Here is a 288,358-nt window from a genome sequence, read left to right as displayed (position 1 = left end):
CTGTGAATGAGAGAAAGGGTACGGGGATCATAAATCAGAAATGAATGTTTCCTTTTAGTGAATTAAGAATGACTTCAAACTTAGCAAATGACTAAAATAAAGCGAAATTATGAATGATCTTTCCCTTCATGGTTATCTCTAACAACCGAAAGTAAAGTGAATGGTGTTTGTGCTGCATTTATATCAGACAAGCGGGAACACGTACTGAGCCATTAAAAGTCTAGCATAAAATATTATGCCATTCATTTTTCTACAAGACTGCATTCTGGTTCCCCCAGATGAAGTTACACAAGTGCTTTCATCCCAAAAACTCATTTTCAGATACTCAGAACTATGTTAAAACTCAGCTTTTTGGGATGCATGTTTCCAGTTTTGGACTGAACTGCTTCAATCAAAATTGGATAGGCCTTTGAGAAAGCAGGGAGTGAAATAGCATGTTCGGGGCACTGTAAAAACTACTTGTTATGCTTTTTGAAATTGAGAACAGTTGCTCCTTAGGAAACACTAAAACGTCTGATTTGTTGGGAGTGGTAGGACCCAACTTCAGCTGTCCCTTGTAGGAGTTAGGTACCAGGATACCTTTTGAGGACATGCTCATTACATTGTAGCTTAGTTCTTTGAAAAGATCAGTTCTGAACTGACAGAGTTCAGACCAATATGTTTGCAGTGCACAGTAGATTTTGTCATGGCAATGGGTTATTGATGTAGGAAGAAAGATTATTTTTATGGTTTAGGTGTTGAAACTGGGAAAGATGCAGAGGATTAAGACCTGTTTCACTTTAGCCATCTCCCCAAAATTGGTACCTAAGTTCAGACCATCTGTGGTCATTGGTAAGAGACAGGACAAACCACAAAAGGAAATTTTGACTATCATAAAATGATACTTCTATGGCAGAGGAGACAAATCCCTCCTTAGAAGTACTCTTGATGAGGGAAAGAGCCTAAACAGGCTACCTTTTAATGAGCTAAAATGTCTGAGGTAAAATATAATTTAATATCAAATCCTTATCAGGGAAAAAAATCTAACTTCTCCACACACTCTGTAGTCCCTGCAGCATGCCGTTTGTTATGAGTATCAGTGATGTGGGATATGGAAGGAGGGAATAGGAGTTTATCCTTTCACATAATACAATAGAGTCAGCAGAAGAAAATGACTTTCACTTTTAATTGGTGATGCTCTTAAAATAACCCTGCACCTCCCTTCTTTTTTGTGTGATATGCAAAGAACATAGCTTTGTGAGAGGCCATATCAAAGGAGAGAGTGCCAAAAGAAGATCTTCTGTCTGGTACATTGTTTCCAGTCATTTTTTTATGGAAGCCTTGCCTTACTGAACATGAAAACTGTGCAGACTGGAGAAGCACTGAACTGCTATCTAGCAAATCAGATAATCCCTTGTTCTATTTCCTTTTTTAGATACATCTAAGAACTTCCATACTGACCACTTCCATGGGGGAAAAAAAAAAAAAAGGCAAGAAAAGGGAAAGAGGAAGGCAAAGTGAACAGGGACAGCAATGAGAAGAGGGACAGAGAGAGACAGAGAGACAGAGAGACAGAGAGGAAGAAGAAAGCAAAAGAAAGAGAAGAAAGAAATTGAGAAAGATAAAAAGAGAAAGAAACAGAGAAAAAAGAGAAAGAGAAAGTGAAAGAGAGAGAAAAAAAGAAAGCGAAAGAAAGGAAAAGAAGGAAGAAACTTGAGAAAGAGGGGGAAAGAAGAGAGAAAGGAAAGGGAAAGGGAAAAAGGGAAAGGGAAAGGGAAAAAGGAAAAAGGAAAAAGGAAAATGAAAAGAAAAAGAAAAAGAAAAAAAGAAAAGAAAAGAAAAAGAAAAAAAAGAAAAAAAGAAAGAAAAAGAAAAAGAAAAAGAAAGAAAAAGAAAAGAAAAAGAAAAATAAAAGAAAAAGAAAAAGAAAAAGAAAAAGAAAAAGAAAAAGAAAAAACAAAAAGAAAAAGAAAAAGAAAAATAAAAAGAAAAATAAAAACAAAAAGAAAAAGAAAAAGAAAAAGAAAAAGAAAAAGAAAAAGAAAAAGAAAAAGAAAAAGAAAAAGAAAAGAAAAAGAAAAAAGAAAAGAAAAAGAAAGAAAAAGAAAGAAAAAGATTTTGGGAAATAAGGAAAGAAATAGGGAAGGAGGGAAGGAAGGAAGGAAGGAAGGAAGGAAGGAAGGAAGGAAGGAAGGAAGGGAAAGAAAGAAAGAAAGAAAGAAAGAAAGAAAGAAAGAAAGAAAGAAAGAAAGAAAAAGAAAGAAAGAAAAAGAAAGAAAGAAAACATCTGGGTGTTGAACCACCTGACTATGAAGAAATGCCTAAAGCAAACTGCCCATCCATCCATATCTTTGCCCTACTACAGCAAAAGCTTCTATTGCAAGGCTACGTTTTCCCACCCTCATCCACAACACACTTGCCTTGCAATTCCATATGATAGTTGGGGATGAACAGGACTGAGATTATTATGGTGCATCCCTCTTTCTCCTAGGGAAGTGGATGTGAGACAGACAGAGAAAAGAACTTTGTGAAGAAAAATGATGAGTGAAGGACAAGTTTGTTCCTCAGTACCCATTTTCAAGGCTAAAATTTTGTTAACACTTTCAAAGAAGGGTCCTGTTTAAAGGAGAGAGACTAGGGATGCTCAGCACCTTTGATGGTGGGGCCACAGAGGCACCCCTGAAATTACCCTTGCCATTTTGGTCTAATGGATACACATCATACAGGGAAGCACCTGGTGTTTCCCTGGTTCCCAGGCCCACCATGGCCCAGGGACATTCTTTCCATTTGTAGTAGAAACACACATGTTGCACACCTTCTGCACTGCCATAAAAGCAGCTCCTCCATGCACCAGGCTACACAGGCTTTTTGGTAAAGAACAAGGCAAGAAATTTCATGTGTTAAGTTATACACCAGAGGGAGTCCCTTGAATGTAGTACAAACATCCTGATATTACCAAAGAAAAGTCAATTTAAAAATGACGGGATTCAAGCACTGTGGTCCATAGTTCACACTGTAGCTCCTCCTGTCTGCAAAAATTCACGACCATCCAGTAGCATTAACACTGCACTTTTCATAGGCAGCCAAGCTCCGGGTCTGTTGAAAGTGAAGTTGCTCCTTACTTTTTTTTTTTTCTTTTTCTTTCCAGGATGGATCCTTAGCTATTTCTCATTGAGAAAACCATGTGAAACTGATTTGTTTTAGGTGACATTAGATGCTAGGCTTCAACTAGGTTAGTATGAAACAAACTCAGTTCTCACATTTGGAACTGCTTTAAGACAATATCCAAGGTTTCCCAGCTATTTGGCTCTATATGGTGTTTACAATGATGGAGAGCACTCCTCCTCTCTCTGTTCACCCCTCACATGAACATGGAGTTTTGACATCAACCTGTTTGCTGAAAGGAATCTGTTTAATAATTCACTTATTATTTTCATTCACTACAATTCCTTTCCCCCTGTCCCTCTGGAAATGTTATAAATTTCATTACAGAAGACAAGCCATTCTGGTTCTTCCCCTCTACCTTTTCACCTGTACACTGCAGTCAGTAGTGTTTAGCTTCTCCCTACAGAAATGATATTCAGAAACCTACCGAATACTTGCATAATGACTTCAGGAGTTTACATCAAGTCTAGGCTTTGAATCACTGTGGAGGTGCAGTGGGTCAAATGCAGTTCCTAGCATTTTGGCAGGTATTTTTTTCCTGTTTTTTTAAGGCAACTGAATGGACCTTGTTTTGTCTTCTGCATTTCATTGGGCTATTTATAGAATAAGTCACACTATGCAGCTGATTTTTTTTTTCTTTTTCAGTAACATAATGCAAAAAGGTAGTGCCCTCATTGAAGGCAACTCTGTTAATTAGAGGAAAGGCTCGTATTGTGTGAACTTTTGATAACTGACTGTGGGCTGAGCCGCTGCTGCTCTTTGTCTGAGAAATTCAGAGTCCATTAGGCTGATAGCCACTGTTCTTCTGAGGAAACTACGGCCCTTGTGGCCCTTCCTGTTTCCTTTCAACATTCTTAATGTGATAGTGGAAGAGGATATCCTAAGGTCAGACATTAAAATGTAAAGTTGTGAGGTGATGATTAAATGTGAACACAGTGAAAACTTCACTCTTCATTATTTTAATATAGTCCAGCCTGTGCTGATATAATCATTTCCAGCAGATATTTAAGGTAGTTATAGAAATGATGAAAAGAAAGGCCTTTCATTTATTATCTTAATTATATTTTGTGTGTTATTTTAATTTTTTTTTCTTTTCCCAGGGACCAACATTAAATGTTAAAGTCTTACAAGACCATTTTAAAAGACAGTAATATATTGTCAGCTCTGTATTGCTCTTTGATCTTTCAAAGTGTAATGCCTCACAAAGTGTTGCAGCGGTGGTCACTTCAGTTAAGATTCACAAACATTTTCCATCATAACTTGCTTGTTCCATGGACTTGTAACCTGAAAAATCCCTTTTGGGATGAAATTCTCCATTCTCAGTCACTGCCTGATGGCAATTACTTTTTAAAATTGGGGAGTGTTCTCTTCAGCTCTTTTTTTTTTTACTTATGGGAATGGTGGAGAAAAATAAGCAACACTTTTCCCACGGTAAGTGGTTTTCTGAACACAGCTATAACAAAAACAGCTGAAATATTCATCTTGAAACTGGGTGACCATACTACATCTTTCCATGGACTGACTGTATTGGTTCTTCTTCTGAGAATTATTTTTTCTGTATCAAACTGTGTGGGTAGAAAAAGCTACAGCCTCCAAGCCAACAAGACAGACATCTTGGTGGGGGTTTGCTGTAGACCACCAAACCAGGATGAGGAGATGGATGAGGCATTCTATAAGCAGCTGGCAGAAGTCGTGCAATCGCCAGCACTTGTTCTCATGGGGGACTTCAACTTCCCAGACATATGCTGGAAATGCAATACAGCCCTGAAGAAGCAGTCTAGAAGGTTCCTGGAGAGTGTGGAAGACACCTTCCTGACTCAGCTGGTCAGTGAGCCTACCAGAGGGGGTGCCCTGCTAGAGCTGCTGTTCATGAACAGAGAAGGACTGGTGGGAGATGTGCTGGTAGGGAGCTGTCTTGGGCAGGGTGACCACAAAATGGTAGAGTTCTCTCGGTGAAGTCAGGAGGGAGGTCAGTAAAACTGCTTGGATTTCCAGGGAGCAGACTTTGAACTGTTCAGGACACTGGTAGTGAGGGTCCCTTGGGAGGCAGTCCTCAAGGGCAGAGGGGACCAGGAAGGCTGGACACCCCTCAAGAAGGAAGTCTGAAAGGCAAATGAGCAGGCTGTCCCCGTTTGCCGTAAGATGAGCTCACGTGGAAGAAGACTGGCATGGCTGAGCAGAGAACTTTTGCTGAGTCTCTGAGACGAAAAGAGAGTTTATGTCCAGTGGAAAAAGGGACAGGGAACTTGGGGAGAGTACAAGGATGCTGCTATCATATGGAGAGAGAAAATCAGAAAGGCTAAAGCCCAGCATGAGCTCAACCTCGCCACTGTGGTAAAAGATATGTGTGTATATATATATATATATATATATATATATATATATATATTTTTTTTTTACAAATTATTAAGGAGGGCCAAGGAGAACCTCCATCCTTTACTGGATGTGGTGGGGAACATGACTATTGAAGATAAGGAAAAGGTTGAGATTCTCAATGCCTTCTTTACATCTGTTTTTAATAGTCAGTTCAGTTATCCTCGGGGTATTCCACCTCCTGACCTGAAAGTCTGGGACAGGAAAGAGAATAAACCCCCCGCCATTCAGGTGGAAGCAGTTAGAGACCTGCTGCTTCGCCTGGACTGTCACAAGTCCTTGAGGCCAGATGGGATCCACCTGAGGGTGCTGAGGGATCTGGCAGGCGTGATTGCCAAGATGCTTTTCATCATCTGTTAGCGGTCATGGTCAATCAGAGAGGTCCCAGATGACTGGAGACTTGCTGATGTGATGTCCGTCTATAAGAAGGGTCGTAAGGAGGATCTGGGGAACTAAAGGCCTGTCAGCCTGACCTCAGTGCCAGGAAAGGTAATGGAACGGGTCAACTTGAATGCAATCACTCAATGTATATGGGACCACTGGGGAATCAGGCCCAGAGAGTGGTGGTGAATGGACTGAAATCCAGCTGGCGACTGGTCACCAGTGGTGTTCCCCAGGGGTCGGTGTTGGGGCCCATCCTCTTTAATATCTTTATAGAGGATTTGGACAAGGGATTTGAGTGCACCCTCAGTAAGTTTGCAGATGACACCAAGCTGGGGGGAAGTGTTGATCTGCTGGAGGGTAGGAAGGCCCTGCAGAGGGACCTGGACAGGTTGGATCGATGGGCAGAGGCCAATGGGATAGGGTTCAACATGGCTAAGTGCCGGGCCCTGCTCTTTGGCCACAACAATGCCATGCAGCGCTACAGGCTTGGGGCAGAGTGGCTGGAAAGCTGTGCAGAGAGAAAGGATCTGGAGGCGTTGGTCCATGCTCACCTGAACATGAGCCAGCAGTGCGACCAGGTGGCCAAATAGGCCAACGGCATCCTGGCTTGGATCAGGAATAGAGTAGAAGGGCCAGGGAGGTGATTGTCCCCCTGTACTCTGCCCTGGTGAGGCTGCACCTTGAGTACTGTTCAACTTTGGGCCCCTCAGTACAAGAAGGACATCGAGGCCCTAAAGCATGTCCAGAGAAGGGCTATGAGGCTGGGGAAGGGCCTGGAGCACAAGGCCTGTGAGGAGCGGCTGAGGGAACTGGGGTTGTTTAGTCTGGAGAAGAGGAGGCTCAGGGGAGAACTTATTGCTCTCTGCAACTACCTGAAAGGAAGGTGTGGGGAGGGGGGTTCAGCCTCTTCTCACAGGTAACTAGTGATAGGACCAGAGGGAATGGCCTCAAGTTGTACCAGGGGAGGTTCAGGTTGGAAATTAGGAGATATTTCTTCTCAGAAAGAGTAGTCAGGCATTGGAACAGGTTGCTCAGTGGAGTCACCATCCCTGGGGGTGTTCAAGGAAAGGTTGGACATGGTGCTTAGGGACATGTCTTAGTGGGTGACTTTGGTGGTAGGGGGCTGGTTGGACCAGATGATCTTGGAGGTCTTTTCCAACCTAAATCATTCTGTGATTCTATGTGAGCTACCAGCTTGCAGGGAAGTTATGGTTCAGCAGTGGAAGAGCCCAACAGGACTGCTGATGTGCTGGAAGAGAGAAAAAAGCTTAGATACCTTCTTAAAAAGGACTGTAGTTAAAGGGCAAATCCAACTCCTACCTAAAGTAATCAAGGCAAGCTCCCATACAAAAATCATAAAGTAAAATAAAGGGTGGTGCCCTACATAGGGATGGAGGACACCAGGACTGTGGCAGTCTTTGCTTCTCAGCTGCAAGGGAAGGAAAGGCAGAAGCAGCATGCAGGTGGCATTGGCATAAGTCAGGCGTACCCTGCACTGGCTTTAAACTGTCAAGATGAATGTTAACTCAGTGACACAGGGAGAGTTTTCCATTCCTGTTTTCCTTGATTAAATGACCAAAGCAAGTAATTATTTACTTTCATATATATATATAATGGAGATTCCAAAAGCACAGAGGACAAGCAGCTAAGTTAAGGATTGCTGTTGGAAACTCCTCTTTTGCATTTCCAGACATTTTGTGATTTTAACCATTCATCTGTAGCAAAGCATCAGTCCAGACTTTTCCCCTCCATTTAATTTTAGACTGAGTACAGACTGAGTACAATAACCTTGGTAAATTAAAAAGTCACATGATTTCCTTTCTGCAGGCTGAGCGGATGTGTCTGTATAACTCTAATGAAGGAGAGTCAGTACAAGAATGGAGAGCTTGCACTCCAAGCACATCAAAGGCTTTCTGAGCTTGTATAGCTAAAGTGCAAAAAATGCAAATGTTGTGTGAAATTCCAATTTGAATGATGTATTTGGATGAATTGTGGTCTTCTTCTATTTGATTTAAGGTCTTCATCTGGAAAGAAAGTAAGATGGAAGTGGATGGAAAAAGCTTAAACAGTAAAGATGTGTTATGATTAGGCACATCAGTAAAAACCTTGAGACCTGTCTCAAGTTGCTACACCTGGCTGGGATTGCAGTGTTTTTCCAATTCATGTTCAGCATTTACTTGGAGCATGGGCTCACTGTGGGCTTGTGCAAGAGGTCATGAATTCATTCAGTTTTAACTTCTAGTCTGGTATTTTTGATTTTCCTTTTTCTCTTTGCTTCAGAACCGCTAGGTCTGTCACTACATCACCTCAAGGAAAGGGAGCAGACTCATGGCATTTTGAAGAGACGTAAGGGACAGTTGTTGGACGTGCTGACCTCTTTCATGTCCCATTACATAGAGTCAAAAGCTCGCAGCACTTCCCAGGAAGCATTCAGCAATCTGCAGGAATGGGTTCTCAGGATCTAGGTCACCTAATGAATTTTAACAGAGCGGAATCGCATTATGAATGGAAAGCACCAAATAGCAGATACTTTTCTTTATTTAAACTGGCTGCCTGTAATTTCTGAAGTACAATTGACTTCTTTCAGTCCCAGCCCTGTTGCAGAATTGTGTGGGGATGACAGAAGGATTTGGATAGTCGAATATGCAATTCTACTCCAAAAACTGGCTTCAAAATGGCATTATGTATTAATGATTCCCAGAACAAATTCGCTCAGTTCACAAGTGAAAAGCTGAGGGGTTTTATAACTGCCAGCTCTGCAAATTCCCCCTGGGACATGAAGGTCAAGCTTGCGCTATTTCCTTCTCACACATCATCATCACCGTCATCATCAGCAATAAAGATTATGAGGACCAAATTTTGCCTCAGTTACATCTACGCAAGCTCCAGCGTGTTTCAGGGGGTTGCACAGATGTAAGGAATTGCCCCCCTGTGGCTGCAGAGCCGTGCTGCATGGACCTCGTCACCCGGGGACCTGAGTGTGGGACAGGCTCCAGGCCCCTCTCCTGTGCCCCACAGGTCCTCGCCTGCATGTGACAGATCTGACCCTGCAATGTCACCTCCCGGTGACAAATGGGCCCTGCAGGGATTAGGGGAGGGAGTCAGCTACCATGCAGGCAACCTTACTCGTACAGAAGGTGAAGGCCTGCTCGTAAATGTCATGGCTGGATCCATTGTGGTAGCTAGGCCCCGGTGCAGGTGCTGAGGACCCAGGCATCAGCTGTGACTTTAGACCTTTAGCAGGGTTCAGTGGTGGACTTGTCAGTACTAGGTTGACGGTTGGACTAGATGATCTTCGAGGTCATTTCCAAACTGAATGATTCTGTGATCTCATGTTTGTTATCTTGATGCCTGGGGTTGCCTTCCAAATCACAGGGCTCAGACCATGGGCTCTCTTTACACCTGGACTTGTGCCGGTGTGGGAGAGCAGCTCCTGTAGCTTCCATCACCTGAGTAAGTAAAGGAGCTAAATGGCTTCTCACAACTTTCTGAAAAGACAAACAGTATTTCAGTGAAATTTAATTCACTTCATAAAATATTGCCTAATAAGGAGCACAATTCCTGGGGAAAGAAGTGTCATTCTCCTGAGAAATGTTATTTTTTCACTACTAAGAAAAGGGCTGAGCTTCTGTCTCAGTGTGATGGGCGTGTCTGAAACTACAAGCTGGCCTGAGACATGTCGTCCCTTTTGTGTAGGAAGAACTAGGGTGTGCTCCAGCATTTTGTGAGAGGATCCCAGACAACACCTCCCTGTGGAGATACCGAATTGGACAGGGCTGGGCAGCCAAGCTTCCTGTGCAGGATTTCAGCATCAGACTCCATGTGATTTCAAAGTCTTTCCATAACACAAGTGCAATGATGCAAGTGAGAAAGCAGGTGGCTTTGTGTGCTTGGAGAGTAACTTCAGGGGCGTTTTTCAACTGTGTAACGCCTCTGGTCTTTATATTGTCTTGTTCCTTTTGCTGTCTACCTGAAGCAAGCCGTGCTTGGGAATACTCCAAGGGCCTGACGGCAGCAAGCCAGGAAGAGGTATAAGAGGAAAACTAGACCATATATTTCTTAAACTCTAGGCTTTTTTTAATGTATTGGTTTCCTGCTCCCCCCCCACCCCCCCCGATAAATGGCCATAAAACCCATCTTCCAAGCAGTATGATGCACAGCTGGCAAAAGCCTTTTTGACACACCACCTTTGCAGCCTTTTGCTGCTGGGCTGATTTGAGGACTGATGGGTTAAGCTGGCATAGTTTAAATGGCACCAGGGGCACTCCTGAGGAGCAGCAGCAGTTTACCCAATGCATGCAAGAGATTGAGAGGCTGCTGAAATCTTCACAGCTGTGACTCTTTTCTCTTTGCATTCCTCCATCAGCTGCTCTGTCTCTAACATGCCCCTGGCACAGATGTTCCTATGGGCTTGGCTCCACGTTTCCTGACCCAGAACTTCTCTGTTCCAAGCCAATCTGATTCTTCTTGCTCACAGCGTATCTCTTTTGTGTGAATGGGTAGGAGTGGGAATTTCATTTTTGTATGGAAATGAAGCATAAGCTTCATTTTGAGCTTTTCTCTTATGCATCAAGCTTCTACCTATGTGATCCAATCAGGCATTTGTGAACAGACATCCTGCTGAGCTACTCTGGATCAAATTACTCTGTTTGTGTGATGAAACACCAAAAGGATCACCATGAATCGTACAATACAGTGGGAGCATGGAGCCTCTGCTGGGAAAAGCTTGTATTTAACAGACAAGTCAAAAGCTGTGGAAGAAAACAGGCACAAAAAGGTGAAGGAACCTACTGTGCAGCTTGCCCAAAGTAGTGCAGTTCACTACTGTGAAAGCCAAGTTTTGCTTCTGTACTGGCATCTGGAATCCCCCTCTCTGAAGATAAGAATCAGGCATTCTTTTCAGATTATTATTATTATTTTTTTTTCATATAGATCTCCTTTTTGCTTTGGTATAAACTAAAAAATAAAAACATATTCTAAGGTCTAGGTTTTATTGTGACCATTTCATATACTCTTGGCCTACATACTCACACCGTTTATATATTATTATTTGTGTGTATATGCACAGCACGTGTGTGATCCATAGCTCATGGAAGTCTGTGTCTTCCTAATAATTTGTACATTGTGGACAGTAAGCCCTTGGAAGGGTAATAAATGCTTTTTGTAGCTTTTGGCCACCAAAATCACTTTGTGTTCTTTGCAGTCTGCAGCTGGGGACAGAGAAGATGTTGTCCAGTTTCCTCAAGTACACTTTTAATACCACGCTTCCTTGGTGACTATGAAATAACCAGCCAGGCCGCCCAGGCAGCTGGAATCAGAGGCAGCTTGAGTTACCTTGCTAGCAGTGAAGGAAAGTGTACAGGAGTGTAAGGTGGTGTCACTGACACGCCACAGGGACCAAAGAACATATTTCCAGTAGGAAAGTCAAGAAGCAGGGTGAAAAGTGTAATGGTACCTGCCATGTACTACCTCACAACCTCTTGTTAATAGCTTTCCCGTCAACAAACTTGCCTGTCGCTCTCAACAGATATCCACTTATGGCAGTTTACAGTCAGGTAACTTACAGCACCATGTTTCAATCTGATGCTTAATCTTGCACAAGCCAATGTGATAAGCAGGTGCTCTAAAATATCATAGAAATCTTCTAGGGAGTAAACTAAGTGACCTTAGTTGTGCCACTTGCTCCTAATGTGACAATTGCCTTTTATTTAACAATGCTAAAAAAAAAAAAAAAAAAGAAAAAAAAGAAAAAAACCCTTTTATTTCCCCGTTCAAATCTCTATGGAAGCCTCTATTTTTACTTGTAGCCTTTGATGTTATGCCCAAGTAAGATGTCTGTTATCATTTACTTACAGAGTAGGTTTCACTCTTAAACTGTTTAATCAAAGCATCTAGTAATTGCTAACACCTAATAGCTGTTAGAAAACAATTCTGTTTAAGATTTTTTAAGGTTTAAGATTTGTTTTGCTCTAAGTATTACTCTAACAGATAAGATTTTGTGATTACTGCCATTATTAGAAGGGAAAATGAAATCACAGAAGTCCTGGGTTCCCTAGCATGCTTTGGGAAATCACCTACCTTTGCACTCTTTCTGAGACACTGATACCACTGGTAGCTGTGTTGGAAGCATTAGTGCACCAAGACAGATATTTATACTCTCTTGTGTCCCCACTCCCTCTTGAGAAATATCAGGTAACAATAACAAGGTGTACATCCTCTTCACACCATTGTGCTTGCCTACAGCAATCCCTCACACAGACATTCTGGTAGATTTACCTTGAGCCATGTTGGGTGGTTTAATTCAGAGAATTGTAGAGTTTGTATGGCTCTCCAAAGATCCTGTATCCCAGAGGTGGCCCACTGGGGACCCACAGGCCAAATCAAGCCCACCAGAACAGCCACATCATACCATAGCTCCCTCAGACACATAATCCATGCTCCTTCTTGAGGGCTCAGGGGTTTGATGAACTGTTGCACCTGCTGCCTCTGTCATTCTTTGCTATGTGACCAGACGCACCCCTTAGCTCCCCTTTCAAAAAAGGTCCATATATAATCTTGTGTCTTCCACAGATTTTCACCTACAGAGTGTGACTAACCAGACTTCACCCTGAATGACTGTGTTCTGCTGCTCTTTTTCTGCATCTTGTTAATTCCCTTCCTGGTGAAAGGAACACAAGTTTCTCTGAGTTTTCTTGCAGTTGTTTCATAGACCATGTACTGCTGCTTTCTGCAGCTCTTTTGGTCTATGACCAAACTGATCTGTAGCAATGCTCAGTCCAGAAGTGCATGTAGACAGGGTCTTCATCGGTTATTATATTAATCTAAGACTGTAACTGGCATCCTTTTCAGTTTAGAATAAGGTTTCTGATTTAAAATGAAGACTGAACCATGTTTTATTCAAACTATGTTATAGATTTCATGTTTCTATAGTTACAATTCCTAATGAATCAACAATTTGCTCAGCTTTTGTTGATTGTTGATTCTGAGGACACTGGAATTAACCAATGCACAATCACTTGTATATGTATGCATATGTACATATATATATATATGTTTCACACCACTTCTCCTGAAAGCTACTGGCCAACTTTCTCACCTGCTGCTGGAGGACTCCTCACGCTTTTCTCTGTGGGTGTGAGTATGATGCGTGGAGAGATGCTCTGGCCTCTAGTAGGGAAGGAGGGAGAGCAGAGATGGACAAACAAGGGACCAACCTGATCTTGTCTGCTCCCTGGCCATGCCTACACTCCCTCCCATCGTGTGGCTGATGTCAGGTGGACTAAAGGCCACAGCTCCTTTGTAGCTTGGCCCCAGCATTAGTGAGCAAAGGGGCTATCACTGGGAGGAGCTAGGGTTGCTCAACATTTTCTGGACTAACCCCTGCACGTGGCAGAGGAACAACCTGGCCTTGGTAGGCACATGGGATGGGTGCAGATCCCAGCTGCACATCTGCAGAACCTCCTAAAAGGTGCTGATTCTCTGCCTTTCCTGTGGGTTTTTCATGAGCTCCTTGCACAAAAGGAGGAGAGAGGCCAGACATCATGGAGTCTCTGACCCCAGCGCAATTAGCCCTGGGGGTCAAGGGGCCGCCAACTGGCATCTTATTTGTCTTGTTTTCCTTGTCAGGATCCCTGGCTGAGGCAGGAAAGCAGGGGTTATATAAGCAAAACATAAAGGCAATTGTTTTCTGGGCAATGAACAGATCAGGTGAAGGCTGTTTCCTTTCTCCCATCTGCCGCATTGTAGACCCTTTTAGGCAGAACAAGGCACTACACAAAAGCCAGGGGCCAGCTACATGTTTCATTATTGTGTGTGTCTAATTCTTTAATCCCATGCCATTCTTACTAAGTGATCAGTGACTTACTGAAATGAAAAATCCCAAAGTATTTATTTTAAAAGTGCAAAAATGAAATCACGTGAACCATGGCTGATTAAAAAAAGGAGACTATACCTTCAACAACAAGTGGATCAAATTTAGCTGGTTGTAGGACTGACACATCTCCAGTGTCATCTGCAACAAGAACCAAATGCTAATTGCCTGACACTATTGAACACCTCGTCAGCTGTGACTTAGGGCTCTCCTGTGCATGACTTCAGAAAAACAAGCCTTTCTTTATGCTTATCCTGGTTTTGTGTTTTTCAGTGGACCTGTTCTTCCTATGCTAATGGGGTTAATGTACTTTGTTGCTACTGTTTTGCAAACTACTTTTGACGAAGCACACAGAGGAAGCTTTCACACAGTCTGGATTCACTAATTGGAAAAAGACTTGAGACAAATCTGAACGGCACCATGTTTCCCCATGTCATCACGGAGCAGTTGATACTCTTCAAAAGACCACAAGGAATGGTGGTGACATACTTCGTTTTCAGAACTCTCAGAAGAAGGAGGAAAACAGGAAGATTCTAATAAAAATGCTAAGTGCAATATATTATCTTGCCAACAAGAACTTGTCCTATGAAGCCATGATTCAGAACAAGTTGAAAATATGAAGTATTTGTCCGCAACTTTTTCAACTGCTTTTTCTGAAGTCAGAATATGATCCCAGGGTTTTTAAATGGTTGAGAAAGAGTCAAATCAAATTCACAGATTCTGTTGTGCTGCTGAAGTAGTAAGGATATTTCTAGGAAGTTTCTAGGAAAGTGGTATACTGGTACAGTAAATAAAATCTGATTTTTCCAATGAAGGGCAATTATAATTACAGCATGTAGGTGACACTAATGCTTGTGAAGAGTTTGCTGCAAGACAGCCTGTACACTTGCAGAGATAATTATATCTGAAATTAATCTCCACTTCTGAATATTGACTACTGTTATGGATCATGTTACGCTGCTTTTGCTTGGCAATGTGAAATCAGTAAGAAGAACCACAACTCACAAAGACCTGTTCTCATAGGCAACATATGACCTTGCCAGCTGTGAAGTATGCAATGTGATGTTTTGAAGCAAGAGCTCAGCAAGGGCTGATATGGCAACTCAGATGGGAAAATGCAAAGAAACTGATGTTGCTGGAATTTAGAAAGTCTCAATTACTGAATGGAAAATGCATGGAAAATAACTGTTTACTGTCTGTGCACGAAATCAAAGGCACACATTATTCTAGGAACAAACCCAGGATAAAGTTGGGGGTGAAATGACTGGACTTTTGAAGGTGAATAACATTTCCAGGAAAATATCAAGAGTAAAAGAGGAACCCAAACATCCACATGGAGAAACGAAATTTTATGGTCTCATCAACTCAGAAATAATAAATTCTAATCAGTATTAATCTATGATGTGAACATAAAGTTCTCAAAATAACTCCATCCAAAAAATAAATAAGTATTGAAGGAGGTTTGACTATTTCAGTCAAAACCAATTGCTTTTTCTGCTTCCCATCTTGAAAATTACTAGACACTTCCTTAAAGATAACTGAAGATACTGCAATACATTTCAAAGTTTGTGTCCTTGGAAAACTAAGTTCCAGGGAAAAGAAAGCTGGATGAAAGAAAGATAAGGAGTTAAAACTTAAATCATAGAATACATTAAATCCCTGCATCAACATCATTATTTCAGAGAGATTCTAACTTTAATGAATGCAATTTTAATATTTTTCCATATTTATTTTAACTTCGCTTTATATAGATATGTACTACATTTAGTCAAAATGTATACCATTTATTTTCTGAATTGGCACAGCTGATAAAAAATATTTTCATGGGAAACACACTGCAAAGACCAATTCTAGCATTCAGCATGGAAGGAAAAGTTGGTTTCAGTTTGGAGTAGGACAGTCTTGGCTCAACTACTGCATGGTTTTATAAATCTACCAGGACAAAACTGGTGACCTACAGATTATAGCTGTTGTAGAAGAATTTATTTATTTATTTTTTTTTAAAAAGACAATCAATCATGGGCTAGGACCTCTTTCATATTTAGAACTCTTTTCTTATTACTACTGAAAAGAATTGTTTCAAACAGTAGTTTTTTAACATGAGTAAATGGTGCATTTTTAATGAAGTGAGATAATCTAGGTTCTGTCCTATAGTCTATTTCTCATTTATAAATAGAATACCTAAATTTTGAGGAAGAGACTGAATCTATTACCCCAGTCTCAGTATCCCGTGTCCTACAACTGTGTGTGGAAATGAAGCATGAAACTAAAGAAAATAAAAAAGATTTCCGCATCTGTATGTCATTCATTCAGATCTGCTTAGTCAATATTATTGGGATATGCTGTTAAATGTGCATTTCATGAGAAATGATGTTTTAAACTTTTAAAATGCACTGTTCCTTGATTTTATAGGTGAATTGAAAAAAATATTTTGAAACAAATGGGTATTGTTTTAAGATCCCCAAGCACTAAGAGCTCTTACAAGGCTATTTGTAAAAAGCGAGGATGATTTTGATTTTCACTGTCCAGGATAAAATAAAAAATGTGAAAAAGAAAAAGAAAGCCACAACAGATAATGGCTAGTGCATTGGATTTGTAAAGTGCTTTCTTTTTACCAGGATGTTATCTGTCACATGAGTAGAGTTGTGAGTACAAACATTACTTTTATGTGCAATAAGTCAATTGATTTGTACCATTTCTTCAGCTTGCACAATTGTTCTGCATCAGAGAAAAAATACATCCCTTTCCAGTCGGGCAGTAACTGCAGCCAGCACTTCTTTCATTCCAATCACATACCTTTTTTTAGGCAATATATTACATACAAAGAGACCATTGTACTTTTATTCCTGCCAAATGTGATACAGCTTACAGGAGACAAAAGAATAGAATGGTTCCTTTTAATAGATCTTGAACCTCCGAGTAAATATATAGAAGTTGCTCAAGCGCTAACCTCTGAAAACTGAACCCTGCAGCTTTGATTGTAGTAGCTCAAACAAACCAAACTCTGCAGGGCTCACCCAGTGGTAATTGCAATAAACAACATACAAGAGCTCCCAAATATTGCTCAACCAAGCACAGTGTTGGCCACCTGCCAGATGCCTAATGGCCACTTCTGACCTGCATACAATGGCGTGGTGGGGGTGGATGTTGGCAGCCCAAGGGACTGGAGTGGCTCTGCTCTGGTGGCTCTGTGGGTCACGAGTGGAGCAGAGGGAAGGCACTGGGTGAATTGTAGACACCTGTGGGTCACATCTGTGGTTTGGGGCAGGTGGCTTTTGCACCTCCCCGTTAGGTGTAATGAGTCAAGAAATAATACGTACACAACTCATGAAGAGTAGTAATACAATGGAGCACAACCATTGTAGCCAAAATAAACAAAACTAACATGACTTCCAATTCAGAATAGTGATAATCATAGCAACAGGGAGCTTTTTATTATATTTAAAACAAAATAATGTAGGGAGAATATGGCACTTGGAGAATAAAACTGATTGCATGGAGAAAGTTTTGCTTCCATTCACATGGAAGTCATCAACAAAACTATGGTTGCCTTCGTGAGGAGCTGGTTTGGCCCAACATGGGTGGTGATTCTTGCAGGTATTAAGACTGTGTGTTCGTCATGACATAGCCCTAGTGAAATGCTCAGTGGTGAGGGGAGTGATTCCCAACCAGTGTGAACAATGTTCAACTTCCCAAGTACCAGGGTAGAATTCTCCTGCAGCCCCCACTCCTTGCTCTTCTCCACGGCCTTCCCCAGAAAATATGTTTGAGCACATAAAACTGACCTCCTCATACAGAGAAGTCTTCTGAGGAAAAACAAAAGCTGACTTTTCTTTCAGGATTGCCAATATGGGCAATGTCGCTTATTTGCAGTTATTACTCCAGTTCACAGGAGGCTAGGGGGAAATAATACCAGCAGAAATACTATACCAAACGAGAGAAGCCCAGTAATGAAGAGACCAGGCAGTGACAGTATATAAATTAATCATGAGTGCATGACAGGATGCTTTGTGCAAAAAAGCAAATTGCTATTTTTGGACACGTTCCGAGGGAACCTGAGTAAATCAGTGACATAAAGCATTCCCCTTTTCACAGCTTGGGACTCAGGCATGAGACCCTGGCTCATGTTGGTGAGCACTTAGTCACACCAGCAGTCCCACTGACTCCAAGAGCGTAACTCATGTAGTCTGTTTTGTTCTGGGCCCCTTGGTTCAGAAGAGCTAGTTATAAACCAGGGCTAAGATCCAGCCACACAGTTGATAAAAAGGTCAGGGGCCATGACCTACAGGGGAAAAGCAGGTAGATGTTGCTCAGGCTGGAGAAGAGCTGACAATGGGCATATGCCTGTTGTCAGGAGATGACGCAGGTGTTAGTGAATGATTAAAAAAAAAAACAAACAACACTCTAGAAAAAGTTCCATAAAAGGGAGAAAAGAAGGTGTGATAACACCATTGTAGTAAAACTCCTGAGTGCAACTGTATGAAAAGGTCTTTAAAGATGTGTTCAGTCAGGCAAGAATAAGTATACCCTGAGAAATCACTGAGGCATATAGAGCCCCCCTGAATAGGTGCAAGACAAAGCCAGACTTAATACTTAGGAGTGAATGTTCAACAAATACAGCATTGAAGTAACAGTATTAAAAAGTGCTGCAAACTTATCCCCTTCAAAACCAAGGAGGGCACTCACTAATGGTTCCCACACCAATTCTGTAGTAATTAAAGGACACTCTCATCTCAAAAAAAAAAAAAAAAAAAAAGACAAAGCCGACGTATAGATAAAAACAACAGAAATAAATGATTAATCACCAACATTGGTTATAATTTCATCAGTGTAGGTAAATAAATAAATAAATAAAAATAATATTAATTATATAGAAAATATTTTAAGCCTTTCTTGATGTGAGGGAGAGACACAACAAGCTAGATTTTAGAAAAAGAAAATCTCTTGGAATATTACTGATGTGCCAAATGGCTTGTGACTGCAGAAGTAACTAAGTGGTGGACAACTTGGTTCACCATCCTGGATAGAACCAGGCTACTTTTAGGCTGGTGATTTGCACAGCATAAAGGCTCACATAACTTTCACTGTGTATTAAAGAGTACTCAGTATAAAAAAGACACTATCAGAATGAATATTGTCACAGGACTTCAAGACCACAAGTACAGTAAATAAGTTATAACCCAGCAAGGGAAAGAGGTAAAAGACCCAGTGTCAGGTTCAGGATTCTCCAAGCTGTCATGAGATAAATAGGGGAATTACTTATGCAAAGCACGTAGCTGGATCACGTTTTAACTCTATAGCCAACACAAGGTTTTCCAAGTCAAGGACATATTAAAATGATGCCAGTATTATTAACCTGATTCCCAGTCTCCAGATAAGTCCCTTCTAGCCAAGAAGACAGTATATCCAGCAACAATATTTCTGTCTTTCCAAAGCTGAGGACAAGACAGTCCTAATGCAGCCAAAAAGCAATAACATTCAGACATTCCTCCATAACTTAGACTGAACTTGCAGTGTCTATGTGAAATACAAGATGAGTATTGTCAATATACTCTACCTTATATTTTATAATGATCTCCCCAGCTGGCTATACTTTAAAGAACACAGACAGAAAAGCTGACCCATATTTCAGAGTCCTCCGTGACGAGTCCAAGCAGCCATCACTAGGAGTGGATTCGTGCACTCTGAAAGGACAGGAACCACCGGAGAGCAGCTTCAAGTAAAGCAACAATATCCCTGGCTGCTGAAGCAACTGCCCATGATTAGATATATTGCTATCCGCCAAGAGGTCCAGCACAAGCAAAACAGCTTGTAGATTTTGATCTTACACTAGCAGGAAATGATTTGCCCAGAGCAGCTGTGGATGCCCCCATCCCTGGAGGTGCTCAAGGCCAGGCTGGATGGGGGCTTTGGGCAACCTGGTCTGGTGGGAGGTGTCCCTGCCCATGGTAGTGGGGTGGAGTTAGATGATCTTCAAGGTCCCTTCCAACCCAAGCCATTTTATGATTCTATGATTTGTAGCTTCTTATGCGTGATGTTGACTACAAAGAAAGACCAAATGATGGAACAACATCTGAACCAAAATCCCTTAGCGTGGAAGAATCATTTTGTTTCTCCAAAGAAAGGAGGTTAAAGATGGGCTGCAGCTGGCAAGTACTCCGCAAGAAGAGGTGATTTCTTGAGGACTGGGTGAACTGTCCATGTGTTTTAAAATCATTGGAGTTTAACTTTCAGTAGATAACATGCTAATAATGACTGTACCTTTGCGCTTGCCTTAAGTAACTGTGATGGAAAAGAGAGAATTATGCTTGGTAGCTCTCAGGGTATAACAATGTTGGAGCCCGCCTCACCAGAAGCTGACACAAACCCATCCACCGAGCAATGGCCCGAGTAAAACCTGAGCTCTTAGTAAAAAGAAAAGAAAAAACTTGCCAAATTACCTTTTCCAAAATGAAGAGTAAAAAAGTATTCACATCACCTTATAGAAGGTAGATATAGAAGGTGGTAAGTTACAGCATGTAGTACTAAGGACGCTTGTGTTTTCCAGCTTCAGCCATGATCTCCCCCTCCCAGATACCTGAAAGGTCCAACAGATGATCAAATTCCAAGATGCTCTTCAGGCATTTCCTCTCCAGGCGGTAATCCAAATGCTTCTGCTCCACATCCCTCTTAAACTCCAATGGCTTCCCAGAAACTGAAAAGCAACAGGGTACGGTATAGAGCTCACAAGTCAAAAGTTTCCCTTATGAATGAATCGTGGTTATTGATGAGCCCCTTTCCTGGCTAGATAAATAACTTACATCCATTTGTCAGTAGAGTCAAGCACTGGAAGAGATTGTCTAAAAAACTGCAAAATCTCTGTAGTTGGAGGTTTTCAAGCTCTAAGTGGACAAAGCCCTGAGCGACCAGGTTTGAATCAATGATGACCCAGGTTTGAGTAAAATGTTGGTCTGAGTGACCTGCTGAAATCCCTTTCAGCTGGAATTATTCAGTTCTCTGAATTGCACTAGTATAAAAGTTACTAAAATACGATGGATCTGTTATGCTGTAAGGCCATACTGAAAAACGCTAACAACAGCATTAAGAGCAAGCAAGAATACTTGACTTGTCATAAATGATGTGGCATTTCAGTGCCTCCATACCATGGGTCAAAGCCTGATAGACAGCTCCACAAATGTTCTCTGCAATAACATAGGTACAAAGTTTGCATTTAATCCAATAGACACCAGTCTTCATGTAGGGATCTAAGTTATACTGAATCCCCAAAGAACTACACTCCAATACCAGCGACAGCAACTCCCTGGGATCATCTGGAGATTTCTCCTGTGGATCTAACAATCCTTTCACCAGTAAAGAGTTTTTCCCCATCACAAAAAAAGGCCAAATGCTCCTTTTATTGAAACAGAGAAACCTCTAACACTGTGAGTCCACTTGCCTCTCCCATCTTTGTGAGATGGCTGAATCACCGATGAGGACAATGAGGCCTGTTATAATGTTGTGAGGTTAAAGGTGAGTTGTGTGGAAATCTAAAAACGTGAGGAAACTACAGTGCTACGTGTAGCTGTTATAAATTCTCAAGTTAACACATTTGGGTTTATTCAGTATTTAATTTTAGACTTTTTAATTTGAGTGATAAATCTGAATCTCATTTGAAATAAGACCATTGCTTGCCTAATACCATTTCAAGCTTATAGACTTGATGAGAAAATTTGAAAGGTCAATTGAAACAGCAAGAAAATAATTTAATGTTTTCAGTCATTCCAAGATTTCTTGCCATAAGTTTGAGAAAAAAATCTGCACATTGCTCAGTTTCTTAAATAGATTTTTAATATTTTTCACTTCTAGACAAAATTCTGATTTTGAAATATTTTACCATAAGTATGAAAAGCAGAAACCTTTTTTAAACAAACGCATTTTCCATTAAAAATAATATGAAACAGGTGAAAACAGAGCAAAAAAAAAAGGACTAAATTTTGACAAATAACGTTTTTTTCATACCAACATATCAACACTTCCTTGGTGAGAATTCTTTGTGTCTGGAAGTTACTTCTGATATACACAGTGTAAGAGAGGCAAGAATGAAGCTCTGGTGTGTATAGCACTGTCAGACGTATTGGAATAACCTCAAAGGTATATGAATGAAAATCCCAGTCAGACTGTCTCTACAGGAAACAGTCCATTCAAGGTCTGGATTCCTTTCAGAGAATTCACTAGCAATATATATTAGCATTTATCAGTGAGCGTTAAACAAGTCTTACAGGTATGTTACTGGCTGTTTGTTAATGACCAGTACAAGACTTTTTCCAGGGTCACTGGCTCCCTGTTTGACTTTCATGAAAACAGAGCCAGAGAATCTCTAGGGCATGATAATGCTTCATCTCTTGCAAAAGACACAGATTTATCACTCAGCTCTCCAAGGGGATTGCAGCACGCTTGGATTGCGACAGTTACTTTCTGACATCTAGAATTTAACGTACAATAAGTTTCTGTTTGCATGTATGATTGGAGGTGACATTTTCTGGTTTTGTTACCTAAATTAATCTTTGATTTGTCACCTGAGGGCTGCTTTTTCCAGGCCCATTTGGAAATATGTGGAGTCCAAAAATATTAAAGAATTCCTAAGTCTGGGTTCATTCCACTAGAAATGAGCATTTCTGAAAGAAAGGAAGAGACTGGCAAGCCATCCTGCCTTGCATGCAGGACTAGGGGCCAAGAATCCCTCAGCTCCAGCTCTTGTACCTGGGCACTTTTGTGGTCTCAGACAAACCATGCCGGGTACAAGTGGGTGTTGCCCATAAATGCACACAGGAGAGTAAGTAGGTAGAGACCCTTCAGACTCCCATTTACCATGAGAAGCAATCTGTTTGCTTTTCTTGCTCTTCAGGGTGTTCAGACTGTGTCTTACAATCTTACAATCTCAGATTGTGATGCCGAGCTGTTCCCATCTTCCCTTCAGTCTCTAAAAATGAACACATTTCAGATTTTGTTTGGTATAATGCTACACAATTCCCCTCAGTGTCCTCAGCTGCAACCAAGAGTCATGATAAGTCAGAGAAAATACTTTGGCAGCATCAAAATTTCGTACTGATTTATAAGACCCTACTTTATTATCTATGCAGGCAAACATGGTTTTTCATTAACTAAAATGAATTCTTAGTTGAAATATGAAGATTTCATTGTCTGACTGGGTACCAGTTACTACACTGCTACTCTAAAAAAAAAAAAAATCAGAATATTTAGCCATGAAAATTCTTCCTCCCCTGCCCTGAATCTGTTGCTTAGGAGTAGGAGAAATGCTGCACCTCTTATCTGTCAATGGGCAGCAAAGGGTACTCCATGGCACCACGTGAATTAAACCCCTGCAGTTTCAGGCAATGTGAGGGACATATTGATCTGCAGGTTTCATCTGGGCAGTCATTGCTCAGTAGCCATCAATGCACTTTTGCTCCGTGGATTTGTCCCAATCCTGTTTGCAACCCATGTATACTTTCAGTCTCCACTTTCAGTCTCATGGCAGCAAACTCCACAACATAATTATGAATTATGTGAAAAAATGTATTTGGCTTAAACCTTATTCTTTCCAGTCATTTCTCTGAAGGCCTCCTGGCTTTTGTTTGTAGGGAGAAACAAATAATTTTTTCCCTTCCTCCCCTCTTTTTGGCCTGTCGTGTCTCCCTTCAGCTGCATCTTTTTCTTGTTGAGGACTCTCAGTGCATTTAGTCTTTTTTTTTTTTTTTTTTTTTTTGATATGTTTGCTATTCCATAGCCCCTTATTTTTGTGTCGTTGTGTTTCTTTTTAATATTTCTGTTTCTAGTATGCTGTTGTTGAGATGCGTATGGTATTCTACAAGTACATTCAGCATGGATTTATCCAGTGGCACAGTGATGCTTTCTCTTGTTCTGAGGTCCCCTCTAGCAATTCTCACCACCCATCAGGGAGGAGGATTCCTTGTTTCCTTTACAGATAAAGAAAAACTTAATATTTAGTGGCCTGGAGATGTACCTGATTTCAGTTCGGAATACAAATGCCCCTTCTCCACCTACTAAAGCCACCCGAAAGGAAATTTTATGTCCGTCAGAAAGGCTGACAAGCACACACAGGGCACTCTTTATTAAACACATCAGAGTTGATTTGCAGACTTTTACTTTACGGTTCCTACAACATTAACAAAAACAACCGAGAGAGCTGAATGCAGGACGGATCATCTGGCGGCAGGCAGCATTTGATTGTATTTACCGCAGTGTGAGCACAGCACTTGCTGTGCAGCTTCAGAGAAGACTGAGTTGCATCTGGTCACCTCCAGGCCAACCCCGGCCTCTGCCGCGCTTGCTACTGTATCTCATTCATCTCTTGTCTTTGGAAACTCGATTAATCCTTGAAGCACCACAGAAAGTACAAAAGGTTTTCATTACATATCGGTGAGTGTATTTCCTTAAGAAGGTTCTTGGCGAACCGTGGAAGTAAATGAATCACTGGCTCCTCTGGCTGCTGCATAACTACTTATTGTTTTATTGAACAAGAGAGTAAAAAGTCGCATAAAACCCTGCATACTATAAATGGCCAGGGTATAATTCAGACCTGCCCATGTGCACATTAATTTACGCATTGGTCTTTTCGGAAAAAATGTCAACTGAATAAATATAGCTTAGGCTGAGCACTTGAACCACGAATGACTTTTATTATTTTTTTGGTTAAATTCCATTCACCTTTTTTTCCCCTTTTCTTGGCTTGTGAGTTTTTTGAGTTTAGAATGAAACCATTTGCTAACAAGGGTAAGAGAGCTAGGGCTACAGAAAAAGCACATACCTTTTCCTAAGTCATTAAGAGCAACTTTTGGCACTTTCCAAATAAGGGACATAAAGCTTTATGAACCTAATCCTTAATCTCTAGGTCCTCTAACTGATTTATATGTTTACTTATGGTATTGTGTGTTTTCTCCTTCTGAAGAGCACAGTCAGGTCTCTTAAAATTCACATGCAAGAGACCTTTTTTACGTCAACAAGATGGTGTGAATTTCAAGAAGTACTACAGGCTCCTTAATGCTTCAACATCCCTGGAGCCTCAGTTGCACGTGTAGTTTTTGGAAAAAAAAATAATGTTAGTTTCTTTCACAGAAGTACATGTGTCCTTCAGCTTGTCATGGCTTTTCCCAGAGGCTTTCTCTGGGCCTGATCCTCTAAGCACCAGCTGCAGGACGCAAAGTGCCCTCAGCCCTATTGATGTCCATGAGTCACCGTGAAGAGGTGTTGAGTACCTGCAGCTCCCTGGGAAGTTGATGGAAAGAGCAGGTGCCCAGCATTTCTCCAGAGGACAGCAAAGGGAGACGGTGAGTGCCCTGACAATGGAAACAACTACAAGCAGAGGCTCTGAAGGAAAGAAAATGTGCTGAGGTCCCCCCATGTCCCATTTCCTCACAGGTTCTCCTCCTGCTGGAGCAACAGGGAGCCTTTGTGCTCTGGGAGGCTGTGCTTCTGAAAAAAACTCCTGTGCCACTGACAAGCCAGATGCTGTCAGGGCTGCCATTTAAAGGAAGAAAGATTAAAAAGGTGGAGAGGTGCATGCTGGCAGACATCTAGGCAGGCAGGGGTATCACCTTTGCTGCACCCCTTCATGGCTTGCGTCTGCAGCTGCCTTGGGGATCCCCACCTAACAGCTTCCTGCAAAATATCTGGGGAGGTGTTGAAGCTATTTCAAGTTAGAGCTGTATCTACCCACATCTAGTTGGCCAGAAAGTGAAAGAGAAGCTCTTTACAGTCTCTTTGAATGGCTCTGGCCAATTCCCTCGTGGCAATGCAGCCACGGTGATTCAAGAGGACCTCAGAAGCACGAATTCTCTCAGTATCATCTCCACAGACTTCCTGTATTAAGAAGAAATCTGCCATTCCTTGGATGGTGACCCACTGAAACTCCATGCAAAGAATGCAGACAATTTCCCTCTGCACAAAAGTGCTGACTCCTGAGGAATAACAAAAGGAGAGCTAGGAAAAACAAAGCACATGTTAAGTGTGCTGGTTGGAAAGGAGGGAGAAATGGCAGCAGCCAAAAGCCAAATGGTCACTTTAGGACCACAGCTGCATGTCTGTGTCAAATTTTAAGGGCCAGCTTTGCAACAGCATGAACAAAGCAGAGTGGGAAGCCTTTACGGAAAGGCTTGCTATAAAGAGGCAGTTGGAATCAAGCAGCAATTGTGTGCCAGGCTGTTGCTGAAATGTGAGCTGATGTTACACTCTGCGTGTACATACAGAGCATAGGAGATATAAATATGTATATATAATGGCATGAACAGCCTAATACAGCTTACTTGCTGCTTGTGTCCCATTAAATGGACAAAAGTGCAGCCATATGTGAATTGTGTCATTCCATATATACCTCTACAATAGTGTTAAATTGGAGATGTAAATTTATGGAGAATTGATGTTTTACATAAAATAAGCCATATATTCAAAAATTTACGGAGGAACTGAACCATAAGTAGAATTTCTTTTCTCTGTATACAGCATTATCCTAGCTGATATCTAAGAATGTGCATGTCTAGTTGGGAAAGTTGAGCACACCAGATAAGTAAACCCCCATATATGTGCAGAAGTGCAAATTACATACAAAAAACTGAGTTTTAGGTAATCCACTAGATGTGCACAATACTTTTACTGGTCTTTACAAAGGCACACATTGCTGCCATTCCCTTTTGCACTTTGTACTGCTGGGATCCAGGTGTTCATGCTGATTTCATATTGATCTGTTTGAAACGAAGGAGAGCTGGAGACACAAAGCTCTGGAGCAAGTCCTGTTTTCTTCAGGACTCTCTCTCTCCAGAACAAAACACTGCAGGGGCACTGACTTTCAGAAAATGTTTCCACGTTCTGCTTTGCAGAAAAACTACAGAGGAGATTCTTGGTGCAGGAGAGGAAATTTATACAGGGAAACTGTTTTGCTGGTTGATCACTGTTCCTCTCTATGAAGAGGCTATTGATGATTTATAATGTGCTAGAGACAAGTAGGATGAAACTCCTAATTGTAAATGTCTGTGTTGCTGATTGGTGGACTAACTGCTAAGTACTTTAGGTTGCAACTACATCAGTGTTTTAAGCTGGATCTGGATAGTACTTCAGAAGTGAGTCTCCTCATTGCCAGCACTTTGCACACTTTGTTTGCGTTGTGGAGTCCTCTCGGTGTGCAAAATGGATTCCTTTTGGATGAAAACTAAGCCCGGAAATGATCTCCAGAGGAGCATCTAATGTGCCCCACCTGCTAATGAGCATTTAGTTCACAGGAGCAAACTAGAGCTAGTCAAAAATAAAAGCCCTAAATGCATATAGTGTGGATGTCAGGTTCTTGGTGTCAGATGTTTTGCACTACAGAGATGCTCCTTCCACTCTACATGACGTTTGATGAAGACACAGTTTTAGATCCACTTCACAGCCAGTGGAAAGAAATGGATAGTGTGCAAGTTATTTGACCTATGTTAGATACATGCTTTAGGAGGAGATACATTCGGACATGTCTCTTTCTCTTCATTGACTATAAAGGGAATCCAGTTAACAGGCTCAGATGTGGATGGCTTTCTGTATTCTCCATATCCCTGTCTTTACTTCTGAGGTATTGGATGTCCTGTGATATTTCAAGTCTTTCATGTCTTTAAGTCAGTGAAGGTAACTTCAGCTCTATTGAGGATGGTGATACTCCATATGCCCTGCTTGTGATGCATATATGACGAACTGAGGAGTTTGTGTTGATATCGCAGGGTATCAACACAAGCAGCAAGATCATATACCACAGCCCTTTTCTGCCTTTGAGCCAGGAGACCTTTCCACCTATTAAGAAATATGTTTCAGTTTTCTAGTGCTGCACCTGAAATGATCACATTTCCACAATGACCGAGCAGCGCTGTGAGCAATGCAGTATTGGTGCAAAAGACAGCATCCCCTATGGGCATTCAATTCCTCTCTAGTTTTACCTCAGTAAACAGAGTTTTCCCTCTGTGTATCTCTGAAGCAACACATCACTCAGGCTTCTCCCATGTTTATTTATAAAAATGTTGGCTATGTTCAACCTAACCTTCTCCTTGCCTCTCCCAATAGCTATAATGCTTTGCACCAGTTTCAAGTGTCAGCTGGAGTTCCGAGCAGCTCAGCACTCCCCGGGAAGCATGGGTGCTCTGAGCCACTCAGCACTGAAGCTGACAGTTCAGCTTGGCTTTAGACAGCTACAAGCACAACGGGAAAAGAAAGGAAAGACTATGCATATTTTGTGTAACATTTGGCTAAATCAGCCACAGAGAGGCGTGCAGAGGATAAAACTGGGAGCGCCACTGGAGAGATTTCTCATTTTTATTAATGAATGGAAACATATACAGGTTAAGCCCAGAGAGATGTATATGAGGGTAGGAGACATCGAGCTCAGGATGACATGATAGGAAGGAACGACTTTAGTTTTTATTGATAATATAAATGCTATTTTTCCCTCAGAATGAGTGCCTCATCTTCCTCAGGAATAATCCAATCCCCTCACTGAGATAAATGACTCAGACTTCTTCCTCATGGTTTATTCCCTTGCAAACCAAATTATTGCCTTGTAAAACAGAGTATCTCCTTCCATTATCCCCTTAGTGACAGCATAACAATCACTAGAAGTACAGAAAACCCCTCTTAGTCCAGCTGAGTTCAGTTGAAGAACAACTGGCTTAGATCTGCTCCTACTATTAAGGGAGGAATGCCTTTATTTGTATTACATATGATGATTAGTTCTGATTATCTCTGCAGAGCTTTAAATAAACAGGGACTTTAGTGTCTGATTAAAGAAATAATGAGCTCTGAGTTATTTGTTTTGTGTGAGTGGAATTTAGGGATATTCCAGATATGAGCTAAACCCCAAGAAGACACAGTCCTCCTCCTTTAGAAGGTATGTCTGCAGTTTCTCCAGGATCATCGTGGTCTTTTTCAGGTCGTGTAAATCAACAGGGCTTTGCTGGCATCAATGGAGCAATGCCAGGTTTCACCAAATGAGGCTCTGGTTCTGGTTTTCCTGCCTGCCCATAAGACTACTGTCTGCAAATGGGCTGTTATCATGACCAATACACCATGTCTGAAAAAGCACACAGCAATGTACCCGCATGAATTTTGCTGCCACCCTGTGAGTTATTTTGTGTTCCTGAGGAGCAGCTTCACAGATGATGAAGCTTGACTGTTATGTGATATTGAAGAGTCATTTCCTTCATATTTTTACTGTCAGCTGCAATAATCAGGAGACACATACACAGATATTCAAGGTCAAGCTTCAAAGATCATAAAAAATCAACATCAATCAACTCTTTCATGGATTAATCCTTTTCATGAACTTCTAGGAGCTTTGGATGAGCAGAAGCAAAGATTTCCTCCACTGCTGACAGCCTACAGCAGAAAGGAGATATTTGAGGAAGATTAGAAAGACACTGACACAGCAAAGGAGCTGCAGCACTATGATTGCAGTCTAGATGGTCTCAACAGTGAAACTAAGCTTGTGGTATTGACGACCAGAGAGACTAAACCAATTCAGGAGCACAAGGAACAGAAGAAGTACAATAAGTATTTCCCCAAAGGTTAACTGCCCACGTTGCCATTGTAAGGGAGGGAAGGAAGCTGCAGGCTCTCTGAGAAAGCCAGAAATAGATCATCAGAAGCAAGCAAATCTCAGAAACCTTGACCTGGCTGAGACACCGAGAATTTCCACATGGGAGAAAAGAATGCTCTAACGGAATTCACCAATGTTACCCCAAATTTCCTCAGAAATTCCTCAGGAAAAGTGCATCACTAGAAAGAGATAGTAAATCTCACATAAAACATCCTCTGGGGAGAAAGGTGGAAGGAAGATAGGATGTTAGTGCATGATGTGCCAGCCAAGAGCTAGGGAGAGAGAGACAGCACCTAGCCAATACATAGCTCCTCAGTTCATCTGCACAGAGGTGGTCCATGTAAACACACCACCTTCTAGCTGATTTTTGCCCCATTCTGGGTGTTCATAAAAAGACTGAGAAAGAGAAAGAAGGAGGACAAGTTTTCCACAGTCTCTTTTATCAGATTCATCCCTTTATTTAAATATTGATTTTCCTAGAACTTGGAGGGATACCCACTCAGCAGCTGAGACTGTAGAAGTGTTATATTCCCCCAGAGCTGTAAGTTAGGTCTGCTGTGCAACCTGCCCAGCAGAGGCAGTAGATGAAGCACACGAGCACTGTGGTGGTTACTGTCGAGCAGGTCTGGCTCAAGGTGCCCTGGAGGGCAGCACTGTCGCAGATCTCCTTCTGTACTGCCAGCCCCCAGACCAGAGCCTGTTCATCACTGTTTTAACAGCGAGATACACTTGATCTGCCTGGAGTGCACCAGGCAAAGGTGCCAGGTAGCACTAGAGAAAGAGTGCTCTGCATAGTTCCATTTCCATTCATATCTAAAGATCAAAGAAGCAGATATTAGCTAAAATATTGGCAATGTGATGAAACCTCACGTAGCACACCCTCCTTATACTTTCCTTTGCAACAATCAAAAGATAAGAATTTTGTGAATACCCGAAGGACGTCAGAGAACAGGCCAAGAGAATAGGCCAAGACTTGTTTTTGTATGAAGTATGTATAAGAACAGCTGAATCCTCAGTCTTAGTCTTGAAGATGTTCAATCCTCTGAGTCCAGTTTCACTGGACATGAGTGGAACTCAGCTCATACATTGCTTCAGAAAACTAGGATTCAACCTTTACCCCGTGCTGGCGTTTTCCAAATGTTTACCCATCTCTTGATCTTCAAAGTGTATCCACATCTCACTTGTTTGCTGCGCCTTTTGGATATCAGGGAAATTAGAGTAACAGTTGGGGGATTTAATGTCTTTGTTGGAGTATCTATTTGCATGAGTGGAGCTAAGGAGATGTACCTGGTAAAATTATGTTATTCAAATGTTATTGGGACAAAAGACATAGAGAGGTTTTAGCTAGCAGACACTTTTTCAATTTTAAATTGATCTCTCCTCTCCCACAATCCTAGAGTTCACAGACTACAGAAATAAACTTGACAGGAATGCAAATACTATTATGTTTTGACATCCTAAGGAGCAGGTCTTACCAGGACAGGCCCCTTTCTACTGTGGTAAGTGGAGGGAAAGGGGCGGGGGGGGGCACCTTTGGGATGGTGAAGAGGCCTGGAGGGTCAGGCTTATTGCTTTTAGGGTAGATGACTTTCCTCTGCATTTAAATCACAAAATTAAAATTCACACACTTTGTAACCCTATAGGTGAGAAACAAATCCTTCTACCCTTTGTGCAGTGGCCCCTTTCCACTGATCACACTCATTATAAGTAATTTACTCTCCCACCAGTGCTGTATTCCCTGTATGAGCTGCATCCCAGCAGCACCTTTACTTTACCTTTGATGAAAGCCAACAGCAGTCCCTTAGTTCTGCCTTTTATCTAGTGGGATGAATGAATGTACTTAATGGTTCATACAGCAGCATAACTCTCTGATGAAATATGTTGTGGTTACACACTGATAACTTACCTGCTGCTCACATTAAGTGGAGCCTAGAAATCTAAGCATATCTAATAGGTCTTTGTATGGTTGAGGGTCCTTCTCATTTTTCTGTGGAGCACAACAGATTGGCATTCACAACACGGACTCTGAAAGACAAATGAAAAACTATTGCTTATCATTAAAAATGGTACCTTGCCAGCCTTCTCTTACCTTCCAAGGGAGAAAGATTTTGGCCACAGATCTGGCACTGCAGTCCTGGGTGTTGATAAGGGAAGATGGCATGGGGACACTGCTCCTTCCTTCCCTTTGTCCTCAGTCCATAGCTGCAGTTAAGGCTGGACAGTCGTGCTGCCCACGTGTTTGGAGAAAAGCTGTGGTATGTGCTTGGGGGGCCTGCACAATTGTGGTACAGTGGAGGCTGATTGTGGATCAGCTTGGTGCGGGAGCCAGGACATCTTTTTCCCCAGGCTTCCCTCCTCCTCTGAGAAGGAAGCGTGACGCTGGGGGAGAGGTGAGAGGCTGAAGCGAGGACAGGCAGCCAGGGAGGGGTGGAGCAGGGGAAAGGGGGGGCTGGCAGAAAGAGTGGGGTGAAAACCAGACAGAAACCAGAGAAAGCGAGGATTTCCATGTCTCCCTCTGACACACCAGAGCAGTTCATGAGAAAGGCGAGCTTTTGATAAGGAAAATATTTTATTTTCATTGTTAACTTAAATATTTGCAGACCCCTGAGATCAGAGGAACGCTTGGGGATGCAATCACACACACAGACAGCCATCATATTAAAGGCAAGGATAAGCACAGCAATATTACCCGGCATAATTTTCACCGCAAGCGAGCAGAGCAATTGTCATACCGAGGGCTGGGGGATTGCAGATGGGATCAAGAGGTGGCTCATAAGGTAATCTTGTCCTTAAGAACGGTTTCACACCCTGCAAGAACTTGAGTGCATCTGCGGGAGAGCAGCCTCCACAGAGCTGGCCGCTGTGCCTCCACCAGATGTGAGGGCCCACGGGCAGCATCTGGCGCTGCACAGCTCCAAGCCCGAGCAAAGCAGCGCTGGATGAAAATCCACATCACATGCTGCTCGCAGTAAGTGAAAGCAGAGTGCCGCAGGAGAGGTGCAACATCAAAAAAGTGGGCTGCCAAAAAGTGTAATCTTCCTGCAGGAAATTTATGGCCTGGAGGCCCCCATGCTATTCCCACAGGAAGATGTTTGCTGGCGGTGGAGTCAGGGGATGGCCCTGGCCACCTCCAGGTGCAGCGGGCAGGGCCAAGGTGGAGGCATCTGCTTCTTCTCATGCCCCTGGGAGCCTGCACGTGGGGATGCCCCATTATCACCACACCACTGTTTGGGCCCTGCAGTCCTTTCCTCACTTTGGCTTCTCCTTAGGGACACTTGGTACTTCTCCACAGTGGCACATCTCTGCCTTGTTCTCATGGAGAGAACAGGGGTGCAGCTGGGGGCTGGTGGGACGAGCCCTCTGCTCTCCATCCCCAACCTGGTCCCTCCAAACAAAGGGTGCTTGTCCAAAGAAAAGGGAAGGCAACCCCCCCAGCCAGGGGCCAGCTCCAGGTGGCTCAGAAATGCTGAAGGCGCATACCCTCGCTTCTGTCTTTCTCATTTCTGTTTTTACTAACCTCGCACACACATACACAAATGCTATTTTTAACCTCCAAAAATAAGTTTGTAGGGAATTTTTTCCTACTGGGCTAAAAGCTGTGGTGAAATGACTTCATATATTGACTAGAGTTTGGCTCCAAACATGTTGAAATATTTGTGTGAGGTTTGTGTATTGGGACCCAGCAGAGTGCCGTACAGGTTGATGCAAGTGATACACTGGTTGCCACGATACTGCAAATGTTGGGATCTGTTGACTGGCCTGAGCGCTCCTCAATACACAAAGCACTTCTTATACCCGGGCCCGAGCAGCACAGCCTCACACTAACGAAGGCAGAGGTTTCATTTAGCTCACTGCAGATTGCTGATCCCCGAGCATTTTCCAGCGGAGGTGCGAACCCCTTCAGAAACATCACACATGTAGATGGCTGAGTGGCGTGGATGAACGTGCTTTTCTTCATCACTTTTTACACACCTCTTAGAAACCCTTGGCTCCCAGGCTGAGAAAACACAGATTTCAGTTGCATGCAGCATTTCAGCCTTTAAATGTCTTCTCTTTGCTTCACCAACCATGGCTGGCCTGAGGAAACATGGTTTATATTTAAACTCAGAAATAGGAGAGCCTCTCTGTTTCTCCTCCAGTTTCAACAGGACATGCCTACTGTGCCACAAAGTGGGGTTTCAGTGGGGTTTTTAAGCTGGGATCACCCCCAAAATGTGGGGTGCCATGGCCCATGGTGCCAGGGGAAAGGGGAAGGTCAGCAAGTGGCTTTGGGAAGGGGGCTGACCCTAGAGCCACCACCTTCACGTGGGGGGTGGTGACCAAGTGCATCTCCATCCTCTGGGCCAAACCACCTAAGCTGCTGGTGATCCTTTTGTACCCTTTTTCCCCTCCCAGCTCCAGCACATATATATCCTCAGGTGGCTGAGGCCCAGTGTATAAATTTGCTTCTCCTCAGTCAAAACTTCCACTGATTTCATCATGGTTTTGCCAAGGAAAAAGTAAATATGGAGCAGGGAGTTTGGGGATTTGAGCTGTGAAAGAGAGAGCTGGAGAGGCCAGGCCTGAAATAAGTTTTGAAAGTGAGAGGTCCGACCCAGGCATCCTGGCTCCTTCCCACCTGATTTTCTGGCCTCGGTGCTCACAAGGGTCCAAGATGCTCACGACATCCTGAGCTTCATGAAGGCCAAGTCGGCTCCAGGTCAGGCCAGGGTGTCAGGGTTGTGAGCCAGCTTTCTCCTGACGACCCTGTACACCATGTCATGCACAGCTCTGGGTCCCAGACCTCTGCCATATGCTTACAAACACACTCTCACTGAGGCAAGCTGGAAATTTCACACTTCTGAATGCAAAAAAAAGGTCACTCCATACAATTCCCCCATTTGTGAAGGCGTATTTAGTGCTGCTGCCAGCATACACACATCCAGGTACAACCTATATCCCTATCTTGTGAAAATTCAGACGCTTCTTGTCTACTGCCTGAAAACTCGAGATTTGCCTTTCCCATATAAGGTTTAATGTCCAGTCTAGGAGCAGTTTAAATACCCAGAGGAGTGGGGTTAAAACCAGCTGAACGATCCCCAGTGCAGTCTTAAAATCGAATTTCCTGTTCCCTCAGGTGGGGCAGTCCTTTCCCTGCAGCTGGGCCAATGAATTGGGCACCTTATTTCCATCTCTCCTCATTTCCCCATTAGCCGGAGTGTAATAAGGCACCGCAGGCATCAAGCGTGATTTAATTCACCACTTCTGCCCCTGCTCAATGTGCATGTCTGTGCAAGGTATAGTTGTGTTTTTTTTTTTTTTCCCTTGCTCTCTTTTCGGTTTCAATTTATCTCCCTCGCTCAGGAGTTTGCTGGTGAATACAATGGCTTCCGACTGGAGAGACCTGAAGCTAATTTTCTTATTCTGTTTGAATAAACGGCTGTTGGCTCTTACAGGAGTAGGTTAGCCTTCTCATGTGGTTGTAATCTCCTTAGCTCCCAGCCACAGAGCTCCTAATGCCTGTTGTATAAATAATCCGCTTTTCATACATGGTTGTGCTTGTCCTTGTTTAATTCTTTTCCGTATTTCTATCTCTAAAAATGCTGACCCTGGGAGGGTCCCGCTGCAAATGCATTTTTCTGAGTGCTCCAGTTCTCTTTGTTCATGCAGCTTTTATGGCTTGACGGATGTCCTACCACCAGAGAGGAAGGGAAGCTTCTAATGCCGCAGGAAAAAGCGTAAACTTCTTGCCTTAGGAAGCAGGGTCCCTGCAGTAATGAGCACACCCCACCGTGCTCCCTATGCTGGTCTCCTCTGCAGCACAGGAGATGCCACCTTCATGGCTGTGCTCCTCCATCCACCTGTGCCAGCTACATGCTATTTTCACCTCAAGGACTCTGCCTCAGGTGGAGCCTTGGTCTGATCTGGGGTGTTTTCCTAAGAAAAACACTCATGAGTGTTGCTAAACTCTAAACAAAACTCTTCCCAGTATCCCCAGGGGTGGATGGCTACCAGGAAAGCTAAATGCATAGAAGTCCAACAAAATTTACGGCCTGCTGTGGTCTCTTTCCATCCCTGTGGTTATTCAGATTAAACCTTGTAGCACCCAAAACACTTTTAGCTTCTCTATATCAAGCCTCAGGAATGAATCAAGTCCAATGCTACTTTTCATACATTTCAGTAAGGTGTGGAGGCTGGTTTCTCTCTGTCTGGATGCAGTTTCTGGAAAGTAAAGTGCCAAGCCCTAAGGGGTTCTCATCTGATGCACCCGTGTCCCTGCTCCCTGGGTGAGGGATCACCCCTCTGGCAGCACCTGCAGTCACCTCAGCAGCTCAGGCTGGAAGACAGTGACCATAAAATCACACCCCGGGCTCTAAGCACTGCTATGATAGCCTCTCCATAGGCAATACTGACAGTCTGTCAGGGTTTCTTATACAAGTAGAGGATTTGCTTATAACAAAATACTGCTATGGATGTGAGCCAACCAGTGGGTTTGGCATCCATATTCAGTAAGCCAGGTTCAGGTGAGACATCGGGTGTTTCTCGGTGTAAATCCATGTACTGGTATACAGCTAGAGAGATTTAAGGGTGCTCCCAAGTGCCTAATAAAATCACCACTGTAGAAAGACCTGGCTCTGGTCTTTCTGGAGAAGTATGATATGCTGAAGTATAAAATGAAGCTGCTCCTATATTTATGTTTCATCAGTCGTTATACAGATATTAAAAAACAAGATGCACAAATATGCTGCCTCTGAAATATCATAGACTGCTGCCTCACAGATGTCTTCTTTTGATTCATGCTGTGATATTCCCCTAAAATCATGGGGTCATCTGCACGGCACCAGTATTGCCGAGGTGATCAAGACTCCAGGTCATGTAGACTGGAGCAGGACATGCAGGGCGAGCTCTGCCAGGATGAGTTGGTGTGGCCGTGATAAGGCCTTCCACCTCCCGGGAGAAGGGTTTTGGGGACACATCCCCTCCTTTGGTCACACGTGTCAGAGGCACCCACTGAGGACAGCGGGAGAGATGTGAGGGAAAGAATTTCAGTGGTCACAGATGTTGCCATCTTTAGGTTTAGGGGAGAGCTGAGAAATGGGCTTTGAGAATGACGGTTTGAGGCACAAATGCCAAATGGTTTTAGGGTAAAATTTTGGTATTCAGGTGCTTCTGAGAATCTCATACCTAGTGCTTTGAAAGAGTAAATACAGCACAATTGATAAACATATTTGGAAATCAGTTATAGTGTTGAGAACAAGCTATGTGCAATAACACATATTTTGTGTGTATGTATCTTAGGGGAAAGATTTTAACATCAGGAATCAAAACCCATAAGAATGATGAAAACCAATGGCTATACACCAAGTCCTTTTCACTATACCATTCTGCCAAACAAAATTGGTGAGACATTTCAATTTACTTACTGTCATTTCTCAAATGTAAACATTCTGAATGGCTTCAAACACTCAAACCTTGCCATGGCATTACAAATTTAAGCCATGATAATGAAAAGTGCAAGTATTTTGCAGGCTGAACAGCATCTACGTTGTTCAATGGCTAAAAGATATGCAGCAGAAATTGAAACTTGGTAAAGTAAAATTTGAAGGACAAAATGCTCCTTCTTTTAATGTTTTATTGTTAAGTTGAAGGCTTCAGGTTAACTTAATTTCCTTCCAGCATGTGAATCAACAGTTTGACTTTGCTAGATGCACAGTTCTGTTCCTCTGAATCCTAAAAGCATATTGTTTACACAACATAATCAGCAAATGAAAATGATCTTGTTCACAGAGGGTCCAGTTCCCACAAAGTATCCACACCCTTCCTTGCTCATGAATTATGGATGTCTGGGGTCTGTGCTCTACCAGAAACTTGGCTGGGCTATGTAAAACCATTTTCTGGAGAGCATGTTTTATTTTGAATGAAGCAGGCAGGCAAGAGGCCAGTAGGATTAAAATGGATCCTTTATTTAAAACAACTCACAAAACACAGCAGCTCCTACCATTTTGTTAGTCTCCCCTGTTCCTCCCGAGACCCCTTTTCCAGGCTTTGACCAGTGCTCCCCAGTACCCCCTGCACCTCTCAGGGTGCATCAGAGGGTGGCTGCTACCAGGGCTGGTTGCCTCCTGAAAGCCCATGGGCAGGAGAACAAGGAAACCCTTGTAGCAGCCCCAGCCGCCGAGTCACTGGGTCCATTATCCCAGCCGCAGCATCAGGAAGGTCCATCCATCTTTCGGCTCCCTCAGCTTATGGGAAATAATTCCTCCAGGTATAACTGGGAAATACTGTGAGGCTTTAATTCTCTGAATCATAACAAAGAGCTCTCAGATTCCCCAGTGAAAAAAAGGGAATGCTCTGTATCTATCTAAAACTACACTGCATCCAAATCTTTATGAATTTATTTGGACAGTATTAACAATAGTTTATTGAATACAAGCAAAATAGTGAATGGGCCACATCCACAAGAGCTGAAATACCATGAGGTGTCCTGACAGTGCCAAGAACTGCCGTGCTTGACCCAGCACAATGCAGTTTCCTTTGCTGTTCTCAGCAAAAACTAAATGCATGATCTCCTGCAGACCTCTAAGTCGCTGCAATGCTTTTCTCCTGATTTACTTGCTGTAAAGCAAAATAAGAGCAGGTCCATCTCCAAACGTCAGACTAGAAGTATGGAGCTCCGTTGCTGAAGAAGAGGTAATCTGACTTGTCCCAGGTTGAAACCTCTTTCCTTCCTCGTGACACCCTCATTACAAAAGCGGCCTTTTCACCTCTTCAGCCACTGCTCCTTCTTTCGTGTTTAGTCTCGCCATGTTTGCTCCTTAACAATTTGTTTAGCTCAAGGACTTTGAGTTTTATGGGTTGTCAACACCATAGGTGCTACTCCGCACTGGGAGCTCTGAAGCGTGGGAACTGCTGCCCCTGTCCCAAAGCCTCCTCTTCCCTGTGTCACCTCCCACCATAAGGGGCTGGGATGGGCAGAGGCAGGTCCTCATGGGTGAGGAAACTGATACTTAAAATGAGCTAAAGGAAGGAAAAAAAAAAAAAAAAAAAGAGCAAGAGCCCTGTTAGCAGCAGTTGGCAGCCACTATGTAGTTAGGAGGACCTAGAGGGCTCCAGAAAGAAAGCATTTCTCTGTGCGCTTTCCAAGGTTTGTTTTGAAAAGATGCCAGGCAGAGCTCTGCAGAGCTAAGTGGAAGTAGCAAGCATGATGGTGACATCTTTAAACCTGGCTGGCTACCAACAAGCTTTTACAAGGCCAGAGTGATAAGGCTCATAGGAGATTATTTTCTTTGTTGTGAAGTCACGTAGTCCTTGCTCCTGACAGCTCTGTAGGTATTTCTCCTAGAATACATTTTAAATAAATACCTATGTCACCGAGACAAGAGCAACCAACATAATTTATACGGGAGGGCTGACATTCCAGAATTAAGTAGAAAACAAGACAAAACAAAACAAAAAACCCATGACATTTGCCATTTTTAAATCACCTTCAGGCAGGATATCCAGTCAGACATTACCACAGCCCAATTAACCTGATAAGAGGAGGGACAACAGTTAATGTTCAAAATGCACAACCTTCTCCCCTTCCCTTGCCTGAAAGAAAAAGTAATGAGAGTGGGATTATAAATTTGTTATCGTGTCTATTAATAATCAGGCCAAGGGCATGGAGAAGAGACCTTTTGACAAACCAGAAATTAACAAGAACTAGTTTAGGGAGATCTGCTTAGAGTAGATTAGAATTCTCTTTGAAAGGGTTTCCCCCCTCCCCATACAATGCTTTGATTCCCAGTATCATCTGAGGGGAAAATATTGCAAAGTCTGCCAAAAAGCATCAGAAGAAAATGAATATATAGAGGAAAGGCTGAAACGAGATGGTGTTCCAAAGGTTACAGGCTTAATGTTCTGAATTTCTCTAGTCCAGCCTTTGTCCTAGCAGCAAAGGACACTGAGTTAAAATATATCACTGTGATTTCTGCTTGCAGATATTACTAAATCATACACATTATTTTTTTCCTACATTACGTACTTTTCTGGCTCATAAGGGAGCTAGCATTGAGAGATACACAGTATGTGGAAAAAAAAAATGTATTCTGATGTATGGGGTCCAAAAAGGTCACATCTCTGACTTCTACTATTTTTGCTCTGAGTGACTGAGGAAAACTGTCTTGTTTAGTGTACAGGACAGAAGGGACGGATGGAAGCTTGCTGAAATCTGTGACGCCTCAGATCAGAGGGAAGAAGGAAAGGAGTATTTCTGGAGATGAGTAAATGCGAAAAATACAGATTTGTCAGAAGTCACCACCAGCAACTAGAGTGAGAACCAGATGTCAAGGGTGTTTAATACTTCATGCAAGTGAGAAATAGAGCCAGGGAAGGAGGGGAAAAGCAGAGCAATACATTAAACTTCTTCTAGTGGCAAATTCCATGCTAGAGGTATATAAATACCACTAGATAGACACAGTCAAGGAAAAGCAGCAGTCAACAGAAAGATGACCTAACAAGAAGACAAGCAGCAAGACACACTGATGAAATCATGCATTTTCCTGATATGATGGCAGTTGTTGCATATTCTGTCCCTTCTCTTTGGTTAAGTAGACAAAACAAACAAACAAACCAAAGCGAAATTCACTAATGTCTTTTGTATTTCAAAGTGGAAAGAAAGGAAACAGAGAGAGACATGCCAGTTCACACTAAACCAACTTGCAGAGAAAAATGAACACTCATGAGACTCTATCGCTGAAATAAATTCTCTGTGTATGACAAAGTGTCCTAGCTTAACACTCTCCCTGATAGAAGGTATGTTCTGCCACGTACGTTAAAGCCATCTCATAATCATACCACTTAAGTTATTGCTTCCTTTCCAAGCATGGTGTAATCAGGAGAGTGAAGTGCTCCTGCCCATAATATCCCAACAGCAAGGGTGGCAGTATGTGAAAGAATGGCTTTCAAATGGTCTAGGGAAAACATGCTCAAGGGACCATACCCAACAGCTAACACAGGTAACAGCTTGCTTTTTCTTGGGCAGAGGATCATATGGGGTGACCCATCCTGGAAAGGAAGGAATCGAGTGTCTAAGAAAACTTGCAGGTGTCTTCCAGCAATCTGCACAGTGGCTTAAGACATAGGAGTCCTCATGCTGCTGCCTTCCCTCTCCCCTGGAAAAGGTTATACCCACAGCATGGACCATACATCCATGTCAAACCCACTTCAGAGGAAAATCCAGGTGAAGGAGGCTGCTCTGCAAGCCTTAGCACCTGTGGTTGGCCATGCATGGAGCCGAGGGCAGGGCTGCCAGCTGCTGGCCAGGGCTGAGGTGAACCGAGCAGGGCTGCCCCTCTCTGGTGGCCTCTTGCATGATGACAGGGCTGCAGGACTCTGCTGAGACATTGCTGACCCCCACCAATGTGGATGCCCGCAGCTCAGCACCCTGGAGACAGCAGCATCAGCCTGCTCCCTGGCTGGTACCGCAACGTCAGCGTAGGCTTGTAATGCGATTCAGGAACGACAGCAGGTTTTTGTGATTTAGCTTACATCGCGTGGGACAGGGTTATCACGTCTACTGGTTAAAATGTGTTTCAACACATGCTTCAGTTTACACGACTGTAGACAAGCCCTTAGTGTGAAGCAGCAGCAGTATTTTTTTTTTCCAAAGCAAAGATTCAAAGCAGAGCTATTTTTCCTGTGCTGTTTAATGAGATAAGACTAACCTGAGTGAAATCACAAGAGCCTAAGTAAGAACATTTGTGTGCAATTGCATGTGATAAGATCATTCCTAAAAAAAAAAGAAGGCTTAAGTGCATGGAAGTAATCATTAACATGAAGAAGGGAAAGGTGGGCCACCTTTAGTTATTGCAGTGTGAAATTCTATGTCTTTTTCTGTGTCTGTGGAATTTAACACATATTATCACTCAGACTGTGACAGATATGTTTTAGCAGAGCATTCAAGAAAGCCTTCCCCTTTCTATCTCCTCTCCAAGATACCGTGGTAACACAAACCATTCCTTTCTCCATCTGTCTGCATGGCTCCTCATTATTAATTGTATTTCTCAAGGTTCAGGAGTGTCTTCAGTAACCTTGGGAAAACTTGTTTTCAAACTCAAAATGTGGTTTCTTCCCTGATCCCTCTTACATCCCCCTCTTTAAAATGAAAGGCTCCCATTCATAGTTACCCTTTCTTTCCTCCTCTTTTGCCAGTTTTTAGTCCAATATGCTCATTGTCCCTCTATTCCATGACTTCAGACCTTAGACATTTTAACCAACAGTGGAGAATGTTGTCAAATGCTTTCTGAAAAACGGAGTCTATAATATCCTTTCCCCTTCCTTACCAGGGCAGTAATTTCCTCAAAGAATTCCAACAAATTAGTTAGGCATGATCTCCTTTCCCTGAATTGATGTTAGCTGTCTTTAATCAAGCTCTGCTTTTCCAAGTGTTCCCTATTTGATTCCTTAAAGGAGTTTCAGAGTCTTTCCCCCTTCAGTGAAGTCAAACTGACAAGTCTGATTTTTCCCAGTGTCTGGGGAAGCTGTCTTCTTGTTTCCATTAAGAAAAAATGATGAGAAGTAAATTTCAAATATGTTCAGCAGCCTCCCACCTAGAGACACTTATTCCCTTGAATTTTAAGTTCAGCTTTTGCTGTCAAGAAGGGGGACACAAACCAAGAAGACAAGGGTGGGAATGGAGAGACACAACATCACAGATGACAATTGTGTGCAATTGGGCTGTATATTGGGAAAGCTGGGAAATAAATAATACTGAGCGTTTCTGATGAAGTCTGAGACTTGCATGGATAAAATTCATATTCTGTTCCTCCTTTGGGCAGGCAACACCGGGACACACAGCACCGTACCGCAAGCTTCCCCAGGGACCTTGCTACGGAACATCTGCTGCGATGTGACCCGGTCTGTGTTACGGTCTTAGGCATCTCTGTGTGTTTTTGAGGCTTTGTGTTGGACTCTTTGCAGGCTGCCCTCTAAGCCGGGCTTTCACTTCAGGTGTGAGTTAATTGGGGAGGAGGATGTAGGAGGTCAACCCCTCTGCTGCCCTGAGCACGGCCAGCTTCTGCAGACATGGATGATGTACTGTATGATACAGCACCTTTCACTGGAAAGAAACAGACATCTGAAAAAATAACAGAAATCAGTCATTAACTCTTTTGATCACTGCATTTTAAATGTACAGTGAAAATCAGATAGCCCTCAACAGGCCCAAATGTTTCCTTATGATTGTGAGAACAATATCTACTACCTACTTCTGAAACTGTCTCCTCTTATTTCCTTCTTGTCATCAAACTCCATTCATAAAGTGTCAGCCTCCTAAAAAGGGACTCCTGGGTCACCAGTCTAGTCTCCTAGTATCACAGGAAATTGCACTAATTGCACAAAGTCATCCCTTTCATAAATTCCTTCCTAAAACTCCACAGGTTATTTGCTCCTGTTATTCCTACAATAGACTAACTCATCTCTCTGCTGTTTTAATTTTCCTTCTTCCTATTTCCAGACTGCATTTTTCATGACCCATTAATGTCCATTTGTCCTTCTGCCAAGATTTCCCTTTGACTTAAATATATTTTCTTGTTTCCTCAAAGGCCATCTTTCCTTATGCCATCTTGCTCTTTTCACTCTTCTACTTCCTTTTGTGTTTTTGCTCTCTCCTTCTCAAAATCCTATCTTATTCAAGACAGATTGTCTAGAAAAGATGTTGCTGGATCAGGCACCAAATCTTCCATTGGGCTGAAAGTCTCCATCGTTGAGAGTCCGGATACATCAGGAGGAACATGACTCAGATAACATACATCAGCTGAACTGCAGGTTACTGACAACTGTGGCATGTGCTGGGTAAATCATATTGTTTCAAAACTTAGCAGAATGGATTAAAGCTAATATTTGAGACACAAAAGAGCAATAAGTGTGGTCATTCAGCTGTGTTGCTCAGACCTGTTCTGGAACAAGATATGGCACGTATCCCAGCCCCTGCAAATCTTACTCACACTTGTAGATTTCTTCATTGTAGAACTGATCCGAATTAATGACGTGGAAAAGACTCCAAAAAGAACTCCATCCTTACAACTCAGCTCCTGGGGCCAGTGCAGGGCCTGGCATAATGAGAAGGGCTAGGGTGTCACCCCAACGCAGAACACTTGCTTTCACTCAATGGAAGGTGAGTTGCACAGCATTACTCTGTATTTTTTGAGGCCACATAATATCAATCCTATTCTTCATTACTGCAATGTTAATGAAGGACAACCCTGAAAAACTGGTGATGGGTCAAAGCAGGGTAGGTTTTTTTTTAGTATCTATACAGAAAGTGTATAGTGCATGGTCACACCTTCATGCAGCAGTCAGACCACCTTTTCCTTTCGTAACCAACAGCTTTTCACTACAGTGGCTGCACTGTGCTGCAAGAAGTGGCATTAGCTCCAATACTAAATCCCAGCCCAACTCAGTGAGGGTTTCCAGATCTCCTCCAGAAACAATGCAGCATCCCTTTTTAAAAGGCAGAAATGCTAATGTTTTGATGGGCCATTAAAAGACATGTTCTACTGCTACAATTTTACTGTTTTTGCCTGTGTTACCAAGACCTACAGCTGCTTTTTCCTTTTATCGCGTTTGACATTTTTAATAGATTTCTAATTGGTTTTGCATTACTACACCTGGAAAATGTATCCTTGCTACAAAGGCTAGAGTCTGATTCTGGTGTCTTATTAATATCCACATTCCCTTTCTGTTAAATACTGTGATTCAGATGGTTTAAAACAGTTTGGTTTTGCCTTGAAAACAGACAGTCAGCTAAAGATGAGCCTCCTTTTCCAAACCCTTTCCACAGCCTGCTGTTTTTGGCTGGCTTTCCGATGCTGACAGCTAGGCTGGCCCTCAGTAGGCCATCCCATGCCACCCACCCTTAGCCCTTACCAGGACTCCACATGTGAGTCCGGATGTGAGGACAGGGACCTGGTTATGTCCTTTTGATTCCTGCTGTGCCACTTGTCCTGACTCAGCATCCTGGTGAGAGCAACGTGATGCCTGCTACCGCTGCCGCTCGCGCAGCTGGCGAGGTTCCCCCGCGGTTATTTGCTATCGGTGGCTTCAAAGTGCACCACTACCACCTCCCTGGGGCCCACCAGATGCAGGTTTGCAATTGCCTGCTTTGTACTGCGTGCCCATTGTGACAGGACTTTGGGAAGGAAACCACAGAGAAATGAGCTGTGAGTGCATCCCCTGATCCTCCTACGGTGGGCTCAGAAGTCACAGCGTTGTAAGCCTGCCTCAATGGGAAGTGATTTCTTAGCTGACAGTTGTGCATGTGGAAGGCTAATAAGTGCTCGCACTGGTTTTCAGCCAGCTAATAGAAGTCAGTTGTGGTTTATATCTAGCCTTTGCCTCCATATGCACCGAGGAAGAAGTCACTGGTATTGTCCACTGCATTTTTTCCATGTCCAGTCAACTCTCAGTGTTATTCTCAAAAAACTAATACAGAACATATGTAAATTGGGCTGTAAGAACATATTCAGTATATTTAGCTTTGAAAAATGAAGTTAGGATGAAGAATGAACATCAAGAGAAAAAAGTAAAAAAAAAAAAAAAAGGATGGCAGGGAATATTTTTACCAGGGCACAGCTAATCCACAACCTGGATGCGCAGCTCCCAGGTGATCAAGACCTGACTGTGTTTCAATCACAAATGCGACTCCTTTCATTTCTGCCTTAAACCAAAGCGAGCTTGAGTTCTCTGGGCTAGCCTACATCTTTTTATCATTGCAGAACTTGGCACTACGCAGCACGAATAGCATGCCTCGCTCAAGAAACAGCGAGAGTAATGAAGGCAGGGGCTTTCTGGATCATGCCTGAGATGCATTAGCAGAGCTGTGGGGCACTTCCCACAGCACCTGCCCAGGCTGCTCCTGGCAGCGCTCAGAGCTGTTGGGTTTTCCCTTTCCTGATCCCCAGATGAAAACAACTTTTAAAAAGGCAGTTCCCATGACATGTTCACGTTTGGCAAGTAATGGCTGATGCTTAGGTGGAAAGAGAGAAATCACCCTTCCCCGTTCGTCGTGACCTCTTTACCTTAGCTTCTCTTCACATCTGGTCCTCTTACCCCATGCCTCCGCCTCCGGCACGCCTTTTCTTCTTTCGTTTTTCTCTCTTTATAATTTATCCCCCTCTCGTGTTACCACCTTTCAAAAACACAATAGTGTGGACCTAACATGTTTCCTGCTATCATTCCCTCCTCACCTCCTCACCGGTGGTCCTGGTTCCTGCTGTAAGCTCTTTGGGAAATGGCCTTCCCACCACCTTCTTCACCTCTGCTAGAGGGGGGCCCAGTCCTGGTTGGTCTGCGGGCCAATCAATGTGGCTACAAGTAGTGATAACAAGTAGTAATTTGCTCCTCAGTTAATTAGTTCCTACTTATGTCAAGTCTATACACTATCCTTTTCAACAAACCGTGTATTTCTTGTATAGAAATTGTATATCTAATATCAGAAAATGGGAATTAATCTATAATTTTACATCTCATCAATTCAAGGAACAGAAGTCACCTCACCTGGTGTGTGCCACTGGCCTAATGCAAAATCAATTTTGAACTTGAAGTAATGGAAAGGAATTTTTTCTTGAATCAATTGAAGATGGAATTGTCACAGAAATTTTCAAATCACTCTGCATAATAATCAATAACAAGGAAGTCCCGAACCGCTCCTGAACAGTTCACAAGTCAAAAAAGTGCTGAACTTCATCCAATAAATTATTCATTGTGAATTGTTCGCACAGCTGTGCTCTACATACAAGGGAAGTTCAGGGGGTCTAATAATCCCTCTTCATGCAGAATATTTTGTTACATGGGGAAAACAGTAATTCAGAGGATGCTCAGTTTTTATGCTCTTGTAATAAATTAAGAAACTGTTTGATTTTGGCATCTGTGAGGGAAATACTTCTTTTTTTTTCACTGGAATGAACTATCTCAGAATAGTTTTTAATGGAAATGATTAGAATGGTTGCCATTAAGAAATCAGAGTTGGTCTAGCAATTACCACACAATCCCAAATGATGTAGTACAGGAAAATATATTTATCCCAGAGACTGTGTGGTAACTTATGGTAAAAGTTGCTTCTTTAGGAGCAGCCACCACAACTCCATCTGTTTTAGCTAAAATATCTGTCCAAGTGACCCCAATTTCAACTTTATGAGGCTCATATTAATAGGGAATCTGAAGAAAATGAGCCAGAGTTTAGCTTCATGTCACTACTCACATTTTCAAGCTCTTTATCAAGTATCTCTTAAAAGTGTCCTGTATGCTAGAGCTCTGAATGCCTGTCTGTAAGTGATGGACTCGTCTTTAAAGAAACAGATCCACTTAATGTGTTCAGCTACAAACATGAGCCTATTGGTGCATATGAACTAACATGTCACCCCGTGATTGATGTTTCCCTGTTACTCTGCCAAAGTACATTAAGTTAAGCTCCTTTTCATCTCCACAAATAGTAGGGACTACAGATGGCCCTCATTTGTAATCCTCAACTAGCACAGCTGAGGGATGGGAGAGGGTGCTGGTACCCATTGCCCGCCTGAAACGGATTAAGGAGATTTCTGTACAGAGCAGCGTTACAAGAATAATGTCCCAAAGCAAATAATAACAAAAAGGAAGGAGTGCTGACAGTGGCTGTGAGCATTGCCAAATGGTGCAGATGACATTATCTCTGAGTAGACACTTGTATTCGGTGGTGAATATTTCAGCAGTGTGCATGACTCCCATCTGCCTACCCTTTGCTGCTTGTCTCCCATGTGCCACGAGCAACGCGCACTGTGAGCACTGCTGTACTGGCATCCCGGTCATGCAGAAGCCCGCGGATAACCTGCTGACTTCAGTCACGGCCAGGATTTTGTCATTCACTGGAGCATGTCAAGGCACCTCTCAAAGTGGTCAGTTGTATATAGGGAGCTTGGACCATTTGCCAGTGGCCAGACACCTACATTTTGAACTTATACAAATCAAATCCTGCAGGCTCTGTGCTCAAGCTGCTTGCTGGGGGCTCCTAACGTAGTTGTTGGCGCTGCAGTCTGCTGAAGAAACATCGGCCCCTGTAAGGCACTTCCAAGATGTATTTTCCCGGAACACTGTAGTGTTTCAGGAAAGAGACAGGAGAAAGGCCTCTACCTTTCTGCTTGGTGTACGCACCAAGCGGTTGAAGCCATTTCTGGACATAGTGTATGGGTGCCTGCTCACCAACAAAAATGTCCTCTTGCTTTTCTCAGAGGACAAGTGTGCAGGGTCCATGTGGGTCAGCCCTTGGTGCTGCTGTGGGAAGAGAAGGAGGCTGGGAGGGGGCACTGATCTTCCCCATTGATGCTTTTACCTCATACCAAAGCTATTTCCATCTCTCATGTAGAGAGTGTGCGTTGTGACACAGATGTTCTTCACTTGACACATATTACAAGAGTGAATTTATGCCTCTTTGCTTTCAAAAATATATATTGGGAAAAAAAAAAGAGAGAAAAAAAAAGCAAAGACAGCAAAGGTGGCTGCAGTTTTGTGTGAGGATTCTGTGGGACGGGGATCAGCGTCTGGCTCTCAGTGGCTACAAGCAGACAGTGCTGAGCGCAGCCCGGAGGAGCGGGGCTGTGCTCCGGCCAGACAGGAAGGGAGCCCCAGCGTCCAGACGGCACGAGAGATAACAGCTGCCTTTCCAGACACCATTATCTGCTCCAGCGAGTCGTTGGGACCGGCCAGCGGGCCTTCTCCAGAGAGAGCCACACACAGCTCCTTGGAGCACCGCGCTTCGCCATGGGAATGGAGCTGGTGTTGCTCTGGCCTCCGAGCCGGCGCAGACACGGATGTCTCCTCGTGGAGACCTGCCTCTGCTGTAGGGCTGGTGCCTTGCTGGCCCTGCACTTGCAGCTACCCAGAAGTCTGGCCAGGCTGGGTTCTGGCCATGTGATAGATGAACAGATACTGTTCTTCCACATTTCGCGTGATTTAGTTAGTTCTGACTGACCAAAGGTGAGAACAGAAAGGTCTCCTGGAGCTGGTGCTGATCCCTGGTGCAGCCTCAGTTTCCCTTCTGCATCAGTCACTCACTTCTGGCTTCATCAGTGCATAGTCATGTTACAGCCACCTCCTAACACGCAACCTTTCTACCATGAAAGTCAATGTCCAATGCAAACTCCAGGTCTGGTTGCTCACGGCACGGTACTATGTCTCCAAACATTCCTCTTCTCACCACAGTGCCCATCATCACTTACGTGCTCCTCACTCCTTTCTTGCCTCTGCATGCAGGGAGTGAGGCTCCATGGCAAGGGAGAACCCAGGAATTCCCAAAGCCGCCCTCCCGGTGCCTCACCCCAAGCACCCCAGCACAGCTTCTCCACAGGTCCCCAGTAGCAGAGAGCAGCTTCACAGCATCTCATGGCCCTGGGGCCACAGATCCTCCTCCTGCAGCCCCCAAGGATGCACAGGGCCCTCAGCATCATGGTCAAGTTAGACTTCTTCCCACCACCCTTCACCACACTTTCCTGCCCCTGTCACAAGGAGGTTGAAGACCAGCTTCCAAGGGAGACAGCAGAGTTTGGAAAGCTCCCCCTGGCCCTGGGTGGAGAAGCTGTGTGGGAAGAGGGAAAGGTGAGCAGGGAGGGTGAGGAGGTGAAGTGGTGGGGGAACCCGGAGGCTGGGCCGGGGGTGACTCTGAGGTAAAGGGCTCTTCCCCCTTCGTGCTAAATTGAGAATATTTTTCCTTTTCATTACATAGCAAACTTCATAAAATTGCACAAATATTCTTGTCAGAGATTCATGTTCAGATGTTGCATTCAATTTACTGATATATCTTTATCCAGTTTAATTCAGACAGAATTTTTAAAATTATCTCCACAGAACCAAGTGTTTCATCCCAGAGTCGACTGCATTGTACTTTAGAGTGCAGAATTTATTTTATTACAATTTTTAACAATCATATTTATAGGATTCCGATTAGGCTGAGCTTAAAAATAATGGCACAGTGCAAAGATACATGGATTTGGGTGGTTAACTAGGTGTTGAATAGCCAACATCAAAATGCACAAGTGATGACACAGGCACATAACTATGTATGCAAAGTATCCATATGCAAATTATTGACAGATTCTTATATTTGTATGAATAAAGGCATGCTTCCTTCTCTTATCTGGAAAGGCTATGGGTTGAACTTCTTCATCTGCTTTTCAAAACAAAAGAGACTCCCGAAATGGAACTTATTAGTGCAGGATGGTCTATATTTCCAGGGCAGCTCAAAAGGTAGTAAAAGCAGAATTATTCACTTCTCTTAAGATTTAACTTTTGCAAATACTTGGATGATTCATATCTAGAGGAAGAATGTTCCCTTTTGGATACAAATAGCTTGATCCTGCATCCACCCCACAACCATATGGAATGAAATTGAAAACAAAAGCCATTTTCATATCTGCTGTCTGTCTTCATTTAAAAGGTGGAGTCGAGTGAACTTTCCCGTTAACTTTCCCATGAACATTCCCATGAATAAGATTTTGTTTGCAACAGAGTCAGACAATTGTGGGTTTTCACATGTGGTACAGTCGGTACTGATGTGGCCATGTTTGCTGAGTTTTAAAGGCTTGGCATCTATTACGGTGGAGAATCAAGTGGTTAAAGCTCTCCATCAGCAAAGGCCTATGTACTTACCTTACTGAAGAGAAGGACAAGAGCCTTGGAGAGGAGCTGCACAATATATTCCCAACAAGAAAGCAAGACCTGGGATCTGTGTTGATACTAATGTGCAGTACTGAAGGAACTTGAAGAAACCACGTGGGATAACTTCTATAAATATTTTTTTAAACTTATTAACTGATTTCTTTTATTGTATCTGCTAGGAGAAAAAAGTGGCAGAGCCCTTCCCCGGTATTCCTTTGTGCTACATAGGAGATAAAATCCTACTTTCCTGAACAGAAAGAGTATCATGAGAAAGGTTCTGCTTTCCAGTTGGTCTCCTCAGAGGGGTTAGCTCTCACAGTGTGGGATTTGTTCATTCCACAGGAGCTGAGTGTATCCTGGAAGGTGACTCGTCCGAAGAGTACAACCATGGTTAATTCTGCAGACAGAAGGACAAAAGCTCTTGAGAAGTACAACAGTACCTCAGGGGTGCACAGATGCTGACTTTATTGGTCTAGTGAGTGGTAGACTAAGTCAAACTTCCCTTATCACAATTTTTTGTTCTGCTAAAAGAATCATAGAACCACAGAATCACAGAATGGTTTGGGTTGGAAGAGACCTCAAAGACCACCCAGTTCCACCCCTGCCATGGGCAGGGACACCTCCCACCAGACCAGGTTGCCCAAAGCCCCATCCAGCCTGGCCTTGAGCACTCCCAGGGATGGGGCATCCACAGCTGCTCTGGGCAACCTGTGCCAGTGCCTCACCACCCTCCAAGTGAAGAATTTCTTCCGTATATCTAATCTAAAGCTACCCTCTTTTAGTTTAAAACTATTACTCCTTGTCCTATCACTACACTCCCCGATGAAGAGTCAATACCCATCTTTCTTATAAGCCCCCTTTTGGTACTGGAAGGCCGCAATAAGGTCTCCTCGGAGCGTTCTCTTCTCCAGGCTAAACAACCCCAGCTCTCTCAGTGTGTAAAACCTAAACAAATGTAAAATTGTGTAATTTCCAAAGACACACCCACTGTTTATCAGGTAACTTCTGGCATACTGTACATTCACTGTGTATCACTGTAGGAAAACAAGATTACTTTTGCAAACAGCAGAGACAGGCTATTCCCTACAAATACTTATTGTAGCTCTATTAAAGAATTCAACTTTTCCCCTTTCCCTTTCCAGCAATCTGTTCTAGATTGAATTTTTCTCCCTCAAATCTCTGTTTATAGATCTCAAATGCTGACAAGAGTCCACAGACTCTCCTCTTTCCAAACAAGCCCTTTCCATAGCATGCAGGAGGTCTTCCCAGGGGCTAACACAGGATTTCACACAAATGAGGCAGCCTTCTGCATCGCAGGGCCTGACTCAATTTCTGGATTATCTGCTCGGTGGCAACATTTCAGCTGTTTGAGGAGTTTTCAAGCATCCCACAACCTCCGCTGTGTGCACCGAGGCTTTTATTTCACTGTTGGTTCCCCTGCTGTGCTGCCAATGACTGACGGCACACATATTCCCCTTGTGAGCACAATGGACTGTGCATAGTTCACCAGGGACATCCCAGCAGTTTGTGAACCGATGCAGGAAATATTGTCAACTATGTGTTAGTGATATATCCCAGCTCTTCCCATGACTCATGTATTTAAAGGTTTTTATTGTTATTATTTATTCCAGCAATTGGTGATGACTGGTGCATACCAAAACGTACCGATAACCAATGCATGTCTGTTTTAGAATATCCCAGGCTAAAATTAATTAATTTACTTTTAGAGGACTGTCTGAGAAGTCATTTGGTTAGTCTCTATGTCCATATCTTCACATGAAGCTTCAGTGACATCTGATTCATCAGCATTCACACACCCAGAGCTCAGACACACACACCACGCACCCATGCTGCTAGCATGCTCATGTTGATACACTTAGCACCCTCATGCATACACCTTGCACACTCCCATCTCACGTGCTTACACCCACACACATTTTGTGCCTTGCACACACAGACACCTCACCAACCCACATCTCATACACACACGTGCTCACACAAGCCTATGCCTGCTACCACACACAGGTCTCACTCTCACCTTGCACACACGCACACCCTGCCACGCCTTGCATGCCCCCAGCCTCCCTGCCACCCTCCCTGCCCACACAACCCCTGCAATGGGTGCAGAGGAAGCTCACACCTCATCCCCAGCCTCCTCCCGTGGCAGTGTCAGACCTGCCTTTTAAAACAGCAAGAGAAAAAACTGGCAGTGAAACAGAGGGCCCTTATCTCCTGCAAATATTTAGCACGTCAGGAGACGGTGCAGTGGGGCAGAGAAACCTAATTTGTTTCTTCTAATCAATCAACATTTGTTAATGAAGCATGACAAACTTTCACTCTCCCTGCCAATAAGGTAAAATGTGATTTAACCACAGCTGATTTTATTGTTACTTTACCAGTCACAACAAAGCAAAACAGGAAAGGGAATGTGCCTGTTGATCAGCTGCCTGTGGTCAATAGGAGAGGAAGCAAAAGCAGAAGCACAGTCTCTGGGTCCAGCCCAGGGCAGCGTCACCTTCACCAATGGCCTTTTGAGTCCATGTGTACAGTGGGGCAGCACCTGGTGCGGTTTTTATGAAACACTGTGTTTGCCTGATTCCAAATGTCTAACTGCTTCTGAAGGAGCCCAGACCCCATCAAGCCCAGATTGCTGAAGATGCTTTGCTTCTATTTTAATTGACACTGACTTCAACAGAGTTCAGCAGCCAACTATCTGAAGAAATGTGGCTAATCCCGTCCTGGGTGCAAGCTAATCTCCCACTTCTCCAGCAGCCCCCTCTCTCGTGATGGGGCAGGATCACCTCTGCCCATGTGAGCAGTGCAGGACTCTGGCTGAACCCACATCCATTTGGATGACTGACCACTTTCTCACCATCTTTCTAGCTTATGGCTAAGTCCCATTGTCTGGGCAAAGAGGGTGAAATTAAGCTTTTGAGAGGTGTATGTCAGCAGAATATTGCAGGTTTTCTGTAAAAAGAGTCATTTACCAGAACACCACGAATCTGGTACAACTTGTTTGCTGGAATTCAAACTGACAGGTGCTGCAGCTAGCTGCAACTTCCCAGCTACGCGTGCAGTATCCTGGATCAGAGAAAAATCCACAAACCGTGGAGAAGTGGTTAAAGCTATGATAATTGCTACAGTCCCGTATTTTTTACCAGCAGTGAAATCAGCCTCTAACTCCTGTATGGAAAGAATTATTCCATACCACTGTCCATTGTTCTGCATCATTACCAGGAAACAGGGTTATTACAAGATCGGGTCTCTTATGTTAACCCTGGGAAAGAAAAGAGATACATTTTGTTTTTAAAATATATTAAAGAAAGAAGAAAGTAAATCCCTTCTGATCTGGTAAATTGCTACTGTACACATTCACTGAAAAAAGAAAAAGGCTTTTTAAAGAACATCACAAGCATAGCACAAACCAAGTAAAACAGAGAAAAATTGAAGTTAAGGCAGGCACTGTGTGCTCAGCTAAACAGGGGATAGCGTATTAAATCTTTTCAAGAAAGTCAAAGCTGAGCTGCTCTGTGTAACAGGTAGCAGCTCTGGCAGACAAGTGCCCTGGAGTCTTGCACAGAGCCTGGCAGCATTGCCACCATGCCTCTGTGCCTGGAGCAGTGTCTGTCCTTTGCCTCCGTGGGCTTAGCACATCCTCCAGTGTTGTCTGAGGCAGCCCTGGGGACAGGAGGAGCGGCAAGGCCCATCCCCAAGCTCACCATGTTGCATCCTCCATGAGAAGGGCCAGCAGGGAGCGCTGAGCAGGATCTGGCCCTACTGTCCCACAGTAGCTGGGCTGTTGATGCTTGACAAGTCAGTTTATTTTATAGACATGAAATGATGACATTAATAAAACACAACAAATGGGTCATTTTAAGCATCATTACCTCCCCGTGTGACATTCTCACTGAGACAGGGGATAAGGAGCTGTTTCTGGGCTGTGCTACATAATGCTTTTTGTTCTGCTCTAGTCACCATTTTCAGGTGCTATTATTATCATTATTATTATTATTATTGTTATTGTTGTTGTTGTTTTGTTGTTGTTTTGTTGTTGTTGTTATTAGTTTATTTTGACTTTTATCTATTTTTTTATTTTTATTTTTTTCAGGGGGCAGATTTTCCCTCTCCTGCCACAAAGCCACAAAGAGGAAGGACTGTAAGATGAGAAGACAAAAGCTCCCTGCTCCTTTTACCTAAGTGGCCACAATACAGGGCTGCTTGTTCACCTGCCTTGGGTCTTCCTGGTTCCTTTCTCATTGCCTTGAGAGACACCATGGAGAAGGAAAAAGAGGTGGTTCCCACTGGACGACCAGAAATCTGCTCCTCTTCCTCCGTGTGGGCCCCGATGCTGCTGGCAGGGAAGCCATTTCTGCATCGCATGGACCAAAATTGAGGAGCAGGCCTGGGGGCTGCCCACCCTGCCTGCACTCCTCAGGGTGCCACAGACGGACTTTGGAGAGTGTAGGCTCCAAAACCTTCCCCCAGAGCCTGGTGCTTCCATGCTGAGTGGTTGGGGCTCTCCTGTACCCAGCAAGGGACATCCTGGCCAGGTCTGGGGCTCATCCCCAGGACATCCAGCAAGATGGGGCCACCACTGCAGAAGGTTTTAGCCCAAGCAGTAGGAGCACCCTTCTGGGGACATTAGACCATCTCCAGTCCCGTGCACAAAAAGCATGTGTCCCACCAAGCAGGCTCACACAGCCAGCCAAATTTGCACATGCACACCCATCATACATCTTCTTTTAATACCTCCTTTTCCTCTCACAAACTCCCTGGCCACCCCAGTTGCATGTGACTGTCTGTAGTTACTTGTATGTTGAATCAGAAGCATTTAAATGTACTCTTTGATCCTCTGCTAGAAATGGTAGCCCAACACATTTGGCTGTTGGCAGGTTGTGAGGGACTATATGTACAGGCCTGTAAAGCAAATATCTTTGGTTTTGTAGAGAAACCCAGCTGCGCTCGCGCACGTGCCATGGCACACACTGCATTGAAGTGTGATGACAATCACAACTGAAAACACCAGACGCTTTGAAGGCCCTGTAATTGAAGCGAAAGAAGAAAGGCCTGGGCTTGGAGCCCATAGTGATCAGTACCAGGCCACGCAGCCAGCAGAAAACTGCCTTTTACGGCACTTTACAGACTTTCTAATTGGCTTCCAGGGCTGGTGGCTGCTGCCTGTGCAGCAGTGGGAATCGGGGCCACGTGGGGCCTGAGGCTGGTGCTGCCTGAGCATGGAGACATGCCCCACGGGGCATGCAGCCGCTTGGGAAGGCTTCTTGCCACACCACTGCTCTGCTTCTTGGCCACGGGAAGGGTGTTTCTGCTGTTGGCAGTGGTTTCATGATGAGACCATGCACACAGGGCACTGTACCTGTGCCATTTTGGGGGTTTAATGGGAAATCGACAGGACCACTGCTGAAGCCACTTGGAATGTGGTTGCTGTGCCACCTGTGTGAAGGGGCTTGTGCGCTCCTTGTCCTGCCTTGTTTGGTTTTCCCCAGATGAGTTTGCTCTTGCCCTCTCCCTGTCTCTCTCTCTCTAAATACAAGCCTGTACATGCCCTATAAGTATGTGCAGACCAAAACATACTCACTTCTGTAGCGTGCTTGTGGTACTGTGTGCTTGTTTCCCTCTGTTAAAGGACTGCATGTTAAAGCTGCCTGTATACGCTTCAATATTCTTGAATCCTTTTGCCAAATATTTCCTGGCAGTCTGTTGGGCTGAGTTTGATCCCCTGATGGCAAAATTAGGTGAGACCAATGTAAACGTGCTGTCCAGAGACCTGGTAAACTGAATGCCCCGTGTCAGACAGCAGGAAGGACTAACCTCTCTGCTTACATGGGTTCAGCAGGACTTAAGTAAAAGAGCTTTACAAGAAAAGCTGAAACAAGGATGGGAAACCTGACCAAGCATCAGTTTGGAAAACCTGGTGGATCTTTGCCCAGACTGAGAGAAGGTGCATGGAGAAAGTTGTTCTCTTGTAGCTGAAATATGTGTGGATTCGGGGAGGATTACAGCATGTTCCAGGCAAAGTAATCACACCCTTATGGCTTGGCAGAAAGGCTTGAGATATCTATGTTGCTACTTTTATTAGATACAGCTTAATAGAATCTTGCCAGTACTTGCTGCTATCAGTCGTCGTCTTCTCCACCCCTTCTGCTAAACCACCACATCGCTGTCTAAAAGCCCCGAAGTATTCCAGTTATTTTAACTAAGGAGCAGAAGTGTAGCAGTGTCTCTTAGAGGTTTATCCAAGTGGTCAGATATTCCTTCCCAGAAACTCTCCCCTCTTTCCTCACTCCTTGAATCCAAAGCAGGATTTTCTTCTGTGGACACAAACATTCAATTTCTCTCAACTTTCAAATGCAAAGACTTTTTACAACAAAAAACAACAACAAATTTGGTTGTAACTGGCAAAGGCATCCCAACTGGTGCAATCGTCTCCTTTCACTCTTCTACTGCTGGTAGGGGTCTGCCTGGAGCTCTCCTATCTCAGCTACTCTTCTTTCTCTCCTGTCAATAGCCACCAGCACTGGGCTCTTGCCCTTTTAAGGCTCCCAGACCCCATTTTGTGCATATGCACATGAGTATGTCTATGCACAAATTGTATGAAGGGAGCTTCTGGGAAAAGGGAAGGAGAGAGAGCATCTTCCCTGAATGCACGGAATTCAGGAAAGAGAAGCATCACATGAAGGACCCTAATAATAATTAAAAAGGTCAAACAAGGGACATTGCATAGGCCTCTGTGTTTTTGTATACTCGCTTGTGATGTGAACTAAGCTCTGCTAGGCTGCAGAGGGCCTCTGGGAGATCTCCACTCTGGGAAGAGTGTCTCTTTGAAGGCATGGCCAAGCTGTGCTCTTCTGACAGTTCAAGACCTGCCCAGAGAAACTCTGGCTGTCCCCAGGTTTGAAAATGACTCTTCTAGCTGGAGATCTGCTAAGCCATGGCTTTGATAGCAGGCCTGTAGCAGAAACCATGAGGTTATGGTAATTATGGCTGCTCCATCACTGGAAAAGGATACAGGACCAATTTTTCCCTAATACATTTTCTACATCTTTCTCAGATTAGTTTGAGGTCAAAAAAATGTGCCCAGTTTCATTGTTTTCCTTAAAAAATGGTTCTATATAGCAATATCAGTCTTAACTTGTTTCCATTTTCACAGAACCTTTTTTTATATAATTAACAACAACATTAAATCAAGAGAGCACTTGTTTAACATTTCAACACATTTTTGTCTGAAGTGATTCACTCAGCTCATTTTCCTGGAAAAGGTGATTTCTGGGCCTGTAATCCCCTAGGTATGTGTTTCATCTTCCAATATTGAGCTGGTATGGACACATGGAAAGAAAATCTTATCTTGCTGAATAATACCTAATACCCTTTCCAGAAAAAACAATAATGATTTGGCACCTCTCCAGCTATTAGTGCTTTATGAGTAACTAACTCCTCAATACCCAGAATTTTCTTCCCTCTTCTCCTGTACAGGAACAAAAAGTCCCAGGCACACCAGGCAAGAACTGACAAACCAATCCATTTGCCAAGTTTCTCAAGCACCACATCAACATGACTGCTATACGTGCTCTTTGTAATAACAAAAGTCATGGTGTATTCCTTGGTATTTATGTGGATATCTCATGTCATTTCATGAGCTTGCTTGTTCTTTCCTCATCTCTTTGACTTTTCCTTCAACAACAGGTATGAACTCTAAGCGCAATACAGGGGATGTATTTAATACACAACAGTTGTTCTCTTACATGCAAGTGTTTTCTATAAAGAAAACATCCATCACTGCTATATAATAAGCCACATCTTTTTCTGAATGGTCTCTCCTTGTGAACTGACATATGTGGGGATGAATATTTTTTCCTGTAAAACAGGGAATGAGCAAATACCAAAGTAACTTCTGGAAGAGAGTTTTTAATTTTCAATAAAATGATTAAAAGTGCCCAGATAACTTATGAGTCTAAATCCCATTTTCAAAAGGAGGCGAGGTCTAGAACAGGAAAGAGATGTAGTTGCCTAACCAACACAAATAACCGTAATGCTAACAAGTTGTTCCAGACAACATGTTTGACCTTCAGCCCTTCTCCTCTCCTGTAGGAGCTGTACATTCATAATTCCATCAGTGACGTTCCCTGGGCTAATACATCCATATGATCACCTCAGAGCTTTTGAAGATCATTCTCACTTCCTGCACAGGTTCGTTTCTTTGATATATCTCCTTTCTCAGGCTGGTGACTGATACAAAAACCACCACGAGCATCCCAAGCCCATAGTGTGCTTCATTGCCCACCAAACCAACACGATTCCTAACTAGTCAGGAACTGGTAATTGATTAGTGGTGAATTGTCAAAAAACATATGTTTCATGAAAATACTTTTGATTCTAGAAACATTTGTCAGCCCCAGACTGAAGCTTTCTGGGCAATCCTGCAGGTTCATTGTCCCCTGGCAGCACCCTGGTGGGCAGCAGAACTCTGGGTCAGAGCCACGGCTCCCAGGCTCCACTGCACAACTGGGAATGTCGCAGCTCTGGACGCTCCAGAAAGGATAGTACTGAGGGGTTTCTACATGCCAGGTGTCACAGGATGCTGCAGTCACCTCTGGCACCGCTGAACATCAGACTTGATGAACCTCTGAGAGAAGAGCACTCCCATAGTGCAATACAGCTGCTGCATTTGCTTTATGCAAATGGGAAAAGCAATGCTCTGAGCTTCTGAGGAAAAAAAAAAAAAAAAAAAATTATGTTCAGAATTTAGTTTCTACAGGAAAGGTAAAACTTTTTTAGTCTTTGTTCCAATCCAGAACAAAAACTGTCTGGAAATGTCAGGATTTCCTACAGAGAGAAAATGCCAAGTTTTGACCCACACTAGCTTTAAATTGCTTTATTAAAAACAATAAAACAATAACAACAACAAGAAAATATTTAATAATGCAGTTTCAGAGCACGGATTGCTAAATATTCTGTGGAGACTGCAGCTTTAAAGCTCTTGTTCCTTATGAGGATATTTCAAATATCTGCACCCACTTCCTTCACCTGGCAGCTCCCCTCCCCTCAGCGACATGGCTGTGCTGGGGGATATTTCTGCCCAAGTGTGGAACCGTCACAGGAAAGGAAATGTCAGCCTATCTTATTAAACCAGAATTAAATGAAATTGTAACGAGCAGTGTGTGGCCAAAAAGTCCTATTTGTGTGCAAACAGAAAAGGATCTAACTGACTTTTCCAGTACACCTGAGGGAATTAGCTACACTTTTCCTAATAATGTAGAAGGGAGATGTATGGTCAGGTCCTACTGAATGCATGGGTTTCTTAATTTTTCCTAGCATGAAGTGTGATTCTCTTGCTCTTGGCAGGAGACCTGGTTCTCTCCTGCTTGCTCAGGGGCTCTCACTCCTGTGTAAAGCGGCCTCAAGATGCATCTTAGGCTCCATGAAAATATTCTATATTCACCTGCTACCCCCATGAGCAAGGCACTGACAAAGCGAGCCTTCTGCCCTGATCAGAGAAGGTGGCTGACGGGGAGTTAGGGAGTGGTCAGAAAACTGGAATTCATTAATGTGCAATGCTCTGGAAAAAGAAAAAAATCAAAAACCTATTTGGCTAGAAATAAACATGATGTTGCAGGCAAGCAAAATCCTTTCCCCTTTGTACATTTTGCCTGAGATTTTGCATGTTGTCCTTGAAGGTGGCAAAAGCCCCCCTCTTCTCCTTCTGTCCTTCCCTAGGAAAAGGAGCCCAGCACTGCTGAGGGCAGCCTCTTCTGCGAGCACCCAGCGCCCTGCTCCGAGCAACCAGAAAGTGGGTGCCTGTGCCTGCTGGTGAGCCTGGGCTCTGGACATCTCCTCTCCACCTCAGCTGTGCTCTCCCTGCTCCCTGTTCTGAAGTCCTGTGTTGTGGTCAGCACAGGTAAGAACCTGTGTGTATAAATAGCTTCCTCCCAGCTGAAGCCGCAAATCTTTTTTTATTTTCTTAATTCAGCAAGTAGGGTGCTCCAGTGGAGGACATGAGTCTCACCTACTTATCACTGTTGTCTGAACATAATCAGATGCTTTCAGTAAAGAAGATCCAGACTCCTTTGTGGACCTTCTTAACAGGTCTTAACTCCCAGCTTCTTGATACCTGCAAGTGAGCAGTTCTGCTTGCAATAAAAAATAATCTCCCAAGAGGACCTCTGATCTTAAAACAAATGCTGTTTAATTCACCACTCATTAGGAGTGTATCTGGATTGATTTATTGAGGACTCCTGACCCCAAATCTTTTGAACAGCATTCCTTCACGATTAAGTAGGGAATGGATTTGGGCAACACTTCTGGCAGGCAGACTGGGAGAACACAAGTGATTCTTAAAAACATTCATATCATGTAACCTAATGAAAATATACTACATGTTGGCATGCATTTGGCCCAGACCAGAAAGGATATGTTTTCCAGCCAAGGCTCAGGTAACTTCTGTAGTAAATAGGGCCAGAACAATTCATTAATTATACATATGTGGTTGTCTCACCTTTGTGTATTTTGGAAATATGCAGCCACATTCAATCAATCAGGAAAACGGCAATATCTGGGGGTCCAAAGGAAACCAATGTTTTTGGTAAGTACATGACAGGCCATGGCAGCAGAAAGCATTATATCCTCTAGGGGATCGGTTTCTACTTGCTGCTTAATATTCAAAGAACAGAGAAATGGAAAAAACTATCCCAAAACTCTTTTATAAGTGACTGGCTACAGATGAATGCTTTCTAGATGAGAAAAGCAAACTTTCTTGCTAGTTGCACCCAAGTAATTAAGAGCATGAAGAAACTTGGCCTCTGTTCTTTAAGCATGTAAACAAAAAAAAACTTTGAATTTTGTAATAGGAATTAAAAGAGTCCAAATTATAACCTCCTAGCATATGCCTTGCCATTCTCATTTGGCTGCAAAAACAAGATGAAGCCATGGCTGATGCATGGAATGGGCTGTTGGCTGCCTGCCTTGTTTGGCCAATGAAGGTATATGCAGTAAATCTGGTATGTGCCTTCCCTGCTCTTCTGGCTTCTGGTGAGCAGGAGAGTGCAGTATCTGGCTTGTCTCTCCCTGCAGAGATCCAATAGCAGAGAATTTGCCAGAATATTTGCATGCACATAAATCATTAGAAGCAAATGTTGCTTTAGGTGGCACTTGAACACTAAGCAATGTCATCAGCTCTCATGACTTATCAGAAGATTCCCAATAACATTTTACTCAATATTCCTGCTTTGGAGGAAAAGCAAACTACTATTTTTAATCAGACCTCATGTTTGCAGGAGATTAGAGAGCTGGGGAAAGGCTTAATTAGCGATTTTTGAGGATGTAGACTGGGTTTATCCCAACTGATTTTTTCAGGCACCTAAATGGCCAAACTGGATGCCTGTTTCTGATGGGCTTCTTCTGTGCTTAGCATAGAGCAAGGCCTCACAGAGAGCATTGCTGCACAGTGCTGGCAGATTCCTGTGAACCTGCTCCATCACTCGTGTCTGGACACACAGAATCAAAAGTTTCCCAAAAAGGGGCATGGCCGGGCTGGCTCCTCCTGTCACTGCATCAGGGTTGGCAGGGATGGAGAGAGACATCCCTTGCTCCTTGAGCACCCACATGGCTTGGAAGGGTGCACATATCTCCTTGGGCTTTCCTGCATGCAGGTTTCTGAAACAATGTGTGTTTGTCCTCCTCCTCAAAACATTGCTCCTGGGAGAGCTGACCCTGAATGACGAAGCTGCACGATGTCCTGGCTGCTTGCAGAGAGGTGGGGGCCAGGTGGTGGCTGTGAAGCTGGCTGTGTTTCCCATCCCGCCATGGCTTATCCTGCTCCAGTAGGACTATCAGGCTTCTGAGACACGAGCAGGAGCCCCAGCAGAGAGGACTGGAAACTGCTCACCTCTGCTCACCATCCCACCCGGGGAACAGGACCGCTCTGTGCTGCAGGCAGGGGGGAGGAATCCTGCACTCGGTAGGACCTACACCCCTGAGAGCAACACAAAGCCATTAATTACCTCGCAGTGCTAACAACAGGTGACAGAAAAAGCTTTATATCTTACACCTGCTCGCACGGAAAGTTTGTTCACTCTTCTGAGACCTTTCCAAGGGGCCACACAAGTGGCGAGCCGAAAAAAAAAAAAAAAAAGCCAGTTTCAGCCAGATCTGCCTCTCGCTTGTGCCTTCTGGATAAAAAAATATGTCGTACATGAAAGAACCCTTTGAAGTGACTGATGTTGATGCTGCAGTGCATTTGGGAGAGCGCACAGAATACCGCTGCTGACGGTGTCAGGCAGCAAGGGGGGCTCTTCCTCCACCCACGGGGAGAAGCTGAGGATATCTGAGAGCTCTTTCTGTATATCTATATTTAAGGGAGTGGGTAAATTTAGACTCTGCTGAAACAGGAGAACAGTTCGTGACACCAGGGTGAGCAGAGAACAGCATCTGCCTCTCTGCAGTGGGGCTGCGTCCTGTCTCGCAGCGTGTCTGCGGCGTCGGGCCTACCTTTCCCTGGGTGGCTGCTACAAATTACTCCGACTGCGGGGCAGTTTTCTGACATTGGAAAATGTTCTCTGCAGATGCCAGCGAGTGGATTTATTTTTAACCCAAAGAAAATTTGTGATCTAGGGTCTCCTAAATAAAACATGCAACCACCTACGGTAGGTGGTAATTCTAACAGCGATTCGCAGAGCTGCCAGACGACCTTTCTTCTCTCGGTGGTGAAACAATTCAGTGTGCTAGAGACAGGGTCTTCCACACAGACTTGTCATAAGGTAATTAGAAAGAAAGGGAAAAAGAGCATCATGAAAAACCAATAAAGAGAGGAAAAAAAATCAGCTTTGTGTCATGTCCAGAGCTGCTGGAAAATCCACATCATAAAACAGACTGACGGTTGGTGGAAATTTCCTCATGTTAGGGCAAATTTCAAGCATTATTTAGAAAACAAATGCTTAGTCTACCTGGCCAAGGGTGTAACAAAGAACAAAATCCATCCTACCTCCTCCCATCAGACCGAGAGGCGACCACACCACCACCCTGCTGGTGGGCACCCACTGGGGCTGAACCCCTCCAGGAGCAGCTCTCTCACTTGCAGGCAGGCGGTAGAGGACACCAGTGGCACTTTCTTATGGGACAGCAAACAGTGCAGAGGATGGGAGCTAGGGTCACCTGGCAAGGCGCTGGCAAGGGAGCAGGATGGTGCTTGTGTGTGAAGACGGAGCAGGAAAGCAGAAGAGTGAAGGAGATGCATGAGGTCACCTCTGAGCCTTGACCCCGTCATCTTCCTGTTTTAAGAAGGGAAGAGACTGGGGCACAACTCAGCCCAAAGATGAATTCAGTCTGTTCAGCCGGAAGCATTTCCCCATTCAAAAAGTCATGAGTCCTTCTCAAATATTCCTGTGTGATTAAAAAAAGGAAATGCAACTACTTTATAAGTTTGGGGTTATGGGATTAGGCCCATAACAGTTTAGCTCAGCTTTAGGGGCCTGATCCTGTCCCAGTGAACACGATGGGAGGTCAGTTATCAAGCCACAGGAGGTAAGATAAAGGTCTGTACAAGTTACTATTTTTAACTCTTAAAGCTAGTCTGATTGGGCCCAGCCCAACTTCAGCTGAAGTCAATGAAAGGACTCCTGCTGACTTTAATGGGAGTTGGATTGGCCCTATTGTCCTTTGCTGAGCAAAGTATTTTCAAAAGGTCAGGAGGTGAATTAAAGGAGAAAAGAAACAACTACATCAATAAACTATATTCAGCGTGCTCACCTTATAAAGAAAAAGTATTGTCTTAGGTGGTGGGAGTAGCTCAAACTAATCCTTGTAGACTATGGATAAAAAAAAATATGGTTTTACTCAAAATAAAAAATTAAAAAGTGAAAATGAAAATTGCTGAGTTCTGACTTGATGATCTCCCAATGACTTCTATCTGCTCAATTTGCAGATGAAACCAACACCAAAGTTAGATGCCAATCTCAATGAAACCAACTTTGGGCTGGTGTAATTCCAATGATGTTGATGGATTTCTTCTTGACTGACAGTGCTGTGAGAGCTAAAATAAGGTGCTGTGTTTGCAATTGCTGTGGCTGCAGTTTGTCTTGGGCTGTAGACGTCTTGCTCCACTTTAAATATGGTTGCAGGTTTCATCTGCAGATGAAGCAAATTGGTTGTCAAAGTGGCAGGGGAAAAATGAGGAAGAGGAGGAGGATTAGTTAGTAAACCTATTGATGGTGTAAAAATGAGAGCAGTCCACAGCTAATTTTCCAAATGCTGCCTTGGCTTTGAAGGACTGAGAAGACACAAAGGAGAGAAAACCTCCAGTGTGTTTTCCAGTTGTGCCTCTGTGAACCTTCTGGGTTTTGACTTACACTTTGGGGCCTCTCCAAGTCTAAAAACTCAGGTCACAGGTTTTATCACCTTATTCAGCAGATGAAACAATAAAACAAAAAGTTGCTATTTTTACACAATACCTTTTCAGAGCCCAGTAGCATCTTAAATTGCAGACGTCTACCTCAGAACAGCTCTCGTGCACTAGATGTTGGAAGATGCTGCCGACAATCAACTTCACAAAAATTTTTCTCTTCCAGATTATCCCCCTTCCAGAATGCTTTTTAGGATCCAAGCATTATAAAACCTGCTGCCTATCTTGGGAAATGGCTGGAGGAGTTTGGTTTTGATTTTTAGCATTGTACTCACTAAATGTTTCAGGCTGTGAAATTCAGATAGTCTGCTCTGATATAGGCAGTAGCAATAGGAAAATTAAAGTTTACCCCCCCCCCCCCCCCCCATTTATTGCCATTTTCAATATTAAAAAAATTCTCTACCAAGCTGTGATGAATCAGACCCATCTTTCCAGCAGATGGTTAAAACTAAAGGGGGAGAAGGATGGCTTCATTGGGCTCGTCCACAAAGCCCTCCAAGCAGTTCCCTTTGCAGGCAGGTTCGCAGCCCGGCGCTCAGCAGGTTCTGGCCATCAAGGAGCTCACCCTTCCCTTCAACCTTGCCTCCCACCAGGCAGGAATTCAGTGCATGAGCAGAGGTCAGTGTTACTGCCATCTTGCTAAAGGCATCCAGCTTTCATTCACAAAACGAACCACTTTACTGACTTCAGGATGAAAAGCAAGTAACCCGGCAGAAAAAATGCGCAAAGATTCTCTATGAAGTGAGAACCAGTTTGTATAATACCAGTCGCAAAAGGGTTGAATCAGACATTGATATAATATATATTTTTAAGCAGCTTCTTAAGTGAGAATCAAGGAAAGATTATTTTGCCCATGTCTAAGCTTAATGGCACACTTACACAAATAAGATGAGAAACTGCAGCTGCAGAGAACACTTGTGCTGCCTGTTGCAGTTTACAGAACAAACATTTGGGATCTATCTGGCTAATCATGATATATTTTTCATGTAATCATCTGTTTATGCTTCTTTGGTTTATATTTCGTGGGACCGGGCTGTGTGCCAAGGGGCTCGGGGCTGAAGTCGGCAAACACCCCCCAGACCCATGGGACCCTTGGCGGGACCCACAGCCACAGCTGCCCCAGCCCCAGCCCCACATGGGAACAGGACCCCCAGTCCTCCTGCCCCCACACCCCTATCATCCCATCCTTTAGGATGCAGGGTGCTTGGGCCATGTGGATTAAACCCTCCCTTTCTTCCCACAGCCCCTCCTGTGCTGGAGCCATGGGCCAGGCACACGTGTGCAAGGACATCCATGTATGCCATTTTAACCAAAAAACACGTGGGGACTGACCCCCGGACCCACTTCCAAAAACCAGCCTTGAGAGCATATTAAAGCCTCCTGAAATACACGTGCAGCAGCAACCTGCTGCTGCTTTTATAATCAGAAGAAACAAAACCAGGGTGAAATTTTGGCTGAGCAGCCTTTCAGGCGCTGGGAAGGGCTGGCTGCAGACAAGATCTGCCGTCTTTCTCCCATAGAGGGAGCACAGCTTTTCCAGAAGACACTGAAGCAGATGCACTTCTGTGGCCATTGCAAAGTCAGAGATGAAGGAAAGAGAAAAATCCACAAAGACGGGAAAATAGGAAACGGTGCCAAGGGAAAGGAAATGCGGAACGGACTTGGATGAGCCCACAAACACACAGTCCCATAGCGCTGAAATGCACTCCAGCTGGTTATACTGGTGATGGCCACTGAAGTTACCCATTTTCCTGAATAACAGGCAAATAAATAGTATCATGTCACTTCTTTTTTCTCCCTCAAGAAGCTGTCACTCCCTGCAGCTCCCAGACCCCACGGTCCATAGGACGGGCCCATGCCCAGGGCCAGGAGGAGCAGTGCCAGCCCCATTCACCTTCATCTCCTCACAGCTCCCTCACGTTCAGACAACCAGGGCCACACCTCACCCTGAAAGCAGTTGGGTTGGGTTTCTGGTTAGAAATGAGGAGCCCTGTGGATTTATTTTTTTCACTGTTCAGCTCCATTTCCCAGCTTCAGCAGTGTTTGTGCAATAGTCCTGAAAAACTCCTGTTACTTGGGGTGAGTGGGTAGGGTGAGAGGAAGCCAGGAAGACCTCCAAGGCCTGCAGTGGGTATCCCTGCCCTCAATATTTCCAACCTGGAAGGCCGATGTGCAGGGTCTGCAGCTTCTGCAGCTCCCAACAAACCCCAAAGGGCAGTGCTGCAAGCAGGGCTGCCATGGGAGGCAGAAGGGTGGTAAATCTGGTTGAAAGGAGCAAATAAGCACTTCTCTGGGCAGTCTCTGTCCTCCTGAAGATGTCTGCTTCACCCACAGCCTCACGGGCTGTGACGTCCCAGCTCATGCACTTGTAGAGAAATTATTTTTCATCCTGTATGGAGTTGGTTACATGGTATGAATGGTTCGCTTGCATTATGGACTCTTTCAGCCAGAGCCTGGAGGCCTTTTCCACATTTTGGGCATGTTGTCACATCAAGGTGGCAGGGTTAGCTGAAGGAGATACAGCTATATCCCAGAGAGGCTGGTGCTTGCTGTGTTGGCAATTTTTTTCCTTTCCCCAGTCAATTTTAGGCAAGCCAGGATGTTCCCATCTCAAATCTCTGTCTAAAAGCAAAGGCCCAAGTTGCTTAATATTCTGGGTGTTGAGGGAAATTCAGATCCCTGCAGTGGGATATGTGCCTACAGAAACTCTTTGTACTATTTGAGACTCTCCATAACATTTGAGTGGATTCAAATTTTCTCTCTCTTTTTACAATAGCAACATGAGAAAGTGCAAAGCCTCACATATCTGATGATTGCACGAGTGGGATTTGGGGTGTGTGGGGGATTATTTCAGTCTGATCTTTCTCCATTATTTTTTATTTAACTCTACATTCCTCTGTTCAGCTCTCCTTCAGCAAAAAGTGCAAACAAAAAGAAGTGTGTTGGGAACAGCACATGAAGGGGACAGTCCCCAGGACACAATGGGTGCTAGTGGCACCCAGAGGAGCCAGCTTTGCTGACGGTTTGGGGGAGGAATGTCCTCGTGTTATGGGACAGTGATGGATAGCCACCCGCCTCTGGAAACGCCAGGTCTGCGCGGACAAAAAATAAATCTCATACAAAATACGTGCTTTCATGGATCATCTAGCAAAGGTGAACTTTTTTTTTTTTTTTATATCGTATTGCACACTAGGAAATAAAAAGCAAACTGCACTGACAGTGCCCTCTCAATGGCAGATCTTTATGTGTTTTCCAGAGTCTTTAATTCTCTTACTTCAGAGCCCTTCTCACTGTGGATTTATGTTATGTTTCCTGCCTCCCTCCTCCTCATCTGTTCCCCCAGCTCTCTTACTTGAACTACTTTAAAGTGACATGCTGACACAAACCCGCACGATGAATGCTCTGGACCGCTTGCTCAGCCTTTGCAAGGGCCAGTAGACACAAAGAGGACAGGAACGTGCAGGTGACATCCTGAAGGATGACCTGAGCAGCAGGGCTCTCCCATCCTGCAGAAATGGCAGTGAGTTTCTCAGCAGCCCCCTGCTGCTGCCTCTCTGCCAGGCAGAGGCTTTTGGAGGAGTTACGGTTTTCAGGGCCGTGTCCGTTCACCTCTGAAATGATGGGGCTGTTCCCTGTAGCCTTCAAAAGAATACAGGTAGCCCAGCTGCATCATTTTAGGTAAATTTCTTGTTCCTCATCAGGGCAGCCATAAGCTAAATCTCAGGTGTTCCCCATGTAAATGTGGAGCCACATCTGGAAAAGCTTCATGGTGCCAGAGTCTGGACTTCCTCTGTCCCTTCATCCCCACATTCGGAATGCCACAGCTACGTGATGTTACAGTTATTAAAGCCCTTTTCCCTACCTACCAGTAGAGTTTAAAATAAAAAAGAGTATTTTCAGCATAATACTTTTCAAATATTTATGTGAAAATATAGATCTGCTTTTTGATCTTCTTGTAAAAGCCCTTGCCAGAAGTTGTCTATAAGGAGATGAAGCATGATAGCATGACTCTTAGAGCTCACTACCAAGATTAGCAAGGGAACAGTTCTTAAAGAGGGCCCTGGAAAGTCATCACAACACTTCAGTGCTGTGGGAGCACACCCTCACACACTTTTGCAAAGCACTGTGTATTTGCATTATTTCGAACATCTGCCACCTGCAGTAAAAATAGTCATTGATAAAAACAGTTCAAACGCAGTGCAATGTGTTTTGGTCCTTTTATTTTGCAGCACAGACCAGCCATTATTTTAAAAGGATGAAGCACAACTTCCAGAGCTGCAAAATGAATACAGTGCTGCCTGATCAGGTACAGGGGTGACATGTGGGCATTAATACACGTGTGTCATTTCTCACTTTGGGCCTGGTCATCCCCCAAGGCTCTTGAGGATGCACCAGGCCTAAGGGGCTTTGCAGTAGCTTTTCTGGAAGGTTCCTTAACTCAGGCTAACCCACTGACCTAGAAAACACCAGTCCCTTGCAGTATTACAGCTTTGCTCTCAGCTCATCTCTGCATGAATCACAGTTGGAGTCCTGCATATTAGACTGAAAAAGAAATGAGAGGGGATCAGCCTGACTCCAGGGAGACATGGAGGATCCCTGCCGCCACTACTGCTACCTCCCTTCTTGGAGGTGCACTGAGTAGGGAGCCTCTGCCCTCCCAGCCCAGGACGTGGCTGTAAGCAACCTGCTGCTGAGCTTTGGTCTGTGCATTTTATTTTCAAGAGATTCAGACTTCCACACCATACTTACGCTACCCAGGGAATAAAGGTAAACCCACTTTCAAAGGGACCATAAAATGGGAGAGATGTACAGTCTGCCTGAAATATCTCTCAAGTGCATCACAGCTGTAGGCAGATTTCCGTGGGCCAAAAGCCTCTTCCATGCTTTTTGGTCAACTAAAACTGGATACACATCTATTAACCCAGAAGAACAATTTTCTGAAGAATTTGCTCATGTAAATAGCAGACTTTGTCTTTCCTGTGAGCACAGGATGGAGACAAATGCTCATGAGGTGAATGCTGACACCCACCCAACTTCATTATTAACTGTGGAATAGGCAAGGGGTGAGTAGGACCACATGTCTATAGTGCAAATCTTTGCTCATCTGTGGCTTTGGGGAGGTTTTTGTTTTGTTTTGTTTTGTTTTGTTTTTGTGACATGGCTCTCTGTAGGTGGCACCATCTGGGTATGAATGGCTGAAGCCAGAAGAATATTAAAGAGTTTTCACATCATGCTAACTTGGTACTGTACAGCTGGGATAAGTCTTGAGTGCATGTTTCTTTCTGCAGTTCACAGAAGGGACACTCAGCTTTGCAGTCAATATCAGCTTTACAGTCACTGGAGGCTTTCAAGATGTCTTTCAAGATATTTTGCAAGCATTAGATAGAAGGCTTTTGTTCTCTATTTATGTGGACAGGAAAAGAGAGGCAGAGTGGTGACGTTATGTGCTACAGCACAGCAACTTGTCACTCCCACCAGGGGTGACGTCTCCTCTCCTCTCCTCTCCTCTCCTCTCCTCTCCTCTCCTCTCCTCTCCTCTCTCCTCTCCTCTCCTCTCCTCTCCTCTCCTCTCCTCGAGTCTCCTCTCCTCGAGTCTCCTCTCCTCTCCTCCCCTCTCCTCCCCTCTCCTCTCCTCTCCTCCCCAACCTACACACAGCCTGCTGACACTCTATAATTGTCCACAAGTGTGGCAGTCTGAAAGGCACTCTTTGAATCACAGCCTTTCATGTCTCTGGCAAATGGAAAAGCAGACATCGATATATGATGAATATAGTGAGAATTGTATTCTAATTGGAAATAAGACGTATATTACCTTGTACTGGATCAAATAACATGAAGGATTAAAATGGCTGTGCTGAATAATTGAGATCCCAGTTGTATAATTTTTCCTATCATTTTAAAGTCATGCCACGGAACCAGCAATATTCCACTAATAAAAAAAATGTTGCTCATAAAAAGGAGAAATATCAAAGAGCCATCAGTGAATAGGAGTGTTAGAGAGAGATGCAGAAATTTTCCCACTCCTCACCTTTCTGCGTGTGCAAGTACCACGCTATTAAGCTTTGATTCTTTCAGAAAATTCCAAACACAGAGAAATTTGTGGCAAAGAGAAAAGAAATTTGTGGCTGTACTCAAAGAAGCACTTCAGGTGTATGGCAGGGCTGGAGATTTTCTCTTTACCCTTCCACTCTGCAATGCCGCATGCAATCGCGGTGCTGTGCAGTGCAGAATTAGCAAGGACTGGCAAAACTCGGCTTGATAACCTGAGTAACGGCTGCACCCAGCTGCAAACCTGGGAGTTCAAAACAAGTATTTATGAGGGGTAGGCCAAAATCATCCAAAGAGATGGTTTTCTAAATCTAGGTGTTAGTAAACAGATTCCCGTTTGTCCTCGGTACTGCATGAAGCAAAGGTTTGTAGCCATAGGCACGCCTGAAGCCTCTGTGTCATATTACCAGTAGCTTGAAATTCAGACTGCAACCTCCTTTAAAAGATAGTATTTTTCCAGAAGTGTTTATTTTAAATTTAGAGCTGTTATTGTTATTTCTGCTCAGTGGTGTAAAAGTCCAGTTGGAAGAGTTTTCTTTCCTCTGCATTGAGGTTGAAAATTCCTGGAAAGCCATGACAATATTCGGCATTCATGATTACACCGACAGACATATTTCATGAAAATTGCATAGCGTTTTAATACAGGATTATGAATGAGCTCTAATGTTGAAATTATATTAGATTGAATTTCAGAACGTATTTAACATATTTCCATACAGCAACCTTGGGATGTCTTTTCAATAACAGTGATTATTACGGGCAGGCTGTTTTTTATGAAAACATTTGTTCAGGGTGGACAAGGCTTCCTGAAAAATGTTGTACATCTTTATGGCTGACGTTTTAGTTGTTTTGAATTAACTTTTTTCACAGCCAGAATGAAACGTTTCACCATATAATTCTTCATGCATGTCTTCAAACAAACCTGGAGACTTTGCTGTGAATTTTCTAAACTGTAACACAATCTTGGGTATGAAAATGCTTTGTGAGCTGGAGGTGAGCGTTTTGTCCCAAGTTATCCCGTTACTCTCAAAATATAAATATTCTTAGCTAACGTCTGGCTTTTAAAAGTAGCATTTCCCTCAGCTGATTTGAAGGCATCTCTAAGTATCTTCTTGTAAACAACCCCAGCATTACTCTTCTGCTGCCCTTATGCTGCTGTCTGCTTGGCCCACGAATCATGGTGAGGACAAGGTCTTTGGTTCCTGAATCAAGTGGAACAGAGGCCAGATTTTTCTTTTCGTAATGGCAAACACATTGAGATGATGTATTGCCCAGGGTAGCACATGCATTTGGAAAGCAAATGCCAATGGGACAGCCTTTGGGACTCCCAACCCTTGGGATCTGCCTGTAGGCACCTCCCCGTCTGTCCTCATGGCTGCTGACCTGGCATGGCTCAAGGATGGCCACCTGGACCAGTGGCTTAGCTCTGCCATTTTGTCCTTTTTTCCTCCCTTTCAGAAAGTGGCAGAGTTTGTATTCCATTTCCTCTAATATCTGTGTTTTAAAATGTAGTTAACTTGGAGATGTATCCGCTAGGTAAGGCTCAAGGTCAGGGAGCGTGTGTTTGGCAGTTTATATGGTTCTCTGCCAGGGCTGGTGGACTTGCTTCTCTGTTCTCTCTTGCTGCCTTTAAGAGCACCTGCGTTATCGGGCTGTGTTGATGCAGATTCTTTGCCTCTCATTCACACTGGTGGTGTCAGTCGGAAGTAACCCTACAGAAAACACTTACATTGTGCCAGCACAAGTCACCAAAAGGCTTTCCCTCAGCCATTAGCAAGTTTGATTGCTCTCATTAGTTTGGTCATTGGAGAAAAGAGATGTGTGTTTCCTACACTGGTGGTATAAATGCTCCCCTCACTTTTGTACTACTGGAAGAAATGTGTATTTTCAGGGGTAAAACAGTAATCCATTCACGGCATGCTTCTGAAACCAACCCTATTTTATTCACCTCCCTGAAACGGTCAGAGCTGTGTAACTGGATGCCACAGCCCCTATACTCCTAACACCTAATAGAGATTCTTTGAAGGGATGTTTTGAAGACATTTGAAATAGGAAGCTATGTGCCCTATCCTCACTGCTGTTGTGAAACTCTAGGTGAGCCCACATAGATGTGGATTTTTATTACAGTTTAACATTGCTGAACACCAGCTTGCTGGTTAAGAATGGGCTGAATCATCTAAAACTGGCTTTTATTTTTGCCCTCTAACTTGACCCACAGAATGCATCTACTAATTAAATATCAACAGGAAACAAATGTCTTTACTGAGTGAAAGCAGTTATCTATGGCAATTTTGGTTTGTGGTGAAAAAGCAAGGATAAAAACAGCCCACAGACAGAAAGTCACATACACCTGTAACAAAATAATGTTATAAGCTTGTACGTGGCCACCCAGATAGGGATGTAATGGCTGGAGACACATAGTTTCTCCAGAGCAGATTCAATAACCTCTAGGAGACCACGCCATTTCAGCCGAGCTGTCCTCAGGTAGGACAATTCCCATCCCCTTAAAATGAGCAGACTTGGCCCATCAGCAAGGAGAAGCAAAGCTCTGCATCCCCCTCAGTCAGTCTCGGCCCTGCCATGCAATTCAAAAGGAAAGGAAAACTGTATATTAAAGTGCCTCCGTTTGCACTAATAGTAGGAACCTTTCGCACTTTTTGTCTTGATGCTCTATATCAACTTCTCAAAGATCCATTTCTTCCATTTCGGTGGTTTTGTGTTTTTTTTGTTTGCTTGTTTGTTTGTTCATTTTCCCCACTACTGACTTAGAAGGAAACCTGGCTTCGAGAAATCCCCACAGCCTGAACAGCTGACCCAAATGAAAGATGAAATAACATACCTGAAGGGCAGAGGGAAACCGACCATCCCACGTGGCTCCTGGGTGTAGGAAAAGTGCAGCTCCTCTACGGCCAACACGCTTTTAGACGTAACCCACTACTGGGCACTGTCTCAACCTTTGAAGAAATCACTTTCCACTGTAAACATTGACTGCAGTCAATGCAAAATATTTATTCCTCTCATTTGAGGATCCCCCACATGCTTTGAGGTATTTGAGTTTGTAAGTGAGAATACCAAATATTATTCCTGCTGCATGTACGTCAGTCAGCTCTTGGATGCCCTCCCTCTATGTCATGGTGTCAGTAAGGATGAGTGAAGCTGCCCTTTGGCCAGGCTGCTGTTTGGTTTAAAACATTAAATTTGAGTGTTGCTAAAAGCACCTCCCACCACTGCTGTCCTTGTTTTCCAAAGTAAACAGCCTCTGGCGTCTTGTGACCTGAACAGCCCCAAGTGTCTGACGTTGGAAAACAAAAAATATTTGATTTGCAAAGAAAATCTGCAGCCTAAATGATTTGGGGCACTGCTTTCCTTCCTCAGCAGGATTCTGGAATGTCCAGGCTTGGGTAGGATCTGCTTACATGCCACAGAAGTACACAGGAATGTATTTGCCCTTTAATGATATATTAGGCAATGGTTTTGAGTTGGCAGGCTACTAAAAGCCCTAGCCAAACAAAGATAAAATCGCAATTTATCAACAGAGAATACTGAATTCATGGTCACTTGTGACTGCTGGACTGGTGCTAGCCCACGAAGCTGGAGTTGGCAATATGGAGACAACAAATTCTGAGGTTGTTTGGATTATTTTTCAGTTTAGGAAAAAGCTTTTCATGTCTTTTTCCTAGAAACTGTTCAAATTAGGAGCTAGGTAAAGTGATCAACTTTCTCAAGATCCTCATTCGTTCCAGCACCACCGATGCTCTCAGGGATACTGCCACAGTGATCTCTGGGAAGTGGCACCAGCAACAACTAATTTCACAAAAGAAACAGTGAACAGCAAAGAAATGAGAAGGCATGCTGGCTGTTACAGACCCAGCCAAATGTGAAGTGGTGCTCTGGAGGTGAAAGGATCTCGACGCCATTACAGACCTTCTAAGTTTCCCAGTCCCAGGAGTGTGCTTTCAAGGGAAGAAAAACCTGTTTCAGATCATGCCAGATATTTTCTGCACTGCCCAGCAGTTATACCTGAGGATGTTCTCCAGATGTTTGCATTTGTATGAAACATACAATAATAAAGCTGTAAACTGGAGGAGACAATAGCCAGACTGCAGAAGAAGGAGCGGCCTGGAAAAACATGGAAACTAACTAGCCCACACACAAAATCAACTTGTTCACTTTAATGGGATGATAAAGACACATTTTATTTGCTTTTCTAAAGAACTACTTTTCCCTGCAAAGTGGGCAAACAAAAATTGCCAAGGTTCTTCTATTGCCTGTAAGGGATTGTTTGGTTTTGGGGAACAGCTAGTCCTTGCACCGGGGCAGACAAGAAGGGAGACGTATGGAGTCTGAACAATGTGAAATCCCAGTTCTGACAGTTTTTAGACTACAGTGAGAAAAAAAAAAAAGAGAAAAAAAAAAAAACTATATCATTGTCTGTAGTGCCAGCTACTGAAAAACAAAAGAGAATAAAACCCCTGCAGCAAGTGAAAAGGAAGGTGATGGAAACAGACCTGCTGCATGAGGACAGTAAAACTTTCTGGCTAGAAGTTAGACCTCCGATATCATCTGTACCAAAGCTATAAAGAGCACCAAATGAGATTGCCCTGGCTAAGACATCTGCAGAGTGAAATGTCTTCAGTGTTTGAAAGCTGTCTAATAAGAGGTGAATAAAACAGGAGTTTGAAACTGGAAGCGTTTTCTTTTTTATTTTCTGGAACCGATTCTCCTTTTCTAGTGGCCTACGATGGCCAAGTGAAAGGTCTAAGGCTGGCTACAAGTCCTAGGAGGTCTCTGGGGAAGGTCTATGAGTGTACTATTTCTGCTTAATTTGGGCTGCTCCAGCATGTCCTGATCCCAAAAACATGTGGACATAACTGAGACCTTTTTGCTTAGTACATTTAATATTACACTGGTGGCCTGTATAAGGTTTTCAGGATGTCACATGCCTCTGCTGCATGGGGTTTGGCCATTCCAGTGATTTGGCTGATTGTAGTGCATTTAGAAGTACTATCTTGCTTTTTTTTTAAATAAATAAATAAAAAAAAATCATGGCTTTGATCTGAAGAGCAGGGTCAGGCCCTGAAGTGTACCAGTTCTCTTTATAACAAGGAGGGAGTGAGCCAGGGTGGAATGCAGCTATTCAAATATGCAGGTTTAAACATTTTTGCAGGTTTATTTTGGTACCTGTAGGTGGCCTCCTTTTAATAGTCAATAAACCAAGAGCTATCAGTTCAATGAGCTAAGCAATGTTTTTTCTTGTTCTACTGAATTTGGAAGCTGATGAATTTGCTTCCAGTGCCACTTAATGCTTGCCCTTTCTTTCTGTATACAAGTGGGTACTGGATGCACTGATTTTAATGCCATAAGTACAGGCATCTGCTTTGTTTGCATCCTTATAATCCTTCAAGGATGGGAAGAGTGAGACCTTGAAAGTCTGAGTTAGGACCAGTAAAGTAGCCTGTATCATCTACTTCACATCCCCTTCACAGAACACAGTGGAAGGAGCAGAGAACTCCTGGCTGTGCACTGACATTAACCACAGGCACTTTGTAACATACTTAGCAATAAGAAAAATGAATATAAATCACATATTCTATGAGAGAAGGCTTAACCTCATGCTTCACCCAATTCAGTTGGCTAAATGGACTGAAAAACAAGGCTAAATGAACTGACTGAGATGTTTCTGTACCATCAGGAGACTACCAACAGCTGCACTGTGCATGGTGCTTGGGATGATGTGTCCTTTTGCATCACTCCAACAGAAGTATCAACTTGGCACGTTGTCTTATTTAACCGAGGAAAGAAGCCATTCTTTGGAGTGAGGAAGAGAGGAAACGAAATGGGGCCTAGCTAGTGGCACAGACCACTCCACTTTGGGCACTGTAAAGGGGACATTAACATCTTGTGCCTCATGCTAGCATGTTGGGTAGGCCCATGGGTCAATGCCACCTCTGGCACTGGGCTGAAGTTGGGTGCTTCAGCTTTACCTTGCCTTTTAACAAGAGAGGACAAAGCTTTCAGACACCACTTACCTGCGAGTATAAATGAGAGGCCGATGCAGTTCTTCACAAGCTCCCTCTCCCTTCTTGGAGCGACATCCTTGCTGTATAAACCCAGATGCCAGTCTATCACTGCCCATGCAGGGCATGCGTGCTGTAGCTGCTGTGCTAAGTCCCCAGTTTTAACCACATACACAAAGAGAGTATTTTTAGCACAGCAAACAACCCAGAGCACCCAGATGTGTCCCATTTCAGCAGGTACCAGTTAGTCCATCAGTCCAGGAGCATCAAACCGTCACAGGTCTGAAAGGGAAACACAGGCGAGAGGCAGAGGCTAAAAGGGATTAATTTTTGGACTAATGAATATTATATTAAACTGTTAAAATAAATCTGCAGTGTGTCCGAGGACACCCTGCAATATTTAAGGCCAATTAGCATGTGAATCAATCTTGCATTAACTCCCAGGTCCCCACGAATATAACCATGAAGCAGGTTTGAAAAGAGCCTGCAAGCTCTTCCCTTCCCTTGCACCCACCTTTAAAGCCTGCTTCTGAGTCGATTTACTGAGTGGCATTACCCTGCTGCCCACAGGGCATTCCCAACCTGCATCCTTAGAGATGGAGCCTTGTCAAAACTCAGCTTTCCAGCCAAATTTCTTGTTTGCAAACCAAGCCCAGGCACCACGGGGCTCCTACAGCTTGTCTGCCACTCGCCAGCCCTCACACCGAGTCATTCGGAAGCGGCCAAATCTTTTGCTAAGGTGAAAGCTGAGCTCTTCTCTAAACATTTCCCCCTCTCTGCTGGGCCTGGATGCTTGTGATATTTTCCTAGAGGCTGGTAAGTGCGAGGTAACCTGGTACCCTGTGGTTCTGTGCCCCTACCAGAGAGCTGCCTGAGATAAAGGGCTGCTATCCAATACTCGCAGTTAAGGGAAAGCAAGAGAAAGCTGCTCCCATACTGCAGCTACGGGCACATAAACCTGCTGGGGAAAAAAAAAAAAAAAAGCACCCCACAAATAAACAAACAAACAAACACAAAACAAAACAAAACGCAAATACATGCGAAAGGAGAATGAAATTATTTATAAAGAAATTTATTTTCTATTTGTGTACAACAAATATATGAAACAAATCTAATTTGAAAAATGTATATTTGATTTCTTAAAAGTATTGAACTCTTAAGGAAAGGTTTTCGTTATTAAAAAGGTACTGAAGGCTAAAATTATACTTGGATAGATATATATGCGTGTACGTATATATATATAAAAAACATGTGCAATTTTTTATATATATAGTATATATAAATAACATGTGACATGATGTTTTAAGGTATGCTATTTAAACATCTGAGTAACAATAGAGATATAAAATATAGTTTGCTATTTCTACAGAATTTGCATTCAGTTTTCATAAGCATCTAGACAGTGCAAATTGTAAAGATACAGAAATATTCTCCTGCTATTCTATACATTGTGCTCAGCTCCCAAGTCTCCTCTGCCATGATCATAACCAGACTGAACAAAATTTGGAGGGTTCAATACCAGCCCTTACTAGCGTCTTCGAAAAGCAATAAAAGGAAATCTGTCTTACCTTGACCTGTGCTATGCTATAGTTTGCGCACAAGAGAGAACAATGCATTTCCTATGTTAAATGGTCTAACTCCCACAGATCACATACACCTCACCATATTGACTCATTTCATTGCACTCCATATCCTGCAAAAATAAATCTCCTGTAGGACAGCATACATTACTGCATACTGAAGTTTAAGTAATATATTTCTTTAACATAAGGCAGAAATATACTGAAATTTGATAACACTTAAATCCAACAGCAATCTGGAATTAAACCACATTTATGTACCACATTTTTATAGATGCTGCCTTTTTTACGTTTATGTCAGAAAATATGGTAGAGAAAATCTACTTTACTTTAAATAAAAGCGAGGGATAAGAGCAGTCCCTCTCCAAGAAATTGCTAAAAAGCAATGGGACCAGGAGAAACGCAACTGCCTTGAAACAGCCAAGGTCAGTCGGCATCAGCCTCTCCTCCTGCTGATGAGCAATTCCTTGCGTGACACCTGGGGGAATACTCACGCGAGTAGGTGCTCACCACCACAGAGCCCGAGTGCTTCAGCTCTGAATATTTATCATCTTTAATTATTTGTATCTATTCTATGTTAAGGTACTGTATGCTTTTTTTCATGCAGTTCTTATGTCATCAAAAAAAAAGGTGGTTCTGGCCTTTCTGCATGCTTTTACAGTTGCTATATTTTAATTGAAGGATGTTTGTACTTTAGGTAATGTGTTTATTATCACCAACATAAAAACCTCAGTCCTGCTTCCATAAAACTCTGTGGTTGTTTTGCACCTCCTGGAAATAAAATTAGATTCAAACATGTTAGTTACGCAGTTTGCTAATAAAAGTAAATACTATATTCATTAAGTCTCGCAATACTTCAAGGCAAAGCGGTGTCAGCAAATACTGTGTATTGCGGCTTAAACAAGAGCATTATGCACAATTTGAGGCAAACTTATCCAACAAAATCTAAAAGCAGCTGTGTAAAGCATCTTATGGGACAGCAAATTTCACTACGTGAAAATTGTTGCAGCTCTGACAGTTTTTTTTTTCATTTTTTTTTCTTAAACCAACCCCCTCGCTCATGTCCTGCGTCGCAGTTGCCCAAAACAAAGGCTGTGCCCTTGCAGGCAGTACGCATCCAGGCCAACTAAACCTTAAAACTCTATGTTTCCAGAGGGTCTCCCTCTTCCTGCTGCATTCTTAAACTCCCTTGTAGCAGAAGCTGTCCTGTTTCTGAAACCTTGACGAGATAAAGAGCCCAGTGTCATTCTGCATCTTCTTCAGTTCTCCAGTTTATCTCTGCACTTGCCCATATAATGGCCCCCTGCAGATTTCAGCTTTCATTCAGATTTCAGGCCTCAGAAAAAGACAGTCTCATTAGTAGCCTGCATAAGTGAGCCTTACTAGTTAAAACCTTGATTTAAATACCAAACAAAGGGGAAAAAATAGATGCTGAGACAATGTTTACACCCTTTCAACCACACCCTTGAAATGTTGGCAGGGAATTAGCCAGAGGATGGGCTTTACATCTGATCCATCTCTTCTAGTTGGGAAGGAACGGCCATAAATACAAGTTTTTGCAGGGTGCGGCTGATACCGGGAGATGGCTGAATACATATGACCAAAGGCTGCATGCCTCACAAGTCAGAACAAAGCATAGATGTGCTGGGAATTCAGGATTTCTTATGCCCAGAAGTTTCCTATAAGCTGGAGATAAACACAATTCCCTTCTCCCACACAAAAAGGATTACTGTTCAAACCTAGAGCAACGCAGCACTAAGGAGAAACTAGTAACTCATAGTACCAAAGCCTCTTGAGTTAAGGGTTCCTTAAAGCAATCTATTAAAAAAAATAAAATAAAAAAAAAAGAAAGAAAAGAAAGAAAAAAGAAAACCCGTGGAGTCAGTCAACATGTTTTTCAACCCAATTATATAGTAAAATGCCCTGGCAGGCAAGGCCTCAGTTCCAGAAAGGAGCGGAAGAAAAAGGATGGTGCAAAATTCTTCCTTCATACATTTACACATTCTTAGGATATAAGGTAGCAGGCAACTTAGCAAACATTCCTTGTAAGTTGTGTGGGATCAGAGCAGCTTTTTGTGGGGCTTGCGCTGTCCTACAGCTCAGCTTTGCCTGTCGGGGCAGGACTGGTGCTACTGCCGCCTTCCCCGGCATTGTTCTTCTCTGCTGGTTTGAAGGACAAGGAAGCGGAGTTTGTGCAGTACCGTTTGCCAGTTGGACGAGGTCCATCATCAAAAATGTGCCCCAGGTGAGCCCCGCACTGGAACAAAACACAATAGAGGATCACTGGGTTTCTGCACAGCTCGGTGGCGTCACAGCAGCGTTAAGCAATGCCGAGCAGCCGCTTCCAGGAAAGCACGTTTTGGTGCCTACATCGCCCTTACAAGTGGGATGCACAACCCACATTTATTGACGAGACTGATCTGGGAAGATGATCTTCTGAGATACCACTGGCGCCTAAGACTTAAAGCCCGAATTTCCTGTGCGTTTCACATCGTGTCACTGCACGTCTTCAGCTGGGCCTCGCCCACCGCTTGCCCCACGCTACTTTCTGCAGTGTGTGGGGGACAGGGCCACGTAGCTGAGCAAACACTGCTGCTCCTGCCTGAGAGAAAGGCACAGTCCTCTGCTTTACAGAAGAGTACAACACTTTGAAGAAGCCGATCCAGTTGGTCCTTATGCAGAAATTAGGATTGCTCTCACTGCACATTGCGGCTGACAACATAGCAAGATAATAAGAGCTTCTTATAATTAGTCACTTGAATTCCGCAAGTTCATTTTTACAGCCTGCCGTGAGAAATAAAAAAATAAAACCTTGCACTGGAGAAATATTTATCTTGAACAGGAAAGTCATGCTGCTTTCCTAAAGAGCCTTGGCCTTTCAAGTCAATAGCTGATCTCAGTGAGAGCTGGAATGATGTAACCAAGATCACAGCGCTGTTAGTGGGCTCGCAGTCAGACAGCAAAAATTAAGGACTGCAAATTATTCTTAATGTTTAATTAATTCATAGCATCCCAAATACATAGAGGCAATACTGATTGCTCTGAACTGTGAATGAGTTAGTGATGGCAACTCTGTACCCTGCAGTTAACGTGCTGCTAATACTCTCCTGCTGTTACTGCTTTTAATTCATCAAGGCAGCAAGAAGGACGTCTGCAGACCCAGGTAAGGTCTTGGGTTCAGACTATGCTCTCTCAACAGATTCAAAGGCTAGGGGAGGCTCTCACACCAGCAGGGAGAGACAGGAGCTCTTTGGGCTTAATGGCAGCTAAAGCAGTCTCATCGGACCTTCAGCCCGACCCGCACGGCCACGTCCCAGGGCAGGCTCCCCGCTCCTACAGATAAGCAGCTGGCACAGCGTGGGCAGCCAGCCAGAACCCCAGAAACACACTGGGGAACACTTTTAAACTGTGGCATCAGCAGGACAAGCTCCCCAGGGCGATGGGAAAGGGCACAGATGACTCTGGGTTAAGAAGCAGCTGCTCGGCTTTGCAAGGAAGGAAGACAAAACAAGGCAAATGGGAAAAGGCAAAGGAAAGTTGCATGGGAAGTACAGAAGACAAAGCCTGTTGTTCTTGAAAGATCACTCTTTTACAACCCTTTCCTCCATACGCCACCTCTTATTTCATTTTCCTTTATACTGGAGGCCCTTTTTGGGCAGTTTTGGCAGAAAACCTGAGGCATTTCTAAGAGTGGAGTTTCTCACAATGGGGCACTTCACCTGATTAAAGCTTTTCCATACCTTGAAAAAAAATCTGAAGAAACTTAGTGTCCCAGAGAGAGCATTTTTCTAAATGCTCAGCATCCTAATTAAATCATCTCAACTAAGAATGCTTCAAAACCTCCTGGCCAGAAGTGTTAAACAGATCTTTTCCAGATTAACATTTACCCAAAGATAAATCATTCCCTCTCCATTGGACAGAAACAGAACAAGAGAAACCGTAGAGAGAAACAGTCTGCAGGAGTAATACACTCCCAAACATATAGACTATGAAGACAATCTATCAAAAAGGCTTTCCTTGCAAAACTTGAAAAGCTGTGCTAGAACTCAAGGTAGTCTCATTACACCTTCTTGTGATGGCAGGATCACACCAGGATTGGATTACTGCAAAATTTGTTACCTTTTGAGATTACCCCTCACCAAAAATTTATGTGGCGATTCTCCCTGTAGAGGGCTCTATAACTCATCTGCCCTGAAAAGAAACGTAATTCAGCCCTCTGTATCACACCATAAGAACACTGGTCCTCAGCTGAGAGTACAAAGGATGAATTGATTTTACCGTCCTCCCCACACAGAGTAGGTGCTGACAATTTTTCTAGGACGTACATACATGTCCGTAAAGCCTCCCCAAAAGAAACAATCACGCGTCGCAGCCTTATATATAAATATCTTGGGCAGAATGCACTGGGACGGTTAAATGGTTAGAGTAAAGCATCTGAAATATGTGTTTAGGAGCAGAAAAAGGGGGGTCACTGCTAACTGTCAGTATGCTTGGATCTCAAGCCTCCTGGTTCTAATATGCTGCAGGGAGGCGCAGAAATTAGCTTGCAGACAGCTGCTGCAACCTATTCAGAACTATCAGTGTGCAAACAATACTTCTCCAACTACAGAATTTTATTGGCTTTTACAGGTATAAATAATAGTTAGGGAGACCTCAGGGGAAGGAACTCTCAGGCAGGAAAGAGAAAAAAGAGAGAGAGAGATGCAACCACTTTTACATTATTCCTCAAATGCATTAGCAATTAACTTCCACCTGCCACTAAGCATTTTACCTTTTAAATACATCCCAGGTAATGTGTTTCCAAAAAGATGTAAAAGTAATTTCTAGGATAAGCCCATAGATGTCTTTTCTTTATATCATGGCAGTTTTCCCCCTTTGTTTGCTTTCTATAATGCAGAAGATTAAAAGAGAGGTTTTTTACTCTCTCAGACAGGTGGAAGGACTTTTAAAGAAAAGCAGCTACTTTTTCATCTGCAAAAGATTAATAAGGCTTTGGGTGTGGGAGAGGGTACCTCCCTCCAGTTTTACTAAGGCCTGCCATATCAATCCCCGTGCATTTCCAAGCTGCAGTAAAATTGTGAGTTTTTTTTTTTTTTTTTTTTTTTGCAGCTGCATGTGCAATTCACATTCTTAGGGCTCCATGGAAGGGAGGAAATGGTTTTGTTATGGATACACAATGTGGTGGTATTAACCGTGCTGAGCGGTGGCTGCAAAGATGTTCACCACTCCTCGAGCTATTTTCCTGTGTGACTCGATCATCTGTGGCGTTATTGCACCAGGAAGCCAGCATAACTGCTCGGAAGTTGCCAATGGATTATATAGCAACTTTGGTTGTATTCTTTTCTTAATGCTGTAAATTCAGTTTTTGGTTTTGATCCAAGTTTATGGTGTCTGTATGTGCCTGCTGCTAATACTACGGGTCTCAGGTCTGCTAGTGCTGTTTTGTTTGGCAACAGGTAAATGGCACTCCCAGATTCCTTGTCCTGACCACAGGCTGCCTTGGGTTCGCTCTGGTGAATTGAGGAGCTGTGGCCGTCTCTTGGAGGGCATCAGCAGATACAGGCTCAGCAGGTTGGTAGCACACTTGTTTCAGCACTGTTCATCCCTGCTAAGCAGAGGTGAAGAAAGTGGGTTACATTTTGTGTTATTCCAGTAATCACTGGTGAAGCGAGAGATTCCCAGCCTGTGGGAATTTAGGGAAATGGATGTTCCAAAAAAAGTGTTAAATGGATCTTCATTCTCTTCAAGAATACCCTAAATATAAAAACTACAGAATTACATAGTACACGAGATACTAGCAGACATGGTGTACTGGGCCAGACCCTCTACCTAGACCGAAGTGAGTGGATTCTCCATAAAGATGATGTTGCTCCTTTTCAGGAAGCTTCTTAACTCACTCTAAGCATTTATATACAAGGACTGATTGGCAAGTAAGGATGCGTAGCATCAGTGCCAAAATCAGTTATCCCACCACCAGTGCTGTCTGGGAAGAGAACAGCGGATTCTCATGGCCCAGCTGAAGCTACTGCTTCTCTTAGAGGAATGTGAGCATGTGGAGCTAAAGGGCTGCAAGCCGCTGGGTACATCTGCCAAATGCCAGAGCAGCAGCTTCTCCCTCTGCTAGGTATTGACCACGCCATACCCTTCATGGAGAGGAAGGCAGCACAAAGGGTGGGAGCAAGTAGAATGAGACAGATAACGGAAAAATTGGGCATGATTTGAATGACTACTGACTTCATTATTACGGCAGACAGGATTGTTTGAGGCAGCTGTGAAGACTGAGCTGGGAATGAGCGCTGGGAATGAGTTAGCACTGCTGCGTGGTAATGCACAGTGATGGAATCAGCACACAGGCAGGCGCTCTGCTGCTTCCAGCTCCCATCTCAGCTGCTCACATGTGCAGTCGGTCGGCCAGGCGCAGGAGTTCCTTTGAAGGGACCCTTTTCAGGAAGACAATTTCTTTAGACTCAGCGCCGAGCCTGGCCATTTACATCTGCTCTGTTAAATCTCACCCGAGACAAGGACGCGAATTCCAACGAGCCCTTTGTGCCTTTGGCTCGTTCCACCCAGCTGTTATACCTAGGACCCATTGTGCTCTCTTACAATGATTGCTATTTAATGGAACTGAAAGGTTTGCAAATCTGAGGGAAGTACAGCGCTCTGTAATGATTTTTGCAGCCTTTGCCATCAGAACGGTCTTTGTGTGCTATAAACTAACCTGACTGCAGGATATTTCAATCCGATGCATCCCATAGGAGAAATCATCAGTGAGAGTAATTGCATCGGGGCTGATCACATCATAGAAGGAAGGCCAACCTGGAAAAGAGGAACAAGATAAGTAAGAAAAGGTGTCTTTGTGGCAGATGGCTCTGTAAAAAGCAGAGACAGAAACACACTTTGAAAACTGTTTATTTCACTCCAGAGCTCCCGAGTCAGAAATAACTGAAATGGACATTTTGGATCATAAATCACTTAGGTATGTTGGAACATTTTCCCCCAAATACAAAGTCCTTTACTAAGCTGCCACTAGCTGCCCATCTTCCATCTCAACAGAGACTCCTGCACACCTCTGCCACCTATCAGCCAGTAATGGCCACCTATCAGCTTCTACTCTTCAATGCTTCCTTGCCAGGTATCCCCCTCTCCACAACACCAGCACAAAGCAGCTACCCCATTAGACACCCATTACACGGCTGGAACTTTTCAGCCACCCCTCAAAAAAATCACATCATAGGCTCCGTTTCCTGAAGCTGGGTTCCCACATAAGAACCTGATAGGCCTTAAGGTCGTGTCAACATCTACCAGTGCCCATCCAAAATCCCACCAGATATCTGTCCCTCTCGGCCAGTCTCTTGCCAAATATTGCAACATGCAGAGATAACTCTTGCTCTCTGTGTATTACACACATGCCCACGCAGAGAGAACTTCCTCGTTTGTTCCCCTAATATCTGCTAAGCATTTGCTACAGATGATTTCATAAAATGACTTGCAATAAGCTATAACAAACACAGCAGCAGCTGTGAATCACTGCATGCAGATGAGTAAAGGATGTACGCAGCTTTCCATAAGTAACAGGAGTAAAAGTTCCTATTCAGTAAAAGGAGGTGTGGAAGCCATCAAGTTTTCTGAATGCGGGTAAGGAAAGTGTGTAAACTGGAATAAAAAATAGCATATGTCTTCATTTGTATCGTAAGCCATTAAATGGTGAAGAACACTTATTAGGATGCAAGCATAGCAGACATAAATGTTTAAGAGATGCTCAGAAGTGCATTTCTCTCTGTACACAAATAGTAGCACTCCTAAGCCTGCAACGTGAATGCACTGCAGGTCCCAAGTCCTATGCTCCTAAGGAACCTACTGGCATCACAAGTGTTTCCCCCTCCAAAACTCACTGCAGAAGCAGTCATTTCCTTCCCCCCAAAATACTGCAAATGTAAGAGACAGCAGATGGACTGAAGTGCAAGAACTCTGAATGGGGAAGATATCCCACAAGACAGGAACCCAAAACAGTGCAGAAATGACAATCAAAAAAAAAGTTTTAAGTTCTTCCCCTCATGCAAAATATCCCTGCCAAACAAATACCTTCACAAACAGAAAAGGAAGAAACATAAGACAAGTTTTGCAGAAGAGGTTATCCCGTTGACAGAAAAATTGATGTCTCCTAATTGGTGGCACACCTCCAACATCATTCATCATCTCAGCTGGGCCTCTGTCTAATGAAAATCAAGGCCTTACACAGAGCTGGTCAGAAACTTTTTGATGAAGCACTTTAGTTATTGCAATTTAAATATCTCGCAAGCCAGGCATATCTACTTCTCAGTTTGTGTGACGGCAGAGGATTTCCAAAGACGGACCTGCTTGGAGCAACCAGCTATCTCACCGTGTAAAAGCGTTTGGAGGAGGAACACTGCAGTGCTGCAGAAATTCTCGGAGGCAACCCTCCCTCCTCCATAATAGCAGTAAGGGGGAAGCTTCAAAGGCTGCTGCACAGAGATTGAAGCAATCTGTGTCTTGCTGAGAAAATTATCTTGTGAGAAGGGTTTGGAGGAGATGTGTTTATGTCAGCTTTGACATTAAAGAAAGACCATCTATCCCCCTTTCTCCAGACTTTTCCTTTTGGTCTTCCCATTCAGCACAGAAAAAAATTATTTGCTTTGGATGCATTCCATGCGCTTTTAAAAAGTGAAGTCATCTGAAACCTATATAAACAGTCAAGCTCCTCCTAAAGTAGCCTTTGTACCCAACAGGAGTGACTTCAGCTTCCTTCTACACATGCACATGTTCCAGAGGCTCCGCCATTGCCACATGTTCCCCAAGACAGGGACTAGGAAACAGCCTGTGCCTCCACAGGGCAAATTTCCAATTCTCAGCTATGCCATCTCTTCCGGAGTACCATCACAGACCAGGCAACAGCATTTCTGTGCCCAACCAACAAGTCCATGAGGGTTGACTGAAACCTGATCAAACCTGCAACAGAGAAGCTCCTGAAGGGCCCTGTGAAAGACACAGTCAGTCAGCCCTGAGGGGATGACAAGTGAACTGCTCCTTGTGCTGATGAGCCAGAATCACCAGGAAAACCAGTCCCCCTCTGCTGTCTCATTTCCCCCCCTTCAGAGTTAAAGTGGAAAACCCATTTGATAGTTTGCTAAGCCTTCTCTGGCCCTTTTCTCTGCTTTAAGAGCTGCCAGGAACAAGCTGTAGAAGCAGTCTGCTCGCCTGCACATTAGGCAACTCCCAGTGATGTTGGAAAACCAACTAGACCCCTGTGGGTTCTTCATATGATCTTTCCTTCTTCCTAAGCGGTGGATGACCCAGCAGTGTCCCCACTTTGCAAGCCCCTGGCTACTTTTCCTGCCTCTCACGGCTGCTGCTCAGCCACTCCTTTCCTTCCGAGCGCCTGTTCCTTCTTGCCCAAAGGCTGCAAAATGGCTGATTCACCCTGTATTTTAGATTGCTGTCGGCTGTGCCCTAATGCTTTGGCCTGCCTTTGAAGCTACCTGGCAGGGCATGCTTCAACGGTGAACTAGGACTGGGGGGAAGAAGACCATTTAGGAGCTCTTCTGCTTCTACTGAAAGAAAGAGTAATCCCTGGTGCTGTACAGACTGAGCTCTGGAGAAGGCCCTTAAAAATGGCAGTGCTTAGACCCAAACCTCCACAGGTTGCGGCAATACAAAATAAGAGCCTGTCGTGTTTGTGCTCACTCTAGTGACCCTTTATATGGGAATCGGACCACTATGTCCTATGGGCCAATTCCTGCTATGTTAATAAGACAGACACACAGGTGAACAGTTATTCAGATCAATAGCAGGTATCCTTTCGTAGACCTAAAATAAAGGAATGACATTTTCTTCTCTCAAGCACCAAAGTGAAAGGCATGGTGGAAACTGAACATCACTGACAGATCTTTTCCACTCGATCCTGCAGGAGTAATAGAAGGGATCTCGTGCTGCGGGGCATCACACATACCACGTGCATCTCCTTCTGCAACCGAAATGCTGAAGCTGGGGCAATGCCCGAGTAAGAAAGCTACAGCAAACGGTGTGCCTACCATCCGGCCTCTTTTGTGCTCTCCTGGTAGAGAAATGAAGCCCCAGCTGGAGTAGGTCATCTCATCCATGTTAACACGGGGAATTCTAAAGCACCTTTATCCTATGGGCTACTCCAGGACTGTTTCGTGGGACAATGCTGACCTCATGCAAAAAAGAAAGACGTTTTGTTCCTGTAAACATTTGGAACAGTCTAGCTGTTGATTGATTGATCAACTTTAGAAGCATCTCAATCATCCTTCCAATTTCACACACATTTTGTTGTACTTAGACCTCCAACTTCCTAATAAATGGATGCAAGCAGTTAGACATCTAACTGTTAAAATATGAGCCTATAATTATTTGCAGAAGCAAAACGGCAGGCTGCTTTTGAAAATCGGCCCTGCTAGGCCATTTTTCCCCCTCTCGTGAACTAATATTCCTTTTGACATTTTTTTTTGAACAGCACAATTGCAATCCCAAAGCATCTAATGCTCTGACATTATTCCCATTTCATACACCTGCCGAATGGGGACCTCCAGAGTCTTTTAATAACTGTGATGTCTGTAGTTATGTTTTTCATTTTGGAACCCAAAGAGACTAAGTTCAACCTGCATTTTATCATTCTTTGCCGTAATTATTCCAAGCATTTACTTCAATGAGTTATTTACAGATGGAGAAGTAGGGGGAGATGGAAGATGTTAGAACTACCAAATGACACCAGATGGAAAAGAGGACCTTGACCTGAAAAATACCTTGGTTCTCTGATGTGCTGTATTTTTAGAATTCTGATTCCCTTTTAACCTAATGCGGATTAATGAAAACCCAAAGGCTTTTTAAGGTAGAGGTACATCATTTATCTTCACTGAGAAAGCTATGTCTGTGTAAAAACATAAGGATATAGGATTAAAAAAGGTAATAAAGCTTCTGCTTTGAAACTGCTGTAAAGCTGAAGGGCCTTCACTTTCTTCTTTCTCACAGGTTTATTGAAACCGAATCTAAAAGACACAGGCATCCACAGCTGTAACTTCTCACTTACAAGTTTAATGCGGAACTACAAAGTGACATATTCCTGTTATGTACCATGCCTGTGCAAATGCAGGGCATTTTTTTTGCCTAACCTGCTGGGTTATTTTTCGTAATATCTCCACAATGATGAACGCATAACAAATATTCTTAGTTACAAATATTCTACCATCAGGTAACACTACTTTCAGTGGAGGTCCAGCTGTAGCTAGAAACAGACTGAGGCACAGAAACATTGGTGTTCACCAGCAAATGGCTGGACATGAGATATGTAATTCACTGGAAAGAACACAACTGGTCCTTTCCAGCATCATCCAGGCTTAAGACAAATGACATGGTATTGTTTTTCGGCAGAACATGTGGAGCGCTGCAGTGATAGCTAGGTAGGGAAGCAGCCAAAGACAAAAAGCAGCTTAATTTTGGAAACAAAAATAAGGATAAGGGTCCTCTCTAACACACTGTCTCTAATAGAAAAGTTGGGCTACCACAACAGGTAAACAGAACGCTGTGCAAAGGGAATTTTATAAAACAGCTGAATTCCTAGCAACAGCTTTTATCAGATAATCATAATCTGTTTGTTTTGTGTGTCTGTTTCTTTATGTTTCTCACTTGGGAAAGAAAAAAATGGGAACCATAAATAAAGGTGGTGTTTGTTTTCATCCACGACTGCACTCTGAGCATCAAAACAACTTTCTGTGAAACAGCATATGCAATCCAGATTTATTCCTTTGTTAGTGGGAGAAGGTTATATTTGTTTAAAGTGATTGTTAAGAGAGATCTGACACTTAACATCTAGAATTTCACTTGACATCTGAATTTTTCAGAACGAGAGTGACCCTGAAATCTCTTGAACAATGAAAGCATGGGGCCTGTTCACTTCAGCAATTAATAACTGTATCACGATACGGCTACTGCCGTAACTGCTTCCTTAGTCCTTTCACTGTGCTCTAAAATACTGCTAAATACAAACTGACTGTTTTAGAGGCTTCCTCTAAAACACTTTTGACATCTCCAGCATCTGGGCTGCTGTTAAAATCAACAGGTAGGCAGGAGCTGGGATCTTCCTCAAGTCTTCTTACAAAGATTGAGTTACTAATGGTTTCTTTCTTGGTTCAGGTTCAACAAAACTACTGAACCTAACTCACTTCCTCCCAAAGGATGGTTTTCTCCCCTCATCTGAACAGTGTCTCTTGTTACTTTAAATCACGGCTAATGTTTTTAAAAATATATCTTACACATAAGTCAGTTGTAGATCTTCAGCATCAAAGGAACCAAACAGAATCATGTGAAGCGGTGTAACCTTAAGCTATAATTTTAAAATGCCAGTAAGAAATGTCTCAAATACTTTTCAAAATTTACTGTTGACCTAGTAACCTCAGTCCAAAACATTCAACTTCCAATACATGTTTTTATTTTCCTTCCAAAAGCAGTATTGGTAAAACAAATGTACGCATCGAGAAGTATCTTGCAATCTGTATACTTATGAGGTATCTGCACAATTCACTAAAATAACAGAAGCTTTCATGCAGGGTGAGTAAATTAGAGTAATAGTGGAGATGGCAAAACTTCCAATGGAAGTGATTTGACAAAAATCTGAATACTAATGCAATGTATTCACAAAGAAAGGGGAAAAAAAGCCCCAGTAAATGCAGCCCTGTAATAACCAGCATCCGGCACTGAAACAAGCAGCAGTCGCAGATGAAGTACATATTTGAAAAATTTGTCATGGGGTGTTTCAAGTGATCAACATCCACAATTTGTTTTAGACCTGTCGAAATATTTTCCTATCACATGCATGTCTGGGAAACAAAGTTTGTAAAGAACAGCCAGAACTCGGTTATATATTAAAACTACAACTGCAGAGACGGAATTCTGACAGAAAATTGTTTTTAACTCCAAAAATAAAAAAATGCAGCTTGTATTTTCTTCCTTTTGGAATTCTATTCCTCCTGCTGAGCAACACGCCCATGTCAGTGAGCGCTATAGCAGACAAACACCCTCCTCATTACCGCTGGACAAACAGGCTCTCAGTGCAGTTGTAAAGCTCTGAAACAAGGGGAAGAGTTACTGCACTGATTAAAAACAAACAAACAAACAAAAAAGACAAAGGTCCCCTTTTTTCTGTTTACTTTAGATATTGAATGAGATGTCTTGGAAAGGGAACTTGGTCACAAGTAACTAAGGAAGGACAGAATATTCTTGGCCATCAAGGAAATCTTTTGTCACGATTTGGGCCGAGACGGGGGCAGCTAGCAGATGGCAAGGTCTGCCCAAGACGCACAAAGCTGAGTAACAACCGCAGGGTGGAAGTGCAGCCACAAACCACTGCATCTCCTGCAAGGGAATTTAGTCATGGGACAAAAAAAGTGGGGTAGGGCTCCTTCTGATGCCACCATGATGCAGTGGAGAACAAACCCCTCCTCTTTGCCCTATATTACAGTTTACCAACATTAGTCCCTAAAGTAGTCCAGGACAGGGGTTTTGTCCCAGTGCAGGAACATCTCCTCACGAGCTGCAGGAACATCAAATGCCACGAGGAACCTGGCCTCAAAGCCTTCCTTCACCTGGGGAGCACAGGAGCTGCTCCCTGCAGAGACTCCTCAGCTACAAGTGCCACCTTGCACCCAGTACCCGGGGTACTTTTACTATGCCCTCTGCCTAGTGCTCGGTCTGTTCAACACATGCTTGAATACTGCACGGTCTTGGGCAAAAGGATGCAACGGCAACAAGCAGGAGAGAAAATCCCAAAAGAAGAAAAAAGGAATGATTTGTGGGGTTAGATTGTTTGGAGTTAGTGTTGGTTTGGAGGGAGGTTTAAATCTTTTTAACAACCTCTTATGCAAACAAAAGGAGGTAGGCAGTAATGTTGACTAGAAAATAAAGACCTTTCTTCACAGAAAAGCCTGACAAAAACAATATACATGTGCACGCACACCCCCACACACCCTTTTTCTTTTAAGTTCTCTGTGGAAAACTTCAGCTGTACTTTGAAAACTTCTGAAAACCGAAACTATTGAAATGGAAAAGTTCATATTTCAGATGATAATGTTCACCTTCTGTTTTGCTTTCTGTTACGGTTTCTAAAGCAAAGCATGCCCTTTCTGCTAAACCCCGTATTTTCTTTCAAGAAAGATTTCAAAGGAAAACTTTTCACAGCCATTCTATGTGGCCGGTGACACAGTCCAAGGAAAGAAACAGCCTGGCAAACCGCTTTAAAAAGATGTCATGAGGAGCTGCTCTCTTTAATACTCTGCTGTGGGAAACACAGCGTGCCTGTGGAACCACTTGAGGACTGACAAGCACTCGCACGCTGCTCCAGCTCCACACAGGTCTCTCCATGCTATTCCTTATGTGACTGCATCCTTGATCTTCTTTTTTCTTCTGGATTAACCTTCTGATGTTTTTGACTTGAATAAAGAAATGAAATAAAACAAATGCACTGTACACAAACCTCTCAAGATATGGAAGTCATTTCCAACCTAAGCTAAGAGCACTTGTAATTAGGTACAGCACAAACCGTCACAGTGGAAGTCAATTATACTCACTACATGTTTTTACAAACAAATAATATCGGTTTATAAACATCCAGCTCACTTCAGGGTCTTGTTTTCTCTTACGCTATTCTAAGAAAAGATATACCTAAAAAGGAATAATTGGCTTGGAAAAGAAATCTGGTGCAACAAGCAAGAGGAGAAATAAGAGAAGATTTAGAGAGAATCAGCAAAAAGGAAATGGGCCAGTGCACAGGAGGAGATTGGAGAGAGGCAAGAAGCTAGGAGTGGGAAGGCAGTCTTTGAGTAGATGCATTCAAATATCTCAAGGAAAACACTGTACTCAGGAGAATTTCTTCTGGGGATTGCCATTATGCAGTGCCTCCTACAGCACTAGGCTAGCTGTCCTGTAATATATGTTGTCAGCCACTGGACACTTTTGGGATGCTCTCTTCTGTAATACTGAGTGGCACTCTGAATTTCTGCCTCCGTGGGCTCATCTTTCTCTCTCCCACAACTCAGGTGGAGCAGAAGCCCCAGCTCAGACCCACCCATGGCTCATGCACAGACCAGCATGGGGTGCCCGTGCTCAGGATGCCCAGCACAGCCCCAGGTTATACGGGGCCAGATTGTATGGCATGTGTTAGGACCACTGGCCTCACGCAGTAACTCACATCTGGTAACGTGGGTCAGCTGTCAGGCATATCTGATGCTCGGACCCTTCCAACGGCGTAAGTGGCTATCTCCCAGGTGAAAACACTGGAGCTAAAAGTTATCGTCTACAGGCTTCTGAGACTCTGCTGATCCAAATTTGTTCCACAGTCTCCCAGTTACCATTCGTCAAGCTTTAAAATGACACAGGCTTGCCCATAAGCATTTGTTCCTTTCAGGTAAAACTGTACGCTTGCAATTAAGTTTTGCCCAGAAAAACCTTGTATGAGAAAAATCTGGACGTATCTGTGTTAAATTAGCATCAGCTGATTTGTGGTGCCAGTGGCTGCCTTATATCACTACACGCATTTGTGCCCCGTGTGCCGACTCAACAAGATCTTGATATGAGGGAAATAAGGAGCTCCTGTTCCTACAGGGCTCACAAAAACCCTCAGCCACACCTGGATTAGCTCTAAGGAAGACTGGCCTCATGTGTCCAAAAGCAAAAAGGACAAGAGCTTTGTTTCAGCTGCAATGAGATATACGCTGTTATCCCGGAAAGGAAGAGAGGAAGCAGCGGAAAGGAAACGCGCGCAGCCCATCATTTTTTTGAGGAAAAAGATGATGTGTAACAGCCGGCGAAGACGTCCCTGCCGCTCCCCCTATTTCCATCTGCCTCAGAAAGGCCTGTTTGTGCCAAAGGTCAGACGAGACCACGGAAAAATATCCCACCAACTCCGGGTCCCGGGCGCGGAGCAGAGGAACTGCGGAAAGCCGCAGCCTCCGACCTGCCCGGCTCCGCTCTCGGCATCCCCTACACCGAGGGCCCCGGGCCGGGACAGGAGCCTCGGGCCGGGACAGGAGCCTCGGGCCGGGAGAAGGCCGCGGCCCGCCGGGGAGGCTCCGGGGGAGCTGCCGGGGAGGCTGGATGGAGCCTGTCGGGGCCCGGCGGAGTCCGCCTGGCGGTGACACGGGGCCCGCGGCGGCAGGGGACAGCTCATTGCCGTGTTCTTGTCTCCACCTGCTGATGCTCCCCGTAAACAGACCCGCCGAAACTCGGCCCACAGGCACGGGAGGTCGGTCGGAAACCTGCCCGTCAGCTCCGCTTACAGGCAAACGCCACAGCTTGGGAGAGGAGGGCGGATGGAAAGGCTGCAAAAATAGAACAATAGGACTTGACCAATTTTTTTTTTTTTTCTGCTTTTTAAACCAAACTTGCAGAAACAGTGCCATTCTGCCGTCTGGCTCCCCTCCTTGTTACTTATATTTGGGTATGCTCCTATACAGCGTATAGCTGATGATTGCACGGCACTGGGTTTGTCCCTTTCCTGCTCTTAAAACCTCTTTATAATCTTACACAGAGTAATCTTACACAACTGCTTATTTGGGATCTCAGAGTGAAGAATACAGTAACCTGTTAGCCATAACAGATTTTTCCCTCTGAAGCACGGACCCTGCACTTACTAAGAAATGCCAGAATAATTATTTTGAGGTACTGACTGTTCAAAATTTGAGGCCAGGCCCCTCACCGCCTTGTTGCACAATGACTGTCCTGTTACGAGTCTCTGCCAACCAGCAGACGAACGATGGGTCTGCACTGTTTGCCAGGCCGGGCACCTGGACCTCTGTGGTCTGCATTAAACCAAGAATTACCATGGCAGGAGAGGCTCCAACAGGAGCAAGAGCTCTTTCTCTTCCCTCTCCAGTCCTGTGCTGCTACACCCACAGCCCGAAGTGGCGGGGATTCCTTGCATCTTTCACCTTGCCAAATAAATCTGAACTCACAGTCAAACCTCATTTGGGTTCCCACCTCAGCCCCTCTTGTTCAAAGACATTCAAACGTACCACCGAGCTCTGATAACAAACGGCAGCTAACCACCGTCATTTTACTCACAGGAAAACTTACTAGGGAAACAAACACGGACGAAGCTCTTGTGTAAGCAGGCTAGTGTGCGCTCTAATCACTCTATAAATTTCTGGAACTCACTTGTCAAAAAGCATCATCTTCAACTCACTGAACCTTTCAAAAAAAGAACACACCAGGGCTCTGGAATTCCAGCCTAACCTGGCTTTCACCCTCTTTAGAAAGGACTAAAAAAAGACAGGGAAGGGATATACAAAGGCATTTCTCATCAACTGCTAAATGGTCCAATATACTCGTAACCTTAGCTCTCTGCTTTATAGCAAGTGAGTGATGAAAACCTGATGGGACAGGCTTGCAAGCTACACTCTAACACTGAGCCACTGGGGTGCATTTTCAGAATTGGACAAAAATATCCTTAAGTGGACAACTGGAAAGGGCATGGGCAGCCAGGGGAAATACTGTCAGGAGAGGAAGAGTTTAAAAAGGCTAAGAAAATCTCTGATTAAAATTTTATGAGGTAAAGTCCTGGCATGGATCAGTTTTCTTGAAAAGCAGAAATCAGTCTCTGAGCTGGCTCCTCAGACACTATTTGGAGACCTCAAAAGCAGAGTCGTTTAGAAAGCAACTTCTTCAAGGAGTCCAACTAAAACTACAAAGACATAAAATTCCAGTCAGACACAGGAAATTCTTAGGGGAATACAAGAATTTTATGAGTCAGAAGATAAAAATCCCTCTGAATACCTAACAAAACTAACCTAATGAAGTAGTCACCGGTAAGGCAGTTTGATGAATCTGCATGTCGTGACAGACAAATTTAAACAAACAGGAAATTGAACAACCTGAATCTGTTTTCGTTTTCACTCCCTGTGCCCTGCTCCTTTTTTTCTTTATAGGTGCAAACCAAGCTGACAGCTGCAGAAGCTGCCAAGTGGGTCTGAGGGGACTATTTCATTTTAGATGAAGTCTCAATTTAAAATAAGCAAATTGCCTGTCTTCCTTTTGCAAAGCTGGGAAGTCATTTATTTCTGATTCATTATTTGGACTATTGTAGACCCTACCAGCCCCAGTGCAATCAAGTCCACCAATCATTGCAAAGGAATACAGGGAAAAAAGAAGCCCTTGATGTTAAGGTTATAACCTAAAATGCAGCTTCTTCCCTGACAAGCAGAAATGAGACTAAATGCTTCCAAGCAGGTATTTCACCCATGCTGGTAGCTAGAGGGTTCAGTCCTAAATGATAGGACTAGATTGGGTCCAGCTCGGTATTGGGGCACATACTTAGCTGTTTACATGGAAAAGTTCTCACTAGTTTCCAGAAAGATGCTCACATCCACGAGGACCTTGCCTTTAGGTGCAGATAATTTCAGGACCAGCTGTGTAAAGTAATATTAAACTGAACGCTACCTCCTCTCCATCAGGGAACCAGGCAGAGTCTAGACTCAAACCCAAAGTTTTACCTATGCATATTGCAGCATTGTGGAAGCTGCTTTAAAGGAGAGAAGAGCTTTTGCAGTTTATAACCCTTCTACTACAAATACACTCATTTTGGAAATAAATATCAGCAATTTGCACTTTGCACTGAGCATATCAGAATTCTTAAAACTATGCTGATTTTTCCTATTCTCACCATGTTGCTTCTAAACTAAAATTATGGTTGCATGAAAGCCCTTCTGTTACTTCAGATTTACTTCAGCTTGAAGGAAGTAAACCTATAGAGAAGCCAGAATTTTTTGTTTCTTTCGATGTTTTTTTGCTTGTTTGTTTTTGAATGTCTTCATTCCAGAATGGGAAAAAAATTCTTTAAACAAGTTTTCCGCCAAAACTCATCTTGCATTAATTAAAATGTTTCATTATACAAACTAATTCATTTTACTGGAACCTAAATACTTTAATTTTGATTTTTTTTCCTTCATTTTATATTTCATACTAAAAATTTCAGACAAAATGTTGTGCTAAAATAATTTTCAGATGAAAAATGAAATCTTCTTTCCAACAAGACAAACCACTGGTCTGTCACCTTTCATGGCCTAATGTGCTGCAGTAGACAGTATGTTAGGCACAGGCTGAACTGCCTGCAAACTACTTGTACATAAATTTAGGACACTGCTTAGTTTCCTATCTGAACTGCCCGTCTAGATCCTCCTATTTGGGGTTGATTCTGGACTCCACTTAAAATACTAATTGTTTATATTAAACAGACAAAAGAATGTGTGATGTATTTTAACTGTCAAAAGTGTTGTGAACAGCAGCAGCTGGAAGAAGAATGTTTAAGTCCCTTTGCTACCCTCAAGCCTTTTACAAGCCTGTATCAGCAGCTACATCTTCCTCTTGCAGGCAAGAAAAACAGGGTATAAAGGGGTAGCAAAGGGGTAGCGCAGCAAATCTGCCTCTACAGAAAAAACAAGAGGGGTATACAAAAGCACGGTCATTATTAGGTCAAAATAGAGCATCACTAAAACTCCACTGATGCTGATGTGAAAGCTGTGCACATTTGTGCAGAGCACAGCTCACACTTGATGGCTCCTCTCTTGTGCTGGTTTGCTCACACTTAGCTTATGCCAGAGACGTAATACAGGCAGCGATGGGAGATATCACTTGAACCACTCACTCGCTGTATGGTACCCCTAAAAAAGGAATCTTGATACTATCAGTTATGGCAATACTCTTAAATCTTCTGGACACGGGGTCAGCAGCATGTGTGGGGCCATCAGTAAGGAGAGGTTTCCTCCCCTTGACACTTCATTCCCGCAGGGCATCTCAGACCCATGCTCAGGACGCCTTCCCCAGCATTATGATTGTTGCATAAGCTTGTGCTAGGGCCAGTGGGGCCCAAAACAAAGCAGAAGTGTTGTTACTGACAAGATATTAATAAAAGCTTTTCTAAGTAACAGGATCAAGTTATTTTCAATATTTATAAAAACATTCTAAACTGCTGCAGTGCAGGTTTTCCTGCTATGTGGTTTGGTGTCTTTTTTTTTTTTTTCTCAATGCCACATTTACAGAATAGATTTGGCACGTTCAGGGAAGGAACACCTCTTTTGTTGATCCCATCAGTCTTCTACTTGTCCAATTGCCACTGGTGTATTAGTAGAAAAAATAGCCCTGGTGTAGGTGTAAAATAACGCTCTGCATTCAGAGACAGCACAGTACTTCATTTCACTTTAATACTTACTTCAAAAGTAAACTCGGCTGAAACCTTGCATAAATAGCGCCGAACGAATTTGCAGGTTATTCTGAGCTTACTGAAGCAAAGTTGCTTCACACCTCGTACATGCAATTGCTTATTTGGTTGCTTACCACCAAGACTTCTGCCGAGAGAGCCCTCGGATGGAGCGAGCGGGGAAGCAGAGGCATGGCTGGAAGAGGGATCGGTAACACACAGAGCTTAGCCAGCAGAAACACAGCCCATGCCAGCTGACGGTGAGCAAGACTAGCTAAGTTGAAAAGTAACAGCAGGTCAGGATTTTGATTCGATTTTAATTTGATTTAATGTTTTTTACACCCTATGTGTCCAACTTTTCGTTTTCCGCCTTTCCACTTTCTCCTTTTTGTTAGTTTTTCCTTACACTACAGGAAATATTTCTTTTCCTTTTCACTCAAAAAGGTAGCAAAGTGGGTTTCTGGGATTCCTCTTGGAGCTGTCTTTGCTTGGGAGTGTGAAGTCACAGGACCATAGCATCGATTAGATTAGATTTTGGATGGAGCTGTTCAGAGATTTAGTTCAGGTTTGAAAGGCAAGATTGTGATTCAAACCAAAGTCTTTCAGAGACTTCTGCCAGAGAAGGCAAAATAGAAAATCTTGATGAAGGGCTCAGTAGGAAATTTTCCATAAAAAGCATTTTAAACAAAAGAAACGTGAAATTCCGACTCTCTGAAAGCAAATGTTTTCATGGGGATGTCTCCCTTTGACCAAGGGTGCACTCAGCCCGCAGCAGCCAGTGACCTGCTGGCCGGGAAGTCCCAGGAGATGCAGCTCAGGGACACGCAGGATTCTGCTCTGATCAACTTCTAGTGTTTTGTACGCGAAGTGGAGAAGCTTTAGCAAGAACGACTTGGAGAAAGGTTTAAGACAGACAAAACAATCCAGTGGCTTCCTGCCCTTCTCTTGCCGCCACCTGCAGTTGCTTCGGTCCCACTGCTGCCTGACCACTCACTGGCTCTGTGCTTATATATATATATATATATAATTATATTTTTTTCTGGGCTAGCAAGCTGAAACAGTTAACTGAGAGACCAAACAACTGCTGAAGGCAATGCAAGGCAAAAGAATACAGGGCAAGGAGAGGAAGGGAAACACAAATTCAGTGCCTGTGACAGTAAGGTGTTGAATAGACTCAGCCGCCTCATTAAACCTTGCCTCAGGGGTGATGCTAAAGCACTACAGTGTTAAGCTCAGTGCAGTGTTCTGCCCAAGTTTCAGGGCTCACACGTGAACTGAGATGTCTCTCCTTCCAGCAAGAGCTCTAGGTACAACACCTCCTTGCCACTTTTGAAAGCTTTCTCTTCACCTGAGAAGCAAGCTCCCGGAGATGGTGAGAGGGCAGTGGTCTAGAAATGACCCCAATGTAGCTATAAAATTACTTGGTGCCATTTTTGGCCCCTCAGGTTACTCTTTGGTGACCCTGACTATGAGGCAGGGACTTGGCCATGTGCTCTGTGAATGATGGGACCCCCAGGCTGGTTTGCTTCTCAGCCTGTGGCATAAGACAAGGCACGCTCCTACTGTCTAAGCTTTCTCTGCCTTTCAGGTGTACGTGCAGGAAAGAGAACTGTCATAGCTCTGCGTGCTGACTTACTGTGATGTCCCTGACCGACAGAAACACTGCAGTCTGAATAAGGCAAACCTCCGTGTTCAGCACCAAAGATCTCCTCTATTGCAGCATTACAAAAGGCAAAGTATGTGAATTCAGAATTAATTTACTTATTATCTGGGATAATTCTTTCTTCAGAGAGCTGGGAGCAGAGGAAGCATTTTCCACAAAAGGGACTCAACTGCTTAAAAAAAAACAAAAATGTATTGCTCAAGAAAAGCTACAGTATGCCAGTTCCCAATATTGTCTTGATAACAACAAAATCTGACCTTTTGACACCAAGCTACCCCAATACTGATCCCACTCCATTCAATATAAGGTGGACCTTATTCAAATGCTACATAACCCCACACAAGCACGATGTCTGTTTGCTTAAGTTCTGAGCAGGCATTGCAACAATGGAGGTTGCAGGGATGGGGAAGGAATGGAAAGCACGAGTTGCTGGGCTTTCCCTCCTCTACCCTTCACATGTTCATCTGTTTTCAACCCAAACAGCACACATTCTCAGTGTGGAGCACTCTTAGGCTCAACAGAAAAGGTCTGCCTTCAGCTGGCTAAAACGGGACTGTTCTAGGTTCAAACCTCCACTGGAATTTAAGCAGCACCTAGTACCCCAAAAGGTTTGCAATCACCCAAAACACTTGGTGCCCTCACCCCCTTCTCAGCTCCCCAGAAAGCTGAGGCATACCAAAGGTTTTAAATGCTCATGCTGTAATTGTATCACTCCAGGTGTTCTCAATAGGATTCCTCCCTATAAAACAACTAAAGAGGTGAAATACAGTCCAAGTCTCTGCAGGAAAAGAACAGAGCCAAGAGCACAATCAGTTTCTGAAAAATGACTTGGTTCCCATGCCACAAGCAACAGTCCATAAAGCATCTCACGGAAAGCCCAAACACGCCCTGCAGCTTCTGGCTTTGGAGCAAGAACCGGAGGACCTGGGGACCTCAGATCCGCATTCCAAAATGGACCTTACAATGTACTTCCCTCCCTTGCAACAGCTTAATGACCTGCAAATTTTCAGCCCTGGCCATATCTGACATCAGTTTCAGAGCCCCACCTTCAACCAGATTAAAACATTTGTGTGTTCTGACATGAACCACGAGGGTGTTTCATTTGCACAGAAACCACCCTATTGATTTGGTGTATTTTTGGTGGGGGAGGACGGGATGGGGGAGGAAGGATTCCTACTCTGTTGTATTCAAAGCAAAATTTTCAATGTTGAACCTCTGTGCTTGTGTCCAGCACTGCCATCATGAGCTGTAACATTTCATGCTGTTACTCTTAAGTAAAATATTTTTGAGTCTGTACTCTAAGAAATGTTCTCTAAAATCCTTGCAAAATTAGGAATCATTTTCTAGGAAGATCTGAACCAAGTGGATCACCGTGTAGCGAGCTCTGTGTGCAGTGACTGATTGTCCCCATTGTTGGCATTCCCAGGGGTCACAAACGGGTTCAGCCACATTGTGCCAGGGCATCCCAAAAAAGAAAGGCCGTCACAGCCAGCTGATAGCGCCATCTAGGAAACCAACCTGTGGGTCGCAGTAATTAAGTATCCAATTAAAGGGGCCTGATTTTTGAGTGGATGGCAGATTTGGAAATTTGTTTTTAGTTTCTTTCTAAATCATAAAATTTCCTCGAACCATACCCTCTAGTGTTCTAGAAAACTTTCTATAAATTTCTCTAATTTCGTTAAAAAAAAAAAAATGTTGGCTGGAAAAACTGGAGTATTTGGAAAAAATTCAAATAGCTCAACTGTTTTCCACTTTTCATTTTTAAAGCATAGAATTCAAGCCTTTGTCTGAAACGTTCCCTTTCCAATATCAATTTATGTTTAAAAAAATCTGAGGGATATACAACCTGTTCCAGTTCAATACACTGAAAAAAAAAAAACTCCAAACCTTTTATTTCTGCTTGCCAATCTAAAGCAAACTATCCTGCACACACAAGTCCCTCACCTTGTTTCCAAGTACAGGTTTGATCCTCAAATAAAAAATCCAACTGTACAGCCTCTAACAGTGGCTACCACAGCCTCTGAGACTAACTTTAGCCACCTGTATTTGAACATTTTACCTCTCAATACAGTAAAAATATAGAGCAAAAACTATACATACATTCAAGTACGTATCTTGGGTGAGCAGGGCAAACAATTATTTTATTTGCAGCTTTATACTAGCATATCCTTCTGCTATCCCTGTGCTTAACAATCTACTTTCCTATGCCCATCACACAACATTAATTTTCTTTTTGTTTTTTTTTCTTCATTGATCTTTATTAGATCATTTAAATATTTGCATGGGCTTCAGCAAGTGTCAGTTGACTTCCTGAGAGTGGAGCGTTTTACTGTCTTCACTCTTGCTTTGAATGTTTTTAAGATACCTGCTATCATTGCTGTTAACTCTAATTCTCCATCATTCATTAGTTTTAAAACAGACTTGCACAAATAAACCATAATGTTGAATTAATGAGATATGGATAGGAAGTTTCTGTAAATATAGTCAGAATTAAAGATAGAATGTCTGCATAACTTAGATAATTTTTTCTTTACATTGCACTGAAGATGACACTGAATGCCCTTAGTTTATTAACCTTTATGCATTTGGAGAACACTCTACCTCATTCTTTCAGGTTCTTTAACAGACCACCTTTTTTTTTTAAGTATGAAGTAACAGACTCCTATCCAAAAGGTAAAGCAGAACTGCAGGCTGTAATATGTTTGATTACTTAGGTATTTTAATGTTATTGACTACATCCATCTGTGCAAGGTTTAAGCCTGGCACTGGCCAATACGGTTTATGAAAATTTCAAAAAAGTATGCAAGAACCACTGGCAAAGGAAGGAAAGAAATATACTGTTACTGCTTGTACAAATTATGAGAAACTCATTAAAGCTCAATCACTTGCGGATGAGTAAAAACATTCTCAGAGGCAAAGTGCCAGTGGAAATCTCATGAGTTTCAGCTTCTGAAGTTTCCCAATAACTCTCTTCACTGTGGGAAGGAGGACGGGGGGAGGGATGGACAAAGGCTCTGTATGGTTCACCCCTTTGGTGCTCTGATGAAGGAAGAGCAGATCAGCTTGGAGCCGAGGGCGTTTAGGTGAAGGTCCGTGTCCTCGCTCCCACACAGGGAAGCTGCCCTGCCATTGCAGGTGCCATGCTAGCAGGAACCCTAAGCGCGTGGAGACACGGGTCTGAGACACGGATTGTGCATCGCCTCCACAGGAGGTGGGGAGGTGGTCACGTACCCTCTCCATCCTCCCCAGAAAGAGGAGCCCAGGAGGGGCATGTCCCACAGGGAGCCTCCCCAGTGCATCCAACTTCCTGGCCAGGAGTAGGTCCTTTGGGCACTGACCTTCCTTGTGTGAGAAAGCAAAGGGGAACATAAAAACTTATGTATCATTAAAGAAATTACTTTTACAGAGACTAGAACAAGGGAGTTAAGATTACACTTCTGCTATGTCCATTTCTCTGGGTTTTTAGGAGTAGGACTTAATTTTTATACTGTCTATGCTGTGACGTCTGGAACCAAGGGAGTAAAAGTAGCTGCTGGCATAGGTTTCAACGGCGTGCCACTCCTCTACAGTAAAATGCAGCCCTGCTTAGCCAAAACACTACAACAACACGGGTCCAGGTATGCCTGACATATGCCATTGTGAGGGAAGAGCCTCAGGTGTGCAGAAAGTAAAGAAACCAGAACAAATTACCAAGAGAGCTCCTGAGATTCTCATCTCCAGCTACGGCAGTTCACTGGAGGAGCAATGGCCAACATGACTTCAGTTTGCCTCAGCCTAACACTGACAGTAATGCATGACCTGCTCTGTCAGTGCTCCTTCAGTCAGGGATTTCCCCCTATCCTTTAATGCAAGGAAGAGTGAGATTTCAGAGAAAACCTATTATCTTCCACTCGGCTTTTAAACTTGTTTCCAGAGCCCTCAACATAGTATTTTGTGCGGTATTTTTTTTTTACCTACTAGCACATTTTTTTCCGCCGCTCTTCAGTTTAAATATGTCTTCGTCAGTTTCCAGATAGTCCATCAGTGCTGACAGTCGATATTCCAAATCCCACCCTACTGCAAATCCGTATTCCTGGGACTCCATTTAAATCCCTTAAATATGGAGTGTATGGCACTCCATAGGGGGGGAAAAAAAATCACTGAGTCAAGGTGAGATAATAGTATGGAAGTGAGTATATGAGTACTTTCAAAAACCAGAAATCTTATGGACAAACATTTCTTCAAGGACAGTATAAACAGAGGAATTCTGTTCTCTTGACCACTGCTTTGAAATGCAACAGGCAGAAACAGAATACTTCTGTTTCTAAATTTTAATGTTTCAAAAAGACACTTTTCAGTTTTCACATCTGCATTTATTGTGTCACGCATCCTCAGCTTGGTTAAAATGTTTAGCATAGACTGCAAGACTTTGACTTGCTAAATGTTCATGAGTAGCAGCATAAAATCAGCAAAATCTCTGCCAAGTAAGCTTTTGCAAAATTTTACCTGCTTTCTACAGCATGCCAAAGACCAGCTTAATATTTGGGTCCTGACTGAAACTAAACATAATGTATTTACAACATTTTTGATTCATTCTCATTACCCTTAGGCAGTCTTTCTTTCAATTACATATTTCTCTTCCTGCCCAAGAATGCATGAACAGTGGTGAATAATGTATTTACAAAACATGTTTTGTCAGCTTTTACACATCTGACAATTCTTACTCCTAGTTCAGGAGAAGCAGAAGAAAATCACCGCAGTTCTCTGAGGTAACGATAACTGGAGACACATAAACAGATTTTTTTTTGAAGAACAAGAAAAGTAAAGGGAAATGAAAAGGAACACGAAGAGAAACGGAACTAAAATAATCACAAGTAAACTCATTCTGCCCATAAACACACTGTTCCCAAGCTGTGTGTACAGGTGGTTTGCTGACACACAGAAGAAGAACTTAAAACTAATTGGATTGTTCTCCTCTTAAGCTTATGAAATTTTTCTGCTACTCCTCCACAGCAGCAGCTGTGTGAAGTGACTGTGGATCTCACCAACTCAGCCCCAGCTCTCTGCACATCCCCTGACGATAATCTCTCCTAACCTTAACCATCAAAGTTAATGAGCAGGGATGGGCACTCACTCAGTGATTCAGCGCACCACCAGCCAGACTTCTCCAGCAGAAGGGATGAACCCCTCTGAGGTTCCTTATCTCTTCCTGCTAACTTTGGAGGAAGCTCACATGTCTATGTGAAGGTAGATGGTTACAGTTAGATAGGATGATCCCACTCTTCTTGATCTGATAATAGCTTGTATAAAATATGCTTCCAAATGAAATGCTGCTGTTTCTCCACAGACACACACAGATTGTGTGAAAGCTAGACTGAAAGATACCCTGAAAAGGATATTGTGTAAATAATGCAAGCACTTCAGCTGCTGCAGCTAGTAAAGAAGATCAGGTACCAGTGTTCAATCAGATGCCCAGTGGTTTATGCAGAACAACCAAATGCTGAGAATATGGATTTTATGACACTGGTAGACATGGTGTTTGGAGAAGGGCATACAGTTCTAGGATCATTCAGACACTTGGACCATGGCTGATGAAAAGGCTGGGACCCCTTGCTCTGTAAAGAGCAGTAGGAGGGAATGACAATGGTATATCAGAGAATGGCAACTCAGCCTCCCTCCCCGGATGGAAAGCAAGGCTGATCAGATCACAAGGAATGCAATGCTTTCCTTGCAGAAATACTTTCAGTCCTTGTAACTTAATTCACTGTCATCTGGCTTAAGACCTGATGGTGCTGTCCTTACTCGCGTAAAACTCAGTGCAAACTGTGTCTGACTTAAACTGGCAGCTTTAGGCTCCATTGGTGTTTTGACTTAGCACTTAATCCTAAGCAGATGGGTGTTCACATGTACAGTGGCAGTTGCAGTAGTATGACACAAACTTGTCTACCATTACATCTTAAATGCTGTGGTTGCCATTAAATTAAGTCAACAAAAGACAAATTAATGTTCTTTGCTTCATACTCAGATCAACACTGTAAAGATTTTAATGGTGATCGCTGAACATTCCAGTTTGATTAAAAGCAGCTTGCATTTTTCCTCTTACTTTTAGTACTATAAAACTTGAAATCAGTTTTGATAAGAGACCAAAATGTGAAATAGTAAAAGCCGACAGATCTTTTGTATGGTTTCTTACTGGTCATAAATTTACAACACTCTATCACTGAAAGAAAAACAAAACATTTTGATCCTCATTGATTCTTTTGCCATTAATCATTATTATTTGGCTAGTCTGTACAATCTAATGACATGAAATGGATAATTTTTTCAAATAACAGTTTTTTTCCTCTTTCAACTAATACTGTATGATATCATTCTCATCATCTTGTATAGAAAAGATGTTTTTTTTTTTTCCTCTCTGACAAACCCAGGGAGAAGAAACAAAAACAACCTCCGCCTCGTTCAAATTCATGACCCCATAAACCATGCTAATCAAAACAGAAGATGTGCAATTTTGGACAACATGTGTTCAGGCACAAAAGATACAGTGCTTAATGTGACACTGCCTAAAACCCAAAAAGGAAAATGCACTTTATGGTAGTGAGAAAAAAATGAGAAAAATAGTGCACACGTTGACTATAGCCATCCTGTCCTGTTAAATTCATCAAAAGCACCTCAGTGGTCCTCTCTGCCTGGTGTTTAGCTGCGGGCTGGCCCATCCACGAAGGTAAGCTAGTGAAATCAAAGGAGCCATCCAACGTGCAGCATACGGGGCTTGATGAGGGGCACATGCCGCATACCGTGGTCTTGCCCTCTCCTCTATCCCTGAGGCTGATGAGGCTGGCAGTGCGGTGCTCGTCCCAGTGGTTTTACACGGCCCCAGCTTTCCTCTGGGCTGAACACAGGCCAAGCACCTCCAGATGATCACAGCTCAGATGACCCTGTTGCTTTCTGAAGTCACTGCTCTCCTTACTGAAGCTGTGGGTTCCTCCCAAAGCGGGAAGGGAGAGCCAGGGCAGCTGAGGGAGCTGGGCTAGGTTAGGTTTGGTTTTACTTGGGACTGGAAACCCAACAAGGAACAGCTGCTAGGCTCTGCAGATGAAAAAGTAGGAACATTCCTCAGCTGAAGAGCCATGTTTTTCAACTTTTTCCTCTGATTTCAGTAAGGCATCACATGAAGAACTTCCTCTCTCCATCAGAAACCAAGCAGGGTGGAATTTGGTATCTCACAGAGGCCATCTTCCCACTTTGCACTCCGCTCTTTCCTCCTTTGGCCTTGTGCATTTTCAAAGAGACGTGACAGGAAGCACTATGAGGAACAAGGGATGCCTTTTCACAGGATGACGGATGCAGCAGTCCACCCAAAGGAGGGGCGAGAAACTACTGAGTCAGCATTTGATTCCCAGCTCAGCCTGAGTCACTCCTTAAATCAAGGAAGGGCCCCAACCCAACCTTCTCAACTGCTTGGCCTCTGGCCAAACAAGAGATGAAATTTTCTGTTAGTCACTAGGAAAGAGAGCAGGAGGAATTCTCAGGTGAGTGGGAATGAAAGAAACTGGAATGAAAGTACTTAAGATCTCTTTTTTTTCTGCCTTTCCTGAAGGGTGGAGTGGAGACTGATGAATTTACTGATTCAGTGTAAATTCAAACACACTGGGAGGGAGATACAGCTTAAAAAGTCATTCCTTCTTAAGGAGGAAAAAATAATTTGTCTTGGGAATGCATCAGATTGTACTAAATACAGTATATATTAACAAATATGTTATTAGGATCTCTTCAATATTCACGAGGCACCATCTCTATGATTTCCTTTCCTTTTCCCTTCAAAATTCATATTATTTCCACAGTAATAGAAAACGCCAGCAAGCTGATCCATGAGCAGTGTGGAGCATCTTCAACTCTCATGGCCTGTGGGAGAGCTGCTCAGCATCTTGCAAGATTCAAACTGATTTCATGAACGGGCACTGACAAAGACATTTAACCTCCTCCAGTCCCCATTATGTTAAGTATCATTCATGTTCACAAATGCGGAATTTGGTTGGCTGCTATTGCTGTTTGGTTTTTTGTTGTTGTTTGTTTGTTTCAGAAATGAATGCATGTGTGAATGATCCTAAGACAATCATGTGAAAACCTGCTTTCTTAGACCCATATCAATGATAGAAACATTTGTCTTCAAGAACTTTTGGAAGTTTTGTATTCTATCTGCATTGTCTCTTCTACATGCCTTAGCCCTCACCATATTTATTGTCATTCCACTATTACTACATATTGGACTTTAATAAACAAATTCAGGCCTTTATCTAAAGCCACAGTCATGCATTCTGCTGCAGAAAGCATGCAGTTCAGTAAGGTGGAGGATTTTGGGTCTGGGAAGACCATTTGTACAAATCGTATTTCTTCTGCACATAACAGGTCCCCTCGACACAAATTTTGTGGTACTGGTGACTGTGTAGGCAGAGTGAAAACCTGTAATGCAGTTGAATACATTTACCATGCTGCTTTTTATATTATTTTCCGAAGACTCTTTCTAACATAACTTCATTTGCTCAGACTAAAAGGAGATACTTCATAAAGGCCACCCATGATTTATGGTGGACCTAGGAGGTTGATCTGAATGAAGAAAGTGTTTCCACTGCACTAGGTCTTGGACATGCTTGATAGCAATAGACATCTCTCTCCCTTGAAAGCCTTGTAATGTAAACAAACTATTTTTTTGTTTTGACAGACAACAGGCAGGAGGAAAAACTCATAGGGAAAGGGACTTTGTCCAAGGTCACAGAGCTGTTGGGCATGCTGGAACAGGGTACAGAATCAGTGGATGCCCATACATTAAAAACAGGGAGAAGCCATCCAAATTACATTCAAACCTGCACATCCCAGCCACCTATATATACCCAGATACTGGTAGCTTCTGCATCAGAAGGTAGTGGAGACATGAAGAATTCTTGTATCCTACAGAATTCTTGTTTCCTGGGACCATGCAGTGAGCTAAATAGTATCCCACGTTGCCATTCTTCAAAATCTCTGCAGAAGTATATATATATATATATATATATATATAATGCACAGTGCCGCAATACTCCACTTACAAATGAATTATAGTTCATTTTCCAAATTACAAAGCAGACAAGCAATTTCCTTCCGCACTTCATGGTTAAATGAATAGAGTACTAATAATGCAATGAAACAATACAACTGACTTGAACTGTACATGGTGTGGGTAAATTGCATTTGAGCTATATAATGATCTCAATGAGCCACAGCTGTGACCAGAAACCACCCTGCTTGTCCATTCTTGTGGCTTCTTTTGCACATATTCCATTTTTGGCTAATTAAATGGGACTATGGCAAAGTTAATTATCACAGTTAGTCTGTAACAGGGTTAATTTGACTGAATGAATCTTCTTTTAAAGAGAACAGAAAAAGTCTTTATACTCTTTATGAAGTTTGAAAGTATATGATAATTCAAGAGTATCACCAGAAATCTTCTGCTTTGCCCACTGAACAAGACTGTAATGAGAGTAGCTCTTGAAAAGTCATTAGGTAGCCTTGTTTAGTAAGAAACAGCACAATGATTAATGGGTCTAAGCAAACATCACAACATTTCTGTGTTTAAGAAATCCTGCTCTCCACGACAGTAAAGATGTTATGTTGCTGAATGTTGCTAACTTGAAAGAGAAATTTTTCTGACTACCAAAATTAATTCCCTTATAGAACAAACCTATGTGAAGTGACTACATTTATGACAAATAAAAAATCTTCATCCAATCTACTTTATAGCTTATATTATAATTTAACAGAGCACTGCAGTTTCCAATTCCATGTAATAAAACCATGATTTATACATCACTCATGTCTTCTAAGACTACTTTTTCCAAATTGTTTCTTAAGGACAGACCTTTTTTTATATTTACAATGAAATAAAAAGTAGAAAAGATGATCTTTAGTACTTAGAAAAAAAGCGTAAAAAAAATCCTCCTAAATAAATCTGATGAATTTGCTTACATGAATGATATTAAAATGGAATACCTAAATGTAAATATTTTCATTACAGAACCAGTTTAAACACATTGCAAGCTTTTCAGCAAGATTCCCAGAGCAAGACAAGAAAAAAGTAGCAACGATTATTAAAGTATATGTAAGACAAAAATATAAAACTGTATTTGACTTTGTTGATATTATATTCTTGGCTCACTGAGTGAAGCCCTTTAACACACAGTTCGTACTACATGACAAAAAAGTGCTTCATGCAGGAGTGGCACAGTGAGCAAGGCTCACAAGGGCAGAGCATTCGTAAGTAGCTGCCTTATTAATGAGAACACAAACAGACTTTATTGGAGGGAGGAATATATCATTCAGGAAATTGCAAAATAGAAATCACACAGGAAGACTGAAGTCTGTTGTGAGACTGATCGAGGCCGTTGGCCTTCAGTTGCTAGATTCATGGATGTAGCTTATGGAAATGAATAGGCTTTCTATTAAAAATAATTTGACAGTTGAGAAGAATCATGCTTGTCATAGCAAGGATTAGACAAGCTCAGATAGAAGTAGGGTGAATAGAAACTGGAAGAAAAAAATATCCGCAACTGGAAAACCATGAATAGAATTTGGAAATGTCCCTTTTTGGAGTCCTCTGGCAACAGGCTACCTTCTTCAAAAATCCTAGATAGCAAATTTGTCTGCATGCTTACAACATTTTTCATCAGCCCTCCATGAATTAAAACTCCATGAATTAAAACTCCATGAATTAAAATTGTTCTATATGTTGAAATAATTTGTCTGTCTTTTGCCATTCTTCAGAAGAGAAATATGAGGGTGGTGATCAGTTACCACAGGTCAGCGCTGTTACTAGCACATAACTCACTGGGATGTATCAGTTACATGTCCCAGCCATGTATATTCCAGATCACGTTGTAGCGTGGCCCTGAAAACATTCAACAGATGGTTCAGCTTGCATCTGGATCTAAGGACGTGTCCCAGTGCTGAACGAATATAACAGATCGTGCTCTCCAGCCATTGCATCCCTAACGATCTGCTTGTAGAGTTGTTAATGCCAAGAGCAAAATAGCACTAACAAGTAATGACAAATAAGATAATCTGAGCTGCTGTTCTCTTTATGTAGTTGCTCACTCCCACTGTCTCACTGTGCCAGCTCATGCACCCTTTCAGGAACCCATACAGTCGTGGTGGCCAGGGAGAAAGAAATAATTCATTGAGAAAGAGACTGGAGAGGTCATTTGCCTCATCCAGAAAGCTGTGGAGCACCCTTCAGAGATACTCTACAGTATATCTGCTGATTTTGCCACTTTCCCTGTTACAGACTCTGAAATTAATCCTTTTAAACCTAATTCCCTGGTTGTAAGGTGACCAATGAGATTGTTGATACGATTTTGTTACAAACACCAAATGTCTCTTCTGCCTCAGTTCCTGGAAGTACTCGGCCTTGCTAAGAAATTAAGAACCTGGATGCAGTTTCTGGATGAAGAAGCTGACATCAGTAAACTTCAGGAATTGATTTGGTAACCCGTACTTAGATCTACCAATCAGTTGATAGACAGGTGATGTTACTAAGTTCCCTGCTGCTACAGAGACTTAAGGTTGCAGGCCAGTTAAGTGTCTTTTAGGCTTCCCTAGTAGCAAGGGTCGATAAGAGATGCTCACTTTCATGATATCTTTCGAGTTTAATTTCTTTCTTACTCAGCAGAAATGCTCCTTGTGCTCTTGCTAGTTGTACCAATGGCTTTCGTACAATGGGACTGATGTCAGGCTAGGGGAAATCAGGGCTGATAGTGAGAGTTTGTAAAGTCTATTGCTGAACATCTGGAAGTGTAGCTGAGAGGAATTTATGAGAGGAAAACATCTGACCACCCCAACCTTATAATTTTCTTCAAGTGTTCTCTAACACCTGTGCTGAATCATGTAGCCCGGTGAGTTAGTACATTACAGGGGCCTTATTAAGGGAAATAAAGCAGTAAATACAAGAGGTGAGAGAGGCAAGGATGGCAACTTTTACAGGGACACAGGGGTGGCAGCGCTATGCAGTGCTGAAGACAGGGGGTACAGTCATTCTGGTGGAAAAAGCAACGTGCAGAGAGGAGAGCAAACTGCAGAGTCACCAGCAGACACTGTGATTCCAGACACGGCAGGCGAAGGAAATTCCAGAAACTGTCGGGGTCTCGTTGACCTGCTTTGTGCCTGACTGCTGGGGTGGCAGGGATCCAACAAAAGCCGGTGTGTAGCTGTCCCTCCGGACAGCCTCTAGCTGCACAGGCAGCTATTATACCTTAATTCCTGATGCTAATTGGAAAGTTTTCCGAAGTATTTACACAAACGGTGGTACAAAATCACACAGATGATCTGTGCGTTTCACTTAATTTTATAGATGTGTGTGGTTCAATCGAGCGGAGAAAGAGAAGAGCTGAATTTGGAGATGCATCTCTTTTTTGGGAGGGGGGGAAGGCTGGCACAGCAGGCGATGCAGGATAGAGCTGAAGGCAGCGTGTGCCCTTGGACGTGCCTCCCTCTTCTGCCACTGCGCCCTTCGACTTCCTCTGCTCAACCCTCTGAGTGACACATACATAAAAGAGACTCCACTGGAGTCCAAGTGTATTGTCCAGGGATTTGTGGCTCCTCTTTAACACAAAACAAACCTCGGATTTCTTCCCGTTCACAATTTCACTGCCAAAACTATTACTTGACTATCACATGGCTCACCTCCGCAGCGACAGACAGGATACACCAAATATCACAGGAGACTTCCCAAGAAAGCTCCAGCCCTCCCTGCAGGCAGTAGGAAACTCACCACTACCATTCACTGGTGTGCAGAGGACGTGCTGAGACGGTTGTTTGAATTTTCCATGCTTATTTTTCTAAAGTGGGAATACAGAGTTCAGTGGCAACTTCGGAGATATACAAGTTCCCCCTGCTATTGAACAGCATAAAAAAGTATATTTTTTTCTCTAAATAAGAAAAAAAGAAATCTTTCCTTAACCTACCATTCCAATATAATTCTTACATTCTTAAATTCATTCTTATATGCCTGGTATTGCTCTGCACCAAAAGCAAATACAAGCCTTTAAAATTTGCTAACCAAGCACATAGCACGCCAAGCATTTTAGACACTCCCAAAATTCTAATAATTAGAACAAATTTGATTCAGCTGCATTTTTTGTGGTTTACTTTGTTCCTTAACAAATTTTGAGAAAAACTATTTTTTTTTCCAATCTTTTTCGCTTTCAAGTTTTTTTAGAAAAATCTATTTCCAGTTCCAGCGAAATTCATCATATTGTGACAGGAAAGCAAAATTGTTTCATTTCATGGGATCTTCTAACAGCGTGAAGCTAACCCCCTTGGTCTCTGAGACAGAAATTCTGCCAGCTAGACTTATAAAGAGTCAGCAGAGTAAAAAAAAGTTCCTCAGATGGAACTGTTAGTCATGAGATGAGGAATGTGCGTCCCCTACAGATGTTATAGCTATTTATATGATAAATCCTGATCATCACTATAGGAATTTTACAGCCTTCTTTTAAGTTAATTCTCAAGTTCAAATTAATCTTCTTTTGACAATGTTTGCCTAATATTTCAGTGTTGAACACTATTTCCAGGGTTTCATTTATGGTGAGCCTACTGGGCACTTTTAAAGCTGTATTCCAGACTTTGTACTCGCTTCAGAAAGACTTCTTTTAATTCCTCAGTACTTCACACGTATTTCTAGAGAAAAGAAGTACAATAAGCATTGATAAATGCTTAACAAGGGCACATCAAGGCTCACAAGTTAACTGGAATTAACATTAGGGTTAATTTAGGGCGCGCGGCAGGTTGTAGAACAGCTCCCTGTAGGAAAATATTCATTCTAGAATAGAATTATCTCATTCTCAGGTTCAACACTTGAGCTGTTTTGAGTAACATGAGATAAACTCAAACAAAGCATGTTTGTTCCAGTTTGCAGGATCATTGGTTTACTCATGAATCAAAGTCTGGGGAATTCAAAACGAAACGAGGGACATGAAAGTACCATAAGGTGTCTCCGAGGAACTCAAGGTCACATAAATACAGAGTCATTGATTTCAAATGGCAGGAGCCCTTTTAAAAGCAGTGCCACATTTACACATTTCAAAGGCACATGGTATGCAGAACATGGTGCTACATAGAGCATCTTATCCCCTCGTATTAGAAAAAGATTTTTTTACCAAGATGCCTCTCTGCCATCACCAATGCATCCCTCCGGTCCCTCCTGGTCGCTCAGAACCACCAGGAGTTTTGGGCTTATTGTTTGGTTTTGGGAGCAGGACAGCAAGTTGTTTGGTGGAGAAATAAAAACAGTGATGTTTTATTTGGGTGAAACATGCTGACTTGATCTCCTTGGCTCTATTTCTCCGCTGTTCTCACATACTGGGAACAAAAGATAAACTCTAAGTGCTTATACTATCTGACCACCAAGAAGAGCTTCTTGGTGGAAGATCTGAGCACCATCCCTGTAAAGGGAAGGCTGCTCTACTTTTCACAAAGATAAAGGTTTTTGCAATCTTGGTGTTTCTGGACATGAAATGCACTTTAAGGTTATGAACTTTCTGTAACTTCTTTTTTTCTTAAAATGCCATCTTAATTGCATGCTTAATCTTCTTTTTCTATTATCATTTAACAACTGTCTTGGGATGTGACACTGAAAGAGGCAGCGATGATAAGACCAAGCCATTAAATGTCTGTAATTCTCTGTTCCAAAGACAACATTTGGGGCAAAGAATAAACTGAGCCAGAGCCCAGCCCAGGCTGAGCAGCCACTCACACTGGTGATTCACCTTGGATCTCCAGGTGAGAAGCCTTCAAACCTTGGGCAGACGGCCAGGGTCCCATGACAGGAAAGTCTGAAACATTTCAAACCGAAGGCTTCCTCAGGGATTTAGGGGAATGGGATCACAAGCAGAAGATGAAAGTGAGGCTCTGCAGAAAAAAAGTGGAATAAATCTAAAAAGTTCCTCAGCCCTGGACATTCCCAAACTGTATCCCCAATGGCATACAAAGCACTCTGAAGTGGAAAGCAGCACAGCACAAGGCTTAAAATTCCCTGTGACGTTCACAGTACCTGTTGATGTTGATACTCAGCAAACAAAGCTGGCTGACCACCTGCTGCGGAGAATTCTGGTGCAAGTCCAGAGAATATTTAAGAGCAGCAAAAAACGTGGAGACAGAGAAGATTCAGGGGCTTTTACTGCTCATTTACATTTATATATTTTTTGTATGGTCTATGATAAAAGGTCTTTACTTACAAATCCTTTTCTAACATCTGGTCCTATTCTGTAGGAGTAATGCCTAAAGAGTGCCTGCAGAAGAGCAGGGGGGCAGGCAGAGCAAAGCCATTACTCCTGTCTTTGGACAACCAGGCTTTCCAACATCCCCGTGTGAGATATGGTAGAAGTCTGCACCCAGAATAGGGGCCCACTCTCAAGGATAGAAAGCCTGTGGAGCCCACACAGATGAAGAAGAGACATTTAAGAGCTCACGTTCAACCTACAGAGCCGATCACGAAGGCCTGGTAACATTTACTGAGCAAGCGTTTGCCATAGCTGTGATGGTGCCAAAGTTGTGCTTTGCTTCCGGGGAGATCCCACACCCCTGCCTTCACGGCCAAGGAGCAGGGCACAGAACAGGAATGCTGCTTCAAAATAAAAAGTCAGGAAAGTGTTTGTAGCTTAATCTGCTGAGCAAACCGAAGTCCTGCAGACAGCATTTCCCCCTCCACAGAAAAGTGAGATATCTAACACCATACTCCACAGCATTGTTTTTTGGGGGGATGGCACAAAATGTGTGAAGCTATCCCCCCGTGTGAACCTGTTTGGTCAGGATCTAAGAAACAATCTTAGCATATAGTACATTCAAGCAGCATTTAAAACACGTAACCTCAAACTCACAGACTAAAATCATAATAGAAGCAAGATGACTCAAGTACACAAGATGCTGGAATTAGCTATATAAATGCTTCCTGCTGTAGGTTTCACTCCCATACAGTTCCAAAGATAAAATCTAGTGTGGAAAGAAAAAGCAAAGTAATACCTCACATTTCAAACCCAAATCATGCTGTAGCTGGGATAAAAGGAACCAAGCTATTTCATAAATAATCTGATTGATGTGTATTGTAAAATGCATATCATCATAAGCAATTACAATCACTGCATTAAGCAAATTGATTAGAAGATAACATAGGCCTAAGCACGAGATTGCCATGATAATATCAGGCTTTCTCTTTAAAAAAGTCTTTTCCACCTTAACAAAAAAATTATTTTGAGTGACTTTGCCAGGCAATGGACATTTCAGCTAGTTTCAGGACAACAGCCTATTCTTAATCTACTATTGTTTAATGTTTAGGAACAGCCAAGAATAGTTAACCGAATAAATAAGAGTCTGGTATTAGGAGCTCTGCCTTTTTCCCAACTGTGTCCCTGTTTGCTGTCCTGTGTTTTTTGTCTTGTTAGATACACATTAACCTGTTAGAATGACCTTCACTTCCCTCCCAATCCCTACAACACATTAAAATTCTTTAAAAAGCCAACTGGAGAGAGACTGCCTTTCGGTAAACCTCCTAGAGAGAGCTCTACAGACTGGTCTGGCATGCATTGTGTACATGCATCTGTCACGAAAATTTGATGACAAATCATCTGTTTCCTGACAGATAGGCTGCACTGACTTCAAATTCCCATGAAATGTCTTTGTCCACCAGGAAGAAAAACATTCTCCTTTAAAGCCGTGATCATTCTCAAACTTCACTTCAACCCTCCATTTGCTTTAGCCTGTATTATCATTTATTTGCACTATAATTTCTCTGGATCAATTAAAGCCTGTCGCAAGATACATCTTCCTGATCATCTTCTGGGAAAAAGTAAAAAGACAGGAACTAATGAAAGGAATGAAAGCGAATGTTTCACTGTAATGATGCTGTTTTTAGAGGGTGAGAAATGAAGATCCTTTTTAAGGCTGACCTACCCCAGTTTGTTTAAAACTAAACTGAACTTGAACTGATAAACTACTCTTTTGAGATTAACCTGAGTAGTGTACATTCAGCAAAACACCGTAAATCTAAACATACCTGAATTGGAGTCAAACTTTGTCTCTGACCTGCAAAAGAAAATAAAAAGATCATAAGTTACAAGATCCGCTTCATGCCATAAAAGCCATTTGCCTCCCCCCCCCGCAAATATTGCATTTAACAAGACTGCCTGTCTGCGTGTGTTAATATTTAATGCATTTGATGGCATTTGAACACAAATGATAACTGTGATTTTTAATATTTTGGGTTTTTATAATGAACAGTTACAAAGAAGATATTCTAAAAGACAAATCACAAAATGAACACAGAAAATAGAATATAAATTTAAAACAGGATTAAATTATATTCCGTGAATCATGACACACAGTTGTTCCTATGAAATAAATATTGTTTTAATTCATTTTCATTTTTAAAAAGTCATTAACAGGATTTAATTTATTCACGAATGTTTCCAATCTATTTTTGAAGCAGATACCGTTTCATTAATGTCATATGTATTGTATCCAATGATCTGCACTTAATTGAACAACATCCTAGGAGGGTTTTGTTTGTGTGTGTCTTCAATTTACTCACTCTGCACATAGGAATAAGTGGTTTGATTTTCTTAAAAGTGGAAAGCGGGGGGTGGAAGAGAGGGAGAGAGGAAGGGAACCAGACCTAAATTTTAACTTGTTTTAAAGTCTTTGCAAAAAGACAATGATGTGTGCATTATGCACCATTAGCTTTGGTCGTGCACTACAGATTTTTCTCTCTCTAACAAGTAGTGTTTTCTTCTAAGGGCTTAGCACTTAGCAAATGAACCCTATAACCTGTATATTTAATAAAAGAAAGAAAAAATTAGCCCTTGTGGGAACATCATGTTTCAGATATAGGTTAATAATACTTGTAAATGTAGAAGCCTTTGAAGATCTCAATTCAACTGTGGGAAAACTTAAGTTGGGTAATTACTCTCAAGATGCTGCTGATGTGCTGTCAAGCAGAATTAACCCTATGACTAGGCCTATCTACACAATCTGCTATAAAACAGCATTGTCTATATCTAGCTCTCAAACCAATTAGTGGGCATGTTCCAATCAGGTTTATATTGCCCACTAACAATCAGTGGCACACATGGTCATGGCTGTCACAGCAGGACACAAGGTCCTACCAGCAGGAGTCCTGTTAAAGGACAATATGTCGGCAGGAAAGTGCATTTCCCCAGAAGTTCTAGGGGGGAAGTACAATGTTGGATCTTTGCACGTTACATCAGGGAGAGGATGTATTTTCAGAAGTTACAGTGCTTTTTTTTTTTTTTAAAAAAAAAAAAAGAGTTGAAAGTCTTGCACACGCAGGTACCTGTAGATTCATTTTACAAATACTCTACATATGTTGCATAATCGGCATCATAATCCCGTACTAAGGATCTAAACTACAGCAAAAAAAAAACCCTCAAAATCCATCCTGGTCAAAAAATGAACAAGTTTGCACAATTGGAGGAAACAGTTGAAGCCATCAGAAAGGAAACAATTCCCTTTTCCTTTCTTGCTCATTCTTCACCTTCCCCCAGTGCTCAAGTCTTTCATATTTTAAATATAGCTCAGGTGGTGAAAAGACGGAAGGGAAAAATCATAGCCTATCTTTCTAATTGATAGTGTAACACCAAAACACAGTGAAGAAAGCAAACATGTTGCTGACATGCCTTCGAAAATACCACCACCAATAACTGCCCAGGCCACCAATGCATGCCCTCGTTTGGCAGTGCATTTCAGCTTGTATTTATGCACAGGATAAAGTCCCCCCCCACAAAAGGTGCATGTCCATAACTGGGGGAATTCCACCAAGTTGAAGTCAAAGATACTGTTCCACATAAAGCTACTTACTCAATATTTTATTTACAATATTCCCCTCAAGCTGCAGGGTATCTGTCTGGACCACGCGTTCTGGCTCCTCACTACATGAGCAACGTCTCAGCTACATACATGTCTTTCAGTACAGTTGGCCTCACGATGCAAATAACAAATAAAGCTGGGGGCAGTTGGCTGGGACAGGTATCTGCTTTGTCTTTACTAGTAAATTAAATGGGTCTAGGACACGGGCAGCTATGAGCAACTGACGGACAGCGAGAAGTCAGCTCTGAACCACGCTACGGGGAAGTCAGAGACAACATACGGGTTTTACCCTCAGCATTTGTTTATCTGCATAATCAACTTCTCGCTGTCTAAATTCAAGGTATTTGGTATTAAGTGGTCAAACAAGGACCCCAGTTCTCAGCCTGCAAGGGTGAAAAACTAGACAAGTGGTACCTTGTACCTGAATGCCTTGTTCATTGAATTGTTATAAACTCTTCACACTCTGCTCACCCCTCTGACAGGCCTCTGGCCTTGCACATAAGCCTTCAAAAGATGTCGATGCAGAATAAAAGAAGTACTGATGTTTCAATCTTCTTCAGGCAGGGAGAGTTTCCATCCCAGCTCTGTTTCAGTGTCAACCACCACATTGTCAAACCATCTCTCCATTTTTTTAAAGTAAGCTCTCAAACAGGCCCTTACAGCTATCCCTCCTTGTTTTTTAACTGACCCGTAATTTACTCCCATGGTAAACCAATGCAGGGTGAAATATTTATTTATTTCTGTTTATTCATCTGTTTTCTTTTTTTGTTTTCCTTTTTTTTTTTTATTAATTTGGCAACAGACATGATACCAAAAGGTTGATTAGCCTTTACTAGCACTTGACTTTTGCTGCAGACTTCTGCTGAAGTATCTCTCATGATATGGCACTGCATAGCCATCATATTGATCCACGATGCCATATGCTAAAAGCTGTGCAAGATGGGGCTGGTGACCTTTTATCCACCTTGGCATGGACATACCAGGCCCTCCATCTCGCAGCATTAACAACTGGCCCAGGGGCCAACAACTGGCCCAGGGTCCCACAAGGCTGAGAATAGGTGGGGAGAAAGGGCCGCAAGGGTCACTGGGTAGTAGAATGAGCACCAAAGCTCCACGTGGTCATAAATTACTGGACAGCAAATCAGGAAACCAACATGGGGAGATAAATGAATCGAACTTTGCCTGGCAACAGCCGAACGGCCATGAAAGAAAACGCAACACGGGAGGTAGCACTAGGAGCCACTCATGGTCATAACCTATGTCATGGTCATCATGTCACCTTGGGAAACAGTGCAAAATTCAGGGCATAGAATTACAGAAATTGTTAGAGATCTTAGAAAGGGGAGGAAAATTAAAAGTGTCTTTGGCATTGCAAATAAGCAGCAACTAGCAAATGAGAGAGAAGCACTCTGCAAGAACACAAGGTGATCTTCACGTACTTGAAGGAATGGGAAAGCTTCCAGCAGCCTCACTGGAACCAGCACTTTTCTCCTAGATCTTCCAGTGTTTACAACTTTACAGCACACTAGACAAAGGCATTAGAAACTAGTTGCACATAAGTGCTAAAAATATGCAACTAAAACAAGCCAATAAATAGAAAGAAATTAAATGCTGAAAGTAAGCTCCAAAGGGATGCTCTACTACAAACAAAAATAGTCATTCTGACTCCTTTGTATTTTCACAACCACATTAGCTACAAGAAAAAACTTCCCTGTACATTGCTTGTTATCACTGTACACATTCTGATAACCAACAACCCACCAGACAAGATGCACCCTACAGAGCCAGGCACTGACTTTGCAAGCTGTCTTTTATCACTTATTACACTGAGAGGAGAAGAAAACTAAGAAAAAGAACAGCTTCGTGCATCTTTTCTCTGATTGTGTCCCATAGGAGTACTTTAAAAGTCAGGGCACCATTCAGAAATATCTTTGGAAAGGAGTCTATATGAATAAAGAGAGCAAGGGGACATTTATAAAGTGCTTTCCATTCCCAACTGTTACATGCACACATCATACGGAAATACAAATGCTAAGTAGCTCAACTACCAAAACACAATCTGCAAGGAAATAGGGAGCTACTGGAAAGGTTTAGCTAAGGACAAGGTGCCACAATGTTTTTAAAGTTCCCAGATATAATTAAATCGAAAACAAATAATAAAATATAAGACAGTCACTTTGCCTGTCCTGTAAAGAGGTAGAGGATTTGGAACTGCACTTTTTTAAAACCATAAACCTGATATTCAGAATGCCAAGTAGTGAGAAAGAGACAGAGAGTGAAAGTGGGCGTTTGGCAAATAGAGGGGAAAGAGGACTTACTGTTGCATCAAAACTGGCAATATCTTTCACCCTTCCAGATGAAGTTTTTATCAGGTTTATTTAGGTTTGGTTGAAACCCAATGAACATTGAGAACAGCCTTTGGAAGCATCACTGCTCTCTCTGAAAGCACCTGATGAAACCTCTCTGATCCTTGTAACAATTCCCTTTTTTGTAATAGCCAGTCTTGTCACCTGCCTTTAGGACCAGGAAAGAGGCTTTTGTCCCTTTTGTTCACAGGTATGGACATAGCCCTTCTCTCCTGAAAGCACAACCCATTTATTGGGAATGCTCACTGACCTTACTCACGAGCCCAAGCTCCAAACAGCGAGGCAAGCTTCCAGAAAGAAAAAGGCAGAAGTATTCCAATATAAAAATGAATGCCTGATGTAACTATCTAGGAATTTACAAGACCCCCACCATCAGGGAATCTGAGAAGCCCCCGAGCGTTAAGAACCGAGGCGCTCCTTGGGCAGCAGAAGGAGCCGCGTGGTGGCCAGGGGACAGATCCTGGCAGTGTGAAACTCCTCATCGGCACTTCCCAGAGCTGGACGTTCACAGTGCCTCCCTCTCTTCCCCCCTCATGTGGATTCTCTGGTATAATACAATAATATATATATTATTTATAATAATATTATCTGGTATAATCTAATAATATAGTTGAACTCTTGCTCAGGTCTCCCCTCAGAGAGGGCATGAATGCGATCTCTCTCCTGATTTCATGAACGTTTTAAGAACTTAATATCTCTGAGGTTTAATATCTACTCCCTTGTCAAATTTGGCTGAAATTGGCAAGTAGATTAAATAATAAGGTTTTGTTATTAGGAAAGGATTGACACACAGACAGCATGATCCTGTGAGCCTTACTTCCTTAGGAAACCTGGCTAATGATCTATTTTTAATCTTGCTTTCCTAGACTACAGAAAAACTTTGATTCATGGTTGATGGAGGCTGTGAGGATTTCTGTTCTGTGTATTGATGAAAAGCCAGATTCAAAAAGAACATTTTAACATCATGTTAGTTAGTGCATAGCCTGGATGAGTTCTGTCGAGAGTTTGTTTTAACACGAGGGTTAAAAATAGGTAAATATAGAAAAAAGCAAGATTAATTTTTCTGTTTGTTTTTCAGACTTGCTTTCCTTCTTCTAATCCCAACCCAAAAAACTTTCCAGAGCTCATTGCTTATATGAGAGTAGTTAAATGAATGCTCAGCATCAGCCAAGAAGCTGCAAGTTAGAGGATACAAAAAGCTCCCCGTGAGCTGATTAGGAATGTATTTGTTATGATGACGTCTATAGGACGTCTATTTGTTATGATGACGTCTATAGGACATCTATTTGTTATAATGATGTCTATAGGACGTCTATTTGTTATAATGTCGTCTATAGGACGTCTGTTTGTTATAATGCCTGTGGCTCCCCTATGTCCCACTCACCAAAGGAGTGCCCAGGGAGCACGGCCTTTTCCTGCCGCAGCCCCACGGGGCAGCCTGGAAATGACGCCAACATGAGACGCGGTCAGAGCTTTTGGAAAGGGGAAGCAGTTTTCAGTAAGGACTCACTGCAGGATTTCTTGCTTGTCATGACCTCAGGACTGCCTAAACTAATCCAATTTACATCACTGATCATGGCAGAGGCAGAACTCAGGTGTGTTTAGCTGTGGAAGATGCCACGGGCTGTATTCAACAACAGCCTCACTGCAGGAATGAAATACATGCATATTGAAGGTCCATCCTCAAAGGCAGATTGAGCCTTCAGATTCCAGATGGCTCCAAGGAAGACAAGCAATGTGCTATCTTAATTTCTGCCTAGAGGATTAGGAGGAGTTAAGACAATTTGGCATCCAGCAGCTACACAGCAGACTCAAAACAAAGGCTGGTTTCAAGGCTAAACTGGTGAAGCAAGAGGAAACCAATGCTCGATGATAACAACTCTACATTTTTTTAACTCCATCAGCCTTTCTAGGGGAGAGTCACAAAAAGCTGCAGAAGCTTTTTCAAGTTTTAAGATTCTGAAGCTTCTCTGAGCTACACAAGATCCAAGATTTGGATTTGGGGTGAGAGCTGTTTGATAACGCTGCCTGCTGGCTGCTTCCTACACCAGCAAGAGCTAACTTACCCCAAATGAATTTTATTAAACAGAAGCTCCTGGTTTTGACACACAAAACCACAAGTTTTCTAAGGACACCAAGAGACGATCAGGGTGGATGAAGTTGCTCCAGTAGTTTCATTAGATCTATTAGACCTCGTTAGAAATGCTATAGCAGTTATTTCATGTAGGCTTTGCCAGCCAGATGGCCAGTATTGATTTGTCATTAGGTCTGCTCAATGGGTATAAAGACTTTTAAGAAAGCTAGAGATCTAGCCTGATGACTGAAATCTTCCCTTATGCTATGGGGAAAAGAATGGCACCACTGTAATGGCATTGCAGTATCACCCAACCATGCTTTGCTTTTGGATGTCCAAGAGATGTTGAGAGGACCAGATACAGGTCACTGAGAACTGAACGAAAACACGACATGAATGTGGGTGTTGCTGTTTCTCCCAGCGCATGTACAGAACAGCCAACACCATTACCGAGAATTCCTTCCAGGAAGCAATAAAGGCAGCAGTGGGTGATTTATTGAGACTTGGCAATTCTTCCCTTGGCCCTAAAAACTGGAAACTAACACAACAATAATATTTCTTTTTTAAAGGGAAGTCATTCTTCTCGGCTTCCCAGTTCAACCCATCTATACCACACCTTTCTCACACAGCCTTGGGTATGGCAGAGAACATGACTGTCATTTATTAAATACGGAATAGTGCTCTCTTATGACAATAACACAAGCTGCAGGTTTCACTCAGGCCCTTTCTAACCTCTGCTGGTGGACAGAATGCCATTTCTGCAGAGAATACAAGATAAGTCCTTGAAGAAATAAAGTAGTTGTAAACCTTCAGATATTCTTGGCCCTTAGAAAACGCTGAGGATCCCAGTGCAATCGGTGGCTCTCTATGAACTGATGTGGAAGTACACAGCATTGCTGCAGAGGCTGCCCGGCCACCATAAACCTGGCACCCAGAGAGTGAGCACCAGCAGGCACAGTTCACAGGCACCGAGGTTCTTCCTTTGGTAGATGGGTTTTCTGTCCATGTGCTGCATCATGACGCACTCCGACCACACCAGGAGAGGTTCGGTGAAGGGGAAGCCATGAAAAAACCATGAGAGGCAAGAGGGGAAGCAGGGCTGCTGCTTTTAGCATAAGCCTGCAGCTAGAGTGGAGTGTAACACGAAGTGCAGCACAAGGGCTGGCTTGCAAAGGGAGATACTTGAGATTAGTTTATTGTCTCTCTCATTTATTGCTTTCTTTAGGCAGCTGTATGGGGATGTAGGAGACTGTCTGGCGTGAAAGTTCAGAGATAGAGTAATTACATTCAATGGCAAGATTATGGATTTTATGCATGAGCCACCTTTGATTGTGGAAAAAGTTAAAGCGTGTTCTCCATAAAGCTTGGGAGGTTTCTCATAACACTAGTACAAGTAGGTAGATGAAGAGATGTTAAATTCCTAATTGTTTCTTTTATCTTTCGTGTGATAGAGACAGAGTTCTGTTTTAAAGACGTACCAAAAACCAGGTCTTTCATCTGGAGTGTAAAATTCATGTGTTCCCTGACCTCGTGTGTCACATGGTAATGAAACAACGTAAATCAGAAATGTTAAAAGTTGAAGTTTGTTAATATTACTGCTGAAGCTCCAGTCTCTTTCCTGGTTAAGCTGACAGGTCCATAGTCCAAATATATATATTTGCAGATTACAACGACATGAAGAAAAAAATTAATGGACACCCAATGAGAACCAAATGGAAATGCAAGTTTCAGATGACTATCTGAAAATTAAAAAGAAAAAGAAAGAAAAAAAAGCTCAAAAAAACACATGCATGTATTTTAACTCAGGTGATGGACTTTCTTTGTATTGTACTACCACCTTACTCCTAAGGAAATACTTTGGTGATTTATACTCTGTGGGGAAAATTTAGCAAACAACATACATTCTGCATTCTCTTATCTATATTTCCTTCTCAGTTCTTTAGCTGTCTGGGCTGAAGCAGTCACCAAGGTACAAGAAGGTATCTTCCCTAGTTGAAGAAGTCATTATGTACTGATATTTTTGGGTGGGTGAACCAAAGTTTCTGGCCTGCCTCTTCCTGAGACTGTTGCAAAACATTTCTATTCTTCTGCATGATGACACTGAGATCTGTGGTTTTGCATGTCGTTAATTGCTATTAATTCCCGTGTTGGAGTATTTTTGAAGTGTGCAATTATTGCATTGTGTATCTTACATTCAGACCTCTGCACCACAGATCATTGAGGACAAAGACCGACACCACTCAAGGTTTGGGTGCAGAAGACAGAATTGACATCACGGCCCCAGAGCTAAAGCCAGTTTTGCTGGGGCACAGCGAATTATGCCTTCCACGGATCTTGCAGGTGGAAGGGCAGACTTATCAGTACTCCTGCTTACACTGCAGTGACTGCATGTATCCTGAAAGATCCCCACCAGCCCTCAACCCCGAGGCTGTACCTGGCCTCACAGACAGAGTAGATGGGCCCCTGCAGCCCTCTCCATTTGTTCCTACCCCTTGACAGCTGCTTCAGCAGAATTGGCTGAACTTGATGTGGATCAGAGGTGGCGAGAGCTCAAGGTCATAAAGCAACACAAAGACTGTTGGGGAGATTGGGCTAGGGCCAGCCTTGGGACACAACGAGGAAGGCTTTTTCAGGTGCCCACTGGCCTGGGAGTTATTAAAAATAAAAAGCAGCTTCCATCTTTCCTCCTCTCTCCTCCAATCAAATCTATGGGGAGTCTCAAAGAGAATCTGAAAACAGGGACATTTCCATAAAGCTCATTTCACACAGGGAAATCCAACTCATTACCTTTAACTCAAAAAAGTCAAGACTATGCCAAAGCATACTGTGCATTTGAGATAATCACGGGTAAGTCTCCTATTGCAGGTTTTTTCCCATATTAAATGGATTGTGAAAGCAACTGGAAAGTAGTTCACATTCAGTTATGTGAACTACTGCTATCCAAATCTCACCTTACAAAAAAAAATTACTCCTTCTGCAGCAGACGATAGAAAGGAAGCCAGTCTTCAAGGTACAAGGTGAAATCCTGGCTCCATTGTATTCATTTGCCAAAATTGACTTGACTTCAACAGAGCCAGGATTTCCCCCCTAAAGATTTAGCTATAGTAAGCTGGGGAACATCTAAATGGCAGAGTAGAAAAACAGGTTATGAAGCCTTTAGATCTCCATTTGTCCCCGCAAGCCAAGCAGCACAGTAACACATGACGTGAGAATATTGCCTTGGCTGAGTTCATAACGATCAGTTTTCCAACTCAAAAGATTCACATTATTACTGAAGTTTCTGCAGGTAATCCTAACAGAGAAATCAAATGTAACAGAGACAAAGTGCTTCTTTCATCTTTACAGACAGTCTTTGGAGAACAACTATCGCTGCCACATCTGGTGATTCCGAAGCTACCTCAATTTTATTTTCCTTTGTAAACTACTACTGACCCAATTTTCTCTACTGTTAGTGTTATCCTGACCATCCTGCTTCATGCTGCTGTCAAGGTGTCTCTTCAAGTAGGAGGGACTGAGACAATGTGAACTGAGGGAAAAATGAGCAAGAAATGAAATTTTTCATCAGAAGGAAGACAAGTGGCCACAAGTATGAAAAAATGAATAACAACTGAAACAGTGCAGAACAATGCAGTGAGTGAGAAAATTCAATCAGCACTGCTTCTAGCACCAAACTTAGGGCAGTAATTCCCACAGTCCTTCTAAAGATTATTTTTCATGCAAGACACAAATTTTATTGTGTCTTTCTTAATCCTTGCCTCAGTTTCCAACTCAGCTCTCCATGGTCGTTAATTGGGATGGGTGAAAATCTGTTAAGTAAAGTAATTTACCTGGGTTTTGTTTTCTTAACTTCTTGAATTCTTAAAAAATCAGCTACTTATTTCTCCATTATTGGATCCAATGCTGTAGCATGGATGCAGCATTGCCACCCAGGATCTAAATCTTAAAGCTGCTTGCTAGTAATGCTAACTGCCAGAACTCCATATCTATGGTACTTGGCATGGCTCCATACAAAAATATATATATATTTTTTTTTCTCAGTCAAACTCATTCTAATAGTGTTATCTCACTATGAAATTTGCTTATTTATTTACTATTTTTTATTTATTTAACTATAAGAATAATTTTACTACAGCATTATTGATTATATTGCTTCTCTTGCATTCCTTATCAGTTTGAATTACTTACATTATGTTATACAACTACATAAATACTGGAATATATGCAAGATTATACAGCATATAAACTAAGAGACAGTAATCTCAAAACTACAATTAGTATACTCACTTGAATAAAGGAGTTCCACAAACAACACATTTGTATATTCCTTGAGCTTTGTGATGTGTGTACTCCCCCTCAAAGGCACTGGGAAAACAATAACACTACATTTTAAAAATAAATAAAGGATTTTTTTTTAATTATTAAATTAGCTAGGACTTTAGAAAAATATTAAAGAAAAAAAAACAATAGTTTGCAGTTGTTTTTTATTAAATGAAGCAAATAAAGCAGGCACGGGAAAAGGGGAATGTCCTCATTAGTTTGCCTCAGGTGTTACGCATCATGCAAGAGGAAGAAAAATTGTCACACAGTTTAAAGGACAGAACAACAACAAAAACAACAACAAACAAAAAAAAAAGAGAAAAACTGTAATCTTCCTCTATTTGGTAAATGAAACATAAGTTTTCATAAACAGGGATTGTCTGAAATTTAGCTTCCTCCTATGCACTTCTCTGGGTTTGCCTTTAGAAAATGTTTTATTAATGCATTCAGATGCTGAGCTGGAGGTGTAAAGCTCTTGGGTGTCTGCCATTGAGCAGATAATGAAGACTCGGTGTTTGGTGAGTCCAGGATGGGTTGGCAGGGTGACAGAAGTATTGTAGCTGAAAATGAAATAATTGGTCCATGATTTCAAGCTGTGTGCGCCTTATATTTTTAGTTGAAAAGCAATATTACAGCTTTAAGGGAATATTTTTCTAAGTTAACAATCTAAGAGGCTAGGAGGTCATTCATCTAATACGAATCAGCTGTGCTAGTCCAACAAAAAGCCTATGTGCTCGGCAGCTTGTTTTTATTATCCTTTCACCCTTTTTATGAGGTCCAATTTTTTTTTATAAACAGGATTTTTAAGAATGACCTAATCTCCGATTGTTTGTGCGCATTAAATCACGTCGCTGGTCCCGTACACAAGCAGGAGGGATGCGGGGCAGGAAAGCCTCGCGGCGCGGGCTGCCGTCCATCCCCGTGCCCGGCCACAGTGGTGGGGGGACAGAGGGATGGGGAGGAGAAGGGATTATCCCGCTCCTTCCCGTCCGGCACATCCCATAAACGTGCTCTGTCAGGAGGAGCGCTGCCTGTTAAGCGGGACCCCATGTGTGGTAAAGAGCCCTTTCAGGTCATGAATGAAAACAAGCAGTTACATCATTAGGGCGTTTGGATCAGAGGTAAAGCCGGGGCCTTATGCCAAGTTCAGTGGTATAAATTAGACAACAAAAATGGTTAGGCCTTGGCAAGTTACCTTCGTGTTGGAATCAGCTGAGAGAGACTTTATTCACTAAAAACAGTCCTGGAAGCAAGTCCTTTTTTTCCTCCAGGATTCAGGGCTGGCTTCCAACGACTAAAGCCATGTGAGGGCAGTTATTGAAAATTTTTGACATTCCAACCACAAATGAGCCAATAAATACCTTCTCCACATGTGCTTCAAAAAGAAATTGGAGTGGGGTGGAAAAGAACTAAATTATGCTACCTTCTTTCTGCAGCCAAAATGTCTATACTTACAATGACCACCTTCAAAACTTCAGCGTCCTGGCACGGGGCCATTTCCCTCGTGGTTCTGCTTACTGTGATGTCTTCCAAAAAGTGTACCTAAACCGCTATTACTTCCACACATTTTGTAGTAAACTAAAAACAGACTCTAAACATAAGCCCCAAGACTTTATAAGACATACAGTGTTCATTAAAAGTCACACAAGACCCCTGGCCGTGGCCTCCAAGCTGCAGATGCTTGTCTTTTCGGTGGTGTTAATTTGTAGGGGTTAGTAAACAAGTGCAGAATTCCTGGGGAAAAAAAAAAATGCTGGGGAGGATGAGGAAGCACCAGCGAGAGGAAAGGGAGAGAAGAAGGATGCCTGTGTTTCGAGGACCTCGCTCCCTTCGCCCTGCCTTACCTTTCGGTCCCCTTCTCCTGAGTGACATGGTACTGCAAGGGTGTCAGCCGCTTCCTCAGCTCCTCCTGGGAAAAGACCACCTTACAGTCTTTTTTATCCCTACATGACCCTGCAAAGGGAGAGGATATGGGGAGAAGGAGCCTTTTTAGCTTAAATCCTGAATAATTGCTTTGGCAGACGGCCACAGCATAGCTTCTGCATTCACTTGTCAATGACCAGACCAGTCCCTAATGCACGAAGAATGGCTCAGCTGAACTGCAGCTGATTATTTCTTCAAATCCAAGTTTAAAAAGAATTTTGCTTGAGAGCCAGGTGATTCCACTGGAGCAGTGACAATGTGCTACAGCCAAAGCCCTTCCGTGTGTTGCGCACACAATCATTCACAAGAAAGTTACATTTCCCAACCATTAAAAAAAAATTTAAAAAGCTGCAAAAAATAACTACAACCAAAATGTTCTTTACAAGACATCTATATTGGAGACTTATGGTAATGGGCATATGATGTTCAGCCACCACATCCAACGATTTTGTTACCCCTTAAAGTAGTTCAAAATAAATCTTTAGAATTCAAACACAGTTGATTTAACTTTTAGTAGCATCCTAGTCCTTTTACTTTATAACAGTAACAGTTGGATCTTTTCCCTGTTGAAGCACTGGAATAGGAGCCCTGAGGAGCAGGTCATTTCTTTGCAACAAGAGGCACCAGGTTCAACAGCAAAGTTGCCCTAACATTTAGAGTTGCTATTGAAATTACCCGTCTTTGAAAATCCCATCTTATATTTTGCTTAATTCACACAAGCAAAAAAAAAATCCAAGGAGCACATAGGGATTACTGTAAAAAAAATTTGTATAGTGCAAAAAATCACATTATGAAAGACAAAATAATAATAAGGCTGCTTTTGAGAATGAAAACTCCTGAAGTAATAACAGAAATTACCAAATATTAAAATAACTTTGATATTCTCTTGCAAAAAATGAGCTGACACAGTACGGCAGGTAAAAAGCGCTCTAATTATGACAGTAATTAAAATACATTACAATTAGAAATAAACAGTCCCGACAAAAATATTTTTTGCTAGTAATGTATATACACTCATAAAAAGACCAATTGTGTTCCCAAAGTAGAGGGAACAGAGCTACCCATCTGTATGTCATTTAGTACAGGAGAGGCAATGGCAGGTTTAAATTACATGGTATTGGATTGCAATTTCCTAACATTGGATGCTTTTCTGCTTTTTTACCTTGAGTCATTACTAAGGAGTGTTCATAAAAAGTAGCTTAAAGCACAGATGCTTGCAAATCATTTAAGAAAAGATGTTTCTTTCTTCCTCCCCCTCTTCTTTTCCTCATTTTTTTTAATGTGTGGGGGTGGGTGAATAGGGGAGAGAGAAAAAGAATAATGCTGTTGGTCACTACTGACTAACCCTAGGAAGTATTTTCAGGAAGAAAAAAAAAAGTAAAATTGAAAACATCTGATTGAAGTAAATAGTGCAAACATAAAAAGCTTTACTAGTGAAAGAAAGGTATTGAAAAGCGACTTTATTTCATAGATTAGAAATTACTTTTGATCTAAACATTCTTAAAAACAGATTGTTTTCCACTCCGAGCCATCTCATTAGCTGAGCTGCAGAGCCTGCGTTTTAATGGCAAGCTTTGAAAGAGCGCTGCTGTATGCCTTTGTTAGCTTCAATCTTATTTGGGAGAGGGATAAAGATTTCATTCCAGTTCTCTTTGTTTGTCTTTCAAGAACCACTAAGGCAGTATTCACACAAATTTTGCAGGAATGTGCCCTGTGCCATAGCTTACAAATTATTTGGTTTTGGTGCACTTAAAGGTCACCTTCCAAATTAGCAAAATTTTCCTACATCCTGGCTTTTCAACCTTAAATGTAAATATTGTTTCCTAACTGTAAGTGAGGTTTGTTCTTTATAACATTTGGTTGCTTATTTAAAGATGTCAAACTTTGGAGGTTTTTATTCTCACAACGTGCTGGGCTCTAGGACTAATAAGTCTTTCAAAGGATAGCTAGCAGGGAAAGGAAGCATATGCATTATATAAATAACTATTGTTACGTTGCATTATGCAGTTCAGAAGGAAACTGTTTGAGAGCTGGTCTTCCATCTAATATTTCAGTATCAAAGAATTAGTCTAGAGAGCAGCAAGGAATCCTACAAACCAACACCTCTTCACTTTTAAAAATATCTTCCAACTGTTTTTTTTTTTCTTTTCCAGAAGTTCATTTGCTCTTTAGCTATTCCAAAAAAGCAAACTAAGCATAACCCCACATTGAAAAAAAAGTTATGCAAAACATTAAATGTTTTACAGAAGAGCCAGCATTTCCTCTTTGCTCTCCTTGAATAATTTCTCATCTCTTTCAGAAATGAGCAACCAGCAGGCTCACTACTATGCACAAGGAAATTTCTATATGCCACTTGATCCGTGACATGGATCAGAAGTAGGGAGCATGTTATAAAAGATTTTTCTCCATCGCTTTTAATAATTAACTGCACGTTTTACGATACAGACATGTATTTATGTCTGCAGGGGAATCTTGCTAATCTGCACGGGGGTAAACTGCAACCTGCCCCAGCAAAGGTCTCTGCGGGTTTCTGATTTAATGGAGTATACAGCAGAAAAAGCTATGGTTGCACTACAAATCAGAAAGGAAATTGCTTGGTCCAGCCCTCGGCATTAAGGAACAGCCCTCTTCAGTCAGTTGAACTTACTCCTTAACTGCTAGCAACAAAAAAGGAAGGCTCAGTAAACTGAGCGCGCTGTTTCCATACTGCCAAAGAGACAGGGAGGTAATGCAAGACTGAGCCACGACTGGAGGGTGGAAGGATCCATTATCTGAATCGTGGCTCGCCTACAAGCCTTGAGAAAATGCAATAAATCTTAAAAATGGCAGGACGGGATTCTGGTAATGGAGTCCTTCAGTTGGGAAGAAACTACCATGCAAGGGGGACAAAAACGCTCAACCTGCGGTACGAGATCGGCCACCTCTGTCTGGGAACCTCCTTTACGGGGTATACGGGAGGTCTGCTCCAGTCAGGTCTGCCTCTAGCTGGTGTGGGGACAACGTAAAGCTACCCACATCTGTGTGCAGCTACGAGGGAAGCTGAGACAGGTCAAGCTGCTAGCAAACCCATTGGGTTGTTGAAGAAGGGAATAAAGGTGGCCCTGAGTGCCTTCCTCGCTCTGGTTCCCCAGAGGAGGGACCCAATGTGGCCTTGTGGGAAGGGGTCCCATGGGCAACAAAACCCTCCAGGGTGACTCTGGCCTGAAGCAAGGCTCTCCACTCACTTGTAAATGGTACTGCTCGAGGCAGGAGCTGTCAGTTTTGCACCAGTGTGATTACATTACAAAGGTAAGGCTAAATTATATAAGCCTAATTAATTAAGTGAAGATAAGCGAGTTTGGATTCATTTGGTCTATCTCTGGACTCTGAATGGGACCTAACTTGTTCTCCAGCGGCGATGCGCTCCCAGCAGTGCCTTTCGAGGAGCTGGGGACAGCTCTGCCTCTGACCCAGAGGCTCCAGCCAGATCCTGCTGTTAGGAGCAGGGAAGGCAGACTTCCAAGCGCAGACCAAATGCCATTTATTATCATTTTCTTCTGCTGCACAATTCACCCTCTCCTCTGAGAGACATCTTTTCCTACAATGCACGCACAGATTCTGCTGCAAGATCCGAGTCCAGATGAAATCTTTCCCATCAGCGCACCGTGGTGTGCCTGTTCTCCTTGGTGTTCCTTGGGAAAGCAGCAACACACAACCCTTCCAAAGCAGGCACCAACTTTTCCACTTCAGGCCACCTGCCTTCAGCCTTTTTCCAGCAGTTCCAGCAGTGCTAAAAGCTTCTGGGATCTTGGAGCAGGATGGAAAGCCTCTCAAAGACAAGGCCAGGCTCACAGATCTTAATGCATAAACATAAAAAAAAGAGTTCAGGAGGGTGAGGCAAACAAAACCAGAAACACTTCTTGAGCCTTTGTGGCATTCCTGTACTTAAAAATGGCTTTTCTGAAAAGAAATGCGATGTGTGCTGCAATTTACTATTCACCCACAGACCACGGGCATTTTAGAGTTCAGCTCTGGAGTCTGGAGGCCTTCCCTATAAAAATGAAGTGAACAGAAAGTATTTGCTGGGTGTTGACCTGATAATGAAGACATTAAGCATCTCACCTCACATATAAATTCCGATTTCCATCGACCTTTTCAGACCTGTGGTTCGTAGCGCCGGCGAACAAATGCCATTTCCTTCAATACCACCAATCGCAAGGAAACGAGCAACTAGATACGTCCAGGCAGACTGACACGAGTTAGCAGACCATTACTCCTCACCACTCAGCCCTTCACCTGCTCCGGTGTGCCGCAGGGTGTCGAGCAGTGTCTGATGTGCCCTGAAATACCTTGGCGCTTTGCCTGATGTCTTTCCTTCCTTACATCGTCTTTTGAACCGTCCTAATGATTTTCTCTTCTGTCTTGTTGCTTCCCATCACCACAAAATGAACTCAGCTTTTCAGCTTCATGGAGGACACGGCATACATTTTCCTCTTCCTACGTATGCTTATGTTCCACGAGCATTAATGGACATTACAGTCATGCACCGAGCACATGCCATTAAGACTTCCTGAATTAAATACAGCAAGATCAAATGTTCCAGCAGAGCACAGCCATACAATAAATTGGGCTTCCCGTTTTCAGTACTACTCCTTTTAATATAACTGAGCATTTTTTTAGGGGCCTTGCAGCACGTTTTGTTATTCATACACTACCACAGCCCCAGTCCTGCAATGTGACCTGTGTGGGCAGACCCCTGAGAATATGCATAGCTCCGGCAACTACAGAAGGGTCTGTGAATGCAAGTAAACCCGGCTCCAAGCATACATCTCCCTGCTTCCCACAGCCCATCCCTCCGCAAGTGGGTTGGACCTTACTCATCCACGGTAAATTATCTCACACTGATGCTAAGAGGAATCCTGCAAGGTTAAAAAATATTCATGTACGTTACTTTACACAAATACCCTTACAGATGATATCACTAACACCTAGGTTTATTAAAATTGGAATCTCTCATTTTTATTCTTTTAAATTTTGTTTACACAGTTTATGCTGCTTGTTTAGAGTTTTGCCTCTCTCTCCCCGCTTAGGAAAAGGAGGATGGACGGCTCTGTTTCACTTCTGTTTAGTCTGCCCTCTGCAGCCTTTAGTCTGTAGCCTACTGCAAACAAACCGGGAACTGTTGGTCTAGTTAACAAAAATTAAAAAGGAAAACAACTCTTGGAAATGCAAATCAGTGCAAACAGTTGGGTTAGCCTGTAAATTTGAATGCTATGTTTTACAAAACCCTGTATTCGATGTCATACATCTTTATGTACTCCCATCACAAGCCATTTTAAATCATCTAAGCATGCTGCTGCCTAGGAGAAATCCTACAAAAGAACTTGGAAAAAAATGGGAGGTCAAGTTTAAGCAAAATCCAGACTTGGTAATTAAAGAAACCCTGTAAACATTTTACACATTGAAAGACTGATCTGTGGTTCTTCTCTGAAGGATGGCTCCTTTGCTTTCTTGCTGTAGGTAGCTAACTCCCACCCGCTGCTGAAATACCATTTGCAGTTTCATGCAAGCATTAGGAGTAATGGGGCGAAGACCATTTCCACTACATTGTGCGTTGAGAATCCAAAAGCTGGGTACCAGGACAACAGCTAAAATTTTGGGTCAAATGCCAGGTTCTTGTCTTACAAGAACAACACCAAAAAATTTTCCGTCTTTAAAAAAAATGGTTTGCTTAATACTCAGGAGGGTCACAGGGCCACAAGGGAAGGGCAAGCCAGCTCTGTGCAAATTCGCAACCTTCCCATGCAATCGAGCAGCAGAGCCAACAAGTGTTTTTTTTTCACCTGGTCATCAGCATGGCTGCTGGTTTGTACAGATGTAAGTATTCCAAGTCACCATCAGAGATCTACCATGTAAGACAACAACTTTCCAGAGCACTTAAGGAACAAGCCCCAAAGTGCCAACTAAGGTGGCTCCACCACCGTACGCTCATTTTCCTGCGGGCACAGCGGTTGCCTTGCTGCTCCCCCAGAGCCGTGAGGGCCTGTGCCCCATGCTACGTGGCCACGGCAGCTGGTGGTCTGCCAGCCAAGGAGACATTCCCTGGAAAAGGAATCCAAAGCTGCCTGCCCTCCCTGCGAATGTGAAAAACATTCAACAGAGGATGGAAGTGTTTTGCACAGTGGGAAAGAAAAGCAGCTCCATTTGTCCTCTCCAGGGACAACCTCAACTCTACCTCCTTATCTTGCATGAATACAATCCACGGCATTGCCAGCCCCGGCCCCACAACCTCTTCAGCTGCAGGTACCGAGCACTCCAGTGTCCGCTTGTGCTGGTGCAGGGGGGCAGAACTGCCCTGGGGCTTTCCGAGCTCCCAGCTCGCCCAGGACGGCAGCAATGGCAGTGATGGCAGCATGCAGCGATGGCAGCATGCAGCAGCTGCTCAGCAGTGGCTGGAGAATAGAAGCACCTTCAATATCGTGGAGAAAATCCTTGTGGCATTAGAAGCTGCCTGTCTGCTGTGATGGCCGAAGATGGGGCACAGGGCAGCTAAGCTCTTTGCCTTGCTCTCGGATGCAAACCAGGCGAGACAAGATCAAGATCTACGGGTACAGCAGTGGGGGCGGGAGCGTTTATAATGATGGATTTCTCTTCCTCTCTCCCCTATAGATAAAGAGACTTTTGTTTTGCTGATATGAGCCTAGCACCTTTCACAGGCACTACATTTGTTTAAATTAAAAACAAGAAAGGCAGAGACACTGAGCACTCTGTATCTGGTCAGTAGATTTCTGTCAGAATCAATACATGGGGGCACAACATATGGAAAGGCATTTTATTAACGGCAGAATTAAGCTGAATTTAATAAGAGTGCTTTATGCTACCTTTTGCATTTAAAATATTTCAGTGAGCCATCAAAATAAGTTTATTCACACGGCTTTAATAAAGGTTTAACCCTGCAGCGGAAACAATTAAAAAGTCAGCATTTGCCAGCGGTTACCGCAGTGGTGTGTAGCTTATTGTAGCATTCAGGCTGTTGCTAAATCCTCCTGCTGCTTCCTCCACAATAGTGATGTGTGGCCTGTGAAATGAGCACTGCGTTTCAAGACCCAAGGTGCCGCCGCCTATGCTTGGGCTGGGGGTGGAGGAAAGGAGCGGGGTGGGGGAGGTCCCTGCTCTCCTCCAATTCCAAACGGCAGCCCCGACCTCACCCCGTGAAGAAGTCGGCTGCCTCCGGCCGTGCTTCTAGAAGGGCCCTGTTAGCAAAGAGACAGCCAAGAGACAGCAAAGGGCACAGAGACCAGCGGGCACAGCCATGTCCTGGCCTCTGGTCCTGCAGCGCCGAGCACCGCGGGCAGGACGGGCTGCGACGTGCTCTGGCTCTTGCTCTGCTGTGGCCACCACAGCAAAAATATTGTAGCCCCCTTCCCTCTCAACGGACCAAGGGTGGAGGAGCAGCCAAAAGGGTTGGCAGTTGCCAGCTTCTCTCCCTAGTGGGCCTCCTGGGCCTCCCTATGGTTCCATACGATGTAGGCCGGAGCAGGGCACCTCCATTCCCCAGCCCCTACCCAGCAGGGTTTCTTTTGCAAGAAATGGCCAGATGAGGCACAGGTTTTGCTTGGAACCAAGACCAAGCATTTTCTGCTTCTCACCCGCCGCTGGGATGCAATTTCTCCCTACTCCTCATTCCCCCCGCCCCGTTCACCCCCTGTGCTGTAGCAACCCGTGGTGCACCTAACAGCTGACTTCTGGCAGCCTCTGTGCCTCCCATGCCTGACACCTGCTCCGTACCCTCGAGGCCCTCTCCATGTGCCATCCAGTTCCCTGCAGGCACATCCCCTGGGTGACCCACTGGATCACCTCCTCCATCGCTTCCGAGCACGTTCTGGCCAACTTGAGGGTTAACATCATAACCATCCCCCGAAATTGCACCTTTTCTTGCTTGCCCTCCTCCAGCTTTTCACCAGATAAGATCTCCTTCCTCTTTGTGTGCTGTCATCTCTCCTTTACATCACATTCTTCTGTTCCTTACGCACTCCTCGGAGGAAGGACAAAGCTGGGAGTTGCTTTTAATCCAAGGAAAAAGGGTAAAGGCAGCCCTGAAAGGGCTTCTCAGACCTCCTGTTAGACACTCATAACTAAAAGAGCAGCTTTTCACTGGAGCCTTTAAAACACAGAAACCCAGTTAGTGCTGGAACGTCACCTTTCACATCCATCTTTTACATTACATTTCAGCAAAAAAAGCAGAGAGCCCGAGCTGCACAGGGCACAGCAATGGAACAGAGGAAATTTATGAGCTCCCAGAATTAAAACATTCTTGCAAGAAAGGCAAAAATGGCTTGTGGTGGGTCCTTTACGGGAGCGGGGAGGGAAAGCAAATGACCTTAAGAGATCCTTCAGGGAATACGTCAAGGAACTGGCTCTGTGCACAGGGCTGGGAGCACACGAAACTTCTCATCCCTTGGTACTCAGCACCACAGAACCCCTGAGAAGCCCCTGCCCAGACGAGGCACAGGCAGAGCCTCCGGGTAAGGGAGAGAATGAGGAGGAGAGCAAAACTCAGCATGAATGAGGAGTTAAAAAGGGGGCAAAAAAGGGTACACACCCTGGAGTAAAAAAAAAAAGGTACATTAACAACGGATTTCTGGTCTTCTGTATCATTCTAATCTTTGCAAGCATCAGGCATCATAAGAGTATCACTCCCATTGAAATATCTACAAATAAATTTTGTTTTAAACTACATTAAATAAAATTTTGTAGACTGAATACTATTGTACAAAATAAACATTTGTAAGTACAAGATAGTTTTTTTAAGCAATACCAACATTGAATATAGTTCCATTCAAACAGCTACACAAAGGTAATTTTTTAAACCATTCTCAAGCCATTCAAAAACTATAACTTTATGCTCTATTATGATAAAGCAGCATTCTATGGTCATCATTACCACTAAGAAGCAAAAGAGGCATACAAACACGTTTATGTATTAATGGCACATGAACAGCTTTACATGCTATTTGCTATTGTGCTCACATAGTGCACGTTCAAGCATTTATCAAACTGGTAATTCTCATAATCCCCGGGAGGGAGTGAACCAGGTAATTTGTAAGACTGTATTTTAAGTTTAAAAGAAATTCCAAACTGATATTTGCTATTCTTAAAATTATTATTATTTAATTAGCTTCATTGAAATGAGTTTTGATTTTTGCCCCCCAACCAGTTCTGAGAAACAAGAACATCCATCTGAGACCTTGTATGACACATGTAAGCCCAGAGCAAATTTTTACATTCAAGTTATAAACCCCAGAAAATAGGGATTTATAACAAAAACATTGACAGCCATTTAACCATAGCGATACTAGAGGGTATTGTTATACAACGTATCAGTCTCACTTTTATTTTCTTTCAGATCATGCCAAGAGCCATCTGTAATAGTACGTCTCTGGTGATACAAATTACGGAAAGCTATGGGAAAGTTAAAACATTCATTATGGAAATTACATTTCTGAACATACAAACATACAATATGAAACTTTTTCAGATATAGCTTAAAACACACAAAGTTTAAAAGCAACTAACGCTCTTTGAACACACTAGACTAAGGTCTTTTCTTGACTTTTCATTGCTGAGGCCAGATCTGGCAAACACTACATGCACAGATAATTTCACTGACATGAGCAGTTTGAGAGTTCAGAGGGACAAACGCATAGGAATAAGTCATGTATGTAGCTGTTTGCAAGATCTGCTCCTAAAAGTAATCCTTTATGTTAACAAGATTACTACTAAAAGTCCAGTTCTGAGAGTCAGTAATTTTCTGTTCACAAGCTATTCATTTCAATTTTATGGAAAGACATTATACTGAAACTTGGAATTAACAACGGTTTAATAAAACAAATTATGAGAAACTATACCATAGATATTTATTTAATAAAGACTTACACCATATGCCCAGCACCATCTTCATACAGATGTGTTGTATCTTAATCTAATCCTAGAAAAGCATGGTTTCCTACTAGCAATTAAACACTTCACAACAATTTAATATTATCTAGGACTTTATTATTTCATACAGGTCCTGGAAAAAAATACCAAGTCTACTCATGTAATGTTTTCATTATTACTTTTGCTTAATTTTACAAATACCGTAATTTTCTTCGATCTACAGGAGAAGCAAAGCCAAATTATCTCATGCAAAAATGTGACGTAAGCAGCACAACATTCAGTGTTAAAGAAATAAAGGAGATTTTTTAAGAAATGAGAATCCATAATAATTAAAAGACACAGCAAAGCAAAATAAGGTATCTCTTTACTTTATATCTTGGTGGTCTGCTACAGAAAACATATGTACATGGAATCTGCATAATCATTATTTGTATCAGTTACTTGCTGGTATGCGCTGAAGCAGCTGAAGTAGCTTTTACAATAAAAATGTTGTATTTGTTGTTGTGTTTAAAAAAAAAAAAAAAAGGATTTAATTTCTGTGAACTAAATCCTGGCAGGTGCTGAATGCATCCTACATTTCCAAAGAAATTTAAAGCATTCAGCTGTAATACAGATCGCTCAAGAAGTGACACTTCTAAATGACACAAAGAATAACAGAGCTGCAATCATTGCTGGAAATGAGATCTCAAAGCAAGGTGAACAGAGTTTGTGTACGAGCACAGCTTTACATGATTTTTCCCAATGCTCATTCTTTTCCTAAAATACTCCTAAATGTTCATGAGGTCTCAGGGCGTACTTTAGGTATGAATGACTCCTAAATGGGAAGCTTTTCATATAGTTCAGGGTGTGCAAAACCACATGTGCTTGGTGCCATCTGCTGGGCCTGCAGGGCTATGGCCAGCCTCTGCAATGCCTGCTTAGGGCAAACCATGCTCTGGCTGCGCACATATTGAAACGTTTAGTCCTAACTTCAGAAAAGAAATATTTTTAAAATACAATTTGGAAGAATGCATCCACACCGCAGGTGCTAATATACAAATGGAGAAAGAGCAAGTATAAACACTTCTCTGTCCCAACTATTAATTCGGTTTACGAGTAGTCCAGCACAACTCACACGTGCTTGCAAAAGTGTCTCAAGGAAGAGAAAGGTCACCCCTATTCTAAGATACTTCTTAACATCATGTCATTCCTTTAACTTGCTTCTGATCTACCAATATGACTGTTTGTTAAATATAAAGTAAACATTACATGGCACCATTTTGCTCCCTGCAGGATGGTCAGAGGTACCATTACAAGCACAGAAACTGAAAGGACACTTTCTCATTGAAGTCCTTGTCCTGTAAATATTTAACTGCATGGAATTTGAAAGTGTGCTAGGATGCCCAATGCACAGCTAGGCAGTGTTTGTCTCAGCCAAAGCCTTTGCCTTGGTATCTAAGCTCAAGGATGAAACCCCTGCCAGCACCTTGCTCCCTTACACTAAAGCGACAGGGGTTCCAGAGGATGAGCAAGTCTCCTTTCATATCAAATTTTCCATAGAGGCAGAAGCAGACAAAACTGCACCATTTCAGACTTGGAGGATACGTGGCCTGAAATGATATGGTTGCAGAGCTGCAGTTCACACAGAAATGGATGGTGGGAAAAGCATTAATCCAGTGTAATGGTAGAAAAAAAGTCATGAGAACTTGGGGCGTTTTCTGTATACTCAAAAGTTGAAGTCACAGTGGATTGTGGCATTTAAACAGATGTTGTCTCTCGATCTCATTCCCATGTTTAATCTGATACATGCTATACCATTTACTTGTAACCCCCTCAGTACACCACACACAAAAAGCAAACCAAAGACAAAGCAAGCCTACATTAATTTATAAGCAGCTGGGGAATTTAGATTACTCTTAAAATATGTGAGATATGTGATTGTATATTATTCCACTGTTAGCAGATGAATTTTGGTTTAGAAAATACATATATACATATATATACATATATTATATATATATAAAAGTAGTTAGCCAGTGGAACTCAGTCTATTAATGTTTGCACAGTTATGGATCTAATGGACAGGAATAAGCAACAGCGCTACTAGCTTTTTATTCCAAAATGTGACCACTGGATTATGCCGGAAAAATTATTTGACAAAGTGAAACAGGTACACAATAGAAAAACCTCCTACAGGCTGCGTTCCTAGCTGACCAGCTTTGAGATCCCCTTTTCAGAGCAGGGACAAAATGGCCAGCAGACCAGCTGCCTCCTTTTTAAGGTAGACACCGGCGATGTGAGCGCACATCAAAAGGTGCATAACAAGGGCTAAGGAAATTTGCTTATCCTATATTTTTAGGATTTTAAATTTGGCTCAGCAGCAAATAGAACAGGAAACAAAGGTCAGGCTGACACAATGTGGGCTATTCTCTCTCTTCCTCAATATGTGTTTGCAGCTCCTATCTAGGTTAATGGGAGTTTTGTGCACATGTGGGGGAAAACAGAACACAAATGCTGCAAAAATTGGACTCAGATTTAGTTCAAATAAAGTGTACTCAGCTTTAGAAAATCCATCAGCTTGAAAACTGATGTCTTATCACTGAAAAAATCTTTAGAACATCACCTCCATATGCTTGTTAAGTACAGCTCTGGAAAAAAGTGCTTAGAACATTTTGCACCCTTATGAAACAGTTGTGAGTGCAGTACACACACCCAAGCTGGTTCTTATTTGATGTTTCAAATACTGATCAGCCAGAATGGTATCTTTTTTTATTTGGGTGTCAAGAAAATTCCTAGTAACATTCAAAATTCACTCACCGTAGCTTTTATTTTCTCTCACATACCCACGTACACTGACATTACTGGGCAGATATTACAGATACTGTTTTTTGTCTAAGTGAAATACATAATACTTAGGTTTAAGGTATTAATCGTATAACCAATTTATAGAGATGGGGTCTTATGGCAGCCTTCACAGACCTAACAGCAGACCTTGGACATTACACGAGAAGTGCAGCTGCATCTGGGCATTAGGTTGCATGTTCCCATTTAGTTATTTACTTATTTGGAGAAGTGTCTTGTAACTAAAGAATATGCTGTCAGAGGAAAGAAAGAATTACATTTTAAATTCTGTGCACTTGTACATAATTTTCAGTGCATACATATTTAATTCATACTAATAATTTAAAAATACTAATAATACTAAATACTAATTATACTATACTAATAATACTAAAAATACTAATAAAACATACTAATAATTTTAAAAGGGACATGCTGAGTGCAACTACAGCACACTTCTAAAGATTTTGCAAAAATTCTTAAGTCATCTGATTTAACAGCAATCCATACGCTAAATTCTGTTAAGTATCTTTTTTAAAAATTTATAAATGGTATTAAAGAGAATTGATCTTCAGTTAATTCCACTGCTTTTGCCAAGAATGAGGAAAATAATAAAAAAAAAAGAGAGAGATAATTCACTGGACAAGGAAGATGGACAGCATTGCCAAGCGTTCTAATATCTAGGATATGGAAACCCTCATCCAAGCCAATGACTTTTACCAAAACAAAACAAAACAAACAAACAAGTAAACAAACTTCTGATTCCAAGGCAAATTTAAACACAGCAGAGCAACCCATAGCACACTGTTTCCTGCAGCAGAGACACCGGTTCCTAAAAGGGCCTTCATTACGCATGACACAACAAGCAGCACCCATTCAACCTGAGGGAAGCCCACAGGCTCGCAGGGCCACTGGCTGGCTCTTTGTCACCAAATGCAGCAGGTTGAATGCAGACATCACTGTGATATCCTCACCAACAAAACCAGAGGCAAAGAACAGGGGCAAGAGCTGAGTAGGGAAGAAAAAAAAAGAAAAAAAAAAAAAAGAAAGATGAGAACAAATTAAAACATTAAAGATGTTTAGATACATCCACAGAAAAAAAAATAAAACAAACAATGCTTACAGTTTTATCCGAGAGCATCCCATAGGAGTACCATTCTAAATGCACCTTTCTTAGCGGGTTTCTTCTGATCCCCCCTTTAAGGTTTGGATACGCATTACACGGTGTTCGGTGGAGCAGATTTCTGTGCCACCCAGTGAGGGAGGGGACATTTTTGTGGGGGGCATTCACAACAGACGCTCAGGATACCTACCACAGAGCAACTCAGGGCAGCAACCTATATGGTCAGAAGTGAGAAGGCACTGAGGGATGCCACTCAAGGCCCAAGCTAGGTGGCAGAAGTCCTGCTTTCACCATCCAGTAATGCGGGACAGAGCAAAGGGGCAGGCTTTCCTATTTATTTTTGAAAATAAAATCAAACTCCACATTTGTGAATGGTGAGTGCTAGGAACCAGTCCTTGCTAAAAATTGTTCTTTTGATGACTTGTCTGAGGAACGTGACATCGCACTGTAATAAACTTCCCAGATATCTTAAACCCCCAACTTCTTGTTTTAAAGGCAGGAAATAATTCGCATTGTAAACTGTCCATGAGATATATTTAAACAACCTTCCGGCCAGTTTAAATATAGAAAACGGAGAGATGGCAGTCGCAAGATTTTATTTGAGAAGGACTTAATGCACGAACACTAATTGTTTCATTTACCCCACGATGGGAAAGAGGAAACGCAGCTGCCTCACAGCGCTCGCTTCAGAAGGTTACGGGACATCGGGGACGCGAGCCAGCCCCCACCGAAGGCGATCCCGAGGCTCTCGGTGACACTGCTGGAAGCAGGATGAGGCCCCGGGGGGCTAATGAGCAATGTGGCACCGCCACCGGCCTCCTCCGAGCTGCCTCCCCTCTGTTTTTGAATATCATAGTGAAGGAGCCACGGGATGCAAGCGCCCAGAAATGAACTGAGGAATGGTTTTGTCTTGGGCATTTCCTGGATAAGATTAAGAAGCTGATCGCGGCCTCTTCCGACCCCCTAACGAACAAACGCGTAATACACAGTCTTATATATTACCACATCACTCTGGAGTATATCTGATGGAAAACTGCTTGTATTAACATGCCTGAACTCTGACTTCTCCAAACTAAATTCGCTGCAAAACCAAAACATTTTTGTGTTACTAAATGGAGACAAAAAGGAGGGGGAAGGTAAGTACTGCACAATGAACAGCCTGAGAGGGCCATTAAACATAAATAAACATGTCATTTTCACGAGTGACTGCAGGACCAGTTTGAAAAAAAAAAAAAAGGAGGGGGAGAAAATTCCTCCAGAGCAGACTACCGACTAATAAAAGATCAAAGGTCTGTCCGTAACGAACACTACAAATAAAAACGTGATTTTTTTTTTATTATTTTTATTTTTATTTTTCCTCCCAGTGACCTTCACCGCCAGGAATAAAGCGCGCAGTGAAGGCGTAATTACCGGGCCAGGCTGCAGCCTCGCCGCGCTCCCGCAGCTGATCATAAAACCCCTTCTTCCCACCCTGCCCCGGCGAGCGCGGGGCTGGCCGGCCGCGGCCATCTGGCTTGTGTCAGCGCCGGCGAGGCCGGCGGGAAGCGCGGCGCTGATGTCACCGCGCGGGTCAGCCGGGGAACAAAGGCGTATTTTTGCCCTTAAAAAGCTGGGGTGCCCCAGCAGCGGGGGCCTCCGGCCCGCCGGCGGGGGTGATTTATGGCTCGTGCCGTTCCCGGTCCTACTGAGATAGGCCGGCCCCATCTAGCGGTCGGCGCCGCGAGAAGGCCTCGTGAAGGACGGGGCCGGCATGGCAGCGATGAGGCCGGCCATGGTGGCGGTGAGGCCAGCCGCACCGTCCCAGAGGGCTGCCACCACCCATGTCCCTCAGCAAGGCGTTGGGCGCTAACAGGGCCTCGTGGGGCTCCTTGTCTCCATGTGGCTACACCTAAGCCCAAGCCATCGGCCTGCAGACTTGGTGGCACTTCGGCCACCCGGCCTCATTGCGAAACCCCCCAAGGCTCTGGAAGCCAAGATGGGAGGCAGGGGACGGCCCCAAGATTTTCCAAATCCTGCTCTGCCTCTGTGTGGGGACTGAAGGCGTCACGCCACAGACACGAGCAGAGCAGAATCTTGGTCTGGTCTGCAATGCTGACGTTTGCGTTGTGTCATAGCCCCACGCTCATGCCCGGCTTGCGGGCTGCCAGCCACTTCAACAGGAGCTTTGTTTCCTGCAGACAGCTTTGTGACAGCTTGGCTTTGCCGCAGCTGGCAGTGCAGTAACTTTTTGTGGATGTTGTTTCCAGTCAGGAGCTTTCTCTGCTATTTTGGAGGCCAGAATACCAAAGGGCAGCCAGACCTTCCCCCGGATGGCTGGGCTCTCACAGAGCTGCCTATAGGAAGCCCTACACGTGTCTGTGAAACGTCTCCCATGCAGCTGGGCGTCTGATGAAGCCCGGGGCAGACACGAAAGCATCATCCCCGCTCTGTGCTTCATCTCTCCCACTGCGAGCTCCATCAGGCCTGCCAAACCTGCTACTTCGTGCTGCTGGATCTACCTCTCCAGACCAAAACCTCTCCACCCCTCCTGATTCGTGAGAAGTAAATAGGATCATAACTCCCTCAAGTGTAAACAGTTTAAAGGAAATGATTTGAATTTGCCAAGGATTATAAAATAGATCTTGACCTCTTGAAAATGTCAAATATTTCAGTGTTCACCAAAATGTTGTTATTTAGTCTCAAGTATTCGTAAAGACTTGGAGGATATATACGTCCTGAAAGCCCAATAAAATATAACTAAGCATTCATGAAAGTATTTTATTGCAGTTAACGTATTTTATTCTTTTATTGCTGACGTTTTGATCGCTATTTTCATTTACTCTGTACATTACAGCAGTGCCCAGTAGTTTCAAGTAGGACTGGGACCTCCCAGCGTTAGGTACTGCATATACACAAACAAAATCCCTGCTGCAGGGTGCTTACAGGCCAAGATTAAAAACTGCTTGTAAAGAATCAGCAGAGAGAAGAACAAAGTCAAAATCATTACCATTGATGCATTTGGTTTGAAGGTTTGGTACAGAGATTGCTTTGATGGAGAACAACAGTGACGTAGCTGTTGTAGGTAAGACCTTTGCTTTGCTGTTCCTGCAGTAAATGCAAGCTTGGCCCTATACTTCAACAGCTTTAGGAACTGGGTTTGCACCGCGGATCTCTTTGACAGGAACAGCCAGAGCATGACAAACATGGGAAGGAAACACCATCCTGGAAGTATCTTTGGTGGCTTAAACTTATGTCCCGCATCCACCTGGACCTCGGCAGGGCCAAGCAAAGGCCCCACACCACAGCTGAAGTTGCTTGCCACAGCCCTGTATGATGGCACTGTAACGTGAGGCTTTCGCGGTGGGCTAAATGCTCCAAGAAGAGCCCAGTGCAAAACTGACAAGCCTGGGTGTTGATCCCGGCCAGGTCTGTCCCAGCCCTGAACACAAGCCCCCAGCAGCCAGGACACCACTGGCTCTTCCACTGCTGTCCCCGCTACGTCAGGAGGTGGGATTTGGGAGCCTCCTGCTAGAATTATAAACATCATAACTGCAGGAAAGCCCTCCTTGCAGGATGCTGACATCCCACTGTTGACAGACGGTGAGGTACTGCCCGCTTTCAAGACCTAGATCGTCAATCGCAAATGTTGGGAAATCACAAGTTAGGCCCCAAAATAAACAAGATTTGTTAAAAAATAACGTAGGGGGGAGGTCTTTCAAATTTGTCCTTCGGAAATGAAGCAGTTTGTACGTACTCAGGTTGTGTTTTCTCAACCTCTGTCTGCAGCTAGAGAAATTTCTCTGGGGAAAGGACAACTTGAGAGATAAAATTCTGATATTATCACATGTTGCTTTTAAGAGCTGTAAGAGAAACATCAAGGGTTCTCAGGAGCTGATAACACTATTGTTTTACGTTTTTCTGCATTTAGTTTAGTTTAGTGTTTCTCCTGAAAACCCCGGTCCAGATTCCTAAAATTACATGAGAGTCCCAGCTCTCACAAGAAAAACGTGAAGTTTCAGCCCTTTAGCAGTAAATTAAAAAATAACAGTAAAGCAACTGGACACCAATTCTTAAGGGAACAACCTTTTTTTCTTGCACCAATAATGAGACCTCAATAGTGTGAGACTTCTACTTTTTTTCCCCATTTCCCTCCCTCCCACCCCCCAGTCTCTGGCCCCATTTTGAGGACAGGAAACAATTACAGATCCCTACATGCTCGCCAGAGAGCCAGGCTCCTATGTCAGGAATTTCAGTGTCACTGGACAAAGCAAAGGAGCAAAAATACTGCCATACTGGAGAAATCCTAACAACTACAAGTCAGAAGACAGTAAAGGCCTGGGAAGTTTCTGTAGTCAAATGTTACAGTAACAAGTTAATTTTAATTAGTATTTGTTTTGTTAAGTTTCTCCAGACAAGCAGTAAGTTCTAACAGTTGCTTTGCAAAAGTTTTGGTTTCTTTTGTTGTTGATTTAAGTCAAAAACAAACTATAACCAAACGTTTCACTGATAAAACTTAGTGAAATATTTAATATATGCATTTATTCCGGTCTTACCATTTGGATTTATTTTTTATTTTCAAATTTGGCTTTTGCTTACTTAAAGCCAGTCAGACTCAGCAGACAGAACAGCACAACCATTGGGCACTGCAGGAACAAGAAATGCAGCTGCGAAAGCACCATATGAGCAAAATTGTTGGTGTATCAAGGATTTCTGGGTCAAAACAGTTGTTTAGTCTCTAGCCACTTTCCCTTAACACAGTCACTGCAAATGCCAAAGGCCCTTGGTCTCTCCTGCTCCCTCCATTGCATCCAAGAGTCTTAAGAGTCTTTACCATTTGAGCTAGATGTCTCAGGTTGTCACGGTATGTGCCAAGGGGGGAGGGGGGGCAAAGGCAATGTTTAGCAGCTTGTAGAGAGATATTTAATGGAGTCTGATCCAATATCCAATACAGGACTGCCAGCCACGCAGGAGAATGGTACACAGGAAAGCTTCTGAGGAGGGTGATGAGGACAACCAGTCATTTACTGGAGGAAGAAGGGATGAGCTCCCATTCCCCCCGCTGATCCCAGAAGGTCTCTGGTCTTTCACCCGCCATACAGTTCCAAATCCCTCAACTCTGGAGGGATTATGCTAGCCTTTCTCCATGCCACAGGTACTCTCCTTACATACATGGGCCTTCCTACCATGGTAAAGATCCCATCTTGTCCTGTCCAAAACTGTAAAGTCAATTGACAAAACCTTTGGAAACTCACCTTTAAAGAGGGCTCTTAGGCTCTGCATTTTCATGTGCTTGTATATCAACTGATAATGCAAACTGAGGGCGTCTCCATAAGTTCCTGATTTGCCATTAACACACGTTGCAAAAGCTCCCTGATTAGAGCAACACACTTCAATAATTAGCAGCTAACAACATGCAGCAAAACATCATAAAGAGAATTATAAATATAACCTTCTCAAAGGCTTACTAAAGAGGCATAAAATATTTTTAGAAGAAACTAATTGTGTTAGCCTTACAAGTATGCAAAGGAACTGTGGCATTTAACTTGCACACTTGTCTGTATATAGCTTTATTTCCACCTCCCCTCATAAAATACCAGCTTCTCAATTAAAGCCACAGTAGTCAGAAGTGCTCAGCCTGAATTCCCACATCACTTTTAACACTCGCAATTAAAGCACGTTCTCCATAGCTGTTTGCTCTGGAATGTGCAAACTGAACGTCAACCCAGTCTACTTTTAGGAAGTTTACGTTGTGCCCTGATAAAAGAGGTCGTTACTGCCATATCCCATAATATCTGAGTGGAAAACCAGGAAATGTCAAGCTTTAAACTTGAAGTTACTCCCCATGCTGCAGAGCAAGCAGAGGGGCAGGCGGGATGGGGCACAGGGGGTCCCGCTGCCCCGGGGCTCCCAACACCCTCTCTTTCTGACCTAAAATGGGGAAACATGGCCTGATCTGGTAATGCTATTGAGGTCTCATTTTTATATCCTGATATTTTATATCAGCAGCAATATTGTCAATATTCATTATTTTAACAGCGCCACCTAACAGACATAAGATTCCTGCAGTCAGTTTTCAATCCTCCTGCAGGCTACAATCGTCTTTTTCAACACAGTAATCCATTAAAACCTTGGAAAACGAGCCAGATTCTGAAACTGCTGCTCACAACTCAGGATGCTTTCACCGACTTCAATAGCTGAGAAGAAAATGTGCTAAGCAAGGAGGCAGTACTTTGTGTGCCTGTGAGTTTGCATTCACATTAGAACAGGTATCCAAGAACAGAGAAGTGATTTGTAAGAGAAAGACACTACCTCTGAGCAGAGAACGAAGAGCTATATTTAATTTTCACTTAATGCCTGAAATGAGCTAACGTTCTCCCTGGTACCGGTTGCCAAAGACGGGAAGCTCGCAGTCCCTTACAGGAATATCCCTCGGCTGTTGGCTCAGCTGGCTGTCACGCTGCTCCCATCTCCAGCTCACGAAAACCAGTCTGGCAGCAAACAGGCGGTGTGCTCGTGAAACAAAAGCCCACGGAGGTGTGCCCAGGGACCGAGTCGAGAAGGTAGGAGACAAGAAAGAATAATCAAAGCAAAGGCTTTTTTCAACATTTGTACCTTTACAGAAAATAAATAAATAAATGAGAGGGGTAAAGCACGTCTCCCTGCTCTATAACCACTTCCACTGAAGAAAAGAGCCGTGACACTGAATTCTCCTTGTTTTATTAAATGCCACTTGCACCCAGCACTACAGTGGTACTGGTCCCCCTGAACAGAGGGCATGGGCCAGGGCCAGGAGCCATAGGGGGAAGAGGACTAAGTGGCCATTAGCTAATTTATCACAGCAAGAAAGCATCAGGAGAGAAAGAAAGGATTACCAAAAGTAAGGCATGGGACTCTAATAAGGATATTAAGACTAGCGTGATAATGAATCACAGCAGTTCAATACTTGGAGCGCACAGGGCAGGAGGGTTAATTAATTCTCCTGTAAGTAATACAAAAGCTAAGAGGGTCCTTGCTCGAGGGGCTGGTTTGGTCTTGAAGGAGAGGTGTGAAATGAAAGAAGGGAGACAAGACATTGCAAGCCCTGTGGGAAGTGGAACAAATGGGAAGAGAAAAGTGAGATTGCAAGGAGACAGGAGCAAACGGTGTCACCCCAAGGAGAGGAAGAGAGGGAGCAGCCGAGCCATGAACCCCAAAACCAGGGACAGCCAAGGACCTGTTCTGTTAAGGGCAGGAGCTGGGAGCCTCCGAGCCTTGCAAGCACTCCTACACCTCTCGTTGCCAGACTCTTACCCAACGGTTAGGACTGGCAACACTTCCTGCAGGAGCGTAAATATAGGTCAGTTGGGATTTTCCCCCCATCTCTTCCTGCTCCTCCCAGATCTGACGCACCAAAATAGCGTGCTGCTGCCACGCTGTTGGTTTCCCTGCCCTGGGAGCCTGCCAGCATGCAGCGCATTCCTTGTACGGAGCAAGTTTATAAGCACGGCGCTCATAAACCATTCGTAAATGGGTCTGCTCTGAGAAGCAGAATCCTTTCAACATCTTGAAAATTATCTAATCTTTTCCAGTCCCTCAGTCCTCTCCGGTGCGGCGGTAAAGGATTAATTGCTTCTGGTGCTCGCGTGATGAGATACAAGTGTTCTGGAAACAACCTTTTAATTTAACAGTTCCTACTGGCAAGCCTGAAAGCTTTTTGCTTTGCTCACCAACGAAGAATTTGTTTTCAGTACTGCAGGAAAAAAAACACGACAGTTTTAAACCCCCCAGACTTGTGGGTTACTGCCGTGCAGGAGCTTTATCCCAAAGGTAGCCTAGCACTGAAGACATGGAAGCTATTTTTACTCTCAGCTAGATTTGGGGAGGCGTGCTCTCCCTCTCCACCAATATTTGCTTTGTCAAGCTTGCCAGCACAGCAGAACTCGTAGGCTTTCTCTTCTATTTTTAATTCAGGAAAAATCCCATGCATCATTTACCACTCTCTTTTTTTCCACAGCGCACGGAAGCCCTTCAAAGGGAATTTCTGTTCTGCTTTCCCGAAACAACTTCATACTAGTTTACAGTTACTTCTTCAAGAAGAAAAAAAGACAAATTTTCAAGGTTAAAGCGAGAAATCATTTGGAACTGAGTCCTTTTAAGCTGTGTTATGCAGTGCACCTGAGCTCAGGACTCCTCCCTCAGCTTACAGCACTGGCCTGCCCAGGTAAGGACGCACAATGGATACGTGATAGGAGCCACGCCGCTGGGGAATAACGTCTCATGAAATGAGACAAAGAGAAAGCTCCAGTGAGAACTGATATGACTTCAACAGGACCTCCTACCTGAAACATCAACAGAGAGCGCTCTTTCCAAAAGGCACTCTTGAACATCATCTTACTTGTTCCTAAGCTGAGACAAGTGAAAAAGCCCCGTGACACCTCGGCAAACACGCTCCTGTCCGTGCCAGCATCACAGGTGAGCTTAAATTGAGAAACGACACTCATCTTCTGAAGGAAACAAGGTCCCTAGGCACATCAGAGCTACAAGCAGTTAGCATTTCAGCTGTGTTTTGGCTTCTGATTTAAAGAGTTCTCAGAGAAAAAAACTTTATTGGGGATAAGAAACATCACAGAACCACCACTCCCTGCCACTCGGTGCAGGATCGAATGCCATGGGGTTATAATATGTACAGGAAATTACCAGCAAATAATCACTAAGTATACGGCCAGAGGATTTTTAAGGTATTTAAAACGCTTTCAGTCGAAAAAGCGGATGGTGCTAATATCTATCTACATGTATGTGCATGTAATACGCCCATAAATGCCAAGACCCCTACTACAAAAATAAGCTTTTCTGGTGTAAAAGACACATAGAGCCATGTCCTACCCACACATCAGCCTGTGCCATTGCACTCGGCATTCAGTCCCTCAGCACAGGCCAGCTGAAAGATGTTATCTCTCCGTATTTTTATAATTTACCACATTAGAAAATATAATTTTTAAATCGGACTGTGAACCAGACCTGAGTATCATCTCATATTTTGTAAAAATAAATAAAATTAAATTGGAAAAATTGGGGAAAAAAAAAAAAAAAAAAAGCTTAGAAGCAAAGCTTTGTAAAATTTCCTCCAGATCTCTTGGCTAGCCAGCGTAAGGGCACTCCAGGCCAGTTGAGGCCGGTTGTTTGGTTGTTTTTATCCTCCCAGGCTGCAGCAGAGCATTTCGAGTTAAGGACATGCGAGCTGCCTGCCTCTCCCAGCAGCCTCCCTTACATGGACATTTTCTCCATGGCCGCGCCTAAACCCAGTACCACTCCTCCCCACAGAGAGGAGCCATCTCCCTGCCATAAAACCGCACAGCACCATGAGCTGTCCCGCAAATAACAGCCCCAGCACATACACGTCTGTGGAATAAAAGCACTCCGCAAAAACGTACCTTTGATCACAGGAATTGTGTCATGCTCGTATTTAGAACATCCTTAGGGATATATGAGAAAACCTCAGACTTTTATCCAAAAATAGATTTAAAAAATAGCTTCAAGAAAATCTAATCCTGCACAAAGAAAAGAATTGCACACAAAGTGTAATAGTTACATTAACCATCCGAAAAACAGAGAACCTTTATGCAGTTAAAAAGAAAAATAAAATTAAAACCACATCTAATCCATAGCCCAAAAAGTCTCCTCTCGTCAGAGATGTACTGCTGTTTTTAAAGACTGCTAACGCACCGAGAAGACCCTACAACAAATAAGGAAAGAGGTGAATTTATTTTATATTCTAAATGTTCCTTGAATACACAGTACTACAATCCAACTGAGTTCATAGTGAATGCCAGTGACTGAAAAGGGAGAGAGCAAAGACTATTTCTGCCCCAACAGCAATGAATTTGATTCAGTTATGAAGCTTGCTTGCTTTTAAACATCTGCTCAAGCTGAACTAACTCAAGAAATACTTAATTTAAATTTAATATTTTATTTAAATTTAAGAATTTATTTAAATTACAATTGTAACACCATTTTCTTAAAACAAATCTTCACTTCTTTAGGCTATCGTTAAGCATGTTGATCAACAAAAAAATTGACGCTAAATTTTCTGCTACTATTTAATAACCAGGATTCTATGTATATCTACGTGTATTTAGGGAACTACAAGGATAAATGCATTTATTCAGGGCTTCGTTTTCTTCATACAAGAGAAAATGTCCAAAGACAAACTTCCTTTAATGCAAAATTTTTCTTGGAAACTGTGAGCTGAATTCCAGTTTTCACTCCAGTGCAGTTAAAAAATGCACAAGCATAACATTTTTTTTTTTTAATTAGCTAAATATATTTACACTGGATGTGCTGCACAAAATTCTGCGCCACTGGGCATCCTGACGCTGCTTTTCAATTCACGAGCAAAAGAAACGTTAATTCTAGCTGAATGTATCGAGACAAGTTTTAAAGCAATGATTTCAGGTGCAGCGGCCAGGCTCGCTCCCTGCTCCTCTCAGCCTTAGTTTCATGGCTCTGGAGCCCCCATGCGGCTCAGCACCCCAAGGTAAACGTGGGTGCTTTCTTTGCCTGAGCTGTTCTTAACAGCGACACCTGTCTGGCTCCCTGCACGCACAAGCTACCACCTGCAGAAGCTGGGAGCTTCACGAAGCCTTGCCCCAAAATGCAGCGTGCTGCCGTCTTGCTTGGGGTCCTGCTCCAGAAGAGGGAACACTACAATTAATGCCCCACGAGTCCCTATTTCTCCTCTCGGTCCTGATGTCTCACGCCACTCCCACTAGCTGGATGTCTGCTTCGAGGTTTTAAAAAACACAACACAACAATTGGTGGTTACTAGCCTGATGTGCTCATTAGGTATGCCATTTTTATAGCACTTGGATAAATATGCGGAAAGATTCTCATCCTCTTGCATTTACATGTGTATTTAAATTGGTGTTCACAGGTATAACTTATCTAGATGCTTGGATTTTTTTATGCAGTTTCATAGGCAGCTGATAAGAAAATAAACCATAAGCTATGCCATGCCCAGAAGCTGTGGGTGCCCCACCCCTGGAGGTGCTCAAGGCCAGGCTGGATGGGGCTTTGGGCAACCTGGGCTGGTGGGAGGTGTCCCTGCCCATGGCAGGGGGGTGGAGCTGGGTGGGCTTTAAGGGCCCTTCCAGCCCAAACCATTCTGTGACTGTATGATCGGGTAGGTCCAGCTGCAAATTTCACTATTTGTAACCAAACACAAAGAAAGCAACAGGCACAACACGTTATCAGGTTGGAAATAGGTCTGAACTATCTAGATGGCCTTCCATGACAGTGTATTTGAGGGATTTTTTTAAGGAACAGAGGCAATCATGTAAAGCAGCTGCGATGACTGATTTGGGACTGCCCTGGCTCTGTTGCACAGATCCTCCTCTGCACAATGCTGCCTGTGGAGTACGGCCGTCCCCTACATCACTGATGGACGCCATCCACCTTCACAAAGGTTTGTCAGCTGGTGGACACCAGCACACAAATACCAACCTTCTGTTTCTGGCCCACAAACCCAAATATTTGGTGAAACGGGGGACACACCAGAATCACAACTGGATACTGTGCAGTACCAATTGCTACCAAATTATGCATGGCCAGTATTAGTCTTCTGCTAGACTCTGCATGGCCTGATCCTGCTCTACAGCCCCCGAGCTTCCTGCAAACATCTCGCATCACTTGTTCACTTAGGAAGTAAACACTGCAGGAGCAAGTCCCAGCCCCAGCCAATAAATCATATGAGCAGAGAGGAAGGAAGATGAGCAGATCGAGATGGATAATTCCCATCCAACAGACACCTGAAAACTCAAGGACTCAGTGCTCAGGGCTTTGTAGTACTTGGTTTTGGGATGTTTCTCCTACGACCACTGTAAAAGTTTCCAGGACCCATGTTCCCAGGTCCAAGGCTGACTTCTGCTGAGGCAGCCTCAGGACATCTCAGCCCACGGCACAAACAAGCCCTTATTTGGGCTGAGCCAGACAGGATGGGCAGAAGTTTGGATCACAAAAGTTATGGGAAGTAGTCTCTACTCCAAACCCCAAGTAACTCTCCCATTGCAATGCCACAGATTGGACAACTCACTCAGCTCTGGATTTAACTCGCACTGATTTCATGTCCTGAGCAAAGCTTAAAGACTCAGCCTGGTTACATCTCGCCTTCCCTACAGTCAAAATTTCAGAGGACATTAACACTGCTGGAAACAACCCTCCACCAAAAGCTGAGGAACAACGTCCCATTTCTCCTCAAAGACCACACGAAATACTCTGCAAAACCCCCATTCCTGATCTCCTGCTCAGGAAGGACCCATTACTCAAATCCCATGTAAAACTTGGGGTGAACACTTTTCTCCTATCACTACGTTTCTGTCAACATAAGGTGTGTTGAGGACTGACCATTATACCCCTGGGATCGCATTTCTTCTACTTTGTCACAGCTTTGGAGAGCTTTATCAAAATTTACCCACTTCCATTCTCACTCTTTCATTGCAGGCGCTTTAGCGAGATAACTATGAGACCGTGTATCTGAAATTAGGCACACTAATGTTGAATCACTGTATTCCTGGATTATGAGGCTATTGTGCGTCTGCAACCTTTGTCTGAGGTTGCACTTCCTTTTAGGGTTACAAAACTTACCCTAAAGTGTTTGGGAAATGACCCGAGGCAATCCTTCAGAAAAGAGCAAGCATCTCTGAGGATGTCTGAAAGGCTTTTGCGTTTCTAAAAGTTCAGGGGTAAGCTGACAATGTCGATTTTTAAAAAGGGAGAAAGAGTGATCAGTGAACTGCATCTCTATAAGCATACTTTCAACATCCAGAAAGCTTTTGAAACAAATTACAAAAAAATCCAGAATAGGCAACTGAAAGGTAATAAAGCAATAGGCAGCCGAGACAGACTTGCAAAACCTAACCCCGTGAAACCGATAAAATTTCCTTCTATTCTACAGGCAGGAGGAACGCAGCAAATGCACCAGATCTCAAGCATGACATACTTTTTGACAGAGCCCCCAGTGGTATTTTCACAAGCAAGCCAGAAAAGAATCTCCCTTCTGGATCAAGGTCCTGCCAGTCGGGAGCACAGCTGACTACCGGGCTGGAAGAACACCCCAGGGAGTTGTCAAGGGCCCAGCACTTCTCTGCAGAGAAGTGGGTCTCTGCAGAGACATCAACTGACAGCAGTGGGAAGCACTCCAAAGAGCTGGGCAGAACTCAAGATGATCCTAATAAACTGGAGAAATGGTCAAAAATCAGTAAGATGGAATTCAGTACGGCTCTGTACAAAGAACCATATTTGGACTTTATCAAAGAAAAAACAAAAACACTCAAAAAATCCAAAAAATGAAAAACAGAAACAAAATGAGGAGTGCAAGACCAGCAGCAGTGCTGCAGAAAAGGATGACAGGGTTACAGTGCCTACAGACTGAGCTAACAGTGTGATACTACTGCAAAAAACAAAGGCAAGCGACAATCAGGAGCTTATTAAAAAGAGAAGCATCGTAGATAATAGCAGGGGCTGGGAGGAAATCTGCTCTCCTCAGCAGCAAGGTACCAGCTGGAATATGGTGCTGGTTTGGGGCACAAGACAGAAGTAACTTGGGAGAGTCCAAAAGAGGGGGAAAAAAAAGTGCTTCAGAAAGTCTGACCTCTGCAAAAATTTTTGAAGAACTTTGTTTATCTGCAGGAGTGGCTGTGGAGATGCAACAACGCTCAGAAAACCTGCACCGTATCTTAAATAGCGTTGCACCAAGAAGCTATTACAGTGTGTGTATCACTGTCATAGTTATTACTTGCCTGGCATATTTTAAATAAAAATCTATTACTCTATAATTCATACGTAGCAAAGCAACAAAACCTCCCCCCAGCCTGTAACAGCTACTGTATTTCCCATTTTAAAGGACCTCAAGGGCAGAGTCTGAGGGTCTTGCAAAGTACCCGCAGTAATCTGACCTGGCGTGGCTCGACCCCTGCTAAAATAGCTCGGCACAGCTCAGCACCTCTCTGAAGTTCAGAGGCAAGCAGCAGAGCTGCCTTGCGTTTTTGGGCGCAGGGTGCCAAGTTCTGTGGAAGACCAGAAACGAGGAAGAGCACACAGAGCAAGGTGTGCTATCAGCACTTCCCTCTGTCGATACGGAGTTAAAGAAACTGATTTTAATCCTGTAAAAAAACAGGAGAAACTGAGGGTACAGCCCAAAGCACATTTTACCTCTTCCTCTCCCATAGACCCGCACTGCGGCTGCTGCTGGCAGGACGATGCTGAGCCTCTCTGGCCTGCTCTGCGGGCCTGGGCTTCAGGATCACAACAAGTGGGTCAGTGCACGGCCGGACTGGAGCAGGCACAGCAACCTCACATCAAACCAGCGCGTGCTTTAGGCTGGCCCAGTGCTCCCGGACCTGTCACAGGGATCCTAAGGCCAGAGCACTGAGAGTAACGCCCTCGTGAACCTGACCCCGGGCAACCAGCCACACAGATCCTTGAAAACACCAGTGGCTAAAAGCTCTGGCACCTTCCCTGCATGCTTTTTGAGCCCCAGAACCAGGTGCTGGGGAATACAGCTGAACGAGACCAGGGCAATCTCTTAGCTGGGCTGAACGTTTTCAGGACTGTTTTCTCTTGGCATGGACTGGCACAGATCACTTCCTCAGGAAGCTGCTAAGATTCCTTGGGCTGATTTCTTTTTTCCACTCTCATTGTGCAGTGGGAGTGAAACTGATGGCATTTGGCAGTAACTTTCCACCAGCACTATTGTTATTTCCTGGCAGTAGGGAGTTGTTTTCCATCAGGTGCAACGCAAAGGCGTTGTCCCTCTCTGGAAGAACAGGGAGTTAAAAAGCTCCCTGGCGAAATACGTCCAAACACCACGCTTGGAGTTCTTGGACCTGGTACCGTTTCCCAACAAACTATGCACACTACGTACGTTTTGCTAAACTGCTACCTACATTTCAAAGAAATCCTTAATCCCAGCATTCGGATGCTACTGAAAGGAAAGTGTGAGCTGGGGAGCTCGGCAGAAGTCCCGTCTTCACATTTTGTCCGTGCAACACTCAAACGCTGAATGATGTTTAAACACAAAACTTACTGGAAAGATCATTTCCACCGCTCCCTGTAAATAAAGCAGCACTTGTGCTATTAATCATGTTATAAAACAATGCTGAGCTCAAATTTAAGTCCGTGAAGACAGCGAAACTGTGTTAGCACCTTATAAGTTTAAGCGCTGCTCTTGCCTGTTTTGGGCTGGTATTGTTTCAGCTCTTCAGGTCTTAAAGTCCTTACTGAGAAAAGCCTCTTTATTCCCCGGAACAGTTGCTGGATTGTGTGGCTTTCAGATAATGCTATTGGAACCGAGGCTGTTAAATGAGAACCAGAAGGCTGGAGCTAAGGAGATAAATTATAATTTCCAATCGCCTCCTGATGAATGGAGCTCCCAAAGAACTCTTGTGGCCTGTTTTCAGACAAAACAGAAGGATCGCCATCTTCACAGGTAAAGGACACAAAAAATCCCCTTTAACGCCCAGAATGCCATTCTTCATCTTCTGGTAGAAGCTAATGATATACCACATGCTCCCTTCCCTTTCTTAAGTGCCAAATCGGAAATCACTTTTAAAACACCGCTAGTTGGTGATATGCTCACACATTTCCACAGAGGAGGACTTAAATGTTTAGTTTTGTGCTTTTGTTTTAGCTAGTACTTATTAATAGTTTACAGAGAACCCAACATCCTTCTGAGGTGAATGAAGTATCTGAAAAGATAACAATGCGGCCTTACAGACGCGACAGGAGCGAGGGAAGTTAACCAGTAGCCGCTTCGTGCTCTATGAGACAAAACAGAAAGCCCCACAGGCTGTAAGTCTTCCTGGTTTTGTCCTTAGGCTTTCAAGATCTCTGCTTACATGCAGAAAGTTGCCTCTAAATAAGTCCATGTATGGACACAAGTACTCCAGAGCAAGAAACCACCGATTTCCCTGTAGTCCCGGGGTCTGTTCCAAAACAAGCATACCAACTCCAGAGTGACTCAGGGGCAGCTAAAATCCCTACCCTGCTTTCTTCTAAATTCATTCTATACACACCCCTCGAAATGCACCAGGAATGTGAGGTTCCATTTTCCTGGGGGTCTTTTGGCTGAAGGAACCCATAACCAATTCAGGGCTAGACCGAGCTACAATAAGGCTGACAGTTTATCCCAAGCTGCCATCAGCTAAACCCTGCATGGTGCGAGGAAGTTTGTACCTTGGGGGCTGCCAAAACTAGAGCTTTTAATGAAACTAGAAAAAGAATACAAAGGAAAAAAAAAAAAAAAAGGTCATATTCCCTACGTAGGGCTGACACAAACGTTACACGTTGCTTGAGTGTTGATCTGTAATGAGGACGCACTTGAATTATGCAACTCAACGGAGCTATCTCAAAATTGGATGGCTTTACTGCATCACTGCCTTGTAGCGGTGCCAGCCAGATGCAGACAGGCAGACTTCTTGACCTTCTGGCTGAGAAGATTAAATCCTTAACAGAGAGATCTCTGCTCTCCCTCCTATTCCCCCATCATTTAAAATACACCCAACAACATAACAAAGGAATCTTTAACCATTTATTTAAAGGGAATTTTAATTTTCTAGCATGTCTCAGGTAATAAATAGGCTGGACTTTAAATAATACAGAAAAAGTATCATCTTACAAAGCTGACTAAATGAGAGCAGGCAAACAAAATCGTCTTCATACCTTACTAAATATCAGGGCAACGTACCAAGTATCTTCCTCATGTGCAAGTTTCCCTTATCACACAGCTGTGAGGAAATCTTATGGTACTTGCAAGAGCAAAATCCATATTAACCAAATCCCTGAGGGAGTGTATAGACAGCACCCGTGGAAAAATAAACAAGGTCATTGAGTCAAAAGATTTTATTTTCGTCAAGGATCAACTGCTTTATATGGCTTTGGTACCAAATATAGAAACATTACCCCATGTACAAAAGCACTATTTTTAAAGATTGTGTTTTTTCGGGGGAAAAAATAGAATTCTTTTTTTCTCCTAATGGGTCTTCTCTAATGTGTATTATAAAGATCCAAGAAACGTCAGACAGGAAAATGACCACCCAACCGCAGTCTGGAACTGAACTATAGATGGCTTAACTCCACCGGCTTCAGTGGTTTTGAGAAATCACTGCAGAACTTCGTCCAAAAAATAAAATCTTCTTATAGGAATTATAGGATTATTTAGCAACGCTGGTTAAACTATTCACCTTACTTAATTCCCTACGTATATTTAAAAAGGTAGCTAAGAAATGCTGCTCTAAATTAAGCCATGCCTACAGCAACGCGGGCGATTCTTTTAGAAACTATGAGCAAACGTCTGATTAGGATGACAAGCCACATGGAAACTACTTCCAGAACCAGAGTTAAAGGGTACCATTACCAACCAAATTTGGCAGCCCAGGAGTCGTGACGAACCGCAGAGGCATGCAGCGGCGCGGCGAAAAGTTGGGAATCGTCAGCAAACAAAACTGCGAGCGCTCGTGGCAGCTCGGCGAGGGCATGAACAGGACGAATGCAAAGCATTAACCCTTGGGCTGGAAATAAACGGAGCTGTGCCCTCGCGGGAGCAGAGCCGGGTTTTCCATTTAGGGACTGCTTGCCACAGACAGGCTGTGTCAGTCCAGCGAGGTGTCTGCCCGCTGCACATCGCTGTCTGACGTCTCTCCAAGGAGCACAGTTTGGGACCGTTCTGGTGGCCACCACAGGAAGCTTGGGAGGGAAAGAGCTCAAAGCCTGACGTGTAGCGCAGAGCTCTGCGCTCTCCTAGACGTATATAAGCTCAAAACTCTTTACGAATATCCAGTATTTATCGCTGGGTAGCGGCAAATATCTGGCACTATCTATAAACACCCGTCATTAGCCTGTGTTTTCGGTAGTCCTGTGGGATCAGTGTGCCTTGGGGCAGCCCTTACGCTACGGGGACAGGGGCCGGGGCTCAGCCCCCCGGAGAAGCCGGCGTTTGCCGCAGGTCTGTCACATCCACACGGAGCCTAACTCAGCCTGGCGTCAGCCCCGGGCGCGTGAAGGAGCACCAAAACCGGCTAGATTAACCTGAAAAGGGGACAGCAAGGGAAAGGGGACAGCAGGACCTCAGCTACAGCTCGCTCTTTTGCGCGTCCTGTATTGCCCAGCGGCGCAGTACAAAGGCGGCGGATGAGCACACCGAGCCCGTTTAGGTAAAAATAATAAATAAATAAAACGATGACCGAGCTCTGAAGGCACACATGACGCCTCAACTCCCTTCCTGGCCGCTGAAGCCCAACTTCCCGAGCCGGGGACCGCGGGGAAGGGACCCGCCGCCCGCTCCCCCCTCACCCCCACCCGCACGCCGCCGGCACCGGGGGCCGGGAGCGGGGGGCCGCGGGGACCCGGCCTGCTCCGGGCGGCCGCGGGGGCCCCGCGAGGCGGTACCGGGGCCCCGCCGAGGGGATCCCCCCGCCTCTCCCCTCCGCCGCAGGTGCGGCCCCGGCCCAGCCCCCGGCCCCCCCCCCGGTGCGCCCTCCCTTCGCCGCGGGGGCCGGCTCCTACCTGCGGCTCCTGCGGCGGCCGCCAGCGCCAGGAGGAGCGCGGAGAGCAGCGGCGGCGGCGCAGCGCGCATGAGGAGAGGAGAGGCCAGGCCCGCGGGAGCGACGGCCCCGGTTCCCCCCCGGTCCCCCCCTCCCCGGGATGGCGGGGACGGGCCCGCCGCCCAGGCAGGCATGACGGGAAATTCCTGGGCACCGGCGGCCAACGCCAAATATGAGCATAGCGCCCGGCGGAGAGCGCCCCGCACGCAGCCCGACCGAAGGCACCGCGCAGAAAAGGGCGAAGCAGCTTCGGGCCCTGCTCTCACACGCACATCGAGGGCCCGGAGTGTCCAGAGAAGGGCTACGAGGCTGGGGAAGGGCCTGGAGCACAAGTCCTGTGAGGAGCGGCTGAGGGAACTGGGGGTGTTTGGTCTGGAGAAGAGGCTCAGGGGAGACCTCATTGCTCTCTGCAACTATCCGAAAGGAAGGTGTGGGGAGCTGGGGGTCGGCCTCTTCTCACAGGTAACTAGTGATAGGACTTGAGGGGATGGCCTCAAGTTGTACCAGGGGAGGTTCAGGTTGGAAATGAGGAGACATTTCTTCTCAGAAAGAGCAGTCAGGCACTGGGACGGGTTGCCCAGGGAGGTGGTGGAGTCACTGTCCCTGGGGGGGGTTCAAGGCAAGGTTGGACGTGGTGCTTAGGGACGTAGCTTAGTGGGTGACTTTGGTGGTAGGGGGATGGTTGGACCAGATGATCATGGAGGGCTTTTCCAACCTTAATGATGACTTTTTTTTTTTTTTTTTTACTGCCAGGTAGGCAGTGTTGAGGCTGAGGGAGCCTTACACAAAGCTCACACACCACCACCACCCACCCCCCTCCCAGCCCTAACCACCATTAAAAGTTAAGGCAACTCACTCTAAGCAGCAAACAAGTATTCATGTGGAAGAGGCATCCAAGTACCTAGAAGGTGAGACACATGTAAAAACCCCTAATAAACCTTTAATTTGAGTTTGGTTTGCTTTTCGGTTGTTTTTACAGGACAGGGTGACAAATTACAACAAACAGCTGATTTTTCTCAAACGTTCGGGTATTATACACATTCCCATCTGTCTTGCAGGAAGGGATATTGGTCAACTTAACAGTTTAAGGTAAAATAAGCTGCATAATAGTACATATTACAATAGTAATGTACAGTGTTTACAAGAAATATATTTTAGAAGCAAGATGGATGCATTTGTATCAAGATGCGACCTTTTAAAATGCCACAACTATTTTTACATTCACTCTTGCAACAGGTCACAAGATGGGGTCACTAAGGTCAGGTTAACAAATCACTATGATGCACATCAAATACAACAAAATTAGTTTATATACATATATATAATACATATACATGTATATTATACATATACATATATGTATATAGTAAAACTCATCAAAATCTACCAGACCTGGCACAATCCACTTACCCATCAAAAATATGTACTTGTCCTCGGTAAGTAGAATTCTGCATGGCTGATTATATATTATATATACTCATTCATTAGCATCTGAGACATAAAACTGAGGATTTAAAATTTTTCGGTTAACAAACTCCAATAATAAACATGGTGCCCACAAAAGCACAAAGGTAAGGCACAATAGGATTTTCTGTTGCAGAATAGTGTGCATCATGTTTACTTAACCATAAGAAAAACGTGCATTATTTGTGCAAGTCCATGCTGCAAATCCATCGTATCTACAAAGTAAAGTGAGTTAATGATAACATTTTCTGGACTGGTGTGCTTCCAGTCTCAACCCCTATGGGATATTCAGCTGGATACTTCGATAAAAATCATTGTGGAAGTTAGGATCAGTAAAGCCAATAATCTTAGATTTGCAACTAAACTTCTCAGCAACAATTTTGGAGGTCGGGATAAACATTAGTAAATTTAGAGCTTGGAATCACAAAATTTACTGTCAGCTGTACTTCTAGTTTGTATCAACCAAAATTGTTGCAAGGAAGTATGTACCTTTTAACATTTTGTCAGGTAACTGGTTCAGTAAAACAAGTTACAACATACTGGAAAAGTCACTTAATCCCAAATGGTATTTTGTCACAGCCCTGGCAATTGTCATAATAAATACAGCTTTTCACAAAATATTTTTCCAGTATCTGCCAATTGCTTCTTTATTGCTCACAAATTTGAATTCAATACAATTGGTATCAGACCTCTCACACAAAATCATAAGATATTTCAATATAAAACCTATAAAAGATATTTAACTTGTATCTAACACTTTAAGGTATTTGGCCTCTTGTCATGGTATAGCCAAAACCATATAAAACATTAGGTTTTGAATAAAATAGGAAGCTTATTCACTGCTTCAATGCAGACATCCTCACAGAACACAACCAGTTTTGCCACCACCAGCATTTACATTTATATACAAAACCTAGTACATTCTCATTCAGTATGTTTTCCCTCACACTTATAATGCAACCACTAATGCCAAATTAACTTTCCCCATACCCTAGCTGCAGATTATTATTTTACGGCAAGAAAAGAAAAAAACTAATATTGACTGAAAAAATTTTTTTAAAACTTATTCACCATCAGGAACTGTAGGTTGTTTGTTACAAAATACCCACAAGATTATTTCACAGGAAACTATGGAAATACAGGAAGTCTTTTCTCCATGCTTTTGTATTATCAAAAACACGTCTTGGTGCAAAAATACAGTCACCACATCTGAAAATGTTTAATGAATTCGGTATTCCTCATGCAAAACTTAAATGCACTGGTTTACTATAGCCCCGGAAAACTTCCTGAAGCAATTTTTTTTCCTGTCAGCTCAGTATTACTGCCTCATTGCTAAGTCCCTTTGGAAACAAGATTTCTGGAACGTTCAAACTTTTATTTAATTCATTAAAGTATTACATACAAAAAGCACTAAAAAAGGAAGACGGCAGCCATACAGGAAAATTCCTGTTGCAAGTAACAGTCCTAGCAGTTGTAGAAAGTCTTCTCAGGAGCTTCCCTGAGAATTAGTTGTGCCTGTCCGAAGACGGAGATGTGACATAGAGTTCATGTGTTTGTTTGATGGCTTTAGTGGAGTGTTGCAGGTAAGAGCCTGGGGAAAACGATGATGATATCGATCTAGCCGCAGGTATTTTACTGTTACCAGCTTTCCTATAAGGCAAATAGGAAAACAAACATCTTCTAGTTTAGGATTATTAATTTTTGCTTCAAGATACAGCAAATAAACCCAAACATTTTCATTACATGGAAATTAGCTTACCAGGTGACAGTGACTACTAAAAAGACATTTTTTGTTACAGCTCAATACTTCAGATGTTAAACACTTTGCCATTTAAAAGGACATTTAAAACCGCACCCATCCTCTGCCATTTCTACAAGTTTTGTCATAAACCCCGATTTCTTACCATCAAACCAAGAGCCATGTAATGCCTTAAAAGCCTTTCCAGCATACTCTGGAGATAGACACTTGACATATACACAACCCTGCATTAAGAAAGAGAGTTTTTGTTAAAAGTCCAGCTGACAAGGAGAAGCAGTATTACGGTGTCACTGGAAAGACACTCACCTCACGTGAATTTTTGTCTACGGCAATATGAACAATTCCATCGTTATCACTGCATTTCTCCAAGATTGCTTCTTGAATTGCTAGATGCCAGTGATCACCTATTTCCCTAAGCAAACAATGAAAGGTTTAATTAAGCATGTCATCTTCTAAAAGCTTGCAAAATATGACAAATAAATGTGCTAGTAACTCTAGCAACATGAAAGAATGCTAGTCTGAAGTATACAGATTATGATCCAATAGTTTTCACAGAAACACGTTTTCACATAATTCATTCTGTACTTGCCATGAAACCTGACAAAACCATCCACACCCAAAAGCTGCAATATAACAGTTAATTCGAAATACATTTCCATATGCTAACAAAATAAATGATTGATATTGTGCTATTAAAAAAGTTCAAAAGAGTGCCAAATTTGGGTGAGTTTACTTTAGAATTCTAAGTCTGACCAGGCGTGCTCCTGAAGCAAATCTCTCCCTCATCCCCATGCATTGGTTTGCATTATTGAATCACCTCAGAGTAAACCAACTAAAATCATTTTTGGTTTTAACTCGATAATGTACTCAAGAGGGCATTTAACATACCACAGCTGCTAAGAGGCATTCAGTCCATAGGACTAGATTAGAGTGGTCCAGAGTGGTCCAAAGTCAAACTCTTCAAAGTGCATACAGCATCATGCCAGGTCCTTAGCATCCAGTAGTTTGCTCTACAGATTTTTCCCTCTTACACTAGGCTACTCTGTACATCTTTAATCTATTACCTAGAGCTGAGATCAAGAACTCAGATGAAGTGCAAAACTACGTTTTAAGAGGTACCTCCTTACAACAAATTTAGAATAAAAATTGAGGTTTTGAGCATTCTCCATTCAGTACCTAAAATTATTCAATCACATGACATAGGAATTCAATCTGACATTGGAAAAACCTGTGAGAAAATATAGAAAGTTTCCTTCGGGTGTGAAGCACATGATACTGAAGTTCAAAACCCTTAAGGATAAAATTGTGCGTACAAGTACTTGCACGCAAGTACAACTTCTTACATACAAATATCAAATTCATGGGCAGCTACAGAGCATCTACTCTGTCAACAGCCACACAAGTTTTAGTTACGTGACTCATTTTCATTTTTCTCCTCTAAAAGAAAACATTTTATACTGCTCTTGATTAAAGAAACTACTTAGAGCTACACACAGCCAATAAGTACACTTGGATTCTTCAGGCTTCATTCCACTGCAGCTTGCTATAGAATCAATGTTTTTTTTTCTTGAAAAGTAACTTCTGTCACTCAATGATTTTTTTCCCCCTCAGAGTACACGGACCAAATTGTTTAGCTGAAGACCAATGTAAAGTCTACTCATGTTTAGTCCACAGAAAGTAAACATCCTCCTTCCCCACATTCCCAGCAATCTCATCCTTGCCAGCTGAGTGGTTTCTTTAAAACTTGACATCAGCTTCTTGCCTCTGGGGCCTACTTAGTACTTCAGCTATTGAATATTTGGTAAATTGGGTCTCAGTTTGCTTTAAAAAATTCAATCCTAAGAATCAAAAGGAGCAATCCATATTTTAGGGGTTTGTCCTCCCCTTCTACCTGCCTGCCATCACCTTCCTTTCTGAAACTGCAAGCAGCCATAAACTCATCTTTCCACATCTACTTGTGTCAAGACAGTCTGTAAGACAACACTTGAGGGACTTTGGCAACATCGAATGCCAGATTTGTTTCTGATATTTAATGCTGACTGGTTAGAGAATCAATTGATGCCACTTACTCAGGAAGATCGTATATAAACAAAGTAGGACAGGGACACAAGTGTGCAAAAGATGCAAATGAAGGTTCCAGTGGCAAGGAGACTTTCCAGTGGAAAACACCTACAACTTAAAACCCTGCAAAAATTAGAAGATATATCCTACTCAGACTGAAAGACCAAATGTTTTCTTTCTACTAGACAGCTCAAAATGAAGGGCTTATGTCAGGAATAGTGTGGCCAGCAGGACTAGGTAAGCGATTGTCCCCCTGTACTTAGTTCTGGTGAGGCTGCACCTCAAATACTGTGTTCAGTTTTGGGCCCCTCACTTGAAGCAAAGCGCTGGAGTGTGTCCAAAGAAGGACAACAGAGCTGGCGAAGGGTCTAGAGAACAAATCCTATGAGAAGCAGTTGAGGGTTTATTTAGCCTAGAGAAAAGGAGGCTCAGGGGAGACCTTATTGTTCTCTACAATTACTCCAAAGGAGGTTGTAGCGGGATGGGGATCGGTCTCCACTCCCAAACAACGAGCGACAGGACAAGAGGAGATGGCCTCAAGTTATGATGGCCTCAAGTTGTGCCAGGGGATGTTTAAGTTGGATATTAAGAAAGATTTCTTCACTGAAAGGGTTGTGATGTGTTCGAACAGGCTGTCCAGGGAAGTGGTTGACTCACTATCCCTGGAGGTATTTAAAAAACACGTAGATGCGGTGCTTAGGGACATGGTACAGCTGTAGACTTGGAAGTGCTAGGTTAACAGTTGGACTTGATCATCTTAGAGGTCTTTCCCAACCTAAATTGGGAACTCGTGGACTTGACGATCCTTGTGGGTCCCTTCCAACTCGGGATATTCTGTGATTCTGTATTCTGAATTGATTCTATGAAGGGAATATACAAGTTCCTTCCAGTTCTGTAACAGTTTGAACAGCGGTATTTTCTAAATAATAACATGCTGTGCTCAGGATGTTAGGGAACTAAAGTCAAAGTTGAAAAAGCCTGGAAACCTTGCCCTTGGTGCATTCCCTCCCGCCCAGCTCAGGACTCATGTCCAAGGGGTCAGATTTTCTTGAGAAGCATGCTGTTATCAGCAGAAAGCCAGCTAACACAAGAAGAGCAGGGTGGGCAATCAGCTTTTCTGCTGGTTTGGTATAAACCAGACTTTTTTTTCCCCCAAATACTGCAAGTCACTGAATTACTTCCAAGTGCTCATTTCCTGTTCGGAAATTAAACAGAAGTGTATTCTTAGTCTAGTCTGCTTTTTTTGTTTTACAGAACTTGCACACGAAACATTAACAGTTGAAACTAACTTGGAATTTCCCATAATGAAACAGGCCCCCCAAAAGGCATGACTTGCCCTTCCTTGATCCTGCACGTATATGTTCCATCAGCTGTCAAGGTGGTTCTTGCAGGAATGCTAACCATGTTTCACGAACAACTCTTGCCACCAATTTAGTGGCAGATACAGAAAAACAAATATGGTTTATCCAAATGATGCCTAGACTGATGTTTTAGAATACAGGTTGGTGTCTGGCATAGTAAACGCCTAGAGCATACACCCAAAACTACTCAAAAATTTTAAGTCAGCTGCTGTGGCCTGGGGGTTCACAACGTTCAGGTAAGTTCCTGACTTTTGGAAATGGAAAGATGGTTCCTGACTCTGCCAGCATTGATACATACAAATTAACTGGCATGTTCTCCAGATGATTCTCAGATCAAGAGAAAAGACCGCTTTTACGGATGGCTTCTACCAGCTACTGGCATATTGTTGAAACATACTTAGTCATTTATAGCTTGCATATAATAGCTTGACTTAAAGAACAACTAAAGCTTTGTTAACCATACCTTGCACCCTTGGCATACTTCTCATCTGAAATCAAACTATTTGCCAACCTAATCACATACACTGGTACAGTCTGCGTTTTAGAAGGTCAAGGAAAGCATTCATTTCTTTCAGACTGGGATAAGAACACAAACCTCCTTCCTTTTGACATACACAGTTGAATAAAGTATTTCCTCTTGCACTGCGGTGCTTTTTGTTTTGTAAATTATTGCAAGGATGTGGACAAAAAGTAAATCCTCTGTAAGACACCTCATGGAAGAGAAATGGGTCAGAGGGTGCAATACAGAATTGGATTAGGAATCCCACTAGGACTATAATTCAGCAGTTCGGTAATAGAGCTAACACAACACCCAAAAGAAAAGATCTAAAACATGAATATGTTAGATACAAGTTGTAATGTTCAAATAGCTGACTGGACAGAGGCGCTAAGGAAAAGTTGAAAGAGAACAACTAGTTCATAAAGTTTAGCTTAAACGTACTTTCTAATACTGACCCAATCTACGTCAAGCAACACTGAAGCCTACAGCAAATGCACAGCCTATAAGGAGGGACTATTTCGAAGAAAGAAACATCCTAGTTAATGGAACTGGTAACGGGATACACTTTGAACAGCTAACGTTTGGAAACAATAAAACCAATGCAGTATACCCATAAATATTACAGTGAAGCTTCAGGACTGGATTTCAGCACTACTCAGACCAACCAATATAGCTCACGAAGTCTCCTTTGTAGCAAGGACAATTGATGTCACCCAAAACTCTCATTAAATCTTTTTTTTTTTTTTAATTTTTTTCTAGTGAAGGAGCTATGAATTTGCCTCAAAACACCTAAAAGTTCGGTCATTCACCCTACTGCAAGCTGGCATCTATGAAAGAAGCAACAGCTGGGGTTTCTGCCCATAACAGTCATAAAGCCTTAAAGCCACTGAAAACAGTTTTTAGAGTAGTTCTCTAAGCTAGGGATAACAAGATCCTCAACTAAATTAACTAACAGCTTTTCAACTAATAAGGCAAGAAGCTAAAATAATTAAGCACGTCTAGAAACAGAAATGAAACAGATCGGAAGATGTATATCTGAAGTTAGCAATCACTTGTGTCTCTGCTGTTTTTTTTCCTACTTCCTATTATTCCCTATTCTTATCGATAGCTTTTGTTTTGCGTTCAGCTTCGCATATTCCTCAGTCTCAATTAGCATGTTATTTTTACTTTGTCAGGCAGCATAGCATCCTCTTTTCTCCATTATGTAATCATATCAGGGAATAAATTACTTCAGAGGTTTCTGGAGTCCCTGCCCTGGACAAACCAGATTTCAAAGACCAGAAAGGTGTAGCTGGCATAACCTATGTGTTAGTGCCCTAAATGTCAGACCCCAACTCCTAACATGATCTAGTCCACAGCCAGTGAGGATATAACATGACAGAAGGTGAAGCTTTAAAAGGCTACAATTACTTATTTATTCTACCTTAACTCCTGGCACATGAAGCAAAGTTTGTTACTCATTCAAATACACTATATACTTACACTTCTTTCAAGGTATGCATGTTTACTCTGTTCTTCCAAACCCCTCTCAGAGAGCAAAAGTAGACACTTCCAAATCAATACAAAAATAGAGTGAGATTTTTTTTTAAACTTACATAACTGGGTCGAACATATTGCGAATCTTTAGACATGGTGTCAAGCTGTTTGGCGGCGAATTTCTTCTATCTAGATGAAATGCTATAAAATAAACAAATTTAATAGGTATTATGGAAGTCAATAAATACATCTAGCTAACCATTTGATACATTAAAAACAGAAAGGTATTACTCAAAATAATACTTTCATCCACACATGAAAAACCTTCAAGCAAATAAGTCTCCCTAGTCTTCTACCACACTGACAAAAGCAGATCATACCCAGTAATTGATTTTTTTTTTAATATTTATAACTTCTAGTTGTAATGCAATCTAGTTGATAATGCATTCACTTATGTTTGGGCCATAGTAAATGGAAGGAATGGAAGGTATTTTAAATACTATGCAGTTGAAAAGAAAGCGTTGGCATTGTGTCTCTGTGAAAAGACGGATATTCTTAACTTCTGAAGCAAATCTTTGGAGCTGCAGGTTAACCAGTTTTAAGTACCTAATAAATTTTCATTTCTTCCACTTCTGGGGCAGTCTACTGTCCACTTGCCTAAGAGACACGGAGATGGATGTTTCATTGCATCTGTGTTTCAATAACAACTGTCAAGTAGCCCTCTACAACGATGGAGCTTGCATAACCCTAGATACTCTACATGCACATTGAGAAACTTAAAAAAACACAAAATGAAATGCAGAAGACATAACAGATGCAAGAAAAATGGAAATTAAAGATAACAGCAGAGTAACTCTTTCAAAGCTGAACAGTCCCATGAAATATCTAAGCTTCTAAAATGAATACTATCTTCTTTCTGAAGTTCTCAAGTTCTCCCTTTGGGAGTTGCAACAGAAGATTGCATTGTAAGAAAAGGAATACAGGACCCTTCAGATTCAAATAAGGTACTTCTATGCCATGAGAAGATCCAACAAAGTGCATAACCTGGTGAAACAACTTTCAAGGCTTGAAGGAAGTTTTACTTTGAAGATCTGGAGGTGAGTAGATGGAAGAGTTTAAACATAAGACTACAAATCTCAACAAGACGTAATGATGCACCAAGCTGAGGCTAATGCTTCTCCTTTTTCGGTCCCTACCTTGTTAAGTTTGACAGATTCAAGATGTCACATTTCAAGTGTTAGAAGTCTAAGTTTTAGGCAGCAGTGCTGCTTACTGCTGACCTTTAAAAACAAAATCTTGGAAGTATACCCAACATATATGAACACCACTGCTCTTCCATAATCCACCAAAAAACACCTATCGTCAGTCACACAGAAGATACTGCATGTGAAAGGCAAGCACTGACCACGAGAAAGTTCACTGCCTGAAGATACAGCATAGACGACTTAGTTCTTACATAAATTTAAGGCAAAAAAATAAGAAAGCAAAACCCAAACATGCAATTACCGAATAGAAGTTAGAAAATGTGGGCTCTGAATCTAACCTTAACCTCCACAAATAACTAGAAATGCTGTAATAAGATATACACACATTATCCAAGTCACCAACACCTACAATTGTCCAGTTTTTCTTGGGAATGTTTTTCTAAATATGCTGGTGACACTGCATCTATCTCTGAGCTGCCTATAGCTTAAGGACAAGTCCTTTTTTCAATAGCACATGGTTTTGTAAAGTTTTTTGCCCTTGATTAAAAATTGTATGTAGGGTATACAATAAAAACTTTACAGAACTAAGCAACATTGAAAAATAGATGGACTTACCTTACTCAGGTAGGTTGGCTCCAGCAGATCAAGGGAAGGTGAAATGTCACCAGCATATTGTACACTGGGGCACCACACCACACTGGAGAAGGTGATCTGGGGTAGCCTAGTCATGGACCTGGACCTGGACCTGAAAAGGCGTGGGGTTGAGGAAATTATGTGCTGATTGTTAATAGCTAGGTTTATTCAGCACATCCTTTTAATCCAATGATAAAGAATGGTGAGATTATTTGCAGAGACCCTTGGCGCACAGGACCAACATTTCTGCGAAGTTGTTTTTGAACTCCAAAAAAAATACTGTAATTTAAGAAGGCAGCTAAGCTATGCAAAAATAACCAAAAAAATTTGTGTTTTAATGTAGATATCTATAAAACCAAGCTCTACCAGCTCCAATTTCTGATCATCTTCCAAACAAAAGCCCATGAGGATCTCAGGTGCTTACAAAAAGCTCCATCTACATTGCATGGAAAAAATAACTACAGAAATCACTGATACACAAAATAATTGCTACCATAGGCATTAAAACGTATACTAGAAATCCCAGAAATCAGACTGAAAAGGGAGGCTAAACCAAGAAACGGGCAAAGTACTGTACCTATGTAGCAAAATTCAAAATAGTGTAGTAAACAGATACGCATTGAAGTTCAAGAGATGTCTGTAACAATTAATTCTACTTCCTCCCCACAAAAGAGCAAGTTTCAGTTACTAGGTGACAAATCTATTCTGATCACAGTACTAATTATTTAAAAATTTACACTGGCATGGAACATACAGAATATTCTCACAACAGAGTTCCTCCAAGTAAGAGCATATGCAAGCATTCTTGCAGGACAACAGTCTAAGCTACATCATAATTCAGCATCTCATCTGTTGTTTCGTTTCTTGAATAGGTCTCAGCAGTTAAGATTACAAGCTGAGGGTGAAAAGGTGGATAAGGAAAGGAAAATAAATTTTATACAGTAAACCAGTGACAAGAAAACATTTAGGACTTCCATAAATTCCTCTCTTCAGGACTAGCAAGAACCTTCAAGAGAAGCAAGGAACTTTGTATCTCAATCATAATGTGCTTTATTACCTTAAACTGAATGTGACAGTATCATGGGCGTTCAGACAGCAGCCGCTAATGGTGACCACTGTCAACAAGCCCTGTACCACTGTGACTGGAATATGTCTATGATGGAAGAAGGGGCAATTGCACAGACTTCAAAACGAACACCTAAGAAAACGTGGTACAGCTTGCTCTACCTCTTGATTCACTAGTGTATTATTGCAAAAAAGATTCCCTGTCATCTCCACCACGACTTATAAAACTGCCCAACAGATCTTCAGACGTGGATTTGATGCACATAAGATTGAAGACTTTCACAAGATGCAGATAAATACATTTCTGAGAAACAGATTTATTCACTTTAAGTCCCAGATCACTTATTTATGAAATACTAACCCTTCTTATCAAAGTCAAGAGAAAAAAGATTAAATGCTTAGTTGAATGCACTGAAGTTATACACTTTCACACAACACACAAGACTTCATTAGAGAGAAAAGATATTGACGTTTAAGTATTACTACTAAATGTTGTTAAGAAAGGACAATGTGGTTGATGAGGTTTAATTCACCTAAGTTCAGCTACAGAAAACTAACGTGGAAAGGATACAGCATTCTCCCTCAAGTATATTTTCCACAATTTTCTTGCAGTAAAGAGAGCCTTTTCAACACGGAGAAAGGATTGTATTCTCACGAGTGAGGGAGGAGGGCTATCGTTCACTCAAGGTAACAGATTATCTTGCATTCTGCAGGATGAAATATCACCCTAGATGTGGTAACCCAGGCTGAATCCAGAGGTTCAGAGAACCTTGTCTCGTCTCCAGAGCTGTAAAGCAACTTTAGCTATCACTGTTAGTTTAGCTACTTTGCAGCTTACCCTACGTATTTTTCCTTAGAGCTTCTGTTATCGAAGACATGCTTCTTTCAAAAGCAAATTCAACACTAAAAATATTTCTTTCACTGCTCTAATTAAATTATAATCTTGCATGAACAAGATTTTTGAATTGACAATTACCCTGTACATTTTTTTCAGAATACTGCTCATATTTGTCCATCTTACAGTGAGTTTACCTACCCATTCTTTTTTTTGACAAATATGTTAACCATACCAGGAGATGGCATCTCACAGTAAGATCACCATCACCAGACAGACTGGAAAAAACAAAACACAAGCTATCACTTGTGAAAGTGCAGGCTGCACCCTGAAGGACTGAACAAAATGCAACAACACTTGAACTCTGGATGCTAACGCAGATACAGCAGAGCCTAGATCCTCACACATGCTACAGGTCCCATACTTAAAATGCACGGTATCATACATCAATAACCCAGCACACGTTGACAGGTCAATAGGCTTTCTTCTTCAATTGCACATACTCTTAAGTATTGTGTTCTGCTACAGACCTACACCAGATCTCAAGGTTGTTTTTTTCTTTTTCTTTTTTTTTTTTTTTTTAAACTGTGATGCTAACTGGGTACTAAGATGCACAGAAACCAAAAAACTTTGCTCCTTCAGCAACTCCCAGGCTCTTCTGTTATAGCCAAAGTATACTATTTCAACTCTTCAAAGGCTGAACTACAAACGTAACAAGAACTAGGAAAATAGCTGTTGAAAGAATTGAAACAGGATAGCACTTAACATATCCTATGCAGCAGTAAAAGCATAGAAGGAACCTATCAAATATGTATTCTAGCTAAAAGCCACAGCTGACAGGTAAAACTATTCTGTCTACGTCTACAGTATGTGGCAGTAGGTATTAGATGCTCAGATTCATATGATACCTAACATTAGCTACTATAGTAGCTTTCTAAGAAGTTTTGGAAGCTACAACTCTGTTGGAGTCTTGAATTAATATTTCATGTAGCAAAGCAACACCTGGGCTATCACAACTGAGAAGTCTTCCACATGAAGGAAAATCCAGACTGATTTCTGATACAGGACAGAATTTTATGAAGTGATTTATATCGCAATCACACATGACAAGAAAAGTTGAGAGCACAAATGAGTAGTAAATGAGAAATTCCAGAACTGGAGCATCATGGTTCACAGCCTGTATTGATGAATATACAACATAAAATATTTGGCACTGCAATACACATAACTTGCAGACACAATTAATTTTAAGTGTCTGAAAATTAACCACGACAGTATTACAGAGATGGAACAGAAACAGCTGTAAACATCCACCACTTCTGTACTGTACTTAAAATACTCACATATCCCTGATAGACAACGTCCTGAAAAAAAAAAAGCTCTGCAACTCTCATAAAAAGTTACTACTCACTTCTTACTAAAATTTTGAAAAACTGAAATGAATGATATAGTTGTCACAGCAGAATGCTATGCTATTATTATTTCAGGACAGTAACTGCAAAACCTCAAGCCTGTAGTATTATTTACAAGGTTAAAAAAACAGCTCGTTTCCAATGAATGATTAAAAATGAGAAGTATAAAGCTAAAAACAATGGCATAACTGATATTTAATCATATCCCAACATAACATTTTGCAGAGAAGCAAGAAACTCAGACCCTCATCAAATAACACTTCAAATATTTGCGAACGTCTCAAAAATATTCGCTGGTTTTGATGGGAAAGAATTGCTTGGTTTTGCTTTGAACATACAAAAAGCAAAACTTAAGACCCAAGGGACGAAAGCATACACGTAACATACGGACATGTACAAATGCCATGGGACAAAACTGAAATGTTAGCAGTCCTTTTATTCAGGCAATCAGGTCTGCTTCAGTATAACTGTTCCAGGCCACAAAGAAGCTTCTTCTGTCTGGAAAGGCAATAATTACATTTGAAGAGGTCACTCTAAACTATACCCTCTTTTATAGGGAACAATAAAAATATTGTTTCTTACAAATAGAAATGTATACCAATAAAAACAAAAAGACTTAAGCTGGTTACTATATGCATTAGTTAAACCAAGATCAAAATTAGCATGCTCCAGAAGAGCATAAAACTAGAGTATAATTGCTTGTCAGTAGGAATTTTGCTTAAGTGCCCAAAAAGAGCAAGAAGTCTGTTTGTTGTTTTTAACAAAGCTTCTTTCAACATCTAGTTCAATGTCATAGAAGTAACGCATGATTCAACCTTGGTAACATCCAATTAACAAAGTAAGTTGAACTAAAAACTGTAGAAGCAGCAGCTCCTTCTTCCCTTGCCATCAAAATAAGCCACCAAATTTATAAACTAGGATTCTGTACAGAGCTTACGAGTCACACTGATGGAAGAATACAGACTTCAAGAAGAACATAATATGCAAGACAAATTCTTTTAGACTCTCAAGATTTAAACAATTGGCAAAGATTTCACTTTAAACATTTAACTTCCCTATACAGATTTTGATAGAAACGATCATTCTTTTATATTGCAACCCAGAATTCAAGACTTCTGGCTTAAGTTTTCCGTTGACTAAAGCTTAACATGAAAAAAAAAAAAGAACTATGAAAAGATGACCACGGCAGACAAATGCAGCTCACTGGATTCTTGCCACTTGGCTCCACGATAAAGTTTAAGTGACAGACCATCACGAAATTCACATGACAACCTCCTCTAATAAAGCAAGTGCTTTTTTGTGCCAAAGAGCTTGAAATATGAATGCAGAATAAGGAGAACCAGAACACTGCTAGAAGATGCTCAAAATCTACATTCTGCTGATTGAGGAGTCTTATATTTTGAAAGGGAATCTGCTGGGATATGTACACTGCTCTTCCTCCAAACTTTGTCTTAAGGTACTTGACTGATAACTAAATGGTAGGAAATTCCGGTCTAAAAGCTCTGATTTACCTACTGTCAGATAAAAATGATTTCATAATTTCCAACGAGCATAAGGGATGTCAAAATTCAACCAATTAAAGGAAAGGACTTGGGTGGGGTTTTTGTTTTTTAATTCATGGAAAAGAACAAGGAACTCATTCTGCCTGTATACCCTTAGTTATACTAGAAAAGCTTATTTTGCTTGAAAACAAGGCAGACACTGAATGCACATAAGTAAATCTACTGAATGAGATGACAAAAATGGCAGTTCATAATGATAGCTGAAGTTATGAGAGAAAATGTCTTCCATTCTCAAGTGACAAAATACCTCTTAGAAGTTAGAAGCAGAAATTAAAACAATTATATTTGCAATACCTTGGCCTTGCCACACTTTCGATGGTATTACTAAGATTTTGTCACATGGTACAGAAGGTTGCATCCATTTCCATACCAAGAACTCAGCATCACCTATTCTTTGTGTCTCCGTGTGAATTCTAGATTCATTTGCTGCAAGAAAGTCAACTGCTCTATTCCAGACTTTCTTCATTTTCCTCCTTAAAAAATGAAGAAAGAATTACAATGTTAGCATTATAGCAACCTGCACAGCTGACATCCATCACTTAAAAGAAAACCAGTGTTTTTTCCCCCAGATGTATATAAGGATATTACACCATGTAACCTACTAACATTAAATTAATTTACCAATTTGGTTTTTACGAAGTTATATGCTTTATTCCATGCAATAAAATTCAGTATGTATGGCGGGTACATACCTTTCCTGAGATGGTATTAGAGAATCACGCACATGTAAAACAGGCATATAAGGCTGCAAGTCTTTATTTTCAGAACATGCCTCACTGTGACTTCTTAGAACATCTGAGAACACCGTAAGAAAAACATATAATTATGTAGTTTATACAAAGAAAAATATCAATTGTGACTATGAACAGCTATTCCGAAGCCCCCTTCCAAATTTCAGTAATTTATAGTTTTGAAGCATTTTTACTCCTAACCATGCTGAAGGCAAATCAAGAAAACTAACCACACATCCAATGCCTCCAAGTACCCCAAAAGAACTTTGGAACACAGGAAAAAGAGTTCTTACAGTTATTCGATTGCTACTTTTAATTGCTAACAAAGACAGCCACCTTCGGAAATCAAGTGCTTTCCACCTACCCCAACAAAACTTGACTGACAAACAAAGTATGAAAACGTTAAAGCAAGAAAACAGCTCTACTACCTCTGTATTTATGACAACTGTCATAGCTGAAAGTAGTACAACAATTTAAGTAAAAATACATCCCCCAAAATAGCACTAAAAGCTATGAACACAAACTACTAAAACCACTGTAGTTTGAAGTGGAAAGGCAGAATATCAGAATTCTACCATGCGTTCTGTTTTAGCAACATTTTTAGGCGTTGGTGTTTTTCATAGAGATTGCTTCCTGTATCTGTTTTGTCTTTCAGCATTGTTGCCACATGTCTAGTCAACAAACATCACATTTGTAGTTCTTTCAATATAGATAAAATACTGCCATGCCAATGTGGATTTATTATAGCTATTACTTAGATTTAAATCTCCATAAGAAAAACTTTGATTAGGTTTAGTGTACAATGTATAAAAAACCACAAAGCAGGCATTTTTCCAAGAGCTGCCACAGCATGATGACAACTGAACAGGCAGAAAACCCAATTGATTGAATTAAGGCAAGTACTTTGAAAGCTTATACAGTGCTGATACATCACATATGAGAATAAAGAAGCCATACCTATGATTTTTACCACCATATCATACATCTGCCTTGTTTCCTCTTCCTCTTTTGCCCAACGATATTTCATGTAGTGCAAGACTCCCCAGACCATTGCTACACCTGCATTAAGATGTAAAACACTCTTTAAACAGTATCAGAACATCAGTTATTTAACAAATTTTACACCACATATTTCGAAGGTCGGTTGAACTAGCTAGCATTTTAAATTCAAAATTCAAAGCTAGTGATGCATACTGTACTTGCTGTCAGTATTTTTATATTTTACTAGCATAGCAACACCAACTCAACCTTGAAGAGCAGCTACCTCTACGAAAATGTTTAATTATTTTAACAATAGCCTGGTATCCAATTGGCATTATTGGGATTTTGAAATTTAACCCGTTTGTGATGAAAAGCACTAAAATAATTACCTTGAAAAAATTCAAAATCATATTAAAAGTTGTATAAATTCGCAATTCAGAACATGTTAAGATTTAAAAATGCATAATATTCACTAACTTAAGGACAAGTCACATGCTTTATTTATACAGGTCAAAACTAATTAATTTGGACTGCTTCAGTTCAGCTACAAATTTGTATTTCTTGCAATGATAAACGTTCCTTTTCTATTAGTTTAAAGATTATTCCCCAAAAAGGACAATCTAGTTAAGAAGGCCAACAGCATAAGCTGAAAATCAAAATCTTATTTCTTGCATCTCAAACTGAGGGCACCATTCACCCATGGTTTCAAGCAAAAAAATACCTACACAAACAAATTGTAGTTGCATAGTTTGCTTCATACCCCAGTGATCACACAGCAGCGTTAACTGATAGCTAAAAAGAGACTGAGGGACATCATCACTTTAGGCCAAAATGGCTATTAATTAATGAAAATAGATCCAGCTTTTACACAATGCTCCATTTCTGGAAAGGTACTTCATATTAATCTCAAATACAGATGAGAAAGTTGGAACGCTGAGCAATTTGCTCAGCATGACTGATGAGACTGGTGGTTGACTCAGATACTAAGTTTTGTCTCCACATTCCAGTTCAACTCGTACCCACTATTATCAGGAAGACAGACATTTGGGTCAGCTTGCCTTCAATTATTTTGGTTTGTCAGAAGGCTAGTGAAGGGGGTCTTCTATTTTTAACTACGAGGTTGTTAAAATACTGGAATAAACGTGCATGGAAAAAACTGGAATAACACGTGCATGAGATCAATACTGTATCTTCAGTATTTCTAACTGGCCACACAGAAATGACTGAAGTGCTTACGCTCAGCTGGACCACATCGTTATCCTGAATCATTTTGAATATGGCCAAGAATTAAATACACTTGAAACTACTTGAAACTTAGAGAACTATCACAGATTAAATGAGGAAGTCTTAGTGAAGGATTAAATACCTTTTCTACAACAGAGACATACAGGTAAGAATTTTTGGAGACAACCAAGTAATTCAATTTTCCTAGAAGAAGAAACGTAGCTACAGAGAAGACAATTTTTTTTAAGTTTACAAAACAACAGTGAAATAGCCTCGAAATTAAGGCCATCACATCTTTTTCCTGAGCTTTTTCCTCCCCCAAAATCCATCCAATTTGAATTTTTTTAAATGCAAAAGATACTGCTTTGGCAGGAAAAGGCCAAAGTTCCCAGAGAAGGGATTGGTTCAGCTGACTACAGCAAAAGATGATAGCAAGTAATGTGAAAATATAGTGGTATGAAAGTGCAAAACAGACTGCGTTGTAACCAGGATAGTGACAGAAGCTCTAAGTCGTATGGCTGAATAAGAATTTCCAGTAAACATGCTGCTCTTTCCACCATGAATATACACAAGTTATAACAAAAAGGTGATTGTTTAAACAACTTACCCAAGAGCAATATTGATAATCTATGAGTTACATTAATAAACGCACGGCGAAAACGACACCTGAAAGACATCTTTGGACTAGTGGATTCCAGGTACTTCACATCTGTCACATTAATGACATCCATCTCATTAGGGTCACTGCCAATACACCTGTTAAAAAATATGGCATTAATGTCATTTACAAAAAAGGATACAGTCTGTCAGAACACACTGTTTTACAATAAAGACCACTTACTTTATGCCAACATCTTCCCCACTATTCAAGATCCATTGTAGTGCTGTGTTAAGTACACTTTCATATTCTGGATCTAAATTCTGTCAAAAGACAAACATTAGTGAGTAATTCTCTAAATAACCAGAAAGTTACCATGCCACAATAAAATACAGATACTGTACAGATTAGTAGTCAAACCTGTGTGGCTTTGATCTTGAAGCTTCGGTTTTTGCATAACTGTTCAATAGGCAAAGCAAATCCATACATGCTAGGAGCAGCTATGGGACTTACTAATATTCTTCAAATTAAGGACTATATGAAAACTCTAGTCATGATCACACTTTTAAGAATTCTAACCTACAGAGGAAAACTAACATACAGAGGAAAAAAATTCAGCCACTAGGCGGTGCTCATTGAAAATCTATTTCAGGAATAAAACTCAAACTAGACAAACTTAGCTGAAAATAGCTCCTAAAAAATCAGCTGAGGTAATTTTTTACATGATTTTCCTCAAGCTTCTTAACTGGCATTTTCAAATAATCTTATGTTTGTAGTTCAAGAACTGATATCACTACACAGGAATTTACATATTTAACTGCTATCAGTTATCACAGGAGAACATTCACTGCAACCTGAGCAGCACCTCCAGAGTTCACCTTACATCCTTTTGTATAAAAAGGAAAGCAAAATAAGGTTACTGTATTTGAACTGAAACCGTCCAGAAAGGTTTTATCTCCATCTTAATTTTTTAATGAGGCTCAAAGGAAAGTCCTTAAGAAAAAAAATAGGAACAGCTAACTTATTTTCACTTTGAGGAAAAAAAAGTTCTATCACCGAACACTGAAATTCTGCAAAAAACAATTGCATTTATACTCCCAAAATTAGGAACTGCAGGGTTAAATAAGGTTTTGTATGAAGTGACAAGTTTTCAAGTGACAGATTTTCATATGAAATTTGAATTTATAACTATTTTTTTTTTTAGCTCTGATAACCAGTATTCTTTTAACCAATGGTCTTGCCTATTGTGTTATCTGGTATCAACCTATTTTTTTCATGTAGTCCCAGAATGCACTGTTATTTTAACTGATATAGAACATCATTGCCAATCCATAACTATAATCTGAAATAAACCAGTTTTAGCAGCTTCTTTGGGAAACTCTTAACATCGTTTCCTTTTTGTTTACTATGTAAATGTTTGCCAAAATGCAGTATTTTTGTACATTTATACATTAAAAGTCTTATCAGCTTAACCTCCCTCCCAAAACATGCAAGTAGCTTCCTACTGAAGGGTAGTCTAATGTGTGCTAAAATAAACTCTACAGCTGCTAAGAAAAGACAAGAAATCATCTTTTATTTAGGGAGGCAGGGCAGAGATATCCTAATATTGCAGGCCTACCAAATTACCATAAAGGCCCTTCTGGACTGTTTCTATTTACAGAATCAAGTGGTGTCCCATACAGCTGCTGCCTGTCAGGCTCACTGCAGACCCATGCTTCAGCCTCTTCTCCCAAAGAAGAGAAGACAATATCTTTTCCTACTAAGAGCTGAAAAATTGTCTCAAAATATTGCATACCAATTTCTGGAGAAACTTCTAGAAATTTGAGTTTCATAAATTTTTTTTGTTGGTCAACAATCTCCATCAAATGACATTATACCCTGGTGTTTTAACTAAAGGGGGAAAACAACCTTCAGGACACTGAAGCACTGTACCTACACTTGCATTGCAATTAAGCCAGTTTTTCTGTTTCCCTTCCCTTTTCCACAAAATCTCCATATCTCACGAAGTAAAAATGCTAAGTAGCATGTATTAAAGAAGTCAATTATAAACATTTCTGAATAATACTTGACTTAGTATTGAATGTCAGTCACTACATTAAAGTGAAACTACACTAATACGAAACCAGACAGTAAAATTTTAAGTTATACAACTCTTAGATATAAACAATGAAAAATACTGCAATTGCTTACTTTTAAATATGCAGCTGCCTCCTGGACGGTAAGGTTCCTTTGAATAGAGCTTCCACATTCATGTTCCCCTGGTAAAAATAAAATTGTTTATTTTGATCACCTTATTTCTGCACTATATAGAATAAAATCACCTAACACAAGCTAAAGGTTAACGTAATCTACACAAGCAGCAATAGCTAAATAATTCTTTAAAAATATATGGAAAAAAATCAGAACAAAGTGCACCCCCCCAATGAAAAAAAGATTGTCACAGCTAATAACGTATACAAATAACATCAATACAAATTCATGTGATCAGAAAATATACGTCAATATTTACACTGAAGTTAGAAAAAAAGATCATATGAAGAACAATCAAAAGAATTAAAAAGTTGCTATACCCTCACTCAACTTCTTCCAAGTAATTTCCATTTACTTTGAAACATGTATTAGCTATTAAACCAAGTTAGTTCTAATTCTATCATATCCACAGCAGTATTTCCAGCACTATGAATTTACCACATTTCAGTTTGCTCCAAGTTAACACAGTAATTCATCACCTTCCTGAACATGCACAACATACCAATATGCCCCCAAACTGCTGGTTTTACCATCTAAGTATCTCAGAAAGTCTGCAGAGGCAGTCAAGAAATAAGGCACAGTCAATCTTCACAGCCACATGCCATCTTCTTCCTGATTTACTTTTACTTAACTGAAGGCATCCGATTTATGCAAAAAAAATCTGGTGACAGTCATGCCAACCTAAAGTCACACAGAAAAGGCGAAGGTCTAACACCAGTTTTATCTAACACCAGGCTGGTAGTTCTGAAAAACTGTCAGAGAATGGCAAATCCTTTTTTTCCTTGATCTCTAAAAAATTCTTAGTACCTGTTCCTGCAATTTTACTGTGCTGAAACAATAGAAATGAAAGCCAGCCTGTCACTGAGTCAGGGTTAGGCCTACCTTACGTTCCTGATTCCATACCAAATGATCATTCCCAGCGCTACAGCAATGCTAGGAAAGTTTGTATTTTGTATATGCATGAGTATCTTAAACTTTTGCTTACGCTCTTAAAAAGTATTTAAAGTTGAAACTATTCCAGACAGGATTACCCTTTAAATAGAGCAACTACAGATATTTACTACCGACACATCCAAGGCAATCTGACAAAGTCAGCAAACATTAGCAAGTTATGGGAAAGCATCTTCACTTCTCATTCACAGTAGAGCGTTCCACAAAAATACATATTTTTATGAAGCACAAGTCCTTTGCAGACTGCTAGTGATGTTCTGTTTAATACACTTCAACAGACAACTGAGTTTTGCCTTGCAAGCATATCACCATAGTAGGAATGTGCTTCTACTGCTGGGTTAGTTTTTAGGAGCGCTCATATGTTCTCTGGCCTAGAACTAAGCTTCCCTGCTTGTGTGCATTTTCAATCAAATACTGAGCAGAAGAGACACTATTTTAAAGTTGTTTCACTTGATAATTAGCACACAACATCCGAGACTTAGTCAAAGCTCCTCACATCTACTGTGACAGTAAAACTGCAGAGGTCACTGGTGAATACTGACAGCACCTTTGCAAAAAACCACTAAATTTAGAAGTCAGCACAGGAATTGGAGTTACAGGTTATTCTCATAAGGAATTTAGGTAGACATTCCCAGAATGACATTGGTTTTGTGCTGCATTAATGCTACAACCTGTACATTTACATGTGCCATCATTTCACGTTTCAAGATTAGCAAATTTGGGAGAACTATACCGTATTCATAGTCTCTGGTATAAACACAGGTTTAGCTCTAGAACAGATGGAGTGACTGCAACAAAACCAAAACGTATCTCTGTAGAAGCCTTACGTATGATCACGCCCAGCTATTAGGTTGTATGACATTGACATGTCTGATACATACTAATTCATTTACGCTTTCTTTGTGTTTGGTAAGACCTCAGGTCTTGAAGCATGTCAGTCATATTTTGACTTAACAAAACAGCTTGGGGGAGCAGGAGGAAGAAACTCTTCCGCTAAGGAGTCTGGGGTTTGAGGGGGGGGGTTGCTTAGTAAGAATCTAGATAAGTAGGAAAGCCCAAGTATGAATCGAAACAAGAAACAGTAAAAAGGATGATGTTAATACACAGAAAGAAAAAAAAAGCAATCAGAAGACAAGATTGTGAAAAAAACATTCTTAAAACAAGCTGCAGGATTCATCTTAGATTTTCACTCTTCTGAGAACACAGCACTACACCTTACAAGCAGACAAATGCTCCCTTAGATGCAGACTAGACTACTTTAATAGTTTTAAATTCTAATCTTCTTTGCCTCCTTCCAGGAATTACACTTATGCAGCATGCAGCCAACACACTGACTTCACAGCTTCTCGTCTCATTTTTAAAAAGCCGGCAGTTTCTTCACAGTACTGCTTTTGAATTTTTTTTTCCTGACTATACTCCCTCTGAGCAAATTTACCCCTTAAAAATGGTTTTGCTGCTTGAGATCTGACAAAGTTTAAGGCCCATCAGTTCAAATTACTCACATACAATCACAGGGGAAAAAAATAAATAAAAATGTCACTTTCATCCTGCTTCTCACTCCTGATACCAGAAAGCAAATCAGAGTCATGTAGATTGAGTCCTGTACAAAAAGCTGTTGGAGATGCAGTTCTTATTCTAACTCACCTATTGCTGGGAACCATTTAAAGCTTTCTTCTGAGAAACTCATGAATTTGAAAGCCTGCAGAAAGTTAGGCAGTTCAGAAGTCAGACAACCTTCAGCTTTACCACAAACAGCTGGATGTTCCTGTATGCCATTTCTGTCGCTCCTTTAGCTAGCAGTTCTGCAAATGAAGGCTTACTTCGAATTACTTTGGTGCAATCATTAACCACTTGGCTTGGAAACCCACTTTCCATAGTCTGAGCCAAAAATGTTTCCTAACTGTTCCATTTGAGGCCCTATATCCAGGAACAAAACTGAAGCAGGGCAAAAATCTTCACACAGGTCTCCTGCAAGACCTATCTGAGCACTTTCTAAAAGAGCTCCTCTGTTGCCATTCTGCTAAAATGCCTATTGCAAGCTTAGGGAGCACGGACCTTCCTGCTCAGTCTTTTCTTGGACACGCCACTTCAGTTTCAAGTGCCATCAGAGAACAGTTCCAGTTGCATTTGTACGGAGGTGATGCAAGTAGCACACATCCCAGCAACAATCACAAAATTACCTTTTAGCTCATGTTAATGCACTTGTGCAAGCCATGTAAGTTGGATTCTTCTCTTAGAAATATTAAGAAGAAGCAATTAAAGCCTCAGCTCTAAAGAGGCATTTGTCTGTGCTCGAAATTGCTTTCAGGACAAGAGAGGAAGTGAAATTATCCTTTTCATTCATACAAAGTAGAATATTTAAAATTGACTTTCATTTGGGCATCTAGTTTAATTGACAAACTGCAGCATGCACAGTTAACAGAAGTATTCAGTCGTAAAATGTTTGCTTTATAATGTAAACCGGTCCCTTAAAGTACCAGAACCAACACAGAGCGGAAAGCTAAGACTTTAAGGAACCCAAGGATTTAACACAGAACTCTAGCTGGTATCTTGATGTGACACAGTCAACCACTACAAAAAGCAAACAGCTTAGAAAGCAGTCGTTTAGCAGATCGCCTGCTTAGAGGTTAAGCAGCAGGCCACTAAAGCAGGTAGCCAAAAAAACTAAGAGAAGAATAAACACTGTGAGAGCAAATACGAACACCTGATCTCCCAAAGGCAAATTCAACAGTCTAACACTGAGGAGCATCAGAACTTGCTAAATGGTCTTTAAATCACTCCAAAAAAAAAAAAACTACAGCAAAACATCAATAACCTGAAGAACTGCAGATTAAGTAGAGTGACAGAACAGAAAGCCTGAGACAGCAATCAGATACAGTAGCTAACACTTGAAATTAACGTTAAGGATCAGTTGATGTTTTTTCAGGATTCTCCTCCAGCCACAGGTTTATCAGTAAGCCTTATCACCTACCGAAGTCTAATTCGCCCCACATCTCAAGGACCTCTGCTGTCCTTTAGCACCGAAGAAAGCCATCTGAATCTGACGGAGCACTCTGTGCAGAATGCCAAGCAGAAGCAGCATCTTACTAAGTAAGAATTCTTTGTGTACAAGATAATAGGGTCATATCTGTAGGTAGCTGCTTCTTGTGGGGACAGGGGTTAGGCCTATTCGTTTTGTGCCCCTGACTGAAAGTGGATGTGACTTATTGAAGACTCACCATGAACGACAAAAACATCCAGTAATTAGACTTCCCTTAGGCATGTATTAATTTAAATAAAGCACGGATTTTATTTTAGGACTAAGTGTTAGGTACAAAACTACACAAGATTTCCAAAAAGTTGTTTTTAAGAAAGAACTGTTGGACAAGAACATAAACCTCAACCCAGAACTGAACGAGTAGATTCTGCTTCTCCCTGCAGTTTCTTTTGAGGTAGGCATTACTCACCATAGGCTTGACAGACTAATAATTCTGAAAACAGTGATACATTCAGGGCAATCTATTTTTATACAGGATAATTAAATCATTTTACATAATATCAGAGCACCACAGTACAGAATAGGCAGCTACAGTTGGAACATAGTATATTAAGTCACATAAAAAAAAATAATTGTTACCCTGATTTCTTCTTCCTTCAAACAATTTTTGTCTCATCTTTTATATGAAAAGCCCCATCATTTGCTCTCCAATTGAAGTTGACAAGGCAAGAAACTACCTCAATAAAAATTTAAGAAGCCTAATTAAACAAAGAGGGCTACAAACCAAATTCTGAACTGGTCTTCTTCATGGTAATCCAGGACACTGAATAAAGCCTAACAGAAGACACTAGTGCAAGTTTCCATCCCTCTTTTCTAATACTAATAGTTATAACATGAACAAGTGATTCGTAGCCAAGTACAAAACGAGGGAAACTTTTCCAAGTATGTGACAGAGAGACCTGAAGAGAAGCACTTTAGTAAAACTATATTCCCCTACTCCTCTATTCTGCAGTGCTGCACTACGCACAAGATCAACACTCTTAAACCCTGCATCTCTCTGGCAGCCTTCTGTGTTTTATGACTTTTAAGCAGCTTCCACCTATTGCGCCAGGTCTACATCAACGCAGGACTGAAAGATGGATGGCAGGCTCCTTTCTCTGATACCTTAATGATACCTGGCACTGAGGATAATTTATTGATACTCAGACAGAAGTCAAGTCATTCTTCAGACTGTGTGAAAGCTACTCTGCTGAGCAACCAGGTAATCTTACAATATGGTTTCAATCTGGGGGATTATCTCACCAGAAGGCATGGTTATATTTTTTGAAGGTAAGTGTTGAAGATTCTCCTGGCCAGGAATAGACTAACAGGGACTAATGCATCTTTGAGAACAAGGGAAGAAAGTAGTCAGTCATCTTGAAGTATATAAACTCTTTTTTGCAAGACAGACAGGTGTATTTATGTATATTTAAATAGATGTACAGCCCCATAAATAAATTCCAGCTAACGAAGAAAATTCACTGTCCTTCACAGACATGAGAAACGTCAAACCTTCAAAATGTCAAACCTGTCAAACCCATGCCAAACCTTTTTATCCAAGCAAATACATCATTTACTGTATAGCCACTGGAGGGCCAGATAACACTGAGGAAAGGGAAAGCTGTTATGTTCTCTCTTCAAGAGGAAAGAAAGTAGCATAATTCAGTATTTCCACTTCACACAACTCAGTGTTTTACTGCACACAGCTGTAGGTCTCATGTGATGTTCCTGCACACCACAGATTAGCTATGATAAATGATTAGCTAAGAAAAAAAATCTTTTGGCCCCAATGACTTATAGCACAGAATTAAATGCCACCATCTATTAAGTTTGAAATAGTTTGAAATAAAAAGATACCAAGACATAATTGAACGGCGAAAGATCAAACACTGCAAGGCACACACAGTCCGAAAGCTACAAGTTTAAAACTAAAGAAAATACTATTTTGCACGCATTCGGGTAAAACATTCTAACACTACTTTGGGTTAAAGCAAAATGTAAACAAGGAGAAATTTGTGGAGTTTGTCCAAACATCTATTTTATTCACCACAGATATTGTACATACTCTGGAAACAAACACTTCTGCAGGAAGATTACTCATGCAATTTAAATTACAGAACTGCTCAAAGTTATAGATTTCCTGTATAGTCCTAGGCATATCAAATCAGCCGCCTCATATCTGGGACAGCTGTTTCCACACTTTCACCCTTTGAGAAGCATCTGTAGCACCTGATAATAGTGGATGCATAGAAAAGCCTTCTCAATGACACTTGCTGTTGCTCAACAAATAGGTGGCACAAAGAACAGTAAGACTTAAAACCACACTGAACCACTGCCTTGTAAACGCTATATGGATTAAGTAAGCAGAGATGAGAAATAAATGGCTTAATAAGCGTGAAATAGATCCTGCTGTAACCCCATATTCACCAGATGTCAAAGCTATAAATCCAGTCTTAACTTTGCCATTTCCCTACTGTGATGTGTAAGTATCTATGCAATTTAAGGCCGTGTTAATTATGACACTAGGCAAAAGCACAACAGCTTTACTTTGAATACTCAGTAATTAATATTAAGCCAAAACACCATCTCTAACACATTACTATATAGAGAACTTTGCATTAGTATATAATTAGTTTGGTTAAATTGCACTAATCTGTCTAACAAGGCAATCTTGTTTAACCACTACTGTTCATTGCATTAAACTTTTTTTTATTGTTGCAAAGTAATATTTCAAGCATTTTTCCACTAGAATGAAATAACTACCTTTAAAAGACATGCATATTCCTCATGACATACAGCAAATTTAAATCTTTTACTAACATCAGTTTAATAAAGCATTAAGACAAATAAAAAACCTTGAGATCAACACACGCAGCCTATACCCTTAACTCAAAAATGTTGCAATGAAAGATACTACAATGGTGAAAAGGACACTAAGTAAAATAAGATTTCTGGTTTCCTGAAATGGAACTCTTAAAGGTTATCAGGGCCTCAGAATATACCAATTGTTACAAATCACTATAGGAGCATAGACTTCTTTGTACCTGTTACAATAACACTTAGTCACAATAATTTTTGTTACCTGCTACTTGTGCCAATTTATCATGAAGTGCATATAAGCTGTTCATCATGAGACTTATTTCATCTTCCTAGAATTAGAAAAAAATATTAACATTAAAATAAGCATTACTAGAGATGCATATTCTATTTCATTTTTTTTTTTTTATAAATCATGTGAATCTTTTTTTTTTTTAATATATATACACACACACAAGTGGAAAGCTATAATGTTTCACCCGTCAACAATGATGTAAACAATAGACTCTGCAAAGCATTTATTTACAATACGGGTATTTCAGATCCTGACAAGCTGAACTAGATTGCAGTCTGGGCTCCATTGGATCTCCAAGTTGAAACTGACAGCTCAGAAGGTTATTTACTGTTTTTTGAAAGCTACTATGTAAAAATAAATTTTTAAGTTTTACTCTTAAAAACATGCAGTGACACTTCACGCAAACCACACTAGTGTATGTTATGGCCATATTCCCCACATAAGATTCATAGCAAAGTTAGATTTTTTGCCATCTACCTTCAAACTACAGTAACACAATTTGGAAAAAAAAAAAACAGCAACAAAAATGTGATCTACACAACCTTGTTAATGCTTCCTGCATATACTGCTAGTATAAAAAGGCCTATTTCCCAGAACAAGGATGAAAATGAGATGTCCTAACTGTCACTTACAACAGAGTTAACCTTCTTTACCAAGACATTGAGCAGTTTCATTGAAATATAGGCAGAAACCTTTTGCATTAGAATGAATTATTCAAAACATGAAGATAAGGAACAAGCACTTATATACATTGAGTAGTAGATTTCTAAAAAGTTGTGGGCTTTTGTTTGTTTTTAAGTTGGCCCTGATACCTGGGGCAGACTCAAATGGCTGACATATGAATAAAAACTTTATTCAAAGATATGCTAAAGTTTTTACATCTGATTTTCCAGTTTTTACAGTTTTTATATCTGATCCTACTCACATTGAAAAAAATATAAATTTTTTAGTATAACTCCCTGTTGCACTAGTGCTACATGACAACATTTTAAAATTTGAATGGCTCCCAACTATTTTCCACACCAAAACTGCTACCAAAAGGAAGAAAGCTTCGTTTCATTGATCAGACATTTGATAAATTATTTCCTATAGCCAATACCAAAAATTGCCAGCATTACCTCCCAAATTCTGGTCCTACTGAGCCTACATCACTGAGATTAAACTGGTATTTCAGCTGGTACTCCCAAGGAAGTTAACCAACCTTGTTAACTCATCCCCTGCCTGGAAAAATATCAGGCATGGCAGAAGAGGGAAATCAGTCCTCTACCACATGCATACACGAACAGCAGTGCTCTAAGGTCAGCTTGTTTGCCTGGGGGTACCTCAGAATTTACCCCACCAAATTTCATTTGTTCAGAAGATTCAGAAATGCTTTCTTCTAAGAAACTAGCCAAGGCTACCCACTGAAAATATGCAACAATTCACTTTTGGAGAGCTCAACCCTAGACAAAACAAAACAAAAACAATACACGGTTATCTCGTGATGCTTGCATGTACGTGCCTCGGAGAAAACCACCACAGTTTACAGCCCAGGCAGAAAGGCTGGAGGCCAGAAGAGAGAACCACCAAAATCCATGCTTCAGAACTCAATAACCCAGATCGATACCTTCAACAGTGACATCTCAAAATAGGTTACGCTCATATTCCAGTTCAAAGAGTGAATATAGGAACAAATAATAGAATTGACTCCAAGTGAAAAAGGCAAATTTTCTAACCCGTTTTCTGTATAAGACCTAGCCCTTGCTCTTCCTATGGCACTAAATAAGATCCTGGAGTTTCAAGACAATTATCTCTTACCAGCTTGTGCTTCCATGGCTGAGAAGCCAAATAGAAATAGTAAGGGAAAATTGATTATATTTAGTCTCAAAACTCTTACGACAACACATTTTTTCCTCTACAACACAGATTATGTAACATTTTCTCAGTATATAAAGCAATCAGCATGAGACAGACAAATATTGTAATCCTGGTTACATTGGCCAAGATGAAAAAGCAAAAAATTAAAATAAAGTAGCAAGAAACACCTTACACAGAACATTCTGGAACCCGCACCCTTCTGAACAGATCTAATGTTTTTATACAATCACTCAGGACAAAAATCTCAACATTTTTATTTATTTATTTATTTTACTTACTTCTATACTTCGTAGTTCTCCACTGAAGGGATTCTTGACTATCAAAACAAAGAGAAAAAATTAATTCATTCTACAGTCTGAAAATAGTAAAAAAAAAAAAAAGTATATGATCATCGTAAGTTTATAACAATTCTTTAGATAAAAACAAACAAGTCCATAACATGAAAAATGACAATTAGACGGCTATTAACATTTGACTTAAACTCTGCATTTTATATCACATTATGGTAGCATTTAGGTTAAACCAGAACCTCATTTATCTATATATTTCAAAGCTATTTGCATGCAAATATAAAAAAAATGTGTTTGCCATTCGCTAAATCCTTGCTTTAATGACTCAACTGCATTGAAATCATAATCTGAAGAGTTTACATTCTTACGGTGTCTAGTTCAAAAAGAGTATAATCACTTTTTTTTACTAAGCAATAACAACTTGTAACACAAAGCTGTACAACTCCTCTACAACTCAGCAACATTTTGTTTTGATAGGGGTAGGAGATGATGCACAGAGCATCGGTGAAAAGTGCAGCATGCCTAAATGACCATTCCATCCTAAATACAAGTTTCCACAGCTCCTGAAAACAAACTGATCTATTATATTCCTCTTGGCTACAACAATAAAATTTTCAAACAAGAGAAGCTGAAGATAGACAAGTTATTCGCCCTATGCTTATACTTGAGAATGACCACCTAGTGACTGAAAAATTACCAAGGCAGGAAGCAATCCCCATTAAAACACATCATCTCGCCTTTCTGAGCTGCAAAATCTGCCACCCCCAGTCTGAACCAATGCAGGCATGAGCAGTTCCGCGTCCTGTTCAAACAGGAAACAAAGCTCCTACTGACCTCAGTTCACCAAGCTCGAACACAAAAGGAAAAAAGGAAATGTCCTGGGAAACCTGACACAGACTTGAAGGTCTAGGCTGCAAGTGCCATCAGGCTGATGGTGAAAGCACACCAAAAACAGGTAGCTTTCAAAGGGACGCACTGCTCCACGCTGATTTTCAGACATGAATACTTGATTTGGATATCAGATTAATAAACACGACCAAAGCAGAGGATGCTCAAGCACTCGTGTAAAACCAAACCCTGCACCACTCCACGACTTCATTCTATACGTGCTAATTCTCAGCCATTGCCTACCAGGCTATCGAGCTACTGACTTCACAAAGCTCCTATGCACTTCATTCATTAACTCAGCAGAACATTTCCAGCACACTGAACTTTTAATCTGAATAGCCTAAAATGGGATTAGAAAAACACAGCCAAGGCTGCAGCTGACTGCCAGCCTCCCAGTCTGATCGTTACTTACCCAGACAGGAGAGCCGTGGGGCTTTTCCCAAAGTCAGCCTCACCGAGCAGACCTGAAATCTTGACTGCATGATTTTAGATGGGGGGAGGCACGCAGGCACACAAGCCAGAACAGTGTGGAGATTTCCATCTAGCTGACAAAGGTATTTCAGCAGTGTTTGTTTCAGGAACAAACACAGCATATGCTCAGCTGTAAATATGCAAACTGAAAACTACCTGCTGCAGTTCCACGTACCCCAGCACAGGACAGCACATAAATGAAGCAATGGTGATATAAGATTACACTGAGAGTGGGGAAGTTGTGAAGTCCATCTCACGTGAGCAGCTTCATATTTAAATAAATTAAAACATCGACTTTATGAAGCAATCCAGATGAGGTATGTCAATGTTTGATCACTAATAGTGTTTGTGAAGGAGAGGTAAAAAAAAATTCACTTTCCTCCAAAATGACCTCTGACAAAATTGAGTCAGCCCTTGTAATTGATTATTATAACTCATATAGTAGGATTCCTGAAGTTTGCGATTTTATGGACAGTTAACCAGTAAGAGATACATTTCAAGTAAGATCTTAATGTAGCTTAAGATGCCCAATGCCTTAAGAGGTAAGTAGGCAAAATGCAACGAGAGCAATTTATCACCTGCACATGCAATTAACAACTGATAATGAACCCAGATCTATTTACCACTTAACTTTGATTAACTTGAGTCAATAAGGTCATTCCTCAACTACCTTCAACAACTCCTCCATTCTGAATTCCCCACCACCATCTTTTTTTAGTATTTAAATTTTCACAGAATGGCTCAGGTCAGAAGGGCCCTTAAAGCCCACCCAGCTCCACCCCCCTGCCATGGGCAGGGACACCTCCCACCAGACCAGGCTGCCCAAAGCCCCATCCAGCCTGGCCTTGAGCACCTCCAGGGATGGGGCATCCACAGCTGCTCTGGGCAGCCTGTGCCAGGGCCTCACCACCCTCTGAGTAAAGAATTTCTTCCTAACATCTGATCGAAATCCACCTTCTTTGAATTTAAAACCATTAGCCCTTGTCCTATCACTATCTGCCTGAGTAAAAAGTTGCTCTCCATCTTTTTTATAAGCCCCCTTTAAGTACCAAAAGGCTGCAATGAGGTCTCTCTCCCTGGAGCCTTCTCTTCTCCAGGCTGAACATCCATCCCCAGCCCCCTCTTCACAGGAGAGGTGCTCCAGCCCTCTGAGCATTTTCTCCAGGATTTAAAGTTTCCATCACCTCCTCCAACACGTCTCAGTTATTTCATATTACATCTATCTACATATTACTGGTTGAAAAAGTTTTTTTCACAGCTCTTAAAATGTACAAGTTTACTTAAAACAATAACAAGTTCTTGTTCTACAAAATAAATATGTAATAGCTAATTACTATAGAAAAGTTTCTTTGTGACAATGTACTTTCAAGGTTTCTCCTCAAAAAGGGTTCAAGACCTCAACCACCCCAAGTTTCCTGAGCCAGACAGAAGCGTGGCTTTCCTTTCCTAAATGTATTGACACCAGTGTTCCCAGCCCCTCATTAGCCTAGTCCCACATTAACCCCAAACTTTTAGCTTCAGCAACATATGGTGACAGAGGTCCGCAAGTTAAATGTGCACACGTGGAGTGGAAAAAACCATCTTCTTTGCTTCTTCTGAACTTACCACTTGCTAACATGAGAAATTCCTCCCCACGTTACAGAAAGCAGTGAGTAATCAGGCTGTATTCACCTTCTCCATACTAGTCATCCCTTCACTTCATTCCCCAGACCATTCCTCAGTTCTCGCCCTTCCACACTGAAGGGTCCTATTCCTCCTTGCTAGAAAAGCTATACTGTGCTTTTCATCATATTACTATTCTCTGAACTTTTTTTGAGCTCTACTACATCTTTTCTGAGGTTGGGCACCCTTCAAAACACAGGAGCACCACGGATTATTAATGTTACACTGCTGTTCTCCAATGTATACTTTTTAAACATACTTTATTCTCAATTCCCTTCCTAAAAGCTAGAAATTCCTATTATATTTGCTTCTTGCTCACTACTGATCAAGCTAGCATTTTTAACAGAACCACTGCAGCCCCACCATCTACTCCTAAAAGGACAGATGATTTGATATGATAAGCCAAAAACCAACTTTCCAATGCAGCTTTAGAGAGCTATAAAGCTGCAGGGGCAGAAACAAGAACGATCCCAACTAACCTGTAAGCACACTTTTCTCAGTGTGATGGTGCAGAAGTGCCAGCCGCCATCTCCAAAAGGAGTCAGGGAGCACATACACTGCGACACGCGCTTCCAGGCCAGCAGGCTCTGCAGAAGTGAGCACATTCCCCCCTGCAAGCAGAAAGCTCCTTTTCTCCCTCCGGTCTACCAAGACACAAGCAGACTAATCTCAAAACATAAGCTGTATTTTTTCCAGATTTTGTCTTGTAGAAAGAAGGTTTATGCTCAGTAAGTGCATAACCCAAGGCTTTCCACTAGCATTTTCCTCAGCATGAAAACAAAGAACACAATTATCTGGATAACGCATTGTTAACAGAGGAAGTCACACCACTGGAAGCACAGCTACCCACAACAGACCCTTAGTGCTGCCTTTTTCTACACGACCTCGGGAACAAGTTTTCAGTAATTTTATAGTCTGAGTACTCTCCACATCAACCAACAGACCTACCATTTTACTTTGGTAACTCAGGTCAAGGACCACCCAATGACATACTGTGTAGGTGTCAAGGGCAGCCCTAACACGTTGTCTCTTAAAGCTTGTAATCCAAAACATTCAGGGTGCAGGGAGCAAGAGTTAGTACAGCTCCTAAGATATACATACAGGATATCTCTGCACTTTGTCTGTAATATGCTTAGGCTTTTAAGAGGAGTTTCTCCTAAGAGGATGCTTTTCCATGAGTACCTCCCACAGAAAGTAAACAGTCCCTTTGTGATTCCAGAGCTCCAGCTTTCAGACAGCCCAAAGAAAATAATCCTGCCTGTATATTCCTCTCTGCAATACTCAAAACAATTGGGTAGTTTTGGATGATCTCCATCTCCAGGTTGTTCAACTTCAGGCGGAAACCACAAGGAGACTAAATCTCTGTGCTTTTATATTACTTTTACATTAAGACACAAAGCCGTGTGTCAGGCTGAGCAATTCCCTCATTACCAATCATCTTTGTGTGCTTTAGAAAAAAAAAGTGTACTCCTAAATTGGCAGACCCCTCAAGAGGGGCTAACCTGTAAGACAATTACAGTTTGACCCCTCCTTGGCCATGCCATTTGGAACAGCAGCACGATCTGCCCAAAGCATTGGGGAACTCTATAAACAGCTGAATCTTTCCTTAACATTTCATTAATATCAAGTCAGTTTTTCAACTGACCCAGACAGTTTAGAAAGCTTTCATTAATATTTTTCCCCCAATATAATTGGGATTAATTCTGTTTGCGAATACATGAGATAAGGGTTGGTGACGTAACCAAATTACTTCATGATTTTTTTTTTTGACAAAATCCTTATCTCAAAGAAAGAAAGATTTTTTTTTTTTAAATAGACTTCCAGACATTTTCTATCAGCCCCAATAATAGTAAAGCCTTCATTATTTTAGGTAAAAGAGATGGAAATACCAGAATTTTTCTTTCAAGTTCTTTATTGTTTCTTCTTAAGGAAGAAAAAAAAAAACACCTCTATATTGTGGCTGTATCACCCTGCCTAGAAACAGCTGGATCTACTCTTGCCCGTTAAAATATGGGCTTGTTCAATACTGGTTTGCAGAGACCTGAACATTGAGAGATGCTCTTAAGAGAGTCACATCGATTCAGTCCATACTTAAGGTGAATAGTGTTTTGGGAGAGCTTCTCATCAGACTATTCAGTTGCACTCAAAAATACGAGTTTCACTCCACTACTTGTATTAATTATCAAAAACTCTAGGAAACATAAGTTTGTGCTTTAAAGATAAAGGTGAATTATTTTGATCTGCATAATGCCGGTAAAAATTCTAGCACTGGGAAACGGAAACAGAAGAGTTGGCTCTAAGTCAGTTCTTAAAAAGTTCACTTTTAAAAAAAAGCAGAAAGCCTTATGAATTAAATCCAAAACTGAAACAGTTGCCAAGACATCAGAGCTGACTTTAGAGGAAGTTTTGTCTACCTTATCGCCATTTTCATTCCAGGAACTGCGCTACCAGATAGAACCTACCGCACTGAAGTACCCATTTCAAGCAGAGCTGACACCTCACACCGACTCCTGCAAATGTTAAGAGACTGTCTTTCCTTCTTTCTGGTCTCCTGTTTCTTAAATATCACCATCAACCAAAGCAAGCCTCAGGAAAAAACCCTACAGAGCTGCGGTACAGACACTGCTCGTTTCAAAAGGAGGAAGAATGCGTAAGCTGTCTGAGTGTATGAAGAAAGCATGAGCTGACTTTTTCTACCAGAAGACCCTGTAAAAACAACTGTAGACAAATGATGAAGGTACAGGTAAATGAGCTTGAACAAGAACCAGCGCAGCCACGCCATGAAACAGAACAAACTTGAGAACATCACCATCAGCAAGAAAATAATACTGCAGTTTGTGTCTCCGGTTCTGTAGAAAGATGAGAAACCTGGGCAGAAAACACTGGTTGCGCTTCACACCTCACACACCACTGCAGGGGGATATGCATCAGAAGTATGAAGTGCCAGGCACCAAACACTCACCCCACTGTTTCCAGTTCCCACACACCCCCAGAAGGTGGTCTTCACACAGCCAACACCATCTCTGTGCCTACATTAATTCTGGTGGAGCATACTCAGTAAAACAGCAGATTTGAGCAAGAGCACATTAAGCTGCTGGTTATTTACAAAATTATTCCTCACCACCTATGTCTGCGGAAGGTTAAAACAACTGCCATAAAAGTATCCTCTTTCCCACTTTTATTTCTACCAGTGTAAGAAATTGTTTTATGGCACCCAAACTTGCACTTCCGTTCTTTTACATCATGCTACAAAACATACTGTATTTCAATGAGGAAACAGCTGTCTGTGTTCTGTTAGAAAAAAGGCTCAGAAGTGCATTTGCCATGCATTGTAAAAAATCATTAATATTACATTCCTTGCACACACATACACAACTGGTCTCCATTATAGGCTGCTGTTTTATGTAGGAGAAAAAGCAGAAAAAACACCAAGGCTGCTTTTATTAGCAGTTGCCAAATATTACCAGGAAAAACATCATACTTCAGAGACCTACCAGAACTTTTAAATGGTAAGAATATCTTTGCTTGCAAGAGAATCACAACAGGCTTCTATATTAGCTCTTCTCCCTTCTCTGCTCCCTCCCTAGTATTTTAGCTCCGTATAAATTTTAAGGCAAAAAAAAGACGACTTAAAAGACTTTGATAAATGAACACTGAAATGTAAAAACCAAGATATTCAGAAGGAAAACACCACCTTGAAACACACTGCAGCACAAGCAGCTAAAATGTTCGAGTAGGAAGCTGTCTGCTTTCCTCAAACTCCAAAGTTCAAGTTGGAGAGCAAACTTGTAACGCAAGTGTTATTAAAACACAGAAGGTCTAAGAACTATCAGGAAGCTGCAATTAAATATTAAATATACTGCCATTCCCCCGAGGGGCTTGGTCTGAATAGAAGCACTCCTTGCAATCGTGCACAAGCAGGAAAGATTCCAGTCTTGAAGGGCCTCCAATGTAAAAATACAGTCACTCTTCTTCCGGACAGACCTCAGGTGCAAAATGTTAGTACTACACTGCAGTATTATGGCCAGCTTGCAGCAAGGGCAACATTCCTATGGAAAGCACTGAGGGAAGAACTCTTAAAAAGACCCTCAATTACAAGAGCAAAGCCATTAACCAATTCAAGATAAAGATCACATAGGGATTTTTTATATTCAAAACCTGCTTTCTGCTGTGCCTGTCCTTTTAACTGTTCAGACATCGGTCTGACCATCAATGCTTGCTGCACCAACAGTAGCAGAATTGCTAACAGTGGTCCATACAAAGCCTGAAAATGGCCACAAACCACTGAAAATAGGTGCCCTAGAGTATCCTAGGGAGGAAGACAGCTTTCTTGCTTTTGCACAAGACACACTGATTTAGCTGCCAGCAGGTGCCGTGCCATGACAAAAGTGAGCTTTCAGAGAGCAAGCAACAGCCTGGTCTCCCAGAAGTAACCAGACTGGCTCAAGAGAAGAGGGAAAACTGCCCAGTGCATACAGCAGAAGTCTGCACAGCTCGGTAACAGGCTGAGCTCCGCAACAATTCCAGACATAACACCACCATTTGACTGAAAATGAATAAACTGAGGTGATATTCAGAAACTTTCATTTTTACTCAGCTAGAGCATGACTGTAGTGAGTCAGGTAACCTCCCAGGCTGCCTCCACCACCACCTGCACTTGGCTGATAGCTCCAACTGGATGGTTCAAGAGAAACTGACTGACTGAAGGAACAACTGGACAACCACACAGCTAGGCATCATCCATGTCCTTAAACATAAACCATACCTTTAGCTCCTATTCTCAGCCCAGGAGTCTGCTGGATTTAAGACTTGCAATTTTCTTATCACAATTGTGTTTTGTTTAAATTAGTTAACTAACTTACACTTAGACACACTTGTAGACTAAGCTGATGAATCTTCTAACAGTACTGTGGGTAGAGGTCTGAACCAGGTGGATCTAGAGAGGAGAAAACGTATTCTGGCAAGAAATTAATCTGCCATGTAGAAATAGCAAAAAAGGGAAAGGAAAGGAAAATGAAATTAGTCTTACAGAGCCCTCTTACAGTGGGACAGTAAAACCTTAACACACAGTTGGCTACTTGCAGAGACATGAGAGCTCCGTGGTACGTAAAATACTACGCAGTATTCCAAAGCTAGGTTTTTAAACTATAAAACAAAGCTTACAAAAGCAAAAATTAACTCTCCTTCCTCAAAACAAACCATTTATCTCATGCTTTAAGAAAGCATAGCAGGCCATATAGCTACTAGTCTGATGCCAAGGTTTGTGTAAGAAGCTCAGTACATTCCCCTTTCTGAATAGCAAAGAACACAACACATTAATTCATTCCCTTACAAAAGGGACAGGCAGACCCTATTTGGCCTTTGCACCAAAATCACCAGGACACCTCATTTCCAGAGCTGCTATTTTTGTGCAATTATTTTTTTCCAGTTTGGTCTTCCCACAAAGCAATGACTTTAGTACCATGCAACATATAGAGCACAATAAAACAAGCCTGGATTTAACATCCCATCGTCCTTCCCAACTTCATAGGCCATGTACTAAATCTGCACATTTTTGTTGTTACTTCATAAACAGCACTTTTATCTGAAGGTCAAGAGAAAAACAACATTTCAAGTTATACATGAAAAAACACATTGGGAGCTGCTTTGTGTACAATTCCCTAGCATGCAACCGCATTTGCGCTCAAGGTGAACAAGCTAAAAAAACGCCCATGGTGTTGGTCAGACACTGGTCACAACACACCCAGGATCACCAAGTCAGACTGAGCATATACATCTGCCCATCCTGAGTGGCTCAGCTCTCAAGAGTACTCAGCAGGCTGGTATTTCTGGTTTTCAATGAGAAAAAAAACTAGTAGCTCAAAGGGCACTGTACAGACAATACAGCACTAGGGCTCTTTCTCATGTTCTTAATGCTCTATTTCCGTTTTTTTTTCCCCTTAAGGTTTTATCAGGATTAACAAGTGGTTGCTCTATTACACAAAATATGAAGCACGCAAACATGAAATATCCTTTAGATACAACTCAGTCTCCCATTTCCCACAAAAGTTTAGGCACAGCTTTACCCAGAGCTGCTCCTGGATAAGCAGCAGCCCACAGCCTTTCAGAAATAAACAGAAAACCCTAAAATAAGAAGCACGACTAGTTTCTTGTCCAGAAGGAAGTCTGCGTCTCTAACCTCTTTTTCTTAGCTAGGCAAACTCTCCCCAGAGTAGCATTATCTTAAAAGAAAGTTTCCCCCTTTCAGCTTTTTCACTGAGACGCGCCATGCCTCTCACCTCCAGAAGCTGCCTTTGATCACACAGCAGGTCCAAGTCAATACAGAAACAGACTTTGATAAACTTGACCTCACGCTCTCCTCTTCAATAGCACCCCGAGGAATTTCATTAATCATTCCCCCTTACTTACAAGGTAACAGCGAACTCCTTCCAAAGCGTTTGCAGGAGAACCAGCACAAGCAGGGCAGCCAGCCTGGCCCTTCCCCAGTACCTCTGACTGGATTGCCAGGGCCCGAAGGAGGCCTCTCAGGGCTTTGTCACCCATGCACTGCCCCGTTTGTCACTCAGAAATTAACAACTCCCCTCCGTGGCTGCCTGGCGCACGCTGTCTGAACAAGAACAAACAGCCTGCTAAACTTTTAGATGTAGGTCAAATGCCAGAGATGATCCCGAAGTTTCGCGATTAATGTTCCACCATTTCCCAGAAGACGCGCGGGGAATTCAAAACCAGCGACAGCCCACCTCGTAACACCACCGGGAGCAGTTTCAGGCAACAACAAAATACCTTCTGGGATCTGGAACCCCTCACTTGCAGTAAATGTTCCATGACTCAATTTCTGCCAGCAGGGTTTGGGTTAGGCCTAGCTAGATTTCTCTCCTCCAGAACCAGCAGCTGAGACATGCAGATAAAACTTAGTTTGCTGGCGATGTGATGTGCATTTAGGAATCCTGGCCATGAGAGGTTCCTGTTGTATGGCCTGATGACACTGAACACACACCACCGGGGTAAGTAATGCTGACTGAGTGCGCTGAGGCATGTTTTGTGGTGTAACAACAGAGCGAGATGACAGCTATTGAGGTGGCCGATGGTTAAGGTGAGTGGTTTTCCTCCGCTGCCTATTCAAAGATCCAAAGGCCAATATACGCGTTAAGAAGTCAATGGAAAGTTTGAGGCTTCTCAGATAAGCAATTCAGAGATTTTACTGACCTTCTACAGAAACAAGGAAAACTAAGGTGTGGCCTTAGAAACCAGCCTGTTTTATGCAATCCTTCCCCTTCAGTCCTCTTGTGATAAGTCTTATTACTCACCTACCTAATGAGGACAGACTGATGCTGCATTCACCCAAGGTGCTGCAAAGTCCAAGTATAAAAGTTTTTTTGTACCTTTCAATACAGAAAAGGTTATGGAGATGTGCCCTGCATATAAACCCTGTGTTAAGTGAATACAGGCAGCACGAAGGAAGTCTTTGAATACACATCAAACAATTGCTTTCTAAGAAGCTGTCTTCCAACTTTTACTTCAATAAATGCCCTTCTCTATTTTTAAAACAGAAGAATTACTAAGGCAGTTTTTCTCTACAACCATTCATTTACAAACAGTTATACTTCTTATCTAGCACATCACTGAAATACAACTGATCTACTCAGTAGGTTTTAATGCCACTTAATTCAACGTTAAACCTCTCTACCCCCATCTCTTCCTCTTCCCACATTAGATGGCCTTTCTATGTCAATTCAGAGTGCTACCCAGAGTTCACTTAGAGTTAAAGGAATTTAAGACTCCAAAAAAGACACTTTATTTCAAGATACTTGCACTACAAGATGCTCCCTAGTAAGCAGAAAATTTGATTCTTTCCTCTGCAAAGAAGTATTCGTTTCTTGAAAACACCACACAGTACAACACTTCTCCTCCAACTACACCCAGTCACGTTCAGTTGGCCCTTTACACATTTAGCATGCATGCACGCTCTTGCTCCTCTCACCCTCCGCAGTAGACTAAACACAGCAGAACTGAGAAATGGCACTAAAAAGCACTGCAGCAAGTACAGCACAGTAGCAGGGAAAAGGGGACAATGACAAGGATCTTGGAGAAAAGGAGCCATCGTAACAAAGTGCAGGAGGTCAGGGCCATGGTCTCCTCATCCCTACTATTTTTCCTTATTACAAACAGTGTCTCTTGATGAGGACAGACTTCTTACTCATGACGTGGTATGCTCAAGTTATCCAAAAATACTTGATTCAGCCTTCATGGTTACTTTGATCAGAGGCAGAGTTACATCCTGTCCTCATTTATTATAATCACACTAAAGGCTTTGTCACCTGCTCCCACAATTCTAGACCTACCAGCAGCAACAACAGAAGCCAAGAAGAGTCAGGACAAATACTACTACAGAAGTTCTTAGGGAACGTGAATCCCCTGAAAATCACTTTTTCTTCTTAATGTACCTTGATTTCCGGATCCCTTACCCAGCCAACCTACCCCTCTCGATCTACCACAAATCACAAAAACACAACTAATTTTACCAGAGAATGCAAACACTTGCAGGAGTTTTAAATTCATAAGGAATAAATGCCTCCTGATTACAGTGAACTTTGTGCTTCTCCACAGCACTGGACCAGCATTTTCATTAGCAAGAACTGAGGTACTTGTTTAATTTACTTGCCTAAGCTCTTTTGTTAAGTGATCAAACAACTTTTCCAAACAGCAGCTCTAGCCTGCCATTCACATGTTCATACTATTTCTGAAGCACAAGGCTAGAAGCGTGACAGGGATCAGTTTGGTACAACTCCAGCACTCCTGCCAGCTTCGCTGGGTAAGCATTAAGCCAAAGTTTTGCAACCTAGTACTCCCACATGAAATACATGTCAACGTGTATTAAACGTGCATGATTTTTTAGAAATACAACTGGACCCCAGCAATAGAATGACTACAGGCATGATTCTCCTCTCCTACACCAGAATACTTCAGGAAACAGTGCAAAGGGGGGCTCCTACAATGCTACACTAAATGTAAGTCCTTGATTATCACGGGCTCCTCCTTAAAAGGCCTCCACCACAACCATTATTGCTCTATCTGTCCTAAGCAGAAAGAAATTTGCACTACACTTGAAGAATGCTATCAGAGTTGGCAGAGGCTCTTAACAGAAGAAATGCAAGTTTGCTTTTTGCTTTCCCACTCCTGTCTGGTCTGCAATTCTTCATAAACCATAAAAAAGTTACAGATCTGCTGTCAGATCCTAGATCACCCTTAATTCTCTCATCAGAAACTGATTTTTCTTTTGTGAAAACTACCACGCACTGGGGGATGGAATGCAAACTTGCAATTCATTTTGATAGCTTTTGAAATCAGATCCTGACAGACCTCTTCTGCACGCCTGCTCCCCGAGCAAGCAGTCTTAGTTCTGATTTCTCATGACGTTACTCCACAAAAAGCATGGCCTAGAACAGTAACATTGAAAAAATATTTTAAGAAAATCTCAAGTCTTGGCATAAGGGAAGTTCTGTGCACGGCTGTAAACAGCAGCATTTTTAAGGTATGTCTACCAAATTAGTTCTAAATATTCTGATGGAAGCATCAAACAGCTATCTCCTTAAAACACAGACACGAACTTGCATCATTTTTGTTTCAAATACAATTTTCATAACAATGCTTTTTACTACAAATCCACTGCAAAGGTGAATAGGCTGTTTTCTTTCCTTCAGAAAAGTTCTGAAGTTCTCAGCTAAGATGAACTATTTTGCACTACGTAACATTTATTTGGACTTTTCTGGTACACTCTGCTACAAGTCTTGACCAAGTTTGTTCCTCATTTTTAAGAGCTGTTTCTGACACACCACAAAGAATGTCAGAGTTTAAAGTTGTCAGCAATCTTACAGAAAGTTAACTATTCTGTTTGGCTTTTCCTCGTGAAGGCAGTCCAGAGTTTTTCCTATCTACTGATCTTGATCCAGAAGTCACCAAACGCAGAAGAAAGCGAGGTCAGAAATTAGTCTTAAAGATATTCATCAAGATTTCCTTTTGTATCACCTAAAGCAGATGTTTTTATTTGCTAACTAAAGTTTAAAGCAACATACAGAAAATGAAACAGAGCTATGTGCTCATATGTCAATAGAATAAGCTGTTATATTGTCAAAGGTAAGTCAGAGTACCACTTGCCAAGCACAGGCAGCATAAAGAACCACACAACACAGGAACTCTCCAAACACTGCCAAGAAAACTCTTCTGAGATGGTGATCTTAGAAGGCAAGTAGGGTTTTAACAGTTAGTTGTGAAATACCACACAACTTTAACGGCAATTTGCAGGCCTGTGAGCAGAATAATCCACTTCTTGTCTTTTATACAGCACGTCTAGCTTATCATCAGTGAAATTCCCTGCACAAAATTCCATACAAGTTTTAACACCTGAGAGATTTAGAAATCTAAAGAAGGGAATGTCAGTGGAAGAGAATTACTCTTAAAGTTGTGCTTTGAGTAAGCTTCCACTTGTAATATAGGTAACTACTGAAAGTTTCTCTGAATTAACATTTCAAAAGTTATAGCTAATATAGTAAGGATTATCCTAACAGTTGTTTTTGTAACAAGTAACGTGGAAAGATCAAAAATACTAGCATTGTATGCCTCTCCTCTAAGGACCTAAGACAACACACAAGAACTTCCTGAAAGTTCCAAAGATATTTTTTTTTACTTTTTTTTTTTTTGCACTGCATCAACTACTCCCCAGACAAAGTACTGGAGCAGAAACAGTGAGAGCAACTTAATTGCCACCTATTTCCGGTCACAACCTTAAACAGCACCTGTACTAGGCGACCTAGTCTTTCAGAAAGTACTCCAGACCTCAAAATAACACCTACTGATCTCAGCATCAACTTTCCGTGAGAAATAACTTCAGACCTAACTCCCAGAAGTGCCCACAGAACTTGAGGTGCTCAGAGTAATATCACAAAACAAAAACGAAGAAGGAAGAGATATCCAACTCTTCGTGGTACGATGAACCCTAGGAAGTAGACAGAAGTCAAATTCGTCGTTTTCCTGACAAAACACTATGCTGGCTCTACAAGAAGTTGACACAATCCCATTGTATTTTGAAGGCAGCTGATGCACAACATGCTTACAGTAAGAGCCACATGAGTGAACTTACCAGTTCAAAGCCTAAACAGATCTTTCTTTTCATATACAATGCTGTCAGGGACAGCAAGCACAGTACGTGCTTACACATTAGCTGGTCTTTTATACGATCTTAGTCATTTATTTCAATACCTTAAAACGCTTTAGGAAAAGCCCCATAGATATTCATCTGCATTTTAGATAACGAAATGCCAAAAAAAAAAATCTTACTTCAAGTGACCATATATAGGTTAGATATAGAAGAATGAGCCCAATTCAAATTTGTCTTTGAACACTGTCTATCCCCCATGCAGAAAAACTGAAGTACTTTATGGCTATTTTAGAGCTCTGAGTAAGAAGACACTTGAACACTATGCATGATGTAAATGACAATCCCCTTTTAAGTTTTCTGCTTATCACTTCTCATCTATACTACTTTACCTAGCCTAAATCCAACTCCAACGCCTTGTTCTAAGCCTCCCCCACCACAAGCATCTCCTCTGCTCTCACACTACAGCCTGACAAATCTAAGTGCCAATATTAAATGTAGTTGGTGATGAATGTTTTTCAGTGTGTCACACTCAGAAAACTACCTTATTTTGATTGAATTTCAATTTAGAAAAGGAACAATCAAGACATCCAACACTAAGCTCACTGCATAGCACTTCCTACAAGAGAAAATAAGCAGTCGTTTGTATCTTTGAGCTTTTTCATTTTCCTCACAGTAACTGTGAGTAACTGGTAATTCTTGAGGTATGGATAGTCCCAATGCAACTGAATCCCAGACCCTTTTACAATAATAGTCTGAAGTTGAAAATAACTCAGTTTTTCGTAATCAAACCACTCATAGCCAGTGGAATCTTACCTACAGCCATCTAACAGACAGAAATAAAAACGGTATCCAATTACCTAACTGAAAGTTTGTTTCTTGAGCTATACTATTATTAAAACACACAAATCAGTTCTGCTTCTACGAAGAAAACACACAATACACCCACATAAGTGCAAGAAACAAAGGATTCATTCAGATGATAGTTAACGAAGCTTTGGGAAGCATCTAACAGAAGACAGGCCTCCTGCCCCTTCCAGCAGGTACCAGTCTATTTTTGCCTATCTTGTCTATTTCTTGTCAGTTCTAGGGGCCCGCCATGTTTTCTTCACATACACCCAATTCCAGAATTCCAATTCAATTCATTGAGTGTGCGCTAAGCAAATGAGCAAGGTAATTCCCTGCTCATTCCCACATTATTTTTTAAAAAAAAAGTGTCCCATTCTTCTTCCTATCAAAGTAGCTAGCCACAAGAACTGTTTGCTTCTTACAATGGATCCTATTGCCCCTGTTCATGTTACCAGCCCAGGGCTGCAAGGAGAGAGGACAGATGCTCTCGCAGTGACGCTCACGTTTCTGTTCCTCAGGAAATCCACCTTCAAGAGTTCCACTGGAAAGAGAACGAATAGAAAGAAGTAGGCCAAGGACTGCCTTACTGGAACTACCAAGCAACACTGGACTACCAGACCTTCAGCTGGGCAGCCAAACCCAAGCAAAGGAGAACAACTTTCCCTGCCTACCAGTTCCAGCCCTGTTAGCTTTTTAAGAACAACATGCTCAAGACAGCGATCCCGTATGTTCGGTAGGGAAGTTCACACATTCAAAACAGAAGCTTTTTTCCCCAGACTATATTTTCACAGCAGACTTCTTTTCACAGCATTATTGCTATCTGCATAGCTGAGACATTCAGCTTTACCAATCAACATGACAGGCGAGTTTTAACCACTGAATGCGAGTTAGGAAGTTTATCCTAGTATGCTGGAAGACCTTCTCCCCTATTAAAATTACCAGATTCTAAGACTAGAAAAAAAACTAATACATATTTGTGGAATTACACAGCTTATCAGAACATAAAAACATTTATGTACGTCTCTAGCAATTACGGTCGGAAGTTAATAACAGAGTATCAGGATGAATGGTCCCAGTCACTGTATCTAATCTGAGCCCACGTTATGTTCACCACCTTCCCCAAGCCACGACTGAACAGCAGGTACTAAGAGCCACGTGGACAAGCAAAGAAACTACGACAAATGCTCTGACCTTTCCTGCTATAGTCTCTCCTAAACACTAAATCAGCAGGGGGGAATATATGGAGGCAAAGAGTGCAAAACAGAATTAAAAACTATTCTGCTGTTAGAATGCAATGAATAAGGCTTGAAAGGGTAAAAAAAACACTGCTAATTCTGCCCTGTAACATCTAGCAGATCCCAAACTACCAGTAGGATCACTCCATACAAGGCACTATATTCATGTCCACACGTGGGTATATACATACCCTACACTGTCTATACAAAGAAATATTTATATGCACCCCACATACCTTACACAATCATTTCAAGAACAATACAAGTCCCCAGGAACTTTCTATTGCTGGCACATCCCAAAACCACCTTTTCACATGTTTTTTTCATTGCTCCTGATGAGACAGCAATAGCATGATTTTTCTTTCTGGCGTTAAGAGTCTCCACTGACCATTCCAGAGCAGCCAAGAATTGAATTAGCATGAATCACCACCCTTAGGTGGTACAATTCCATTTTTGTATGTTTTGTAAATAGGAAAAAGGTAGTTTCTAAATCCATTCAAAAAAAAGTTGCTTCCTTGAGAAGCCCCCAAATAGTTTGGGATTAAAATACGCTCTGAAATTCAAATTAAAGCACAACATTATTTTGTGTATGATCATATTCTAAATATAGAAAAAAGCACATTAGAAAACAACACGTACTATGTCTAGCATTCACCGCACGGAGTTTCTTGTAGTGTTTAATGAAAATCTCAGCCTAGCATTCTTTTCAAGCCTCAGTACACAACCTGCCTCACTGCCAAACTACATCCAAATCTTAGCTCTGCTGAAATCCCAGGTATCCAAATGCGCATGCTTACTTCTTTGAGATTAGGGAACTGATGAAGTAAGGCTTTACTCTACTAACCGTGCATCTTCTATACTGAAGAAAACATGAAATCACTTTGTGAAGAAGACATGCTAGAAAACAGGGTATCAGTAGATTACAGCAGGGAATAGCCAAGGTTTGAATTTATCCCCAGATGTCTAGCAATCTTTACTATATCACTTAAGGAAAGCCAGTCAATTTCTCTGTGCTCCATCCCACGAAGGAAGTTTACAGTAAAGTGGAACCCAGAACTGCTCAGTAGGGTATGCCTGGAAATGCAGAGTTGAATTAGCAGCAGTACATCCAGTTGCAGACAGAAACTGCCCTTACCCTTGACCTAATACTTACTGTTGACTCCCACATCCTCAGCTACGCCAGAACCTCTCATTCTCAGGTATGTGAATCCCAGTATCAGAAAGAACAAGCATGCAGCAGTTAAGAGGAACATGGACAGGTAATGTGCACTGAAGCCTCCAGTGGTGGATACCTCCTCTCTTTTGAACTGTTGGAGAAGCTCCTCCTCGGGCTCTGAGAGATTCTTCTTGTAGGTGTTTTTCAGGTAGGTATGATTCGAACCCGTATGATTGGAGTGGTTGAGTCTAAGGGAGGAAATGATTCCACCCGGGGGGAGGCTGTTAGTTGCTGAATAGATCCTGGATTCAGCGTTATAGCTACCAGCAGCACCACCGAGAACATGATTGTTGGTCGTTTTCCTGATGGTGCCTGGAGGGTCGGCGATTTTACCGCTGTCCACGTCTGTGAGCGGCGGTGGCAGCAACAACGCCGTAGGGGATTTCTTAGAGAGGCCGAGGCGGTATCGAGGGCCGGGAGGACTCGAGTCCAGATTCTCACATCCTTCTCCTCCTCCTCCCCCCACGGCTGCCGCCGCCGCCTCCTCATGGTTCCTGCCCCTGTCTAGACTCCCGGCAGCAGCCGCCGCCGCCTCCGCCGCCGCCCTGTCATTCGTTACGACTACACCGGCACCGCAGCCTCCGCCAGCCCTCTCTTGGCCCGTCTCCATCACGCCAGCGCCGGCTGCGGCACATTTGCTCGCTATGAATGGAGCAGGAGACTTGCCGAGGCTCCGTCTGGGCCGGCGAGCCGCAGGCTCCTCCTTGGGTACCTGCTGCTTGGCCATCGCCTCCTCCTCCTCCTCCGAATCGGAGTACTTGTCCCTGCCGCCGTAGGCCAGCAGCCGGTTGCCGTTCACGGTCCGGTTCTTCCAGCGCTGCTGCTGCTGCTGCTGCTCGCCCTCCTCCTCCTCCTCCTCCTCCTCGTCGTCCTCCTCCTCCTGGCCGCCGTCCCCGGGCTCCCTCACGCCCTGAGGAGCCGTCGCCGCTCTGCGGGCCGCCGCCGCCCCCCACCAGGCGCTGCCCTTCCTCCGCGCCGCCTCCTCGGGGGGGGGGGCGCCGGGCTTGGGGCCGCGGCCGAGGGGCGCAGCCCGCTCCCTCCTGCCGCCCGCCTGGCCCCGGGGGCCGGCCTCGGCGTCCGACTCGTCCGAGCTGAAGCCCAGCAGCACCTTGCCGCCCCCGGCCCCGCCACCGGCCCCGGCCCCGGCAGGGGGAGCCGCGCGGCTCCGCCCGCCCGCGGGCAGGTAGGGGCGCTCGGCCAGCCGCGCCGCCGCTCCGGCCCCCGCCGCCTTGTTGCTGCCGTTCCGCGGCTTGCCGGCCCGCTCCTCCTCGCGCAGCTTCTTCAGCTTCTTCAGGTAGACGGGCCGCGTGCTCTCGGTGACCAGCCCCGGCGAGAGGCCGAAGCGCCGCAGCTCGGAGAAGAGCTCCTCGTCCGTCAGCTGCGCGGCCGCCGCCATTTTGCGCTCCCCCGCCGCCGCCGCCGCCGTTTCCTACCCACGCGCCGCGCTCCCCGCCGGAACTGACGCGTGCGCACTCGGCCGCGGCCTGGGCCCGCCCGGCGGCACCAGGCGCCGCCCGGCCCCGCCGGGGGAGGCGGGGAGGGAGGAGGGAGCGCGGCGGGGACGCCCCCGCGCGGGGTGGCGGCGGGGCTGACGCCGCCGGCGGGTCCCCAGGGAGCCTGGGAGGGCACCCGAGGGACCGCGAGGGGTACTCTCAGCCCCGACGTGTCACCCGTGTGCCGGTTGCAGCCTCGCCACGCTGAATAAACCCCAAAAGCCCCCTGTGCACCTCACCCCAGGAGGCTGCCTCGTCCCCGCCATCCCGCTCCTCGCCCGCCACTTGGTGAACTTTCCTCTTGCGGGAGGGCAGGACAGCAAGCGAGGGTCTGTGTTCTGCTGTGAGGAGGCAGGTGATGTGCAACGAAATAAATGCTCCAGGAAGCTGCTTCCTGACAACTGCCGAGCATCACCCTCATTAGGTTTCCAATTTAGGTTTCCAATTTAGGTTTTACAATTATCTGGATGCGTGTGGCTCTTTGGGAAAATATACTCCTTCAAATACAGTGAAAACTAACTATATGAATGCGTGTTTGTCAAAATGATTGTGCCAATACGGATACGTCACACTGGCATTTCTCAGAGTACGAGGTGTGTGTAGTTCCCCTAGGCTGTCCCTTCTGCTGCAGGCCTTGTGTGGAGGCCTCAAAATCTCCTGACCTGTATGCCTCTGTCTCTCGATCCCAAATGGGAAAAGCTTGGGCTTGCCTACTGATAATCACATCAAAATTGCAGCAACCTGACCAGAACTGGCCTTTTAACAATATGGGCAGAAATGGTCCAGAAACAGGATCCAACTGTAAGCACACTTGTACTTTTCTCCCTCACAGTCTGCTGCAGTGAGGGGAACGTGTATGTGCGCTGCTAACATTAAAGCTGAAGTTGCTAACCTCAGTTATCAAGGAACATTTGCAGAGCTGGAGTTGAGGTAGCTGCATGCTAAACACCAAGGCAGTCTACAGAGCTACAAGAGTGGCTTGAAACTTTCATAATGATGATGATGAATGGTGATGATTAACTGCTGCACCCCACCCGCCATCCGACCAACCACACCTGGAAACAGAGAACCGATCATCATATTGTTCACCGAAACCTCCTTCAACATAACTTTTCTGAAGCTGAAGAATACAGAAGGGTCTCTGATACTGGGGTGCTCTGCATGGCATCACTGTGCTCAACTTCCTGCTTGTTTCGCCTACAGGGGAACAATTTCACATGCTACAGTGCTGTGCCCTTAAAGCAACACACAGGGCTCCACGTGTAAGGAAGATTACACTTGAAAGAACTCCATCACGCGTTAAACCACTAGTATAAATGCACCCGCCCTGACCCACCTTCCCATTGGTAAATAGCTAATTGATATTCCAAACGCCTCTGACATTCCACTCCTCTTCAAGGAGGAGCAACTCAAATCTTCCAGCAGCCACCTGAAATACACATTGGAATACGCACCCCAGGTTCAGTGCTTACCTCTAACTACATATGACACCGGCCACAGCACCAGCAGTCGGTCCCAGATCTGATACCATTAAGACAAGCGCACTTCTGGCTAGTGCCCACTCTGGCACACTCCTTTCATTAGAAGAACATATGCTGCCCTAAAAGAAGTGAAGATCCCTTGATCTTACCAATACAACTCATACGTTCCATCTTTTTATTACAGCAAGGGCATTAATTAATTTATAAACCTGTTTACTTAGCAACAGGAGGGCAGTAAATACTACAAATTGCTAACAAATTAGTCACCTCCTGCAAAACTATAGCGTGTAGATAAACAAATCAGCTGACTGAAAAGTGTGTATATTCCAAGTCATGTTTTAAAATGTGTGCCAAAACATTTTGAAATGTTTCAAAAATACGTCTTCTGGTTGATATTGAAGTAAGGATGCTACCAATCCAAAATCTCTGCATTTATTTAATAGCATAGATTAGTATCAGTATCTCCAGGTAGTAGATTTTTCAGTAGATACTCTTAAAGGTAACGTGACAGCGGGGACTGTAGAGGCTGTTCTTCATCGGGAAAAACTGGCTGTTGGTTTCCAAACAAGATATTTTGTATTTTCCCTGTTGTCCTTAAGGACTGGGGCTCTAAGGAAACTTCCAGTTCTTCCATCAGGTGAAACTGTGTTCTTCTGCAAGTCAACAACAATGCTTCTGTCAACCTCATTGGGCCTGGGGTTTGAAGTAGTGTCTTAGTACCTCTTCTATCTTTCTTTCCCGATTTCACGTTTGTGTGATGTTTATGATTTTTCATAAGTATGATTTATGTGTCATTTATGATTTTTCATAAGTTTTTCATAATTTTTCATAATTTTTCTCAATAGAATCTCTCAGTGACAGTTTGCCTTTCTAGGATTAGCATGTCTCATTGCAACTTGGTGTTTTGCTGATTTATCTTTTGCAGATACGCTTCCCCTTCCTGAGGGCATCCTATTAATGTTCAAAAGCCTTATGCCATCTCTTGCCTTTGGATTGCTGCTTGTTTGTTGCTAAGATGTGGGCACCCACAAGATGTCTAATGCTCATACTTCCCACTTGTTCCGGACTGTGTACGTATCACAACAGTGTGAGCACAGCGTGCTAGATAACCTTCATCCCCGCAAAGGAGCCACGTGTCTCCGTATTGCAGGTCTTGCCCCAGTGTCCCACAGTAGTTCCACTCCCACAGACGGTGTGATAACCTGCTGTGACTGTGCAAGTCCTGTCTCTAAAAGTAAACAACCTTAGTTCATAAGTCTGAGACTTCGTAAAACAACAGAATTCCCTCCTGCAGTTAATAGTTTGCCTTTTATATAACCTATATTGATACAGGGTAGAATAGCGTGTTCTCAGTTGGGTATTTATCTGTGATCAGGATGTGTAATTCCTGGCACACTTTATTATGGCTCTATTCCTGTATTCGTTTTAATGGGACTGCTGGAGGCATTACTGCTGACTGTGTTTTGAACAAAATACCACCCTTTAGAATGGCTTTTAAAATTGTATTTATTTTTAGAAGGGGGATTTATTTACATTTGAGCCTTTCATTAAAATTTGCTTTGCGAGTTCAATACTTTTCTCAGGAACCAAAATGGCCAAGTATATTTATTTTAAAACTTGAACCCAAACTGTCCAGCTCCCCAGCAACCAAGGTTAAAGAAGAATGCCAGATATAAGACAGGAGATTTCACAAAAGAATGACAAAGAAGTTATAAGAAAAAAATAGTAATATAGGAAAACCAAACCAAACCAAACCAAAAACAAAAAATAGGAATTTTTTTAGGAATAAAATAGAGAAAAAATGGTGGCTTACAGTTGATGATGGTCAATTATTATGGTAGTCAGTTTTTACCTTCTAGCCTCTTCTTTTGGGAAGCTACCAGAAACATTGCAGTTCTCACAGAGGCAGTTAAATGGTTGAGGGGTCCCCCCTGAGTTATTCACAAAAAAAGGATATATCTGATATGGTATCAAAATGTCAGTCAGCTGCTGGTCCATAAAGCCTTCTTGCCCTGTTCGCAAAGTAGTTGTTGCTAGAAGAGTACTGTAAGAGACAGTTAAGGTGGCTGACAAATCAGTTGTGTGACTCATTTTCTAAATCATTGCTGCAGATTGCCTCCAGAGTATTTCATTTAAATTTGAAAAGGAAAAAGTGAGGCTGAGCTTGGCGGTCAGAGTATTTTTCAGATTGGTTACCTCCTCTCAGCATACAGAAGCTCTGGCTAGGTATAACACACATTTGTGATCCAGAATCGGCGGAGTTATTTTTACACACATATGATGCCCTACTAGCACAGTTGTGGCCAAAATTCCTGGCAATACACTCTTTGGGGTTTTGAGCATTTTTTTTTCCTTTTATTAGGTACCCTTTGCAATAGCTTGCTTCCAAGGACTGAGGAATGATAAAAGCTAGAGATGCACCCTTAACCTCAGGAGGATATTGGGAAGGGATCCCATCAGTCTGAAATCAACAGAACAATGAAAAGCAGAGAAGTTTCATTTCCTACACTCCTGTACCTTTCTTTCTTAAGGACAATAGCTGTCTGCACCGTGTAGGACGCAGACGTGTTGAACAGACATGAGGAGATTGTTGATGATGTCCTAAACAACCTTTGATATAGGTGTAGACATGGCACTTTAGTCTGGGACCTCGATAGTATTTGGCAGCAACACAAAGAGCAGCGTAGTCATAGCCGTAAAGAGCTCACTGTTTACAGTTCTATCCTTGACTTTGATCCAATGCTAACGTCTTGAAAACTTACATTTATTTCATTCATGTAATAACATTTAAAAGAAGAGCCATCATTCATGCAACAGAAGAAATGAAGTTTTCTTTTTACGTTTTCATTTTAAGCCTAATTGTGTAATACATTTCTTGTGCCACAAGGCTCTGATTTCAATTTGTTCAATGAATAAGCAGAGGACCAAATTCAGTGTGTTCCAAAGGATTATTAGCACTACTATCTGTGCAATTTTAGCTCATGGAGACTTCACCCAGTTCCATTGCTTTCTTGTACCTGGCACTATACAAACATGAGAGCAAGTATTCCCTGTCTCGTCAATGCACACCTACCTCCATGACCTTCCGTCAGAACTGCATGCAAGATCCATAGGCAGGAAGCCAGCAGCCCTTAGAAAATCCCATGTGTCCATGGAAGCACTTTACATCTCTGCAGCACAGGCTGCCACAAATGTATCAGTATCTCCTGCTCTCAGCTTCTTATTGAGTACTGAATCAATCCTTCTGTTGCTAGTGCTCGGTGGTGCGGGCCTTGCGTATTTAAAAGATTTCCTTAAGCTGTGCAATTTTCTCTGTCAATAACTTCACTCACTTAGAACATTTCTCCCGTAGCAGGAGAAAGAAATTCTGTAAGAACAGCTCACAGGCAATGGGAACAAAGTCCCTCTGGCTCTAAGGTCTACCGTTTCCTACTCTAAGTATATGCTGCATTTCTATGACTTTGCTTTTGTTTGCTCTCATAAAAATCAAGAACATTTAGGGAGTGTTCATGACAAATGAATTTTTGCCTACAGGTAGGTTATACACATCTGCACTCTAAAGGCAACCCGGTCCTACCTGAACCAAAGCTGCCATGTCACACACCAGGGGAGTTTTTAGCATGCACCACGTGCTCCGTTTGCCTGCCACGTGTAGATGACACTGTTGCATTCGTTTACCCTCTGTGAGAATGGTGTACTGAAGTTTTTCCTTCATCACTGCTCACCCACAAACTTCGTGTCCCCCACAAACGATGCCGCTAATCACTTCTGCCCCAGGGCTTCAGCTGCTACTCTGTGGAGCATGACATGGCAGCAAGCCCATCAGGGGGCCACATTCATCCTTCAGAAGTGCTGAACTCAATATGCCTGCTCGGACAGCAGGGAACTGCTGGTCCCAGTGCTTGGGCGCTGCATGGCAAAGGGGGGCAGGTTTCACCATGCTGGAAGTCACATCAGGTGTCTGTGCTCTGCAAGGCAAAAGGTGGCTATAACCCGAATACACATTCTCCCTCTACTGTTGCCTCAGTTTGGCAAAAATGTAAGCAAAATAGAGCATTCTTCAGAGTCGGGCTCCTTGGTCAACATGACTGAGCATGGTGATTGGAGACTGGAGCTAAGGATGCCCAGAAACTGATGACTTGGCCCCACAGTAATGTCCTCCGCTTATGTGGCCTATTGTTCTCAATTCTGCACGGTCATTGCAGGCCAGAGATCTCCCTTTTCCCCTCACATGTCAGATTTCATATGAAGGCCAGATCCTTCAAGTCCACTGTGTACCGTGTAGCATCCTGGCTAAAGATTTTATACAATTTCTCAGACCAGAGACACATCTGACGAGCCACTTTGGTTATCGTATGTGACCTGAAAAAAGATGGCCTTCACCTTGTTGAACTTGCATTAGAACTGCAGTCCTTTTACTGTAAATTGTTGGACTAGCTCCAATATTACTTCTGGGAAATCCACACAGCCGCAAAACCCTAGTCCTCTCCCTGCGTAGCCAGATAGGAGCAATGCTTCCTGCCTGATCTCCAGCTCACCTTTGTATGACTGGAATTGGGCTGGAGTGGAATATCTCCCTTTTCTTGTGGAAAAGAAACATAAAAAGAAGAAAAAAATACCACATAAAAATCAATCAGGGGTAAGACGGTAGAAATAGGGGAAAGAATATCAAAAAGAACGAAGGTAAAAGGAGTAGAAGAAAGCAGAGGGAAGAGCAGAAAATAGCAATAGCAAAATACACAACAAATTAGGAGCCAAATACTGAAATGGTTGCTTTGAGCCACAGTGCAGAGCTGTTCTTAAAAGAAAATCTAGAGGAAATGTTTGGAGGAGCTCTACGTGCCGATGGAGTGAGGTAGGGCAGGGGGAAGAGGGCATGTTTCTGCTACCCATCCCCACTGCTTAGGGAGCGGTAGGTGGAGGAGTGAACGCTCCTCTCATCTGCACCATGACTTCATCTGGAGGGCAAACAGTTGTGCTCCAGATGTCTATGGAAAAGGAAAATAGCTCTTGCAGAGCTGAAGAACTGGGGACCCAGAGCGCACCAGGTAATGCACCCTCTGAACAACAGGGTAGAGGCTCCTCTAACTTACCACTGTTTATCAAGCCAGGCCTCCCCTGGCTAAAACTAGTATGTGTGAATGCTTTCCAGGAAAAACATAAATAAATACAGTAGGAAAAATAAAATGTTACCCAATGTAACAGTGATCTGAACAATTCTTCGCTGCAAAGAACCTGTGAGAAACAGCAAACCACCCCGTATGCAGCCGATGTACAAGTGGAGGGTGTTCAGGCAGCTGTGATCTGAGCAGAGTGAGAAAGGAGAACAGGATAGCTTTCTGCCCTCTCAACCCAAAATAGTCAAAAGAGTGCCAATGGCATAAAATAAATATTGATACTGTATTTTACTGATAGGGAATACAGGGTAAGATACAAACTTCTTCTACATTTAAGTTTCTACTTTATCTTAAGCACTATGAATAACCTTTTAAAACTGCTTAAATTAAGCCTGAATTTCAGTGTTAGCAGACTAAAGGATCCAAATGACTCACCAGAGGTTGTAAAGACAACTGTGGCAGGGCTGTGAACTAAGTTCATGGCATGAGGGCACCAGACAGGAAATGAAGAGACTTGTGCTTTGCTCTTGGCTGTGCCACTGACTTGCTGTGTGGCAAATCACTTCCTCTTCAGGTGACTCAGTTTCTCTCACAGGCAAATGGAAATAATGATTCACCTTTGTAAAAGTCCTCTAAGAATGATGATGGAAAATGTTATAGAAGAGCAAAGTAGGAATTCCATTCCAGTGCTTTCCCCACCCCATCCTTTGTCCTCTACTTGCTGGATTTTTTGGAGAATGATACCTTTGTTACTGTGAATGGTATCCTTGTAAGAGATAACAAAACAGCAAATTATACAGAATTAAATGCAGGGTGACTACTATTATTTGCTATAAACAAACAGAAGACGTTCTGAAAGAAAATTCTCCATGTTGCAGTCAGCCAAAAAATAAAATGCCAGTTGGCTACTCAATCCAGAGGGAAAAATGATATGTAACTATGTAATTTAAAAAGTTGTCATAATATAATCAGAAACAAGGTAGATGGATGTTATTACACCCTTAGAGTTGTGTTGAAACAGGTAGAGATAGAAGAGCTGAATGAGACAGTGTTAGATCATGAAAGGAAGATTTTTAAAGCCAACAACTTTGTTAACAGCAGAAACAAGAAAACACATTGCAGTAGAGGTAAGGTGCTAGAAGAGGACAAAAAGGGGTACAGGCCTTGCATTGTGGGTTTGTGGCCAGGGAAACTGAGTTAACCCTGCTACAAACTCACTAAGCAACATGGGGAAGATGAGCAAACCAAACTTCTCAATGAGCCTTTTGCAATGTATTCATTATTTTCTAAATGTCCAAGTTCAGATGTACACAAGACCAATTTTTAGAAATGTTGATCTTGCCAGATCTAAAAAAAATTAAATGGAAAATCATCTAGTAAAATATAGGAGGGAAACTCTTCCAGCTAAAAACTATAATAGCCATTATTAATTACTTGCATGCAAATTTTCAAAATCATACATGCACATTTTCAACTTAGTGTACATCTGCTATTTGTTATAACCATATGACAATCCGCAATCAGACAATTAGCCAGCTGTATCTAAGCTAGCTATGTTGATCAAGATGGTACCTTCAAATTCATGATTAAATCTTCATTTTACATATGCAACTGAACATGTTCAATTTAGAAATGATGCTTCAATTTTATTTTATTTATTTTTTAATATTTCAAACTCTTTGGCATTGAGAATATTGTGCAATCTCAGTAAAAACAACATCCAATAGGTCTTAAACATAATTTTATTTTTGATCTTACCTGGGCAAGTTTTCCAAGCTCCTTTATGGATCCTAAGCTCAAGAGCAACTGCATGCCCATTCTCAGATACATCTGGATCTATTTTGATCTTGTGAAAGAATATAAATATAAGTTTAAAACCAAATTGTTCCATGAAATCTGTAAGCACTTCAATTGCTTCCATAATTTTTGCATGACACTGTGACATTTATTTTGTGCTATTGTCTTGTAATTCAGTTTTAGCTTTCTTTTATTACATATCTTTGCTTTCCATTGCTTTTTTTACTAACTCTCTGGAGCATTTCCTATTTCAGTTTTCATTTATTGAAGCCATGCTTTAGGACATATTACTCTTTACTGCTTCCCTTATTAAATGATTTACCATGCACAGTACAGTATTTTTTGCATCGTTTTACATCATTCATATTGACATTGTGTTGGCTGTACAAGATCCCTCATCCATTTTGTTAACTGTAGAAGTCTGTCTGGGCCCTTTTAAAGGGCTTTTTTGTAGTTGTTGCTATGATTTTCTGAAGAACTCAGAAGTGGCTACATACACATTACAGATATATGTATACATTTCAACAGTTTCCTTATCCACCTGCTGCACTCAGAATTTGCATCTAACTTCCAGCTACTTCACAATCGCACATTATTTCTTCTCCTTTTGACATCTGGTAGTGCTGTAGTACTGTATCTGATACAACGAACGGGTTGCTGAGGACACACACAAATTCGAGATACTCTTATCATTCCCTTCACTGAATCTCTGGGTTTCTCCCCTGGGGTTATTTCACTTGGCACCCCCAGTCCACTTGACTTGTTTGGTAAAGCTGTGGTTCTGACTGAGGGTGCTCAGTATGAGACGAACTAGACAAGTCAACACCACTCTGTGCGTGAAAGACAACATTAGTGTATTAACAAACATGCTGAGAGACTGCTGTGCTTGCTTCAGGTGCTGCCTGTGCAGTTTGGAAGCAAAAAGCCTCTTGCTTGTTCTCTGCAGTCTGCCACTTGGGTGAAAATATTTCTGAGCCCTGTCTATAATTTAAAAAAATGATAAAAAATCCTGGTGTTGTGCTCTCTAAGCAGTATAGTCCTTTTTTACGTCACTCAGGCACCTGTTCTCACTACCTGCCCTAGTCACAACCCAAAAGTCCTCTGCAACGCCTACTGACTTCAGCAAAAAACCATCACCAGCCTTCTGCAGAGGTTCAGTAGTCTATTATTTTCTCAGAATACCCTATTTTAATTAGATAATTTTCCGATGTGTCATTGAGTAAATGTGGAAGAACATTAATGTGATTAAAAAGTTTTGTAATTATGTTTAATGCCAAGGATGTCATATTCTCTTACTGATTGGATCCTTTTGCACTTTTTGAATTTGCTGACACCCCGGCCTTCTACGTCTGCTACTGCATTTCTTCCCTTGGCTTTTTTCCCTGGATGTCAAGATCACAACCCTTGGCATTCAGTTCTCCATCTCCTTTACCTTCATTACTAAGAGGACTGAAAAGCATTTGCCCTCAGCCCAGACGTCTGGGTTCTCTGTACCCCTCCTACACAAAACCCCCCTCTTAGTCTCTCCCGCACCAAATGATGCTGCAGCTGAAAGTCCCTGAAGGTTGTGTTCCCTCAGGCGGGAGAAATTAAGCTTAGCAAGTGCTAGAAACTCTACAAGATAGAAAACAGAAAGGGACGTTTGAATTCCCAGGGAACGGAGAAATTAAAACTTCTGTGGCAGAAAATAATTTGCTGGGGAAGGAATATTCCACAGCTAGAGAATGTTAGAGACCCTAACGATAAGCTCATTATTTTCATGGTGTAGTTCTCTGCTGGTTCAGACCACCTCATTGTCTCAATTTTTTCCTCCAGCTAGCTTTGTCTATAGCTTAAGACACTTCACTTATTTCTGAGTGATGTTATGGTATACAGCTTTCCTCCTATTTGGCCATGTCATTATACCTTTGCCTGTTTCCCATGTGCCATATGTCCCATCTTCTGCTAACACATGGATCTTGAATGGAGCTCCTAGAAAATACTCCTTCCAGGTTTCTCATTTGTGTGCTCCCACCTCTCTGGCTGCATGGTAAGGAAAGAAGCAAAACTAAGGAACCTATGGGTTTTTGTTTCAAGGAGAAAAGCAACTGTATTTTCTGTTCTGCAATAACATGGCCAAAAAGAAGAAGAAGGAAAAAAAGTGAGAGGAAAGAAAGAGCTGAGAAATCAGCAGCTCCCCACACTGTCATACTTAAACACAGCCTCAAATCCAGATGAAGTCCAGGGTACAGGCAATCCCACTCCAAGCATTTGATGTTGTCTATATCAGTCAACAAAGAAAGACTGACCGATGCCATCCACCTGTGCTTCTGTAAGGCCTTTGACATGGTCCCACATAACATCCTGATCTCCAAATTGAAGAGACATGGATTTTAAGCATGGACCATTCAGGGGATAAAGAAGGAATTGGCTGGATGGCTGCACCCAGAGAGTGGTGGTCAATGGCTCTCTGTCCAGGTGGAGGCTGGTGACGAGTGGTGTCCCTCAGGGGCTGTCCTGGAATGGGTACTGTTCAGTGTCTTCATCAATGACATAGACAGTGGGATCGAGTGCACCCTCAGCAAGTTTGCAGATGACACCACGCTGAGTGGTGCAATTGACACACCAGAAAGAAGGGATGCCATCCAAAGGAACCTGGACAAGCTTGACAGTTGGGCCCATGTGAACCTAATCAGGTTCAACAAATCCAAATGCAAGGTAATGCACCTGGGCCAGGGCAATCCCAGACATGAGTAGAGACTGGGAGAAGAACTCATTGAGAGCAGCCCTGAAGAGAAGTACTTGAGGGTTCTGGTGGACAAAAAGCTCGACGTGAGCCAGCAGTGTGCGCTTGCAGCCCAGAAGGCCAACTGCAGAGTGGCCAGCAGGTCAAGGGAGGTGATTGTGCCACTCTGCTCTGCCCTTGTGAGGCCCCACTTTGAATACTGCATCCAGGTCTGGGGCCTTCAGCACAAGGATGAGGATCTGTTAGAGTGGGTCCAGAGGAGGGCCACGAAGCTGACTGGAGCACCTCTGCTGTGAAGACAGGCTGAGAGAGCTGGGGATGTTCAGCCTGGAGAAGAGAAGGCTCCAGGGAGACCTCATGGAAGCTTTTCAATACTTGAAGGGGTCTTGTGAAAAAGATGGTGAACAACTTTTTGCTCTGGCAGATATTGATAGGACAGGGAGTAATGGCTTCAAACTAAAAGAGGATAGATTTAAATTAGATATTCGGAAGAAATTCTTTACTATGAGGATAATGAGGCGCTGGAACAGGTTTCCCAGAGAAGCTGTGGATGCCCCATCCCTGGAGGTGCTCAAGGCCAGGCTGGATGGGGCTTTGGGCAACCTGGTCTGGTGGGAGGTGTCCCTGCCCATGGCAGGGGGTTGGAACTGGCTGGACTTTAAGGTCCCTTCCATCCCAAGCCATTCGATGTTCTGTTGTACTCTGACTCAGTCAGAAGAGCTGTGCAGCCTGGAGGTGAGAGGCAGCCAGGACATCATCACAGCAGCACCTACACCCACAGTCTGTCAACACAATGTACAGTGAGACCGGCATTCTGGCCCCATTAGGTCAATGTCAGTTTTACTGCTGCCTTTACTGAGGCCAGGATGGCACCCCATGTGCCTGACTTGAGGGCTACCGAGCCCCTGAGCTACGGACCGTGATGGCAGAGCTGTGTCTGCACGCACCGCCCTGCCCACCCTGCCTCCTCTGCTTCCTTGCCAGTGCCACAGCAGGGAAGGTTTGGACAGGGAGGTTAGTGGGGCCATGCAGCCCCTTCCTTAGCACTGCTCAAAGCATTGCGTGTGCCCAACATGCCATGCAGTGTACGAAGGCAGCTGGAGAATGCAGTTGAGTGGCTGCGCTTTGAAAACCACATGATTTTTTGATTATTTCCTTTACCCACGCAGTCTGATGCCAGAGGGGAACATGTGGCCCGAAGTAATTTTTTTCCCAATTTATAATTCACATGTTCTTTACCACATGCAAGGCATGATTTCACACTATGGCACTTGCAATCGTTTCCATATCTAGTCTTCCTTACCACAGGGTGGACAACATATATTTTATTTTTCTGCTTCTAAGGCAGTGTCACTTTGATGGTCTTTTCAGACATTGGCTAATTTTCCAAGAATGCTCCTAAAAGATTTCAATATGCTTTTTGATTATTTTCCTGAGAAATTTTAACCTTATGATTAATTTTAATTTGGATTTTGCAAGCACTTAGAGCTTTCTTGCTAGGCAAATCACAGACCACTTGACTTCTTATGAAAGATGCTAGTATGATCCCATAGCTGCAGAAGCTGAGCTTTTAATCTCCAGTGTATGACAGTGCATCAAAGGCCTTGTGAGCAACCACATTCAGCAACAAATTGTATAGCCTCATATGTTTCATTCTTTTCCAGTGAATAATATTTATTAAATCTGCCCGTTATCTCCTCCACTATATGTAGCTGTTACACTCTCTGAAGGTGATGTTGTAAATAAAGTAAGGTTCAAAATAGATATTTTTCTTTTGGTACAATACAATAAACATCTTGTAAAGGATGAACCACTGTTAGTAGCTAATGTTCTTTGCCATTTCTAAGGTAGAAACTTGATTGCATCCACTCTTTTCCTCTTCTTCCCTTTTAATTTTTTTACTTTGCTAAGATCCTTTAATTTTTTCTCTAAAACTGTATTAAATTCAGCACTGCTTAGCACAAAACACGGCTCCCTAGTGTGGAAAAATTAAATCCCAGTACCTCTCTGTAAGATCAAAGGAGGCTATTTATCCCACACAGACTTAAGCAACTCAGACTGTCAAAATAGAACTAAAAGAGAGTTAGTTTATGCAGAGATAGGTTAACATACAATATTAGCAACCTCAGAGAGCCCTGAATCTAACAGAGACTGGATTGCTACTGTTTGCATCTCATGACAGATTGAGTTTCTACCTGAGAAGGTGCAATCTTTGACTGAAGTTTCCCCTGCATTTGGGACATCTGTAAGGTCTCATAATTTTTGCTGATATGTAATAATGTGTGAGAACAGACTGTACCTTCTGTCACAGGCAGGTCATTTACAGGGTATATCAAGGGTATATATAGAGAGGGTATATATCAGAGGGTATATATTTAGAGGGTATATTCTCACTGTGGGAGAGGAAAACCAGCTGGAGTTTGGCAACACGCAGAACACCAAGAAGCGGAGAGGAGCAGAGTGAGAGGACTTTGGTTTCCTTAGTCTTCAAAAACGTCTGGTTTCCTTAGCTTCTACAAAACGGGGGGAAGATCTCCCCTTCGTCCTGGAAAACCGAGATGAACTCTGGAAGTGATCCTGCTCGAGGCCAGGCCGCAAAGCGGGCCTGCAGCAGCCCCAGCGCTTCCCAGGCCGGGCCAGATCCTGGCTCCCCCTAGTGCCCTCCTTCAGGGCTGCAGGGGAGCCTTCAGTTAAATTTATTATTATTATTATTATTATTATTATTATTATTGTTATTGTTATTGTTATTGTTAATGTTATTGTTATTGTTATTGTTATTGTTATTGTTGTTATTGTTATTATTATTATTATACTTCCACTTTGTACCACCTCAGAAATCCACCCTGGTAAGCAGAATGACACGGTAAAGGGCATGGGATTTCTCCTTCTTCCAGAAGAACGGGTGATGATCATCAAACAAGTTTGCTCGTCTAGATTTGAGAAATCTGAAACAGTTGAAACCATAAGCGCATAGAAATGATTTGTAAGCATGCAATAAAGCTGAAAACAAAAGGTCTACATCTCTTTGATTACAATGACTTTGGTCCAACAGTTTCAAAATAAGAGTTCGCATCTCTAAGTCATGCACAAAATTGGTTTCAGAAATGAAATCTGCAACTCAAGGCAAAGGTAGAAGTCACGTCACCAGGAGAAGGAGCTGGGAACCAAAGCCTCCAGGCTGATAGCAACACTCAATTTTGGAATGAATTGATAAAACAGTGTACACTAAAAAGCCACTAAAGTCTAAACTTGCAACAATCTATTAAAATAATGAGAAAACAATAAAAATTCTTTAATTTAAACCACTGTGTTTTACTACTGAAGTTTAAAAGAAGGTTATATCTCCCTTTTAAAAGTCAAGAAATGTTACACGAGTTATAAGAAGCATGCAAAACATCACAAATCCAACAACGCGAAAACTTTTAAAACTTCCCAGACGGAGACTGTGCACGTAACACATGTCCATGCATCGTAAGGTGGTAGTTAATAATACAGTAGCATAAACCAAAAAATGCCTACTTGATACTTTATTTTATCCCAACTCTTCATAACCTTGCCCTGATCTCTGCTATACTATCAATTTTAAAGACATAATTATATGTTTTCACACCATCTCCAGGATTACCTGCCTGTATTCCGGGATTCTGCAGACAAGACTGAGGATCTGAAGCCAGGCACCAAGAAATGAAGAACAAAAATTGGTCACTGTCTGGGAAAAATAATTCAGTAACTTGCTTATTGCCTCCTAGGAACATAACAAACAAGGACAAGGCTGCCTGTCTCTTCAACAATTGAATGATCACTTTTATTCCTGTCTCATTTGCTATATACTTTTAAAATTCAGCAGCAGATGAGGCAATGGCTCTAAAAATAATTGTCATCTTCAGTAGCCAGCCTGATTCAAAGCTGGGCCAATTCCATGCTTTCCAATGGGTGAGCCAGGACTGTTGTAGGAAAAGAAACAGAGCAGATAATGGAAAGCTGTATCATATGTAATATAAAGTAGGAGATCTCACCTACGTCTAGACTGTGTGAAATTACAGTCTTTGGAGTGCTGCTTTCACATAGTTTTAATGCTACAACACTACAATATAGAATATATTTTAAAATCATGTTATATTCAGAATAATTGAATGCAGAGTCTTTAATTTTCCATATGAAATTTCAGAATTTTCAACATATTCCAATTTCAGCAAAAATGATTTTTAAAATACAAATAGTTCTTATTTTTTTATTTTTTTTTTTTCTGCCAGCTCATAATGCTTGTTGCTTTGGCCTGGCCAGCAGGACTGTAAAGAGATCTAATTCCCACTGACTAACCTTTGTTTCTGCTGAAAGTGGTGGGAAATTTTGTGATTCACTGCAGTGAAGTGAACCCAGTGAAGGCTGAGCACTTCTGAAAATCCTGCTGCAATTTGGTATCTTTCTCCTTATTGAAATTATGCAGATGTTAGTTATTACCTACTGATGTTTACCACGGAGAAACAAACAAGTACAGATGGATTTACCATTTCTGCACATCTGAGGGAAGCAGCATGTATAATTTGGGGGATGAAAATTATCACCTCAGGCTGTATTTATACCCATCACTATTATTATTTATGACCTCCTCTCTTTTTATGAATCATCAGTGATGATCAAAGGGCATCAGGCACTGACTTGCATATCCCTCCCTTGACATATCATCATTCAAACCATCCCTTCATTCATTCCAGGGCTGTCATCAGGGGGATGCTGTCAGCTTCAATGAAGATCAGAGCGGGCCACAAATACACCATAGATGCATTCCTATGCAAGTGAGTGGGACTTGCAGCCACATTCACAAAATAGTTCTCTTTTCATGTATGTTTCCCACGTCACTAAACAAAGAACCACAGAAGGTTAGCTTTTCCAAGTATATTCCCGTCTGCTATCCATAGGGCCCTCGGCTCAGTTAAAAGGCAAAATATGGAATGGGAGTTGGGAGAAAGGGGCATTTAAATAAGGAATTGAGAAGAAAATCAAGATCTAGATCTTTGCATTACAATGCAAGTTCTGCAAACCATGTCCCTGATGAATGTCCTCATGGTGCTAAAAGAAAAGCAGCCCAGGGGAGCAGGCAGTGCTGTGCAGCAGCCCAGCCCCTGCACTGAGCCGTGCTGGTGCAGCTGGAGAAGGGGTGCACGGCGCGCAAGCACGCGGGCTCGCACACTCTGCAGGCACAAATACATACCCACCGAGCAATGCTTCAGTCAGCATCACTTATTTCTGCAGAATATTAGAGGATTGCTATGGCATTTTCTACACGGGAGAGTTTGTGTTGTACCACTGCATTTGCAGAGATGATGCTGTTTCAGGGCTGTTACTTGGCAATCAAATTCCCTTCCTTTGCCAGATCTCAGGGAAGCCTCTTTAAGTGATAAATAACAACGCAATACACGGCGTTAGAATATATAAAATTCTTCCTATATTGAGGTCCTATTTTAACCTCTTCCTAAAAGTGTTACCATTCAGATATAATTTTTCCTCACTGCTTTCCTCTGTAGTTGCAAACTTAACATTGCTTGTGCATTTTGGAGATATGAAAAAAAGAAAGTTATTTGATTAAAAAAAATAAAAATCTACCTGGGAGCACAAGATCAAATCCATTAGTAGTAACATTTCCGAAATAATTAATAGCGATTCACCTGTAGATATCGTGGATCTCTGCAGAAATTCATGTGGTGTGGGATTTTCTTTTCTTCTTTCCTTTCCTTTCCTTTCCTTTCCTTTCCTTTCCTTTCCTTTCCTTTCCTTCCTTTCCTTTCCTTCCTTTCCTTTCCTTTCCTTTCCTTTCCTTTCCTTCCTTTCCTTTCCTTTCCTTTCCTTTCCTTCCCTTCCCTTCCCTTCCCTTCCCTTCCCTTCCCTTCCCTTCCCTTCCCTTCCCTTCCCTTCCCATTTCCCTTCCCATTTCCCTTCCCATTTCCCTTCCCATTTCCCTTCCCTTCCATTTCTCTTCCCTATTTTATTTTTATTTTATTTTATTTTATTTTATTTTAGTTTAGTTTAGTTTAGTTTAGTTTAGTTTAGTTACTTTGAGCCTCTGCTGACCGCCAGTCCCCGGTGCCGCTGCCCCGGGCCGTCCCGCAGGGCGCGGCAGAGGCCGAGCGGAGCCCGCTGCCGGCAGAGGGCGGCCTCGGCACGGAGGCCGCCGGGGGAGCGGGGGCTGAGGCCAAGGCGGGACAGCTCCATGGCCCTGCCCGGGGCCTCGGGAACGGGGTCCCAGGTGGTTAATCCGGGATAAGCAATAATTAACCGAGAATCTGCAGCCCCGCCACCGGGATGGGGTGGAGCACAGGAGCGTCCCGGGAAACGCTCAAAGGCAGAAAATAATCGCCAGCGCCCTTCTGGAGCATTACGGGGAGAAAGTTAGGGGGTTTATTCTAATTTTATTCATTCTCGTTAGCTTTGGTTAAATATATATATACTTTTTTTTTTTTTCTTGTATCTTTCTTGTATCTTTTCTTGTATCTTTCTTGTTGTTTTTTTTTTCTCTTTTTTTTTTTTTTCTTGCATCTCTTGGGTGCAGAAAATTTAGAAACAATTTAATATTTTTTAATAATTTTAATATTTTTTTTCCTTTAACATCCGTGGTTCTTTTTAACGTTTTTTTGAATAGAAAAATTCCTTCAGCTTTCCCAGGACGAGTCCCAGTTTCTGTGTAAATGGCAACATTCTGATGTTTTCCAGCTACCCACACACAAAAACCCTTTCCTCCCTTCAGTATACGCGCCCCAAGTCGCATCTGGAGCACGGCGTGTGCCGGCCGGCCCCACGCGGGGATTTGTTCCCCCAAAGCCACCTTTGTCACTTGCGGGGCGAGGATGCTGCGGCTCCAGGAGAGGGACAAGGACACGCACGGTGACCCGCAAAACCCACGGGCATCCCCGCCGGACCCCCACGGGGGGATGCTCCCACGGGGGGATGCTCCCTTGGGGGTGGTCCCACGGAGGGACGCTCCCACAGTGGGGGTCCCACGGGGGGGATGCTCCCCTAGGGGGGGGGTTCCCACGGGGGATACGTGTTCCCACGGGTTGGGGGGGTGACCCCACGCCCCCCCTCGCCCCGCCCCGCCCCGCCCGGTCCGTCCCTCCCGCCCCGCAGCGGCAGAGGGCGGGAGGAGCGGGAGCGGAGCCGGAGCGGGAGCGGAGCCGGAGCGGGAGCGAAGCGGAGCGGGAGCGAAGCGGAGCGGCGGCCGGGCGGTGCGGGGAGCATGGCCCCGGCGGGGCGGCTGTGCGCCGCGCTGCTCTGCGGTGCCCTCAGCCTGTGCAGCCTGCGGGCGGCGGGGCGGCAGCCCGACACGCTGTACCTGTGGATCGAGGCGCAGCAAGCCCGGGTCCTCATCGGTAAGCCGGGGTCCCCTGCCCGCCCGGGGTGCCGCGGAGGGGTTCCCGCAGCCGCCGTGCATCGCCCCCCTCCCGCTTTGCCCTTCGCAGGCTTCGAGGAGGACATCCTGATCGTGTCCGAGGGGAAGATGGCCCCGTTCACTCACGACTTCAGGAAAGCCCAGCAGAGGATGCCCGCCATCCCCGTCAACATCCACGCCATGAACTTCACCTGGCAGGCGACGGGACGGGTAGGTGCGGAGCCGGGACGGCGCGACGGGAGGCTCCGCGAAGCCGGGCAGGTGCCGCTCTTCCCCCTGGGGAAGCCCCTCCGAGGCTCCCCGTTGCTCCCCGTTGCTCCACATTGCGCCCCATTGCACCCCACCGCTCCCCAAGCCGCGCCGTGGCCAGGCAGCCCCGGCTCGGCGGTGACCCCAGGAGCCGCTGCCTTAGAGGCAGCCGGTCCCCCTGGGCTGGGGACATGTGCTGCGGGTCGCTCTCCGACCTCTGCTCCTCCAACCCCTGCACCTGAGGTGTGGCTCGGGGGCTGAAGGTGGTTCTCTCATGCACACCTCATTTTACGGCCCTTAACCCCCCAAATCCACAGCGAACCCACATCTCTCGGACTCCTCTGCTGAAAAGATAAGCTTAGGTGATGTGTTTTCATGAGCAAACACATGCAGGGTTTGACACGCTGACGACACGCGTTACATGTGCATTAAGCTGAACCACATTAGCCTAAGTTATCATGGGTACTGAAAAAATCCATCATAGCAAACACTATGGAGAAAATGAATTCATTTTTACAGTGCTGAACTTTGATTTTATGTTTTGTCATACATTCTATGTTTTATTTTATTAAAAAGAGCTTGGTAAAGATGAAACAATATGTACCTTCACCAAAAAAAAGTGAAAATTGGGTGTATAATTCAGCTGATTGCAGCTTCACAAATTTGGTTGTGGCTTTGGTTGTTTTAAAGCATGCTTTCTAGCTACAGGACTTGTTTGGCTTTGACTTGTTGTCTGAGGTCCTTGTAATTTCTGCTGTCTTCCCAATGTATTTGAGTTCCCGAAATGCTTTACCTCCTCTGTTAGAGAGGGAGGGGACATGGAGAGAGACCTGCTCACAAAGGCCAAGTGACTTGCTAAGGTTGCTGGAGTTCCCATCCAGCTTTACAAAGAGAAAGAGTTTGTATGCCCAGGGTTGGGATTTAAATAACTAGGGATAATTGGTGCATTTCAGGACTGTATTCCCTGCTCTGTTTCTCTATCAACATCTGTTGCTGTCTGTGATAAAAATACCTCTTTTTGGAAAGGAGGTAAGGAGGTTTGAGAAGTCAGACTGAGCCCTGTCCCTCTTCTCTCGTCCCTCTTCCTCGTGCTCTGTTCTCCCTCTTCGGCTGCCTTCAGACAGCTCATTAGGGAAAGCCGATTGTAACAGACTGGAGAAGAGTCACAGGTTAAAGACAACGTAGAGAAGTGTTCTCTGTGAAAAACCCCTTCTGAGCTGCAGAAAAGCTCTTTAACCAATTACTTCTCCTCCTCTTTGCTGAATTGCTGAGTTCTTGTAAGACAAAAGATAATTAGCAAGTGAAATATGTGAGTGGTTAAAGTAACATAATTGATATCCCTGTTCCTACAAGAATGTGTTAACTTTCAGATCTTTATGGGTCAAAAAAGTGCTAAAATTGAGACTCTGTGTTCACAGGTCTCATAATCCCACCTAGCTCCTCCTCACCAGTGTGTCTGTGTGTATAGTCAGTACAAACTTTGGCACTCTGCTCTCATGGCTGTGGATATTTCAATACTGATGCAGGTCTGCAGATGAAGGGCAGGGTTTCAAACAGCAGCCTTAGCTAGGGAAGGGATTTCAGCCCTCTGGTGTTTTATGAGTTGGGTTAAGAAATGGACTTACATCCCTGAGAAAACATCTACTTTTTGGTAGCACAACGAGCCCTGTTGGTTTCTGCAGTCCCTTAGAGGTGCTCAAGTACAGCTGTCTGTTCCCCACAGCTCTTGTGACCCTGTGGGGAAAGCAGGTCACTGACTGTCCCTGTGCCACCCAAGCCTTTACCTGATGAGAAGGAACAAGAACAAATGTGGGTATTTATGTAGCCCACAGGGCAACGACACTCACTGAGGAACCATTTTATACATCTTAACTGGACAGTGCCCACAGCAGTATTGCAGCTGGAGTAGGATAAAAGTTGCTTCTGACAAAAAAAAAAAAAAAAACAGTTTCTCCAGAATTTCCCATATTTTGTAAGGGGGAGAGATGAGACTGTAGGTGTTATCAGTGGTTTTGTTTGGTGGTGTTTAGTTTTTAGATATAAAGGTTCTTACAAGTTTCCTCTGACATCCAGGAAAATGCTAAATACCTGCTACTTTTATTCTGTTGTAATGCTTTTGTCTGGGAAATTCCTATGTCAGGGGAAGGGATAGGGAAGGGGAAGATGAGGCATAGAGGGAGGAAAGGAAAGGAAAGGAAAGGAAAGGAAAGGAAAGGAAAGGAAGGAAAGGAAGGAAAGGAAAGGAAAGGAAAGGAAAGGAAAGGAAAGGAAAGGAAAGGAAAGGAAAGGAAAGGAAAGGAAAGGAAAGGAAAGGAAAGGAAAGGAAGGAAAGGAAAGGAAAGGAAAGGAAAGGAAAGGAAAGGAAAGGGAAGGGAAGGGAAGGAAAGGAGAGGGAAGGAAAAGAGAGGGAAGGAAAAGAGAGGGAAGGAAAGGAGAGGGAAGGAAAGAGGAGGGAAGGAAAGGAAAGGAAAGGAAAGGAAAGGATCAGACTTCTCCCAAGTGCCTACAGGATCACGTCTGTGCCCTGACACAGTTCCTGGCCCTGGAATCACCAAGGCACGCAGGGAGGGAGCGGCTGGGTGGGCATCTGGCCACCAGCTGAGGCCAACCCCACCCCCGGCACCATGGGGCCAAGTCTCCCCTGCCGCTCACCTTGTGTCCCTGCTTGCACCCGTGGGGATAAATATCCTGTGGGCAGGTCACACCTACCTGGTCCTGGGATAAACAGCCACGTAAAGTGTAGGTTAGTAAGCAATCCAACCCAGAGAGTGGCGATGCTTCACTGTCCTGCACTGCTGCCTCTATCCGGGTTCTAGGTCAAAAATGCGTGTTGAATGCCACATTTTGAGGACTGCATTATAGCTGCATGTTGTGTAAAGTAAAGTGGTAACATCCCATTGCATTTAGATGTTACGTTTCTAATACTGTGACCAGTGTACGATAACAGTTAAAGCTATTTTCACTAGAAAATATTAATCAAAGAAAAGCACTCGTTGCTTTTAGTCCCTAGTCCATTAGTCCTAACTAAGTATTAGGAAATATTAGGGAAAACCCAAAATGTAAGTATCTCCAGGTGCTGAATCCCTGTTTTTTTTCTGGCGATGTAATGATGAGCCAAGCAGGGGATATGACAAGAATGGGATCCCTATGTTTTTATGCACTTTATGTTTTTACCTATGAATTTTAACATATGATTACAGATATCATGTTCTGTTTAGAAAAAAAAAAAAAAAAAAAACACCATTATCTCAGTGAATTGGCAGTTAAAAAGATTGGCCCTTGATAGGCAAGATTATAAAAGAAAAAAATAGTGGTAATATACAGCATGCAGTAGCCATCCGTGTAACCACTAAAACTCTCTGGTGTTGCTTCATGCTCTTATTTTGTATGTGTTTTTTTGCAAAAGAGAGAGCAATGGCTTTTGGGGTCTTGTCCTCTGGGAAAGATTGCCCTTATAGACTTCCCAGTGAGAAGAAGAGATGCTATTTTGCGAACTGGTGCTCCATGTTTCACTCCAGGGAAACCACTGGAAGGTACCAAAGGTTGTGATGATAACATCATCTCCACAGCGCTTAGAAAATTATTTAAGCTCCAAATCCATGAACACCAATACATGGATCAACTTTCTGTGGGATTTCTGATAGCAAGAAGATTAACTTCACATGTGTGAGGATAGGTGGGGGAAAACCATATCAAAAAAAAAAAAAAAGTTAAATCTGCATGGGAAGATGCTGGGGAAATGCCTTTGGTCTGGGAGTGCTTCTGGTCAGGGAAGCACAAGAGACAGGAGGTAAGGGGGCATCCCAGCATGTAGTCCTCAGGGCTGATACACAATGCAATGAGATTTGTACCTGCTGGAAAAGCCAGGCTACCTCTGTGCAAAACATTATTGATAACCATGAGTAAAGGAAAAAGATACCCACCTCTTAGGGAGAGAGGATATATGCCATCAGTATATTTTCCACCATCATTTCCATATTTTGAAGTGTGGCTTAGGAAAGACATATAATTACAGCTCTTGGAGGCTAATTCTGATCTCAGCAATGTGACCATCAAACCCAAACAGCTCCGTGATGCCTGGGATTACCTTATATTGCTGAGACCTAGCTTGACTATGAAGATAAAAAGAAATACCAGCTATGCCAGGAGAATTTTTGTTTCTTTGACCTGAAGAAAGCTAATAAACTACAGATTTAAAGGCAGTATTGTTACAATAGGGTGCTCCTTTCAAACATTGCTGTTTGCTTGATAAACTAAAAGAAAGCAAAGAACAGTGAATTTCAAAACAAATAATTCTTCAAAGAAAACGTTTTTCAAAGAGACTGCCAAACTTTTTGTAAATATCTTATTCATACCCAGTGATTACAGTGATGCTTTCCAGCTTAAGAAGTGCCTAATACTCACAGCTCATTTTTTTTCCTAATGAAAGTATGGCTGGTCTGGAAGCTTGGTCAAGGCAATCACGTAAACTTGTACTCCGGGGATTTACAGTAGTATATTCCCTGAATTTCCAGTAGTACCTTTACCGCATTTTCATGTCACCAAACAGAGGAAATACTTTGTTTTCTGACCTCTGTGCCAAAATTTCAATGTGGAATGTGAAGATGTTTACATACTGTGAGCATGATTTTTAGACAGGGGGCTCGCCCATCGAGAACACAGCTCCAAACCTTTAATATTTAGATTCTGTTCAGCTGTGGTATTTTGCATCTCAGTGTTGTAGACATGCCACCAGGGATCAAAGTAATGCTGTAGAGATCCCACTTCAGTTAGTAAAGCAGGCATGTGCCAGCCATCTGTTCTATCTGCTGATAGAAAACAGCAGTAAAGTTTCTCAAAGTTTGGCCAAGAAGTAAAGGGGGGATTTATTGCTCAGCAGAGATGAGTTACAAGGCACCTTGTAGTGTAAGCTACATCTGGTTTCCATAGTAATTTACATGGTATATGTGTAAACTACACAATTATTCTTTTTACACAGCAGTGTAAAGCTGTGTTAAATAAACTGTTCTTCAAGATTCCCATTGTTTATCCTTTCTATAAATATTCTAATACATTTTTAACAAAAAAGCTTAAGTAATAAAATATTTTCACTACTTTTACAGTAGTAGTTGCACTGTACAACACAACTGTTGAAAAGCACTGAAACTAACAGGGCACCCCAAAGCTTCAAGACCGTATTTTGTGAATATGTACAGATTTGTCTCCTCATATTGCTAACAGTTTTTCTGAAATATAAAATCCATGATGTTTGGCTTTCATCTCCTTTATGGAAATGAAAATGTTTTCTGTCAACATCACCTCTTTTTCAGAGGCAATTTCTTAAGTATGTTTTTTGTGGCCTGAAGTTAATGCCATTACGAGTAATGCCATGGAATTAAAAGAACAAACTAACCATAATGAAAACTAACTGGAAGAATTTCTTAATGTATTTACTTCTATTGGTATCAGGCTTCCCATGGAGTTTTTTTGGTGTACCTAGACTTAGGAACAAGCATGGATGACTTGCTTCTAGCAAAGTGACCTATGTACATATAAATATACAAAACCACCTTCTTCTTAGTCCATGCACAGATGTGAGGGACATGGTGTGATCCAGAGCTTTCAAAGCAGTGTACTAAGTACTTACATCAAGTTGAATTTAGCTTTAACTATTGTATACCTTTGCTCACAGCAGCAATGAGTTGCCCAAGTCCTCCGAGTTTTCATTTTAACGTAGCTGAAATCTGCTTTCCCTGTTACAAAAGTAATGGAAACTAGTTGTCTAAGAGGAGCCTTTGGTGTGGAAATTGGATGCAGGTTTGGCTGTAGGGAGACTGGGTTTTTTGACTGTTGTGTTGTGGCCTGGCTGGGAAGAGATGGGTGCAGAGGCAAGCACCTTGTACAACTTCCTATGTGCTTTGTGAAACATTGCTTTTCCTTTTGCTTTGAATGTGATAATTTCTTTGAGTGTCACTGCGAAAATCCAGTTAGAAACCCAGCTAGGCAGTACTGACCAGGCCATTCCTATATACTTGCTGAGATCTTACTGGATCCTGAAGACGCATTGCTCTGTCTTCCCTAGATGTCATGTTGAGCTGTGTGTCTACTGTTTGTGCCCTTTTCCTTAGCAGAGATGTCACTTAGCTCTCCAAGTCCCTATTGGAGCCTTATGCAAAAATTGGCATTATTCTTGACATGTTCCTCTAACATTAACAGTAAGTTTTGTCCCAACAGGTGGGATCTCTGCAGTATAATATTGAGTACCTCCAAACTCTTAGGTTACACCACCTGGTTCATACAATTTGTCACTATTCTCCACCCTGTCCCCCACCCCCAAAAAGCTATGTTAATGACTTTTCAGTTTGAAACTACCCCTTAAGCTTCATAAAGTAAAGCTCTAGTGTAGGAATTTGCCAAAATTTTCCTTCATGAGCACAAGTGCAAAACATTCATTTAGCTTTTTCACGCTTGTCTTTTTCAGTGGGGTTTTATTTGCACTGTCTTCAGCTGTTAGCTCCATTGACTTGACAGTGGTCTGCTCTGAAGAATTTCAAAACAATTTTATTAGCATTTTGAAAGCTTTCAAGAAAACACATCCCAAAACATTTTTTTATTTACCTTATTGTGGTTTTACATTTAGCTCGCCAAGGTTTGTTTTTTATTTATCTCCCTTTTTCATTCAAATTCCACTTTTTGAAAGATGCTATTTGATTTCTATTAGTCTCTTTTATTCAAACTCTCTGTTCAACCATATTGGAATTTTTTGTTTAGTTGTTTTTGTTTGTTTGTTTCTTTTTTAAGGTTCAGGGAACTGAAACTATTTATTTGTGGCCAAACTCTTCACTACATCAGAATGCAACCCAGACCTAGTGGAAAACGCAGTCACCCAAAGCGCACAGAAAAGAACAGCAAAGACAGTTGCATTGCAATCCTTAGTTTTTTGTAACAAAACAAACAGCGTCCTTTGCAATGAATTATGTGTATAAAGTTCAGTAGATATCTGGGGATGCGGGTGTACATTTCAGTAAAAGCAGAAGATAGTTTTATTGGTATTTTCTGTTACGTAAGTGCCTTTTTTGAAAATTGTAAGGTAAATTGAAGAAACACAAAATCAATCACATTTTGGGTAAGTTTCTGAATGCGTGGTTAACTTCACATTTTTTCCCTTCTCTTTGGTTTGTGGAAACTGACATTTTGAAATCTCAGTTGTAATTAACTGTGATTGTAATAAAATGTATGTAACAATGTAATGAAAGACTGCCTCTTCCCATGTAAAATGATATTCAGACCCATGCACAAAAAGCATCTGGGCTATCTGTGACAATTTGGGCTGAGCCCGTTGTGTCAAGTAACAGAAGCCCAGTTCAGTGGGTACACAGGCACTGAGGTCAGACGCATTTTCCCCTTGGGCAGCACCTTGGCAGCTGATGTGTGTGAGCTGACAGTCCTACAGGGCCTCTGGCTGTGGCACTGGCCCTCCCAGCCTCTAACGAGACCTGGCAGACTGGAGAAGAACCTGATGAAGAGCCACCTCTTTCCTTGCACTTACTTCATAGAAGAAAGAGCTAAAATAGGCAAAAACAGTCACATTTTCAAACTTCTGCAGTGCACGTTCCCATCCCTTCAAGCCATTCTGCTGGTCTCTCTGTGGTATGTCCATGCCTCTCTTGTACTGGGGAGCCCAGGCCTGGACCCAGCACTACAGATGTGCCTCACCAGGTCTGAGTAGAGGAGAAGAATTATGAGAAGAAGGATTTGTGAGGAGAAGAATTTGTGAATCTTCTTGCTGGTAACAGTCTTCCTAATGCAGCCCAGGAGGCTGTTGGCCCTCGTTGCCACCCACACAATGTTGCTGGCTCATGGTCATCTTGATGTCCATCAGGACCCCCAGGACCTTTTCTAGCAAACTCTTTCGCAGCTGATTAGCCCCTAGTGTGTACTGCTACATGGGGTTGTTCCTCCCCAGGTACAGGACTTTGCAATTCCCCTTGTTGAGCTTCTTGCCAGCCCATTTCTCCAGCTTGTCAAGGTCCCTCTGAATGGAGCACAACCTTCTGGTGTATCAGCCACTCCTCTCAGTTTTGTATCATCTGCAGACTTGCTGAGGGTGCACTCTGTCACAACATACTGGTCATTAATGAAGATGTTAAACAGCCTGGGATCCGGTATGAACCCTTGAGGTGCACCACTACTGACTGGTCTCCAGCTGGACTTCACACCGCTTGCTGATCACAACCCCCTGAGCCGAGCAATGCAGCAGTCCACCTCATGGTCCACCTACAGAGATTCTACTTTTTGACTTCTGTGAGGATGTTGTGGGAGGCTGTGTTGAAAGCCTTCCTAAAGTCAAGACAAGCAAAATGCACTGCTCTCCTCTCATGCACCAAGCCAGTCATAAACACAGAATGGGCCAGGCCCTAACACAAAGCTGAGACTGCCTTGTACAATCACAGCAAAGCAGCAAACAAAAATCTGCCTCAAAAAGTATTACAAATGAAGCAAAGACAGTGATACTGTTGTATGGAGGCACTGAGAAGACTTTATACATCTATGATATCCAAAATCCACCACAGTATATGCTTATTTAAAGTCTGTTCATAGGAGACCACTTAGCTACACAGAAATGCTAAGGCGTTAGCCTGACAAGTCTGCCTGACTTGGAGAAGAGACACTTGGGGGATAGAAATGCCTTAGTAAAGGCTTACAAAGATTTGAGGTGGATTTGTTTCAGCCAAACAAGAAAAACACTGATTTTTTTTCCATCTATATATGAAAGTGTGCTTTGTTTTGTAACCGACTGGTGGAACCCAGCCTGTTTGGCCATACAAGGAGAAGTGGGCAATTACCTTACAGCTGCTCCAGCACTTGCTGCCATCACTGCCAAATACTTCAATCAATAACTTAGAGACCAAACATTGCTTTCAGAACTGCTCCCACAAATCCTCTGAAGTTATCCCTTAGCCTGGATAAAGAGCTAGCTCAACCTAGCTGATGCTAAAGGAAATAAATATGCCTGACATCAAACCTGGCAATCTCCCAGACTCAGGTTTTGGCCCAGCACCAGGGAAAATAAATTCCCCAAACAGCAGCCCACTAATGAGAAGACCTGTCACCAGGTCTGAGCGCTCAGGCAGAGAGACCAGTAGCACGAGCAGCAGAGCCAGCCCTTGCAGTGACGGCTGGTCGGAGGAGGAAAGGGCAGGCTCTTGGACCATCCTGGCCATCAGAACAGAGAACCACTTCAGAGCTTTCAGTTTATGAACCTGTTTTCATGAGGAAGGCACAGGGAGATCACCATCTTTTGATGACCAGGAGAAGATAGGCTCTACCTGCAGTGAGCCTACTTGCTCATTGCAATCCACCTACCTGCTCTCAGCTTGCGAATGTGTGAATATTGATATAGTCAATGGGAATCTGAGACTAAAAACCACATAAGCAAATAATCAAGTCCACTGAACAGCTTCAGTAAGGAGTACAAGTACCACCTTCAGTCTGTTCCTTTTAAACTTCAGTAAACACTGCTCTCATTTTTCCAGGTTTGAGCCTTAGCCAGTTCTCTTTCTTGCAGAGGTTCTGGGAAATAAATCGAACTGTTGAAACAGAGTCCATTTGAGTGACCAGGCTGAACCAAATTTATTTTTTCCTTGTGAAGCCACACGTACATTGAGTAGCTTCAAGCAGCTACGTGCCTGCAGGATTCAAGGCAGGGACCTTCAGGGAGAACAGACAGGTTGCACACAGAGCACATCAGGATCTGTCAGAGAGAAAGGAGAGGCAAAATACAGTTATCTGGAGCTGTAATCACAAGCAACAGATGATATGCATAGTCACATCAAGAGCTGGGAAATAATTTACTAGCAGGGCATGTCGCTTGTTACCTTGGTTGATATATATATATATATATATATATATATATATATAATATATATATATATGGTGCTGTTTTAATTTTTTTCCCCCTTCCTTTTAGTTTTGCACAGGAACATCTATTCAGATTGAGTAGGCCTGATCAGATTTCTGCATTGGCAAGGGAGAACAGCTGAAAGCTTAGGACCTAACACATTGCTCCCTTCCAGTCAGAGCTGTGATGTGCTGGTGGTAGGTATAGGGTGCAGAAGCTTGCACAGTCCCTCCCAGACAGAAAGCATCACATCAGAAACCACCAGGGTTTCAGTATTTCGTTTGATGGAACAACAGCATTGTTTTGATGGGACGAAGTCTGTGCATTATCCTGCCCACTGATGTTGTTCACGTTTGAATCATGTCAGTGTGAATACGCTGCTTACTTAGTGGACCCTTCAAAACTGTGCTGCCAAACATCTGCAGTCAGGTAAACTTCATCATTTATGTAGTTGGTGCCATGCTGCCACTGTCACCGTGGTTTATTCAGACAGCAATTAATTGAAACCTCACAGTGTAACTGCAACGTTTAAAACATTTCTAAGTATTTAACTTGTTTATATAAGAGCTTTATTCACCCAAAAGTGAGTTTTTCTCATCCTGAAAAAAATAATTCATTAGTACAAGTTTATTCACTTAAGTTAGTGGGGAAATATTTGAAAGGACAAGAAATCCTAAAGTTTTCTGGCAGAGTGCATAGTTACCTGGAAGCATAGAGCATCTGCAAGTTCTTATGAAATCTATTTCTCTACCTCTTTCCATCCCTAACATTTCTCAAACAGAAATTCCTGTCTCTGGTTTTATATGCCTTCCTTGTCCCTGTGCACAAAGACTGGAATAAATGCAGTAAGGTCTTTGCCCCCTTCTTGGAATAGAGCAGGGGATGGGGCATAGCCAGGTTCTTCCCCAGGCCAGAGGGCTCGTGAAGAGTAGGAAGCAGAGAGCAAACTTTGTGAGTGAGAGAAACAAAGGGACAGCCATTGTCCTTCTCTGAAAATGACATTGTGAATTTCTTCCCTCTCTGATTCTTTTACAACCACGCTAATCGAAACAGAGCAAGATCCCCAGACTAATCCTCCCTGGTCTAAGGAGACTGTTGTGTGAGTCTCCTGCATGGGTTGTGTCTGGTTATTCCTTCCCAGGAGAGGGGAAACTGGAGGAAGCAGCCAGTCCAGAGAAGTTTCCCTAAACATGCTGAGACACGGAAAGGAGGGCTGCAGCTTTTCTTACACTCTGAGCAGAATTTATTGAACTGATACTGGATTATGAGAGTTTGCACCACCGTTTCACACATTAATATCACAGGTAATCCAGAAAGTCTAGTAATGGTGTGCTTAAATTAGTTCCTATTGTAAAATCTAAGTTATATTTCTGGCAAGTGCAAGATGAGCTGTTGAGCACTCCCAATGCATATGAAGTATTTGAACACATTCCTCCATAAAAGCAAAAGAAAAAAAAAAAAAAAAAGACTTGGATTAAAATTTATACAACCCACCCATTGAACACTCACTCATTAACTAAACACATCTTTCAATATAACATGGAAAATACACCTTCCCAGTGAGGTGCATTGTTCACCTGTTGTCCTTTAGAGTATGTTAATAGCCTGCAGTTAAACCATCATATATCTGAAAACAAATTTCTACTACTTTAAAAAATCTGTATTTGAAAATGTGGGTGGCTATTTGCATATGACCAACAAGGTTAGGGTTTGAGAGTTTTCTACCATATGCATTTCCCCAAAAAACATTTCCAACAAGTCTTGTGTTCAGCAAGTTGCAGCATCCCAGTTTCTGCCACCTCCAGTTCGTATGCATCTCAGTTTTTTAGATACAGCCAAAATGTTACGGCAGAAGCTATTAAATTAAGGTAGTCGGCCTCTGTGTGCAAGCATATTTTCCCTAGACCTTTTCATGTCTTGTACTGCACAGCGTGCAACTGTGTGGTTTGCTGTGTATCTGCATATTAATGCATCCAGTTGACTTAATGGGCCAGATTTTCAAAGGCTACTCAGCATTTATAACAGCCACTTGCTCTGAGGAAACCTGCAGGACTTCAGCACCAGCTCTTTGGCTTTGTAAGATGCTCGGTATTAGAAGAAGCTGAACAACGTTATGTGTCATTATTGAGAAGTAGCATGGGATCATATACTTAATGAGGTTTTCATGTCCTGTAAAAACAAGGAGACAGCATTAAGTCTGTGCAAACAGCATTGTTCACTGGTATTTCCTGAATTTGGACTGTTAAACTGGATACTATGAAAATTCCCTAAACTTTCTTTTATTAACACGAGCAGTTTAGGGGAAAAAAAAAAAAAAAGAGCTTTGTTTCTCAGAGCCTTACAAGTTTGCAGAGTTTGCATGTTCCATGAACTCAATCCCGTTGTCGAGACAGCCACGCATCCTTCCCTCCTCACTGAGAGAGGGGCGCAGAGAGGAGCTCCATCCTTCCCTGGCGCCCCCAAGCAGGGCTGGGGAGCTGCTCCTGGTGCCTCTCGCTCCAAGCTGTGCTTGCCTGGTCCTCGTCTGGTACGTCTGAGGAGATCCACATGAGGGAGCCCATATGCTGTGTGCACCACCGAAACTGAGAAGGCTGCAGGAGGAGTGTCAGGCTCTCTTGATCCAGTCTGCTTTGCTTGAGCAGCTCGGGAGCAAAAGCGGCAGGGCACAGGCCTCACCTTTGCACCAAAACAGCCAAGACAGGCCGTGCATATACTGTATGATCACAAAAGCCTCCTGGTGCAGCATACTTGTACACTCTCTTCTGAAACTCTCTGGGCAACATTTTCCAAAGCTGTGACAAGATAGCCACATCAAAGCAGATGTGCAACCTGGCCTCAATTCATCTGCACAACACACCTTAGTGGCATGCCACAGGCAGAAAGGCATGTGAAGTACCTGGCTTGTTTCTCACGTTGCTGAGAGGTATGCCATTTTCCATGTAAAGAGTACAGCTCCCCGATTGCATTTCAGGAATGTCTTCATAATCCGGTGCTGCTCCAAAGAAACCTGGAGCTTAAACCTCAAGCTTAAAAGCATGACAAACATGAGTCAACTTGCATTATTCCCAATGCTTAACTTCATGAGCAATAGCAAGATCACATTTCTGGGGGTGGAATCACGTGTGTGGATTGTTCAATTTTTTATCTTGTCTGCTTGGTGGCTCTGGCAGTACCATCAGGAATGTGTGTGTCCTATTTGGGGGCCATGGTCTGTTCTACTGGTCTGGAGAAACCACCTTCTAGCCAATGGTTCTCAGCTTAGTTTCTTCCCCATTCAGGATAATGAAATCTGAGGGTGTGATGAAAATATTTGTCACCTGCTAATGACAAGGGAACACCCTGCCTCACTCCCAGTGTGGTTCCACAGCAGCTTCAGCCAGGCCAGCGAGCTGGGCTGGATTGTCACCTGCAAATGCTGCTCTCTCCCCACTGAGCACGTAGGAAGTTGAGGATGAATTGGCTTTAAAGAAGATGCTTCATTTCAATGCTGGAAAATTCCAGGGACCGCTGTACCTTCACTTAGAAGGGTCTATCAGACTGGTACTATAGCCCAGGAATGAAGCCATACAGACTCTGCCTGGGCAAACAGTCTGAAAGACAGAAAAGTTGTGTGCAGAAACTGCTCAGATCCTCATTTCCTACATGGAAATATTACAGTAATGTATGCCCACAGACTGAGGACTTATCTCAATAGATAAATTAGTGCGATTTCAGGTACACAGCAACCACAGAAGGTTTTCTTTAACCTTACAAAATAGCTCTGGATTTTCACAAAAAGAGGCATTTATAATCCACGTGGCAGACATTAAAGAGAGCAGTGTTAGGGAAGTCTAAGAAGCACTAACAACTAGTCAGAAAAGAGCTGTGTTTTTTTTTCAAAACCCTTTCACCATAGTTTTTAAATACTTGTTTGCTTAGGATACAATGCAAAAGACCATTATCTGTGGAGCAGTAAATAAACAGCCTCACCTTCAAGGTGCCGCAAGCTTTCTTTCACTTAGATACCCACAAGTGGGAGCATCACCCTTTGAGACCACAGAAGGACTCCAGTCCGACAGAAGCTGCTGTGAGATTTCATAATTTTTGAGAGAGTTCATTGCTTACATTTCGGGGGAGATATTTATGATAGAGGAGTGCCAGTTAAAGCCAAGAGCAAAACACATGGACTCAATAAAGGTCCAATTACGTGACCTTTGCTGTTTGCCACGCTTTTAACTTGTGTAAGCTATTGATTACACTTTCATGAGATCATAATCAGAAGGTTGTTCTTTGGTAATGGTGTGCTAGAGGAGCTTTATCCTCCACTTCAAAGCTGTCCTGGGAGGCTTAAGAACAAACGGGTGGAAGTTTGAAGCACAGCCAAAATGAATCTGTGTGCATTATCCGTGTTTACCACCATGCAGGAGGAGGCTTAGCCTATTCTTCGGCAGGGAACTTTCTCTCATCACATCAGATGAGCCACCATCTCTAAGGTTTACATTTGTGCTTTTAAAAAAGATTCCGTTTAATTAAATTTAGTTTGCTCAGATCTCCATCATAACTCGTCTAAATGCTTGTTAGTGCAATCATTTCCCTAACTGTAGATGATTTATTGAAATTATTTTACATTCTCTGAAAAGAATGTGACTAATTTATTAAATACAAAAAAATCTATCCAGAGCTGGAAACTGCAAACAGTTTGTAATTATGTAAAAATGCATGCCCAGAACCATCCAGCCCAGGTTTACATTTATTTTTCAAGCAGCAAGGGGAAGAAAATTACCTCACACTTTAATCTCAGTGTATATAGAGCTGCATAGATGCATTAAAGGTGAAGGTAGCAGAACTGTACAGCATTGTTTTGTTAGGAACCGATTTGATAAGACTTTATTTATATTTTTCCTCTTAGGAGCAGTGATAGTTTCCCCCTTTCTTATTAGCCTTAGGAAATTGGCATTTTGAACATCCCTGATCATGAAATCTCCACTGGAGACAGCACTGATCTTTTGTTGAATGACAGAAGAATGAATTAGCCCTTGTTGTGCCTGAACAAGAAATAGCTTTTCAGCAGAAAGACTTCTACCAATTCGCTGGATACCACAAACAGTGTGTTTCATCAGATATTTCAAGATAATGTAGACTTGTATATCTTTTATTTTTTAATCTGAACTCTAATTACTAGTTCTTTTGATGTACCACTTGCTTCTCTCCCCTTCCCCAAAGCAGAGAGATCTAATTTTCATGTGAAGGACATAGGAGAAAACAATCTGAAGGGCACTTGTGCACCACGTACACATTCCAGCCTGGTTCATGCTGAAAAATATCATCCCTTGCTCGAGACTTTCTTGATGTAATTAGCTGTGCATATTTATCAAAACCTTAATGATTTTGTCTCCTTTTAGCTTAATTTTTTAGAAAGTAACTCTAGTGAAGCTAGAATAAAATAAGTTGGGGAAAACCTTTTGTTTTCGAATAAAGCAAGATAGAGAAGGAGTAAGAAACTCCAAATGTTTCCTCAACAAATGCTGTCAATTTGCTGTGGCTTCATTTTTTAAGAAATCCTGCATGCTGCATGCCTTTATAGCAGTGCTCTTGTACTTACCTGGAGATTGCTGTGGATCTGTTTGTTGGTGTGCTGCTTTCCAAGGTGCCAACCTTGGTGAACATCCCCTCTGCGTTCTGACCCTCTGTCCCTGTTGCTGTTCCTGCACCAAGGGATTGGCTCTGATCTACCCCAAAGCCATATTTTCATTAGCAGACTGGCAATGGGCAAGAGCATGCAATAGGTGTTTCTCTGGCACCGTGTTTCAGGCAGCCTGATTTTGCATCATGTGAGGATGAGTTTCAAAGTTAACTCTCTGCTCGGGTATTTTTTTTTTTTTTTCCACTGGTGTCCCACTAGAACCTTGCTCTTTCTGCCAAGTCAGTTTCCAGTCTTGGGTAGGTTTCAAGTGAGCTCTTCAAATCCTAGAGTGCTTCCAGAGCTCAAGGTCTAATGAGAGAAAATATCTGTTCAAAATGACAAAGTGTTTACCCAGTTTCCCCTGTCATCCAAAGAACAGACAACTACCAGAAACTTAATTGCTAAAGGTAATCTAAATCCATTAATTTGTGTTCTCACCAAGCTTCCTGACAGCAGTTTCTTCATATTACTTAACTTTAAAGAAATTCTTGTCTCATTTCTTGGAGGAAAGGCTAATACGTTCTGCAAAAATTTCTGTCCTTCTCCCCTGCACAAAGCATTCTTGGAACCTTGTGGCATCATTTCTGGAGCTCCTTTTGATAGCAACCGGGAAACATTTCTTTGATTGCTTTCTAAATCATTCCCTTGAAGGATCTGCACTGCCATCCACAATGACGCGACACAGGAAGCATTAAGGACCAGTTAATTATCTTCCATTGACAAAATGAGAGAGTTTTTGTACCATTCTTCTTATAAAATACAAAACCATTACAACCACAAGTTATCATTGTTGGAAGTTACATGTAGGGATTGTTAAAAAGTCATCTTTTTCATCATGCATAGGTTTTCCTCAGTCCTCCACAGTTTTATAACATGAAGAAGGAAGGCTTACGATAGACTCTGCAGAGCCATGTGCATTTCAGCACATCAGTGTGTAACTAAAACTGTAACACACTGCATTTTTCCTTGAGATATTTCGCTCAATTCTAATTTGGGTCCTTCTTTTTTAGAAACACAAAAAAACCCTCTATTTTGCCTTTTGTGTGCATCTCTCATTTTGTTAATCCTACTGCTTCAGTTCATTCCCATACCCGAACAGCTTTCCAGTCCTTTACCCATAATGGAAAACTGGCAGTTGACTGGGATTAAGGTTATCCTGTCTTCTGTGTAGATTGGTTTTCACAGAGAACATTTCTGTGAGGGCTGCACATCACTTTCTCAGCAATGTTAAGTGTGCCTTCCACTTTGGGGCTACCTCGTGAGGCTGCTGGCAGGTATCTTTGAGGTCACTCTGAGGTGCAAAAAAAGGTTTCCACATTCTGGGAGGGGATCAATTAGGAGGTAAGGCCAAGCTGCCTTCTCCAGCAGAAAAACAAAACCTTGTAGGCAGATGGTTTATTATCTACTGTCTAAGGAGGGATCATTATGTTGTTCATTACAGCAGTGTCTAGACTGCACTGCAATAACAAAATGTGCTGCAGACATACTCATACTCTGGCCAAACTCCTTCAATAGCCTGGTACATGCAGTACAGCTAAAGCCTTCCCCCTTTGTTGAAATTCTTCTCATTTTGCTTCATGTTTCATCTCGGAACATAGAAGACCTACTTCTCTGACCTAATGCAGTTAATATCTTGGAGAAGCAATGGTCCATGCTGTAAACACCTAACAAGCACATACATTGCCTCACTTTGTGATTTTATTTATGGCATATGCAGCTGTGAGCATCTGCTGTGTATAATCCATGCCAGAATCTTCTAGTGTGTGCATAGCCAGAAATATCCATGGATCTCGGATAAAAAGGAACTTCTTAAATGAGTTTCTTTCTTTAAATGAAGATAATTGGTGTTAGGGTATATAGAATAGAATGCTCAGCAATGATCTCTTCAAAATAATGAGAAGGAAACATGGTTAATTTCTTACATCTCCTTGCAAAGGTAACACATCTTTTTTTGTTGTTGTTAGAAAGGCTGCAGATTTCATTAGGCTATTGAGCTGTGACACACAGCAGTTTAAGCTACTCTGCTTTGCTTTAAGGTGCTGCCATTACTTCTAATCCTACATCTTTCATGTAAAATGAAGAAAACGTAAAGCACTTTCCTGTGAATGCTTTGATTAAATATGAAACAAAACCAAAGTGGGCACAACATGGCATTTAAGTGATGAGAAAACTATAAAGCAGTAGATCTTGCCCTGAAGAAGGGAGTTCTGCAGGAATTTTAAGCGTAAAACCAAACTGCCGACAGATGTTCACTACCATACTTGTTAGAGGGCTTCGTTATATTTATAACCTTTTAAATTCCTCTGATTTATAGAAAGCATCCACTTAAAGTCCATAAAAGTTAATCCTGACCATGGAATTATTTGCCTAGAATGAAATTTCCTGCCTTTGCTGAGGGCTTTGCCCCTGTGGGGAAGAGTTGCAGGGTGTCTGTGTGTGGCTACCTGCTGCCTCGTGGCACCAAGTCCCCAGACTGCTCATGCAGGGGCTGCAGGGGACTTTCCCTCAGTTTTTTTAGGGTCCCAGACAAAGTGTTCACACACAGGGAAAGAGTATGCTTCCTCAGGTGCATACTGAAGTCAAGCCAAAACCAAAAATTCTCCCACTCATGTACAGTGTGCAATTGTCAAGGATCAACACTTTATTGCAAACCCCAGTTCCTCTATCACCTCTGATAACACCACTTCTCTAAGATTTAGCTTCAGTACCGAATTTTGCCCACCAAATACCAGACACTGTACAGGCTGGCTTCAAAAACAAAGTCACGAGAATGTTTCCGTACAGGAAAATGGATTATAGATTGTGGTTTTTCCCCATTATCTCTCAAACAATATCTGAAGAAATTTTGTTTGCACTAGCAGGTCACTCACAATGACCACTTACAGTATGAATTGTGGTAGTCACTATACAGTACCCAAATGTCCGGATTTTAATTGCACAGGCCTATCTCCTCAATTAACCATCATGACTGAATTTCATGCTAGACTGAAGCATGGTAAATATTTGCTGAGAATGTGTTGTTTGCTTTTCAGTCATGATGATTAATGCAAGTTAATTGGCAATCAACTCAAATTACACCAGGACAATACTGGAGACTGGATGTGGAGATTGTGTCAAGACAGATTGCTTCCAAACTGATAGGATTTATGGCAGCCAAACCTCAGATTGGCAGGCTTGAGGAGTTAAACTACCCTCCTTCAATATGCAGCCTCTCTGATTTTGTATGGTATTTTTAAGCCAAAATTTAACCAACTCAGTCCAGCACATGTGAATTGCAAATATGCTCTGTAGCACATGGCTTCATAACTTCGAAATCGTACTAGCTGAGTCTACCTGAGGACTTGAATGTCATTTCAAGGAGCTCAGTTGTATGGACCTTTCTTCAGAAATGGTGAGAGCAGGTATCTTTCCCCAGTGCAGAGAGTGGTTTTCCTCCTGAGAAGCCTGTTGCTTGTGCAGCATCTCTTCCCATCTTTTTAACTCCTGCCTCAGGCATTAATTGCTGCTGTGCCTCTATTCTGGTTAAAAGAATTCCTTCCTTGAAAGGCAGTAAAGATTTTAACTCATGGTGCAATTGATCCCCTTTCCCACAGTGAACTTTCTTTTTGTCTTTGTCTTTAAGCAACGTTTTGACTCCAGAAAATGGAATTCCAGTTCCTTTCCTACACATCAGAGCTTTGGCTCACAGGCTGACCTGCTACAGCAGCCCAGCTAGAGTGGAAATATGGGAGTGGAGCTATTTGGTTTAGTTACCAGTTGTTGTTTACTAGAATAGTAAGAACATAATGTTTTAATATCCCAGCCTATTATGACCTGTTTTAGATATAACCAAACATCAAAGCTAACCAATGAGAAACAGACAGTACAGCATTGACTCAGTTGCTGTAGTATTCTATAGATGTGTGGAGACATATAATTATTTTTCTGAACCAAAGTTTTATTTGAAAACAAAAATGTTCACAATCTAAGACTTTATGGCTTGTTTTCATATTTTGGCATGGTATAATGTATTGGAAAAAAAAAACTTTAATTAAAAGCAGCCTTTTGAATAGCACCCCAGACTTCAATTTTCATCTCCTGTTTTACTACTTCTGTCCATGTCCCCTCTCCCTCCCACATATGCTCCATGTGTTTAACCCACCCTCAACAACTTTCATGACTTCCTTCCCTACTGTTGCTTTGTGAGTCCTCCTCTGAGGTCTCCATGCCTACACAACACCCCCTGAACACATTGTCTGGGCAGAGTGTAGTTCCTGCACGCTGTTTGGGGTCTCTTTGCTGTACCCACAGGCCGAGTGGATGTGCTGCCAGGGCTGATTGGGAATTTTATAACAATCTTTCTACTCAGCTTTGGAGAGCTTTGCTGGTGCCACCAAAGGAGCATGGTCTCTCTGACAGGGCTTCTGCTCAAGTTAGCACAGGATCACAGAAGGTCTGAGGATCACCTGAGATGAGATAATCTTGAGATAGAATAGCCTCTCTATATATGTCAGGTGCTCCAATCCCTTAATCATCGTTGTGGCTGTTCACTGGTCTCTCACCAGTAAGTCTGTGTCTTCATGTGCTATAGAAACTGGTTCTTATGAGAGAAGAACAGCCTTCTAGCTAAGGACATTGACTGCCATCTCCTAGATGAACTAACTGCCATTTGCTGGCCCAAAGTTCTCATAACATTTTGGTTTTAATCTCTCTTTACTTCACAGTCCCAGATAAAAAGCAGGTTTAACACCACTGTATACTATCAATAAATTGCTGTATGAAAATACTTTTTTGACAGCCCATGCTAAGGCTTCAGGTATTTTTCTGAGAGCAGCAGCTAAGACCTTCCATAATCCCATACATGTTTCAGGTAAATGAGAAGCCAGACGTTAGGGAAAAGGTTTGTTTCCACTTGACCTGTGCACCTGCATCTGTGCTGTAGGAATGCCCAACTCCATTAACATCTAGGGAAGCCTCAAGTGCCTTACTAAGATGCAGACACCTCAGGTGCACACAGTGTGCACATCTACACTGCAGATGCATGACACTAGGCAAGAGGAATCCCACTTTGCAGCAAATACGAAGAAAGACAGCAGGTGACTTAACAAGGAGACCAGGGTCCTGTGGAAGGAAGCACCAGGCAGGCTGTCGAGGCTCACCAGTCAGTTCCAGGGGGATTCTGCACAAAAAAAAAACAACAACAACAAAAAAAACCTTTAAGAAGTAGCCCAGTGTTCATCCTTTTTTTCTGTGTTTAGATGAACGGTGTGGGTTGTAAAAAAAAAAATGTATTCTCTGTTTAACATTAGTTTGCCATATGCATGCTATTTTCCTTGTTATCCAGGTATTGGATATTACTGTACGGTCACTTGCAATTTCTGTAATGAAAGAAAACTATGCTTAGGTAAAGAAGCAGTTGTAGAAATAATTGAAACAAATCCAGTGAATGACATAATGAAAGCATAGTATTTTTTTGCTGTAGCTTATGTGCTAAATGGTTTGTTTCCATGAATACAATTAAAATATATAATGATTTCTCATGTCTTTTGTCATAGGCTGAGTACTTCTACGAGTTCCTGTCTTTGCGCTCTTTGGATAAAGGCATAATGGCTGATCCAACTATAAATATCCCTCTGCTCGGAACAGTTCCTCATAAAGCATCAGGTTTGTGCTGTTGGTATTATAAATTTTGTTCCTGTAAAAAATATCCCACAGCCAGTGAAGTCTACATGTCTTATTTTGAACTCAAGTTTTGAATTTTATTGCTAAAGAAATGCTTGTCACAGTGCTTGATGCTGAACAGTGCGTGAGTGCCTTGCCTGACTACAGCAGCATATTTTGCCTGAGCCAAGTCACACGAAGCTTTTGTATGTAGATAAACCAGCAGAAATTTGTGCAAAACTTTTGCATAAAATTAATGTATGTGAAACTTTATTATTTAGTGGTGTTGAAAATGGACTTGAGTGAAGGGTGCTGTAATATTCATATCATAATTGCTGCAATTTAATTGATTGCAAGCCCAATAAATTTGCAAATATTGACATTGACTCTAAAAGTAATGAAGAAGTCAGGAAGACGAAGTTCATGTTAAGCATTAAGATTATTTCCATCTCCATATAAAGCAGGTGAGAAATGTGGAGGGCTGTGCACTCAGCATCCTCTAATATAAACTAGTTTCTCCTTTAATTTTTAACTATCTAGAAAGGCTAGATCAAAATGACCCCCATCTGACTGTGTTTAGGAAAACATCTAATCTACAAATGCAGGGAGGCCAGGGATGAGATCTCCCAGTTCCAGCAGAAGGTCTGGTAACCATCACGATGGGAGGTCTGATTAAAACCAAGATGGACTTACCCTGTCTGCGGTGCTGGTAGCTCAGTTCCAGGACTAATACGGGTATGTCCACAGTGCTCCCTTATGCAGACAGTGAGCAGTGCACCGCTGTACTTAGGATATATCAGCTGTGTTGAAGTCCTGTGTGGCATTATACTGCATCTGGTCTTTAACAGCAATTGATAATTGGTACATGCACAGTATTTCAAGCATGTTCAGTATTTAACAATAAGCCACTGGTGTGAAGGCTTTTTTTTATGCTGCTTGCTATCCAGCCTAAGTTAACTAAGTTGACTTAAATAAATAAATGCTATAAAAATATTGAAGCAATTTAAATTAGATTTAAATCACTCAGGTTCCTTAGACTCCTTTGAAAATCCTATCCCCAAATCCCAGGATTGCTACCTGGGTTAGGGTTGTCGAACCTAGACACACGGCACAGCATTGATATATGGTATGAGGGATGAGGAAGATGCCTTTCAGTGGGAGTTTAAAGAGCTAAGACTACTCTGCTTAGCCAAAAAAAAAGATGTTTGGGAGAAGCCTTGATTATAGCACGTAGATATCTGTTCAGTGAGAAAAGGCTGGCTGCTCATTTCACAGGGGAAAACCTATGAAGATCCAGTGGTTCAAACTGGAGTCAGCAAGTTCAAAACCAAGTCAGGCGTTTTTGATGGTGGCAGTGATTAACTCTGAACACGACACCAGTGCCATGCTGGTGCCAAGGTGGCTCCACGTGAGCTGGCATGCCTGATGCCTTCCCCGGCAGCATCTCTGCTCACCCCACAGTTAGGAATCAGTTAAATTTTCCTCACTTCTGCAAATTCTCCAGGGCAGGCAGGAGTGTAAATGTGCAAAAGGGGCAATTCTGTGGTGGGACAAAAGCACTGTGAATCACCACAGAGCTCAGTCAGGAGGGCCTTTAATGCATTTTTGTGTGCTGAGGAGTTTGGGCACTTGGAAAGTCAAAAATATGGGCACTTCCAGTCTGGGGAGTGCTGGAGGGTTTCTGACCTGTCCCCTTCAACTTCAGATGCATGACTGGTCCTTGTCCTGGGCATTTAAACCTACAGGCTGACATCATTTGCTGTCAAATCTCCAGGCAGATTGGGGGTTTGCTACTGATGCAATGAAGTCTAGGAATTGCTGTAGTGCCGTCACTAAATTTCTCCTGTGCCTTCCTCCCCACAGCAATTTGTTCAGCTAAGTCACACACATCCTCATACAAGCACAGAATTATTTCCTGCACTTGAGCTATAATGCAGTTACTACAATTTAAGAAGTTCACTGCATTAAAACTGCTTTTTATCCCCTGTAAGAGTTTTTTTTCTTACCACATGGTTACGTGCTTTTTGTAATGGTCTTTTAAAAGATCAGTGTAAAGGCACTTCAGCAATGAAATTGCTTTAAATGAAAACTGCAACAGACTTTTTAGTCCATAGGACTTACCAGAAGCAGAATGTGTTTCAGCAATAATTATTCCAAGGTATTATACCAAGGCAGAAAATAACAAAAATTGTCTGATTATTACATGCAACGTTTTTATAACAAGCAATTTAAAACAAACCAAATGTAAGGCTGTTAGCTCTACATTTTGTTCTGAAACCTCAGGCCAGCTTCAGAAGAAATGAATAAACAATTTCTATTAGCTGGATCTAATTTTTAAATGAGCTAGAAACAGCCAATTTTGAAGAAATGACACAATCATTTCATCTGAAGATTATTTGAGATCACTTGTGACCATCACAGCGGAGCATTCCAGAGCTCTGAGGTATCAGGCTTGCTTCCTCATTAAAATACTCCAGATTTACTGGCCTTAATTATTTCCTTGGACTCTTTGTAGTTTAAAAGTGTTTGAATACTTTTCCTGGAAAGGCAATCTCCAAATATTGCTACACTTAACAAGTTCTGTCATAGTGATGTTCCTCTATTCATTTTAAATACTTGCACCCACAATCTTATTTATTAAGTGCACTGTCTTGCCAGCATATTATGGAGAAAGTTTTGATTAAATAAATATTTTATTTAAATATTAATTGCAAGATCCATAACAGCAAAACATACCTAAAGCAACATTTAAAAAAAAAAAAAAAAAAAGCATGAGATCTTTTTGGAGAAGTTATGTGACAGCCCGTAAAAGTGAGGCTCAGAAGTGATCAAGGCAGCTTAGAAAATTAAATATAGGCTTCTGGCTCATTTTGGTGGCTTTGAAAATAGTATCCTTAGATACCTCCATGAGTAACTGCCCTGTCTGCAGGCAGAAGTATGTTTGCCTTAAGATCACTGTCTCTGCTGCAGACTATTGGGGTTGTGTCAGTAAAGCATCCCAGGCTGGCCTCCCGTGCTGAAGTTGTTCCAGCCCTGCAGGTGTCTGTGCACAAGGTGACTCTAAAGCTTATCTGTAAATACTTATTATCTCTAGTATTTCAATGTATGCTTTTGTAGTTATGCATGTAAATATGAATACTGTTGTTATTGTTCTCCTTTAAGTTGTCCAGGTTGGATTTCCTTGCCTCGGCAAGCAAGATGGGGTGGCTGCATTTGAAGTCAATGTGATCATAATGAACTCAGAAGGCAATATCATTCTCCAGACCCCTCAGAACGCCATCTTCTTTAAGACCTGTCAGCAAGGTAACGCTAATGAGCACATGACAAGAACTGTTAGACCAGGACACCTAACTTTCTTCTCTTTCATTCAGGATAATAATCATTCAGGATAATAATGTGGTCATGCAATGTGTAGCAGAAGCTATGAATTCCAGGCTGTTCTGGCTCTATCTGTAGGTTTGCAGCTCATTTGCATTTGCTGTTCATTTACTATGTGTTTACTAAGCTTCTTCTTACTGTGAACTACAACTCCCTTAGCAGACTGGGTTGGAGGCATTTCTCCTCCTGTTCACAGCTCATCATTTCAAGGATGTTGATAGAAATGGATCATATGAGAAGCAAATGTGAGTAAATGATTTGAAGCGTTTGGAGGAGAGTCAGTACTACGGAAAAAAAGCTGAGGCTCACATTTTCAGAAATGACACATAATTTTGAGGACTTAACTTCTGGGATCTGTAGTGGGGACACTTTTCAGTTAACACTGTTCGGTGTCATAGTTCAACATTTCTTTAAATCTGAACTTGCACATCCCAATTGAATCAAAAAAGCAAAAATAGAGAACTTTTGCAAAAGTTGGCTTACCTTCCTCTGGAGTTCAAGATGGCAACATCTTGGTTTGGGATACAACATTGTTCACCAGCTTCATCAGCAGGTTGTGTTGCTGGTCTGATATTTACAAAGTTTATGAGACATTTGAGCCAATAAGAAAATTCACTATTCTTTTATTAACACTTTACTATGTGTGTTGTTGATTTGATTTTTGTAGAATTGTTTGCATAATAAAGCATCACTCAGGGAAGGTGATGGAAGCTGGTCCTCAATATTTGCAGTCACCAAGCAAGAAACACACACAGGATGCATCGATAGAGGAAGGGCACCATGAAGCTAGTGCAGTGTTGGAAAGCAGGAAACAAGTTTAATCAGCCAATCTATGAACTATAGACAGTATGTAATAAGACTTTCTGGATTCATTTGATACATCATGAACAGCTGTAATTATCACTTTGAACTGAGGCTGTGGAAATTGAAAAAATCCATATCTAAGATCAGGCAGCTATCCCTTGCCGTGTGCAATTGTATCAAATTAACCCGTGGCAGGGCTGATGTACAAACAGTGATATTTTTATTCTTCTCCTATTAAATCTCCATTCCCAGTCCTGCACTTTCTTTCCTGAGCTCTTTTCTCTGAGATAATTGGCTGGAGTGTGGCTTCAAAGAGCAAGCAGCAGGAGCAGGAGCTGTTTATTCTTTGAAAGCTCGCTGCACCTGAATAGCCAGGCCTCTGTCTCCTTTGAAGCCTTGCTGCTGCCAATTAGCCCAGGGAAAGCAGGGGAGGGGGAGAAGAAGTGGGGAGAGGAACAGGAAGGAAAATGGGGGCTGAATGGAAGTAAAATCAATCAGACCTTGTGCACAAAGTTGTTCCCGATGTAAACACAGCACAGAACATTTCATGCCTTTTCATCGTCAGCTCAGTCCAAAGATACTGAACTTAGTAAACTTGGGAAATAGTGTTGGGGTAATCTAGTAGAGACAGCAGTTGCAGGTCTGCATTGTGGCTTGTCCTGGAAAGGCTCCAAACTCAGTGTCTTAGCAGCATTCATCTGAGCTATGGTTTCCGTGCTTTAGTTATTTTTATTATTATTACTATTCTGATACCAAAAATATATGTATATATTTCAAAATTTAGGAGTATTGCATCATAAAACTCAGGAAAGCTGAGGACAATCACTGACCCTGGGCCAGCTGAGAGGCACAAGGATGGTTTTACAAGCTGTAGAGGTGGGCAGAGGACGAGACATCTCACCCCAGCTCGTATTGGGGTAACTCCCATGGCTGCCCTCTGTCCAATGAGGTGGACACCGCAGCAGTTTGGGACAGATACTGAGAAGGACGAGGATGTTCCTACCGGTTTGTATTAGTGTAAGGGTGAGTTTCCTCCCTCTGAAAGCTGCCATTTGTGGTGAGGAGCTCAGATTCCTTCTGCCTGGGCCCCAAGTCACTGTTTCCAGTCTTTCGTGGCCAGCCAGAGGGGCCCCCACCAGAGGAAGTGAGCAGAGTGAGGCAGCAATTTTGTGGGAGAGGAGAGGCTTTGTTGTGGCTGAGAGGTGACCGCACAAAAAATTGTGTTTTCCTATTTTTCTGTTTGAAATGGTATGTATTTAAGCATGCATTTTCTGTAATGAATAGCAGCTCTGCATTTGGTACAAAGAGAGAAACATTTTCAGAAAGAGTCCTAGCATATACTGTTAGAACAAATATGATTACAAAGCCTTTACTATTATTAATACCACTGCAAACAGATTTACTTTTAAAGTAACACTTTTTTTCCCCACGTATCTATGGCCTTAGATGGAATAGTATTTTAAAATTACCCCTTTTATCCTCTCTTCTTCCTGTTTGTTTGACAGTTGCACATAGCATCCAGCCACCTGACTGATACATCAGATGTTCTTACCTTCTGTTTAGTCTCGGGGTTACCCTTCATATTCCAGTGAAGAGAGCGATATTACCTGAGTGTGGCAGAAAGTAATACTGCTCATAGCCATAGCCGGTGGATATGTCACCTGATAAATATTAGAAGGAGGCAGAACAATGCAAATTTATTTCAGTCCAGGGTTATGTTTTCCTTTGTGTTAAATAAGAGTTACGGTTTGAAGAATCTTTCTGGTCTGCAAGTGCACATTGCTGGCTCATGTTGAGTTTCTCATCAACCAGCACCCCCAGGCCCTTCTCCTCTGGGCTACCCTCAATCCATTCCTCACCCAGCCTGTATTTGTGCTTGGGATTGCCCTGGCCCAGATGCAGGGCCTTGCACTTGGCCTTGTTGAACCTCATGAGGTTTGCCCAGGCCCACCTCTCAGGCCTGCCCAGGTCCCTCTGGATGGCATCCCTTCCCTCCAGCACGTCGACCACACCACACAGCTTGGTGTCATCGGCAAATTTGCTGAGGGTGTACTCGATCCCACTCTCCATGTCACTGGCAAAGATGTTAAACAGTTAATGATGATGTTGGCAGGTGTCACCAGCTACATATGTTTACAGCACTGCTAGACCAAAAGATAAAAAAGGCATGTGCCAAAATTACAGCCAACTGCTGTCTAATGGATGATCTTGGAGTTTTGATTGAATACATTGCAGTTGAATATGTTGTAGTTGCTGTCTGAGTGTCAGTCTACCCTACCTCAGACTTTTTTGAACCTAGGCATTCTAGGCATTCATTTTGAACCTAGGCATTCGTAGTGTCATGCAGTATAGCATCCGCAGGAGAAGGTCATGCCTACTCTGCTAAAACTGCCTCGTGGCCCTGGTTCCACTGATCACAAGTGATGTGCATTTTCTAATGGCAGTAGGCAGCCTCTCCTGCCTTCCTTCTTGTCTGTGGGAGATCTGGGAAGGCATTTTTGAGGAATTGCTTTTCTGCCTGGCAGTTGTGTTTTTGTGGGGTTCCACTGGGTTCATTTTGCCTCTTGTTTGATGGACTCCAGTGTTTTCAGGATGGTGATGATACCCAGATGTATTTCTCTTCCTTGTGTAATCCAGCCAGTGTTGCTAAACGCTTTAACCAGTGTTTGATCAATAGTTGAGATGTGAATAAGAGTTGGATGATGATACAGGATCACTGTGCAGGAATGCTTTCATCTTCCTTTCTGGCCTTCTTTCATCTAGCCTTGAAGCTGACTCTTTCATTTGAAGACAGATTTCATCACTTTGCCACCTTAGGAGCAACAGATGTAGCAATTAATGCAATGCAAGTTGCAGTGCAGTCAACTTCAGGCTGCAGAATTTGAGACCAGCCCCGCATGCTAAGGGAGATCTGACCAGTAATGCAGGTCCTGCAGCAGCTGCCTGCTTCTTTCCACGTGGAGAAAATGGGGCTGGGTTGTGCAGAGCACCCACATCGCTCATTCACTTGCAGAACAGCAGAGCAATGTGCATGATCCGCCAACGAGCACATCGTGCATTTGTCTGCACACGTGATCAAACCTGCATTTGTAGATGAACACAAAGGGAAACAATTTCTCTTGAGGAAAGGCGAATCTCCACTTTGGCCAGCATTTGCCTGTCTGTCAGCAAATATTTTTATTGTTATATCAAAGGTGTATATTGGTACTAGGGAAAGTTGAGTGACAGCCGAAGTGTGAAATATCCAACTAAGATTGTCGTTATATTTTATGAAGCGGAGTGTCCAGGAGGATGCAGAAATGGAGGGTTTTGCAACGAGAGACATGTCTGTGAATGTCCAGATGGATTTTATGGGCCTCACTGCGAGAAAGGTAACTTAAAAAAATCTTCTCAACTCTCTTCTTTACAATAATCTCAACAAAACTACAGCTAGTGCACTGTAGCCACTCCTAAAAATATGAATGGCCTATTCTGAAGATTTCATATATTTTGAGTCCACATATCTAAGTGAATTACTGTTATGATCCATGTTCTAATGGAAACATTAACTGCTCAGGAAAAAAAGAAAATGTTTTCTTGCTAAGGGATTGTTTTTAACAAAAGCTGACACAATTGTTAAGGGGTCCTTAATCACAGAGAATCCATTTGGCAAAAGGATTAAATAAAATTCTTTTGCTAATAAGGACTAGCTGGAAAACAAAGCACGGGACTTTTGTTCTGCATTGGTTTATTTGGAGATAAGATCTAATTTGGAGGCAGACCGACAATGAAGTTAGGGAGATGAAGGAAAGAGTCTCCTTTTCCCATCTATTAGTGACTAATAACCCCAAGTAATATTTCCAGGAGTGAGGGGCCAGGACATTTGTGTGATTTGGTGAGGAAAGTAGCTCTTCTTTCTGTTTCTTCTTTCCTCCTCTGCCAGTGGGAGACCCTCACCAGGGTGGCCTGAGATGGAGCAACCCCCCCCTGTGGGCATCCTACTTCAATGTCGTTCTGCGCTCAGCTCCCAGATGCTCTGGCTGCATCCGAAATATTAAATACAAAGGGTCAGGGACTGTTCTCTGGCCTGGAGGCCAACTGGCATGACACAGTTTGCATTTGTGTGTTTAATAAACTCTCCTAGCTTCCAAAGCAAAAACCTCCAAACTCCTGGCTGGGAGGAACCCGTGGCTGCTGCTCGCCCCAGGGCTGTGCCCGGGCAGCCAGGGACAAAGCCATGCCAGGAACAGCACCAACAATTTCACAAGATGGATGATCCTGTGCCCCCACTTGGCCCCACGTCCAGGCACTTTTGAACTCTCTCATATGGATGCAGCCTCGCGGCATGTACCAATTGTGGGCAACCACGAAATGAAACATTGCTCCCTGACATGCCTCCCTGGAAGAGCCTCGTGGGGTGGCCATGACTGCAGAGGAGTCTTGGGAGAGTGCAGGGGCTCTGGAAGAAGTTCAGGGGGAGCATGCAGGACAGTCTGGCCAACAAACCAGGCCATGCTAGAGGCTCCCCTCCCCTAAATTAGGTAGCAGTGCTTATGCACAGGTATGGAGTGGCAGGAGGGAGGGTTCCCAGGATCCTGCCTGGGAACCCCACTAAATTGCTGACACCTCTGAGCATATCCCCTAGAGAAACAGTCCTGTCTGCAGTCACGCCAGTGATGATTCTCCTTTTCTTCCTGCTCCTCAGTGCTCTGTGCTCCTCGCTGCATGAATGGCGGGCTCTGCATCACCCCCGGCTTGTGCATCTGCCCCCCTGGCTTCTACGGCATCAACTGCGACAAAGGTAACTGCAGCCAAACCCCTGGGTGCCACCTCCTGTGGCCACTCGTTCCTCCCCGTGCTAATTTCCTTCTAGGAGTGCCTTTTGGAAAGGCAAGCAAGTGGTGAAGTAAGTTTTACAGGACATAGTTTTGTGATTCTTCCCGAGGCTGGGAGCTGCAGGAAGCACGCAGGGGCACACAATGCTTTTGCAGCTACATGTGCAGGCATCCATACCCGCCGACTGAGTGAAGGGTAATTTAGGTAATCTCTTTAGCTGACCAACTGAAAGCCATGGGACCTACCACAAAATTCACTTAGGAAAATAAGTGATCTGTATTTGAACTTTGGTTTCCTGGAGTAGAATTAGTTTTACTAATTAGTTAGTACATTAATTTGCTGCATCTAGACACAAAAAAATAATAAACAGTCTATTCATTTGTTGTTGTTGTTGTTGCACTGTGGCTCAGGGATACAAAGGAGCAATCAGTTGTTCAGAGCAGTAATTTGGAACACTGCAAGCGACCACATAGAGAAAACCAAGTGGTTTGCTGCAGAAATACCACTGACCTGCTCATGGCGGAGAAGATTGCAGAACACCACAATGCTTTTGTTGTTGCACAACTACATGAAGTAGAGAGTAAATGCAAAAGGCCCTAGTGGTCTTTCCAGCAAAATAATGGGAACATTTCTAGGCCTTGAGGAATGCTTGTACAAACTGCTGGAGTCAAAATCCTTCTGACTTCTATGTAGTTCTTTATGAGACCTTTACTGTATTTTGAAAATGTTTCGAAAGTGCACTGCAATGAAATGCTCCCAATGTCTTGAAGGAAGTTTAACTGCGAGATTAATGTGAATCCCAGACGTTTGATGAAAAGTCACATCCAACACAATGTAAGTAATTTAGCAAGTGAGAGGGACAGCATTTGTATCTATGTCACCACACAGCAAAAACTTATAAAGGTTTCTTTCTAGCTAAACCTCAAATCTCCCATGGCATTAATTAAGAGCTGTGGTGAAGTGTCTTCTTGGGGAAGTAACTTCCAGTCCTAGATTGTGCTCTTTATACCACACATGGCCAGTTTCAATAGTGATAATGACTTGATCCTTCAGTGAGCTCCACACGTGAGGATTGATGAAGATGTAACACAACCTGTCCTTGGGAATCTCATTGCTGTATTGTTCATTTGTTTGTCTCTTTCTATGGACTTGTGTGTGTCCGTGTAAAATATTATGTAGAAAAAATTCAACTTCAGTCTTTCTTTGTAAACCAGGTGAAAAGGTTTTAATGCAACTTTTTGAAACCTACTCAATGTTTATTTAGGGTGAGCAGCAGAAAAGATTAAAGGCAAGTCAGACTGAGTTCACATTAGTGATTTAGTTCATTCCTGTTTTATTTGTTTCAGCAAACTGTACAACAACCTGTTTCAACGGAGGAACGTGCTTCTATCTGGGAAAATGCATTTGTCCTTCAGGATTTGAAGGAGACCAATGTGAAATTAGTGAGTAGCATCTCCGTGTGCTTGATTTCCCTTACATCAACTTATTCTGTCATCAGTGTCTAAATCACTGAGCGTGACCTGCCTCTGCTGGTTGGGACCCCCAGAGAGCCAGGTGCCTCCAAGTGAGATCCTTACAAATAAGTTTGACTCGCTGCTAGGCTGCCTCACCCCCTACCTTGTTCTGGTTTCACTAGTAACTGGGCTTGGTAACTACCTTGAAGGCATAGGTATGCAAGCACTACACTGTGGCAGACTGATGCACCGCTGCTCCAAGTCCATGCGGGGCAGCTGTTTTCAAAAGTTGCAGCAATTCGCACTTGTGCACAGCAGATTAGGTTTAGGCCCATGCCTCTAAAAGGGCTGCTATAAACTGGGAGTGGATGGGTTTGTGGTAAAGGGAGGACTGAACCGTAAGAGCTGAGAGCTTTCACTTAATGTATTAAGTTGCATTCACATGGCAACTTGAAAATCTGCATCGCAAACATCAAAAGACTTGATATTTTCAGAAGTTTAGCATCAAAGCAATTGAAAATATTTTAGCTCATGGCTGATCTAAGTGTGCTGTGTAAAGCTGGGGGTGGAGATGTGGCCAGACTGGAACAGACCTGGGAGGTCAGCTGTCAGTCATTTGATCTTGCTAAAAGAAGAGTTTTCTCACAGCTCTGTTAAATTGGATTAATCCTATAGTTCCCCACACTTGAATGGAGTATGAGCATTTGGGTTTTGGGAACATACACCCACATTGTTCTTTCTGGGCTTAAAGCTTCTACCAGGACACTGTGTGTGGAGCCTCCCTACCTTTCTGTTGTATATAATCCCACTGACTTTCAAAGAGCCATCACAGGAGCACAGAGAGCAGCATTTGACCTGGGATGTGTACGAGGTAATTCCTTCGTATGCATCAGTAGAGACAGGCTCTCTCACAGTGACGAAGTGCCTAGCAGCACAGACTTGGAAACACATGGGAATAAGCTCTAACATGCTGTCAGCCATTACAGGACAATACATTAATTACTGTGCAAAGGAAGGACACAGATACCTTAGGACCAACATTTTGCACAGTATTTAAGTGTAGATAAAAGGTAGATGTATGCAAATGTTTCACCATATTTCTATGCATTGCAAGACATTTTGCAACTCATTCTTACCTAATCAAAATCTGAGCCAAACAGAAGCAGTAAAGCTGTATTGTTACAAAATTATTAATGAAGATGGCCCTTTGACATAAATTCAGAGCAGGTGTCACCAAGAACAACAGAGTGAGTTTCTACTGAATTTACCTTTGTTTATATCAAGTTCAAATTTGACACTGACAGAATGTCATTTCTTCCTTCTTTCCCCAGAAAGTCAACTGTCTTGATACTTCTCAGATAAGGAGTAAGGCTTGGTTCAAAGTTCAAGAAGTAGGTTATATTATGCCAGTGTTGTTGGTTATTGGGGTTGGCCAGGATTCTTAGAACTGATATTGCAGAGTATATAATGAAGGGCACTCCATTTAAGTGGTCTGTCCCAGGGGTTCTAAAGCTCATCATTGCCTACTGCTGCTTGGAACAGGTGCAATTGACTTTGGCTTCCTGCAAAGGCTTACCTGTGCAAATTCAATTAAATTAATTAAAATACAAGCAGTAAACTAGATCCTGTACAAAAGAAAGAAAAATGTTCAGGCTCAGAGGATGCTCAGAGCTAAACTGGAAATCTTTTGATGAGAGCAAGTAAAGCACTGCTCTTGCCTTGGCTTTTGTAAAGCTGGACAGCAATTGTTTGTATGTGATGGATGGCTGCTACCACCTCTGGGCACTGCCCCAGCACCAGCACAACAGTGGAGGACTGCAAGAAATGCTAGATGAGGCTTAAAAACATCAGAGGGGAAACACAACTCTTTCTGTTTTCTTAGATCCAGGGCCAGCTACATTCAGTCATGGGGGTCTTGAAATAACAAGGGGAGAAAACTTTTCAACAGGCAGAAAGCCACCTTCAGAAAACTGAGAAGTTTTTTCTTCTTTTTTTTTCCTTTTTTTTTTTTTCTTCTTCCCAGTGTTGTTTAAAGATTTTGAGTGCTTGTCTGATAGTTGAATCACTCTCCAGGAGTCTTGGGAAATTTACTGGGCCCAGCCTACCATACTAGCAAGCATTCACAGTCTTCCAGACTTTTTCTCTAGCTATAGCTGTGCATTGTCTCTAATTAGTGTTGCAGTTTGAGAAAGGAAAGTTTTATTTTGTTTTGGATTCCTCCTCCATTTGTCACCAACTGTTTTGTTGCTTTTCATTTCTCAGTTAATAGCAGAGAGTTTCCTCCATTCTGTGAAAATATTTTATTCTGAATTTAACTGAGCTGTGCTGAGTCAAATGCTTGCCTAATGCATCCCTGTGGAAGACTGTGCCTTGACCCACGTTCTCCAGATTTACTTCAAGAACTAGGAAAATTCCTGGATTTCCTTAGCATTGCTCCTTTCAGTCATTACTCCAGATCCAATTGCCTACAAAGCAGAAGGCCCACAGGTTCCCTCTCCAGAAGTTTCTGCAAGGAAATTGTGCTTTTGCAGAAACTCTCCTTAGCACTGTTCGTTCCTCTGACTGGTTATAAACTTGTTTTGGGGCTATTAAAAAAATTATGCACATCAGGAACAAATGATTCTTTTATACTGACGATGCACACATGCATCACAGAAGTCTGGTGGGGTTGAGAGCCCAGCAGGCACTCCTTGGGGTGTTTAGTTCCCAAGGGGGCAGTCTGTGATCATGAGATGAGTGCATTTCCTGAAGTTTTCAGCACAGCATACCAGCAGTGGAAAGAAGGAGTGCTGGTGCTCAGATTATCATGCGCAAGTCTCTGTCACTATCCTAAGAAAAAGGAAAAAGGAAAAGAGGGAAGAGAAGAGAAAGGGAAGGAGGGAGAGGGGAAAGGAGGGGAGGGAAGGAGAAGGGAAGTGATGGGAAAGGGAGGGGAGGAGAAGGAAGAAGAGGGGAAGGGAAGGGAAGGGAAGGGAAGGGAAGGGAAGGGAAGGGAAGGGAAGGGAAGGGAAGGGAAGGGAAGGGAAGGGAAGGGAAGGGAAGGGAAGGGAAGGGAAGGGAAGGGAAGGGAAGGGAAGGGAAGGGAAGGGAAGGGAAGGGAAGGGAAGGGAAGGGAAGGGAAGGGAAGGGAAGGGAAGGGAAGGGAGTTTGCTGCCCCAGGTTCCAGCTTTTGTTTGCTCACAAACTCAGGTAAATATTAGTGCTAAATCTTAGAGATTTAATTAGGTAAATAATACAGACAAATTCTAACAAGGGACTGAAAACCTGGTGATCAAGGACTTCATGTTAAGTGTGAGGAAGGCCCTTGGAGGCTTCTTGGCATGAATCAGGCCCAGCAGAACTTGCATGTGGCTCTGCTCCATCAGCATGGATCTCTTCCATCCTGGGTGAGTCAGGGCCAAGCAAACCATCATACATAGTCAGACCCAGCTTCTTCCTTTGCAATGTATGAATGTGAGGGAAAGTAATTTCCGGACCAAAAGCCTTGAAAAATGTCTGCCAATCCTAATTACTGTCACCAAAGATGATCTGTTCTTTGCAAACAGGAAAGAAGGGCATGTTTTTGTAATGAGCCTTTAGTTTCTGAGCTGTGGCATGGAACATTCCTCACGGCACCACCCACAGTATCGTGGTCCTCCACAGTCTCTTGTCACAAGCTGCCAGGCCCAGATGATATACTTATTTTCTGCAAGTGGCTGCCATACCTGACAGTTTCTGAGCTTCACATTGCTTAAAATCTCTCTCCTACACAGCCAGAGTTTCTTCTGGATTCCACACTTTGCAACTACCAAGGGGAACCTCCTCACCCATGGAGGGTGATGAGAGCAGGAGGTGACACTGACCAGTGGCATGGGGACACAGCAGAGTCCAAGTGGTTCAAGTCTGGGTGAACACTGCTTGGACACATGGACTTTGGCCATGCACCCTTTTTGTCCTATTTTCAAAGCAGAAGAATGCATGTAAATGGGGAGCAAAGACTTGCAGAGGAGTCCTCCTGCCGGATCTGCAGTGTAAGATCACACACCAGAGCCTGATGAGTTTTTTGGGTACAAGGGAGGCCTCTCAGACAGCCATCAGGAGTACAGGGGGACTCTTCTGGGGGGTAAGTCCCTTGTTTTCGTGTTTTCAATTTCTAGGTAAATGCCATCAGCCCTGTCGAAATGGAGGTAAATGTACTGGTAAGAATAAATGCAAGTGCTCCAAAGGCTACCAAGGAGACCTCTGTTCAAAGCGTAAGTACCACAGCACTCGGTCAGTCCTTGTTGGAGTATCGAGCTCACACAGGACCTCTTCCATGATAGCAGCACTAGCTGCTTGTTGTCAAAGTATTTCAGGTTAATTGACTTCCTGGACATACAGGGTACACCAGGCTTCGGGGAATTATGAAACCAGACACGTTTTTACAAAAGCCCCCGCAGCAGTCTGGTCTGCATTCTGGGCTCCTATAAACCAGCAACGTGTCAGTGTAGCAATAACAGATGTTCCTAGAGAAACGCTTAATGAAACGCCGGGATGTTGCAACATTAAAACCTGACAGGAGCACTCTGCTGGCCGCCTGTGAGCATGGTGCTGGGCCAGTGTCCTGTCCCACCCACGATGGCAAGGGCCTGCTGGGCCTCTGGGCTTGCTTCTCCCTGCCAGTGTCCAGGCTGGAGCTGCTGCTGCCATGGTGGGGTGAGCTGCCCCCATGCCTTCTCTGTGGGGACCCCCGCCGATGCCAAGGCCTGCAGCATGTTGTTGGGAGCACGGGGGAACCATGTCGCCAAGTCCAACATGTGCCCACTCTGTTACAGCTGTCTGCGAGCCCGGCTGTGGGCTGTATGGGACCTGCATTGAACCCAACAAGTGCCAGTGCAAGGAAGGCTGGCATGGGAGGCACTGCAATAAAAGTAAGTGACAACCAGCCCCCCGAGTCCATGCAGGGGCTGCTTATAGATGCCACACAAAAATGGCGGCTTCCAGAGCCTTTCCACCATCATCAATAACACCACCCTCCCCTTTTCTCTTCATCTTTAATCCCAACAATAAAACAGAGATTTTCAATTCTCCATAATGCTAACTACTTTAAAAAAACACACTCAGAACAGTTTAAAATTGTTTTACAAAGCTGGCCCTTCCTTTCTTTCTGTATCAGAAGGTCTAGAGCCTGGTGTCAGCCAGGCCTCTGCGTGACCTCCTGTGTCTTCCACCTGTGGTGCAGGGTGGGTTGGAAGTCCCTCAGTACTCCTCAGTAAAGCCAGATGGCTTTAAAGCATCAGACAGGCATTTTTATGCATACAGCTCCATCAGGTCTTAAAGCCCATTTAAACTTACAAAAAAATTAAGTGTTCTTTAGAAACCTGGGGGAAAATTTTTAGGCTTTTGCAAAAACTATGCTTACCATCTTTCATGTTTTCTTCTACACTTCCCCATTCGTGCTCCACAGACTCTGAAATATATTGTCTCAAAGCAAGGTTGAAGTCCTTAAAATCAATTTCTGTTGTGCTTATTTGATATCTAATGGGGCAACTGATCATTTCATTGGATTTAAGACAGCACTATAAAATTGTTTGAAATATAGTTGGATATATCCAGTAACAAACTCAGACTTAATTTTATATTTGATATGCAATAGGGCTTTATAAGCAAATCTTCAAGAGACATTCCATACATTTTCCGATGAGGGATTAACATTTATCTTAAGCACTGTTGGCAAACTATTCACATTTAATGTATTCAGTAGTAATGATAAAAAACTTTGCAATATTTTGCAGCTATAAAATGCACCATCTAGGCGTAAGAAATGTAAATCTTACATGGCAGCATCAACAGAATGATCTTTTTTATTAAACGCTGTTGATGCCTGTGATGTGTATCGTGTTAAAATGTATCAGAATATATGTAGTTGTTTCAGTAAAATTGAGTATTAACTAACTGAAATGAATTATGCCATGAAAATTACATTTGGGGAGTCTGTTTTTCTGCTGTTAGCTAGTAGGCCTGTATTTAATTATTTATGTCATTCTCTGAAGGAGGAATACCATCAGTATAAGTTATGGTTAGAAAAAAGGTTACATGGAAATCAATACAGACTTCAATTCATAAGTTCAATATACACTTTTTCTTCCTGTAATACTATTGTTATAAAGAACTGAGATAGCAAGTGAAAAAATTATGTACTAGGAATGAACAGCACCAAAGAAGTAATTGTCTGTGAACCAAAAACAAAATACAGAGCTCCACTGCACTATTAGGAAGATTCAGTAGTTGCACATTATTGCTAGCTCCGAGGTTTTAAAACCTTCATTACATGGAGTTTGGGCACAGACCTCCGGCATTTAGCACTGCAAAACTCTCTGTATTCAGCAAAGACACTGAAAATAGACCATCAGGGTAAAATTTACCTCCATTTTAAGTACCTATGTAAGGCTTAAAGGGCACATTCAATTCTCTGTGGGACGGCAGTTCACATGGGGATTAACATCACGGTTTAGAAGGACCATCTTAAAAAGTTCCTGTTTATATCAAATGAATGGCTGCTCAGTGAAGCTATTTTCTTAAAGAGAAGTGGTTAAGAAAACTGAACCTGGGACTCAGGATTTCATAGTCATTTATACAAGCTTTACCAAGTGAGATGAGTAAATGACACTATGAATAATGACAACAGGATACTTTGAATTCCATATTTATTGTTTGTTTTTACTTTCAACATAAACCAGCTCTGCTAAGCCTGTTTCAGACTACTTTCTTCCCCCTAGGTGCTTACTGTTGCTGCTGTTCTTTCTTTTTGTGTCCTGCTATAAGACAAAGCAAAGCTCACATGCCTAATGCAGGTTGAACCCAGAGCGATGCTCAAGGTGACCCGTAGTGCTTGCTGGGGCTCATGGCTGATGTACACACTGCTGCGGTCTGTGCAGGTGTGAACCTGTGGCCGGCTGACAGCCTGAGAGGGCTGATGGTCCTGGTCTTTTGGGGTTAAGCCTGCCCGACAACATCCTGTGCTTTCCAGGGCCAGGGAGAGGATGGGGAAGGGACCGCATGGGTGTGAGATGCAACAGGAGTCGTTCTTCAAGCAGGGGGACCATTTCCACTTCAAATATTAGCAGCGCATCATGAGGCTGCCTCTGTGGTTTCTTTTCTCTTGAGCTGGGTAATTTTCCAGGGTATGGAGCCAGCGGTCTGAGCGCCCTGAGGCCGGCCGGCACCAAGCAGAGGCAGCACACGCCTTCACCCAAAAAGGCGGAGGAGAGGCACGCTCCACCCGAATCCAATTATATCTGGTGAACTCCAACATCTGAAATGGTTCGTGTTACACAAAGTTCATAGCCTTCATTAACCTTTCATGGATGGGATGTTAAAACGCTGTTCACTACAGTTAAGATTACTGGCTGGAATTTTATTAGCTTCATTATAAACCACTGAGCTGATATTTACTGCTCTTTTTAAGTTTTATAAATACTTCTATAGCATGATTATATAGGCTTCTTCTGTCAGTGCTTTGGATGGTGTTTTGTACTATACTTTGGTTATGTTTAAATTGCATTTGTTTTTATTATATACCTGCAATATAACATTTTCCAAAAATTAAGTAACAATATTCAAGCAGAAAACCTCCTAGACGCTAACCTGAATCATTTCAGTGACTGCAGATTTAGCTTGCCTAAGTCAAAGGAAAGTTGCCTTTTACATTTTTGCTATTATGTATTTAGACTTTTCCCTAAGAAAAATAAATAAATGTTACCTAATTTAAAAACTGAACTACTCAATTCAGCATTATTTTTGGCCTTACAGTTTTGCAAAGTGTTGTGTATTAAAAATACACTGCGGCAGTGCCATGTAAGCAATATAATATATTTAAAACAAAATAGAACTATAATGTATGAACTTTTTGCATTGGCTTGAAGCAATATAATATATTGTAAACAAAACAGCTCTTATGTAATAAACTTTTTTATACTGACAGTTATGTATAATATAAAGATGCTGCTGTAGTTTTTCAAGTACTGCTCTGCGGGGCCTGCTCCAGTCTCATCAGCACTGGTTTGGGATAATGGCTTCCCCAGAGGACTCTCATAAACCAGGCATGGACTGGTTTCCCCGTCCCCTCTTCCCTGCTGCTGGTTTTACTGCACCAGTCTCAATGGCAGTGCTGTTGGGCGCTGGCATTGGGCATTGCACATCCAGAAGAGCCATGTTTTGGCCTGGTTGTGTCCTTGTTTGAGGCTCTCAAGCAGAGTCTCAGATGTGGAGACTCAGTTTTCACTTGCTCTATAGGCTTCCTTTCAAGTGCTGCCTTGGAAAGGCAGAAAAGGAGGAAATTGTCCATCCCCGGTGATGTTTGCTATCCCAGGGTGATGCTCTCATGTTGTGGTATGCTCAGTCTCCGTAAGGTCTGGGTGCTCCATCCTGTGACAGACACAGGCCATTTGTAGTGTGATGTGGACAGAGGGCAATGCAGATGGTACTTTCCATGCTGAAGAACAACATTCATTCAACAAATAAATATTGACCCTTGCTATACTGCAGTTCTGGGAGCCTTATTGTCTGGGAGGAACATGAATAAAGAAATACACAGAATTTTGGGCACAAAATCAATCTTAATGAGTGAAAGGTTTTGAGATACAAAGGGAAAAGACCAGTTTATTAGCCTGATCTTGCTGGTCTTATTTAAGCAATGGGCCCACCGGCCAATGCAAAGGACATGCTTTGGCCCGAGAGGAAGGTCAGCTCTCTGAGGGGCCGTTCTTACACAGCCTTCCTGTGTTGTGGCTGCAGATGTGACCCTACGAGCCTGGTCCCACAGGAGAACACCCCTCGGTGCCCTCTGGGTCCAGTTCAGGGAGAAACATGAGTGGGGAAGCTCTGGTTTGCAGCAGAAGGAGCTTCCCTGGCGTAGATGTGTGGCTGTTATGGCTGGTGGACCCCAAAGCCATGACCTCCAGCCCAACCCTGGACCTGTGCCTCCCACAGGACCCTCGGCACCTCTCCGGCCTGCCAGGGGCTGGCTGGGGCACGGGGTGCTTGGGTGACATTGCTGTGCTGTGGAGGGGCTTGAGGAGCAAACCTCAGTCCCCAGAGCACCCCCCTCTTCTCTTACCTCTGCCCTTGCAGCCTGTGGACCTCTCCTCACCACATCAGCTCTCCTTTGGAAAGGATCATTGGCTGTATCTGCAGGCAAGAGGGCAAAACACCAGGCACTGGTGTGACCAGGGCTTCTCCTGCAGGGCAGGAGAGGAGCCCAGCTGCTGCCCTAAGTCAGTGCTCTCCCAAAAGCTCCCTCTTAGAGTCCTAAGAAAGTAAAAGACGGGGAGCCTGAGGCACAGGAGAAGACACTTGGGTGATGAAAACCAGGGAAGAAGAAAATAAAAAAGGAAATATTTTGGGGGGCGAAAATGATTTTTTTTTAAATGAAAAGCAATGTAAGAAAGAGATTAATACTAGGATGAGGTTAAATGTGCAACCACCATCCACTACATGGGACAAGTGACTCCTCTGGGTCCAGTGATGTTTCCATGAAGAGAAGTTATCTTGAAATACAAGTCTGGTTCAGCTGAGTGTCCAACACACTGGTAAACAAACAAACACTTGCAAGGCATGTCTGTTTTTAATCCGCTTCGTTCTTCCTCACGCTGGTGTATTTATCCTCATGTTTGCAAATTCAACGATTTATTAAAGGACTGAATGATTTGTCCTGAACAGAAAACATGCCTACTGCTCTGTGCTTCCAGGGGTGCTCCAGGAGCTGTCTGTAAATTCAGAAGTCACATTTTCCAGCTTTTTGCTCTTCGTGAGACAAAGATTGGCTGAAGAGATCGGTCACACATGGCAGGAAAAAATGCAGAAATTTCTGACTTAGGATTCATCAGAAATTTTGGCTGAACTTTTCCTGATCCCGTCAATTTCTTAGAAAGCGCTTCTTTAAAAATAACAAGTGTATTCTTTGAAACTGAATAATTTGTTTTGTTATTTGCTCCAGAGACACTAAGTGCTGTTGCTTTGTTTTTCTATTTTCACCACTGATTTTGGGAAAGACCATTACTCAAATGTAGAATATGGTCAGAAATGTTACAAAAAGAAAAAAATGATCCTCAAAGATTCCCAGTGCGTGTGCACTGTAACACAACTATTTTTCTTAAATTACATCAACTTCCCACGCAGAAATTTTCTACCATAATCATTGATCATGATTCGACCAGCAGTACCTTCTCCAGCTCTCAACTGCACCAGCACCATTTCCTCAGAGGATGTTTTCAGGTGCAGCAACGCAACAGCAGCTAGTTAAACAAACAAACAAACAAACAAAAAGCCTGTCAAGTAAATGAGTCCCAGTTGCAGTTGATCCATTGTTGCAGCTCTGACAGGGTGGTTGCATGAAATCCCTGCGTGGCTCCCAGGGCCAAGTTTCCACTGGAGCTCTGCTCCTTGCTTGCCCCATGGTGCCATGCAAACTCTTGTATGCTCTTAAACAGGTGCTTATCACAGCAGAAAGTGGAGAGGAAAGATACCTGTCTTTGTTAAGAGAGTTTAGAAAGGTGTGTAGCCAAACCCGAAGCCAGGTGCTCTACTCCTTCAGGTTACTTTCTGAAGCACAGAGAGCAGCAGGGCAGGGGAACAGCGGGGTTTGGAAAAGGCTTGCCTGCAGAGCTGAGCAGATTTACTGCTTACCTGTGACTTTCTATAGTTCACAACATCCACATGATATTAATTCAAATGAAGCATCACAATTTAAAGTTTTTATATATTTTTAAAGCACTCTATCTTTTTGAATTAAAGCAACGTATTCTGTTATTTATACTAATTGCAGAAAGTGTATCTTAATCCCTTTCCAGATAACCCATCAGAAGACACGAACAGCCTTGTTGCACAAATCTTTCCATGGAAATGTGAATGTTTCACAGGGTTTAACACGCATACCATGTCTGGCCAAGCCACAGCTCATGGGCAGTTTAGATGCTTATGAAAAACATCCTTATAAATCCCTTCTAACACTTGCTTTCCTGGTGTATCTTTGGAGGATTTTATCCCTGAACAGAGAGGCCAGCTCATACTGTGTTGGAAGTACAGTTGAAATGCTGACCTAGTTTGACACTTTCTTCCCTCCAAAATTATCGATGTTTCAGATATCATTGGCTAAACTGATTCATCTGGCAATATGGTGTGAGGGTTTTCCAGGTGATTGTTGTTATTGTTGTTTTTTCCCTTTTCTGGGTTTCTTTGAGATCAGTGGGAGCAAGAACTTCCCAGTGCCCTATGGAGTCCCACAGCACCCCCAGGTGAGGTGGGTGCGCTGATGCTCTGGAAGCAAACGCGGCTTTGTTGCCACCAAAGAGCTGAAACTGGGATCACCATAAACCTTGTGGGCCTCTATAGCTGTGCCTGGACATCTTTACAATGCATTATTTATTAATACCAAACATTTGATTTAGGTTTCCTCACTCTACTACTCCTTTTTTTTTTTTTTTTTGAGTTAAATCTCAGTAACTTCAAGTAAATAACAGGAACAAAAGTCAGATTGACCCGAGGTAACAGAAAATCCACCAGAACTGCATATGCTCAGAAGTCCCCACTCCTGCCTGTTAGGAGAAGCCACTTGGTACTGCAGTGACACTGCCTTTGACTGCACTTTTCCCCAGCAGTACCATGGTACTGCAGCAGCTTTGAGCACCTCGTGGACCACCCACAAGCAGAGAGAGCAGCAACCATGTGGCCAGCAGAATGCCTTGAATGTGGCGTTTCCTTGGCGATTTAGGGGACAATAAGAAAATAGTTTGTTGGTTTGTATTTTGACTGCAATAGGTTTTGATCGCTCAGACGAGTCTGTTCTGCTTGAGAGAGACCAGCCTTCTCTGAAGCAAATGAGTCACACAATCACGTAAATCAAATGGCTGAGCTGCTGAGTGCAGAAAGTACCTGAAAAGAGACAGGAGGGTAGTTAAATATTTAGATTCTTCTTCACTTTTTAAGTGGATTTGACGTGTCCTCATGTAACAGCTCCGGCTATGCTGCAGTACTCTCAGATCCATTGCGAAGGTTGTTCTGGAAGAGTTTAAGATAAAAGACCTGCTGCATGCCACATCTTGATGGAAAGAGGAATGTGAAATCCCACATTTCTGTTTAACTCTGCAATCGTCTCCTAGAAAAAAAAATAAGTAAATAAATAAATAAGTTTTTGTATGCGTCCCCTCCAGCTTCCCAGAAAATAGAGATTACAAGGAAAAAAGTGGCTAATTGAGAGATATGCATTGTCCATCTTACTTAGCTCAACAAGTAAGGTCCCTAAAAGATAATGAATGTCCCTTTGAAAAAGGGGAAGGAGGGGTTCTTTTCAAAACCTTGCAAGCTAATTATATATATTAATTATAACCTTCTCTGTTATTAATGCCACCTTCCTATCCACTGTGTAACACTCCACTGAGGCTTTCTCCTCTTATAAAAAGAGAATACAACAGTGTTACTTCAATTTTGCTGTGAAGCTGGAGTGTAGCTATAAAGCTGCTGCCTCGTTGCTTTGGATCTGACAGCACAGCTGCACGGCACAAACCTGACTTGGCTCTTTTATGGGATGTATTTGGAGCCTAGAAGTGACTTCTGCTGAATGCATGAACATTTGTTTGACTTGCAAGCCGTTCTGGGACTGCTGTGTTGGCCACTGTCCTTGAGCTCATCCCAGATCCTTGAGCTGTGCGATCCTGCCCGCTTTCCCCAGCTTAACAGAGCTCTCCCAGCTGAGCTACCCATCAAAGCAGCAGCAGTGGTGATCTGACAGTGGCTCTCTTCTTTTTCATACCGTACTGAATCATTGCTCACATGAAAGGGCAAGAGAGGACCTTGCAGCGATGTTGATGTAATTTTCTGTGACAGACACGATTAAAGATCCTAACCAGATGTTGTTATTAAAGAGGTGTTCCGCTAGTCCCAGGGAAGAAAAAATCTGCTTCCAGTACCCATATTTCAAAAGAGATCCTGGAAAATTTATGAGAATTGAGAAGAAAGCAGCAAGAGCTATTCAGAATCATGGGGAAGCGTGTCAGAGTGACAGACTCTGAACACAATTCAACAGGACTGGCAAAGCTGGCCACATAGCTCCCTGCTGTTAGAAGAGAGGTCTCTCCTCCACCCCACAGTCCATCCTCACAAGAGAAAAGCAGTTTTCTGCCAGGTAAGCGACCTCAACCAGCCCTCCAGCAGATCATCAGAAAGAGGGAGATCCTTAGCAGGTATTTTAGCCACACTCCTCAGCTACTCGCAAGATAACTCCAAAAGCATCCAGTGGGGCTGAAAGACTGAACCTAAACAAATTTCATAGTGGATCCAGGGTACACGTGTTTCACTGTGAATTTGGTAACCATTAGGTTTTACCTGGCACAGAGGCAGATTCTGCATCACCTGAGTAGTAGACACCAGACAAGGTTCTGGTTCTTCCCACCCCATGGTCACCTACTCTGAGCTTTCGTCTAATAGCTCGTGCTGGCCATAAATGTACTAAATGGTTAATAATCCCAGAACTAGGGCCAAATCCCAATCCAGGTGTACTCTTCGGTTTCACATGACTTCCTCATTCTCCTCCCTCTGTCCTGCAGAGCACGTCAGGGCAGTGCTGCCCCGCGTTGCAGAGCTGCTGCCACGTCCCAGAGGTGGATGGAGCAGGTCGGTGGCTGGGGTCACTGCCGGGTGTTGCTCCTGCCCCCACGCCCTGTGCACAAGAGGCACGGCAGCACCCCAGCTAGTGGCAAAGCCAAGAACCTAAAGTGCCAAACAACAGAACGTGTAATTTCTGAAGACCCATGGCTTTTTTATTTCCTCCCTTGCTCCTGAGCTCCTGAGGTATGTTTTTCACAGTCCCATGGTAACTGTTTCTCCTCCATATGCTGGTATGTGAGAATCGGGATTTTAAAAAGCTTTTGTGAAGGAATTTTGAGAAAAACTTCAAAAAATCACACCATTTGAAGCTCAGGAACAGGGAAAAGTTCAAAAGAAGGACAAAGAATAGCAGCATGCCTACAGTATGAACCACTGCAAAGAGAGAGTGAAAGGCTCAGTGTATTTTAAATGAAGTGTTTTTGCAGATCTGATCACAGCCGTGTGGCTGTGTACCACCACGTATGTTTTCTGGGTTCCACGTATGGGTCATGGTGGCTGACGTGATTGCTTCTGCATATCTTGGCAAGTTGGGTTTTCCAGGCCTGGCTAACCTCCACCCTGGACAAGTGTTGCCTTCATTTGCTGGCAGATCATTCAAGGGATCTCTTTTATGCAAGTGACAGCTGAAAGACATTAAATTGTACAGTAAATCATTTAACTGGAGCCTAGAATGTGTGAACATCGAACCACAAACTTTGACAGAAAAAAATCAGAATTTATTTTGTGCTTTGAACAGTTTTAACATTAATGGCACAGTTTAACCACATATAAGAAGCATAATCTGTTCGGTTTTCAACAAGGTCTTCAGCTGGATATTGTATACCTCTGTGGTGGTTTCCTACAATTATTTGAGGTTTCTTACTTGGGATTTTTGTTTTTAAATGAATTTTTCCCTCTTGAAAGGTGACAGAATGCTAGCTGAGGAAGACAAAGTCTATCCACACCACAGTTCAGCAGGGGCAGTAGCAAACCTCATGTACTTCCCATTATGCAGGCATAAGAAATGAAGAAAGAGTCTGGGACGAACAGCAAGAAACAATGACTCTCTTCACTCATCCTCAAATTCTCTAGTCCTTGGCAAGGGTCTGCTTTTAGTCTTCTGGGTTTCAAGAAATGCTTCCTATAGACACTTTTATCCGGAAAAAAAAAAGCCCACATTCTTATGGGAAATAAAAAGTTGTTTTTGATAAACCAGCATTTTCAACAAGAGCTGTTTTATTCAAAACTCCTAAGTCACTCCACTCAGAAGCATCCTCATCCAGTATGCGGGCAGTTTGGCCCAGAATAAACACAGAAGGGAACTAAAAAGGAAAGCCACGTTCTGAAGTCAGAGGACCAAGCAAAGGAGAAAGACAAGGGCTGAAGGAAAGCAGGCTCGGCAAGCAGAAGGAGAAAGTGGCCAAAAGGAGACTTGCTGGGGGCATCCTTGGTTTCTGGGGACATCAATGTGCTGCAGCCAGCTGAGGGCTCGGAAAGAAGTGACGGCATCAACCCTGGAGGCATGTGGCTGCCCTCTAGCCAGCTGAGCTGGGCTCCCCAACCTCCTGTGGCACTCAGAAGTGGCCAAAGCTGATCAGAGGTATCGCTGTTTGTCCAAGGAAGGTGCTCACAGCCACCAGCCACATATCTCCTCCACCAGCCTCAACAAACACTGCAGTAGCATCATCCCTAACTCCCTGACATGACCGTGACGGACTCTCTGGCAATCCCAACTTCTTTGTAGTCCCACATGTTTCTGCTGTGCAGTGCTTTTGGCCTCATTATTTTCCTCTTGGCACAGTGGTCAAATGCTGGTGGGGAGCTTGGCTTGTTGGTTTGGAGCAGCTTAATAAAGTCCAAGCTAAGAAAGGCACTCCAAGCACTGCCACGTCACGGAGGAGCAGAGGGATTCAGAAACCCCCTTGCCTGCTGGGTGAGCATCTTCAGTCCTGAAAGGTGCTGCCAGCCTGCCCCGCTGCTGTTCGAGGCTCCTGCCACAGTGGCGTTTCTGCCATTTTGGCTCTTTGCAGTTTGGATGCCTCCTGTGTTTGAAGCTGCTGGAAGCACATCAAACAGCCACGAGCAAAGAATGCCGTCGAAGGATTTATTCAGCCTGGATATGAGTGTTGCTGATGGGAGAAAAGGGAGCAACAAAGATTTCTCAGCCACCATTGTGATCTACCCATTAAAAAAAAAAAAAAAAAAAAAAAAAAGGAGGTTCCTTTTACTGTCAAAACCATTTGGCTGAGCATTTTACTGCAGACCCCAAGTAAGTTCCAAATTGCCTGGGTTACGTAAATACCTCTACCACCAGTGAGTCTTTGCGAAAGGAAAACATTTATAATTGAGTAATAAACCTTACTGAGTCACAATCATGTGAGACAGCGCATTGAAAACAAAAAAAGCGAAGTGTCGGGCTTTTGAATTGAAAGCTTACAATTGTAAATACAAATTCCAAAACAATAAGTAGATTAAAATGTTATTGCAATTAAATTAAAATAATTTGTTTCACGTTGGTATAGTGATACATCTGTGTACAAAAGTAATAAATTGTATCTTTTTTTTTTCTTAGAAAACCTGATTTTTAATAACGGTCATTTTTCTTAGTTCCTTTTCTTTTTTTTCCCCCCATATTTTATTGCATATTCAGGGAAGAACATCAGTCCAATATATTTCTGTCTTTATGTTAGGTTTGGTGCATTCAGCGGAGAGCAAAAGCCCAGTCCACAAGCACTTCTGCACTAACTAAACGTACCCATTTTAAAAATCAGCTTGTGCATGAAACCAGTGCCATTTCCCCTTCCCTGTCCCTGTCTGCTCACAGTTACATCTGGTTAAACTGGGCGCCTCTGCCATTTCTCCCACTGGTCTGCTACCAGGACAGAAAACACCCAGTGTGCCCCAGGCCTCTCAGAGGGCTTTTCACTGTCACTGCTCCTGCTGCAGCAGTATGTCCCGTTACCAGATTTAAGCAACACAAAGCATTTTTCCCTCCTTGCTTTCGCTCTTTCTTCTTTGCTGCCATTCCAGCAGGTGCATCGAAAGGGGAGGTACAGAGAGGATGGAGCCAGACTTCTCCAAGAGGTGCACAGCCACACGAGAAGCAGCAGCCACAAGCTGCAACAAAGGATATTCCAAGTTAGTAAGTGTGGGGGGAGAGGGGCATGAATTACCACGAGGGTGGTCAAACACCAGTCCAGGCATTCAGGGAAGGTGTGGATTCTCCAAGGATGGAAAGAATCCGTACCTCCAGTCTGTACTTGGACCCAGACACTGCCTTGCACCCCCTGATGTCTGAGATCTGTAACAGGAGCTCAGGCAGCTATGAACTGTCCCTCAGTGTGTGCTCTGGTTCTGCTAGTTGTGTGGAGATCAGTTCAAGACGATCAAAAGCTATCCACGTCAGAGAAGCCCAGCCAGAGTGATTCCTCCAGACTTGGTTTGGTTTTAAAGATATAGCACAGATCAGTTCAATTCTTGGGATGCAAAAGCATCACACGTAGTGCTCAGATCCAAACTCCTACTGCATGTCTGTACCTGAAGACACCTAGAATTTGAGATAATTTAGCCCCTTGGATATGCATGTCCAAAAACCATGCTTCATTGGGTACCTTTTCATTTGCAAGACCCACTGCAAATTAAGGCACAAGTTCACCATGATTTGCCACGCTGTGCAATATTCCTAATCCCACCTGTCATTAATTAGTGACATGCTTTGCACACAGCCATGGTTTGCAGTGACCATAACCCCTTAGGACTGCAGAGTTTCCTCAGGGTCTTGGCCACCCTCCTTGCTGGACATTTGTGTCAAAATGGGGAAGTGGATGGGGAAGGGAGCAAGATGAGATAGTAGGGCAAAAAAATTGCCTACCATAATGTTTATAACACTCAAACTTTTATTATTATTATATTTTGTTTTTAAATAGATGGACAGGTGAAATCTAGGCTTGGTGACTTGGCATTTTCTGAGCACAGAAATAAATGTCCAAGCAGGACTGTCCTTAGAAGAGGAAGAGCAGCAACAAGCTGATGAGCAGGCAGACAGGAACCTGAAATACCTCCCCCAACTCCTACTGCCTTTCACTCTGACAGGTGGCCACTTACCTCCCATTTCCCTGCCCAGCACAAAGCAAATACCCACTCCTTGCAGCACGTTCTTTCCAACCGGTAAGAGCCACAAACCTAAAGTACCTACATTTCAGTTAGTGTTTCATGCTAGTTTGGAAATATGTCAGATTTTTTGTGTGTGTATAACATGAATACCTCCCACTGCAATTAGTTTCTGCTGCTGGGAGAGGAACAGACTGCACCACCACTGCTTTTCTGCCGGAGTGCTGCTGTAGTTTCAGTTCACCTTATAAATGTGGCATTGTCTCCTAAAATTACATTACTAATTACAGCTAATACACCCAAGCCCAGATGAATGCAACTTTGATCTGGGTAGCACCCCTACGCAATCCCTCTGGCATGCAAATGGCAATTACACAACAGGGCTCAAATGCAGCTTGAAAGCAAAGATGTAAGGCCAATTTCTGCAGTGCCCCTAGACTAAACAAGGTGCCTATTCCAGTGCCAGAGTATGATTGACTGAGATTTACTCACAAAACATTTCCCACTGAGAATGTGCGACAAACTGCAATTATTACTAGTCCAGTTGATTCAAAAAAAAAAAAAAAAAAAAAGCCCATCTTTAGCTGCAATTTTGGCTGGGCTGCCTGACAGAAATCAACTGCCAAATACAGCAGCAGAGCAGGACAGAGGGAGAAGGCGTGGGGGTACAAAAGCCAGAAGCAGGCAGGTTTGGGGGATGGCAAGAACAACAGGAAGGAAAGAGAAAGAGGAGAGAAAGGGAGAGAGACTGCTGTTGAAAAGAAAAAAAAAAAAAGAAAATCGGAGAGATTAAAGGAATATAACGACATGGGAAGCGAGCACAGAAAGGAGAAAAACAGATGTGAGAAAATGAAGGAAACTGAGAAACAAAACAGAGTAGATGGGTCAAAAAATAAAATTGAAAGACTAGCCAAAGATAGCTCCCTTGAAAATTTGCCACAGACTAGCTCACCAGGGCATGATCTGGACCACGTACTTCCAGTGTTTAAAAGTAGCCACTTCGGGTTTCTTCTGCTGCAACCAAACACACGAAATCCCCATTTCTCATATTAAACAGTTACAGGCGTGAGTGCAAGAGCAGAGAACCCCTCGGCACAGCTAGGAGAGAAAGCTCTTGCCACGTGGCACCTAGTCCTAGATGTGTGCAAGCTCTGCCATGAAAACCTGGCTGCAAAAGAGGCTTCATTTAGGAAAAAGAAATGCAGGGTCACTAATTTAGCAGCACACCGTGACAGCACTGAGGAGCTGCAAAACAGGCATATATATTTCATTTGCAGGTATGTAGCAGTTATACTCTGGAAAAAAAATAAAAGTCAAAGGAACAGATTTTTTTTCCCTGCACAAAAAAAAAAAGAGATAAGCCTTTCTGCATGCTTCAGTTATGAAAGAGTGTCACAAGCTGACATAAAATGTTCCTTTTTATTGTCAGCAATTGGAAGAAAGTCATCCCAGACCTATAGACCTATGGTTGATGATTCAGAGTAGAACTGAGGTAAGGAAAACTTACAATGAATTGGGAAAACAAAACAAAACAAAACAAAAACGAAGCAATCTGAAACCATTTACAAATTCTTATTCATTTGAAGAGACACAAAAATTGGACTTAGAACATGAAATTTTGGTCTTGCACTTTTTAAAGAAAAAAACAACAAAAATAAATGAAGTGCAATTACATCAGGAAGACTGAGGCAAACAAATTAGGCACATACATTCTTTTTGTCTTAATATGGAGGGTCATACAAAGCCAGAGTCTTACTTTTAAGTTCTGATTTACTTTTCCTTCTAATTCAAATCTTATTTCTGTGATTTAATGCCCACATTGAACACACCAAGATAAAGTCTGTAGCTCTCAATCAAAATACAGTCTTAACTGATGCAAATAAAAGAGTTATTCAAACACTGAATGGCTCATAAAATTGTCATTTGCAATAAGAACAATAATGCAGACAGCATAAAAGTCTTGTTGAAATTCAAGCCAAGCAGAAGGCATTTCAGTAGAAACTATGTTTTTAAGAAGAGGTTTTTAAAAAGATGTTTTTAAGAAGGAGTTAGGGACTAAACTGTGCAAGAGAATAAAATCCCTCTGATGACTCACCCTGAGCTTATCTACCGAAATCCTGCATAAATATTCAAGGTAATTACTACATAATCACTAAGTCATGCTGGCATGTGGGCCTAATTTGTTTTGAGAGAGATGAAAAATGCGAATTGTCTCTTCAAGCAAATGATCAGGGCAGGAAACCCTAGGGGAAGGAGTTCAGGTTCTTATTTGTGTGCATTATTATTTTCAAGTTAAATCAGCCAAGCCAAATTCACAGAGTAAGTCTGACTCCACAGTAAGCTGGCCTCTTTCAGTTCTTTGGAGTATTAAGTGGGGTTTCTATCCATTTCAGCCCCTACTCACAATTATTAAAAACAAACAAACAAAAAAAAAAAAACAGGAAATTATTTAAATACCTTGATACCTGAACAACAGAAGTCCTGAAGTCAAACGTTTCCTTCCATAGCCTGATGCAGATTTTACAAGATCAAAGAAACCATATACCTTTAAGCCATAATCTCATAAGGCACCCTTTACAACAGTGGGTCCAGGCTCAGCAGGGCTGTGCTTGTGTTAACTAGTTGTGAGGTGTCCATCACAGACAGGAGGTAAGAGTGCAAAGTGTCTTTGCCAGATGGGTCTCATCTATAGGATTTCTTAAAAAAAAAAAAAAAAAAAGCCTCCCCCTTCCCTTTCTCTTCTAAAAAAACTTGTATTAATAATAATAATAATAATAATTAATACATAAATAAAAAGAAGCACAGGCTTCTAGCTCACTTTTCATCCTAAATGAAGGAAAAGACACCATAGCACCATAGAAGTTAATCTACTAAACCGAGCCCATTATAACACAATCAAGCAATGTTGTGCTGTATATATTGTTCCATGCCATGCATGGAAATTTTAATGAGAGCAAACTAGACTGTGGTCATGCTCTTCTCTGATCTGAAGAGCATTGGGTTCAGTCCTCTGCTCTCGTGGAAACATAGCTAGGTGACCTCAGTCAAAGAACTTTGTAAATCTCCATCTGTGAAATACAGATAACAACTGTCTTTCACAATTAGTTTTGTCCTTTTGTCCTTGAGCAAGTAACTGCTTAAAGCCCATGACAACCTGTGCGAGGGTAGTCATGAGCAGACCTACGTACCGCATAGCTGGAAGATCAGAGTTTGACTGAAAAGAGCCAGAGAGTTTTGAGAAGCACCTCTCTTCTGGAGAAAGTCACGCAGGACACCAGGACTACAACTTCAGTAACAAACAATGCATCTTGTGGCCTCTTCCTGAGCCAAAAGTAAAGTTCCTGCAAAATATGCAATTAACAAGATGCTAAAATTGTCTGCGGCTATGAAAGTGCTCCGAAACAATCATTTTTAGCTCTCAGATTATTTGGTAGACTTTTCAAGGAACTGGGTAAACATACTGGTCCTACAAGAACCATTCTCAGCTTCAAATTTGTGTGCCACCTTACTCCTACAGCTACAAATCTCCTAAACATTTATGTTCTCTCTCATTAGCATTGGCAAAGCAGTCACGGTATTCTAGTCAGATACAGCTTCACAGCTGCTCAGAGCTCTCAGATCCAGCTGGAGCCCAGAAAATCTAAAACAAAGGCTTGTAAATGGCAGAGGGGAAGGTAGTCAGTGCTCAGGCTGTGCCTGGGATGCCACAGCACATGCAGGGGGTGCTGGTGGCCCCTCAGTGCTACACAAACAGCTGAGGGAGCAGGGACTGCAGGACAAGGCATTTTATTTCAGCTGCTGGAAAAGCAGCACTGAAATTTGAGGTTAATGCCTACATGCATAACAGATTTGGGGTGGGATCTCTGAAGTGAATATGCTATTTGGCAGCTTCCTAATGGACTAGCATCCATGGAGCTCTACACACCCTTCCTGGGTCTGAAACTCGGAGCACCTCAGAGCATAAGGAAGATGAGGGGAGATGCTTTACTGCTCCCCAGGTAAGCTTGAAAAAGCACTTGGATTGTTTTTATGGGTTTCACCTGTTAGCATCTGGTTCTGAGGTTTGCAGCCACCCAAGTCGTGGAGCTCAGCACGCTGCACCAGGTGCTAGTGCCTCTGTGGGGGAGCTGCTCTCCAGCTCAGTGGCTAATGCAGACACCTGTGGATGCCTTCTGCAAGGGCTCCTGTCCAATGAACATTTCACATAAAATACAGGACTCCTATTAGGACAGCAAAGCAAACCCTGGGACTGTCTCCTTCCCTGTCACCACCCCCCACACCCTTTTAGATTTTTTTCCTACATCGCGTCTTGAATTCCTTCTTGTGTCATGATCCAGCTTCACATATATATCTTTAACCTCTCAGGTGAATGCTCCAACCACCACATTTTATAGTAACTAGTAAGGACAGCTGAGTTTTTTTGGAAACTGTGGGTGTAAATGCAGGAGGGGAGAGCATTTGTTATTGATCTTCAGAAGCAAAGGGAGATATATATCTCTGGCCTGCCTAGCATCACCCTGCTGGCATAGGTGGCTTCCTGTTGAATACTCAAATACCTGAAAATGACCCTCTTTCCAGATGTTTAGATAAAAGTTTAGTTTTGTTTGTGAACTTAGTCATACACCCAGAACTGCCTGGTGCCGGGCTGGAAGTCCCAGCAGGTTCTCAGGGAGGGATCCAGCACAAAGCCCTGCCAAGCCACACATAAACTCCTTTTAAAACCCAGCTATTGTTCCAGCACATAATTCATCTTTTGCCACCTTTTTTTTTTTTGTCTGTCTGGGGATTCCTGAGAATAGAGCTTCTAGAAAAGAAAGAGCAGAAGCTCCAAATTTTCTCCAAGTTTCCAATTTTCTCCAAGTGCCTGGGAATTTCTCTCGTGCTTTAGCTCCTTCTCCAGGGTGAGAAGCCCCTGTCTGCTCCCATGCGCATATGATAAACATATGGAAGGTTAGGGAAAAGGGCTTAGCTTTCCTTCCTCCTAAATCACTCTTTCAGTGATCTATTCACAGAACATAAAGAAGTTTATTTTTATCTCCCATTTAAGACTCAAACCCAATGGGACATGATGTAACATGCAAACTTTGCTGAAATTCACTGGAAAGTTTCTCTCTGGAAAAAGAAAGCCTTGCACGTAGTGTTTTTCTTCCATCTCTCCCCCACACCTCCCAGTCCATACCAATTATTCACCCCCAGAATGAGAAAATGCTGAGGCTGTTACTTGGTCGTGCTTGATCCAGGTCCCATCAGCTACTTCCTGCCTTCCAAAGGGCCACCTGGCCCAGCTGTGGCCAATTTAACAACTAATAACCAACCAAAAGAGTTGCAGCAGCTTTATCGAGACATCATTCATGACTACTATGCTCTGTAACAGACCCAGCACTGCCCAGGGTCTACTCTTGCCCACTCTGTTACAACAAGACTTTTAGATTAAGGTTATTCCAAGATCAACAAGGAATTCCTTAGGCACAGAAGCTGTAGGGCAGGCTCTGCTCTCCTCTGCCGGCAAGGGTTTGGGATGAGAAAGAGGCTTGGTGCTGGCTCCCTGTGACCTCAGCTCAGGAGGATGTCTCTGCACTGGACAAGGGCAGGAAAAAGTCAGAAGTCTCCAGGTAGCCTTTCCTGGGGAGACGGACAGAAAGACAGAAGAGGTGTCTGTCTGGCATGGTGTCCTATGGCATTGTGGACATACACTAGGCAAGGCTTATTCTTTTTTTTTTTCTCTGTTAAATGAGCTATATCCAAAGTACTCCCATTCTCAGTGGAAAACATAGCAATAGTCACTACACCTTATCCACTTCTTTAAAATTTTTTCTCCATGAGAGGAAGCAATTCTATAAAAATCTTTCAAACTTCAAAGCCAATGGAGCCAAGTCTTCTTCTGACCTTGTGATTAAGCCATGGGAGAAACAGGGACTCATATAAAAGGGAGAGCGTCCAAAAGGGTAGCAAAGCAATGCCATGCAAACAGCCATGCAACAGGAACTGGGCAAGTTGCTATTTTTAAAAGGTTCAAACCTGCTTCAGAAATGGGTAGAAGACATTTCAATAAACCCATAAATGCAGATCCTTGCTTCATGTTCAAATCAACCCTGTTTTATCTTTTTTTAATAAAACTTCTTTCCCTCTCCCTCCTCTGAAAACAAAAGGAGAAGAAAGGAAGAAATTGTAATCTGTAGAAGTTGCTCTTGCTGCTAGCATGTAGTGGACAAAAGACATTTTCTTTGCCTAATGTTATAACGAGGTTGACAAATCCAACAATGCCGGCAGTGTTTCCTCTGTAACAATAAATTTTTAAAGGTGTGGCAACTCTACCTTTTTATCTACCTTTTTTTTTTTTCCACCTTTGCAAACCTTACATTATTTTTATAGCTGCAGTTGCTGGCTCTACACAGTAGCTAAGCATTACTGTCTGGCATGGAGGCACTGGGAAGAAGGAGATGCACCCGCTTGGTTTGTTTATTTTTCAAGCTTCCTCATCGTTGTTGTTTTTGTGGGTTCAAGTACTGTGGGCCTGTCAGGAGATTAAGAGGGCCTTTCCTGGCTGCTGAAGCCATTCTCCAACATCTGCCCTGTCCAGAGGGAAGCAAATCTATGTTAAAGGAAAGGAAAAAAAAAAAGACACCACAATTGTTAGCTATTTGCTGGTGTGTTTAGGCAAAGAGACCAGAGTGGTCAAGCTGCAGAAAAGTTTGCTCAGTTCTGATGAAGAGAAACAAAAAAGCTTCTAGCACATAGGTTTTCATCTTACCGTAAATCAAAGTGGTCTCTCATGAACAAAGCCTTTTTCATATTTTACAAACTATAAAACACTCCAGTGGGTGTTTACTTGTAAATGACAAAAGGAATGACATGCAGATTTTGCAGTATGTTGGAAAACACTGGTCAGAAGTTAGTTTATATTTAAAAGCAGTTATTGTAAACTTGATTGTATAACATGCTGATCTTTAACAGCAAACAGCTGCTTATTCCTCTCAGACATTTATTTTCCCACTTTTCTTCTAAGAAAATGTTTTGAATACTGGGTAACAAAAGGATTTCCACACCATGTAGAACGTTCATGCACATAAAGTCAACATGTGAACATTTTCCTGGGACATCGCCTGAAAGTTCACGTGGTTTTACTACCAGCATTGTACCCAGAGCTGAGAGATACATCTGCCACACAGCGCAGCTAAACAGAGCTTCATTTTCATGTCTGTGTTTCAAAAGGCTGTTCTTTAAACCATTCCATCTTGTCTGTAGCCTCTGGAATAATGTCTACCACGAAGAAGTGGTGAGAAACATTTGCTGCCAGACCTGGCTCTCCAAGGCTGAAAATTGACAGCACATACTGACTGCAGGCCGCAGTCACCAGCCAGGGCATGACAGGAAGGATGTTGTCACCATGCTGTCTATCTGAAAACCAAAGGTATAAATATCCACATTATCAAAAGCTCTCTTTGTCTTCTGTGGGTTGCAGGTTGAAAGCCCGAATTACTCTGAAAAGCTCCACTGGAACTTGGAAATAGAGCAAAGCCCAAGCAGGGCTTTTCCTTCCCATACTTAGGTCAGGAGAACCTGGAGCTGGCTGGCTGGTGTGGTTGTGGTGTCAGTGCAGCTTTAAATTAAGGAAAAACAAAACAAAACAAAACAAACAAACAAAAGCAAAACAAAAAAGCACAAACAAACTTCAGGTAAATCATTCTTTGGGAATATTACTTGACCCCTTTACAGACCATTCCTGATTTCACACTCAGATTTCACACATTCAGCCTGCACTGATGCATTAGGACCAGCGGACTGGGCTCTTCAGAAGAGAAACCCATGGCAGCTCTTCAGCAGCTGTAGCAGCGAGAGCTGAGAACGTTTGAAAAGCAACATGTTCAGTCCTCGAGGGACGAGGAGCGGGAGGTGCCTCGCGTTACTCAGCGACGATGTGAATGGATGAGAAGATACCACAGCCAGGGGAGGCCCTTCCAGCTGCCAGCCACAGGAATGGCTGGAGGCAGAGCTCTCAGCCTGCCTCGTGCCAAGCTGGTTTGGGCACCACACCGAGTGAAAATAAGAAAATAGAGGCATCCCTTCTGACTTACCCCTGGGGGTAGGACAAGGAACAAGTGTGACTCTGCCATCAATAAGTGGTAGGTCTCCTCTCGCTTGATGTTAGGCAGGGAGTTAAATTTATGTTGGCTGCTACATGTTCCCTCTCTAGTCAGAAGAGCTGTTTGCTGGAGTGACTGCTCTGTTTGTTTGTTTAGGATGGGAAGAATCATGTTGTGGAAGTGCCTGTTTCTCTCCTTTAATTAGAGATGGCGTCTGGAAGGCTCTCTCAGTTACAAACATCTACGCTGGTCAGATGAGACTCTTCTGAAGCAAACAGTCAGAAAGGGCAAGCTCAGGGTGTTTGGGTGACTTGGCTGGGGACCTAACCATATCTTTCCAGCAGGTATGAATCATGTGGCTGGGGAAGGCTGACATATTTCTGGAAAAAAAAACATGATTGGGGTTTTACTTAAAAACAAGTAACAAACAGCCATTAAGCAATGCATATTCTCTGGCTGGTATGCATCATCAATGGTGTCTACCATGTCATTGACCCTGACAGTCCCATCTTCTAAAGGAGACACCAAATGATGCAAGTAGTGGGGGAGATGCAAAATCAGGGCCAAGGGACTGGTGGAAGGACAGGATGGGAGCTGCTGGTGTGCATGATAGCTGAGGAAGCAGAATATTCTTGGCTAAGTGCCTGGAGCAGGGGGCTGTCACTTGTTCCCAGCAACTGCCTAAAGCACATTTCTCTGCAGTTTAGTCAGCTTAAAAATTATAAGATAAGATGCTTGATGATGTTTACCTGGAGCACCACATTGTGGAAGGGCACTTGGAAGGGAAGGAAACAGAAGATCCAGGACAATGGGATGAGACAGGAGGCAAAACCAGGGCATATCCAGAGATGTCACCAGGTGAATTCAATTTCTCTTAGCTCTAATGTTGGATCACAGGAAAATCTGCTATATCATACGGACACGGTAGATGCAAACC

General features: G+C 42.6%; 3 protein-coding genes and 1 long non-coding RNA gene across 8 annotated transcripts; 1 reads left to right on the top strand and 3 right to left on the bottom strand.

Moving 5' to 3' along the window:
- Positions 1-77,552: 77,552 nt before the first annotated feature.
- On the bottom strand, positions 77,553-162,134 carry MSRB3 (methionine sulfoxide reductase B3). Of its 3 annotated transcripts, XM_040552599.1 has the most exons (8): positions 161,897-162,076; positions 143,142-143,268; positions 138,892-138,963; positions 129,444-129,552; positions 127,567-127,644; positions 117,014-117,042; positions 84,795-84,892; positions 77,553-80,333 (listed from the first exon to the last, which is right to left on the bottom strand). In XM_040552599.1, the coding sequence occupies exons 2-8, from the start codon at positions 143,215-143,217 to the stop codon at positions 80,169-80,171; spliced, it is 627 nt and encodes a 208-aa protein (XP_040408533.1). In that variant the 5' UTR covers positions 143,218-143,268; positions 161,897-162,076; the 3' UTR covers positions 77,553-80,168. The 3 variants fall into 3 exon arrangements, with proteins under 3 accessions (XP_040408533.1, XP_040408537.1, XP_040408525.1); XM_040552603.1 differs by lacking the exon at positions 138,892-138,963; XM_040552591.1 differs by lacking the exons at positions 138,892-138,963; positions 143,142-143,268 and having other exon boundaries at positions 161,897-162,134.
- A 721-nt stretch (positions 162,135-162,855) lies between these two features.
- On the bottom strand, positions 162,856-211,218 carry LEMD3 (LEM domain containing 3). Its single transcript, XM_040552581.1, has 13 exons — positions 209,687-211,218; positions 192,265-192,302; positions 190,100-190,166; positions 182,991-183,058; positions 181,044-181,123; positions 180,810-180,958; positions 178,955-179,056; positions 177,959-178,061; positions 177,561-177,739; positions 170,674-170,755; positions 165,464-165,569; positions 165,303-165,381; positions 162,856-165,048 (listed from the first exon to the last, which is right to left on the bottom strand). The coding sequence occupies exons 1-13, from the start codon at positions 211,143-211,145 to the stop codon at positions 164,885-164,887; spliced, it is 2,676 nt and encodes an 891-aa protein (XP_040408515.1). The 5' UTR covers positions 211,146-211,218; the 3' UTR covers positions 162,856-164,884.
- Positions 211,219-229,481: 18,263 nt separating this feature from the next.
- On the top strand, positions 229,482-269,577 carry WIF1 (WNT inhibitory factor 1). The gene is made up of 10 exons (XM_040552572.1): positions 229,482-229,726; positions 229,817-229,956; positions 251,072-251,180; positions 254,340-254,480; positions 258,635-258,730; positions 260,044-260,139; positions 261,521-261,616; positions 265,765-265,860; positions 266,422-266,517; positions 268,770-269,577. Exons 1-10 carry the CDS (start codon positions 229,594-229,596, stop codon positions 268,889-268,891), a joined length of 1,125 nt encoding a protein of 374 aa, XP_040408506.1. The 5' UTR covers positions 229,482-229,593; the 3' UTR covers positions 268,892-269,577.
- Positions 269,578-275,055: 5,478 nt separating this feature from the next.
- LOC121067726 lies at positions 275,056-283,323 on the bottom strand. 3 transcript variants are annotated; one of them, XR_005818422.1, is made up of 4 exons: positions 283,290-283,323; positions 282,526-282,678; positions 278,190-278,344; positions 275,056-277,356 (listed from the first exon to the last, which is right to left on the bottom strand). It is a non-coding gene; the product is annotated as an uncharacterized LOC121067726 (long non-coding RNA). The 3 variants fall into 3 exon arrangements; XR_005818418.1 differs by having other exon boundaries at positions 283,183-283,303; XR_005818419.1 differs by lacking the exon at positions 283,290-283,323 and adding an exon at positions 282,799-283,137.
- Between the last annotated feature and the right edge of the window lie 5,035 nt (positions 283,324-288,358).

This window comes from Cygnus olor, chromosome 1, assembly GCF_009769625.2.
Source record: "Cygnus olor isolate bCygOlo1 chromosome 1, bCygOlo1.pri.v2, whole genome shotgun sequence".
Classification (NCBI taxonomy): domain Eukaryota; kingdom Metazoa; phylum Chordata; class Aves; order Anseriformes; family Anatidae; genus Cygnus; species Cygnus olor.
Note: the sequence above shows the minus strand (reverse complement) of the source record. Positions and strands in the feature narration are given on the sequence as shown.

Coding starts and splice junctions, on each gene's coding strand:
- MSRB3 (XM_040552591.1), bottom strand. CDS start 162,068: ATGCCTGCCTGGGCGGCGGGCCCGTCCCCGCCATCCCGGGGAGGGGGG. Junction 129,553..161,896: donor GGCCGCCGCAGGAGCCGCAG/GTAGGAGCCGGC, acceptor CTCCCTTTGCAG/GGTCATGTAGGGATAAAAAA. Junction 127,645..129,443: donor CAGGAGAAGGGGACCGAAAG/GTAAGGCAGGGC, acceptor TTGTTTTCCCAG/TGCCTTTGAGGGGGAGTACA.
- LEMD3 (XM_040552581.1), bottom strand. CDS start 211,145: ATGGCGGCGGCCGCGCAGCTGACGGACGAGGAGCTCTTCTCCGAGCTG. Junction 181,124..182,990: donor AGGCAGCTGCATATTTAAAA/GTAAGCAATTGC, acceptor GTCTTTTGACAG/AATTTAGATCCAGAATATGA. Junction 165,049..165,302: donor ACATGGCTCTTGGTTTGATG/GTAAGAAATCGG, acceptor TTTGCCTTATAG/GAAAGCTGGTAACAGTAAAA.
- WIF1 (XM_040552572.1), top strand. CDS start 229,594: ATGGCCCCGGCGGGGCGGCTGTGCGCCGCGCTGCTCTGCGGTGCCCTC. Junction 265,861..266,421: donor AGGAGACCTCTGTTCAAAGC/GTAAGTACCACA, acceptor ACTCTGTTACAG/CTGTCTGCGAGCCCGGCTGT. Junction 266,518..268,769: donor TGGGAGGCACTGCAATAAAA/GTAAGTGACAAC, acceptor GTAATTTTCCAG/GGTATGGAGCCAGCGGTCTG.